Source organism: Siniperca chuatsi, linkage group LG11 (genome assembly GCF_020085105.1).
Source record: "Siniperca chuatsi isolate FFG_IHB_CAS linkage group LG11, ASM2008510v1, whole genome shotgun sequence".
NCBI classification, from domain to species: domain Eukaryota; kingdom Metazoa; phylum Chordata; class Actinopteri; order Centrarchiformes; family Sinipercidae; genus Siniperca; species Siniperca chuatsi.
In genome coordinates this window covers 28,465,536-28,693,385 of record NC_058052.1, presented here as the reverse complement: position 1 = coordinate 28,693,385, position 227,850 = coordinate 28,465,536, and the positions used below count along the sequence as shown (strand labels likewise).

General features: G+C 43.0%; 5 protein-coding genes and 17 non-coding genes across 40 annotated transcripts; 9 read left to right on the top strand and 13 right to left on the bottom strand.

Moving 5' to 3' along the window:
• The first annotated feature begins 15,093 nt into the window (after positions 1 to 15,093).
• On the top strand, positions 15,094 to 72,866 carry opn4a (opsin 4a (melanopsin)). Its single transcript, XM_044215068.1, has 12 exons — positions 15,094 to 15,371; positions 18,519 to 18,753; positions 53,457 to 53,599; positions 57,012 to 57,145; positions 60,514 to 60,717; positions 62,452 to 62,623; positions 64,298 to 64,474; positions 65,738 to 65,845; positions 68,516 to 68,711; positions 68,814 to 68,978; positions 69,934 to 69,993; positions 72,046 to 72,866. Exons 2-12 carry the CDS (start codon positions 18,562 to 18,564, stop codon positions 72,208 to 72,210), a joined length of 1,716 nt encoding a protein of 571 aa, XP_044071003.1. The 5' UTR covers positions 15,094 to 15,371; positions 18,519 to 18,561; the 3' UTR covers positions 72,211 to 72,866.
• Positions 62,905 to 62,978, bottom strand: trnat-agu. Its single transcript has one exon. It is a non-coding gene; the product is annotated as a tRNA-Thr (tRNA).
• Positions 72,867 to 78,043: 5,177 nt separating the features above from the next.
• Positions 78,044 to 78,117, top strand: trnat-agu. Its single transcript has one exon. It is a non-coding gene; the product is annotated as a tRNA-Thr (tRNA).
• A 216-nt stretch (positions 78,118 to 78,333) lies between these two features.
• trnat-cgu lies at positions 78,334 to 78,406 on the top strand. The gene has a single exon. It is a non-coding gene; the product is annotated as a tRNA-Thr (tRNA).
• A 534-nt stretch (positions 78,407 to 78,940) lies between these two features.
• On the top strand, positions 78,941 to 79,014 carry trnat-agu. Its single transcript has one exon. It is a non-coding gene; the product is annotated as a tRNA-Thr (tRNA).
• A 254-nt stretch (positions 79,015 to 79,268) lies between these two features.
• Positions 79,269 to 79,341, top strand: trnat-cgu. The gene has a single exon. It is a non-coding gene; the product is annotated as a tRNA-Thr (tRNA).
• A 1,667-nt stretch (positions 79,342 to 81,008) lies between these two features.
• LOC122884546 (LIM domain-binding protein 3-like) lies at positions 81,009 to 140,387 on the top strand. 14 transcript variants are annotated; one of them, XM_044214587.1, is made up of 17 exons: positions 81,010 to 81,131; positions 81,229 to 81,617; positions 85,971 to 86,179; positions 106,549 to 106,700; positions 110,236 to 110,305; positions 116,095 to 116,117; positions 118,134 to 118,319; positions 120,981 to 121,144; positions 121,469 to 121,517; positions 125,428 to 125,541; positions 126,891 to 126,947; positions 129,032 to 129,228; positions 129,319 to 129,685; positions 130,644 to 130,824; positions 136,321 to 136,441; positions 136,572 to 136,687; positions 137,439 to 140,387. In XM_044214587.1, exons 3-17 carry the CDS (start codon positions 86,084 to 86,086, stop codon positions 137,526 to 137,528), a joined length of 1,983 nt encoding a protein of 660 aa, XP_044070522.1. In that variant the 5' UTR covers positions 81,010 to 81,131; positions 81,229 to 81,617; positions 85,971 to 86,083; the 3' UTR covers positions 137,529 to 140,387. The 14 variants fall into 14 exon arrangements, with proteins under 14 accessions (XP_044070526.1, XP_044070522.1, XP_044070531.1 ...); XM_044214591.1 differs by lacking the exons at positions 116,095 to 116,117; positions 118,134 to 118,319 and adding an exon at positions 111,692 to 111,882 and having other exon boundaries at positions 81,009 to 81,131; XM_044214593.1 differs by lacking the exon at positions 125,428 to 125,541 and having other exon boundaries at positions 81,011 to 81,131.
• On the bottom strand, positions 95,708 to 95,781 carry trnat-agu. Its single transcript has one exon. It is a non-coding gene; the product is annotated as a tRNA-Thr (tRNA).
• Positions 96,504 to 96,576, bottom strand: trnat-cgu. Its single transcript has one exon. It is a non-coding gene; the product is annotated as a tRNA-Thr (tRNA).
• Positions 96,944 to 97,017, bottom strand: trnat-agu. Its single transcript has one exon. It is a non-coding gene; the product is annotated as a tRNA-Thr (tRNA).
• Positions 98,058 to 98,131, top strand: trnat-agu. Its single transcript has one exon. It is a non-coding gene; the product is annotated as a tRNA-Thr (tRNA).
• Positions 98,367 to 98,439, bottom strand: trnat-cgu. The gene has a single exon. It is a non-coding gene; the product is annotated as a tRNA-Thr (tRNA).
• On the bottom strand, positions 98,745 to 98,818 carry trnat-ugu. Its single transcript has one exon. It is a non-coding gene; the product is annotated as a tRNA-Thr (tRNA).
• On the bottom strand, positions 99,925 to 99,998 carry trnat-cgu. Its single transcript has one exon. It is a non-coding gene; the product is annotated as a tRNA-Thr (tRNA).
• On the bottom strand, positions 100,682 to 100,754 carry trnat-ugu. Its single transcript has one exon. It is a non-coding gene; the product is annotated as a tRNA-Thr (tRNA).
• trnat-cgu lies at positions 101,400 to 101,473 on the bottom strand. Its single transcript has one exon. It is a non-coding gene; the product is annotated as a tRNA-Thr (tRNA).
• trnat-cgu lies at positions 102,172 to 102,244 on the bottom strand. The gene has a single exon. It is a non-coding gene; the product is annotated as a tRNA-Thr (tRNA).
• Positions 102,890 to 102,963, bottom strand: trnat-cgu. The gene has a single exon. It is a non-coding gene; the product is annotated as a tRNA-Thr (tRNA).
• Positions 103,664 to 103,736, bottom strand: trnat-cgu. The gene has a single exon. It is a non-coding gene; the product is annotated as a tRNA-Thr (tRNA).
• Positions 140,388 to 144,765: 4,378 nt separating the features above from the next.
• On the top strand, positions 144,766 to 208,610 carry LOC122884884 (bone morphogenetic protein receptor type-1A-like). Of its 5 annotated transcripts, none has more exons than XM_044215354.1 (13): positions 144,766 to 145,038; positions 155,670 to 155,770; positions 165,074 to 165,187; positions 180,391 to 180,772; positions 193,421 to 193,583; positions 194,014 to 194,116; positions 195,922 to 196,205; positions 196,885 to 197,020; positions 198,306 to 198,498; positions 200,937 to 201,234; positions 201,660 to 201,835; positions 204,306 to 204,436; positions 204,971 to 208,610. In XM_044215354.1, the coding sequence occupies exons 4-13, from the start codon at positions 180,706 to 180,708 to the stop codon at positions 205,094 to 205,096; spliced, it is 1,677 nt and encodes a 558-aa protein (XP_044071289.1). In that variant the 5' UTR covers positions 144,766 to 145,038; positions 155,670 to 155,770; positions 165,074 to 165,187; positions 180,391 to 180,705; the 3' UTR covers positions 205,097 to 208,610. The 5 variants fall into 5 exon arrangements, with proteins under 5 accessions (XP_044071289.1, XP_044071288.1, XP_044071290.1 ...); XM_044215357.1 differs by lacking the exon at positions 155,670 to 155,770 and having other exon boundaries at positions 144,768 to 145,038; positions 195,922 to 196,021; positions 196,121 to 196,205; XM_044215356.1 differs by lacking the exon at positions 155,670 to 155,770 and having other exon boundaries at positions 144,769 to 145,038; positions 195,922 to 196,021; positions 196,118 to 196,205.
• An 858-nt stretch (positions 208,611 to 209,468) lies between these two features.
• On the bottom strand, positions 209,469 to 212,048 carry rps27a (ribosomal protein S27a). The gene is made up of 6 exons (XM_044215358.1): positions 211,986 to 212,048; positions 211,810 to 211,874; positions 211,343 to 211,397; positions 210,346 to 210,431; positions 209,968 to 210,099; positions 209,469 to 209,661 (listed from the first exon to the last, which is right to left on the bottom strand). Exons 2-6 carry the CDS (start codon positions 211,855 to 211,857, stop codon positions 209,512 to 209,514), a joined length of 471 nt encoding a protein of 156 aa, XP_044071293.1. The 5' UTR covers positions 211,858 to 211,874; positions 211,986 to 212,048; the 3' UTR covers positions 209,469 to 209,511.
• A 231-nt stretch (positions 212,049 to 212,279) lies between these two features.
• On the top strand, positions 212,280 to 220,177 carry LOC122884883 (clathrin heavy chain linker domain-containing protein 1-like). Of its 2 annotated transcripts, none has more exons than XM_044215350.1 (11): positions 212,280 to 212,577; positions 213,480 to 213,667; positions 214,327 to 214,415; positions 215,453 to 215,651; positions 215,843 to 215,958; positions 216,598 to 216,697; positions 216,799 to 216,905; positions 218,885 to 219,056; positions 219,140 to 219,342; positions 219,490 to 219,672; positions 219,843 to 220,177. In XM_044215350.1, exons 1-11 carry the CDS (start codon positions 212,374 to 212,376, stop codon positions 220,037 to 220,039), a joined length of 1,758 nt encoding a protein of 585 aa, XP_044071285.1. In that variant the 5' UTR covers positions 212,280 to 212,373; the 3' UTR covers positions 220,040 to 220,177. The 2 variants fall into 2 exon arrangements, with proteins under 2 accessions (XP_044071285.1, XP_044071287.1); XM_044215352.1 differs by having other exon boundaries at positions 212,309 to 212,482.
• The last annotated feature ends 7,673 nt before the right edge of the window (positions 220,178 to 227,850 follow it).

The window sequence follows — 227,850 nt, the reverse complement described above, 5'->3', positions numbered from 1 at the left end:
GGCCATGTAGGTTTGGATTTTGTTTTCCCTTAATAATAACAACCTTCATTTAAAAACTGCATTTTGTGTTTACTTGTGTTATCTTTGACTAATATTTAAATTTGTTTGATGATCTGAAACATTTAAGTGTGACAAACACTTAAAACAAACAAAAGAAATCAGGAAGTGGGCAAACACTTTTGCACACCACTGTATATCTGTCCATTTGTCTTTTGTTGTGTCCAAATGTTTTTATAACAGACTCCATATTTACATATTTGTCATGTAATATTTCAGAAGTAGATGAAATATTCAAACATGACTGAGACGCTGGTTTTTAACAGCTCTGAGCGCTAACAGCAGTAAATCCATCATTAAAGTGAGCAGTGAATATCTCTCTGTTGTCTGCAGTCGTGATGCGTTCAGGGACTCTCAGCACTTTATTTCCACTGTGTGCTTCAGTGAAATCTGCAGAGTAAACAGACTCGATGCCCAAAGTCTCTGCAGGTGTGTGAGCTTCCAGCTCAGTGTGTTCACTCCAACACGTTAACATGAGCGCTGAAAGGAAGCTGGCTGCGCTACACAGCCGCTCCACTTCTGGTCTGAACAGGACTGAGGTCCCTGCTGGTCTTTATACTGGATGTGCTGCTTCACTGACTGACAGCTGATGGAGGGAGTCTCTGTAAACACTGATTTATCACTTCTGCTGTCTGTCTTCTTCTCTCATCAGATGGCTGTAATCTTTGTGAGAGTGTGAGGGATCAGAAAGGTGGTTGTGTTGAGAAGACCAGCTGTGTCCTGATGATCCAGAGGTTGAAGCAGCAGCAGCTGGTGTGTGGAGAGGCTCTGACTGAGCCATGTTACTGGGAGGTGGAGAGGAGAGCTTCATCCAGTAGTGACTGACGGAGGAATCACAGCAAGTGGAGATGAGTCTCAGTGCTGCAGTCTGAACTGCTCTGGTGATAATTATCTGTGGGTTTGTCACTATGAACAACCTCTTTCACGCTCTCATTTGATCCATTGTTAATATACAAATATTGATTAGAGAAGCTTGTAGTTACTGAAATGTGATGTTCAAAATTACTCGTGATGTGAATGACTGATCACAAAACAATCCTACTCACACTCAAGATAACAAAATGGTTTTTAAATCATTGGAAATGTAATAGTTCGGTCCGTGTAGCATCGGATCATCTGTACTTCATTTGTCATTAAAAACGGGAAAAAAACGTAATTCTGTTTTGTTTTAATTTTGTGTTCATTCAATACAATTCATTCAACATATGAAAAATAATAATAATGTCCCAGATAGTCTGTCATTCTGAATGTCGATGTAAATATGCATCAGAGTATATAAAAAAATACTATTGTAAATTCCCTATTACATAATGGTGAACTATTACATTTCCAATGATTAAAAACAGTTTTGTTTTCTTGATTTGAAAGATTTAGTTTTAGTATTTTGAACAGGCATATTTGCAGTTACCTTCTTTGACTTACAGGACCTGTTTTTCGCATGTGCAGATCGGATTGAGCCGCCGGTACGGATCAAACAGTGACACCTCGGCTTCCTGAGTGAAAGTCCTTTAAGCGGACTTTCTAGCTCTTTATACTACGTCACCTGACTTCCTGCTTTGCTCCTGTTATAATTACCACGACCACTAGAGGTCGCATCGTACTATAAACGTAAACATGAGTCGCAATTCGCTGCTTGCACAAACAACCTATGTGGACGTTTTTCTGGTGAGGACAGTCTGGCCTGAAGCATCGCTACTGTTACTGTTAGTTACACCTGTAGGGACGACAAAGGGAAAGGCCATTTTTACTGACATTCTTTATCAAATATTTATCTTTCGCTCTCTTAAAAAGCTAACAGGCAGCAATACAAATGATAGACTTTTGACTACTTTTGACTTAAACATAATGGCAAAGAGCATATTGTTGAAGCTGTTTTAGGAAAAGGCTCCTTATTATCAGATGTAATTATCAGCTGAAATGACATTACTGGAACAATTATAATAATTAAATTTTTCCGATTTAGGACTAACTTATTGGCTACCGATATATTGTGCATCCTTTAGGTTAATATACCTTTGTCATAGTTTTGGGGTTTTGTCCTGTTTCCTGTTTTATTTTGTAGTGTTCTCCTCGCCTCGTGTGTTTTGTGGTTTTACTTCCTGTCTTTGTTTGCTTTCCCTCCAGTTTGGATTGTTGGCCCCGCCTTGATTAATTGCACCTGTGTCTCGGTGTCTCCCCTACCTAAGTGTATTTAGTCCAGGTTTTTTCATTTGTTCAGTGTCAGTTCGTTGTCATTATCATTTGCATCGGCAGTGGTGTGTGGTTTAAATGTCCGGTGTCCCAGCCTTGTTTCCTGAGTCTCTTGGATTTATTTCTGCATTTGCTTGGACCTCGCCTGGATTTTTGGATTTCGTTTATTGCTTGTTCCTTGTCTGATTTGTTTGCCTGTCTCGGACTGCCTTCACGATTTGGACCTCTGCCTGCCTTTACTATACTTGTAAGCCTTTCCCTGTAATAAATCAATGAACTGCATCTGCTCTGCCTCTGAGTTTGCATTTGGGTCCTATTCCTTGTGTTCCCTGCTCCCTTGCTTCACATCCTCATGACAACCTTGAGCCATGATTTGAAAAGTTGGTTAAACTGTTGAACATATTTGAGGTGTTTACATATATGATTTTAGCAGATACCTGCCAGGCAGGGAATTTTTCGTGGTTGTAGAACAAATACCAATGAAAACCAAAATTAAAATATTAACAAATCATCAGTTAATAAAATAAAAAGACATTAAAACACATACATATATCCACAGGTTTTCCCATCCCAATCCCATTGACACAGCACACATACACCCACACAGCCTCTTTTTATTCATTATATTAAATCCCATTGGCCGTCACCCTTTATGTGTTCAAGAGTTACTGAGGTCTGCCACCAGTCTGAGACGAAACATGGTAAAGACGCACTGAAGGGCATGTTGTCAGCGTCCCACTTTCACCTGAATGACGTGTTATACAACGTAGTTATTCATAATGGATGAAGCATTAGTTCACCACAATGGCCCTGTTTAATACAGAACACAAGGTCGGTGTCACAACTGAACCCGTTGCTCATTTAGCAAATGAACATTACAAAACCGTGTGAGATTTGGGTCGAAGCAGCATCAAAAGTGTAGAAAAACACTGCTGAGATTTCAGTCCTACTGAGGCCACCAGATGAAACACTAATCCAAAGATTATCAGATTATATCAGTCCTGTTCGGGTGTCTGATGTTGGAGCATTTCAACACTGTGATGGACATGAACTTCTCGTGATTTAATCATCAGTACAAACTATTGAACACTGAGCTGAAAAGGTTCTGCTTTATTAATAGAAAGTCAAAGGTGCAAGACTGTGTTAATAACAGCTTTGGTCAACTACAAGTCCCAGGCTGCATTGCTGTAAGAAACATCCAATCAGAGAGTTTCAGACTCTGTTGCGGTGCAGCTGGTGAAGTCAGAACGATGGATTGATTGTGATGAAATGTGCTTCATCGTTCATGTTCCCCTCAGGATGAACTGTAATAACTCTGCTGATCCTCTGACTTTCCATCTAGCGCCACCATCAGGTCGACATGTTAACGTGTCCGACACTTTGGTTTCTGACCAAACACCTGCAGAGCTGATGGCGTTCCCATCAGCCTCAGCTGGACTCTGTGTTTACTGCAAAAGTTATCATGCTAACAAGCTAAAAGATGATGAAACATTATACCTGCTAAAGATCAGCATGTTAGCATTGTCATTGTGAGTATGTTAGCATGCCGATGTTAGCATTTTGCTCAAAGCACAACTGTGTCTAATGCTGCATTCATGCAATGTCAGCAGAATGGGGAACAAAAACAGCCTTTATTCTGATTTGGGAGTGTTCATGTATTATTGCATGATGGTTAGCTTTAGTGCTAACCTTGTAGCCACACAAAATAAACAGCCTAAATGAGCTACTTTTGTTGTATTTGCAGCAGTTGTTTACCAAGAGAGACCAGATACAAACAGTGTATATCTCCTGTAAAATGAGCTGAATCGATTGTATTAGTTTTAACATTGGATATTATTTTGTTGTAAATGCCAGCGGTGGTGCATTTGCAGCCATTCTGCCAACAATTTGTTGTCGTGTGTGTATCTCTGTTATAATACACAGAGGTTCTGGACGCAAAAGCACGACTCGAAAACAAGTCAAAGTGGTTAGCCTTTGGTTTATTGTACGAACAAGACGAAAGAGTAACCAGGTGTGTGGAGGGAAGCTCCCTGAAGCGAGGATGATTCCCAGGCTGAGGCAGACAGTCCGTGAGCAGGTAGACTGGGCGAGGACGGCTGGCTGGAGCAGAGGTGAACCCGTGGTGTAGAGCCGGTGGGTAGATCGCATTTTTCATCCAATAAAGCATGTAAGTGTGTGTGTGTGTGTGTGTGTGTGTTCATCTGCACTGTAAAGCCTGATTTTTGAGAGGTAATGACATGTGTTTATATGTGTGCTTTGATTTGATGTGTGTCATAATAGCAATTTACTTTACAAAGTTATGACAGTTATGTGTTTGTACATGTGTGTTCTCACAATCACAGGTGTGTGTGTGTGTGTGTTTGCTCAGGTATTTAAATGTTTTCTATTGATTGTCTCTGTGCTGTTGTCAAGAAGCTCTGATTAGCACTTAGCGCTCTCCTTCTCAGCTGAACAGAAGCTGCAGCGACTTTAAGAACAGGATACAATAATAATAATAATGATAATAATAATGATAATTATAGATAGAGCACTTATCAAAACAAAGTACAAAGTGCTTCATAACAAGAGAAATAAAATACCACAATGAATGATGAAATATAAAGAAATAAAATACACAAAAGCAATAAAACAAGCAATAAAGCAAACAGCCAGTTCAGGTAAAATCAGGATCTGCTTTCAGATAAAAATGTGTTTTGAGACGAGACTTAAACAAAGACTCTGACTCAGACAGCCTGATGTCTTCGGGCAGGTTGTTCCAGATCCTCGGGGCCCTGATGGCAAAAGCTCCGTCCCCCTTAGTTTCCATCCTGGACTCAGGAACAGACAGGAGACCCCTGCCCGAAGATCTCAGACTACGTGAAGGTTCATAAGGGATTACAAGGTCTAAAATATAATCTGGAGCCATGAAGAGCCTTAAAAGTAATCAACAAGATCTTAAAATCAATCCTGAAACCAACAGGGAGCCGATGTAAAGAGGCTGAACCAGCTGTGATGTGGTCGCACCTCTTGGTCCTGGTTTACAGCCGATCAGCTGAGTCCTGTACAGTCTGCAGTCGTTTCAAGGTTTGAACAGGCTGTTACAATAAGGAAACAGCCTTCGGAGAAAATACTGACAGAGAGAGAGAGACAAAGAAAGACAGACGTGCAAGAACTGCAAAGGAGAGAAAAGGATGAATAGGAGCAGAGAAGCAAACGGAGGAGGAGGATGCCTACCTGCGTTTTTGAAAATAATAATTACATCGAGTTTGAAAGCTGACCCGGGCCTCCATCCTGACCCTTCGAGTCTATTTTTACGCCAAAGCTTGACCCTAAAGTAATAAATGCCTCTCACACCTGTGGTTACCATGGCAACAGCAGGTGGTTTAATGACATGGAACTTTCTGTTATGCTGGTTTTGCACATTACCATACCACTACCTTGTATAATATATGTACATAAGTTACTGTATATATTGTCTTTATTTTTATTCTATTCTCATTTTAAATATTTGTATATATGTTCTGTGTGTGTGTGTAGCTACAACTTTCATTTCGTTGTGCAGCCCTGCGCTGTAGAATGACAAATAAATGTACCTTGGACCTTGAATGCACCTTGAACTACAGCAAACAGTTGGTGAGCAGCTACTTTGTCATAAATCCAATGTTAGAGCAGCTGACGTAACTGTTTGCAGTGCAGCCAAACAAACTCAAGTTTTAAGAAAGAAGTCAGTCAATAATAATTAAAACCTCCATCTGATTTTGTGCTGCCAGTAGTTTTCCACACAACAGCAGATCACAGTAAAAGCAGTTGGTTATGCTGATGAGGAGTTGGAGGTGTGCAGCTCTTCATCTAACAGCTCTCTGTGGCTGCTGCTGACTGTTTCATTCCTCCCTGACAGATTTACAACAACATCAACTACATGACCCCTGTCTAGTTTTGTAGACGCTAACCTCACTGACAAATACGTTGTGTTTTTCTTGTGGCTGCTTCGCAATATTCCAGTTAAAGTGTTTTAATGTGAAGCAGCAGCAGCAGCAGGAAATGTTGCGTTAGCATTAGCCATAACTCTGATTCGGCTGCAGGAGAGCGATCAGTAAACAGTGAAGCTGATGTCAATCAGATCAAACTACAAACAGTAACGCTTGGGCCACACTGCCTATGTGGTTATATATCCGTAACACTGGACTACATGCTGCATCGTTTCCTGTCAATCCCTCATGTGAGAAGAGAGGATGGCGGACTCCGCCACTTGTATGAAAAGCACTACATAGATTGTGATGTAATGTAGTACATTGAATGGCTATTGCTGAATCAATGCAGACCATGAATAGTATCAGAAATGGGGTGAAAATCTTAAGGATTATAACTTTAAATTCGCTGAAAACTTGGTTTGAAATCTGAAAGGATCGTTAATTTTTTCTAAGAGCACTAAATATGTAGTAACTTAAACACTCTGAGAACATCAAACATTAATTCAAATCGGTAATTACTATCCTTTTGTACTGGTACTGTGGCTCTTTTTAATATGCGTATGTAGTGAGTTGATTTCATGAAACTCTTCAGGATTATAACTTAAACCTGATTATAATTCAACTTTAAAACAAAGTCTTAAATTAAATGCTTCCACCCTCTGTGAACCTGCTGTTTGGTCCCCCTGTTTGTAGGGAGTAAACCCAGGACTTCAGCCTGATTGGCAGCTGATACAGAAACAACAGGCGTGACGCCAGCGCTTCATCACTTCCGGTTGGCTGAGCCGACCACAGCAGGTACGTCTCAGGACTCACGATCGCCTTGTCTGAAGTCTGGACTGAAAATGTAAAAATAAAAATACAGTTTACTTTGGCGGTCAGTGTATTAACAGCGTGCTCCCTGTTAGACCTCTTATGAGGAAAGTGTTGTAAAACTTTAATAACCATATTATACTTATTTGGGATTTGGGAGGGGTGCAGCATAGAGAACCCAACCGATATGATATACTTATTTTCAGGTTTTCAAACAGGACTTGGGAAAAGGGGACTGGAGCTCACTGATTTACCTGCAGCCTTTAATTGTGCAAACAGACTAATGTTTCAACACGACTGAGTCTTCAGAGTCAAAATGGACAAAGACAACAGGCAAACACATATACAGTCAACCTAGAACAGGTGGACAGGTGTCATTGGATAATTGGTTGACTAGGAAATCTATTGGCTAATGGATCCAAGTATGGGAGTTTCCACAGTGCACTATAATCACGTGAGAAACAAAAGAGCACAGATACATCTTAAAGGTACAAAGATAGAAGCACAGAAAGTACAAAGTACTGCATCCATCCAGTGTACTAAGTGAGAGGAAACAAGTTCAGTTCTTCATTTAGGCCTCCGGGTCTCCAGGACCCCAAACACAACTTCTGTTTTGTATAAGTTAGTTGGTCCGAATGAAGATGTATTCATCAGGATTATTTCTGTCCTTTGACCCGGGGACGGAGTCAGTTGAATGAATTAATTAATTACCCTCCGGTCACACACACACACACACACACACACACACACACACACACACACACACACACACACACACACACACAGAGGGTCAGCTCGCCACCCTGCTGCTTCCTGCGGCAGCCGCCAGTCATGCAGAAGTCCTGAGACGGACAGATCTCTCCAAATCTGAGGAATCTATTTAAAACACGATTCACTTCTCAAGTAAAACCAGAAAGGAGAGTGGACAGTAGACCTACACAGTGGTGGAAGAAGGCTTCACGTCCCTTATTTCAAAGAAAGGTTCAGAGTTTTTTTAAAGCGTATCTTAATGTGTCACTCAATAACGCTTTAATTTGACAGGCTTGTAATATTTTAACAGTTTTCTAATAATTTCCTACAATGTTTCCTGAAAAAGACTTTGTTCAGTGTGTTCAATTGGTACATTTTCAATTAATTAGTTAAAATCATTATTTTTCAGTCAGATCAAAGAATACTTACAAGTAAAAGTCCTTCATTCAAAATGTTACTGAAGTGAAAATGCAAAAGTATGAGCATCAAAATGTGCTTAAAGTACCAAAAGAATGGCCCATTTCAGAGTAAAATATATTTTATATTACTGGATTATAAAACTGGTGTATTAATGTGTTCATCACTTTAATGTTGCAGCTGCTAAAAGTGGAGCTAAGTATTAACAGCAAGTATACTTAAATTATCAAAAGCAAAAAATGAGTTATGTATTATTATATATGACATTATTAAACAGTTAATACTGATGGTGTTAGTGGTATTTGTTGCTGGTCGAGGTGGAGATAGTTTTACAGTCAGTGGTTCCAAACCCAGGAGTCGGGCCCCTCCAAAGGGTCACCAGATAAATCTGAGGGGTCGAAAGAAGAATATAATTACTTTATACACTGCTGGGTAGTTTAATCTATAATAATATATCATAATGTCTGAATGGATTATATTTTGTCTGAATAATCTCAATCTGCAAAGTAAATGTAGTGGAGTAAAAAGTTCAATTTTACCTCTGAAATGTGGAGTACAAGTACAAAGCAGCGGGAAATGGAAGTAAAGTAAAAGTACCTCCGACCTGTACTTGAGTAGACGAAATGTAAGGAGGCGTGAAGCAAACTGTGACCTTCAGCAGACAGTTCAGACTGATGCTTCCAGCTGATTGTATATTTAGGTCAAGAGCTGATAAAAGAGTCACAAAAGGAGGGTGAACAAAGATTATCTGCACGCTGGATTATTGCTTCTTTTTATGACTTCACTAAATGCAGTAAGCCCTGCTGACCTAAAAGGACCAGACTTTAGAGGGACAGACTTCACGTGTTTGGCTTCACTGCTGCCGAGGCTCTAACAATAGCTGAACCATCAATATGTTGATGATGAATATGAAAGATTATTTACCTGTTACGATGCTTCAACTCTTCTTCTTCCGTCCTCTCAGGTGCTTTCAGTTCTCGTCAAATCAGCATCTACAGAGAGTTTAGTGAGAATCCGTCACTTGGAGCTTTGTTTGGTTTTCTTGTAGTACTGCAGTACTGAGGTACTGTACTGTAGTACTACAGAGCTCACACCACAGAACCTGCTAATATCTGATTGCACCTGGGGGTTGTTGTTTCAGGTACAAGTGAGAAATCTGATCCAGGAAGTCCAGTTTGAGGAACAGATCCACGAGTCTGAAGGCTTATCAGACACCAGAACTTTGCACATTTGTTCGAATTTTGCACCACTGAAGTGAAATATCAACTATGACGGGTCCACCAAACTCCATCTTGTCTTGAAGAGAGACCTTTTGTCAAAATCTAGCTTTAAGAACTTATTTAGGTTTAGTTTATGTTTGTTGTAAAGTTCTGTGTTTTGTCAAGTATGATTAACACAGAAACCCTCAGGCACGGTGGTATTATTCCATCATTTTGTCTTTAATAAACTGACTGATTGTTTAGTGTTTAAAGCGTCAGAAAGTATCATTATTCAAGTTAACAGACTCCTTTTCTGTTTGACCAACAGTCAAAAACCCAAAGATGTTGAGTTTACTAACAAATATTCACACTGGAGAAGCTGGTGCCAGTGACCTGCTGGCATGTCTTGCTTTAAAAGTGACTTCAACGGTTAATCAATTATCAAGATTGTTGCCAATTAATTTTCTGTCAGTGGCCTAATAGTGGGGGTCGATATGTATTATTTTATTGTTATTTCACATTACAAAGTAATCTACCAGGAACGTGTGCTTGTACGTGTTTGATTGGCCGATGCAGACCTCGCATTACGTTATATTGATTGTTTCATCCCGAGGCCTGCCATCACTTCATTAAATTTGACCCGTTCTTGTTAGTGATGATCTCGGATGAAAGACTCTGAAGTCCTGCTTTTGGGTTCTGTCATTTCTGAGCTGTTACAATAGTGAGTAACAAGTGCAAATGATTATATTTACGGGGAAGATATTTATGACTGTGTATGTTTCTGTGTATGTACTGGACATCGAGAGCAACGAAAAAAGTCAAATTCCTTGAATGTGTACACATGCCGGGGAAATGAAGCTGATTCTGCTTGTGTACATACACACATATACACACACAAAAGATACAACATGTACAACATCAGTGTAATATGCAAGTTATAGTGCAGAAATCTTAAGGTAGCCCAGTAGTGGGAATGAGAGTAGTGCAAAGATTAAAGATAATTATAAATATCTTTTTCCCTGTTTCATGCACTGTTGCCAGGTGACCTGCAGGCATCCAACGACTCTGTTGCAGAGCTGATGGAGAAGCTGAGACTGTGTCTCTGTCGTGTGTCTTCAGTAAAGACTGTTGTTGTCAGTATCATTCAAACGTATCGACGTGGCTTCAGCTGTAATTGCCTTCATATCAGTGCAACAGCTTTCTATTCAAACTGAGAGCGGCGACCTACAGGAGTGTGTGTAGGAGTGTGTAGGAGTGTGTTGTTCTCCTAGCTGTCAGTCATTCGGTGTCCTACATTCCTCTCATCTTCCATCGGTTTAACTGCCGATTAAATTGATTTGGGGTTGCCGTTGACAACCACACACACACATTTGATTGTGATTATTCTTCCATGGGTCGATGTCGTGAGCAGCAGCTGAGACTCGACCAGAATTCATTCTCTTTCACTTCTGTCTTTCTTTTTATTTTAAAGCCTTTTTTGTTGCTGTTTTGGTTTCTGAGTTTCAGGGTCCCGCGGATGTTCTTCCAGATTCGTGACAAGAAGAAACTTACCTCCGCCGTGTGACGCTGTTGCAGAAAAACACACCCTGTTTGTGAAGGATCCACAACGGGTGCAAACCCGTAAACCTGAATATAAATGCTAGAAATAAAAGAGACAAGCAGGAAAAGCACAGGAAATGTGGCATATGGGCAGGAGAGAAAATGTGAGAAAATGTGCAGACGTCTTCGTCTCTCCAGGCTGCAGGAAGACGTCTCTACGTTTCTGAATTACAGGGCAGCGGGTCGCTGTCGACACCTTGTAACTCCTCATTAACAGAGCTTCGCCTGCCGGGAGGTTTAATTACAGAGGAGAAATTTAACGACGTGGTTTGAAGGCCATGATACCCCCCCAGTTACCAAAGAAGAAGAAATCACTGCCGGATGCTCATCGGGGGCCTTTACTGGGACTGTTATGGGTGATTTTTCTCGCTATGCCATTGACAAAATGTCTGAAAAAAAAACAACTTAATCGATAGAAACTGTCAATATGATTCTATAAATACAGCTCACCCTCACACTCATCATCTGATGTGTTTGGATCAGTGATGTGACAGGACTTTATTTGAACCTCGGAGTGAAATGATCCATCTCAACTTCTGTTTTCAACAATACATTAACATAATTGATGACGGTATATGTGGACAATATTCACAATGTACAAACTATTAGATTACACCAACCAGAGGAAACTACAATAATTAGAGATGTTCCCGATGTTTGGTCCGAGTGCGGCCTGAGCCGACAGGCTACCTTTATTAACTTAAATGTTGATGAAGTATCGGACACACTGAACAGCTGTAGATACTGAAGCTGAATTTTTCAGGAGCTACTTGATACAAAAACTACGAGTTTAACTTTAAGAATGAGACTCCTGAAACTGACGTGAGATCAGCTGCAGAGAAGACGTCTCACGCTGTTGAGCTACAGAAACACTTACAGAGTGCAGCTTCTTCCCTCACAGAGGATCTTTGTCCCTCTTTGGTCGAGTTCAGACACACGAGTTTCATTTTGGGTCGCACTTTATTTTACCGTACACCAATAAGACGTAGTTTGTTTCAAATTTGACGAAAACTAGAAATATTATGTTCTTTATTAGACAGCAAACAAAGTTATACCCTGATTAGACAGAATACACCTAAATTAAGCTGTAATTCGAAACCAAATAGGAGCTCCTAATACACTATTAGACGCCATTTTACAAGATCAGTCTAATCACAAATCAAATACAGTGCCGCATCAATCAGACAAATGTAAAGCCACATTGTATCGGGCACACAGACTGTAGTCTGGTCGTGGCCACGTGACGTCACCCATTGGTTTGTGGACTACCGTTTTGAAGCCTCGAGTTTGGCATATTGGCCGTCACCATCTTGTTTTTTTGAAACCAGAAGTGACCATATTTGGACGAGAGGGTGGAGCTAGCTAGCTTGGTTAGCAAGGTGCATCCGTAACTGTGATATTAATTGGGATGCTAATTTTGGCTGGCAAAAAAAAAAAAAAAAAAAAAAAAAAAAAAAAAAAGGCTTGAAACAAAATGTACTTACCGGAAAAAATGAACTCGTTAGAGAGTCTTTTAACGGATCGCCGAACAAGACAAAATGTACGCGGTGCCGTGGATACGCGTCGCCTGCCTCCTGATCGACAGGTCGCCGTGGCAACGTGGCATCGTCTGTTCTGCTCCAAATGGGACCGTAATTTACAAAATGAACGTCACGCTGTATTGAGGAAGACTTTGAACTAGCGATTGAGACCACAAACTCATTAGGAAAAGTTGGGTAACTTTCTCATTGACTTCTTTTGCATCCAGTGGCGTCGCCCCCTGCTGGCCATTCGAAATACTGCAGCTTTAAGGCGCTTCCACCTCGGCTTCGCGCTCCAGCCCCGGAGGTTGCCGCTTGGTTCAGGGGGGTTTAAAACCGTGGATGAGCCACTTTCAACCCATGAAATGTAGATTTTCATAAATTTGGTAAGAAATGTCAACATCAGCACCATCACTGATGTGTTTCATCACAGCACAGCCATTTCATTCAGTTTACAGCTCAAAAAACACGTTTAAGTGTGCACAACCTTTTACAAATTAATAATAATAATACACTTTATCATATTTTATATTGCTGTATGCTATATACTACTATATATTATGTTATATTATATTACTACAACTCACGTTATATACTATATTACACTGTACTGTATTAATATATTATGTTAAGATGTTATACTGTTTTATTGCATTATATAATGCATTATATTTCTATTATATTTGATACAGACAAAAACAAAGCATCATTACTTAATCATATTATGTATTATTCTAGTGTTTGCTGTTATAGTAGATGGTATCATATTACTCTTATATGTTCTGACTTTGCTGCCACTAATCACACCTCTGTCACTCTCGTCTTGTAATTTGGAGTTGAATTGCTCTTGTATTGTTTCTCTTTTTGTTTCTATTCTTGTTTTTCTCTGTTTAACTGTACGTGTTTCTCTCCTTGTGCTGCCGCAGCGCCTGAATTTCCCATCTGAAGATCAATACAGGCTCATCTTATCTTAATTACCGCACGTTCCTCCGCCGAGCTGGGAAATGTCACAGAAATACCGCTGGGTGCTGCAGCAGATTGCAGATGTTTGCATCTGACAACCAGTTTGCTTTATATTTCTATGAGGCCCTGTTCTGCTTTCAGAATCCAACCTATTGACGGCAGTTATTCATTAATCAATGATCTATCAAGTGTTATGTAATCACATAAAGTTACAGTGAGTCATGCACTAGTTAAGCACCACTGAATATGTTATATGATGTACATGTCTTGTAAACTAAGTGTTATTGTTGCGTACAACAGACGGTTGTGATCATTTCCACATGCTTCCCGCTCCTCCTCTGCTCGTCCTGCTGTTTCTTCACGAAGAGCAAACATGTGTGTTCGCGTTCACTTCTGCCTTCGTGTTTTTGTGTCTGAGGTGTGAAACGTGTTTGCAGGAGATGAATCGAGGCTCCTGCAGAGAAACATCTGCCGCTCTCTGCAAATTAGCGCTCAACATGTGTCGTCCTTCAAGAAAACCTCAAACAATCCGTCTGACATCATGGAGGAAGCGTTCAGGGTTTATTTAGTTACACAATGAAGGTTCTCATCGCCAGTTTAGAAACGTAAAAGTACGTAATGGTATCAGCTACCACTTCCATGTACTGTTAGATCGCTGATGCATAGAGGTGTAAGTATACTGCTGTAGCTGTTTTAGTAACACTTTATTTTACAGGCCCCAGAGCTTCCTGTCATTCCCTAGAAAGTAACGGATATATAACTGTAATTCATCTGCAGATTCCCGGGATGAACTTTGAAATTTGGAGCTAATTATAATGAGAATGGACACGATGTTCATTGGTTAATTAATTCCAGTTAATTGCTAGCGTTACCTAGATAGTCTCAAATCAATTAAACACAGATAACTGTCTCAGAACATTGTCTATACTTTCCTATAATGTGTACTAAATTATGGAGATTCCTCTAAAATTACTGGAAAATGCCCGGAACTGTAAAATAAAGCGTTACAGCTTATTTGAACTACTTTGTCTCGTGTGTTTTGTCTGAAAGATATTGGTAAGTAAGTAACTACAGCTGTCAAATAAATGTAGTGGAGTGAAAAGTACAATATTTCCCTCTGAACTGCAGTGGAGCAGAAGTATAAAGTGGTACAAGTACCTTAAAGCGACCTTATGCTCAGTACTGCGACCACAGCTTCGGGGCTGTACAAAGGGCTCTGAGCTCTGTGAGGTAGATTTGGTCCAAATAGATTTTTAGGGCTTTCAGCTCGAGCTCTGCTGTCCATTATAGCGATAAGAGTTAAGATTGTCAGAGTTCTCAGTTTAACCGACACACAGCCGCGATGTAATCGTCTGTTCATCAGGGAGAGGGTTTGTCCTCGGCTCAGAATTTAAGTCAAAGCGGCAGCAGGTCAGCAGATAATCAACGTAATGACTTTTCATCTGAGCACTGACCTAAACATGTCCCACAGAAATGTGTGTGTGTGTGTGTGTGTGTGTGTGTGTGTGGTTCTCTCTCCCTTATAACCACGCCTACCTGTATTCACCTGTCCTCTCACCCTCTGACCTGCTGTGTGCAGAAGACTCTCCGTCAGGACACACCTCCGCGCTGCGGGCGTGGACGACCGGATGTCTGTCGGCACACGTTGCTTTGCTTTTTTCCCAGCGTGAGTTTTCAGGGTTTCCTGCAGGTCTGAGTACGCTTGACAGCGAAGCCCAGAGCCGTAACAGCCAGGTAAACAGAACAGGGGCGTGTTTCCCTCAGTGGATCAGACCATCAGGAGCCGAATTACCCATCAGCCCCAGAGGGTCACCAGTTTGGCAGCGGGCTGTCTCTCATCCCGGCTTCGTTGGACCTGATTGCGGCTCTGGTTCAGGTCCTGGATTTTCACTCGCATTTTCTCAAGACTCGTTCAGGTACAGAGGAAGCCGCTCTCTAACTCGTTCATACGATGCATGATGCTGATGGATTTTGGTGCCGTGGTTTGTGTTCAGATCATGTTGGATTTTAATAAGATACAGAAAGTCTTTAGTTTATTAGTTAAACGTGTAAAACGTGTTGAAGCGTTCGGACAAACAGGCAGCTGAAAGTCATTTAACCTCCTTTAGTGTTTCTCCAACAGTTATAAAAAGGGAGAAGTGGCTTTGTTCCTGTCACTTTCTCACTTTTTGGACTTTGTGAAGTAAACAAATCTTTTCCTTTATTAGACAACAACAGCAGAGATGAGGAGCTGCTCCTCCAGGACGCCCAGAACCCTCTTCTCTTTGAACGTGTTCCTTTTCCTATGGTCCACTTCATATTTCAGAGCTGCAGCGAGACATTTACTCACTTTCTTCAGTCTGAAAACACGCAGGGATTCAATTTACACACAAAGAAAAGCAAGAAATTCTTGCATTGGTGAGAAGTGAAGTGAACAGAGAACATATTGTGATTATCAGTTCATCAGTTACTGGAACTCATTCTGACACTTCCTCACTGAAGGTAGACAAACCTAAAAGAACAGCTGAATATAGAGACGCAGGTTTTTTTGTAGTGGTAAAGTAACTACGAACATTGCAATATCCTCCGTCTCATAATCATCTTAATTAGTGACAGTGCATGCACTATTACTTACTACTCATATTTACATTGTATTATACCGTTCATACTTATCATCAGCCGGTAAATCCACTTTGTACTTTACACTTATTTTAATTCTTTTAATTCTGATTTGCTCAGTGCTTCTGTTCCTGTGTGCGCTGACTGACAGCGAGCTGCTGGAACAAAGAGTTTCCCCTCTGGATCAATAAAGCGTTTCTGATTCTGATTGTGATTCACTCAGGTACTAGACCTGAGTACAGTGTGAGGCGCTTGCACTTTACTTACTGTGAGTGTTTCTATTTTCTGCTACTTCAGACTTCAACCGCACTTCAAAGGCTAAAATCGCACTTTTTGCTCCACTGCACTTATTCTAAAAACTTCAATTACTTTGCAGATTCAGATTAATAATATAAAATATAATATAATTCTGAAGTATCATCACAGGTTAGGATCAAACTTTATTTATATATCAGTATTAATGTGCAAACAACATAACGGATACCAAATAAAAGTTCATGGAGTGATTATAAGAGCTGTTTGTCTGCACAAACTTTCTCTATTAAAGAAATACATAGAAACAAAACTGAATGAAACCTTCAGACGTTTAAATGTGACTCACTTTTCAGCAGCTTCATGAGCTGCTGTTACGTTTGTCACCTTCAGTATTTTCCTCGTTTTGGGGCGAGAAGCTCTCTGAAGCCCCTCTGGGTTTATTTTATCCACCTACACAGTCTGCGTCGTTACACCGCCTCTTCTTCTCGGTATGCACTCGGGCTTTTCTTCCTCCTCAGTTTAACTGTGAACAGACGCTGGGCCTTATTGTCGGGTGTGAGATGTCTGACATGATGCGATGTAATGTTTCTGTTGGTGGCAGTCTGGATGGTGGCTGGATTTGTAAAGAAAGATCTGAGTTGTCTATCCTTGAATCCTTGAACAATCACGAGCAGGTAAATCTTATCCAGTGAACGGCATCGTTGTGTGAAACACCACGAACGTCATCTGTCACTTAAAAGACTCACGACGGACAGAGATATCATCTTTCTTATTCCACACATCCTTCTTCCTTGTCAAAACCTGCCGCCTACATTACCCACAATGCAACTGCGACGCCAGATTAGAGTTAGAGTTAGAGTTGGGGGGGGGTTATGCTAGTAGCAGCTAATGCAGCCTGCAGCAGAGACGAGCAGCAGCTGCAGACGTCTGCTGAGCTCGCTGCTTTCTGACTGCGCAGTTTCAAACCTGCGGTCTGCGGCCCCGGCCGACGCCGACTCGAGTGACATCACTGGAGGACGTTTATCAGAGCTCACACAGCTCCCTCTGAGCCGCCGAAGGCTTTGAGGCTGTTCTCATTCACTTTTCATAGTTACACCTACGAAAAGTAATGGCACCATAAGTCGTATGTAACCCGCGGAGCCACGAGGCAGTTACATCTATCATGAGGCGGCGACCTCTAGTGGCCTCAGTTATTATGACGGGATCAAAGGAGGAAGTCAGGTGAGTATAAAGAGCATCATGGTCCATGTAGGGAGGTGGACTGACGGGTCTAACACAGGACTTCCACCTGGGAGACCGGGGATCATGTCCCATGTGAAACCAGAAGTCTATGTTGAGTTAAGTCACGTGACGTAAACACGTAAGACTTACTTATTTTAACTGTAACCGTGAGTTTTCCTTAAACCTAACCAAGTGGTTTTGGGTGCTTAAACCTGACCGAACTACGGCCGCTTCACGACGTTAACCACGCGTTTGTTGTTACCGTGACGACGAAGGTCCGTGGGATTATGCACGATAAAGGGTGCGTTACTTTTCGTGAGATACCTGCGAACCGTCGCGTGACGATACGATGCGGCTTTAAACTACTTTTAAAACAGCAGTGGAACTCCCCAACACCTGGAAACACCTGGAAACACCTGGAAAGACACGCTGACGTGGGAAAATCAGTTCCCTTCAGTAGAAATGTTCCTGTGATGAAACCAAACATTAACACACTGTTAATCGTATTAAGCACTGTTCTCACACCGCTCCCTCTCTCCCTTCTTAGAGGACTGAACGAAAACACAGCATCCTGTAGGTTCAAATGTGGATTTCCACAGAAGCGTTAAGGTGTGGCGTTTACTGATGTTTGAGGGCTGAAGGTGCTACACTTCATGATACAATGTGTGCAATATGTCCTTTCCTTTGATATGTAGCCAGACATTTTGAATTATGTATCTGTCTTGATTTATCTTCGGTTTTTGTGACATGTTTGTCTGTGATGTTGCTATTTGGACCTTGGGAACTACAACTGTGAACTACATTTCCCATGTGCCCTTGCATGACAAAGCACAGGTGTGTACATTTGCCCTCATAGGGCCTGGCTGTATCGTTAATACCCGGTTTGGACCTGAAAGTGCAGAGTTTATGACCACGTTGTACATTGAATCCCACCTGCTGCGCATCCGGTCACCTGCCGGCCGTAAAGCCTCCTCTCTCTCCTCCTGCAGACAGAGCGCGTGAGGAGGAGCGAGGAAGAGTAGGCGGAGGAGGATGGACGGCGGGAAGAGCGCGCTGCTGCGGTCCGCGCGGCAGAGCATCATCTCTTGCAGCGAGCCGAACTGCACGGCGCGCAACACGGAGACCCTGGCGCTGTCTGCGGCATCCGCGTGGAGCGGCAACGGCTCGGCGGTGGATGCGCACCGGCTGCTGGAGCTCCAGCTTCCCGCCTCGGCCGCCCCAACGGTGAGTAACTTTTCGGTTTATTCTGTGCTCCGCTCCAAAGGTCTGGAAACTGCTCACTTTAGTTTATAGTTTGTAACCGAACTCCTTAGAAAATACTAGCAATTTAATATTTACATGCTTATTGGCAGAAAAGTGTCAAAGTAGAACTAAATACAGGACTTTCCAGGCACCGAGGGAAGTGTTTCTTTCATTCGGCATAACGTTAGATATAATTCACCCACCAGTGGAGAATTTAATGAATGTGTCTCTTTTTAAGAGTTGCTTTGCCAGCAACCGTTGAGATTTAAAAATATGGTCATTTAAATAATGCCGAATTGAGGAATCAGTCATATTGATTTATAAACAATCTCATTTCATATTTTATAGGGTAGCTCCTACTGCCAGTAAGCAAATAAATCCTCAGTTCACATTTTTTCCACTGAGTTCGGCGCGCTCTCCAACATAAATCAAGGTTATTTTCTCAGATGTTCAAAATGCAGCTTATCAGTTTTGCCAGAATCACCGGGTCATAGGCTATATGCTGCCTACTGATCAGGTGAAATGAAACTGACCTAATTTACTTTGAGGTGAAGCAAAACAAGTGATCACATCACATTAAAAAACACTACAAATAAATAATAAACTGAGGGTTTCCAATTCAGATTGATAGTTTGAATATGATGTTTTGATTTCAGGTTATGGTGTATTTGATAAGAAAATATAAAAATACACACCAAGGTTGCTTGGCTTCATGAACTGTAATTTGCTGTGGGGGAGTTTGGACTCTGCTTATATTAACAGACCATTACAGGGCTATAGTTAGGTTAGGCTGGTGTTATAAATACTGTGCGCTCAAATCCTCCACTGATTCCTGCAGACCCTACAGATTTCAGGTTATGGAATTAAATGGAACTAAACCTGCGTTTGCAATGTTGTGTAATTATCCAGCTGAGACGAAGATGGAAGGAGAGACATGCAGAAGCCGGAGGAGAGAGAGTTACAGAGGGACGTGCTGACGGCACAATGTGTCCCTTGGATGCATCAGCATGAAATGCTTGAATGCAACTCTGAGGGCTTCCTGTGGTTCATCAGTATCTGTAAAATCACTTGTAAACACTCGCGCACGACTTTACGCTCGGCTGCACGACAGCAGGCTGGTTTCAACACCACAGATGCTGTGCACGTGTGTGTGGTATCAGAAAACACACACACACAGATACAAGTGTCTGCTTCACCGACGCCTCGGAGCTACACGTCCCACTTCACACCTGAAAGGTCGACTTTATATTCTCCTCCAGCGGCGAGGTCACTGTGCAGACCTGCGGGGTGGTCAGGTGACCGCTGGAGGACCGATAACCTTTCCTGCCTTCCCGAGGATCGTGCTGTGTGTCTGGTATTGATTGTGTATTCGCGGGCTGCTGCATGTCGTTGAACAAACACATATTGACGTCTGCACTCGCATCGTCCATCCATGCGTCTGCATTCAACATGTGTCGTTTTATGAAGCCGTTCCAGCTGCCAGCTCCGCTTCACTCTCACGCCAACTTTCCACTGACTGTTTGGGCAAATGACAGAAACCCGAAACCACTATCAGTCTGATTTTATGCAGCTGTTTTGAGACTGGAAGTCAGTCCAGGTCGAAAGGGTGTGATGTAGGGCAGCAGGGCCGTCGGGGGGGGCACTGACACTAAAGATCTGATGATTCGTCTTTGGCTGTACTGCCTCAGCTTCAGTGAAACTAACACTAAAGTCAAATACAAGCTAATACAGGAAATCGTGATACAACATTTTGCAGCATTTGCTGTCGTAGCACATATGGTCCAAAGCTGAAAGCTTGTTTTCAGAAACAGATAAGTATTAATGTTTCTGAACAGCAGCTCTGAGTTAAAACACAGCTTAGTTTGAACATAGTGGAAAAATTAAACTATGACTTATTTAAAACAAGTTGCACCACACAAGTTAGTGATAATGTCAGTGTGCAGAAAGACAGACAGACTGAGGACTGAAGACACTGGGAGCACATTTCCATCCGTGCACGCTGACGCTGACACTGACCTGCAGCTCAGAGTTATACTGCACAGTGTGAATTTATGTTGCATTCACTGAACCACCTGGTTGCTTGTAACAGAAACCTGTAACTGTTTAGGTGTTGACTTCTGCAGAATTGTTTTTTTTTTTTACCAAGATAGAAGTTTTTCAAAGACTTTTGTTGATGTTTTTATTCTTTAGGACCATATCTATGTGCGATACAGCCGTCCTCACCTCAGAGGTAACAAACAAATCTGCGTTACATCACACGATAGCTACATTATTTAGTATTCTTTCATTAAACAGTCTGTTATAGGACTCTTTAACCTGAACATCAGCCTTTCACAGTCGGCTCAGCTTAGCTACAGCTGTAGCGTGAGTAGAGATGATGCAACTGGTGATCTGAGTGCGCCTGCAGGAGGGTTGAGGGATGTGAACACTTGACATGTATGTCAACAGACAGTCACCAGTAATGTAGGTTAATGTGACACATTAACGTCACGGTGAAACTGTACGTCGATGGCTTTACTTCCTCTACTCGACACATTGAAAGAGGATGACTCTGATGTAGATGTAGGTTTTAGCGAGACGTATGTCGGCCAGGGATGTATAGAGAGAACTGGATGTTGGAGGCGGGGCCCCGGTGATTCCCATGAAAGCTGCTCAGCGGCGCATGAAGCCAAAACAGCTGGACTTCCGTTACCCGGATCTTCTGCTTTGTGCGGCCCACAGAGCCGGCTAACATCCGGTTTCGCTCTGTGTTAACTCGAATGAGGCGCTTCTACACTTTCTGAATGTTATCGGACCGGATGGATGAAATTCTGATGGTGCAATGAGTCATTTTGCCGCTCTCCAGTTCAAGCCACCTTGCTCAGAAAATCCAAAACACTGCGATTATATGGTGAATTGTCCCATTAGGTTGCCAGTGTTATATACAGTGCTATGCAGTCCACTAGAGGCTGACTGATTTGGGATTTTTGAGACCAATGCTGATTTTAGAGGGGGAAATTCACCGATGTCCTATACGGCGGCCGATATAGTGGATTTTTGAGCTGGAATGAAAAAAATAAAAATCGATAGTTTGAAACCCAGCCCTGTCTGGGGACCTGCTGATGTGAAGGAGAGGCTCAGCCGAAGGTCCGCGCCGCAACCTTGGTTTCATGAATGAGCACGCACTGTTTCAGGTCGACAGCTCAGCCTGCACCGAGCACCTGGGATACACAAACCTCTTCAAAATAAAAATAAAAAACGTTTTGATGCCGAATTCATGCATCGTGCATCCACGCGGCTGTGTAAGTTTCAGCATCTGCGCATGAGCTTGAAGAGCTGGCATCAAACAGTACTGGTGATGTTTCTTTCGTTCCCCGTCTTCTGTCCTGTTCGCACGCAACTTTTCTTGTTGTTCAGCCGAATAAGGCTAGTAGGTCGCGCAGGTGTGGAGTGCTCCTGCGTAGGTTATGATAGCTACTGTATGTCCTGCTGCTCATTTATGACCGGTGAACCGTTGATGTTAAGTACTGTAAAATAAAGTAACGGTGTTGAAATCCCCATTTGGTTGTCGTCCGTCAGCTCTCTACATTCGCTTCCCGTCTCCTAGCTTCACCTTCGCCTGCTGCGTTACGCAGCTACTAAATGCACCCGGAGGTGAGACCTTTTGTCCACTGTTTTATTCATATTTTCCATTTTCCATTCTTCAGCCACCTGACAAACTGATGCAGATTATGACATTAATCCCTGCTTTTAAACTGGATAAAATGAGTCACTGTAATTGGCCTTGATTGTCACAACTGCTAACACACACACCCATAATGTATGATAATGTATTCTTTCTATTGCCACCATACCAAAGGTGCACCGGGAAGCCCTCTGTGCTCTGTGCATGGCGCACTCCTGATTGCGTTTGGCATCCTGCACCTTGATTCACAAAAATGCAGACAGAATGAGAAGTACAGGTAGAGACGGAGTAAGACAGAGAGAAAGCAGAGGGCAAAGAGGAAAGACAGGGATGAATATGCTGTATGTAAAGATGCCAGAAGAACTAGATGATGATAGCTGATACCTTAAACATGATCTTACTATTTGAGAAGAAAGTGAACTATATACAGATTTTGCTTAAAAAATCGTTGTATTTAAGGAGCTACTTTTCACTAAGTAGAGATATTCACAACGTCCACACGTGTTCGGTTAACTTTATAGAGTTACAGGTTAAAAACACATTTCTTTACTCTGCTGCAGCACAGTGGAATAGTCCTCCTGCAAGTCTAAAGTAATTTCGTGAAGGAGAAGGGATTTCATCTTTAGTCATCAGCTTTCAGAAACTGGTATCAGTCTGAACCTGGAGGAGGTTTCTGCTGAACTGAAGCTGAACCTGAACTGCAGACAGATGCTGACAGAGTCCCGGACCGGGAACAAAATAACTTCCTGTTATCAAAACTGATAACCGAAGAGATGATTAAGATGTCAGTCTGCATGGAAAGTGTGTGTGTGTGTGTGTGTGTGTGTGTGTGTGTGTGCATACTTTACATACCTGTATGGATGCAGATTGGAATGCATCCCTATCTGCCTGCCTGTGTGTGTGTGTGTGTGTGTGTGTGTGTGTGTGAGACGCTGCAGTTTTGCTTCCCATCAGCCATCAGTGCTGAAACGTCATGACCAATCAGTGTCCCGGTGCTCTTGAGCAAGGCGCTGAGCTTCAGCTGGACTGAGTAAGCTGCAGTTCCTCTACTGTCCACCAGAGCCCGCTGCAGTGGTAACTCTGGTTTAGTGTCAAATTAAAGCAACACTGAAAACCTGTGTGTTTCGTAGCAACATCACTTGCTTTGACCAACGCGAGCCAGTTGCACAGCACTAGCGTGAAGCTGTGTATTTATCCGTGTTTTGATTTGAGAGGTTTGTGGACGGTTTGGTACTTTTTTTGAAACTACTGGAATCCTTTTGAACTGCTGTGAATCCAGTCTGACCACAGCTGCTGTCCTCAGTGACGGAGCTAGAGACACATGGGTGGTGTCACGGTGCTAACCCGTGCCCTATGAGAGTACACGCCAGTACTGGCAATTCTATCATTTATTCCCTCCGGCCGGCAGTATAGAATCAGAATCAGAATCAGAAATACTTTATTGATCCCTGAAGGGAAACTCTTTGTTGCAGCAGCTCGTCTTTACATCAGTGCACACAGGAGAAAGTACTAGCAAACGATATGATACACTATAAAAACTATAAAAACAGGTCAGAAAATACATTAAGTACCAGGTGGGTATAAGTATAAGATAAAATAAGTGTGAAGTACCAAGTGGGTTTACCGGTTGATGATAATACAGTATAATAATACAATGTAATAATATAAGTAATGAGCAGAGGTGCATGTACTGTCGGGTTAAGTGTAGCTTATTGAGATTATTAAGATATTGCACAGCAGTAATGGAGGTATGAATAATCAATCAATATCAATAAATAGGAAAAACTAAATATTGCACGGGAGTATTAACACAGAATATTGCACTGTTATTTCAAGTATGGCAGAGATGTTAATGATCAATGTCCAGTTTAGTGACCTAGAGGTTTTGTAGTTCTAGTTGTGTAGCTAGGCTAACCATCATTGCACCACTCTTCTTTGCATTATCTATCTTAAGGCCTGAGGCTAAGTTAGCATAGTGAACACATGGAGTTTAACATGCTAACCTGCTAACAATAGTCATTTCTGGTCGTTTCAGTATGCACGCTGCGATCATTCACAATGTTAATGAGGTAACGACACATACGTTTGTCATGCACACACGCATTCAATCATTTATTAGTTTTATTCAATTTCAGTCACAGAAATATTATATATTACCTGCTGCTCATCGGTCTAAACTGCCAGACAGGAAGTGAGAGCATCCAATGGGCTTATAGTAGGATAAGACTGTGCCATGTTGGTTACAGATGAGGGGTTTTTAAAGTCCCCCAATCAACATATATTGTTTATATTTCTGTGTAAGGACAATTAGAATAATGATTAGATGTTGTTTTACACACAGTTAGGAAACAGGAGGCCGTGATACTAAGACGTCTTTTAACAGACAATGGTGCTGCTGATTGGGATGTCAAATCAGGAACTGGGTCCTTTCGTAAAGAAATGACAAACTACATATTTTGTCATTTAGTTTGGAGGCTGAAAGGAGAAGGCATTGTGCTCAGGAAATCATCTTTGGACCAAAAAAAAAAACATATAAGGTAAAGGGAATGAAAAATAATGAAAACCAGGGATAAAAAGATCAAATGATAGCAGGAAATATGTGCAGCTAATATATATCATATCACCCCCACACACACTTACACACACACAGTCTGGAGGGATTTGAGGCCATGATGAGATATATGAAACAGAGGTTTAAACTCTGTGGCATACATGTATGAGATAATTCCCTGGAGGTGAAGCTGAGGTCTGGATTTATACAGTCAAACAATCTGCTGTTTAACTCTTTTTGGACCAAACCTCCCTTTTCTCAAACAGGATCGGGTTTTTCTGTGAAGCGAGTTTAAAGGACCAGACTGGTTTTAGAGCAACTCCTTCAAACTTTACATTTACAAGTACTGCACTTTTACCACTTTTATTTGGCAGCTGGAGTTACTAATAACTTTTCATATCTTAAGAAATGCATTGTTAAGGATGAAACCAGTGGCTCCCAGTCTTTTGGGGTTTTGACCCCTTATAAAAAGCAGTGTCCAGTTGGGGCCCCTTGTCACTTTAGATATTTCCCCTCTAAACTTCTTAGATGGTTTTATTTAAATAATTGTTCTCGGTATGGCAACACTTTAAGTCTCCCTTTTTAACACTTATAAGCAGTATATAAACATTTAATTAATGGTTTCTAACGCACTATAATGTAGTTGTAAGCAGTTTTAAAGTCTTTTTTAAGTGTTTATTGATATATTTGTAACTATAACTCCTCCTGTGGACACACATACGTGGAGGCTGCTGTATGAACAGATAATGAATGGCTATATAGTAAAAACAAAGATGCAATAATATAAAATATGTCTTCATTGGAGAAGTTATAATTGCTGGCAAATACTGTACATTAATAAACACTTAAAATGTCCTTGTATCTGCTCCCAACTACATTATAGTGTGTTTTAAACGTGTATTAAATGTTTGTCAACTAAATTATTATTGCAAAAAAGAAAATATTACAGAAACATCCAAACAGGATGCTATGGATCTGGTTGTTTCTGCAGGAAACAAGAGTTTCAACACAACACAGAAGCTGTTGGTTCAAAGATGTATTCAATTTCTGCAGATGAAAATCAGACATGTACCAACCTGTGACTGTTTATAGAAACATGGTAATACTTTTAAATGTGAAATTATGAGGCAGAAAATGGCTTGTCTTGCCTTTTTTGAGGCCAGAGCCTTTGGTTTGTTTGGACCTCAGAGCCACTGGTCCATAGAGGATGTGGGAACAAGTCAAAACTACATTTTAAACCTCTCTTCACACCGGTGATCTGTAAATAATCCCCTTCTGGCCCTAAACTTGTATCTTTCAAACACCAAAGGATCCTGGTGTCATAAAAGCTGGTGTAATTATAATAAAGTCCTGATCTGTTGACTCTTCCCTGAGGAACGAAGTTCACAGATGGGTCAGGTTCAAAGGCTGCTCATAATCCAGCTAACAGTAAACCTGTGTTTTTGCAGGTTTGATCTTCAAAGACATTTTTTTTTAAATGCACAGCAGTGTTCAAATCAGCTGATAGTGATATTCAGCATATGTCTGCCTCGACTCAAAAGATTCACCCCGTCTTCTGTGGATAACTGGTCCAGCTGTTGTCTTGTCCACAAGCTCAATATCAGAAAATGTTTCGGTGATCTAAAAGCACTGAACTTTTTCATGTTCATTATCATTAGTTTTTTGTGCTTTTGCCTGTGTACTCTGTAAAGCACTTTGGGTTGAGAGCTGAGCCTGACAAATTAAAACATGTGTCCTAAAATGGCCACCGTACAGAGGATGAATGGCAAGTTTATCTGCTATCCTCGCAGAACATGTGGTGCTGTAGAGGCTTGGCGATGTAGGGATTAGGGCGGGGCTAGTTGGTGAGCTACTGTAGGCTAGCTGGCGAGTTAACCGCTAACACATAGCCAGCTGGGAACATGCTAGTGCTAATCAGTCACACTGACAGGGGAGCTTCAATAAAACTGGATGGTGACACACAGCTAATAAGCTACGATAGCTTCCTCCATTTTGGACAACCCCGGCTCTCCGTTCACTCTGTTAAGACGGCTTGCTGTTGTGGTGTGGTGTTCATCGAAGTTGAACTCAAACAAAAAAAAATTGCTTCGTCAAGCGAATCCACTGATCGCAGCGATTCCACTGAACTGAACTGCTTCCGTCACAAAATGCAGCTGATTTAAATGCCGGGGCCTTCAAGGGCAGCACGCCAGCCACATCGAGGAGCGCCGTGTCGAGCGACGGGAAATGGGTGTGGATGTATTGATGGGTGGCACATACTGATGGTGTGTGTCGCCCTTAAACCCTTTTGCTTTCGACTGGCCTTTCGACTGTCGCCACACGTTGGGGATGGGGGGGGGGGTTTGTTTTATTTATCTCTAGTGACTGACGTATCCGTCCCGTCACTTTCAGTCAGCGTAGAAGCTGCGGTAGAAGCAGTTAACGTTTGTCGTGTCAATCAAAGAAATATGTTGATTTAAGAGTTGCTTCTGTAAAGTCGACTTCCAACAACCAGCCCGTACAGCTGCAAACATCCCATCCACACATCCTACAAAGCCCTGACTGGCTCGGTTGCTTCTCCAACCAGCAGAAACAGAGCTCAACACCAGAGCTGTTTGAATGTTGGGTGGTAATTCAGAGGTCTGGATCCAGACTAGTGGTGAGGATCCAAGAATAGCAAAGTTGTCTCTCCATGTTTCATCCATCCAACTGTTTAGCTTCCTGCCGTGTAATGAGTCTTGCAGCACCAGCGTGACTACAGACTTGTAATCTTGTTTGACACATAGATGGTGTAAAAAAATCAGTAGGTTTAAAATGCAGAGCTCCACATTGGTCCATCTGAAGCAGAAGCCATATGTAAATATAGATTTGTATGAGATCCGTCAGGTTTCTGCAAACAGAGCTGCTGAGCCTGATCTCAGGGAAAATTCATACTTTTTCATTTCAGTTCACTGGTACAAAAATGAATCATGTTTTTGTCTGTTATGAATGAAAAGCGACAGACTCAGTGGATTTTACAGTGAAGTCAGTGAACAAAACCTTCAACAACAAAACATTTCTATTATATAAAACCTCATTTTGATTATATTTATGGTCGCCATTGTTTTTTCCAGAAGTATCCATTCATTCAGTATTTACATTCTGTAAGTGTTTCTCTATTTAGTGATTTTTACTGTTAGTGGTTGAATCCATATTTTGCAAAATTCAAACTTTGCACTCCCCCAATAAGCGATTCACGGGATGTGTGCATGCGTGTGAGTACTGGACGTGATGTGGAAGACAAAAGCTGGTGCATGAGCACGTTTCACATAAAACAATCTGTTGTATTTCCCACAGCGTTGCAGCTCAAATCCTGTTTGCAGCTGGAGCGTTACCCCCACCCCCACCCCCACCCACCCATATTAGCCCCCGACTGTGACTCACTGGACTGTTTGTCTCTAATTTTGCCAACTTGTAAAAACTCAATCAACAACTGAGCTGAATAAGACAGATCCTGACGCATTTCTTTTCTTTATCAATGCAGTTACTAGATGACGGTTTAAATAATCACCACACTCATTAAAGACATGGCCCGTCCTTTCCTGAAGTGTAATAATCCTAATATTATACTGATTATTACAGACGTATTACTGACGTTAGTGGGGCACTCTTTATTTCAGGTGAGGCTATAAAACACTGCGATATGAAAACTGTCAGTGGTGAGTTCTGTGGCTTATCCAGAGTAACCAGGACATTGTCAATGTCATTTTATCCCCACTGGAAGCACGGCCATCATCCAACAGCAAGTAACACAGAGGTCCGGACTCTCAAATCAGTGCGACACAACGAAGCGACTCTGACTGTAATCCAACCAAAACAGAAACTCTGACACTCGCAGGAAACAAGAAGACGATAAATCCAGCTCTCACAAACATGGAAAGTGTTTCAGACAGTTAATAATTGAAGGTAAAAATGGACACTAAGGCATATTGTGTGGACACTTAACCATACGGAGTTCAAATTCAGCATCTCCTGACTGACTCTAATCTTGACTTCCTGTGCCCGTCTGAAACCTGGCTTCCTGAATATACACCTTCAGCAGCTTTAGTCACACCTGGTTTTAATACTTATAGAAGTGATAGGGTGGGGTTATGATTTAGGTCAGAGGTATTTTTATAGCCATGAAATCCACTGGTCAAATGATAATGGACTGGATTGTACTGGTGTAAATGTAACTCTCTCACCTCACGCCGTCGTTTGTCATCATTGCAATTTACAGACCCCCCTCATCAAATATTGATTTCTACGAAAAACTTGCTATTATGCTGAAAGAATGTAATTTTAAGAAAGAGGTAATCATTATGGGCGACCTAAATATACATTGGGAGGATAAACTAAATTAGAAAAAACCTGAAATGCATCACAGACGAACTGGACTTTTCACAGTTGATTCAAGGGCCCACATAAATACATACTTCTACCAGCACGCAGCTTGAGCAACAGAAATCATTTAAAATGCTAACTGGACTGTCTGATCATAACCTAACATACGCGATTCAAACCCTCTGCTGCCCGCGAATCTAAGAGGACGAATTCACAGCTAGAACGAGTTTCTGTCGGGAGCTAATCTGGAACAGGACCGCCTGACATTCTCCAGCAAAATACAGAACATCATCACATAATTTACTCGCAAGATTAAACATAGGGCTAAAAAGAATAGTCTTTCTTGGATAACGATATTTTAAAAACTGCCATCAAAACAAAACTACAACATGACAAGTATCACTACGCCATGATAAGGAATAAGGTAGTGAAGGAGATTAGAAAAGCCAAGGCAAACTTTTTTATAACAGCTATAAATGAGGCCAGAGGAAATGTTAAATTGATCTGGAGTCAGTTGACCGGACAACACCACAATACTAGAAAAAAATGCTTGAATTGAACCTAAATGGAAACCTCTCAAGGGACTCAGCAGAGGCCTTAAATCCCTGCTGTGTTGCCTCTGGCTGATATTGTCCAGGGTTTCTCAGTTAACCCGGATAGAGCAGCTACAGTAGAACTGCCTTTACCATAAAAAACATCTGAGCCAGAAGTCATGAAAATCACCAGGTCCCCCAAAAAAGATGTTTGGGATGGATACAGCTATGCTCAAAGACCATGGTTCAGCACTAGTTAATCCAGTTACTTCTGTCATTAACCTCTCAGCATCCCTTGGGCAGTTCCCAAATGCCTGGAAATCTGCTGTTATCACTCCAGTCTTCAAATCTGGTGACCCACTTTCCATATGTAATTTTAGGCCAATCAGCAGCGTTCTCCCGACAGTATCGGAGGTTGCTGAGGAATCGGTTGCTGAGCAAATCAATAACAGCTCTGTGTCGCTCCACCCCATGCAGTTTGGCTGTAGAGCCCAACACTCAACAGAGACGATTGTCTCTGTTTAGAGGAAATAAAATCCCTCTTTGATTTGGGTGGTGTTGCAGGTGCTGTGTTCCCCTCGCTAAGCTGTCCACATTCAACGCCTCTAATGGTGCCGTGAAACGGGTGGAGTCATACCTTACTAACCGGTTTCCATCAATAATCATTGATGAAGTCATTGCAGTTGCCTACTGGATCATTCAAATAAATAGCAGATTTTAAAGGAGGGATGACCTAATGAAATATGCAGACTTGTGCTTGGTATACAGAGTCCCCCATGGCTCCGCTCCGCCGCCACTTGTAGCCTAAATCGATAGAAGAACCAATACTGATCGTGTCACTGGGGCGTGTTTAAGAGGAGATTACAGCTGTTCCGTTGTGGAAAAGTGCCTTTAGCCAGTCAGCCGGGTCTGTCAGAGGGTCACATCCCATCCGACAACTAAACACTTATAGATCGTTCAGTAACCAATTAAAACAAAGGATGATTCATTCATACAGACAGCAGCAGCAAAAAGAGAGTTTGGTGCTAACACGCCACTTCTGCTTTCACTGTTTTTAACAAACGTCTCCAATCTTTAAACTGTTTTGTTTGTGCTTTGATGTAATTTAGGAAACCTTTCTAACGCCTCGGCCTGCGGCTGCAGATGAGAAATATCCTCTTTTTCTTTACCATGTGATTTTATTAACTGGCTCCGTCCCTTCGCTCAGATAAACTAACCTACTGGATGGATTGTGATGAAGTTTTGACATTCATGTTCCCCAGAGGATGAGTCCTCATAACTTTGGTGATCCGCTGACTTTTCCTCTAGCGCCACCATCAGGTCCAACTTGTCCAAAACTGACAACACTTTGGTTTATGACCAAATACCTGCAAAACTAATGAGACACACACTCACACACACACACACACACGCGTAATGTCCATGGTTGTCATGTGATGCAGCAGTTCAGTCAGCTGTGGCGTGGAAAGCTTTCAAGGCTGACTGATGAAAAGAGGACACACACACACACACACGAACACCATCTAAATGCATGAACACACACACTCTTTTCTCTGTTGTTCCCAACAGTATTTTTAGCCTCGTTATCTCAAAGTCACAGCCGCAACTAATGATTATTTTTTTCCAGCAATTTACTGATTATTTTGTGATCCATTCATTACATTTCAAAGTCCAAAGCCTCATCTTCGAAAACATTTTTTTCCAAACATCTCGTTGGCTGCAGAAATAAAGAGAAAGTGCCAGTTGTTTTTATTTTCCTGCGTGAAGAATTCATTCTGCAGCTCTCTCCGTGTCAGTTTGAGGTTTTCTCTCCGCCTGCAGAATTTTGTTAATTTTTTTTTTAGCAATTTGGCAAAAGGACACATGTGCTTTAAAGGAGGATTTTAATTTATTTATTTTATTGATATTCCTCCGTAGAGTCTGGTGCTGTTCGCTAGACGTGTTTTCAGCTTCACACTGTTTTTGCGTGAAAACAATTTGCACACACACACATTAGTGTTTCCAGGGTGTTTCAGCAGAGACGTCTGTCCACAGGGAAACACCTGAACAACATGAAAACAGCTAAATCTCTTCTTCGTCAAAACATCATGGTGAGGAGTGGGACAGACGGCCGGCTGACCGAATCAGTATGATTTCATGGTCGTGACATCGTCTGACAAATTCAGCATAAATACGTGTTAATGACTGAATAACAGTCTGTATCATCGGATGTCGACGTTCCACAATAGCTGCCACACAGTGCACTGACTGTAGGCCACAGACAGTCACTGTATAGTTGTTCTTATTTATATATTTGTCTGTTTCTGTTGTCAGACCACAAACCCTGTAGGAAATAGGGATTTAATCGCACCTCATACATGCAGTCATTCCCAAGCTGCTGCGCTGCGCTGATAAAAATCTAATTTTATACTTCAACAAAAATCAACATAAATACAGGCTAGTGACAACAGCTGCGCGGTTTATTGTTCTATTTTGACATTTGAAATGAGTGATAACCGACCCTCACTTGGCAGCTTATGCCATCATGTTGGAAAAGCTTTGTTTTCCCCGTACACACTGAAACACCAAGCTGGTGTTTTCAGATTCATACGCTGTTTTGTAAAAGCTCTGTTTTTGTCTGCTGAACCAAAATACTGACGTCAAACGCTGAAGCAGTGTTACTGTCAATTCAAAGCTTTAACTGAACATCCTGTAATCAGAACCCTGACCCCGAGACTAACCTAAACCCGCGTCTGACCTGAACCCAGAAACCAAACCTCAGCCCTCAAACAAAATGTCCTCAGTTTGGAGGTTAAACACACACACATGATTTAAGCCACATCAAGCCTATGATTTGAATTTTCTCCACAGATTGTCTTCACAGTTTGACTTCGTCTGATCTTGTTATAATACATCTGTGTGTGTGTTCAGATGGAACATATTGTCCTCATTTGTGTGTTTGTTTATGTGTGTTTGTATCTGGATTATGCAGGTGTGTAAGTGGTACATGGCAGATTGCCTGTTAGTGTGTGTGTGTGTGTGTTCTATCTTTGTGAGGACCGTTTGACTCTAGTTTCACGGGTGTAAACTGCAGCAGCAGTGTGTGTTTGCTGCGTGCGTCGATCCTGCCGTGGGTGTGCTATGAATGCTCTACCTTTATTGTTCAGCTCTGATGCATCATCAGTGTGACATACAGCTTGCAGACAAATGTCTTCCCTGTTTTCTGGAGAGACTCTGGACAAGACGCACAGATGCACAGTCTCTGAAAATCATTGACTCACTGTGAGTAGCTACAACCAATCCTGTTACCATGCCGCTGTATGATAATAGATTACGTTAGATAGATAAAGTTGGATTAAAACACAAAGACTCATCGCAAGTTATCGCAAACGCTTGATTGCAGTTGTTGCTGCTAAGGGTGGAGCAACCAGTTATTAGGTTTAGGGGACAATCACTTTTTCACACAGGGCCATGTAGGTTTGGATTTTGTTTTCCCTTAATAACAACAACCTTCATTAAAAAACTGCATTTTGTGTTTGCTTGTGTTATCTTTGACTAATATTTAAATTTGTTTGATGATCTGAAATATTTAAGTGCGACAAACATGCAAAAAAATAAGAAATCAGGAAGGGGGCAAACACTTTTTCACACCACTGTACATAGTGTATCTAAGTCCTTGTAACCATCAGCTCATTTTCTATAGTTAGTGTGTTTGTGTGTGTGTGTGTGTGTGTGTAACCAAGCAGTGATGATACCATTTTGTATGCTGGCTTACTTTACTTTCATCTTTGTCGGCAGTATTAAGCTGAGTTTCTGCAAATGAGGATGTCAGTCAGAGTGCTAGGTAAGAGCAGAGTTGGGCTGGTTAACATGTGAGGAGAATTTACTGAAATACACTTCATTTCTTTGCATGGATCATTAATTAATCAATCAGTCATGTAGCAGCAATTGAACCAACCTCAGTCATGGGTTTGTTTGAAATACATACATTTTAATATCCCTTGCGACAGTGTCGCAAAATTAGTCATTCCAGAAAGGCATTTATTTATTTAATTGTTTGCAAAAATCACCTTTTATGAATTTGGGCCCCTCTTGTTATGTCTTTACTGGTTTTAACGACTGGTTTTAACGACTGTACGCAGCGCGCCGTCTGATCTGATCTTCTTAGACTTCAGAGGAGTGCTCTGCAGTCTCATGTTTGATCTTCTGGGTACATTTCTTTGCAACCAGCAGGCTGACAAATCTGCAGACACGTGGAGGCATGAAGCCTTCAACGCAGCATGTGTGACAGCAGTGAGCTTACTTTTTATAGGACACATCACATGATCCCCAATCAACAGAAAGCAATTATACCTGCAGGAAGATCACACACACACACACACAAATAAATAATAATTAAATAATTCATATTTTTTGTTTAATTTTTAAAGAAAACAAATAATGATTATATGTACAGTATATGCATGCACAATATGGAAAAATTAAAATAAATAAAAGTAAAACCACTAAAAACAATAAAGATATAGAAGTGACCCCCACGCATTACAGTGAGGGCTGATGGGAACTGGAATCGACACATCGTGCTGCTTTTTTCCTCCCTGCTCTTATTCCTCATGCTGCTGTCGCCTCAGTCGTTTTATCTCTGCTGATGGTTGTTGACCCGACGTCACTGCAGAGCTGCTAAAACCACAGAGACTGCAGACTAACTCCACACTATCAAACAAACAGCCACACTGACTAACAAACAGCCACACTGACTAACAAACAAACAGCCACACTAACAAACAAACAGCCACACTGACTAACAAACAGCCACACTAACAAACAAACAGCCACACTATCAAACAAACAGCCACACTGACTAACAAACAGCCACACTGACTAACAAACAGCCACACTGACTAACAAACAGCCACACTAACAAACAAACAGCCACACTATCAAACAAACAGCCACACTGGCTAACAAACAGCCACACTGGCTAACAAACAGCCACACTGACTAACAAACAGCCACACTGGCTAACAAACAGCCACACTAACAAACAACCACACTGACTAACAAACAGCCACACTGACTAACAAACAGCCAAACTGACTAACAAACAGCCAAACTGACTAACAAACAAACAGCCACACTGACTAACAAACAGCCACACTGACTAACAAACAGCCACACTGACTAACAAACAAACAGCCACACTGACTAACAAACAGCCAAACTGACTAACAAACAAACAGCCACACTGACTAACAAACAAACAGCCACACTGACTAACAAACAGCCACACTGACTAACAAACAGCCACACTGACTAACAAACAGCCACACTGACTAACAAACAGCCACACTGGCTAACAAACAGCCACACTGACTAACAAACAAACAGCCACACTAACAAACAAACAGCCACACTGACTAACAAACAGCCACACTGACTAACAAACAAACAGCCACACTGACTAACAAACAGCCACACTGACTAACAAATAGCCACACTGACTAACAAACAAACAGCCACACTGACTAACAAACAAACAGCCACACTGACTAACAAACAGCCACACTGACTAACAAACAGCCACACTGACTAACTAACAAACAGCCACACTGACTAACAAACAGCCACACTGACTAACAAACAGCCAAACTGACTAACAAACAGCCACACTGACTAACAAACAGCCACACTGACTAACAAACAAACAGCCACACTGACTAACAAACAAACAGCCACACTGACTAACAAACAGCCACACTGACTAACAAACAGCCACACTGACTAACAAACAAACAGCCACACTGACTAACAAACAGCCACACTGACTAACAAACAGCCACACTGACTAACAAACAGCCAAACTGACTAACAAACAAACAGCCACACTGACTAACAAACAGCCACACTAACAAACAACCACACTGACTAACAAACAGCCACACTGACTAACAAACAGCCACACTGACTAACAAACAGCCACACTGACTAACAAACAGCCACACTGACTAACAAACAAACAGCCACACTGACTAACAAACAGCCACACTGACTAACAAACAGCCACACTGACTAACAAACAGCCAAACTGACTAACAAACAAACAGCCACACTGACTAACTAACAAACAGCCACACTAACAAACAACCACACTGACTAACAAACAGCCACACTGACTAACAAACAGCCACACTGGCTAACAAACAGCCACACTGACTAACAAACAAACAGCCACACTGACTAACAAACAGCCACACTGACTAACAAACAAACAGCCACACTGACTAACAAACAGCCACACTGACTAACAAACAGCCAAACTGACTAACAAACAAACAGCCACACTGACTAACAAACAGCCACACTGACTAACAAACAGCCAAACTGACTAACAAACAGCCACACTGACTAACAAACAGCCAAACTGACTAACAAACAGCCACACTGACTAACAAACAGCCACACTGACTAACAAACAGCCACACTGGCTAACAAACAGCCACACTGACTAACAAACAAACAGCCACACTAACAAACAAACAGCCACACTGACTAACAAACAAACAGCCACACTGACTAACAAACAAACAGCCACACTGACTAACAAACAGCCACACTGACTAACAAACAGCCACACTGACTAACAAACAAACAGCCACACTGACTAACAAACAAACCGCCACACTGACTAACAAACAGCCACACTGACTAACAAACAGCCACACTGACTAACAAACAGCCACACTGACTAACAAACAAACAGCCACACTGACTAACAAACAGCCACACTGACTAACAAACAGCCACACTAACAAACAAACAGCCACACTATCAAACAAACAGCCACACTGACTAACAAACAGCCACACTGACTAACAAACAGCCACACTGACTAACAAACAGCCACACTGACTAACAAACAGCCACACTGGCTAACAAACAGCCACACTGACTAACAAACAGCCACACTGGCTAACAAACAGCCACACTAACAAACAACCACACTGACTAACAAACAGCCACACTGACTAACAAACAGCCAAACTGACTAACAAACAGCCAAACTGACTAACAAACAAACAGCCACACTGACTAACAAACAGCCACACTGACTAACAAACAGCCACACTGACTAACAAACAAACAGCCACACTGACTAACAAACAGCCAAACTGACTAACAAACAAACAGCCACACTGACTAACAAACAGCCACACTGACTAACAAACAGCCAAACTGACTAACAAACAGCCACAGTGACTAACAAACAGCCACACTGACTAACAAACAGCCACACTGGCTAACAAACAGCCACACTGACTAACAAACAGCCAAACTGACTAACAAACAGCCACAGTGACTAACAAACAGCCACACTGACTAACAAACAGCCACACTGACTAACAAACAAACAGCCACACTAACAAACAAACAGCCACACTGACTAACAAACAGCCACACTGACTAACAAACAAACAGCCACACTGACTAACAAACAGCCACACTGACTAACAAACAGCCACACTGACTAACAAACAAACAGCCACACTGACTAACAAACAAACAGCCACACTGACTAACAAACAAACAGCCACACTGACTAACAAACAGCCACACTGACTAACAAACAGCCACACTGACTAACTAACAAACAGCCACACTGACTAACAAACAGCCACACTGACTAACAAACAGCCACACTGACTAACAAACAGCCACACTGACTAACTAACAAACAGCCACACTGACTAACTAACAAACAGCCACACTGACTAACAAACAGCCACACTGACTAACAAACAGCCACACTGACTAACAAACAGCCACAGACTAACAAACAGCCACACTGACTAACAAACAGCCACACTGACTAACAAACAGCCACACTGACTAACAAACAAACAGCCACACTGACTAACAAACAGCCACACTGACTAACAAACAGCCACACTGACTAACAAACAGCCACACTGACTAACAAACAAACAGCCACACTGACTAACAAACAGCCACACTGACTAACAAACAGCCACACTGACTAACAAACAGCCACACTGACTAACAAACAAACAGCCACACTGACTAACAAACAGCCACACTAACAAACAACCACACTGACTAACAAACAGCCACACTGACTAACAAACAAACAGCCACACTGACTAACAAACAGCCACACTGACTAACAAACAGCCACACTGACTAACAAACAAACAGCCACACTGACTAACAAACAGCCACACTGACTAACAAACAGCCACACTGACTAACAAACAGCCAAACTGACTAACAAACAAACAGCCACACTGACTAACTAACAAACAGCCACACTAACAAACAACCACACTGACTAACAAACAGCCACACTGACTAACAAACAGCCACACTGGCTAACAAACAGCCACACTGACTAACAAACAAACAGCCACACTGACTAACAAACAGCCACACTGACTAACAAACAAACAGCCACACTGACTAACAAACAGCCACACTGACTAACAAACAGCCAAACTGACTAACAAACAAACAGCCACACTGACTAACAAACAGCCACACTGACTAACAAACAGCCAAACTGACTAACAAACAGCCACACTGACTAACAAACAGCCACACTGACTAACAAACAGCCACACTGACTAACAAACAGCCACACTGGCTAACAAACAGCCACACTGACTAACAAACAAACAGCCACACTAACAAACAAACAGCCAAACTGACTAACAAACAGCCACACTGACTAACAAACAAACAGCCACACTGACTAACAAACAGCCACACTGACTAACAAACAAACAGCCACACTGACTAACAAACAGCCACACTGACTAACAAACAGCCACACTGACTAACAAACAAACAGCCACACTGACTAACAAACAAACAGCCACACTGACTAACAAACAGCCAAACTGACTAACAAACAGCCACACTGACTAACAAACAAACAGCCACACTGACTAACAAACAGCCACACTGACTAACAAACAAACAGCCACACTGACTAACAAACAGCCACACTGACTAACAAACAGCCACACTGACTAACAAACAAACAGCCACACTGACTAACAAACAAACAGCCACACTGACTAACAAACAGCCACACTGACTAACAAACAGCCACACTGACTAACTAACAAACAGCCACACTGACTAACAAACAGCCACACTGACTAACAAACAGCCACACTGACTAACAAACAAACAGCCACACTGACTAACAAACAGCCACACTGACTAACAAACAGCCACACTGACTAACAAACAAACAGCCACACTGACTAACAAACAGCCACACTGACTAACAAACAGCCACACTGACTAACAAACAAACAGCCACACTGACTAACAAACAGCCACACTGACTAACAAACAGCCACACTGACTAACAAACAGCCAAACTGACTAACAAACAAACAGCCAAACTGACTAACAAACAGCCACACTAACAAACAGCCACACTGACTAACAAACAACCACACTGACTAACAAACAGCCACACTGACTAACAAACAAACAGCCACACTGACTAACAAACAGCCACACTGACTAACAAACAGCCACACTGACTAACTTACATACAGCCACACTGACTAACAAACAGCCACACTGACTAACAAACAGCCACACTGACTAACAAACAGCCAAACTGACTAACAAACAAACAGCCACACTGACTAACTAACAAACAGCCACACTAACAAACAACCACACTGACTAACAAACAGCCACACTGACTAACAAACAGCCACACTGGCTAACAAACAGCCACACTGACTAACAAACAAACAGCCACACTGACTAACAAACAGCCACACTGACTAACAAACAAACAGCCACACTGACTAACAAACAGCCACACTGACTAACAAACAGCCAAACTGACTAACAAACAAACAGCCACACTGACTAACAAACAGCCACACTGACTAACAAACAGCCAAACTGACTAACAAACAGCCACACTGACTAACAAACAGCCACACTGACTAACAAACAGCCAAACTGACTAACAAACAGCCACACTGACTAACAAACAGCCACACTGACTAACAAACAAACAGCCACACTGACTAACAAACAAACAGCCACACTAACAAACAAACCGCCACACTGACTAACAAACAAACAGCCACACTGACTAACAAACAAACAGCCACACTGACTAACAAACAGCCACACTGACTAACTAACAAACAGCCACACTGACTAACAAACAGCCACACTGACTAACAAACAGCCAAACTGACTAACAAACAGCCACACTGACTAACAAACAGCCACACTGACTAACAAACAGCCACACTGACTAACAAACAAACAGCCACACTGACTAACAAACAGCCACACTGACTAACAAACAGCCACACTGACTAACAAACAGCCACACTGACTAACAAACAAACAGCCACACTGACTAACAAACAGCCACACTGACTAACAAACAGCCAAACTGACTAACAAACAAACAGCCACACTGACTAACAAACAGCCACACTAACAAACAACCACACTGACTAACAAACAGCCACACTGACTAACAAACAGCCACACTGACTAACAAACAAACAGCCACACTGACTAACAAACAGCCACACTGACTAACAAACAGCCACACTGACTAACAAACAGCCACACTGACTAACAAACAGCCAAACTGACTAACAAACAAACAGCCACACTGACTAACTAACAAACAGCCACACTAACAAACAACCACACTGACTAACAAACAGCCACACTGACTAACAAACAGCCACACTAACAAACAACCACACTGACTAACAAACAGCCACACTGACTAACAAACAAACAGCCACACTGACTAACAAACAGCCACACTGGCTAACAAACAGCCACACTGACTAACAAACAAACAGCCACACTGACTAACAAACAGCCACACTGGCTAACAAACAGCCACACTGACTAACTAACAAACAGCCACACTGACTAACAAACAGCCACACTGACTAACAAACAGCCACACTGACTAACAAACAGCCACAGACTAACAAACAGCCACACTGACTAACAAACAGCCACACTGACTAACAAACAGCCACACTGACTAACAAACAAACAGCCACACTGACTAACAAACAGCCACACTGACTAACAAACAGCCACACTGACTAACAAACAGCCACACTGACTAACAAACAAACAGCCACACTGACTAACAAACAGCCACACTGACTAACAAACAGCCACACTGACTAACAAACAGCCAAACTGACTAACAAACAAACAGCCAAACTGACTAACAAACAGCCACACTAACAAACAGCCACACTGACTAACAAACAACCACACTGACTAACAAACAGCCACACTGACTAACAAACAACCACACTGACTAACAAACAGCCACACTGACTAACAAACAAACAGCCACACTGACTAACAAACAGCCACACTGACTAACAAACAGCCACACTGACTAACAAACAAACAGCCACACTGACTAACAAACAGCCACACTGACTAACAAACAGCCACACTGACTAACAAACAGCCAAACTGACTAACAAACAAACAGCCACACTGACTAACTAACAAACAGCCACACTAACAAACAACCACACTGACTAACAAACAGCCACACTGACTAACAAACAGCCACACTGGCTAACAAACAGCCACACTGACTAACAAACAAACAGCCACACTGACTAACAAACAGCCACACTGACTAACAAACAAACAGCCACACTGACTAACAAACAGCCACACTGACTAACAAACAGCCAAACTGACTAACAAACAAACAGCCACACTGACTAACAAACAGCCACACTGACTAACAAACAGCCAAACTGACTAACAAACAGCCACACTGACTAACAAACAGCCACACTGACTAACAAACAGCCAAACTGACTAACAAACAGCCACACTGACTAACAAACAGCCACACTGACTAACAAACAAACAGCCACACTGACTAACAAACAAACAGCCACACTAACAAACAAACAGCCACACTGACTAACAAACAAACAGCCACACTGACTAACAAACAAACAGCCACATTGACTAACAAACAGCCACACTGACTAACAAACAAACAGCCACACTGACTAACAAACAAACAGCCACACTGACTAACAAACAAACCGCCACACTGACTAACAAACAGCCACACTGACTAACAAACAGCCACACTGACTAACAAACAGCCACACTGACTAACTAACAAACAGCCACACTGACTAACAAACAGCCACACTGACTAACAAACAGCCAAACTGACTAACAAACAGCCACACTGACTAACAAACAGCCACACTGACTAACAAACAGCCACAGACTAACAAACAGCCACACTGACTAACAAACAGCCACACTGACTAACAAACAGCCACACTGACTAACAAACAAACAGCCACACTGACTAACAAACAGCCACACTGACTAACAAACAGCCACACTGACTAACAAACAGCCACACTGACTAACAAACAAACAGCCACACTGACTAACAAACAGCCACACTGACTAACAAACAGCCAAACTGACTAACAAACAAACAGCCACACTGACTAACAAACAGCCACACTAACAAACAACCACACTGACTAACAAACAGCCACACTGACTAACAAACAGCCACACTGACTAACAAACAAACAGCCACACTGACTAACAAACAGCCACACTGACTAACAAACAGCCACATTGACTAACAAACAGCCACACTGACTAACAAACAAACAGCCACATTGACTAACAAACAGCCACACTGACTAACAAACAAACAGCCACACTGACTAACAAACAGCCACACTGACTAACAAACAGCCAAACTGACTAACAAACAAACAGCCACACTGACTAACTAACAAACAGCCACACTAACAAACAACCACACTGACTAACAAACAGCCACACTGACTAACAAACAGCCACACTAACAAACAACCACACTGACTAACAAACAGCCACACTGACTAACAAACAAACAGCCACACTGACTAACAAACAGCCACACTGACTAACAAACAAACAGCCACACTGACTAACAAACAGCCACACTGGCTAACAAACAGCCACACTGACTAACAAACAGCCACACTGACTAACAAACAGCCAAACTGACTAACAAACAGCCACACTGACAAACAAACAGCCACACTAACAAACAAACAGCCACACTGACAAACAAACAGCCACACTGACTAACAAACAGCCAAACTGACTAACAAACAGCCACACTGACTAACAAACAAACAGCCACACTGACTAACAAACAGCCACACTGACTAACAAACAAACAGCCACACTGACTAACAAACAGCCACACTAACAAACAAACAACCACACTGACTAACAAACAGCCACACTGACTAACAAACAAACAGCCACACTGACTAACAAACAGCCACACTGACTAACAAACAAACAGCCACACTGACTAACAAACAAACAGCCACACTGACTAACAAACAGCCACACTGACTAACAAACAGCCACACTGGCTAACAAACAGCCACACTGACTAACAAACAAACAGCCACACTGACTAACAAACAAACAGCCACACTGACTAACAAACAAACAGCCACACTGACTAACAAACAGCCACACTGACTAACAAACAGCCAAACTGACTAACAAACAGCCACACTGACTAACAAACAGCCAAACTGACTAACAAACAGCCACACTAACAAACAAACAGCCACACTGACTAACAAACAGCCACACTGACTAACAAACAAACAGCCACACTGACTAACAAACAAACAGCCACACTGACTAACTAACAAACAGCCACACTGACTAACAAACAGCCACACTGACTAACAAACAGCCACACTGACTAACAAACAGCCACACTGACTAACAAACAGCCACACTGACTAACAAACAAACAGCCACACTGACTAACTAACAAACAGCCACACTGACTAACAAACAGCCACACTGACTAACAAACAGCCACACTGACTAACAAACAGCCACACTGACTAACAAACAGCCACACTGACTAACAAACAAACAGCCACACTGACTAACAAACAAACAGCCACACTGACTAACAAACAAACAGCCACACTGACTAACAAACAGCCACACTGACTAACTAACAAACAGCCCACTGACTAACAAACAGCCACACTGACTAACTAACAAACAGCCCACTGACTAACAAACAGCCACACTGACTAACAAACAGCCAAACTGACTAACAAACAGCCACACTGACTAACAAACAAACAGCCACACTGACTAACAAACAGCCACACTGACTAACAAACAGCCACACTGACTAACAAACAAACAGCCACACTGACTAACAAACAGCCACACTGACTAACAAACAGCCACACTGACTAACAAACAGCCAAACTGACTAACAAACAGCCAAACTGACTAACAAACAGCCACACTGGCTAACAAACAGCCACACTGGCTAACAAACAGCCACACTGACTAACAAACAGCCAAACTGACTAACAAACAGCCACACTAACAAACAAACAGCCACACTGACTAACAAACAGCCACACTGACTAACAAACAAACAGCCACACTGACTAACAAACAAACAGCCACACTGACTAACAAACAGCCACACTGACTAACAAACAAACAGCCACACTGACTAACAAACAGCCACACTGACTAACAAACAGCCAAACTGACTAACAAACAGCCACACTGACAAACAAACAGCCACACTAACAAACAAACAGCCACACTGACAAACAAACAAACAGCCACACTGACTAACAAACAAACAGCCACACTGACTAACAAACAAACAGCCACACTAACAAACAAACAGCCACACTGACTAACAAACAAACAGCCACACTGACTAACAAACAAACAGCCACACTGACTAACAAACAAACAGCCACACTAACAAACAGCCACACTGGCTAACAAACAAATAGCCACACTGACTAACAAACAAACAGCCACACTGACTAACAAACAGCCACACTGACTAACAAACAGCCACACTAACAAACAAACAACCACACTGACTAACAAACAGCCACACTGACTAACAAACAAACAGCCACACTGACTAACAAACAGCCACACTGACTAACAGACAGCCACACTGACTAACAAACAAACAGCCACACTGACTAACAAACAGCCACACTGACTAACAAACAAACAGCCACACTGACTAACAAACAGCCACACTGACTAACAAACAAACAGCCACACCGGCTAACAAACAGCCACACTGACTAACAAACAAACAGCCACACTGACTAACTAACAAACAGCCACACTGACTAACTAACAAACAGCCACACTGGCTAACAAACAGCCACACTGACTAACAAACAAACAGCCACACTGACTAACTAACAAACAGCCACACTGGCTAACAAACAGCCACACTGACTAACAAACAGCCACACTGACTAAGAAACAAACAGCCACACTGACTAACAAACAAACAGCCACACTGACTAACTAACAAACAGCCACACTGACAAACAAACAGCCACACTGGCTAACAAACAGCCACACTGACTAACAAACAAACAGCCACACTGACTAACAAACAGCCACACTGACTAACAAACAGCCACACTGACTAACAAACAAACAGCCACACTGGCTAACAAACAGCCACACTAACAAACAAACAGCCACAGAAACAAAAGATTCTCATCGCTGCTGTGAGAGTTAACCTGATATATCTCCCCCAGTCTTTGCTTTGGGCTTCCACCCATGTTGCATCCATAAAAAACATCCCACATACATAAAAGACAAGGGTAAGACAGCTGTAGGGAACAAGAAACACATCTAAGCACATAACAATAAAGCATACAGTAAAAACAACATACACTGATGTTAAATAGATCAAATCTATGGTACAAATACAAGTAAAAATAAAGCCCTTATTTGATCTGCCGCCATTTAAGGTTTTTATTGAAGTAGGGATAAAAGAGTTTTAATTCTATTGACTCGACAACGTGGTGCTCTTAACCTCCTCCCTGATGGCAGTAGCTGGTGTGTAGCACATGGGAGGGGTCGGTTATTATCTTGTGAGCTTGCCTCAGAACGGCCTGTTCGCAGGTAGACTGCAGGGATGGATGCTGTCCTACATCCGTTATCTTCCATGCAGCCTGCATGAGTCGGACTGGTTTGGACTTCAATCGCACAGAGAGGTTACCAAACCAAGCCGTGGTGCCGTATCTAATGAGACTCTCAAAGACCGCCTGATAAAAGACTACCATAAACTCCCGATCAACACCATGAACTCGTTGCAAGAAGTGCAGACGTGGTTGTAGTGTTCCATGTCAGCGAGCTATCACTAAAAACACTGCGCTGCAAATCTTTGTATTTCTAAATAATATGAAATATCGCTGTCCTTCTTCATTAAACCTAAGATGGCAGCATCCTCTGACAGTGTGATGATGTAGCTATTAGGGTTACAGCTTCTACACTCATTAGTGTATAAAGTAAAAAGGACAGGTGAACTAAGACACACCAGGGGGGGGGGCTGTGTTCAGTGTTAATGGTACTGGCTGGTCAGAAACAAGTGGTACCATCCAATAATGGGAGGGGACATTCAGCTCATCCAGTGTGCTGAGCTAAAGTCTACAAATAAAAGACATACATAAGAAGCAGAATCCTCTAAGTGCTTAGATATAAAACTGTAACATCGTCTGTACCTCTGTTACACCTGTACGCAAACTGAAGGGTCTAGTCAACAGCTGACTTCCATTTTCAGTAGGTTGATATGATTTTCTCAAAACACTCAACTACAGAAGTCACAGCCACTGGTCGATAGTCGTTATTTTCCTTACAGCATGCTTCTTTATGAACAGGAAAACATGCTGGTCAGATGCAGGTGATATATCCAGAGACACTTGCGAGAAATCAGCTGTTTCAAACCTTGCATAAGAGTCGTCTAGTTGGGCTTCTCAAACTGGGACCATGTTCGTCATAGATCAGTTTGTTGGTGTTCAGTGAACACTTCTCTTTCCTCCAGGCCATCCTTAAATTATGATCGAGTTCCTCATTTCCACAAGGCCCCGTCTCACGAATGCTCTTTTTTTTCTCTGAACTATGCACTTTTTAATTTCTTTGGCGACATGGGGTTTGTTGTTTGGGTACGTGGTTATTCTGAGTTAGGACATCCTGTCATTCCTCACTTCCGCGGTCGTACCTGTTCGCTCGGAGTCCGAGCCCACACTTGGGGAGCAGGCGAGCAGTCGGGGCGGAGCAGAAGGAGTTGGTCTCGGGTGTAGCGTAGAAGCACCGCTTTGCTTTCCCAACAGTTCCCAGACCATTAAACTCAGAAACAGTACTTTCAGAAAGATCCTCATGTCGTACTCAGTTAAACTTGTTTTAAGGTGAAAAACACGCACTACATTTAGCACAAACAAAACACTAGCGGGACAGCGGCATGGCAGCCGGGTCGCAACGTAATTGCATGAACTGAATTTAAGATTTCATCCAGATACTCGATGAACAAATCCTCCATTTGTTTATGCTGATCAGTTAGTTTCAGTCAAACAGCAGAAAACAAGGACGCTCTGTTGTCTTCCCTCAGCTGACCCTCTAATAAATCTTCTGCTGTCCAAACTTTAGGCCACGAGCCTCGAGTTTGACAAACACAGCTTCACTTTGAGATGATTTCACAACTTTCTGATGACCTCATCAGCAGAGAGCCGCTGGACTGTGAGATCAAATGAGAAAATGGACTTATAGAGGAGATAAGGAAAGATAATATACATGAGCTGGGGGAACTTTAATTACAGAGTGATTCAGGCACGACTGTAATTACAGTGTGAGAGTAATCTGGGTCAGCTGCATGTAGGAAAGGTACAGGGTGTAACTGTGTTACATAATTAAAGTAGTAATGGATTCCTGCCTGCCGTAAGCCAACACTGATCCAGTTTATATCCAGTTCAGGGAACATTTTCTATTTCTGTTCCGAACACTTGCTGTAAATAATGCTGCGTTCACGGCACGTCGGCATGGGTGGGAAAAGAGGGAACATGTCCTGCTGATCATTCAAAGGTACGTAGTGTCCCCCATTGTTAGAACTGTAGTAACACAAGATAAACTGAACTTGAGCCAATTTATAGCTCATTTTATAACGTCATATACTTGTGGCTGGTTGTTAAGTTAATTAGCTGCATCCAGGGCCGTATTTGACATTTCATTCACTCTTTTAACTGTTCGTTTCTGTTTCTCTCTAATCTCCCTACTTTTATCTGAATCTGAACCTGGAGGGGCGGGATTCCTGGATTTCATCTGACATTGGTTGTTGTGTAAATATGTTTCTGTTAAGCTTGGGACAAACCTGTAGACTAACTGGAACATACAAAGACTGGACAAACCAACATAAAGACTGACATATAAAAGTCATTTGCAACTGCCAATATGTTTTGAAGGAAACGTTTTCTGTTAACGAGGAAATGTAGTTAATTATCGTATCCGGCAAAGTGTGAAAATGTTGGTGCTGAACGTCAGTAAAATGTTCTGTTTTCTGCCAAAGCATCAGATCTTACAACACAATATCACAGCTCACAGTGACCACAGCATTATTCAAATATTGACTGCTGTAGCTTTAAAGTTAGTTACCCCCATAGTTACTGTTGCTATGCCTGTCAGGAAGTGATGTCACAATGGGATGGAACTTTTTCTTTCACCCAACTTTATTTGGTTTTTCAGCAAAGGCAAAGAAAACCATAAAGGACACGTCAGTAGGCGATTTGAGGGGGGGGCGAGGGGGGGACGCCGCCCCCCTTGTTAACCGGCTCAGAAGCTGCTCTGGGCTTTGTCTCGTAGTGGCGCTTCACATACTGAGCTTTTTGTCGCTGTAGATTTTCTTTGACACTATTCATGGATATAAAACTTTTAAAATAAAAACATCTCTTTTTTTTTTTTTGTCCCACACAGTGTATGTGTGTAAGAACGATCCAGAAAATATTAAATAAATACAATAAAACAATAAATGTAGAATTTAATAAAATAAAAAAAATCCACAGGATTCAAACATATCGTTTCCTTATTGTTTTAGAAATTGGTTTGTTGGATAAATTAAATGTACCTTTTATAACTTTAATATTTGTTATTATGAGACCAAATTAATTTCCAGTATTTTCAAAGGGAGTATTCCAACTCATTAAACCATCACATGACAGTTGGATGGGAAGAAAATGACCGTAATGAGAAAAACGACCTTTCGGTAAAGTCACAGAGATCATTTCCAGCAGAACAGCTTCCAGCTCTCCTCCGTCTGTAATTATCTCATGTTGAAGTCCAGCTGTGCGTACAGAGACCTGCAGAGCATTACACGAAGTGTGAATTACAGGCGAGTGTCATGAACCTCACAGACGTTTAAATTAACTTTAGCAGCTCAGGGAAGAAAGTCGCACGTTTTCAATTTCATTTTTTGTGTATTTTACTTGATAAAGATACAAAGTACTTTCACATCATTTTCCATGTTTGTAGCTTCTGTACAGTGTGTGGATGATGAATACTGTTTCCATGGAAATTATGAAGCTTTCCAAATGAAAGGTAGTCTAACAAAAGAAAGAAATGCTGGCAGTAGCCTGTATGGAACCTAAGAAGCAAAACCCAGGGCAACACTCCCTGTTGCTACAAGCTTATTTCTATGAGCGCGAGGTGATGCTGGGCCGACGCTGTGTGTTTTCATTCATCGCGTGCGTTGTGTTAACTCACACGGCGAGACTTTCATGTTCACGCTGTTCACATCAGCTGACGGTCGCCCACGACGAGGAGCTCACGCTGAACGTAAGCACGAGGTCGGTTTTGACGATCGACGAGTCCGGTGAAGTTCATTCCAACAAGACGGCGGCGTCCTCACTGTTGACAAAAAGAGAGGAAGCCGGCGTTACGTTCTGCCGTTGTATTATGAACGGAAAGTTAGAAGAAAAAAAGAAAAGGTGTGATCTGTTCTGCAGCGAAGGTCAGTTTTATGTCACAGCTCTACTCTAATATTATTAAAACAAGCTCACTACAGTTTCTTTTGACAGCAGCCATGTTGGCAAATCGGATTGGACGGGCGGCCACATGTCTGACCCGAATCCATCTGATCGTCCGAGGGCCGGATCGTTGATCGCTGAGGGGATTAATCAGGTGTCGTGACCTCAAAACGAAAACGCGGACTGTCTACCCGGTCTCAGGCCACTCAGCATTTTCATCGCCTCCTCTCCTCTCTCCTCTGGATTTCGACAGCTGGACCGGAGGAAGATTAAGAGTGAATCAAACTGTAACAGCGACGGGGACGTCTTCATGACGCATTACGCCCTTGCCAACAATATTTCATGGACTTCATCAGAAGTCTGGTGCTCTGAGGTCCCACGGTTGTTCACCTCGTCTGCCTGTCCGAGAGTCCTTAAGGACTCACATGATGGACTGAGGTGAACCTTTACACCCCAGTGACAGCCGACATGCATCCGTCAGCGTTTCCTTCAGCGCTCAAACGTCCTTGAACGTGTCTGTAGCGGCGTCACCGCCTCTGTCTGAATCCACATTACAAGACGGAGAACATCACTGAAGGTCATCAGGGTCGGTCTTGATCCTGTCTTTCACCTGAAGTTCGAGGACCCAACCGGAGTGTCTGTTAGTCCCCAGTCTCCCACAATACTGGACATGCTGCGTTCAGGAGCGCTCGTCAGCTTATGAAGTCTGGAAACACTGTTATTGTTATTTCCCACGTGTGTGTGTTCAGGTGTTTTTATGCACATTTTCAGTTTGTGCATAAACAAACCTGTTTGGAATCGGCAGAAACTCGAACAACAGCTGAAAGGGAACTGTTTGTGTCTCGCTCATACTCACCGTTACAGGCCTACAATATTTCAGTTTGATGGAAGGATTTATCCATAAACACACGGGGTCTTGGGTTTAAATAGTTCTTTCATTGTAAACATCATACAGCTTGAATGAAGAGCTGGAACAACAAAGGTGTTTTTGAGAGCGTAGATAAACGTGAAAGGATATTTAAAGGGAAACTTAAGAGCATAACAGGTGAAAGTAGGAAGTTTCCTCAACACAGCAGCTTGAAAATTAATTTTTGGAGTTTTTGCAGGACCTGATGACGTCACAGGCCAGAGAATTAGAGAAACCCTGAACTAAAAAAAAACCCAAAACACTGCCAGCAGTTTAAATGTGTTACATTTAGCAGCTGAGGAGCGGAAGAAGCAGTGGGCAGAAGCAGCTGGATGGAGGCTCGGAGAAGCAGGCGGACTGTTTCTGATGTCCGGACTGATCCTCCCTGAGTCAAACGTAGCGCTGGGTGAAGCTGAAATGCCGAATCCTTTGTGACAGGCCACGCTCCTCTCGACGTGCTGAGAGATTTGTGACCTTGCAAGCAAAAAAAAAATGAAAACGCTCGCTGCTGACGAGATGGAAAACATTTTGATACTGATGGCTCGCTCAAAAACAGCCACAGACTGTAGGGACATTTTGAGTTGTGTGTAAATATTCATTTCTACATGTTTTTAACGAATATGACTTCCTGGATGTTTCTTCCTGTCAGGCAGGTAGTGAACGGTGGGTTTCTCTGGAAACGACACGATGAGAGCGCAGAGACTGAACCAAAAAAACAAATTCAGTGACGTTATATCACTAAATGCAGTTTTTAGAGTAACAGCAATTCTTTTCTTTTTCCAGAGAAAATCCAGTGGTATCCTTGTGTTTTAGTTCTTATTAAAAATGTCTTTCCTGCTGCTTCTCGCTGCGAGGCTGCAGGCAGACGGATGCGTGTCCTTGAGCCGGCACGTTGGTTTGTTTGTTGCTGCATCAACTCCGCTGTCACAACATGTCTGACTCCATCACTGTCACCGCCGTCGTCCTTCACAGGTTCGTTCTTCTTTATGCTGACTGTTGTTTGCAGCTCTGAGCGTTAACAACTTAATGCACGTTTCACCCAAACCGTACTGGATGTGACGTCTCGTTTTATGGGTCACTGCAGGAGACGCGAAGCATCAGCATCATACGCCAGCGTTTGCTCTGGATCCACACGGATACTGATTTCTGATTGGCTGGATGGTGCGTGTTAAACTGTTTAATGCACAAGTGGTTTGGCTCGAGTTTAATCACACTTGTCGTGAACATTTAACTTTGGCTTGGGTGAAGATTTGCTTCATTACATTGGACTGCTTATTCAAAGTGAATTCTCCTATTTCTAGCCTTCTATAATGTGTACTGTATATTTAGGAACTGTGTAGTTTGCCTGTCTGCATTTTGTTATCGTGCGTACCTTTACTGTTTAGGTAATTATATGATCATTTTGAAATAAATAGATTAACATTAATTTATTAGGATAAACCCCTTCACATATATCACAATCACTACATAACAAGAGGGGTGACAAAATAAATCAAAAATGCAGACAGAACAGGAAAAAGAGAACATTACAACCACGAGGCATTTGTGGGTACTGTACGTTACGGGCCGTTATCTAAAGCGTTACCGAAAATAATTTACTGAAAGCGTAGAAGATACTTCTGCCTGCTGCAATCTGCACGTCACTGTGTTTTCATTTTTCAGTTCCTTGTTGTGCGCCCCCACAGTTTTTGTATTCCACATTTTAGTCTGGGGCCAAACATTCGATATTGTTATGAGAAAATATTTGAACCAACTAAACTTCAGATAAACCTGTGATTCATGAAACTGTGCAGGACGTTTATGAAGATGTAGGAGGGAGAGGTGAAGTGGGAGTACACTGCTGTGCCAGGGTCCATAGAAATTTTCAGTATTTTTATTAAAGCTCCAGTTTGGTTCTCAGTCACAGGCTGCTGCGCTGACTGACCTCCATCTCTGATTATCTGTGCCTGATATTTCTCACAGTAATAATAAAAATAACAGATGACATTTATATAGCCCTTATCTTGTTGACAGTGAAGAAACTCCCTCTCAGTCTTCTGCTGGCAGCGGAGTAATTTATGCCGCTAACAGGGAGACAGGATGACGAGACCTGAGGCTCGACAGAGACGGAGCTCAGAGCACGTTAATTGGACACAGTGATGTACAGGACTTCTGGTTGGTGATTAGTGAGGTCACTGACATTTAATCTCTCCTTATAGGATCCATCTGATGTGCCTTACTGTGGTTCACCTTCTCTTGGGGCAGAGATGCATGCGGTCGTTTAGGATTTAACTAGGAGAAATACCTGCTGAATATATAACCAGTACGTCCTGATGGAGTTGGTTTCGGACACGTTGTACCAGCAGCAGTGAGACTAAACTGCACTTTTCTGCCCATCACCTGGGCTCAGGGCTGTCTTGACAAATATCTCCACAACTACTGTGAAGATTTCCATGTAGTTTTCAGATCTGCTCCTCAGAGGATGAACCCTTTACATTTTAATGACGCCATGATCTTTCCTCTAGCGCCCCCCGCAGGACACATTGTTACAGCTGGTGAGGCTCTAACAATAATATATCATCAGGAAGTTGTTTGTTCTGTCCAACACGGTCATATAGTGGCTGTAATTAACACTGCAGCCTGTAGGGGGGCGCTAGCGGGGCTGCAGGCTCAGTAGGCATTCAGACCAAAAATAACACAATAAAACGGGGGGGGGACTGAGGACTGTTAACAACCTGCAGCATCGTCACATTTGCATGTCATTTCCTGTTTTGTCCTCCAGGAGGCGATGGTGCCTGAGGCCAAGCACCCCTTCCCCACAGTGGACGTGCCCGACCACGCCCACTACACCATCGGCTCCGTCATCCTCGCCATCGGCATCACCGGCATGATCGGCAACTTCCTGGTCATATACGCCTTCTGCAGGTAGGACCACGTCCTGTGCCCAAATATGGTCATGCTCTTCCTGTGATCCTCACGCCGCTTTCAGGAGACGACGGAAAGTCAGAAACTGCAGCTTCCCTAAACGTACTGAACACACACACACACACACACTAAAACACACTAAGTTAACTTCTAATACAGCATTTTTATGCAACTTGAAAATGTGATCGATAATGCAGTTAATGATTGTTTAACAGTAACAGTCAGGTTGATCAAGAAAACATTTATACTTTACAATCTTCGGTTCTGTCTTTCAGTCAGCTGCTGAAACTCGATCTGTTTACCAAAGGAAAAAACCTTTTCTTGTAATTATTAGGCTGCTTCTGTGTCTGATTATCACATCTCCTGACTCAGCATCTCATAGTTCTTAGAAAACATCTGGAAATGTCGAGTTCTCTCGTAATAATGAGATGCAGAATATGCTGAGCACTGCTGGCCGGAGTGGAAATAACATTTCAGACCAAATATAAACGAATAAAAAGGAAACTAAAATAAATAAATTGTTTATCTTAAAGTGCTTGTGGATGTATCATTCTGTTGTGGTTCAAGTATGAAAGCGTTTTGATGTATAGTCTTCACGAGTAACACTGAATGTAAACATAGAAACACTGGCCTGTCTTCTCCTGTGAATCCGTTATTTAGTTCAAACTGAATGTCTGTGTCCTCGTGTGAGCAACAGCTGACCCACTGAGGCTCTGACAGGATCTCATCAGTAATAACGTGCTGAATAAACCCCCACAAAGCAGGTAGCAGTCAGCCAGTGTGTGCAGTTTAAGGTCTAATCACTTTATGATAATAACTTTATTTGCATAGCACTTTTCTCAAGAGATAGTCTTTATTGTCCCAGAGGGAGATTTGTTTTCACAGATATGCTCAGGTGCTTCAACAAAGGACACGAGAGACAGGAATACAGCCACCCAGTATAAAGCAAATGACATAAAATAATAAATGAAACAATATAAACGTTGTCCAGGAGATATAAACTCACACCAGCCAGTTTATAAAGGTGTGTTTGAGCTGACGTTTAAAAGAAAATACACCTGTGCGGATTCTGAACGGCCATTTGTTCCACGTGACACCAAACTGTCGCTGAGTGTGCGCCTCGCACGGGCGAAGTTTAACTGTCTTCTGGGAGCGAAGGGAGGCTAAAATACTGGTGCTGTGTTTGCTTCTCGTGGTTCCAGCAGCTTCATGTTGGACCAACTGCTGACGATTTACTGCTTTTATACAGAATATAGAGTTTCAGTAATCCAGACAGGGTGAAGGAAAGGCACGAATCACTTCCTTCAGTCAACGACAGGCAGAAGGGGTTTGATTTTAGAGATGCTTGTCACGCAAGTGGTGTAAAGTGATAATTACGAAGTACAAAAATGTAGAAAATTACAACAAAACGCCAGTTGGTTTTTTCTGCAGTCCCATGAAATGTTTTCTAAATGTTGTTTTGCTGTTTGAAAGGCTGACTGCCAGTCTGCACACACTGAAAGGATTTAGTTTTATTCCTTCATCCATCAAGTCACATCTTTGAAGGGCAAAGCTGTGTGTTTGAGTTTCTCCTAAAGCCTTCACCTGTAGACGCACCTGAGGAAACACTGCTGTGACGCTGCGGAGGCTAGCAGACTGAGGTTTAACCTCCTGCTGTGATAAGCACAGGGACCGCTGAGTCCGCCCGTCCTCCGGCTGTAATGAGTCCCGGCTGCCGGCTTTCATCGACCTCGCGCTCTTTTATCTTCCATCACTGCACAGAAAATGTCTTTCTCTGAAACTCGGGGGGGGGGGGACGTTTGCTCGAGTCTTTTGAAGAAGCTTGAGCACTTAAGATGAGTGCAGCCCACACATTGATTGGACTATTTAAGGGACAGTCAGACCCGGTCACTGATGGGCGTTCCATCGATTAAACGCTTAGTTTTAGGATTGAGGCGGCACTAAGTGATTTTTCCATGTCGTCCTCTAAAACAGACTTTCTGACTCTGAAGCTCAGAGCCTGCGGGTGTAGTTAGTAGCCACACGATTAATCCGGCCAGTCACCTGTAAGTTAAAGAGACTCCGCCCTCAGCTCTGATTGAACCTCAGTCTGAAAACCTCTGCAGCTTTAAAAGACACTTGTGTTTCTTCAAACTTCAAGAAAAGCTTAGATTTAATATCTTGTCAAAGTTAAGTGCATATCAAGCAACGGTTCGGCCCTGAATCACGTTAGCCAACGGCCTTTAGTTCTTCCTCTGGCCACTGAGGTCGATTCCAAACTTTTCAGGAGGAAAGCCGACTGAGAAAGGTGGAAAGTGAGTTTCGTACTGAAGAGTTAAGAGAGTTAATGTTCCATGAAATGGTTCGACTAAAACCTGAAATATTCTGGTGGGCTGTTTAATTTTATGTGTTTAAGTTAGTTAACTTTTGTGTCAAAAGTCAGGAAAAGAAGGTGGATTATTCAGCTGGAGTTTTCCAGTGCTACAAAGTGAATGATTTTGTCAGTGATTTCTGAATTTTGTTGGAGACAGAGATGGTCTGAAGATTGGACCGTGAAAGATGCGTAATCTGTCGCTGTGCACGCTGCACTAGCTTGCAGGATGACATAGTTATTATAAAGCTTTCATTCGTTTATCCATTCAGTTTCAATCCAGAGCGACCCAGATCTCTGGGCAGAAACACAGAACAGCTGATCCATCGAGCCGTCGATCCAAAGGCAGTTGACTGCTGCTGTCGAGGTTCACAGCTCGCAGCTGCAGAGTGGAGATTTACATCAGGCAGAAATACACAACCGCTCTCAGTGGTGGAACGTAGGTTTACCGTACTGAACACAGCTTACTTTATATCTTCTACATTTCAGACGGAAGTGCTGTACTTTTACTGCTGTTACTTTTTACTGACAAATAGATGAAGAAGGCCTTTAGATAGCCAACATTAGTTTAAATAATCAACAGCTCAGCCATCAACAGTAAAATACTTCTGTTACTTTTACTTAAGTGACCACTAAAGTCATCACCATCCCACCTTCATGCCTGTCCTGTCGGATCCGTCTGTGTTAGTCTCCATAACAGAGGACTGGTTTACCCATTGGATTCAACAGGAAATACATCACTTTAACAGGAAATACATCACGCCGTTTCATTGGACCTTTCAGGCCTGTCTTTGTAGCTTGAGGGTCATTTTCGTGCTGTGAAGATGTGAAACTCTGAGCTTTCTGTCTTGAAAGGTCAAACAGTGTTTACTTTTGTTTTAGCCAGTTTAACCTGAATTTCTTTCCAGCTTTCCTGTGTCCGTGTAAATTCTAATTTCATAATTTCCTACACTTCATTTGCCAGCAAACGCTTCACCAAACACACCAGAGAAACTCCTCGTACCACGGCGTGAAAACCCTTCTGGTCTCATGGCTTAAACGGTGTGTGTGTGTGTGTTGCAGGAGTCGCAGCCTGCGGACGCCCGCCAACATGTTCATCATTAACCTGGCGATCACAGACCTGCTGATGTGCGTCACCCAGGCGCCCGTCTTCTTCATCAACAGCATGCACAAGAGGTGGATCTTTGGAGAGAAAGGTACCGGACGTCACACACAGTCTGAGGACGTCACAGAGTCCTTCATCAGAATCAGAAACACTTCATTGATCCCCGAGGGGAAACTCTTTCGTTACAGCAGCTCACTGTCACGTCAGCGCACACAGGAAGTACTGAGCAAAAAATATAATACACTATAATACAGGTCAGATACATTAAGTACAAAGTGAGTATAAGTATAAAATTAAAATAAGTGTGAAGTACTTTTTACCAGTTGATGATAATAATACGGTATAAGGTAATAGTGCATGAACTGTCAAGTTAAGTGTAGCTTATTTATAATGAGACGGAGGATATTGCACAGCAGTAATAGAGGTATGAGTAATATCAATATCAATAAATAGGGAATTTAAGTATATTGCACAGGAGTATTAACACAGAATATTGCACAATTATGTCAAGTATGGCAGAGATGTTAATGATCAATGTCCAGTTTAGTGACTTCGGGTCATACAGACTGACCCTTAGAGGGAGGAGTTAAAGAGTCTGATGGCCACAGGCAGGAATGACCTCCTGTGGCGCTCTGTGGTGCATTGTGGGGGGATGAGTCTTCCGCTGAAGGCGCTCCTTTGTTTGACCAGCGCGTCATGGAGTGGGTGGGAGACGCTGTCCAAGATGGCGTGCAGTTTACCCAGCATCCTCCTCTCTGACACCACCGCCAGAGAGTCCAGCTCCACCCCCACAACGTCACCGGCCTTATGGATCAGTTTGTTGAGCCTGTTGGCGTCCGCTACCCTCAGCCTGCTGCCCTCAGCCTGCTGCCCTCAGCCTGCTACCCTCAGCCTGCTGCCCTCAGCCTGCAACAGCATACAGGACAGCACTGGCCACCACAGACTCATAAAACATCCTCAGCATCGTCCGGCAGATGTTGAAGGACCTCAGCCTCCTCAGGAAACAGAGGCGGCTCTGGCCCTGAGTGTTCTTGGTCCAGTCCAGTTTATTGTCCATGTGGACTCCCAGGTACTTGTAGTCCTCTACCATGTCCACACTGACCCCCTGGATGGAAACCGAGGTCGCTGGTGCCTTGGCCCTCCGTAGATTAAGCCACTGGTTTCTTCTTTCCTGTCTGGCATCATCATGTGGTCGTAATGTAGCTGAGAGCAGTACGTAGTGAGCATTTGGCAGTGGTGGAAAGTAACAGTCAGATTAAGATTGTACACAAACAAAACATAATATAAATATAATGCACTGTTTAAGATCAAACCAGTGGTTCCCTTGTGACTTACGAAGAAGCTGCATCTGTTCGGGGCTGCTGGTCACGTTTCAGGTGTCCAAAGACATATTTCCCCTCTAAACTGTTCATTTGAGTCCAAAGAGGACTATACTGTGTTTTTTCTTCTGTCCTCTTCCATTAATCATCAAAACAAAACTACTCAATTACACTGAAATGTAAGCGTGGCATAAATTGCTGTCAAAGCGCTCAGTAAACTCAAAGGTCTTAATATAACTGAATATAGCTGTTTATTATCTTTTCTACACACTTTCTTTTTTACTGCAGAAAGTGAAGATCTGTTATGATCCAGTCCTTATCTGCGTCCCTCTTCTCTCGCCCTCCACCTTCAGGCTTTCAGATCGGTTTTCATTTCTCACCACGGAAAAAAAGTGCGACTTGGTGAATTTCAGCTCAGAAAAACACGGCGAGGTGTTTGCATTTGAACCGATCCTCCTCCGTCTCCCCGGGGAGGCGCTCCGAGGTCGTTTTAATATGACAGAGTGGGTTCGCTCTAGTTTTTAATTCCCACAGTGGAAAGAAAAGGAGAAAGACAAGCAGAGGAGGCACTGATTTATCTTGTTGAACTTAGATTAATAATAATGATACATTTTATTTGTATAGCACCTTTCAAAACATAATTACAGAATCCAATAATAATAATAATAACAGCATCATAAAAGAACGTAAATGTAAGAATACACTAAAACAAAGTATACAGTATTAAAATAATAAAACATTAGAATAACTTGTTGAACTCTTTGAAGGTGCAGAGTACTGATCAGTTCATTGAGCCACAGTTTGGCTGTGATCACAGTCAGAGCCGGCGTCAGGGACTGCCCTCGTTGAGCTTCACAAGTGGCGTCACGGACACTACGTCCATGTTTTATACAGTCTGTGCGTGACGCCGGAGGTAAGGAGTCATATACCGTATACCCCGGTAAAATGTCAGGAAGGTATGAAAAAGTAAATACCGCCCAAGCCTCCTCCTCAGAGTCAGCACACAGACATCATGGGAAAACAACGCTCCTTCTAACTGCAGAACCTGCCTGAGAATCCTGCTGTTTCTAAGTTTCCTTCAGTCTCACAGTGATCCAGAGACAGCTGTCTGTCCGTCCACGGGTCCACTGCAGACAGGAGCTGCTGACTGCTGGTTCGGCTGCTCTGATGGAGACAATCTGCCAAAATGGAAACAAATATAGGCTAAAAACACGGGGCTCGAGTGTGCAGCTAACTCACTGAATCCATGGCAACATAATTCCACACTTCCAGTTTACAGCCATCAAAGCATTGTGGGAACTGTAGTTCCAAAAACTTAGAAGAGCATGATTTTCCCCCAAATAGAAATGAAAATGAAGTTTAAACAAATAACTGCAGATAATTAATCGTAAAATTAAGTTTATTCTAATTTTCTGATGAAATTGTTTCATATTTTTCAGATTATTTGATAATATTTGCATGGTTGCGTTTCAGGGTCGGACCGTATCTACGAGGGTTGGAGGAGCTGCCTTTGTTTCAGTACATATAATATTCTTCAGTATACAAACACACAGAAGCTCATACATACAAAAAATCTCAGATTCCTGCAAGTGATTCCTGGGAAATTCCTGGTATTCAACGGTAATCTTCTGCTTCACCCTTAAGGCCAGTTATACGTGGTTGCCTTATTCCTTAATGTTATTCCTTAAGCTTAGGTTCATCCATGTCAAGTCAGGTCAGTTTTATCTATATAACCCAATATCACCAATCATGAATTTGTCTCAGGGCTCTTTACAATGTGTGCAGCACGACGCCCTCTGTCCGTAGACCCTCGATTCGGATAAACAACAAACCCTTTAAATGTTTAATCTAAAGGATGTCAGTGCGTTGACAAAGATATCTATCTGTATCTCTGCCACTATTATCTTCATCAACCGGTAAACCCACTTGGTACCTCACACTTATTTTATCTTATACTTATACCCACCTGGTACTTAATGTATTTTCTGACCTGTATCATATTGTTTGCTAGTACTTTCTCCTGTGTGCACTGACGTAAAGACGAGCTGCTGTAACAAAGAGTTTCCCTTCGGGGATCAATAAAGTATTTCTGATTCTGATTCTGATTAAATAACTGTAATCTTCTTCGCTCTGTCTTCAGGTTGCGAGCTGTACGCGTTCTGCGGCGCTCTCTTCGGGATGTGCTCCATGATCACGCTGACGGTGATCGCTGTCGACCGCTACTTCGTCATCACGCGACCTCTGACCTCCATCGGCGTGATGTCACGGAAACGGGCCCTTCTCATCCTCACGGCGTGCTGGGTCTACACTCTGGGCTGGAGCCTGCCGCCGTTCTTCGGCTGGAGTGAGGACACACGACACACACACACACACACACACACACACACACACATAAACCATCTCGTTTATTGCACTTCTACTCTCTGCTTTAATCTACGCCGCTCTGTTGTACTCTGCCCTGCTCTCCTCCCTCCTCTTTTTTGGGTATTTCTTTATTAGAGAGTCAACTTGTAGAGTTGTATTATATTTATTATATATATATAAGTGTTGGACACATTAACATGTTGACCTGCTGATGGCGCTAGATGCAAAGTCAGAGGAAGTTATTACAGTTCATCCTGAGGGGATCATGAATCATGAACCGCATTTCATGAAAATCCATCCAGCAGTTGTTGAGACTTTTCAGCTTGAACCACAGATGTCAACCTCATGGTGGCGCTAGAGGAAAAGAGGAAAAGAATACTAAAACATAAGCCGTGAAGGTGTTTTTCAAATCTATTTATAATATAAGGTTGGATAGTCGCAAGAGGTGTGATCTGTTTACTAAACGAATGCTGTTCTTTAATACTCAACATGTTAAATAGATGTTACTCAGAGTCATAATCCATGTTTCCTGTTTATGGTTCAGTAAAAAGAATAAATGAGTTCACTGTGAGGACACACAGTTAGTATTTAACAAGATATTGTTTCTTTAATTCACCCCGATAACGTTAATTGAGATATTAATGCAGCCCTTTGTACTCTCTCTGTTTTTATCTCTGCTCTCTTCTGCCTCAAAGCTTTTTGGATCTCATCAAACTTACCGTTCATTCGCCCTCCAAATCCCATTTATTATCAGTTCAGGTCAAGTTCACTCCCTCACACTCTCTCCACATATGTTTTTAGCAGTATGTGATGTATGTTCTTGGTTTTTTTATACTTATGAGGACATATCGTTCTCACGAGGAGAGATTAAATGAAAGAAAATATTTCTTCGGGAATCTGATTCAGGACTTTATGAGTTTATGGGTTCAGGTCTGGAGCTGATGGAGGCGAATGGAGGGAACAAAGTCTGCGAACCTTCAAAATTTCATTATAAATTAGAGCATTTTTCCCCCCGGGTAATTTTTTAAAATGATTTTCTTGTCCAAACAGAAAACCCCCAGTGACGGTTCACAGGGGCCAGACTCTGAAACTAACAGATTAACATTCACATCATAAAGAAACAATGCACACACCATAGATACATGACGTACACTTTTCTTATGTATTTTCATAACATATGGAAATATATAAAGTACTACGAAGTTTACTCTGATACAGGAACAGATCAGCACTGAATACTAAAAAAACAACGTTTAGGTTCACATTAAATTACTTTTGATAAGTACATTTCACCTTTACCTAAGTAAGGTTTCGAATGCAGGACTTGTAGTGGACTATTTTCACAGTGTGGTACAGTATGAGTACTTTCACTTAAGTAAAGGATATGAATACTTCTTCCACCACTGCTATTTTTTTAATCAAAGGATGCCACCGACACCTTTCTTCCTCTCGGTCGACGTCTGTACGGCTGCAATATTGTGTTTGACCAGAGGCGTTTCACACATCTGAGACAGATATTGCCGTGACAACAAAATAAGTGTCTATTATTTGAAAAGAAAATGGTCAAATGATAGACACTGCATTTTAGTGGGGCCACAAGGGGGTCCAGGCTTCCCCCCTGGGGCCCGACTAATACCGCCACAGCCTGAAAGAGCATGAGGGGACATTAAAACTCTCTCTCTGTCTGTCTCTATCGATGTCTCTCGCCCTTCAGGTGCCTATGTCCCGGAGGGCCTGCTGACTTCCTGTACGTGGGACTACATGACCTTCACCCCATCGGTGCGAGCGTACACCATGCTGCTCTTCGTCTGCGTCTTCTTCCTGCCGCTCTTCATCATCATCTATTGCTACGTCTTCATCTTCCGCGCCATCCGCAGCACCAACCAGTCAGTCTGTGTGTGTGTGTTTGGTGTTGTTAGTGTGTTTTATTTCTGTTTTTGTTAGCTTAAGGCCTAAAGGCGGGGTCAGCGATTCTAATCCAGTACAAGTCTGTTTATCAGATTCAGCGAATATCTCCTCGCGGTCCGCTAGCTGTCCTGTCCACCGATGCCTCCGGTATTTGTACTCAGCCCCGGCTCTGTAAACGGGAAACTAAGAAACACACAGCACTGTTCCAGCCATGATTTCAGGTGACGTTAAAAGACTTGCCCACGGACAGTAACAATAAAGGCACTGCTGGGATTTGAACCCAGGATCTCCTGTTTACTAGACAGGCGCTTTAACCAACTAAGCCACAGCGCCACAGCAGGAGAGTTGTGAGCGTCGCTGTCTGGAGCTGCTGTGCTCGCTCTGGGAAACCGTCTCGTCCTCTCTGGCTGTTAGCTTCACAGCAGCTACTGTAGGGACAGGTTGCTAACCCACAACCTAGCTAAGCTAACCCTCAGCATAGCTAACGCTAGTTACATCACTTGCTGTATCGTTATTCACCTTTTAAAACAAATTTTCACCAAAACAGTAACTGGATTTTGAAAAGGATTAGTTTAGTTTAAACTGATTTTTTTCCTGGAGCTTATGTCCTCATACCTTCATTTTTTTATGTTAAAGCAATAAACAAGTGTTTGTGCAGCAAATTTCATTTCTACCTGTTTTTCAATATTCATACTAAACCCAGTAAATCAGAGAGATTTTTGTTTTTGGAACATAGAAACCTTTATGTAATCTATGTTCCACCATCATTGTTGAAATGTTCGCCTATTAATTAGGCTATTAAATTAATATTTCACCCCCAACAGATTAATATCTTCTTGCCATGGCAACCGCAGGACTTTCCAAAGATGGTGATCGGTCTGTCAGCCAACTGTAGATATTTATGGTTCCCAGATAATTATTTTCTAATCGACCTTTTTGACCTTTCCTCTAGCGCCACCATCAGGACAAAACGTCCACTTGGATGTGAGACAACTCGTCACTCGGGCAAAAGACAAATGGTTTTTCCTTTTCTTCTTATGATTAATTTTTATCTGCTCTGTGAAATTTAAATACAAAAATAATTTACTGTTTTAAACATTTAATGCACAAATTAAGTGCTAAAAAGAGAAAAGTAGACAGCGAGAGCTTTTAATCCAGAATGGACAGACTCCTGCATGTTCATTCTTCCCACCGTGGCGATTATTAAAAGCGGCAATGTGAAGCGCCACTAACGTTACATAGCATCTTTTGAGCAAACTCAAATCCGAACTGAGCGCACAGAAAATAATCTAAGAGCCGATATGATCGATGTATTTAAAATCATACCGTCGGATTTCTAAATATCCTGGTACATACCGTAATACCTTGACCGCCCAAGCCTAGCTGCAACTAACAATAGTTTTTATTATCGATATATTTTCCAATCTCGATTATTCTTTTTGTCTATAAAATCTATTCATCATAATTTAGTTTTTTAGTTCATTTAAAACATAAAACTGAGGGGAGGAAGGAAGCCAACAGTCTCTTTACTTTCTGTAACCCTGCGTCTGTAAAATGTGTTGTAGTGCAGCGAGGAAACAAACTGTTTTGGATGTGTGGAAACACAGAATGTGGGTGAAAAAGTGTTTAAAGGTTTGTGTTTGTGATTTCAGGGCTGTGGGGAAGATTAGTGGCAGCATTCACAGTCGCGGCAGCACTCGCGACTCGGTGAAGAATTTCCACAGGCTGCAGAACGAGTGGAAGATGGCGAAGATCGCTCTGGTCATCATCCTGCTCTACGTCATCTCCTGGTCGCCGTACTCCTGCGTCGCTCTCACCGCCTTCGCCGGGTAAAACTAACCACCAGCGGACTCGCGCTGCTTACTGCACGTCACTGCAACATCAATAAAAGCAGCATCACAGTTTCAAGGGCCACCAAATTCAAATGTTGAGGTCAGAGATGGTCTTCAGCTGCAGTTCCTCTAATGCCCACTAGATGCTTCTCCAAGAAAACGCTGGCTTTATTGAAGTGAACAGGAAAATCCCAAACTTCCCTCTACAGCTCTCAGTAGATAATTTAGCTTCATCTCAGTGCAAAATAAAAATGGAGACATTAAGGGTTTAAGAGGAGGTTTTAAAGTATTAACACCACAGTGTAGAAATACTCGGTTACAAGTTAAAGTCCTGCATTCAAAATTTTACTTGAGTAAAAGTACAGAAGTATTAGCATCAAAATATACTTTAAGGTCCAATGTGTAGAATTTAGTAGCATCTAGCGGTGAAATTGCAGATTGCAACCATTTGCATACCGCTCGCCTCACCCTCCCCTTCCAAGCGTGTAGCTTCGCTCTGCTGCATGGGAACAAAAACGTGAGCTGCCGTGGCTGAGTTGCTCTCTTCCTGGTCCTAGCACCGGTTAGCATCATAGCTAGGCTTTAGCAGACACCTGGAATGGTAAACCAATCAGAGGCAGAGTAGGGGCAGGTCTTCCCGCAAGGCATTCAGCAAGTCTACTCTCTCCGATGAAGCCAAAAAAGTTCGACTTCCATTGTAGAAAATTACAAGAATGCAGGAAGTTCACAAATGACAAGCAGTTTGTAAATACAGGTTTAACAGTTTGTATATAAATGTAACAACATCCAAATGTGTTTTTGATGAAAATACTTTTAAATACATATATTTGTGGATTTAAAACAGTAAAACAATAAAACAGAAATATTTGTGAACCTTATTTTTTTTATTTGTGAATTTGTTTTACATTTATATACAACGACAAATATTTTGTGTGCATTGAAAAATATTTTTGTGGAGAGTCATTTATATATAAATCCCGAAATACATTTGTGAATACTTCTGCGCGCATTCATTCAAATTGAGACTGATCTAACTCCATACTTAGCGCTTTGACTAGGTTGATAACAGGCTCCATTTATTCTTGTTTTTTTTCACAGCTTACCATGTCATAAAAACAAGAACGGTGCAATAAAACAGTTACTGTGTTAAAGACACAAAAAATATGATGCTGCTGAAGTGTCCATGAGCAAGATGCTGAATCTACAAAGTATCTTCTGGTTCCTCACTGCGTTGCGTTATTGTTGTGTTTCCTGCTGCAGGTACGCAGACATGTTGACTCCCTACATGAACTCTGTGCCCGCCGTCATCGCCAAGGCCTCGGCCATCCACAACCCCATCATCTACGCCATCACACACCCAAAATACAGGTAACACGCTGCAGGATTGAAAAATACCTACTTACAAGTCAAATGCTGTTTGACTACCACTGAATCAACATTCGGACCTCCTCAAAATCTGTTTCCCCTTTTTATTTTAACCTGCAAATTGGTTTTTTAACGCTTTTAGAAGAGGATCATTGATCATCCCTAAAGAAGAAACTAACACATAAAGATCGGTGGCATCTCTCTGTTTGTTCATTAGTATCTGAGTTTGAATTTTCCTTAATACGACCTTCAGCTGTACAAAATGTTAATTTGACTCCAGCTAAGCGGCCAGTTATTCTGCTAATGTGACTGCAGCTCAGTGAACCGTCACACTGTTTGACAATTGATCCAATCAGAGGAAGCACCACCGCCGCCGTAAGCGCTCTAACAACTCAGCTGAACCAACCGCTGCTTAATTAACCTGAATGTTAACTGGGCTGGAGAGAATCAAACACACACACACACACACACACACACACTCACGATGGTTTGATGCAGGACACCTGACCTTGATTGGTAAGAGATTTTAAAGCTGCAGGCAAAAAAGAAAACAGCTTATGTAAAATATCTGTTTTATACAACGTCTGTAACATCACGATGAACGAAAAGTAGAGAGCTGACCGTGAAAATGGAGATAATAGAATAAATTTACTTTGCTTTGGTGCTAGAAGCTTTTAGAAGATATAACTTTGAATTCTCTACTAAAACAAAAAGTTTCGTGTTTGGTGCAGGTGTAAGTTCATAGTGCGACATCAAATAAACATGGCTGCCCAAACAGCCATGTTTATTTGATGTCGCATTATTTGATGTAGTTTTAGACTACATACTTTCAAGAAACTTGTTAAAGGAATAGTTCAACGTTTTGGGAAAAAGTGTAATTCTTTTTCCTTCTGAGAGTGAGATGTTCTGATGGATATCAGTCTCATGTGTGTTTCTTAAGTACAGAGCTGGAGTCAGGACGTGGTTAGCCTAGCTTAGCATAAAGGCTAGAAGCAGGGGAAAACAGCTGGCCTGACTCTGTATCTCGTTAGTTGCATCTCTACACAAACAGAAATGGAAAAACAACAGCGTGAGGTTTTAAGGGGAGTTACGTGCTGGAACAATTTCTTGACAAACAACAGATACAGTCAGTGCGCATAGATTTTGCTTTTGGTCTACAGGCACGATGCTCGCTCACGGACTTGCCTCTCCTGTCGAGCCACAACGTTTAACCCGCGGAGGTCTAGGGCTTATGGGAAATGGTGTTCGTTAAAGGCCGCTAAAAACCCTAAACATTGAGCTGTGTTTTTTATCTAGACATATGGAATGAACCACATAACTTGAGTAAGAAGTTCTGGTTCCCTCTGGGCTCTCTATTAGCACTTGCCTAAGTCTGCCTCTGAACCGCTGAAGTACTTATTAAGGCCCCCGATCAGACACGGCGCTTTTTGCAAGTTGCTAAATGCGAGGCGCAACACACTGCCTTTTTTGTTGAAGCCTACGATTTAAAAAAAAGAGAGGCTTGCTGCGTTTTTTTGTTGTTGCTAGGCGACCACCAAATCTCCAGTCCTTAGCATCACTGTGATATTGCTGTGAAGTCAACTCACAGATCTGTACCTTTTTGTTTTGGCTAGCTAGAAGTAGTTAACAGTTCATCTGATTGGATAATGCCTTGGTGTCCTGTTTGATAGCAGTTTATGTTTTGAGCAACATATCACTCAGCTTGTCCAATCATGTTTTTATCACCTCAGAAATATTTAAAAAATCTGATCTATTTTAAATCTTAGTGATGCAGAAACTGTTGCACATGCTTTTATCTCCTCACGCCTCGATTACTGTAACAGCCTGTTCACTCGTCTTAATCTAAAAACTCTGACAGACTGCAGACTGTACAGGACTCAGCTGCTCGGCTGTAAACCAGGACCGAGAGGTGCGACCACATCACACCTGGTTCAGCCTCTTTACATCGGCTCCCTGTTGGTTTCAGGATCGACTTTAAGATCTTGTTGATTACTTTTAAGGCTCTTCATGGCTCCAGACTATATTTTAGACCTTGTAATCCCTTATGAAGCTTCACGTAGTCTGAGATCTTCGGGCAGGGGTCTCCTGTCTGTTCCTGAGTCCAGGATGGAAACTAAGGGGGACGGAGCTTTGGCCATCAGGGCCCCGAGGCTCTGGAACAACCTGCCCGAAGACATCAGGCTGTCTGAGTCAGAGTCTTCGTTTAAGTCTCGTCTCAAAACACATTTTTATCTGAAAGCAGATCCTGATTTTACCTGAACTGGTTATTTTATTGCTTTTGTGTATTTTATGTATTTTATTTCTTTATATTTCATCACTCACTGTGGTGTTTTATTTCTCTTGTTGTGAAGCACTTTGTACTTTGTTTTGATAAGTGCTCTATAAATAAAGTTTTATTATTATTATTATTATAATGCGGAAAAAACGCAAATGACGTCCTTGCGCTTTTCTGCTCTTGAGTTTTTTGAACTTCAGAGCGCTCCTGCAAAAACACAAGGCGCTCCAGGCGTCTAAAATGTGAGACGCAAAAAAACATGAGCAGCAAAAAAACATATTGCCTATAAAAAAACTGGAAAAAGACGCCTCTCACTGCAAAAACTGCGTCCTGTCTGATCGTTGCCTAAACGCTTCAGTCCAGCTGGAGACAAACTCTTGATCTCTGTCTCTGTCCAGGTTAGCGTTAGCCAAGTACATCCCGTACCTCGGCATCTTGCTCTGCGTTCATCCTCAAGACTTCCGCTCGGCCAGCAGCAGCTTCATGTCGACGCGCCGCTCAACGGTGACCAGCCAGACCTCCGACATCGGCAGCCAGTTCAGGCAGCAGAGCAACGGCAAGTCCCGCCTGTCCTCCGTCTCCGACAGCGAATCGGTAAGCTCGGATCCACTTGTGCTGTGAGATCATATTCAGTGATGTAAAACAGACAGGGAGATACTCGGGTGTGTGTATCAAAGAGTGTGTTTTCCTCTGCAGGGTTTGACAGACACTGAGGCTGATCTGTCCAGTATGGGCTCCAGACCAGCCAGCCGCCAGGTCTCCTGTGACATCAGCAGGGACACCGTCGAGCTCCCCGACTTCAAACCCTCCTCCAGCTTCAAGTCCAAGATGAAGAGCCACGACTCAGGCATCTTCGAAAAGGTAAACGTCCCCGTTATCTGCCCGGAGTGTTTTATCGGGTTTCTACAACGTGTAAACTAGTTGACTTCTCTCACCTAACATTTTCTATGAGAACATGAACCAGACTTTTACATCTGGTCACCTGAAATAGCTCCTTGCGCTTTGCTCCACTATACGGACAAGGGCAGAACTAAAAAATGTAAAGGTCCAGTGTGTAAAATTTAGGAGGAGCTGTTGGCAGAAACAGAATATAATACTTATAAGTTTGTTTTCATTAGTGTGTAATCACCTGAGAATAAGAATCGATGGGTTTTCGTTACCTTAGAATAAGCAGTTTTTATCTACAGACGGAGCGGGTCCCCTTCCACGGAGGCCGCCATGTTACCTTTAACTTGTCTCAAAGAGAAGATTTGCACATTGAGGCTTTAAATTTTGTCCGGTGGACCACAGACCTTTTCAGGAGACATTTTACCCTGCATGTAGATTGTTAACGTTACATTCGGCTTGTGAGGAGGGTGTGAGCGGCCACCTGAGGAGGAATCAATGGATTCCGGGTCATTTCCGGGGTCAGTTGAGGCTGTTTGTGTCTGGTAAAAGCTGTCGTGTGCAACGCCGTTTTGTTTGTGCTCTTTTATCTGCTCAACGTGCTTTTCAGCTTGGACCAGAAAATCCTCTTTTCCTTTTGATCTTAATCACTGACTAAAAACTGTCACTGCGTGTTTTCAAAGGCGTTATTAAAATTCGGAGTAATTGATTAGAGATGAGTTTGATGATTGGTCCTCGGGTTTCCTGCCCGCCTCGCTGATGCTGATGAATTTGATTGAAATCTGATTTAGGAATATTAAACTCTTTCTTGGCATTTAGTGTGACAGGAAGTGTTGAAGAGGAGGACTTCCATCATGGCTGCCGCTGCAGGATGCTGGTTAATCAGTATGATAATCATCGGCTTACATTAATTTCTTTGTTTTTCTTCCAGACGTCCTGCGACACTGATATCTCCATGGCAGCAGTCAGTGAGCGCGGCAGCATCCCAAATGTGAGTCCAACTGTCTGATTTGTTCATTTATTCCCTGGACCCTGTAAACACTAATATCTGAGATCTGGAAACATCAAATTAAATCCGACCGGTCAACAGACGCGTGCAGTCAGACGATCAGACAGGTGGTAATAAACCAGAAGTATATTTTAATAACGTTAAGTCAGACACAACAGTGTGAGTGAAACTGTCTTCACTGCTGCAACTAATTATTTTGGTAAAGTGGCGTTTACTTAATCTTGTTTCTTTGAAGTGGAAACTGTTGTACAAAGGTGTTCTGAGTTTGCTTCCATAACTGCAGATTCCTAAAGAGTAACTATACCCAGTAACTAACTTACTAAAAACTAGTTTTTACTTTTCTCACATAAAATAAAACAATTCAAGTCATTTTGTCAACAGTTAATCACGTGCTGGTAGATGTATTTGCCTCAAAACATCAGGCTCAATGCGCCACCTAAAGGATGAAAAGATTAGACCCCGAGCAGGAGAGTTCATCTTTACAATGAGTACTTTTACTTTTGATTCTTTAAGAACATTTTCCTGTTAATACTTACAAACTTTGACTTAAAATGCAGGACTTTATTTTCACAGTGTGGTATTAGTGGTATGACGCGCCACAGTGGCGCCATCGCAGTGGACGCCGCAGTGACGCTTATCGCAGTGGCGCCATCGCAGTGACGCCGCAGTGACGCCATCGCAGTGGCGCCGCCATCGCAGTGTGACGCCACAGTGACGCCATCGCTGTGACGCCACAGTGACGCTTATCGCCATCACTGTGACGCCATCGCAGTGACGCCGCAGTGACGCTATCGCAGTGACGCTATCGCAGTGACGCCACAGTGACGCCATCGCAGTGACGCCGCAGTGACGCCATCGCGGTGACGCTTATCGCAGTGACGCCACAGTAGCGCCATCGCTGTGACGCCACAGTGACGCCATCGCTGTGACGCCATCGCAGTGACGCTTATCGCAGTGCGCCATCACTGTGACGCCACAGTGACGCGCCATCGCTGTGACGCCACAGTGACGCCATCGCTGTGACGCCATCGCAGTGACGCTTATCGCAGTGACGCTATCGCAGTGACGCTTATCGCAGTGACGCCACAGTGACGCTATCGCAGTGACGCCACAGTGACGCCATCGCTGTGACGCCACAGTGACGCCATCGCTGTGACGCCATCGCAGTGACGCTATCGCAGTAGCGCCATCGCTGTGGACGCACAGTGGCGCTTATCGCAGTGGACGCCATCGCAGTGACGCTATCGCAGTGGACGCCACAGTGAGCGCTATCGCAGTGACGCCACAGTGACGCCATCGCTGTGGCGCCACAGTGACGCCATCGCTGTGACGCCACAGTGACGCCATCGCTGTGACGCCATCGCCAGGACGCCATCGCAGTGGACGCCATCGCTGTGACGCCATCGCTGTGCCGCCGCGCCATCGCTGTGGCGCCATCGCAGTGACGCCACAGTGACGCCATCGCTGTGACGCCGCAGTGACGCTTATCGCAGTGGCGCCATCGCAGTGACGCCACAGTGACGCCATCGCTGAGACGCCACAGTGACGCCATCGCTGTGACGCCACAGTGACGCCATCGCAGTGACGCCACAGTGACGCCATCGCTGTGACGCCACAGTGACGCCATCGCTGTGACGCCACAGTGACGCCATCGCAGTGACGCCACAGTGACGCCATCGCTGTGACGCCATCGCAGTGACGCCATCGCAGTGACGCCATCGCAGTGACGCCCCAGTGACGCCATCGCTGTGACGCCACAGTGACGCCATCGCAGTGACGCCACAGTGGCGCCATCGCTGTGACGCCATCGCAGTCGCCATCGCAGTGACGCCCAGTGACGCCATCTAGCCATCACTGTGGCGTCAGTGATTTTTTTATTGTAAATAAAAAGAAACAGATCTACACGGTCCAATCAAGATGAAAAACATTGGATTTCATAAAATACATACAATCTCTTAATCTTAAATGAGTTAAAAGCGAAATAATTCTGAATATAAAATAATGAGCTAATAACTGTATTTCCCTGTCTGACAGAACGGGGATTATGCAGAGGGACACGTGATGAGAGGCGCGATTGGTCGAATCCCGAGCATCGTCATCACCTCTGAGTCCAGCCCCTTCCTTCCCATTGGACGAAATGGTTCCTGCAATGCCCGCCCCAAGACAGCCAACAACAACACAAGGACGGGGTCTGGGTAGTGCCCCGCCCTCCCAGCTGATCACCTGCAGCCACCTGATCAGCTCACATCCAGTCAGATATTTAGAAATGTTGAGTTCAAACACGCAGACGGGGTTCACCTGAAGCTCAGACACAAACAAAGCCATCAGAGGAAGTCATTACGTTTTAAATTTACGAATACGAAGAAATGGACGGGCGGTATCAACTGACGTACAACAGTACAGTTATATATTATACCAGCTAAAGTGTATTTAGTTAAGTTGCTCTTCAAAAATGTTGTGAATTATTGGTTAGAGAAAATATAATCACCCTAAAATATTTTAATTAGTTTATTTAACCTTTAAAGCCCTATTACTGGCATTTCTTTTATATTAAAGGCCACACCTACACGGTGTTTTTAGTAATTCTGGCTGATTAGACCCCTGTGTGTCGATAGTACAAACAAGTTAGTGCAGTACAAAGCCTCCGTACTAATAATAACGCCCACACAGTCCTGAGAAGACGTCTAATCAGGCAAATTAAGTAAAAACTGTGGCTGTATAATCTGTGTACGACTCTTAACATTGAATAAGAAGACTGTGTAATATGAAATTGTTCCTTATAGAACTGAAACCAACCAGGTATCTGAGGGTGGATTTTTTTTAAGTTTAACCCAAAGAAAATCATTTTCCTGCACCTGATTCAGATGGATGCAAACAGGTTTAAAAAAACTTTTTCTCTTGAGGAGAGTTCCTCTGAGACAGGTTAAGGTCCCTGAGCCCTTTAGCAAAAGTTTTCTTGATATGAGATATGGATTCCTGTTTGTGTTCTTGTTGTCTTGTTGTTGCTTTTGATTTATTTATCCATGTTTTTCCAGCTCAGTCCTACGGAGTCATGTGACAAGTGGAACGTTTTTCTGGTTCTCAGTGAGTAAACTTAAGAACTGAGGTACTACATAAAACCCAAATTCAAAACCCAACTCTCAATTTGAAAACCAAAGGCCTTCCAACTGCCCGTTTGCTAAACCCCTCACCCTAACAGCGATTGTCCAATCATAGCTCATAGCCAACAGTAACTACATCTGTCAAGTTTTGTGATCGACCGCTATTGAAGCAGTGTACGTGGAGCTTAATAAGAGCGATATTCCGTTTACGAAGAGCTTGGATGGTGGTGTCTTTTTTTACCCTCTCCAAAACTAAAAATATGTGAGAGTAAAAGTGTAAGGAATGGATTAAACAGTGTTAAATCTGATCTAACATTAGCTGTAAACGTTAGCATGTCCAGCTGCCTACAGTAGTAGTATTTCCCCCCTGTGTTGGTGCGGCTCCTGGAGTGCAGGCTAACGTTAGCGACTCTGTCCTGCTCTGTTAGATTTGGAGATATTTACACTCCAGCAACCCCAGCCAAACTTATTATCCAAGGTAGCGTTATAGTTGACAAACACATCGGTTAGTCCTCATCCTAAAAGCCTTTTCTCTTGTAACGTTAAAAGTGAAAATACTGTTTAAATATACGAACAATAATGCATAAATCTAACCTGTGTCTTCCTTATTCATATTTGTAAGCTAAGTAGCTAAACGGTTATGTTAGAATGAAATAAGAGTCTGATCTTATGTTTTACCTTCTTCATACTCATAACTATATACCATAAAGTTCGATTTTCAACAACACCCACACCGTCGAAGACGCGCCGCTGCTTTGGCGCTGGCTCGCATAGAAAATTAGTGATTTCTGGTGATTTTGACACTCTCGCCTCCGGCGGTCTGAACGCACGGTAACACAAGGACTAGCTAGTGCTACACTGCAATAGAAGAACAATGCAGTTTCTTTATTTCTATGCCTTCCACATAGATAACCAACTGTTAGCATGATATCATATATGTAGCCAGCAAGTGCATGTTTAAGACGTTTTTACTGGGTTCTTGTTTTAAACAAGACGTTTGAAACATTAAGATATTTGCTGGCTTTTTCAACCAATTCATGGAGCTAACATAATTAACTAGCTAGCTGTAACTGATCAAATCTGCTTGCTACAGCTGTCATTTAAAAACAATCGACGGTCAACGACTAGAAATGTGAATCTGCTTTTGTCTGCCACTGTATGAAATCAAGGACCAATTGTTTTCGAAAATTACTACGAATTTTGAAGGTTAACCTGCCACCTATATCATCGTACGCTGAATGTGTGCCGTGCGATAACGTAAAGATTGACAGATGTAGCAACAGTAACTACGAGGGGTAAACCAACGGTTAACTGTTCTGTTGTACAAGGGGAAAAGGCTGTTTGGCGTTTTGGCATGAATTATATAATCTGTCATGTTAGTAAAATGGAGAGCAAAGGGTAAAACAACAACCAGATCAAAACCAGAAACAGACAACTCTGCTTGCCAACATGGTCTTTGTTCTTTATCCGTAAATCCTAGTTTCAGGTAGAAGGAGCCTGGAATAGGAGAATATCAGATAAAAATGACATTTCAAGAAAGGTAACTGCCAGATTCAAGTCCTGAGGTATAATTCTTAAAGGAACTGCGCCATATTTTGGGAAATACTCTTGCCATCATTTGAAATATATTTTCCACTTGTGATGGAGCTTGGCTAGCAGTTTCCCCCCGCTTCCAGTCTTTGTGCTAAGCTAGGCAAAACAGATCCCGGTCCTATCTGTGTACTGGACACACAGAGACGATTTCCATCTCATCTGATATCAATTTTGGATAATATCTGGGTACAATGATAATCAAAAGGATTTTGCAAAATGTCAGACTGTTTCTTTGAATTAACTCAGTGAATCCTGAAAGCCCTGAATCCTGCAAAAGCACTTTTATTATGAAACAAGATATTTAGGTTTCCCTGCATTATGGTGTTTTTCTTTCTGTTCGTGTTTCTCTGTTTCCTTTTCTTCGTTGCATATTTAAAGTGTGTATTTTCCGAAGGGCAGTGTAGTGGAATGTGATTGTGATGTTGTCGGTGTTAGTACGGGGGGTGTAAATGGACATAATCGTTGATTGTAATTGATAAGCCAGTCTGACCTGTTGGTCTGTGTGAAGTTATTTTTACATTCCCCAATAGTCTAAAATAACACAGATATGACAACTCATGACACGTTTTCTGCCGGGAGGGAAGTTTTCATTAATTCAACCAAGTCAACAAACCTGAAGGTAACTTGAACAAAACCAGATTAGCGCAAAAAACTGTTGGCTAAAACAGTAAAAAAATGGTAACAGCTCAACTGCACTGTTCACTAACCTGAACCAAGCAGTTTTAGCTGCTAAACTGATCCATTAGCCAAGTGGAGCTAAGCTAAATTGTTAGCTAACCTTTATCAAAATGTTTTAGTAGCTAAACTAGGCTGTTAATAAACCTGAAACAAACTGTTTTCTGGGTGAAGAGACCTTTAGCTAAACTGAAACAAACTGTTTAAGCTGCTAAACTGAACCATTAGCTAAGCAGAACAAAGCTAGTTAACCGCTAAATTAAATTGTGGCTAGTGGATTGAGTCGCTAGCTATGTGTACTAAATTGGGCTGTTAGCGAAACTGATACAAAATGTTTTAATGGTTAAATTAAAGCCAATACCAAAGTAAGATAGTTTAGCTGCTAAATGAAACCAAAACTGTTTGAGCTGTTAAACTGAACCGCCAAGTGGAGCCAAACTACAACAAACCTGAACCAAACAGTTTTCTGGGTAAACTGACTTTTAGCTAAAATGAAACAAACTGTTTAAGATACTAAATTACACCATCAGCTAAACCCTAATTAATTTCATCAACCGGTAAACCCACTTTGTACTTCACACTTATTTTATTTTATACTTATTATACTTGTTTATTTTATACTTATACCCTTATCCCTGTGTGCACTGACGTGATAGTGAGCTGCTGTAACAAAAGAGTTTCCCCTCGGGGATCAATAAAGTGTTTCTGAATATAATTTAGCTGCTAAACTAAACCAGGAGCTAACCTGAATCCAAGTGCTTCAGCTGCAGCTTTCAAGCTGCTATGACAGCTTTGCTTCCATATTTTGAGTTTTAAATAGTTGTTATATTCACTCCCAGGTCTCCAAACCTTTACACCTTTCTCTCAGGCCTGCATTAACGCAACTGTATGTCAGTGTAACTAGTTTCATAATCACTCCCCCTAGCATGTAGAAAGTACAGTATAATGCAGCAGCAGCGTGATGCAGTAAACCTCTGCAAAGTGTTGAGTACAGTAACGAAACGGAATATAAATGCAGGTGTTATATTGTGTTCTTGTGTATTAAAGTTTCTGATTTATTGTAATTTGTTACTCCTATTTACTTCAGTGCTGCTCTTATTTATTTTTCTAAATAAATGTCTATTATTCACTGTATTCTTTTGTGAAACGCGTCTATTTGTGCCGCCTTCATCACTGCAGAGAGAGGAATTACTTTTTAAAATTACATGCATATAATATATACATATAATACATAAAAATATATGTTGTACAATATACAGAATAGTGCCGTTTTAAGGGCGAATTGTCACTTTTACACTTTGTTTTCGTACAGATTAAACAAACGAGATATAACGTGTTAATCGAGCTTTAGAGTTGCTGGTAGGTGGATTTTGTTGCCTTTGGACAGAGCCAGCTGTTTCCAGTCCAATTAAACACGCCCCAGGTTTCAAGTCAAGTTAATGTGAAGCAGCAGCAGTGGGAAATGTTGCGTTAGCATTAGCAGTAACTTATTCCAGCTCTGATGCGGATGCAGGAGAGCGATCAGTAAACAGTGAAGCTGATATCAATCAACTCAAACTACAAACAGTAACGCTGGATCACACGCTGCATCGTTTCCCGTCAATCGATCGTGTGTAAAGTAACGTGAATCCAGTGCAGGAATGGCGGACTCCGCCACCAAGAATAAAAAACTACTATATAGAGAGGAAATTACAGAATGTAAATACTTCGGATGGCTATTGCTGACAAAATGTCGACCATAAATAGTATAAGAAATGGTTTGATTACATGAAAATCTCAGTGATTGTAACTTTAACTGCAGCTTGTGAGGACACAGCGATGGGGTTTAGGAGACCAGGTTTAAACCCTTAAACTGCTTCAAAAGAGGTTCATCTCTCCTAATAAGCTAAACGTACGGTGGCCCTGAGAGCTCAATGCACTGCAACTTAAGAAAACATCTTCATCAATTTGACAACACACGTGCAGCATTTAGAAAACGTTGAAATGACTCATGACATTAGTGAAGTCGGTCCGTGTGTCATCCATTTTAAGTTCATGCTGTGGATGTCTGACTTCTGCTCCTGCTCGACTCTGCGAATGCTCTGAAAGTGGCCGCTGCATGTGACTCGCAGGACGTTTGAATGATTTCTGAGGAGATTTTGTGTTCATGACAGAATCATCCTACCACAGACAGACGGCCTCCTTCAGCAGCTCATGCAGTTATTATCTTGCAGGTATTGAATTACTAATGAAGCTGCCTTGACGACCATGGCCACTAGATGCCGCTGTACGGCCTGAGCATGTCAAATCAAAGGACTGTGTTGTCTCCATCTCCATTACTGTGTTACTGACATGCATAACAGGCTGCAGTCCGTCTGTCTTCACTGATCAACCTGGTTGTTATCTCTGATTAACAGTAATTTTCCAACATTTGTTTTTTTTTAATTCCTTGAAATTTACCTTAATTTTAAAAATGCTTTACAAACTTTTTCTTTGAGTCTGATCAGACTGTGCACGCGCAAAGCAGAAAAACAACTGGAAGAGAGTAATACAACCTGTTTGTTCAAAGACAAGTGCACAGATCAAAATCAACACAGATCAAAATCAACATAATGTTCAGTTCATAATCAGTTCAGAAATGTCTTTGATACGATTGGACCTTAAATATTTTGTTAGCTGGTGGAGGTGCTGTGGCTTAGTTGGTTAAAGCGCCTGTCTAGTAAACAGGAGATCCTGGGTTCAAATCCCAGCAGTGCCTTATTGTTACTGTCCCCTACATGAACAACACACATGAAGGATCTTTGTTCCTTCACAAAGATCCTTTTTATTTACAATATTTGGCTTCATTTTAGTCCGAAGTGTCATGTTTGGTTCATGATTTCAACAAAGTGATGAATCCTGGGTTTTTTTTTTGCACAGAACAAACGAGTCTGTAAGAACGCTTGACCTTCTTATCGTACAAGGCAACAACATAGGCGCTGTGGCTTAGTGGTTAAAGCGCCTGTCTCGTAAACAGGAAATCCTGGGTTCAACTCCCAGCAGTGCCTTGTTGTTATTTAATACCTACCATTGTGCACAGACAACACAGTCTGCTCACAACTGATGTATTAATAGTCTGGCTCAGCTCTGAGACCGGCTACCTCACCTTGGAGAGTGACAAGATAGAAATCTGTCATTTACCACCGCTGTCTTATCAGTTCTGTCGGTTGCCGACAGAAGCATCATAGGCTGACAAAAGCTCCTGCAACCTCTCAGGAGTCTTACTTTCAGTCAAATTGTCCGTGTCTCTACCTGAGGCTTTATGTATCCACTTCATGAACACAGAGAGACTAGAGGAAATTAACTAAGGAACTTGAATTCCTTAGTTTTGACAACGATTAAAAGCTGAGCTGTCGCACAGATTGACTCCACACGCAGTCGGTGAGTGTGTTGCTAACGTCTGTACAGTTGACACATTGGCTGGTTGTGGCAAATAAAGACGACCGCACAAACAGGAAGGTGAAAAATCCCCTCACGACAGAGGTCCGGGGCATGCTGGTTTTGGTGAATGCTTTCTTCAAGGAAGACTTTGCAGCTGTTGTGGCGCTGTGGCTTAGTTGGTGAAAGCGCCTGTCTAGTAAACAGGAGATCCTGGGTTCGAATCCCAGCAGTGCCTTATTGTTACTGTACCATAAATGAACACTGTCTTGCATGTTTATTCCTCCACAAAGATCCATTTTATTTACAATATTTGGCTTGTTCCACAGACTGGGGCCCACAACTGTGAAGGCACGGTCACCCCTGAGCTTCTGCCGAGCCCGAGGGACCACCAGAAGCGACTGGTTAGCGGACCTGAGTGACCCACTTGGGGGTATAAGGGGTTAAAAGGTCAGATAGGTCAACAAACGGTTGGCCACAAGGATAAAGGGAGGTGCTGTGGCTTAGTGGTTAAAGCGCCTGTCTCGTAAACAGGAGATCCTGGGTTCAACTCCCAGCAGCGCCTTAAACAGCAGATTAATCTCTTGACTTTAACTGTAATGTATTATGATCCATATTTAACTGTTGCTACAGAAAGTCTGTCATGTTTAATCCCCTTCATTGTGAAGATTCCTCTGTTTGAAATCTACTAGATAGGCAAGAATTTCTCAACTTCCCCACAATGCATTGCGTCACTTCATTGCGCAGTGGTAGATAAATAATTGTGAATGATGGAGAGAGAATGTGAAGCAGGATGTTGGGGAACAGTGAAGAGGAAAAACGTTGGAGCTCACACATATATAATGTACTGTAGAATAAATATTTAAAGGGTCAGTTCACCCCAAAATCAAAAACACATATTCCTCCTCTCACCTGTTGAGCTGTTTATGCATCTGGATAGTTTTGCTGTGAGATGCTGAGTTTTGGAGATATCGGCCGTAGAGATGTCTGCATTATGATATAACGGGACTATATGGCGCTCGGCTCAAAGCGGCAAAAAATACATTTGAAAAACTCAACAGCAACGTCTCTTTGCAGAAATCACGACCCGGTTACTGAAGATAATCAAGCAGTTTCATGTAGGAACTATTTTCTTTCTACCGAACTACACCCGCCAACCCTATCACCGAAGGCAGCTTGCAGCGATACCGCTAGCTCACCTAGCGTCTAGCTAACGATACATCCAGCCAAGGAGGACGCCATTAATGTTTACATCCTGCGTTGTCACGAGCATGGATGTATTAGCCCTCCGCTAACTTGAATGGGGATAAAATGATTTAATCGTGCGGCTCTTCCAGACTTTCTAAATATTATCGGACTAAATGGATCAAATTCAGATAGTGAAACGAGTCATTTCGCGAGGGTTGTGACTCTCAAAAAAATTGAGCCACCATTTTACAGCCGCTTCTTTCACAATGTAAGTCTTTGGGGAAAAAGTCGTTTTGGGCCAGTGTGCGTCACGTGACGGACCCGGAAGTTTTAAGTACACAGTTTGGCCTCTATGTCAGATTGGCTTCAGATTGGATTGACAAGCCTCTCGTCCAAGAGAAGATGCACCTTCCTTCTGCTCGGTGATACGGTTGGCGGGTGTAGTTCGGTAGAAAGAAAATAGTTCCTACATGAAACTGCTTGATTATCTTCAGTAACCGGGTCGTGATTTCTGCAGAGAGACGTTGCTGTTGAGTTTTTCAAATGTATTTTTTGGCGCTTTGAGCCGAGCGCCATGCAGTCCCGTTATATTATAATGCAGACATCTCTACGGCCGATATCTCCAAAACTCAGCATCTCACAGCAAAACAATCCAGATGCATAAACAGCTCTACAGGTGAGAGGAGGAATATGTGTTTTTGATTTTGGGGTGAACTGTCCCTTTAACACTGAAATATTTAATCATTTTAATGTGCCATTCAATTATACTGGAACATATTAAATTTAGTGGAAGAGGTCACGTTGATTTACATTCCTGGTGATCAATTTTTGATTCAAAGGCAGCTGGGACCGGTCATGTGATCGATACAGTCATGTGATGCAGGTGTGAGTATTGCTTGAGTCCTTCAGTCTGCAGGTGATCTTTCATTTAGGACGCAGTACGCACTGCTGTAGTCTGTCAGGCTGCTGCCTCTTTAAATAAAACCCCTGCTAATGAAAATCCACCGTTAACACCTCCTCCTCCTCCTCCTCCTCCTCCTCCCCTCGGCCTCCCTCCTGCTCTCTGCCCGGGCCGGGCACCGGAGCCGGATCCCCGGATCACCGCAGGCTGTCCCGGTCGGTCTGTGACGGTTCACGGAGCTGCGAGGAGAGAACCAGCGGCGGCAGGTAACCTGTTCACCTTTCAAACTGTTTCCCTTTCTGCCCGCGTGCCTCTGCTCCTGTCTAATCCCCTCTTCTTCATCATCATCATCATCATCACCAGCCGGCAACAAGTTGCACCGCCCGCCCGGCTCACAGCTCCGTCGGCCGGGTCAGCTCTCTTCATCACCGGGCCTGAGCTGAGCTCAGCAGGTGGGAAGAGTTCCGAGCACGGGGCGGCCCTGCTGGGCGGGGCGGAGTGTGGGAAGCAGCAGGAGCAGGTGGGCGGTGTCTGTCTGCAGATCACCTGAGATACGACACAAAGTGGGCGGGTCATATGTCGCGTCAAGTCTACCTTAAAGACGTGTCTAATGGTGTGTCAGGAGAAACAGTGTCTCCATGTTGAGGATAATGAGTCCAACCCTGAAGCCTTAAACACAACAGCTGCAAACCAGCCAGGAGCCTGAACTCTGAAATAACGTGGTGGAGGAGAGTAACTGAGCAGGCCTGCATGTAAGTACTGACCTCAAGCACTGAAGCCCAGCTCCTCGTGCTTCACTGAGTCTCAGAGGGAAACACTGGACTCTCTACTGCGTTTATCTGCAGTCACTTTACAGAGTTTTACACAAAGTTTATAAAACCTGATGTTTTGTTAGAAATTAAACTCTCAGCAGTTTATGTGTCAAAACCACATTTTAACTGTTGACGCTCTCTTTAGTAAAAACAACAACTTGACAAAAGAATTCAACACAAGGTCCAACATTTACTCAAGAACTGTACTCGAGTACTAATTCGAGGTACATGTGCTTCACTTTTTACTTCACTACATTCATCTGACAGCTTTAGTAACTTTACAGATTTTTATACAAAACATAAATTAAACTCTCAACAGTTTATAAGTTCAGCTGAATCGATCAGTCGACTGACAGAAAATGTGTTTTGATGTTTGAAGTCGTTTCTCCTGTAAATCCCTTCCTGGCTGCAGCTCCTCAGATGTGCAGATCTGCTGCTTTTCCTCTGAACGACTGTAATAACTGTGATGTTTGTTAATAACGCCGAGCTTCGGACTGTCGGTCGGACACGACGACACGGTGAAGGCGTCGCTTTGGGCTCTGGGTCGTCGTGGACGGCGTTTCTCACCGTTTTCACCAGTTTTCCAAACCGATCGATCGATCGATCGACGGATCGACGGAGAAAAGAATCGGCAGATGGATCCAGAATGAAAAGCATCATCAGCTGCAGTCCGATACAAACCGGTTCAACATGAGCTCCAGCTCCACCAGCTGCAGCAGCAACATCCTGCTTTACATTAATGCACGAGGAATAATAACCTGATGATAGAATATATAACAGCACAGCAGCCACAGGGACGCTGCGCTGCTTTAATGCTTTAAGGGCTTTTTCCTGATCACACTCTCACACTTTCACTGCAGTAACGGAGTATTTTTAACGCACGGGATTACTTCGTCCACCACTGATGAATATGTAGCACACACACACACACACACACACACACAACCTTCCTCCCTCCTGTTTGTGTGTGTCAGACTGAGCTGACCTTTAACTTAACAAGGCAGCTCAGTTAAGAAGCTGTTTAAAATGACAAACTATTCACAAGTGCTCTGAGGTCAGTTATGTGTTGTTAATGCTGAGAGAGAGATCCACTATCACACCACCCTCCCCTTTCATCAGATACTCTCTCCGTCTCACACACACACACACACACACACACACACACACACACGCACTATTTAACACCCTGCTCATATAGCTGTGAATGGTTCTGCCTCTGCGAGTCCCATCGTGCCATCGAGTTGACTCGGTTTGTTTTCTAAACTTGAATCACCGAAATGTCGTGAACTGAAAACAATACTTGGCGTCTAAATCTGCACCAGCGCCCCCTAGAGGCTGCCGTGCTGCCACAGGCTGCCGTGCTGCCACAGCGTCCCGATGATTTATCTGTTCGTAGCGTCTCGCCAGTCGTGGAGCTGAAAACGTAAAGTTTTGTCGTGAAGGTGGCGCTAGAGGAAAGGTCACGGGGTCTGTAAAAACTGAAGGGTTGATCCTCTGAGGATCAGGAAGGAATCTGACCTGTGCGTGTCTCTGGACCAACCGACCAGCTGAGCGTCCTCGGGTCTAAACAGCCGTGTTTTTAGCTGTCTAGTGATATTTTCTCAAGTTATTCGCTGGAAGTCATCATGCATTTGTGCTTCCTGTCTGTAGTCCGAACGCGCCTCAGTCACTGAACTACCATCTGTAAAGTTGCAGAAACATCTCGAGTTGTAAACTTGCTGCTCCTGGTTTTTGTTGTTGTTGCTGCAAATCAGATCACAAGCTATAAGATGAGTTTTTAAGTCAGACATCTTTGCAACAATCTGAATAATATTTTAATAATAGATCAACAAACCCATCGATCCCCTGCAGATATGACCGTCCTGTCCTGTTAGAAGGGCCCTATGGATGTTTATCTGAGTGTTACTCTGCTGAACGACAGCTGGCGACGGCGACGCGTCACGAAAAGTAGCAATGCACCAACAAAGGCGAGGACGAGCTTTACGAATGTTTGATGAGGAAGGAAATGTTAAACCACAAGCATGTGCGTTTCGGTGAGTAACACTGAATGTAAACACAACAACTTTAAGTAGTGAAATCTTTACTTCTTTAAACCAAAAAACATTTTTGAGAAGTGTCGTGGTGCGTTGCACCCGTCTCCCAGCAGTATCTCCATCAGATTCCTCTCTGTGACAAAGGCGTCTAAACTTAGCAGGTGATATAACAGGCTGAGCAGATCAGCCTGTCAGTCTCTGCGGAGGAGCTGAACGCCCTCCTGCCTGCCTCTCTGCTGAAGAGGAGCGAGTCGAACTGCAGCATGTTCCCCCTTTCTTTTAGCCTTGATGTGAACGGAGTCTCTCTTTGACTCACACAGCCAAGTGCTGGCTCACGGTGGGATCTGTTGGGTCTCTGTAATTAACATTATAAAGAGTTCGGTCTAGACCTGCTCTGTAGGAAAAGTGCAATGAGATAACTTCTGTTATGAACTGGCGCTATGTAAATAAAACTGAATTGAATTCTAGTAGAAATGAGCAGCTGGTGGAGCCAAAGGTGCTGGCTTGTGCTTCATTACAAGTGTTTATTTGTCCGAAGATCTTCAGTTTCCAAGGATAAAAAAACGCAGAAAAGCTTTTTTTTTTTGTTCACAAATTACTTTTAATCAATTAATCGATTAGCAAATGTGTTAATTTTCTCTAATCAGTTAATTGAGTAATTGTTTCAGCTCTACACGGAACAGCTTGCAACTCAAACTCAGAGCATGAATAAGAAAGCACGAACATTGGGAGTCGGAAAGTTGAAGATGATAAGTTTGAGGTAAAACAGAGAAATGCTTCTGTAGCCATTACACGAAACCCTGTGTGTGTGTGTGTGTGTGTGTGTGTGTGTGTGTGTGTGTGTGAGAGAGAGAGAATTCTCACCTGTTGTTAGCACCTGCCAAAATAAAAGACCATTAGTCTGACATACATCTGTCGGTGTACTGACAGACAGAGACTGTTTGTAGTTTGACTGCTGTCGTCACTACTGCAAGCTGTAAACTTTTATTTATTTATTTATTTATTAAGGAAATTGTTAAGGAGCTAGTGAACCAAGCAGGTAGCAGAGCCAAAGTATTTATTGGACTGAAACCCAGCAGATGGTGATGCCGGGGGAGGGGGGAGCCGGGGGTTTGGAGCCGAACAGAGCCAGGGAAGGGCTGAGGGGTCCGGGGGGATTTTCCCAGAGAAAAGCCAAGGGGCCTGGAGTGAAGTAGTTCGGGAGGCAAAGTCGCAGGAGTCCAAGCAGCGGAGGGAACGGAGGCTGGAGTCAGGGCTGGCAGGACTGCGAGGAGACGGAGAACGGAGTCAGCAACCGGTGATAGCAAAAATACAAGCTCCAGGACTGGACACTGACTGTGTGCGGATGTTCAGACTCAAACCGGCAGCGAACGTCTCTGCTAACAGGTGTTGTGTATCACAGCCTCCATCGTCGTCCAGAAACTGTTAAAACACATCAGCGAGCCGCTCTGCTGCACCGGGTGACATGTTCCTCCATCACCACGAACACACACACTGTAGTTTATTCTGCCTCCGCCCCACACACACCGTCCTGCTGCCCCAAACACTCTTTTTCACAAAGATCTTAAGTAAAATCCACAAAACGATGAATCACTCAACAAATAAGGAGTTGCATTTGTTGCAGTGAACTGTTTGGAGATCCAGAGGTAGCAGTCGGTGGTCCGGTGCCTTGCTGTAGGGAACCTCGGCAGTGACAGGTGGGGGGGATTTGAACCTGCGACCTTGCTGTAAGGACCCATCTGCTGCTGACCTTTCAGTTATCGCTGCCACTTAACTCGTGGCCTTTCGATTTCGGCTTTATCACCACGAAGATAATGAGACGTTTCCTGGCATCGCCCCTGATTGGGTCCGAGGGAGACCCTGGGCATAACACACCGGGGGGGGAGGGGGGTCTAGATGAATCTGCTGGGTCTATATTAGCCCCGGTGAATCACGGCGAGCCTGGCATACCGGGTGTCCCCTTTCACACCATATAAGTCCACCCCCCCTCCTTTTCCCTTCGACTCCCCCGCCCCGCCTCACCCGGCCTCACCCCTCCACCCCCCACAATGCAACAGTGCTATCTCTGGCTATTCTTAGGCTGTCACGTCAGCTCCTCTGAGCAGGCAAGTCCTCTTCTTTCTCGTCTCGCAGCTTCTTCTTCTTCCTCGTCTTTCTCTCAGAGTTTTGGTTCGTGCATTTGACGCACGTTTCCGTTTCACGTCAGCTTTGTTTCTTCGTCTTTCACCTGTTTGATATCCTTTTCTCTGTCTCCTTTCAGAGGCTGCTCGCCACCGGCCCTCCCTCCCATCCCTCCAGCAGCTGTGGGGTTTTGAAAACATTTTGTTTAATTGCCATCGTCCATTTCGGAGGATCCTCTAGTTGTCTGGAAGAATGAGCGCCTACACCGTGTCGCTGCCCGGCCCCGGCCCCTGGGGCTTCAGGCTGCAGGGGGGGAAGGACTTCAACATGCCGCTGACCATCTCCAGGGTAAGAAACTGCTAAAAGATGCATTTAAAAAACACCCTTTTTAGTTTTTAGGGTTTCTTTTTATCTCAGCTGCTCACCTCCATCAGCAGGGACACCTGAGTTCAGACTGCTTTCTGTGCGTTTGGCCTCAGTTTGGTTGAAGGATGCTTTGTCTCTTTTGTAAAACTTATTTTAACGTATACCATCATGTTTCTAACTTCCTAAAGTGTTTTTATATCTTCAACAGCGCAAAAAAATCTGTCTCAGCATGAAAGTTTTCTTAAAAACAAGTGACAGACATGTGCAGTGAGAATATTGCACGTCTCATATCCCTGTTTCTCGTTTCTCATTTCAAGAATTTTCTATAAATGAGTGACTGAACGAGGCGTCCTGGTGGCCGAAGGCTTTGGGGAGCTGGGGACCTCATGTCCTGTCATCTCTCTTCTATCAATATCAAAATAAAGTAAAAAATGCCCCCCAAAATACTTTTTTAAGGCACCTTTAAAACACAGGGGCGATTCAAAGTGCTTTACGTAAGACGAAGAAATGCATTAGAACAACATTTACAAAGAATGAAATTAGTTAAAATGAGACTAATGCATTCAGTGATTTCAAGGACTCTGATTTGAGAAGAAGGAGATTTTTGACTGCTGTTTTCCGTTCGTTTTGATCCGCCGTGAAAATCAAAATCAGCTTGCAGAAACTTCGATTATTGTAACATTTTAATGAAATTAGTCAAATAAATCTGCATTTTGCCCTGCAGCACCACAGACAGGCAGTGTGACTTTAATCAGAAGAGTAGACGTGCAGTTCACAGTGAGGAATCGGTGCTTCAAACGATTAACAAATAAAGTCTCTGCTAGTAACTTTTCTTAGTTTACTGAAATGAATGGAAACACACATGCAAGAATATAAAACCTTGGGGGAAACAGTGGTATCGTCCTTTAAAGCTGGCTGTTTTCTGTCATTCCTGTTTCATTGTTCTGTTCTGTGCGGGTGGTTTTGATAATGAACTGTGATTTGCGGATGATTCAGAAACACATGTGAAGCCTGTCAGGGTAAGATCCGCGGCCCCCGGCGGCCCCGCAGGGCGTGGCGACTGCCAGGATTTATCAGGGAGGCCGAAAGCAGAGCCGGAGGCCTAAAACTGGAGCTGGTGTTGGTTTCACAGCCTCGTCTCTCTGAATAGACCAGAGACAGAGAGAGAAAACACTCCTCCACCTCTCCACTGCTTCACTCTGCATTTCTTTATCGTCCCCAGTCTTTCCGGGCTCCCGGGAGGATTTGCTGCATCTGCTGTCAGGACGCTGTGGTCCTTGACCTTTGACCTTCTCTCTGTTGGCTGCTTGTTGGTGATTTTGGCATTGAGGCTCATTGTGCGAGCTGCTCTGAATAACAGCTTCAGCAAATGTGCAGAGGAATTCATTTTCTCTTTGCTTTTCCATGACATCGACAGTCTTCTTGCTGTTGTCAGGATCCGGGACCAGCTGCCAGCTGCAGATCTGTCCACTGACAACAGTTCAAACATGTTGAAGTGACGATAAGTGACGTGCAGAAGGTGGAAATTTCAAGTGCAAGTTTTAAAGATGATCTTGCAAGAAAATGGAAAAGGCAAATTTAACTTTAATGGACTGACACAGGATGCGATGCGATGCTGAAGGTTTGCTTTGAGGTTTTTACGGGATACATTGGAAAGTTGAAAAGTTGCTGCACTGAGCGTATGACACATTAACTTGGACTGTTTATCCATTCTTGTCTTTGTTTCTACTCCCCGGGCGACTTCTGAGATCCTGAGATGCAGCCAGACTGGCTTCGTGTGGCTGCAGGAGAGAAAATGTATGAAATGAATCGATTAATTAATAGTTAATGTACAAAATGTCAAACAATTGTGAAAAAATGCCCGTCACAGTTTCTCAGAGCCCAAGGAGACGCCTTCATGTTGCCAACAGTCCAAAACCCAAAGATATTCCATTTACTGTGATGTAAAACAGTAAACAGCAGCAGGAACCAGTGAATCTTTGGCTCTGTTGCTTGAAAATTGACGGAACCGATTCATCAATTATTAAAATAGCTGCTGATTGACTTTCTGTCACTTGACTAATCGATTAATCGACTATAATCGTCTCAGCTCTATATGAAACTGTTGTGTTTTGTATAGGACCGTAATAAAACGTAAAGCGCACATTCATAAAGAGCAGATCACAGTAATCCAATAGTAACAACAGTTCATGAGCATCAGCGCACGTTTACAACACTTCCTGTTTTACTTTTATCCGGTCAGAAAGCATCATCGGCGATAACTAACACAGGCAACGGTTTCGGGAACTTTTTACAGCCTCCGTGCCAACTGCAGGAGAGCTGGACACATGAGAAATCTGATGAAAACAACAAAGACATGCAGCACGTCCAGATACACGACAGTGTGAAGCGTTTAAATCTCCGCGGCTGTAAATGTCCTGGCTGTTAGAGTCTTGTTGCTTACAATAAATAGTTTCAGGAGGGGGGGGTTGTGAGCTGGCTGTGACCTCTGACCTCTCATGTGCTGCACGTACATCTCAGAGCATGAAGAGCAGAAGTGTCCTGCAGGTTTACTGTGTTTTAAAGCCTCCTCTCTGCGTGACGGTCGGCCTTCAGTGAAGGAGGGGCAGAGATCGATCTGAGGGGGTGGAAATATGTTTCAAGGTGTGAGGAGCATCGATATTTGTTCCTGGAAAAGCTTTGAAAATCCTCTGAGGGACGAGAGCTGTCTGACTCCCTGTTAGCTGCAGATGTTATTCTTCATTGGTCCACTGAAAACTCACTGCGCTAACATTTGCTTCTCAGCAAAATATTCACTGTATTCACCGCGTAGTAAAAACAGTGGATTTCTGAGCGTGCTGTTGATGGACGCCGTTGTCAAAGGAAAAATGGAGGATGGAAGAAATTCTCACAGCTGCGAAACATTAATGAACTGTGACTGAGAGGGAGAGACGTGAGGCGAAGGTACTGCGAGAGGTGAGAGGGACAGGTGCATGCAGGAGTTCTGAAACAACAGGAAGTCAGTTATGGTCAGCATTTGATGCTGCAGCGCTGGCTGTGACGCGTTATTATTTCCCACCCTACTGTGCTGTGATTGGCTAGTCCTCGTTACCTCGTGATTGGATGCTAGCTCCACCGGTTTTAGCAACACTAGTGACACTGCTGACGACGTTGATAATGTAATAATGATTTATATCTACAGAGGGGATGCAACGCAATTTAACACGTTCTTATAACATTTGCTTCTCTCAGCAAATCGTGTATTCATAACCAGAACTTTTTTTCAATGAACATATTACGCTACCTTTAAAATTTAACTAGTTCTACTTCTGCGCCGGTTAAGGTCATGCGACCATAAGAGAGCAGCACAGTTTTGATCAGATCAAAGAGAGTTAGAAATTCGCTTAGAAATCATAGAATAAAGACGCTCCTCATGGCTGCAGAACCTGCCTGAGAATCCTGCTGTTTCTAAGTTTCCTTCAGTCTCGCAGTGATCCGGAGACAGCTGTCTGTCCGTCCACGGGTCCACTGCAGACAGGAGCTGCTGACTGCTGGTTCGGCTGCTCTGATGGGACAGTCTGACTGCATGTGAACACATATAGGTAAAAACAAAGAGAGCATGATTATCCCCGAAATAAAAATCCATTAATATTAACTTGTTTCATGTTGCACTATCAATATTTCTTTTGGCTCAGAATGACACTCTCCTGTGTTTTGAGGGGGGGGGACAGTTATTTTGTTTCCCGATATACTGGCGTACGATGAAGTGGTTGATTTAAATACCAGCAGCTCGTCTTTAAGTCTTCTCACAGAGAACTGGGAACGCTGAGGATCGGCCTCAGGTCATTCTCACGTGTGATGTGTGGAGGTGGTGCTTTAGCGGTGATGGAAGAAACAGCGAAAACAGTAGATTATTGATGCGTTAAAGTGTGTTTAGGTCGTTGTATCACCAGCTGAAACAGCCCAGGTAGGTGTGATTACAACTAACTTAACAGACCAGCTGTTGATCGGTTTTCGATTCATCAAATGCTGCTTCACTCCCGTCGTCTTCTTTACTGACCTGAGCCACTTCTATTTACTGAATGAGGAATGTGAGATCCAGCTGAAAGCTCCAGGAGCTATTAAATGGACGTTTGAACTATAATACTGTACAGCCAGTGGTGGAAGAAGTACTCAGAACTTTTACTCAGGTAAAAGTAGCTGTACTACATTATGCAGAATGGCCCATTCAGAATCAAATATATTATATTACTGGATTATTATCAATTTAATATTGCAGCTGATACAGATGGGGCTAATTTGAACTACTTTATATACTGCTGGGTAGCTTCATCTTTACATAATTTGTTAATTATATTTTGTATTAATAATCTGAATCTGCAAAGTAATAAAATAAATATAGTGGAGTAGAAAGTACAATATTTCCCTCTGAGATGTGGCGGAGTAGAAGTATAAAGTAGCATAAAATTATTCAATTAAAGTACAAGTACCTCAGAATTGTACTAGCACTACTGCTGCGTCAGATAAGGTTAAATAAGCATAAAAGAGCCGTAGAGTATTGATTCGATCTTTGATCAATCGAACCTTATCAGATCAGAGCAGATTTGATTATTAAAAGAACAGAGTGACGGCAGTGAACTGATCACCTGTCCGACTTCAGCTGGTGACTTTTGGCTGAACGACACGCTGACATCCAGCAGCTGTTCACACACACACACACACACACACACACACACACACACACACACACACACACACACACGCACACACACACACACACACACACTGACACTCAGAAACAGCTGACGAGGAGCTTCTCTGCTCGCTCTGTCTCTTCCTGTGCTTCATAGTATTCCATGACACCATCACACGGCCGTGTTGGCCGACAAACCACAGCTGTTTACTGGTCATCAGACGTCACACTTTGACAAGAAGAGACCGCGTTTCGAAGAGACGACGCCATTAAAAGAGCTCCAGGCGACGCTCAGACGGTGGAAACGGGACGTTTCTGTCGGTTTCATGTGTTAATGTGAGGAAGGTTACAGCCTCCACGTCTGCGGCCTCACGTGTGAACGGTGCGCACGTACTAAAGGCCGGTGTTCACGCACGCGCCGGATGCATAAAAACGAAGGTGAAGTGAGAAAGTCACGCTCGTCTGGCTCCGTCAGTTCGCCGCGCCAAACTGCGAAGAACTGAAACTCGCCAAATGCCTCAGGATAACGTTTCCTCTCCAGTTACTGCGCTACGTCCATGAAGTCGTCTATGATCAACCATAATTGTGTCCACTGATGCACCAAAATAGTTTGATCATATATGTGGAGCGCATAAGAGCGCATGGACTGTAACTGTCATCATCATCATCATCATCATCAGTCGAAGAAATCCAAGATTACATCAAATTATCAGTATTCAGGAGGTGCTTTGATTTGAGCCTTCATGGTTGAATGTGGGCGTGTAGAGGGCGGGCACGTTTCCGGGTGGACTGTGATTTATAAAGGGAAAGTTGCCTGCAGGTGTGCGCACGCCATTTTCGGCTGTTGTGGGCACGTGCACTTTTTTAGTAAACATCCTGCGCACTGTTTTACACCTGAGGCCGCTGATGGTTTCTCCACTTTAAGTCACGTGCTTCATGTACGCCATTTTTAAGTCCATCGTTTTCCAGCATTTAGTTTTTAACTTCTTCACCTCAGCCAAGCATGAGAACCTGCTGCCGATCTGTATGCAGCGCACGAGACCTGCTGCGTGAAAATAAGTCCCAAAGACATTTATTTTGGTGATTTAAATCATCCAAAAATGCTCCATTCGCACCAGATTTGTCCTGTCGTTATACTGTAAGTCTGTGTGTGTGTGTGTAACAGAAAAGCCTGTTAAACACACATTCACACACATAAATCTGCAGGCTTTCACTACAAATATGTTAATACCCAATGATGAAAATAAACACAAGCTCCCCCCCTGAGCTTTGTTGGATGAAATATCTTCATCTGCGTGTGCGGCGCCATGTGGTGATAATCTGCCCTCAGTGTGACAGCAGCTGCGCTCGCCGAATGGATTCACGCTGCGATTTCCGGCACTGACGGCTTTATGACAGCGAGGGACGGCGGACGCTTCCCATCATCCCTCTGGGCTCCGCGGTTCATTGTTTGCTCGGGTTCAGAGGTTCAGGAAGCAGAAATGAAACAGTGGGATTAACGGGACGATGACGCTGAGTCAGGCCCCATCTGCGGCGTCCGAGTTACAGAACGCGTGTGAACGTTTTGGCACAATGTATAAACAGGACAGTCCGGTTTATTCATGTGCACACATTGATGTGGAGGAATCAAGTCAGTTTTCTTAAGGGTGATAGTCTCTACCTTTCTCCTTGTCAACAAATCCCGCGTACAGAAATCAAACCGGCAGTGAACGTCTCCGCTAACGAGTGCTGTGTGTGAATCACAGCTGATGGATCTTCTTCCTCCGTCGTCGTCCAGAAACTATTAAAACACATCAGTGAGCCGCTCTGCTGCACCGGGCGACATGTTCCTCCATCACCACGAACACACACACTGTAGTTTATTCTGACTCAGCCCCACACACACCGTCCTGCTGCCCCAAACACTCACTACAGCACCACATGTGGATTCATCCGCCGCTGGAAATAGTCCCCAACAGATGCTCTGTTTCCTCCTGTTGGTCTGATAAAAACTACAGCGAGCAGCTGTTTGAGGAAACTACTGAGCCTTTTTAAACAGGAAACTATAGATCTGTGTTTTTAAAGATCAGCAGGAACCAATGGGCTCGCAGCTGAGCGCCGCAGACAGGAAGTGAGACAGCACTGAGAGACGGAGCGACGTGTTGCTGGTTTGAGTCTGAACATGAGATTTGTTGAAAATGAGAAAAATATAGAATAACAGCAGCCTTATACTTTAACATTAAGCTCCTTAAGCATGCAGGCAGTGAGGTTTCCACAGCTCCTGTAACAGTACATGACGAAAACATATCTGCAGATGCGGATTAATTAGAACCGGTCCAGTTAATGGTCTTGAAAACACAGCAGCCACTGCGCTTTTGCTCTGACGAGCTTGCCCAGCCCTTAACTTTAAATTAAAAGCAGAAAAGTCTGTGGAACATGTTGAAGCCTGGAGTTTGGGTTTCACAGCTGCTGTCAGTTTCTGGAGCTGGAAAATCCAGATTTGGGCAAAGGGTGGACAGCTGTCAATCAAGGAAAAAAGCTTCTCTTTAAAGCTGTAATCAGTATTTTTATAATAACTGTGTGAAATGACGATGTGAAAACTGTGTCGTGTCTCTGGTGGTGAACCATCAGCTGATCCTGCAGCTCCGCTCGGCTTCACAGAGACTTTCAGCTCGTCGCTCGTCTGTTACTGTCCTGGTTCCCTCTCAGCTCTCAGCCCAAACGAAGGACCATGTTGCTCCGTACTGTTTGCTAACAAGTTCAACACATCAACTGAAATGTTGATGACATGTTAATGTTGTTTTCACAACTTGTTTCTGCTGAAAACAGGTGGACAAAAAAACATTTCCCCCCATTTTTATTTATTTTTGTATTTATTTATTTTACATATGTTAATAGTTATGTTATGATGTCACTGATATGAAAATGAATGCGTGATGTAATTTAGTAACTTTTCACGAGGCTTCGGTGAAAATAGCAAATAGTTTATTACCACTGCGACACCATCTTTGTCAGTTACAGGAACCAGAAAACCTGAAACTGTCTCTATTTGCTGTATCTGTTTATATTTGAGTGTTTTTATCAGATAAGATATCCTAAACAGATTCAAGTCACTCTTGACTTTGGTAGTTTTAGTTGGGTGTCACCACTTTACTATTTAATGTATGTTAACATGAGCTAGTTCAAACTTTATGGAGGCTGCAGCTTTAAATGTGGAAAACTGCTTCTTGTCTTGTGTTTTCTTTCTGGTTTCAAGTCTTGTTGTCTTACATTTTAAAATCACTTCTCTCACTCATATGAGCTGCGCTGCACACACCTGCTGGACGTCCAGAAAACGATATTCATTTCTTCGCCATATCACTCGACTCTGCAATAAAACATTTTCTCTGAAGGGCCGACTGAAATGTCAGCCGAGCTCTGAGACTGTGCAGCAGGCAGAAGAGGGCGGCGGCGGCGGCGGCTTCGGCCATGTTTGTGGATATGAAAGAAACTGAATACACCACTCACAATAATAATCCTTCATATGCAGATCAAACTTTAGCACCTTTTAAAGATGAATCCTGCAGTTTTCTACAGCAGTGAGGGGTCACTGAAGTTATGTTTGAACTACAACAAAGATGGCGTAGTAGAACAAAACAGAACAGACCGGAAATACAAACGATAGATGAAAATGCCCTCGACTGACAGTTGACAAATATATTCGCTATATTTCTACATGCATATTATTTTATTGTAAGGAAGAGACCGTGGGCCCTCTGGCTCTGACCTTCAGTTTAAAGAGATCAGTAATCAATCAAATAATAAATAGAAATATTCATAATGAGTTCATTTGGACACATCAAGCAGAGAGATGATCAGGTTTAATGTATCTGGTCATTTCCATGGTATGTTTTTCTGTACAAATGTTTAGAGCTGCGGCTGTGCTGCTTTATTTATAGCTGCCCTGATTAGAAATTAAATAAATAATAGATTAAATACTAAATAGCAGAATGTTCCGAACAGTCTGCAGCCGCTGAAGGACGTAACCTCAGACTAATTCAACCTTCGCATTCACTCAGATAAACCTTTACAGATTCTCACACCGCAGACATTCGCAGTTAGTTTGTAGTCCAACTTATCTCTGCTTCAGCGTTGTGTGTCGCAAAACCACTACAGACGCAAAACAACCGCAAGGAGATGCAAAATGGTTTAAGTGTGCACCTCAGCCAGCAAACCATGAATTGCACTTTTCCAGGTGATCTGAGCAGCAGAAATGCGAGTGAACATAATCTGGACATGGAGCTTTTGCCTCCACTATTTGCTCTTATCACCTACAGCACCCTGACATTTGTCCGCACCGCCTGCAGCAGCAGCCGGCCCGCTCGCAGAGGCCTGCAGTGTGGCAGCGAGCGGCCGTGGCTGCCGACAGGCGGAAGCTGTTTTTAGCCTCCGAAGGTCAGTCAGCCTGCACACACACACACACACACACACACACACACTTATCAGTTACCTCTCTGCTGTCGGTTGGTGTGTTTGATAGCTTGCAGATTCACGTTTTTAACTCCAGTGGACAGTTACAGAAGGATCCGGGTTGTTGGCAGAAGTAGACAAACCGCCATTACTGTATGTATGTAAAGCAAAGCAAACTATCCAGTAGATCCTAGAACTGGTTATATGTTGAAAATATAGGTTGTAATCCACAAATTAGATTTAGTCCACTTTCAACAGACGGCAGACATCCTTTCTGTTTCGTGCTTATTATTTAATCCTCATCTGTTGCCCACACTGGGCCCGTGGCGAGCTGCCACCCTGCTGATGTGTTAGCTTGTATAATATAGAAAGACCTTCGTGGTGTACAGTTTCAACAGGTTATTTGTTTGAGGCGCTGCTGGGAGTTGAACCCAGGATCTCCTGTTTACTAGACAGGCGCTTTAACCAACTAAGCCACAGCGCCGCTTTTATCTGTTTGTGTTTTCTTAATTTCAGTTTTTCTGTGGAATGAGTACGTTTAGTTTTGATACTTGAAGTATGTTAAGCATTGTTGTATTGGTGCTTTTACTTAAGTAAAGGATCTGAGTACTTCTACCACTGGCCCCCCGCAGTAATGAAACAGTTCATAGTGCTGCCTGCCTGTATTCTAAGATAAATGAGTATTTACAGCAGATCTTGATATTAGAATTTGAAACCTTTGTGATCGAACAACAATTAATTTGTTAGCGTGTTAGCGTCTCTCCTCAAGCAAGTTCCAAAGCCATAAACTTTTTAGTTTTAAAAGTTTGGAAACAGAGGCAGCAGCAGTAATTACGTTTTTGTAGTAAGAGCTGAAGAGAGGCAGGAAATAGATGTGGACATGGAGTTTGTGGAGGGGAAGAGGAAGTCTGTATGTGTAGTGTATAAAGTGCATGTGGCTCATTGTGAATGGCTCAGAGTGAAAGTAGGCCACTCTGCAGCCTGGACAGGCCTCACATTGTTCACGCTCAGTGAGCATTTTCCTAAAAGACAAACTCCAAACATTTGTTCACTTTAATCCGGTCGCTTGTGCTGAAATAATCTGGACGCTGAGTCACCCTGACATCAGCAAACAAACACAAGCAGCAGAGCTGGAGGCTTCAGCACGACATAATACAGAACCACTGTATGATAGAGATCACGACGAGTTAGTGGCAGACATCATTCAGGCGCTGCTGGGAGTTGAACCCAGGATCTCCTGTTTACGAGACAGGCGCTTTAACCACTAAGCCACAGCGCCTCTTCTTTGTCTTTGAGCTACTGTCCATTCACCGCCCTGCTGACCATTGTGATTGAGAAGATTTTGTTCTCACATTACATCTGGTAAAGAGGCAGATAGTGCTGTGGTGACCTGTAACAGTTACAGTAAGCCAGGTTCACGAAAATGGGAAGTCTGGGTTAAGCCCCAAGTTAGCCGGCTGACGCACTAATCTGGCTTCGAGCCACCGACTGAAAGAACCACAAATTAATTTGTTTAATGAAGCAGAATATTTTAATAATAATAAAAGTCACTAAGAAGCTCCGTCAAGCTTTAATCACCTATAGTAAAGAAAATGTGGGTGGTGTACAGCTTAAAGAAGTGCTTTATATAAGAAGTTATTTGAATGAGGCGCTGCTGGGAGTTGAACCCAGGATCTCCTGTTTACTAGACAGGCGCTTTCACCAACTAAGCCACAGCGCCTTCGTTTTGAGGGTTTTATCTCAAAAAGTGAATCAGGTTTATTTAAAGCATGACTAAAACAAGTAATGCAGGGAGAAAGGGAAGAAAACACAGTGATATTTAATGAACATATCAGTGTCCGTCTACAGAGTAAATAGTAACACATAAATGTAGTGAAGTAAAAGATTTCCCTCTGAAACGTGGTGGAAACACACCATCACTGCTGACAGCGAGGAGTGAAGCGCCTCACTGCTGACCGACCGTCTGATTTTATCTCCTGAAGCCTGGTGCATTGTGGGAAACAGCAGATAAAACAACTTGTATTTTTTACAGCATGCTGTCGCTCTGTCCGCTCAACAGCTCTTTGTGTTTTCAGGCTCTGCAGCAGATGTGCCAGCATGCGTGCGTGTGTGTGTGTGGGTTGTAAATTAGTTTAGTACATTTCTAGCAGTGTAGCTCCATGGATGGCAATGTCCACCACTTTGATCCTGAAATATCTCAACAACTACGACGTTCATGTTCCCCAGAGGATGACTCCTACTGACTCTGGTGATCCTCTGACTTTTCCTCCAGCGCCACCAGCAGGTTCACATTTGTGGTTTTGACTGAAATATCTCAACAACTATTGAATGGATTCCCATGGTTCAGACATTCATGCTCCCCTCTGGATGAACTGTAATAACTCTGGTGATCCTCTGACTTTTACTCTAGCGCCACCATCAGGTCATCATGTTAATACTTTGGCAAAACTAAAATCGTGAACATGGTAAACATTATACCTGCTAAACATTAGCATGTTAGCATTGCCATTGTGAGTTGTAACGGTTGCGTTAATCTCCCTCATAGTGAGGATACGTCATGTCATCATGTTTTTAAGTTTTCTTAAGAATCAAAGTAATCCAGCCATAGTTGTCTTTTCATCCATGGGTACGCTGCAAACAGGAAATGCTAATAGCCAATTCAGCATACTTTTAATGGTGCCAATTTGCCAAAATGTAAACAAATATAGACCAAAAAAATCAGGGCTCAAGTTGTAGCCCACAGCTAACTATTTTTTCTGAGGCGCTGTGGCTTAGTTGGTTAAAGTGCCTGTCTAGTAAACAGGAGATCCTGGGTTCGACTCCCAGCAGCGCCTAGATGTTATTATCTTCATCTCTTTGTGACCCTTTTTATTTAAAATATTTGGCTTTATTTTTAACTTTACTCAACTGGCTCTGAGAGTTGTTTTTTCTTGTCTCTATACGTACATTACTTGGAGTTATATAAACCAGAGTTAAACACAAATACATTTTGTATGTTTGTTGTGTCTAGTTTACAGACGTATCCTCACTATGAGGGAGATTAAACATGATAAACTTCCTGTAACAACCAGGCACTGCTGGGAGTTGAACCCAGGATCTCCTGTTTACGAGACAGGCGCTTTGACCACTAAGCCACAGTGCCTTCACAAGCTTTTTTTTAATATTTAAGGTCCAAGCGTATCCAAAACATTTTTGAACTGAAACGATGAAGATCTTAAAGACTGACACATTATGTTGATTTTGATCTGTGTAGTTGTCTTTAAACAAACAGGATGTCTCATACATTACTGTCCTCCAGTTGGTTCAAACCGTTGATTTTCATCCAGTCAGCCCAAATTGTTGCTTTGGTTGAAAATGAAGCAAGAATATTTTAAAGAACCAAGGTCCAGAAGCAAATATCTTGGTGAGAGAAAATGGACAAATGACAGGACCAAGTAAGCGATAATCAGGCACTGCTGGGAGTTGAACCCAGGATCTCCTGTTTACAAGACAGGCGCTTTGACCAACTAAGCCACAGCGCCACCTACTTTGCAAGAATTGCCACTCCGAAGCTTCTGTCAGCAAAGGGATTCACCAAAACCATTATGTTTCTGATGGCTGCGATTATTTTGATCTAGAGAAACCCCTGGACAAACCTACAAGCAGCAGGCTTTCAACAGCAATAGCTAAATGGGTGGCTACAGTTCGCAGGCCAAGGAACAAGGGTGAAATAATTCGGATGGCATCCAACGACTGCACTATGAAGTGCCTTCGAGAGCCACCATCGAAGATACACAACTTGTGAGAAGACCAGAAAGCGAAAGTAGCGGACGAGTTGGGAAAGACTACGACAGTTGCGCTCACCAGAGACTGTTGGACTTAACGCAGCAGTCGCAGTTACGTCAGCGCATTATTTTGACCAGCGGTGGGAACTTCGGCCGCTTGCGTTGACAGCTGTAACGACAGAGAGGCGTTTTGCTGAAGCGTGCATTTTAGTGAACCCTTATAAGCATAAAGTTGGACGCACTTCATCTGTTGTTGCCTGTTGGGCTTGAGTTTCTGGACAGTATTAGTCAGTGTTTTGTGTTGTTAATTGATTTCCAATAATAAATATACATAGATTTTCATGAAGCAAGAATATTTGTCCAATCCCATGTTGATAAGCGTATTAAATACTTGAAAAACCTCCCTTTAAGGTACATTTTAAACAGATAAAACATGTGTGATTAATTTGCGATAAACTACGGACAATCATGCCATTAATTGCTATTAAATATTTGAATCGATTGACAGCCCTGTTTTGTTCTGAATTTCAAATCAACCAACCACTGATGGTTTGAGTCTCTGAGGTTTTTCCAAAGCAGCTCTGAGCTCTGCTGAATTCATTCTGCGATCAGTCCTCGGTGCAGGAACTCTTCCAGTTGGAACTGGACCAGTAAGCTGAGAAGAGTGTAAACTGGGACTGGCTCTCTGCTGTCTCCAGGGGGCGACGTTTGAACAATGATGATTGAATTGAACAAGACCAGCGTGTTGATGAACTCTATAGTTGGAATATTCTCTGTACCTCTAGCTGAGGCGAACTAACAATAAGAAGGCTAAGAGTTCTTAATCAACCCAAACATGATACTTCGCCTTGACAGTAACAACCAGGCACTGCTGGGAGTTGAACCCAGGATCTCCTGTTTACGAGACAGGTGCTTTGACCAACTAAGCCACAGCGCCACCGACTTTGCAAGAATTGAAAAGTCAGTGAAGGGATTCACCAAAACCATTATGTTTCTGATGGCTGCGATTATTTTGTTCTAGAGAAACCCCTGGACAAACCTACAAGCAGCAGGCTTTCAACAGCAATAGCTAAATGGGTGGCTACAGCTCGCAGGCCAAGGAACAAGGTGGAGGACGAGGGTCTGCGTGAAATAATTTGGATGGCATCCAACGACTGCACTATGAAGTGCCTTCTAGAGCCACAGAGCCAGAACTTGTGAGAAGACCAGAAAGCGAAAGTAGCGGACGAGTTGGGAAAGACTACGACAGTTGCGCTCACCAGAGACTGTTGGACTTAACGCAGCAGTCGCGAGTTACGTCAGCGCATTATTTTGACCAGCGGTGGGAACTTCGGCCGCTTGCTTTGACAGCTGTAACGACAGAGAGGCGTTTTGCTGAAGCGTGCATTTTAGTGAACCCTTATAAGCATAAAGTTGGGACGCACTTGACCTGACGCAGGCACTGCTGGGAGTTGAACCCAGCATACATTGCTTTCCTCCAGTTGGTTCAAACCGTTGATTTTCCTCCAGTCAACCCAAATTGTTGCTTTGGTTGAAAATGAAGCAAGAATATTTTAAAGAACAAAGGTCCAGAAGTGAATATCTTGGTGAGCAAATGACAGGACCAAGTAAGTGATAATCAGGCACTGCTGGGAGTTGAACCCAGGATCTCCTGTTTACAAGACAGGCGCTTTGACCACTAAGCCACAGCGCCATCACATGCAGCTTTTTTTAATATTTAAGGTCCAATCGTATCAAAGACATTTCTGAACTGAAACGATGAAGATCTTAAAGACCGACACATTATGTTGACAGAGCGCCACAGTAAGTCTGCCTGTGGCCATCAAACTGTTTAACTCCTCAGTCTGTGAGTCTGTATGACCCTAAGTCATTAAACTGGTCATTGATCATTAACATCTCTGCAATACTTGAAATAATTGTGCAATATTCTGTGTTAATACTCCTGTGCAATATACTCTTTTAAATTCCCTGTTGATTGACAGCCCTGTTTTGTTCTGAATTTCAAATCAACCAACCACTGATGGTTTGAGTCTCTGAGGTTTTTCCAAAGCAGCTCTGAGCTCTAATGAATTCATTCTGCGATCAGACCTCGGTGCAGGAACTCTTCCAGCTGGAACTGGACCAGTAAGCTGAGAAGAGTGTAAACTGGGACTGGCTCTCTGCTGTCTCCAGGGGGGCGACGTTTGAACAATGATGATTGAATTGAACAAGACCAGCGTGTTGATGAACTCTATAGTTGGAATATGCTCTGTACCTCTAGCTGAGGCGAACTGACAATAAGAAGGCTAAGAGTTCTTAATCAACCCAAACATGATACTTCGCCTTGACAGTAACAACCAGGCACTGCTGGGAGTTGAACCCAGGATCTCCTGTTTACGAGACAGGCGCTTTGACCAACTAAGCCACAGCGCCACCAACTTTGCAAGAATTGACCCTCCGACGCTTCTGTCAGCGAAGGGATTCACCAAAACCATTATGTTTCTGATGGCTGCGATTATTTTGTTCTAGAGAAACCCCTGGACAAACCTACAAGCAGCAGGCTTTCAACAGCAATAGCTAAATGTGTGGCTACAGCTCGCAGGCCAAGGAACAAGTTGGAGGACGAGGGTCTGCGTGAAATAATTTGGATGGCATCCAACGACTGCACTATGAAGTGCCTTCTAGAGCCACAACCGTATCGAAGAACTTGTGAGAAGACCAGAAAGCGAAAGTAGCGGACGAGTTGGGAAAGACTACGACAGTTGCGCTCACCAGAGACTGTTGGACTTAACGCAGCAGTCGCAGTTACGTCAGCGCATTATTTTGACCAGCGGTGGGAACTTCGGCCGCTTGCTTTGACAGCTGTAACGACAGAGAGGCGTTTTGCTGAAGCGTGCATTTTAGTGAACCCTTATAAGCATAAAGTTGGACGCACTTGACCTGACGCAGGCACTGCTGGGAGTTGAACCCAGCATACATTGCTTTCCTCCAGTTGGTTCAAACCGTTGATTTTCCTCCAGTCAACCCAAATTGTTGCTTTGGTTGAAAATGAAGCAAGAATATTTTAAAGAACAAAGGTCCAGAAGTGAATATCTTGGTGAGCAAATGACAGGACCAAGTAAGTGATAATCAGGCACTGCTGGGAGTTGAACCCAGGATCTCCTGTTTACGAGACAGGCGCTTTGACCACTAAGCCACAGCGCCTTCACAAGCAGCTTTTTTAAATATTTAAGGTCCAATCGTATCAAAGACATTTCTGAACTGAAACGATGAAGATCTTAAAGACCGACACATTATGTTGACAGAGCGCCACAGTAAGTCTGCCTGTGGCCATCAAACTGTTTAACTCCTCAGTCTGTCAGTCTGTATGACCCTAAGTCATTAAACTGGTCATTGACCATTAACATCTCTGCAATACTTGAAATAATTGTGCAATATTCTGTGTTAATACTCCTGTGCAATATACTCTTTTAAATTCCCTGTTGATTGACAGCCCTGTTTTGTTCTGAATTTCAAATCAACCAACCACTGATGGTTTGAGTCTCTGAGGTTTTTCCAAAGCAGCTCTGAGCTCTAATGAATTCATTCTGCGATCAGACCTCGGTGCAGGAACTCTTCCAGCTGGAACTGGACCAGTAAGCTGAGAAGAGTGTAAACTGGGACTGGCTCTCTGCTGTCTCCAGGGGGGCGACGTTTGAACAATGATGATTGAATTGAACAAGACCAGCGTGTTGATGAACTCTATAGTTGGAATATGCTCTGTACCTCTAGCTGAGGCGAACTGACAATAAGAAGGCTAAGAGTTCTTAATCAACCCAAACATGATACTTCGCCTTGACAGTAACAACCAGGCACTGCTGGGAGTTGAACCCAGGATCTCCTGTTTACGAGACAGGCGCTTTGACCAACTAAGCCACAGCGCCACCAACTTTGCAAGAATTGACCCTCCGACGCTTCTGTCAGCGAAGGGATTCACCAAAACCATTATGTTTCTGATGGCTGCGATTATTTTGTTCTAGAGAAACCCCTGGACAAACCTACAAGCAGCAGGCTTTCAACAGCAATAGCTAAATGGGTGGCTACAGCTCGCAGGCCAAGGAACAAGGTGGAGGACGAGGGTCTGCGTGAAATAATTTGGATGGCATCCAACGACTGCACTATGAAGTGCCTTCTAGAGCCACAACCGTATCGAAGAACTTGTGAGAAGACCAGAAAGCGAAAGTAGCGGACGAGTTGGGAAAGACTACGACAGTTGCGCTCACCAGAGACTGTTGGACTTAACGCAGCAGTCGCAGTTACGTCAGCGCATTATTTTGACCAGCGGTGGGAACTTCGGCCGCTTGCTTTGACAGCTGTAACGACAGAGAGGCGTTTTGCTGAAGCGTGCATTTTAGTGAACCCTTATAAGCATAAAGTTGGACGCACTTGACCTGACGCAGGCACTGCTGGGAGTTGAACCCAGCATACATTGCTTTCCTCCAGTTGGTTCAAACCGTTGATTTTCCTCCAGTCAACCCAAATTGTTGCTTTGGTTGAAAATGAAGCAAGAATATTTTAAAGAACAAAGGTCCAGAATCTTGAATATCTTGGTGAGCAAATGACAGGACCAAGTAAGTGATAATCAGGCACTGCTGGGAGTTGAACCCAGGATCTCCTGTTTACGAGACAGGTGCTTTGACCACTAAGCCACAGCGCCTTCACAAGCAGCTTTTTAAATATTTAAGGTCCAATCGTATCAAAGACATTTCTGAACTGAAACGATGAAGATCTTAAAGACCGACACATTATGTTGACAGAGCGCCACAGTAAGTCTGCCTGTGGCCATCAAACTGTTTAACTCCTCAGTCTGTCAGTCTGTATGACCCTAAGTCATTAAACTGGTCATTGACCATTAACATCTCTGCAATACTTGAAATAATTGTGCAATATTCTGTGTTAATACTCCTGTGCAATATACTCTTTTAAATTCCCTGTTGATTGACAGCCCTGTTTTGTTCTGAATTTCAAATCAACCAACCACTGATGGTTTGAGTCTCTGAGGTTTTTCCAAAGCAGCTCTGAGCTCTGCTGAATTCATTCTGCGATCAGACCTCGGTGCAGGAACTCTTCCAGCTGGAACTGGACCAGTAAGCTGAGAAGAGTGTAAACTGGGACTGGCTCTCTGCTGTCTCCAGGGGGGCGACGTTTCATTCAAACACATTGACCCGCATTCAGTTGAAAGGTCAGCCAAATGAGTCAGAGCAAGACAAGAAGTGTCCCTGCGCTATTTAACCTTTATCAGTGTGTGTGTATCTATAGTACAGTCTCATCCAGGTCTCAGCTGCTGTGTTTTCTGTTAATCCTGCAGACTTCTGTTCAGACTCTTCTCCCAACAGACAGACAGATTCAGGTTCACATTTATTCGAGTCTACCTTAAAACAATACTGACATGCCCGTATGTGTATTGAAAAGTTTATTGGTTCCTGTAATTGCTCCTGCTCTCCATCATGGTCTTAAGGAGACCCCCTCGTAAAGCACAAGACGTTAGATCTGTCTTGTGCACACAAGATCCATATATCGTTCGCAGGAGATCCGTACCTCCACCTGCTCTTCCTGTTCCTCCATCTCCTCGTATACGTCCTCCTACACCTCATCTCTCCGTCTTACGCTTGCACGATCTCCTCTTTACCAACCTCCATCTTTGCTCCATCTCCTCTTTCCACCTCATCATGCTCCTCCTCTTCCTTCACCTCCTCTTTGACCACCACCTTGTCCTCCACCTTCAGTTATTCCTCCTCCACACCAGTCACTCCTGTGGATGGAAATAAAAATTATGGAGAAGTGATGAGAAAGACGGAGCAGAGAAGGGCAGGAGGGATTTTTGGGAGTAATTAGAGTGATTGAATGCGACTCAGCGGGGGGTTAGCGGTGTGTGGACAGCTGTCCAGGGTTTAAAACTCAGGCATGAACACTTGTGTCCTGTCATTGTGTTCGAGGCGCCACAGAGGCCTCGAGGTTACAGACCGGCCCTGTAAGTGAAAGGTCACGAGGTCAACCCGTTCAAATGTCGCACACTCATGCAGCTTATGACTTTCGGGCTTCTCATTGTTAACTTAAACCCCCACTAATCACTACTTTTAGTGGCATGACTCTGTGGACGGCAGTGTCGGTCAGTCTGTCGGGCCACCACTTTGCTTCAGACTGAAATATTTCAACAACCATCAGATGAGTTGCCATGAAATGTGGTTCAGACGTTCATGTTCCCCAGAGGATGACTCCTACGGACTCTGGTGATCCTCTGACTTTTCCTCCAGCGCCACCAGCAGGTCCACATTTGTGGTTTTGACTGAAATATCTCAACAACTATTGAGTGGATTCCCATGAAATGTGGTTCATCGTTCATGCTCCCCTCAGGATGAACTGTAATAACTCTGGTGATCCTCTGACTTTCCATCTAGCGCCACCATCAGGTCAACGTTTGAATTTGGATACCTGCAGAACTAATGACATTCCCATGATCCTCAGCTGTACTTTGTGTTTACTGCTGATTAGCAAATTTAAGCATGCTAACACGCTAAACTAAGATGGTGAACATTATACCTGCTAAACATCAGCATGTTAGCATTGTCGTTGTGAGCGTGTTAGCATGCTGATGTTAGCATTTAGCTCAACGCACCACTGTGTCTAGTTACAGCCTCACAGAGACTCTTGTTATTAGTTATTTCATTTGCAGCTCATTCAGTTATCACTTACAAATGAGACATTAGACCAATTCTGATGTGGGCAGTGGGCCTATAATAAACCACAGGTACAATTTCATGCTAATTTGGTACAAAATATTTTCAAACTCGCACTCGGTGATCCTCTCAAGTCACATTGGGTTTCTTTCATTTTACAAATTGAAGATTTATGCTTGGCTCCATACAGGATTTGCACCATTTTACCAAATCTACCAAGTGATGTCATAGTTACTCACTGCATTTCTGATTATTTTGGTTTGTTTGAAAGCAGACTTGTCAACCATTTTGTTTTTGTAACTGTGTTGTGAATGAGGGTCATGTCCTCAACATCTCTTGGGCCCTCAGGTAAACACCAACAAACCTCCACTCCGGAGGTGGATTTTCAGATTAAGGGGACTTTAGCATGCAGACATATTAATCATTAAGTTATTTATTAATTCTTTACCCATTTTATTGATTGTTTCGTGGAAGACAATGAACCTTTTCCATCCAGCTTTTCATGACTAAGTGATTGAAAGATGCAGATTGACGTGTGCACTGACCTGCAGTGTGTGTTACTGGACACATTCATCACACATGCTAGAAACCTACATTCAGCTCTAAAAGAAGATGACTTTGACTTTTTGTTTTACTTTCTTCAGAGTGAAAGAGATTTGTTCTTCTCATTAATCAATAACAAGCCAACCAGAGAACCAAAATGTTCCACATTTGATCCCAGTGTCCGTCATGAGTCTGATTAAAGATTCTTGGAGCAAAAAGTAAGATCTAAAAGTCGTTGTGTTTGGACAGATCACTCCGGGCAGCAAGGCGGCGCAGGGTAACCTGGTCCAGGGTGATGTCATCGTCGCCATCGACGGCGTCAGCACCGAGGGGATGACTCACCTGGAGGCCCAGAACAAGATCAAGATGGCCAACTACAACCTGGCGCTCACCATGACCAAGTAAGGGTGGAAACTAATGTCGTAAATCCATCTATCTTGCACTTGTTATTTTGCTTCTTTTGTTTAATTTTATTTCTGTGGGAATCCAGGCACATTTACAGATTTTTGTCCCCCTCACTTTTATCATTTTAGGTTCTTAAGAAAATCCCTTTTAGCAGTGTCCTCTTACTGTCCAGCCATCATAGTCCAGATGAGAGAAGAGAGAGCTGATAAAAGATATTGGTTTACATCTGAGTCGGCTTCAGTTATTACCTTGCGCTCAGCAATAAGCGTAACGAGGAGCAGCTCGTGCTTTGAAGGCCTTTTTTTTTTGCCCTGATTTTCACCTGTCAGGCACCATGCAGTCTGCTCTACCTTATTTGTAGGGTTTGTTTGGGCTGTATGTAGCCTGAAAGGAGGCCCTGCAGACACTACTCAGGGTTAAAAAGAAAGCATATCCACCTGTGTTTTTTGGTTAAATAAACATTTAACATATAGTTTAATTTACAGATAATATTCTCCTAAAAAGACGCTAGAATCATCACAAATACGGCAGTAAAGCTTAGTGCTCTTTGTAGTAAAGGTGGAGATACGACATTATCTACAATAAAGTATCAACTCTATATACGTATATATATATATATAAACGAAAGAGGTTGGTTTGTAGTTACTGGGTGTTGATGGATCCGAACTGCCTTTTTTTAAAGAGCCTTAACTAATGCTTAAATGCTGTAGGAAAAACAAAGGGAAAAGATGGCTGCTGCAGATGTTGAAACTGGGCCGTTTTGGTGTCGCGCAGGACTGACAGACGATACCCTGAAGGTGTCTGACAGAGGAGATAAGTTCACTGAGGAAATGAACGTTGAGCAGAGTCTCATCACTACAAAACTTCTGTGTGTTCGGCTGAGGAAGAGGAGCCTCTGTCGTGTCTTTCTTTCTCATCGTTTCTTCAAGTCACGTCGTTTAATCAGCGCGAAGCGGCCGGCGAGGCCGCGGTCAGGAAATGGATGTGAAGCTGTGACACACGGCAAATATAACAGAGGCTGTTTGCGACACAGAAAACACAATGCAGAGAATAAAAAATACAATAAAACGTTTTTCCATTTCAGGGTCGCAGCACAAAATGACTGTAAGAAAGCTGTGACTGTCAGTCGGTTGGGCTCATTCCAACAGCCCATATCAGCTCATCTGATCTGACGTCAGTGCCTTCGAAAACCTTTTCTTCCACTTACTATGATTTTAGAGTTTATTCGACTTGAGTTGTCCTGCGCAGCGGGACAACATCTTACATTTACTCTTTGTATTATTTCTGAGCCGTTTTCTACAGTCAGTGCGCTCTGACCTCTGACCCCGGCCGTCTCCTCTTCTTATTCGTAGCTGAAAGCTTTTTCTGTTGCTGCCTTCCTTCTAAAGGTGCTCCTGGCGAATGAGAGACGTTGACACAGTTTCACTTCAGTGTCCTTCTGCTGATATGCAAACAGAGTGTTTCCATCAAAGTGACCCACATGCCGAGGGATTTCACGGATAAAACAAAATGCCTGCAAACTGCTCTCTTAATGCACCCTGATTTTACATTTTCAGAACACAATCCTCTGAGATTCAAACAACGTGCAGTTTGTCCTCAGGAGATAGCTGGGATCAAGCACTTTGAGGACAAAGTCTTTCTGGAAAAACTAACAAATAACGAGCTGGAGGTTATCATTCCTTTACAAAGATGATCGTTTTCTGTCCCACGTTGTTGCGTGAAAGCTGTAAAATGTGGAACAGCGGTTATGAACGTTATATGTATTCAAAGACAGCCCAGTGCACGCATATTGCTTTTGATTAATTATCGATAATACATTCAGAGCTCCTGCTATATGACAAAGGAAGAATTCTTATCTTGATATCACTTCCTGGTTGCAGCTTCTCAGATGTGCAGAGTTTCCACCAGAGGAATGTTTGAGGGCGGAGCTGTGGTTCATATCTGTTCTCCACCCAAACCCTCGGCTCGGCTCCACACGAGACAAACTGCTCCTCGTGTTTTGTTTTATTTCATTAAACATCGTGAATTTATTTTTAACCGCAGTGTGACTGCGTGCCATCTCTCTCACATATTTCATCCTCTTTGTTTATACTGTTCGCCTTCTTATGAAGCTGCTAGATATTGGATTTTATAAGCAGTATCAGATGTGGCAGCAGCCGCTGGACTCTTTACTGCGTTTATCTGAACGCTGCAGTCACTTTACAGATTTTCACACAAAACACATGAAGAGTTTATAAAACCTGATGTTTTGTTAGAAATTAAACTCTCAGCAGTTTATAAGTTCAGCTGAATCGATCAGTCGACTGACAGAAAATGTGTTTTGATGTTTGAAGTCGTTTCTCCTGTAAATCCCTTCCTGGCTGCAGCTGCTCAGATGTGCAGATCTGCTGCTTTTCCTCTGAACGACTGTAATAACTGTGATGTTTGTTAATAACGTCGAGCTTTGGACTGTCGGTCGGACACGACGACACGGTGAAGGCGTCGCTTTGGGCTCTGGGTCGTCGTGACGGCGTTTCTCGCCGTTTTCACCAGTTTTCCAAACCGACCGATCGATCGATCGACGGATCGACGGAGAAAAGAATCAGCAGATGGATCCAGAATGAAAAGCATCATCAGCTGCAGTCCGATACAAACCGGTTCAACATGAGCTCCAGCTCCACCAGCTGCAGCAGCAACATCCTGCTTTACATTAATGCACGAGGAATAATAACCTGATGATAGAATATATAACAGCACAGCAGCCACAGGGACGCTGCACTGCTTTAATGCTTTAAGGGCTTTTTCCTGATCACACTCTCACACTTTCTCTGCAGCAGAGTGTTTTACAGAGTGTGTGTCAGTACTTTTACTGCAGTAACGGGTCTGAGTACTTCCTGCACCTCTGCCATTGTGTCACATTTTTGAGAAAGTACAAACTACATGAGGCAGGGCTGACGCAGCGCCATGTCCTCGGTAATATTGGGAGAAAAAGTAAAAGTCAGTCGCAGTCTGTACAGGTACATTCACTGTTTGGGGCGACTTAACTTCAGAAACACGAACACAAGCGGAAAGTTTAGTCCGAACAAATCTCCATAGTTCTCAAGTGGTTGTCTTTACAACATTTTCATGTCTTGCTACGGCCCTGTCAATTTGTTGAAGAATGAATTTTATTAATTTATATTTTATTGATATAATTTAATTTATATGTATTGTATTTTATCTGCCATGTCTGTGTCCTGCTAATATATTTGTGAATTTATTTTTATTCCAATAAAATGAAAGTCTTGTTGGTCTCTTCCGTGCAGAATGATCTCACTGGTGTTTTCCTATTAATTATTATTCTAATTATTTAATCTTGAACTAATTGAACTGTGATCGCTGCTGCTCAGAGGTTGAGACCATTGATAGGAACCAAAGTAAGAAAATATAAAAGAACATTGTGGACTTTATCAAAACAGAAATTGTTACTGCACAAATAAATATGTTTTAAACGTCCCACACTTTCAGAAAGTTAATCTGAAGTCATTTCTCTTTGTTTTTTCCTTCCTGCAGGGCGAAGCGTCCCGCTCTGATGCCGACACCGAGAATCGACACCGCTATTCCCATGATCCCTCACCAACAGGTAACTTAACCCACAATGCATTTTTCTGCCGCTGTGCTCAGATCCTCCCTGGAGAGAGCTGAAATGCATCGGAGGTTATCTGTTAGTCGTACAGCATCCATTGTGTATGGAGCCCCCGGAGGGTCAAATGATACGACGAAAAAAAACAATTTCTAAACAGAGAGACCAGATTAATAAACATATTTAGAGAAATGTTACTATGGGAACGATAGAGAGAGATTCAAATATTAAAAGAAAGCTAAGACGATTGCATTCTCCCGTTGTTTGAATCTTTAAATTCAGTTTCACATCACGTTGCTCGACTGCTTTCAAGTTTCCGTTGTTTATTTTTTTCTCCTCGGCGTCTCTCGACTCCTGCAGACTTTTGGGCGCGTCTGCGATTAATTCACATCTGTTCTATTTATTACGTTTACTTTCTCTCCGGCCTGATGTGGAGGAGTTCTGCTCTGCCAAAAGAAAAGGAATAAACAAACAAAATGCTGCATGTGTGAGGCACACACACACACACACACACACACACACACACTGAAGGTGTCACTGGTTCAACATAATGAGTTGCCGCCTCCTGGTGGCCGCAGGAAGAAAGAAACATAAGCAAAACACGCACTTCATCCATGTCGTCCCCAAAAAATACAACAAGACAGAATCACAAACACTGTTGGGTGAAAAGCTTGTAACGCTGATGGACTCCACCTGCAAGCTGGCACACTCCGAACCCGAAGACGTTTGGGTGCCAAAATACAACGATCAATATCTGAAAAGATTATGTTTTCACCCAGCAACGGAGATATCCAGACTTTGTTTATTTTTGTCTATATGACACTTTTCAGCTTTATGAATCAAAAGATGAGACCGGAAAGAGATTTATTGAGCACTTTTCAAAAGCCACGTTGCAAACTGCTTCACAAAAACATAAAACAGACAAAAGAAAACCAGAATTTTAGGGAAATAAAAGACAGTTCGAAGAAAATGAAAACTCAAGTTAAATCAGGGAAGGCTCTCCGATAAAAGTACGTTTTAAGAAGCGACTTCGAGGAGATCGCTGATCGTTAGAGGCTCGGGGCCCTGACTGCAAACACTCGGTCCCCTTTAGTTTTCAGCCGGGTCTCTGGAACAGACAAAAGACCTCGAGGATCTCAGAGTACGGACTAAGAGGTCAGAGATACAGCAGAGAGAGAGAGAGGCCATGAAGAGGCTTAAAGCAATCAGTAAGATCTTAAAATCTATTCTAAAACATGTAAGAGGCTAAAACAGGAGTGATCATGTTTTAAAAAAAAGATATTAAAAAGCATTTACATTTTAACTTGTCTATAAAACATATTGATCAGCTATTGATAGTTGTTACCCAACATTCTCTGCCCCCCCTTAATCCCGCTCCATCTGAAGCCTCAGTCAGTGCAGGTGAACGGCCGCCTGTCGGCCTGCAGTGCCTCCTCCGGGCCTGTAGAGGCAGACTCTCCCGGGGGGAGAGCGGCGGTCAGCCCCGCTCAGAGGAAGCAGTACAACTCGCCGATCGGCCTGTACTCAGAGGAGACTCTGAGGGAGATGGCGGCCATTCAGGCGGGCCGGCCTGCGGGGTACGTAGAGGCGAAGAGGCCCGAAGAGGAGGAAACATGGCAGGAGTTTCAAAACTGTTTCTCAGAGGAAGAGCTGCGCGGCTAATAGAGGGAGGGGATAAAACACAAACCTGATGAGGAGGAGCTGAAGAACCACGTTGCATTTACATCAAATCAGACTCTGAGAAGAGCTGCTCGCGTCACGAGTCACCCGGCTGATTCGATTCACGTCGCTCGGTTCAGTTCAAACATTCGTTTGTAGTTTGTTCGCTTCTTTAATAAGCTAAGCGGTCGCATCGCTGTTCAAGTGCACTTACTTGTACTTAATGTCCTTAAGTCACTACGCGTTGAACGCATCACCGTTCGTACAGTCACGATGTTCAGTGTCGATTCAGTTCAGTAGTGCGTTATAGTCTCATCGTTTCCGTGGCTTTCACGTTCTTTTAATAGGCTTTTAAACGAGGAAGTAACGTACTGTGAAGTTTCTACATTTCTGTTTGTGTTCAGATTAAACAAACGAGACACCTCATGTTGACCACTGAGCGTTAGAGCCGTTGGTAGGTGTATTTTTGAACTTTGGGCAGAGCCAGGCTAGCTGTTTCCCCCTGCTTCCAGTCTTTATGCTAAGCTAAGCTAACCACGTCCTGACTCCAGCTCTGTATTTAAAACGTTGAGTTAAAGTGTATTTCCCAAAATGTTGCCATTATGCTTCATTTGAAATAGCTAGTTAACGTTATGGATGCGGATGTTTGAACACATTGAACTTGTTTTTGCTTCTCGCTCAATGCTAAAGGCAAATGGAGAACAGATGCTAACATTAGCTATAAAGCCTAGCGCTCTGCTAAATAACGATATAGTTAGCTAGTTAACATACCAGGTTTTCCAAATTCAAACAGCTTAAAGCTTTTTTGGGTGTTCAGCCAACCTCAAAGAGTATTGATGAATGAACAGAAGCAAAATGTTGGTGTTTATTTATATTTTAACCACAGCGTAGCCCGCTAGCACTCTCCCGCCGCAGCAGCTCCACCTCTGAGATCCCATTATCCTGCCATGTTGACCAACACGGCAGCACAGCACAGAGAAATATTTCTCTGCTCTGCCGACGTTTCACCCTGAAAAGAAGAGGAAACGTCAGAACATTCAGTGTCTTAAAGTCTCCCAAAGATCTGAGTATAACTAATCAATAACAACTGGCGAATCATTGGTGATTCATGTTACTCAGCACCGTTTTAAAAACACAAATGTAGTAACATTTACTCGAGTACTGTACGCCCACTTAAACAATATTTCCATTTTCTGCTGCTTCCTTCGACTCCGCCACATCTCAGAGGCAAATGTTGTACTTTTACTTCACTACATTTGTTTTAAAGCTGAAAAAATAAATCAACTAATAAATTATGATGTAATATTATTGATTAAGATAAGACTTTATTGATCCCTTGGTGAAATCTACAAGCTAACCGGCAGTATATACATTAAAGTCACGTATATATTAATGCATCAGTAATTATAATCCAACACTATAATATATAATATTCTGAAATGGGCCGTTCTGCATAACGAGTACTTTCACTTTCAGTATTTGATGTATATGTCGATTGTAATACTTTAATGTACTTTTACTTTAAAAGATGTGAGTGATGATAACGGAGGAGGGAGGAGGAGGAGGGTCGGGTGTTCTTCTGGGCTTAAAGTGAAGAGGACAGCTCATCCAAAAAACACATTACTGTCCTTTAGACACACACACACACACACACACACACACACACACACACACACACACACATTATCCTGTAACAGATCAAAATACACACTTCCACTTTAGCAGTCACAGCATTACAAAGCTGTGATGGGAGGGGAAGTGTGTGACTGTTAACATAACTATTCATAATCAACACACACACACACACACACACACACACAGTTACCCAGCATGCCTGTGGTGTTTCCTCAGTTCACAGTGTGATTCGGTTACTGTGTCACTGAAGAGGCCGAACACCTGTTGGCTCCTCTGGCTGCTGTTAAAGGTCAGGGAACCTTCTGGACACACACACACACACACACACACACACACACACACACACACACACACACACACACACACACACACACATCACCCTCGTGGATAATTGAAGCACACAGGTTTGTGTCACAATCAGTCTGAAGTATTTCAGCTTTGTTTCTAAGAAACACACATTGATACCACTCTCGTGTCTGTACGCTACATGTGAAGCTACAGCCAGTTAGCTTAGCTTAGCACAAAGACTGGAAACAGGGGGAAACAGCTAGCCTGGCTCTGTCCAAAGGTAACAAAATCCACCTAGCAACACCTTTAAAAGCTTACTGATTAACACGTTATGTCTCATTTACTTAATCCTCCAGGAAGCGCAAAACACACATTTATTTAAGGAAACTGGATTTAAACAGAATAATTTTTTTGTGTGGATTTATAAAAAGATATAACGTGTTAATTAGTGAGCTTTATTGGTGCTGGTAGGTGGATTTTGCTAAGCTAAGCTAACCGGCTGCTGGATGTAGCTTCATATTTAGTGTAAAGACACGAGAATGGTGTCGATCTGAACGTCTAACGCTCAGCAAGAAAGCAAAGAAGCGAAATTTCCAAACGAGTCCTTTAAAGTATAATTAGCCTGAACTATCAGACGAAATCAAATGCGGCATTTGCAAATGCAAATACAAGTAGTAAGACTGAGCTGTCTTACCTGCAGCCAGGTGATTTTCTCACCTTCCACAGTATTAAAATTCAAAGCTTAATTGTTTTCCATTTGATACGATTTTTTGGTCATCTTGATTTGTGACCAGATTTCACACCAGCCAGCCGATTCGTTCATTCCTCCACACTTCCTGTTTCCTGTTTCTGATGTTTTCAGTCAAAAACACCTGGATGAACTTTGGCTCGAAGTCTGTGAGCATCACCCACAGACTGTGTATAAAGATGGACGACATGACAGCTCTCCCAAAAGTGAAGCCAGAACATCTGGATCGCCCCCTGGTGGCGGGCTGCAGTACAGGTCATAAGCCCCGCCCCCTCCATGTTAGTGGATGGGACGTGAGCCAAACTAAAAACTCAAAGTACATTTTGCCCAAAGATGGTTTCTGTCAGTTTTAGGTCGTTCTTATCACGCTGACGTTTGTTCAAGTGTTCGTTTTTCTGATACGTTTGGTTCTAATTAGTTTTTTGATGCTATAAAAACGGGGTTTCTCATGATTGACAGCTGAGGCCGGCTCACGATTGTGTGGGCGGGACCCCCGATCACTGCTGCGTAGACTCTGGCTCCAAATGACGTCACCAGAGCAAGATGGCTGCTCCCGTGTCCGGGATGTTTTGGCTTTTATTACAGTCTACGGGGAGGAAGTGGAGGCGCGGCGTCCATCTTTATATACAGTCTGTGGCGCCAGCCCAGTTCAATATCCACACTGGTCACAGAGAAAAGTTGGTGCAACACTGCAAACACAAACCCAGTGTAGCTGCCGCTGACGAATACACCGCCCTTAATCAACATGGAGCTGTCAGCCTTTTGTTTGCTTCCACCATGTTTATTAATATTACAGAAAAAACTACTGATTGAAGCTGAAGCTGACATCTCGCACAGCGTCATAACGCCTCTGGATCCCACAAGCAGCCGACTTACTGAACGAGCTTCCAGCTGGAGTTAACGATCACGTCACCCTCGTTACTTTTGTCCCTGGCCTCCGGACTTCGGGCGTACGTACCGTGAGGTCGAGAGGACAGACTGCCCTGTAACACTTAAGATCACGCTCTTAAAAAGTCCTGGCGCTGGAACCCATTTCAAAGGTTCTTTGGTTTTAACCTTTACCGGTATTAACAATTATTATCACTAACATAAACCTCTCCACATCAGCTAACGTATACGACAAAATGAAAAACGGATGTCGTGTTGTGTCGGGAGAAGACATCCATATTGCTATGAACTATGGGTAATCTTCCAAGTCTGCGTCCCAGGCGGGCTCTCTGGAAGATGTCTCCCCTCGGTGTCTCTCTTCACCTCAGCTTCGACAGCTCTGCGGGCTCGAGGGTCGACCTCTGACCTCTGACCTTTGTATCTTCCCCCTCTGTAGCCTGGCGGGGGCCGTCCTGTTGTTATAACTGTTCCTCTTCACCTCGATGAAGAAGCGTCGCTTGTGAATGTGTTTTCTAATGTCTTCTCTGTCTTCTCTCTTCCTCTCTCGTCTCCTTGCTGTCGGTCAAACAAGATTTTCTCCCCCGCTGCTCCCAAGTTAGTATCCTCTCCCGCTGAATGCATCTTGGATGTGTGTTTGCTCTGTTGTTTGGTCCTTTTAAGGCATGCTTTGGTACTGTGGGTGTCCCAGTCGGGATAAAGTGCTGCCTGTAGCCTTTTTTAATCATCAGTACATCATTGTCCAATAATAGATAACTGGGTAAAATGTCCGTAAGTAAATGGTGCAAAATAGTTGCCTGCTTCTGTCAGTGCTTCTATAAATTAAGACCATGTTTCCCATCAGCCCAGTTGTTTCCAAATCAGGAAATATCAGGTCAATTTGCAGGTCAATTTTCAGAATAAAAGCCTGCTAAGAGGCAAATATGCGTATTAACTTTGCAGCGCTCTTCTACGATCTGTCTGTGCGCCTCAAACCCACCCGCCTGGTGCCTCAAGCAACTTAAAACAAACAGACAGTTTTCTACCAGAGTCAAGTCTGTTTTTTGGAAATTGTGCCTGTTTTGTGTGTGTCGTTAGTGAGTGAATGTGCATCATTGTGGTTTGCTGCGTGTTTCAAACGCTGCTGGAGCTAATCACCACTCGGCTGATTGCTTCCTCTCTTTAAACTAAAGAGACAAACGAATCTCCAGCTTATGAAGTAGCAGCGAGTTAATTAGCTGTCAAAATCCCCTCAGGGCTTCTGTGAATGTTGTGTTGTTCCTCTGGTGTCTGTGGTGCGTCGATTGGCTGTGAATTCATCCTTAAGACACATTAATATAAAATAGAAACAAAATGCTGAATTTAATTGATTAAATCCCGGCTGTGTTTCTGCTCTGATAACATCATCTACGTTGTGTCTGTTGGCATTTGAGTAAAGGTCACTGTTTGACACATCGAACCAAACAGATTAGATCAAACTCTTCATCTCGAACTAAATGTTTCGGTCCTGGTGTGCGTTCATGTTTTCCCCCTCGTTTCTGTAGCTGGGAAGGACTAGTGTTGTTTGCCGCTAAGCATGACAAACGGCAACGAGGGAACTTCTTTCTAAAGTTTCTAAACTGCAATGGAGTAAATATTTTCCGGCTCTATTTGACTTACATCAGAACAAGAAAAAAAAAAAGCTGTAACACAAGACGGGGTTTAAAATATAAAAGAAATTCATGTGGATTGGATCCTGTTTGAGAAAGCGAAACTCTGGCAGCTTCATTTGGAACGAGCTGGCGTTGTTGGCTTCAACCTGCTGCAGAGAGGCTTCCTGTAGAAACCGTGCAGCCAGACTTGTTTCTGTATTACACCAACAAATGTCTGACTTTTTGAAACAAATCAGTCGGCTAGTAAACACTTTCCACAGTCAGTAACAGGCGTCTCATTTTTTTAATAAGCTGTCACCTCTGCTAGATATTATTGTGTATATATCACTAAATTGTTTTGTGCTGACAAACTGTGCTGGATCATGTTCAGTCGGACGAGGTGGTCCTTCTCTCTAACCTAAACCAGACCAGGATCTCTCTCTAACCTTAACCAAGAGCTGCCGTAATGAGCTCTAATCAGCTGCAGTCACTGTGAGCTGATATTGTATTGATTGGTTGGATATTTTGGTGGAAAACAAATGAAATAAGTTGTCAGAGAACATTTTACAACACGTCCTCATTGTGCTGACAGACAATGATCCAAACGTATATGTGTGTTGTTGCAGATTGGTTGTCTATAAACGTAATTTCCAGGCGACGGATGTGAAGCAGTCAGAGTTGTCCTCACCGCACCGCACGGCTTTGACATTGAGCACGAGAACGATCTTCTGGTGGAAGCGTTCGGCCGTTCTAACTTTGGCATTTCTAGTTGCATGAAAACGAAATGTGAAGTCCATAAAGAGTCCGTTGAAGGTCGGAAGAGGAGCTTATTTGCCTTGCTAGCGTGTTTGCTGTGAGCATGACTGGCCTGGACACAAACCCCGTCAGCTGCACCTTACTGTTCTTCCCTCCACCTTTTCCTCCAACTATCTGTCCCCTCCATACCCCCACTTCTCCTTCCTTTCTCTTCCTCTCCGTCGCCACCCGCCCCTCCTGCCGACAGCGCCGCCTTCGGCCCCGGCGCCCTGGACAACGCCCTCTCCACCCATAAGCCCATAGAGGTGAAGGGCCCCGGCGGCAAGGCCACTATCATCCACGCCCAGTACAACACGCCCATCAGCATGTACTCGCAGGACGCCATCATGGACGCCATCGCAGGACAGACGCAGGGGAAGGGGCACGACGCTGGGTAAGGACACCCCCACCGCCTCCTCCCCTGCTGTCTTCCTTTATATCCATGAACTCCTCTCCCTCCTCTTCCTCACCGGTGTACCATCCTTCCTCCTATACTTCCACCTTCTCTCCTACTTTCTCCTCCTCCTCTCATCTTCCTCTTCCAAGTTTCTACACTTTAGAGACAATTTTCCAGCAAATACGTTTAGCGAGAAGCGTTTTAAAAATAATTACCAAATACTGAGGTACTATGCAAAGCACAGTTAATTTGAAGATTAGATTTGAATTCAGAGTACTTTGTTTAGTGATGAGTGAGTGTATCATCTTCCTCCAACTCTCTGAACACTCAAATTACGTTTATGTACCATTAATTCACAACACGCAAACACGTAGCACTTCCTTCACTTGTTGCCACTGAACATTTTTCACTCAGCAGTTACGTTTCCCTCAAAAACGCATTTGGCAAAACAGATTAGTTGCATACAAACTTCAGGGAGAAAGGGTCGACTCTCGTACTGCCTTCCTCCTGCTCCTTTTCCCTCCTCTTCCTCCTCTTCCTGGGTCCTCTTCTCAGTCTGTCTTTCTCTTTCCTTCTCCGCTCACTGTTGGATATTACAGGAATTAATCCCAAATACTCTCCTGTCCTTGGCCCGTCCTCTTCCTCCTCTTCCTCCTTTATGTTCTCACCCCCCCCCCTTCCTTTAAGATCAGCCTGCGTCACATTAGTTCTGACTGTTGTGGAGTTTGTCTGGATGTCGTTTCAAGCTTAAAGAAAGAAGACGAAGAAAAGTTTGCGGCAGTGTTCTTGGCTGAACGAACTGTTTGTGTTTATAGTCGGAGTCTCTGAGCAGTTCCATCTTCATCTCGTTCAGATATACTGCAGCTCACAATATCCTATTGCACTCCTAAGCTCAGCCATCGCTTTAGAAAATGCTCTGTATTACGTGGACATCCGTCCAGATTGGAGGCGCAGCCTGTGGGTGATGCACGGCCTCTGCATGCTAACTACAGCCCATCGTGTGCAGTGTGGTCTGCGTTTGAATGCTGAGCAAATGGACTCACATTAACCAGAGATTTCCTTTACTGTCATTCCTTCGTGTATTTGCATACATTCAAAAAAAACGAAATGCTGTTCCCCAGTTGTTAGTAAAAACAATATAAATCATAAAAACAGTAACAATAGATACAAAATAAATAACTTCACGTAGATCAAACATACGCGGCCGAGACACCTCGTGAGATCAGCACCGTGTCTCAAAATTCAAAACTAATAATATGTTTCAGCGTCAGAAGAATATGTGACAGAGATACAAAACGTTTAATCACCTTTAATCCGGGGTTCAGCTGCTTTACTGTGAGACGATCCACACGGGTGCAGCTGGTGGTGCCTCCTAAAAACAGGTACATTTCAAGCTCACCTGGAAAGTGGTAACTTTCTGAGCGGAACCAGTTTTTTGTCTCTCAGGCTACGCACATGCTGCCCTTGATAAAGGTTGTTGGGGCTGTGTGAGAGGAAGACCTTCAGACACTACTCAGGGCTGAAAAGGCACGGACAGCTTTGTTTTCAGTTAATATTCTCCTAAAAAGACGAGTCACAAATAAGACGGTAAATCACGGAGCTTTATCCATCAGAAAGTATTCTGTAGTAATTATTTTAAGTAGGGTTTTTAATTTTACTTCTGAAACCATGAATTAGCAGTTTTCCTTCCTGAACAGTGTGTTGTCAGATCCTCTCTGCTGTTGTTGGACTGTGTGGTGTTACGGCAGAAATACTACCGTGTATTCCTCTTCTCACACTAACAATCAGTTTTCCATGTGCTGCTGCGTGTGCATGTTTTCCCCCTGAGAGAAACACGATATTGCTCCAAACACCCACACATCTTCACTCACCTGCTCGTTTATGCCGCGATAAACCTTTAATTAAAATGTTTGAACAAAACCGTCCAGCCCTGCAGAGGACACACTCCCATCGTGTCTCCAGTCACCAAACTCTCGTTTACTCAGAAACAGCATCGGAATACAAAACCAAACAGACTAAAAAAGTCTTTTCCTCAGTTTTCTTGTGTTGAAGTAACGCTGGGCAGAAGACAAAATTAAAAAACATGAAAGTTGAACTGGCCTTACTGGTCGCACACTGAATGTTCTGAGCCCGTTTCTCCTTCTTTTGGTGTTTTATATCTGTTCATTCTGTGTCTAACGAACAAACATGTAAACTGTTTCTCGTGTTTTGCTCTTTTGTGAACGTTTTCTCCCATCTTTGGTTGAGTTTTAAATCATTTAATTCTTCTCATTTTCAGCCTAACACTGAGCGTTTAGTGCTTCCTGTTTATTTCTGATTTCAGCAGCCACTGTCTCCATCTTTATTTTCATTTCATGTCATGCAAAATCAAATCAAAACCAGCTCAATATTGCTTTTCTATTTTCTTTTTTATCATCATCATGCAAGATCAATTCAACCCTTCGCTTGTGTGCTTTTTTTTAGAAATCATAAAAACATTTTAGCGCTTCGGGTTTCAGGCGAAATGCTGCAAAACTTTACTCTTTTCAACCAAAACACACACAAAACAAAACCACTTGAAGTTCCTTAAAGTCCACTCCCTGAAGCTTTAGCTGTAGTGTCTTGGTGTTGACCTGGTTTGGTTTCGGGGGGTTTGGCGGCCTCTGTCTGTGGTTGCAGTACTCTCCCAGTTAAAGATCGCCTTGTAGACAGCAGCTCCCCGGTCTATCAGGCCGTCCAGAGTGCAGAGAAGGACCCGGACCTTGGCGAATGGGGCCGCCGCAGCGCCAACATGCAGTCCAAGTCCTTCCGGGTCCTGGCCCACATGACCGGAACCGAGTCCTGTAAGTTTCCTGTCCTGATGTTGTTCTGTTTCATTTTGTTTGAGTTTACCGTAAATTCAAATCATAGCAAATAAAATAACCACGGTGACGTAGATCATTTTTTAAACTCATAAACTCAGCTCATAAAGACCTTTTTTAGAAAAGATAAGTGAAAGGTGCCAAAAAAAAATCACCTGTTCTTTTTCATTTGTTTCTCAGCAACATATTAAAGTTAAGCTGCCTGCCTCACAGATATCTCAACTTCAAACGTCTTTAAAGCAGCGGGCATTTCAAACCGAGGACGCTCACTAACGTCTCCTCTCTTGTGTTTTCTGTCTGTTTCAGTACCGGCGGAGGAGGAGGAGGAGAAGGAGGAGGCGCTGAGGAGGAGCAGGTATGCAGCAGAGCTCCATTAGACAGCTGCTGACCACCCCTCCCCCCCCGGCTCCTCACCTGTACGCTAAGCCACGCCCCTGAACACATCGCCCCGCCCCTCACCTCTTCTCACTGCCCCGCCCATAAAACCCTCAAGGCTAAAGCTCATCTCTGTACTGAGCCTCCGTAAGCTGAAGTTATCTATAATCATCCCGCTGACAGGTAAACTCATCTTGGCCTTGTCTCACCTTCTTATTCTGAACAAAGCAGCAGTGGAAGTTATTTACTCAAGTGCCGCACTTTGGGACCAAACCTTATCAAACGTATTGAATCCTTTCGAATCTCTTATTGAATCTTATCAGGTTTTCCTTTAACATTTGCAAAATAACGAACCAGACTAAAGAAACACTTCAGTTTTTAATGGCAGCGTAATTCATGTTAACAACAGTGAGCAGCGTAATATATAAATATGATCGGGTTCAAACCTTTTTGCGCTCAGCAGAAGGAAGCATGATTAAAGGGGTTTCGGGCTTCGCACAGCCGAGCAAAGTCACTTCAGCTTGTTTAGTTCTGTTTAAAGGAGTGAGACCAATCACACGCTTGCTTCATCATCACAAAGCCTGCAGCGTTTCAATAACTGCACACTCCCGAGTTCCACCATTTGTCGCCGCTTCATCGGATTTGAACGAAACTCGGTGCGTGCGTTCGGGAGATAGCGTGGGATGTCTCCGGTACTTTTTACTCCGCGACATTTATCTGACAGCTTTAGTTACTAGTTGCTTTGATTTGACGTACAAAACACATGATCATCTTAGAAAATATGATACATTATTATAGATTTTAATGTTTTATTGGTCCTCAGCACCCCACACCTGTGTGTGTGTGCACTTATTGTAGCTGGGATTCACCTGAGGTCACCTCCATGTGCTGATAAGATAAAGTTGCCCACACAGTCCTGAGAAAAGGTCTCATCTGTGGAGGTGGAGGAGTAGAAGTGCGTTTTCATCCACCTGTTTTTCTGCACATTTTAAATTTGTGCATGTAAAAACAAAAAACAGTGGAAAAAAGTCTAAATGTGTGTAAGAAGTGTTTCCTGTTGTGGGAGGTGTAAACGTTGTTTGTGGCTAAAAACAGAAACAGACTTAGTGAGCAGCAATTCATGTTTTCTGTGGATGATTTTCTGGAAGTTCGTGAAGATGGATGGAAACTTGGCTTATGGGTGTGCATTCACTCATTGTACGTCCCATGTAAAGAGCTGGTTCCACCAGAAGGGGGAGCAGTAGGACTGATGATTCACCCTGAGCGTCCTGTCTACATGTTTCCCCTCTGATGAAACACCCAGGGTACATCTTAAATAAGAAGAAAAATAAACCACGTACAAGGCTGAGTATTGAAGTCTCTACACACATTTGTAAGTGCGACTAAATAATATTGAGTTTCTTTTGTAAAAATGTTACAACAGGACTAAACTTTGGTAAATTTACTTTTATGAGGGTGAGATTTTGCCGAGAAATTCAAATTCGAAAGCTACACGGCAGCATATAGTCATTAAAGTTAGCTCCACCTTTATTCATGAATGCATCAATAATTATAATCCCATAATATATTTATTATTCTGAAATGGGCCGTTCTGCATAATGAGTACTTTTGGTACTTTAAGTACATTTTGAAGCTAATACTTTTGTGCTTTTGAATGCAGGACTTTTACTTATAACAGAGCATTTCTACACTGTACTGCATACTGTGCTGCTTTTACTAAAGCATCATCAGATTCTTCCACCGCTGCAGGTTAATGATATAGCACGGTAACATAACACAAGACGTTTTAATAAATTCCTCATAAATACCAGAAAGAATATTCTTAAAACAGAAACAAAGGCCTGATTCTCACTTCACTTTATGTAAATAAAGCCCACAACAGCTATTTGCATTCCCACAATTCCTTGCTCCGTCAATATTTAAGAGACGGTGCACGATGTGGCCGTTTCTACACCAATCTGCCGACTTTAACTTCCCTTGAATTCTCTCCGTCCTGTTGTTGTCTCTTCCTTCGGGTCGTTCTTCGTCGTCGTGGCGTTTTCTGTCGAGGTCAAAGGAAAGTGATCTGAAAAGGACAAAAGAACTTCATCTGTTCTGAGACAGCAGATGTTTTTAGTCGCATCTCTTCCTTTTTCACGACTTCTTCAACCAGTCAAACACACAAAGACACTGAAGTGTAACAACGGGACAGAAGAGTCTCACCGTCGAACCGCAGCGGCGGAGACTGAAAGGTTTTGATGGGAGTCCCGTCCCGCCTTTTTGGTCGTTTCGGTATCGATTAAAGCTGGTATTGATTGGTTGAAGAGCATTTTGGCCTGTTGGTGACTGTGACCAGGGGAACAGTAACGGGGGAAAGAGCATAATAATACATTTAAATTCCTGGATCACTTATCAGAGAGCTCACAGTATCCTGACAGACCGGATCCACTACACACAGCCACGTTGTTTCATTCTAGTGGTTTCATTTCAACATAAGTCTGTCTTTACATTTGGACCAAAAAGAGTCTTTTTTTTTTGGCTAAATGATGATTTGAAGGAGCGGATTCAGCTTCAGCAGATGTTGGATTTCGTTTGTAGGGCGTTTTAATGAACTCCTCTGAAGTGATCGGCTTGATGCTGCGAGGAGGATTTCGTCAATATATGTTTGCTGTCGGGCCTCCTGTCGCTCTCGCAGTTTGTTTTCCTCGTTTTTTAAGCTGCTGTTGTTGTTTCTCCAACAGATCGTCTGAAATCCTGAAATACAAGCCGTGCTAACTGAGTATCAGACGCTGTGTATCAGAGTGTGGAGGCCTGCTTAGTCTCTGAGAGGAGGAACAAACCTTTTAACCCTCCACCCCTCCTCCATCACTGATGGATGGAGCTTTCTCTGCTCCGTGCACTTATTTAATCATCCCTCCATTATGCACAATTGATCCCTGCTGCCCAAACCCCCCCTCCCCGGCTGCTTGGACTGAAATACAACCAGATGAACCAAACCCCGTCAGTCTGTATACGGCGTGCAATGACTCAACATGAATCAATAGGAGCAGAGGTCGAGCTTTTATCCGCCAATAAAGAGACTCTGTGGTTTTTCCTTTTTGTCTCTAAGTCATCCTGACGGAAGCTGCTCAGATGTGACTCACAGGTCTCAGCTGAATCAGACGCAAAGATAAAACACAAAGTGAAATGTGTTTTCATGAGTTGTTTCATCTCAGATTCAGCCGTCACGTCGAGTCCTATAGATCCTGGATCAACCCCCGAACCTGCAGCTATGCACGGATCATTTCCATTTTCTCTTCTGTCATAGTTTCACTTCATTTAAAAGCGGTTGTATGTCCCAGAGTTTCCCCAACATGGTCTAAAGCAGGCTCATCAAGAGCTTCCTCCGCTTCAGTTCAGTCAAACTTTATTTGTATGGCACCTTTTGTACATGTTGGTGCAGTGAAGAGACCGACGCACAGAGAAACACAAATTAAATGTGAAAATAATAACAATAAAACAGATAAAAACTGATTACAAACACAGTAAAAGACAAAAACAAATAAAAATTGATTTTTTTTGTTTGTTTGATTCACATTTTATCGACATCAACCGGAGCAATATTGAGCAATTTGATTTGTGCATGAGACCAATAACAAGCTTGATGATCTTGTCTTTTTCCAGGCTTTAACTAATCTGATCTGTGTACAAACATATATATACTGTATATATATATATATATATATATATATATATGTGTGTGTGTGTGTGTGTGTGTGTGTGTGTGTGTGTGTGTGTGTGTGCATGCAGCCTGGTAAGGATATGTAAATATATAAATGTATAAACTGTGTAATATATTATGATTCCAGCCCAGAATGGCTCTGTGTCTCTCTCTCTCACTGTTGCTCCTAACCTAACTTCCTGTGCTATAGCCCTACTGAGCATGCTCAAGCTTCTGCTGGCTCCGCCTCCGCTGCTCCACCTGCTAGCGGCGCCTTGCAGCCTCTGGACCCCGCCCTTGCTTCATCTGACCCCGCCCCTCACAGGTAACCAATCAGCTGTGGACATTTTATTCAGTTCATATGAGCTGGAAAAGCTGCAGAGAAACCGGCTTCAACTGACTCAAAGAGACGATGAGTGTTCATTTTGTTTTGCTTTGAGTGGAGCGTTTTACTTCTGCAGAGAGTTTGTTGTTACTGATATTAAGTTAGAATAACTTGGACAGAAACAAACCTTCTCATCATTGTCACAGAAACCAAGATTTGTACTTTTAACTGCCCAAAATCCAAACCATGTTCAGTGAGTGTGATGCCCAGCTCTGCTTAAAGTTTGTCTGATGGTTTTCTACATTTTTCTTCTTGTCAACAAATCTCATGTTCAGACTCAAACCAGCACTGAACGTATCTGCTAACAAGTATCATGTGTGTATCACAGCCGCCATCGTTGTCCAGAAACTGTTAAAACACATCAGCGAGCCGCTCTGCTGCACTGGCTGACATGTTCCTTCATCACCACGAACACACACACTGTAGTTTATTCTGACTCACACACACCGTCCTGCTGCCCCAAACACTCACTACAGCACCACATGTGGATTCATCCGCCACTGGAAATAGGTCAAATTTATTCACAGAGCGCTTTAAAAACAAACAGGTTTGTTGCTTTACAACGACACAATTGAGCAATAAAGATGATCACAAAGCAGATACTTAAATAGATGCATAGTGCACACATACACATATTCATAAGTCATGTCAAGGATCGTTGCAGGGGTAGGCGAGAGAGTAAAAGTGGGTCTTGAGACACCTTTTAAACAAGTTTAGAGATTCTGCTGTTCTTATATTTTCAGGGAGTCTGGTTGAGTTCATGTGCTGGTGGGAGAGTCCGTCATCTGGGACTCACAGGATGTCTAAATGGCGTTGAACTGCTTGTTTGTTGGCTCTGTGAAGGTGCTGCTGGTGCAGAGAAGCTTTGTTGTTATATTTTAGGGCTTTTTGGTCGTTTTGAGGCAGCAGAACGATCTGAAAACATCATGTTAGCAAACACATTTCCGCCTCCAGCAGCTACAGAGCGACACGACGCTTCATCAGGAGGCGTGTCTGTGTCTCCTGATGGACGTCAGTCCTGTCTTCTCTCTGTCAGCTCTGTTTGTCTGCTGCTGAGCGGCTCGAGTTCAGCGGCTTTTTACAGCTTGTTTGATGAAAATATGCTGGAAAAGGAGTTGATGATAGACCGATAGACCCCAGGCCCCTGTGAACCTGTAACTAGACACAGAGAAACATAACAAACACACTACAAAAAGGCAGAAAACATCTGACGCATCTCCAGCAGCAGGTGTAACTCAGGATGCAGATCGTCATGGTGACCTCGGCTGTTGTTGTCTCTACACCTGCAGCCTGAAGCGACAGTCTGCCGCTGGTTACAGCCTCCAGCACAAAGCTGCAGTCTCCAGGTACCGACACCTGCACTGATCCAGCGCTCGAGTCCACATGCTGCCAGCGTTTAGTCCGCTTCTTTCTACGCTACGTAACACACCATCTGCTAAACAGAGGCTTCTTTATCACAGAAGCATGAGTGGATTTAAGGCCTCAGTATGCTTCAAATTAACTCGTGTGAATCATCTCCACTACATTTATCTGACAGCTTTAGTTACTTTACATGTTAAGATTTTTACACATAAAACACGCCTTCACAACGACGCGCTGAAGGCGTCGCTTTGGGCTCTGGTTCGTCGTGACGGCGTTTCTCACCGTTTTCACCAGTTTTCCAAACCGATCGATCGATCGATGGATCGACGGAGAAAAGAATCAGCAGATGGATCCAGAATGAAAAGCATCATCAGCTGCAGTCCGATACAAACCGGTTCAACATGAGCTCCAGCTCCACCAGCTGCAGCAGCAACATCCTGCTTTACATTAATGCACGAGGAATAATAACCTGATGATAGAATATATAACAGCACAGCAGCCACAGGGACGCTGCACTGCTTTAATGCTTTAAGGGCTTTTTCCTGATTAGACTTTTACTGAAGCAGAGTATTTTCACAGTGTGTGTTAGTACTTTTACTGCAGTAAAGGATCTGAATACTTCCTCCACCGCAGCGGAGAACACGTTCAGTCTCTCCTGGATGACATTCGTGGTGTTGCACTCGGTTGTTCAAATGAAAAGTAATACAGGAAGTTGCGCAAAGAATGAAAAGTGACTAATGACTGTGTAAAGCGTCCGTGATTGTCAGATTTCCTGTTACAGAAAATGTCCGAGCTGATTCCACCATCAAAAACGGGGTTAGATGATTCAGCAAGCACTTCGTTGGAAGCATACTGAGGCCTTTATTTTAAAGTGGGTGGCCCTGATGGAAACTGAACCCGTAACCCCGGCAGTGTTGGTGCATTGCTCAGTTCAGGACCATGTAACTTTTGAGTAACATGACATAATAACTTCATCCATTCACGGGCTGAATCTCTCCTGTCTCATGTATATCTTTTTATTTATCCTGTCTTCTGTCAAGATACTGACACTCATTTCTTACAGGCTGGTTATCAGGCTGGTTTGCACTGGTCTGCTTTCTTTATTAAAACTTTCACTAACGTTTACGTATCCTGTGTATGTATTTTGTGTGTATACAAAGGTGAGATATACACAGCCCAGTAAACACTGATTTGGTGATTTGCAGCTTTTGTGTCTCTTTGTGGTTGTTTTGCATCTCTTTGTGTTTGTTTTGCATCTCTTTGTGTTTGTTTTGCGTCTCTTTGTAGTCGTTTTGCGTCTTTGTGGTCGTTTTGCGTCTCTTTGTAGTCGTTTTGCGTCTTTGTGTTTGTTTTGCGTCTCTTTGTAGTCATTTTGCATCTCTTTGTGGTCATTTTGCGTCTCTATGGTCGTTTTGCGTCTCTTTGTGTTTGTTTTGTGTCTCTTTGTGTTTGTTTTGTGTCTCTTTGTTGTTGTTTTGCATCTCTTTGTGTTTGTTTTGCGTCTCTTTGTGTTTGTTTTGCGTCTCTATGGTCGTTTTGCGTCTCTTTGTGTTTGTTTTGCGTCTCTTTGTGTTTGTTTTGCGTCTCTTTGTGTTTGTTTTGTGTCTCTTTGTGTTTGTTTTGCATCTGTTTGTGTTTGTTTTGCGTTCTGTTTGTGTTTGTTTTGCGTCTCTTTGTGTTTAGTTTTGCATCTCTTTGTGTTTGTTTTGCGTCTGTTTGTGTTTATTTTGCGTCTCTGTTTGTGTTTGTTTTGCGTCTCTCTGTCGCTTAAAATAGAGGCTTTGTGTCCAGTTGGCTGCCCGCTCAGTAATCTATCCATGGCAGTGGGTGAAGCACAAATGCAAAAACCAAGTTGCATAAAAAAGTTTCACATGACAAAAGACTAAGAAGATTTCCAGTCAGTTGGACAGCAAAGCAGAGGAAGGCTGGATGTGTGTATCAAGGATCAGATCACGTTTTTCATGGTTGCAAAACTTCTAATAATTACAGCTCAGCTGTACAGCTTGTTAGAAACACTGCATGCAGCTTGGAAGAAGTGATCAATCAACATTTTTTCATCTCTCTCCAGCCAGTACGGTCAGCCTCATGCCATGTATCAGGCTCCACAAGCCCCGCCTCCACAGCAGTACCAGCCAATCCCTCAGCAGTACCAGCAGCCCCCCTCGCAACATGCCCCGCCCACTCAGCAGAGCTCCATTCAGATCCCTCTTGGCTCCGCCCCTCCTAAGGTGGTCAGCACCGCCTGCATCTACCCGTCCCAGCCAGGTGAGAACACCTGCTAACTCATTCGCAGAATACATGCAAATGATTTCGCCTCCAGATCCATTGGAAGCTTTTTGTTTTCCCCTCCTCCAGCCTCAGCTCCCGCTCCAGCTCCAGTCCCACCTCAGCCCCGCCCTCCAGCCGCTGCCCCGGCTCCAGCTGGTCCTGCCTCCTCTAACAGACCCCCCTGGGTGTCCGACACCAACTTCGCCGATAAGTTCGACCCCAGTAAGATGACCACCACCACCATGAAGATTCAGCCGCTGCCCCAGGCCGCCCCTCCTCCACCAGCGTACATCCCCAACCCCTCCCCGTCCGCACCTGCAGCTCCAAGCCCAGCCCCCATCCCACAAAGCCCCGCCCCTTTCAATCCTGTGGCGAGGGGCGTGGCCCAAAGGGCGGAGAGGTTCGCCGCTAGCAGCCGTACGCCTCTGTGTGGGTCCTGCAACAGCATCATCAGGTAATTCACACCTGCTTCTCCTCTGCGTACAGTTGTTTTTGATTATATAATATTATAATTATTATATATTATATTAATAATAATATAATTATTATAGAATTGTTAACCCCAAATGATAGGTGAAGCCCTGAATTTGCATCTTAATTCAAATATTATATATTATAGGTGCACCTCTGTGTCCTTTAATAATGATGTGATTAAGGGATTCTTAATGGGATTTACTTAAATTAATAAATGAATGGCTTGAAATATACAGTATTGAGGTATTTGTAATGGATTATCTCTGTGAGGTAAAAATCCCTTAAAATTGACCAAATAATATGAATGCCACCCCGTAATTTAACTTTTTCAATTAAGGTGAAAATTCAGGTACTGCTTACAAGCAAAATAAAAACCTGTAATGTTATTTTGTAAAAATCCTTAATCCATTCAAAAAACTTTAATTTTACAATCCATGAATGTATCTATTAATTTAGCTCAAATGTGGGTATTAGATACATCAATAGTGAATAAGAACCATGTAAAGTATCATTAATTTGCACCTGAAAATATTTCATTTCTAAACCAAACTCCAGTCCTTAAATTGGTGTTTAATGGATCTGTCAAATATTTCTAATTAATATGCAAATTATTGTCCTGTACCCCTGAAAATCCACTTGATGTGTTAATTAAGGTGTTTTTGAAGCGTTTCGGACAAATTAAGGTATCTTGTGCTACTTTACCAAACACCCTTACTTAGTTTAAGGTGTTTTGTATGTTTTCACATTAAGGCTTAATCCCTTAAAATACCCTTAATATCTGAGTGTTTTTTCATAGTGAATGAGAACCGGACAAGGTTCTTCACTGTCCCCTCACATATTAAGGAAAAAATATGTAAAATCTGATTAATAATCGCAATTGTCGTCAGACCGATGTCACCTGAGGCAGACTGAACATGAGAACCTGTTGCTGTTTTCAGGGGCCCCTTCCTGGTGGCCCTCGGTCGGTCCTGGCACCCCGAGGAGTTTAACTGCCACTACTGCCACATGTCTCTGGCCGACGTCAGCTTTGTGGAGGAACAGAACAGCGTCTACTGTGAGAACTGCTACGAGGAGTTCTTCGCTCCGACCTGCGCCCGCTGCAACACCAAGATCATGGGGGTGAGATGCTCCACCTGTCCACCTGTCCACCTGTCCACCTGTCCACCTGTCTACCTCTCTACCTGTCTACCTCTCCACCTCTCTACCTGTCTACCTCTCTACCTGTCTACCTCTCTACCTGTCCACCTGTCCACCTGTCCACCTGTCTACCTCTCTACCTGTCTACCTCTCTACCTGTTCACCTGTCCACCTGTCCACCTGTCCACCTGTCTACCTCTCTACCTGTCTACCTCTCTACCTGTCCACCTGTCCACCTGTCTACCTCTCTACCTGTCTACCTCTCTACCTGTTCACCTGTCTACCTCTCCACCTGTCCACCTGTCCACCTGTCCACCTGCCTACCTGTCCACCTGTCTACCTCTCTACCTGTCTACCTCTCTACCTGTCCACCTGTCCACCTGTCCACCTGTCTACCTCTCTACCTGTCTACCTCTCTACCTGTTCACCTGTCTACCTCTCCACCTGTCCACCTGTCCACCTGCCTATCTGTCCACCTGTCTACCTCTCTACCTTTTCATCTGTCCACCTCTCTACCTGTCCACCTACGTACCTGTCCACCTGTCTACCTGTCCACCTAACTACCTGTCTACCTGTTCACCTGTCTACCTCTCTACCTGTCTACCTGTCCGCCTGTCCACCTGTTCACCTGTCCACCTCTCTACCTGTCCACCTGTCCACCTGTTCACCTGTCTACCTCTCTACCTGTTCACCTGTCTACCTGTCTACCTGTCCACCTCTCTACCTGTCCACCTGTCCACCTGCCTACCTGTCTACCTGTCCACCTGTTCATCTGTCCACCTCTCTACCTGTCCACCTGTCTACCTGTCCACCTGTCTACCTGTCCACCTGCCTACCTGTCTACCTGTCCACCTGTCCATCTCTCTACCTGTCCACCTGTCCACCTCTTCACCTCTCTACCTGCCTACCTGCCTACCTGGCTACCTGTCCACCAGTCCACCTCTCTACCTTTCTACCTGTCCACCTGTCCACCTGTCCACCTCTCTACCTGTCCACCTGTCCACCTGTCCACCTGTCTACCTCTCTACCTGTCTACCTCTCTACCTGTTCACCTGTCTACCTCTCCACCTGTCCACCTGTCCACCTGCCTATCTGTCCACCTGTCTACCTCTCTACCTTTTCATCTGTCCACCTCTCTACCTGTCCACCTACGTCCACCTGTCCACCTGTCTACCTGTCCACCTAACTACCTGTCTACCTGTTCACCTGTCCACCTGTCAAGTCATTTCTGTCTGTATCTGAATCTTATGAACTGCGTTTTCTCATTCACTTTAATAATCTTAAGGGCTTTTTACTCCTTAAAACCCCTTAAATGATCTTATCCATTGTCCCCAAATATAGGATCACGCCCTGAATTTGCATCTTAATTGAAGAATGAAGGTCCTTTTAAGGAATGAAGGGGTCACCGGTTGTGTTATTTTGTACATTTTATCCCCAGAAATCTCTAAGAAAGGGGAAGACACCTGTAGCATAACGCTAAGTCTCACAGAGGCCGGTTCGGTGAAAGGAATAACAGGAAGTGGCGCCTGTAATTCACACAAGGAATCATGGGACTGGGAATATTGACATAATCAATGACACTATGAGAAACGTAGGCAGACAGATGATTGGTCGGATACGGTGACGTCAGACTTTGGAAACTTTTCCAGAGTGAAAAGCAGACGAGCTCCATTATCACACGACACGTCAGGTATAACAGTTCATTCACGTCCGTGTTTACTCAGCTGGCGGCCGCCGTCGTTCATTATTTATTCGTGTTTGTGTTCTCGGCAGTCCGCCATCATTCGGTTCCCCTCAGAGTACAACACCAGTTTGCCTCCCAGCTGGCGTTTGTTCACAGTATGACGGCTGAGTGTTTACGAGACTTTAAGCCTCGGGGCAGCTTCCGACTGACGCTTGACATTTTAGTCTTTGACGCGTTTTTAGCTAAATCAGCATTATGGCAACACTTCTTAACAATTCTCAGTTTTTAATGTTGAATAAAGTGTTTTTGTGTGAATTCTCTGAACTGACACCAAAGCAGCAGGGAAGCCAGCGGTGTCCAGAACATGATCCAACGTGAGATGGATCCACTTCTGAGGTATTGATCCTAACGATGCTGGTATTGATACTCAAAACAAGACCTGGATCGACAGTATGGACACCCGCCCGACCCTGATCGCCGATTTAGTTCCTGATCACACTGAGTACTCTGGAGGAAAGTAACTAAGTACTTTTACTCAAATACTGTACTTAAGTATAAATTCCAGGTACTTGTACTTCACTTGAGTATTTCCATTTGACTGCTTTAGTTACTTTTCAGATTCAGATATTAAAACAAAATAGAAATCAACTAATAAATGATGATATATTGTTATAGATAATAATAATAATAATAATAATAAACTTTATTTATAGAGCACTTATGAAAACAAAGTACAAAGTGCTTCACAACAAGAGAAATAAAACACCGCAGTGAAAGATGAGATATAAAGAAATAAAATACATAAAATGCACAAAAGCAATAAAATAATCAGTTCAGGTAAAATCAGGATCTGCTTTCAGATAAAAATGTGTTTTGAGACGAGACTTAAACGAAGACTCTGACTCAGACAGCCTGATGTCTTCGGGCAGGTTGATCCAGATCCTCGGGGCCCTGATGGCCAAAGCTCTGTCCCCCTTAGTTTCCATCCTGGACTCAGGAACAGACAGGAGACCACTGCCCGAAGATCTCAGACTACGTGAAGGTTCATAAGGGATTACAAGGTCTAAAATACAGTCTGGAGCCATGAAGAGCCTTAAAAGTAATCAACAAGATCTTAAAGTCGATCCTGAAACCAACAGGGAGCCGATGTAAAGAGGCTGAACCAGGTGTGATGTGGTCGCACCTCTGGGTCCTGGTTTACAGCCGAGCAGCTGAGTCCTGTACAGTCTGCAGTCTGTCAGAGTTTTTAGATTAAGACGAGTGAACAGGCTGTTACAGTCATCGAGGCGTGAGGAGATAAAAGCATGTGCAACAGTTAAACAGATAAAGCTACCCAGCAGTATTTAAAGTCATTAAAACCAGCTCCTCTTCAGCAGCTGATGAACACATTAATGCATCAATAATTAGAATCCGATAATATAATATATATTATTCTGCATAATGAGTACTTTGACTTGTAGCAGAGCATTTCCACACTGTGGTGTTGGTACTCTGACTGACACCGAGGACAGCTAACCAAACACACTGATGTTACAGCAACACGTCGGCCTTGTTGCCGATATGGTGAACAACTCACAAGTCAGCGTTTGGTGCCGACATTTTCCACTCGTTGTTTTGCCTCCTTCCTCCTCTGAAAGGGATTTTCTTTCTCCTCTTCAGAGACTTCAGGGGGGGGGGGTCAGAGGTCAGGTCACCAGCGTCTCCAAACTGTGAGATTGTTATTAAGAGTCACTCACGTTTCGTGAATTTATAAATGCATTGATGTATTTGATAATGTCGATCGGCTACGCAGCAGCGCGGGGGTTCTGCGTTCGTTCTCCATGGGATTCACCCGCGTCCACTGGTTTGTTAGCGGGTCGGAGGCGATCCCTCGCCACGTGGGCCAGCTGCCTCTGCAGCCGCCGACGTAGGAGAGGAACAGCTGACGTCTTTTACTCGAGAACGAGTAGTAACACCACAATGGAAAAATGCTCCGCTACAAGGACAAGCTCAACGCCCGCCCCAAGAATTTTTTGACTATGTGTTAATATTTTATATTTTTCACATTTGATGTATTAATTGAACTGTTAAATTATAGTTTATGTAAATGTTATGGTATAAATTAGGTTTCAAAGCCTTCTTTGTTTTGGCCTAAAACATAAAAAAAAACCTAAATTCCCAGAATCAACACCGAGGACATGGTTCCTGCCAGTGTTAAATCATTTTATCACACGGCTTTTTAAATACATTATTAAACAATAATGTCTGTTGTTTCTGAAGAGCAGGCCGTTGTTCTGATCACAGACTCTGAACATCATTTTTAAATCAGTATTTTGTGTCAAATTATTGATTCCTTTAGTAAGTATCCGTGCAGTAAGCGAGATAATGTACAGCGAGCCGGTCGTTAATGTACGGACGCAGTAGCTCTTTGGTTTTCATGTGATTTTATCAAACTACACGGGAACATAAACGATGCTCAGATGCATGAATTCATTTTTCATTGTTTGTGGATGATTGATGAGATTTCATGGTGTGAATTACGTTCACCGCTTGATTTTTATACTATTTTACACTATTTCATAAGTGACTGTGATCAAAGTGTGTGTGTGTGTGTGTGTGTGTGGGCATGTATTACTCATGTTGTGGGGACATAAATCTGTTTCCACAGTCTAACTATAGTGTTTTTTAATCTAGTTAATTACTGGTCTAATGAGGTCCAGATGGGAAAAAAGCAGTGAAATCATGCTTGTTTTCTGTTTTCACACACAAAATAAAGGTTTCAGAAATCTGAACCTGAGGTTTAAACGCTCTTCAGAGTCTCCGTGTTTATCTAGTCCAGCAGTAGTGTTTCCATTTTATGCTACTTTCTACTTCCACTCCTCTAACGCTACATTTGCCCTTCCTGTCCAGTGGAAACCACGTATCTCCAGGTGTTTGTGATGAGCTGAAGGATGAAGAGTTTCCTTCATGTGCTGAGGAAACTCTCCTCCTCCTGACGCTGAATAAACTCTTTAACCCCCCCTCGGATCAGCTGGAAAACGCATCGTCACAGAGCTGAAAACAGGCTGTTTCTCTGATACGTGGTTCTAACAGGACGGCGACGCTGCAAACACATGATGGTCTTATAGACCATGATGCATTGCTGCAGGTTAAACTACCCAACAGGATATAAAGCAGTTAAAATGAGCTCAGCCTGAAACATCTGCAGCAGTAAAATGCAACACACACATGAATGCAGCAGGAATATGAATCCAGAAACATCAGATATAATAAACACTGACAGGAGCGCTTTACTGCACAGGGACGACTCTCACTGAACACTTTAAGTACATGTAGCTAATAAATACTTACGTTTCTGTCTTTTTGTTATGAAGTTGCCTATGTATTGCTATGTATTTACTGTTTTTATGTATTTTTGTCTGTTTTATTTAGTGCGCTATGGACCTTTTTTATGTCCCCAATAACGTCATTCTTATTATCACATACTTTCACTTAAGGAAGCTTTTGAATGCAGGACTTCTACTTGTAGTGGAGTATTTTCAGTGTGGTATTAGTACTTTTACTTAAGTAAATGATCTGAGTACTTCCACCACTGCTTTGGAAAATGGTTATCAGTAATGGAAAGAATATGATTTGTTGTAAATGGCTAAAGCATGACGAAACACTGGAATGACCCTTTAAATGTCCGCAGGAAGCAAATAAGTCTGACATGATGTAAGGAGAGAAATATATAGCCCGTTATCACGCACACACACCTCACGCACGCACACACACCTCACACGCCTGTCTGACACGTGTCATGTTGTGTGTTGCAGGAAGTGATGCACGCTCTGCGGCAGACGTGGCACACCACCTGCTTCGTGTGCGCGGCCTGCGGCAAAGCGTTCGGAAACAGCCTCTTCCACATGGAAGACGGAGAGCCGTACTGCGAGAAAGGTATGACGATGCTCACGCTGTCCTGGTCTTTTTACAGACCGCGGAGGTCAGGGGTCAGAGGGCGAAGCTGAAAGAACGAGCTCAAAAAGGTATTTCAAATGGTCTCTGTCTCTCTCTGTCTCTCTGTCAGATTATATTTCACTCTTCAGCACCAAGTGTCATGGCTGTGACTTCCCAGTTGAAGCTGGTGATAAGTTCATTGAGGCTCTGGGTCACACCTGGCACGACACCTGCTTCGTCTGCGCGGTAAGAACCAGATAACTGTTCAAACAGCAAACCAGCCAAAGAGTCCGACATCATCTCTCTCTTCGCTCTAGAGGTGTCTGTCAAGGCAGATAGTTTTGTTCTGCCTCCACTTCAGTACGATGGAGGTGAATGGAGTTGAGTTTGTGGTGCCCACGGCTTCGAAAAATGACATTTAAATAATTCAACAGCAACATCTTTTTTTCCAGACGCAGCGTCTGTTACTCTGGATGATCCAGAGACAGTTTTTATTCAGAGCTACTTTCTGTTGAAGAAATAGTCCCTCTGAAAGCTGTTGTCGTCCGTGTTATCCAGAGTTTGTGCCCGGTCACATCAAGCGAAACTTATTTGCAGATGTTTGCTACTTAGGTGGAAGCTTGGTGCCGTAGGTCAGGGGGAAGCTGGCAGGCTAATGTAGCTGACAAGCTAACCGCTAACTTGCTGGTAACATGGGGGTGCTAGCCAGCCAAAATAGCTCGCTATGTTAGTTAGCTTGGAACCAATTAGCTAACTGATGAGCAGCACATGTTTCTTTCCCTAACAGGGAGATTTTAAAACTTCTCTTGGTGGAGGCAGAAATCTCAGAGACAGATATCTCAAAACCTGGACAATGAAAACCAAAACTATTTGACTGGACAGATGCCACTAGAACGAAGTTAGAAAGATGCAGTTTTATTTTATTTGACTCACTGATCTTAGAAAACGTCTTCAGCTCTCGTCATTATAACCGCTGCTGTATTTGTTGCAACTGCAGGTTTGCCATGTGAACCTTGAGGGTCAGCCTTTCTACTCAAAGAAAGACAAACCTCTGTGCAAGAAGCACGCTCACGCCATCAACGTGTAGACCCGCCCCCTCCTCTTCCAGGGGGCGGGGCCAACCGGCTGCAGATCTGCTGCTCCCGCCGTCGCTGGGGGCAACCGCCGGCCACGACAACGCACGCAAGCCGACGACGACAACTTTTACAGATGTGTGTAAACGCTCTTTACGCAAAATACACTTTGGTTTGATTTTGTGCATTAATATTAATGGTTAAACGACGCTGCCTGATGATTCTGCTTCAAAACAGGAAATTATGCAAAAACAAAGTCATGATGTTTTGTGTTGTCCATCCAACCGTCTTTAATATGTACTGTAGTGTTGTGTTTTTCTCATGTTTTCTACCAGAAACTACTTGCGTATTCGATGTGACCGCTGTGCTGTTCGGTTCAGAAATGGAGGAGTGGATATGGAGTGTGGAGTGCGCCATATGAAATGACTTTTTCAGTGTTAAGTTCGAATCAATTAATAAACTGATACATCTGAGAAAAAATAATATGTAACTTAACTGATAATGCAATTCAATATGCAAATTCAATATTAACTTGGATTGTACTTCATTTGTACGTCGCTTTGGACAAAGCGCCAAATGAATAAACGTAAATAAAATAATGTAGAATTCTCTTTGAATATTCTTGTTATTAATTGGTGAAATAACAAAGCAATTAAAAAATATATAATTTAAAGTTTTTTTTAAATTAATTTTGCGATTCCATTTTAAAATTAAATGAAATAAAACACTGAAAAATGCTGTAATTATTCCAGTGGCACACTTAAGACTCCATACATGTGAACTGCACAGCTGTAGTTTGTCTCCAGAAGATTGTTCTCATCACACTGTATCTCGGACTTGTCTCGGTAATGTGCCTGTTTTGATTTAGGTTTGTTTAGGTCTTTTGAAAGCTACCATACTTTTTTTTTCACTTTACAAAAAAAAAAATGTTATATTAATATTTGATTCAACACTACAATGTAAAATATTTCACCTGTAGAAATCACAGACTATAGAAACCAAAAGGTTATTCCGAGCAGCAGGTGGAAGAGTGAAGCATCACTTTTACATTTTAAAAAGACATAAATGAACTGTGTCTGACATGTTGTAAGAAGTGAGACTGGCAGTGAATGTAACATGAATGTTTTTGGAAACATGACCAGGTGACTCTTTTCACTGGCCTCATTCCAGCAGGTCAAATATGAAAAACAAGTCTAAGTGCACATTGATACTGTGTAAGTACGCGGTCACACTAGAATGTAATACAGCAAAATTCATTCATGCATCCTCATTAAATAGGTGGTTCTGAGAGTCAGAAGGTGATAGGTAGTTGGCTAGTTGGTAATATCATGGACGGATCACTGAAGAGGCCCATCGGGTACAGATCTCAGGACCCTGGACCAGAACCCCTATATGAAGTGACTGTTTCCAGTGACAGGAAACTACAAAAAAATGCAAAACGACTACAAAGAGACTCAAAACAACTACAAAGAGACGCAGAATGACCACATAGACGTAAAACTACCACAAAGAGATGCACCACAACTACAAAGAGACGCAAAACGACTACAAAGAGACACAAAACAGCTACGAAGAGACACAAAACGACCACATAGACGCAAAACTACCACAAAGAGATGCACCACAACTACAAAGAGATGCAAAACGACTACGAAGAGACACAAAACAACTACAAAGAGACACAGAACGACCAGATAGACGCAAAACGACCACAGAGACACAAAACAACTACAAAGAAATACAGAATGACCAGATAGATGCAAATCGACCACATAGACGCAAAACTACCACAAAGAGATGCACCACAACTACAAAGAGACACACCACAACTACAAAGAGACACAAAACGACTACGAAGAGACACAGAACGACTACGAAGAGACACAGAATGACTAGATAGACCCAAAACGACCACAAAAAGAGACAAAACAACTACGAAGAAATGCAGAACGACCACATAGAGATGCACCACAACTACAAAGATACACAAAACGACTACAAAGAGACACAAAACAACTATGAAGAGACCCAGGACGACCAGATAGAGACACAAAATGACCACAAAGAGACTCAAAACGACCACAGAGAGCAAAGCGCGGTTCTCTGTCAAGATGAAACTATAAAGTTTTATCACCTCCACATTTCACCTCCACAGGGTGTGTTTGATTCAAAAAGAAATGAATGCTGTGTAAAGCACAAGCAGTCTGGACTTACTCCTGCTCTCACACAGTATTTCAGTGTATTTGGAGTTGTTTTTCCAGGTGAACCTGCTCAGGTGAGGCTGCTGCAGAGTGTTGATGGTGTCTGAAGATGTGATGTGGAGCGTAGCTACTAATCCCTCTTTGACTTCATGCACAGTAGGTGTTACTATGCAACAAATAACCTTGAATTTCATATTTATTGACTATTTTGACTGCGTGATATTTATTTAAAAGCTAATATATCATCACTGCTGCGTTCAGTGCTCATCAAATGACTAGTTGTTTAATTTGTTTTGTGGATGTTTGGCATCACAAGATGTATTTTGAGTGTTGATGGATTGTTTTATTGTAATTACTCTGTTGCTATCCTGAACTGTAAGGGCTTGAATGTTTATTACAGTGGCATTTTTTCACTACAAGGCCACTTAATGGCTCCGTTCACACTGCAGGCCTTTAGTTTGTTTTAATGACTATTGCATGATACTTTAAAATATTTTTTATTTTCTTTCATCTTGTGCACACAAGATCGAATACAAAAATCATCTTTTGGGACTTCGGGGGGCTCTATAAGGTACAACTTACATCCCATTAAGATACAAGGCAACAGTAAACATGTCGTCAGCCACGAAGCCTCTCGTTGCAACATAAATAAACGAGGTATCATTAGCTTTACGTTTGCAAATATGTGATGTGATAAGGTAATTCATTTTTTATACATTTTTCTAGGCTGAGACACCTGTCACAAAATTTACTTTTGTTTGAATCCTTAAACCTCCATTAATTGATTTGTTTGGCCACTTATTTTTCAGCAGAAACAAGTCGTGAACACAACATCGACGTATCGTCACCTTTTAAGTCGATACGTCGAAACTTGTTAGCAAACAGCTGCTCGTTTCCGCCTCCAGCAGCTACAGAGCGACATGACGCTTCATCAGGAGGCGTGTTTGTGTCTCCTGATGGACGTCAGTCCGGTCTTCTCTCCGTCAGCTCTGTGTTTGGTCTCCAGCAGCTGCTGAGGGAAACATCTGGCTCTTTAGCAGCTAGATGCTCCGCTATGTCCACCAGCTGCTCTCTGACTGCGTCTGTCTGCTGTTTGCTGCTGAGCGGCTCGAGTTCAGCGAGTTTATCAGAACGTTTTCGATACAAACCTTACATTTATTTAGATGGACAACGTTTCGATCCCACCTGGATATATATAGATGTTTATACAGTCTATACCAACTGGCTTATAGGCTGTATGACGACAGGCGAGGTCAGCCATCCAACCTGCCCGCGGTGATAAACATGTCAGAACAATTCAATGAGGACACGATCAAAGCTCTATCAGAAATACTTCAATCCCAAAGAGTGGGAGACAATAGTGCATCATCTGTTATCGATAGCACAGTGTAGCTACAGCCATTTATAAATCAGACATCACATTTTCATCATGGCTGAGCAGCTAGGGAAAAGAAAAGAACCCTTTGAAAGTCAGAAGTGTCTGCCTCCAGTGATCGATAAACTTAATTCTTGGACTTTTATTATTAAGACATTTTCAGCAACCAGAACTGAAATCTGTCTAACAGAGCAGTCATTTTCCAAACCTCCACTCAGACTTACCAACAAGAAGTGAAATTGTCTTCTGAGAGCCGAACCGTGTGTGGGAAGAAAAAAATAACTACTGCCTTGTATTAGTAGAGAGATTTTGAAGTGAATGCTTTCCCATTCACTTCAATACAGGCAGTGTGTTTTAAGCAGCATCTGGTGGCCATTAGAAGAACTGCAGCTCAACAAACAAATACACTGAACAATGCCCCGTTCAAAGGTGTGAAAGTAAAGACCGCGTAGTCCCTCATTCGTCCAGGAGTGTTCTATCGTAGAAAAGGTTTCAGTCGTAGTCATCTGGACGCTGTTTTCAGAATCAAGACGTTTCGGCTCCCATCCGGAAGTCATTTTCAATTGTGAAAATGGTCTGAGAACTCAGAAATTTAAGCTACTCTGTGTTGCTTAAGCCCCGCCCTCAGGGAGGAGTCTACCTGAGTATCTGTTGATTAGCTAGTTTCACCTGAAACTGACCTAATAGTTTCCATGATGGCCCAGTAATCAGCAATCAGGCCTATTGTTTTCTGGCTGCACCTCCCTCATCACTGTTAAGTACCTGATTAGCATGTGATTGGCTTGACCACGGTGTTAATACACTGTGGTAAACGGCTGGCAAGTTGAATCTCAGACCACCATTTCTGTTCAAATAGGGGGTTTTCTTTTTTCACAAAAATGGCTTCCTTGACTCCTCTTTCAAACCAACTCTTCTCTCTACTTCGAATCTTCACCTCGCTGTCTTCAAATGTGCGGTTTGTAGCTTTCCGATGCAAATGCACGGCGCTCTGCAATCCCGAGTGAGCGTGTCGTCTGTGCTGATAAAGTCTTTTGTGAAGTGGCTGTTTGGTCTCACCTGTGTACCGTTCTTTGCAGTTTTCCTCACTGCACTGAATTGAATAAACTACATTGCTCTGTTTTTGGGCATCTTGTCCTTAGGATGAACGTCTCGAGTTTCTGTCTTAACGAGTTTCTGTAGCTTAAATTTCTGAGTTCTCAGACCATTTTTTTCACAATTGAGAATGACTTCCGGATGGGAGCCGAAACGTCTTGATTCTGAAAACAGCGTCCAGACGACTACGACTGAAACCTTTTCTACGTGTGAAAGTAAACAAAATAAAAGCGGCGTAAGCACATCCTGTTATCTGAACAGTGTGCAGTGTGAACAGAGCCTCAGATACACTGAATAAATGATTTAGAGCAGAAGGACTTTTGTTTTTCAGATGAACTTAAATGACTTTGACACAAGTTTCTGTGGGGAAACCTTAAATGTTCAGACACGTCTCCCCGCAGTGTATCGTGCCTTAGGCCACTCTGTGATCTGTTTGTCTGACTGGCACACACACTCAGCCGGTCGTGATGAGTCCGTGTGCCGGTGTACAGTTTTTACTTTGAATATTTTATACGGTTTGTGTGTTTTCCAGAGAGTGAATGCGTGCATGCAGAACCTTTTGTCACAGTTTGTCACAGCATGTCCGACGAGGCAACAGTCAGTATTAGTTAGCGTCACTGCATCGTGAAAAAGAGAAGTGCGAACCTCACCGTTTAACATTATTACGAGTGATTGAACTGGTTTTGGTGTCAGTGAAACGTTATTGATGTCAGGTTATCGCTGAGGAGCGGCAGGAAGGGCAGAAAGAAGCTGGAGTCACATTAAGACTCCTGGTTGTTGGGGGTTCAGCTGCTTTACTACATTTATTTAACGGGTTTTAAATATTTGAAGAACATATGTGTTGCAAGTTGAATAAAATGAGCACTTCAAACACTTGAAAAACGTTTGCTGTAAAGGTTTCTCGTCTTTTTAAGATGCGACTGTGTCCTGCGGGAGTTTCTGTTTGCCTTCAGGAGTCACGGGGGAGAAACGCTACAAACTCGGATGTGTTGAATAAAAAAAAGTTACCTAAAAATCTCTGATCCAAGAGGATTAGGGCCAAAAAGAATACGCATGTGAGGTTCTTAACTATGTGATTAAAGCCAGAAATTTAAGATAAAAGGAGGAGTTTGCAAAAAGAAAGCCTGAACTCTGCATAAAAAGGTCTATGACAGAGTATTAGGGCTTATGTCAGGAATATAATGTCACCAGCTTTCTGTAACTCTGACTCACAGGTCAGGAGTTTAAGTGTTACGACATGTACTGACACACCCAAACCCTTTATTCTTGTTTACTTAGATGTATCGTGACTGATTATTATCATTATTAGTCTATTATTATTATTATTATTAGGATTATTACTATTAGTAGTAGTAGTAAAGTTAGTGGGCATGGTGTTAATTAAACAGCAGATGGCGCCTGGGTCGCTTTTAGATTTGATTTCAAAATAAAAGCCCGCAGGTCACTCTGCAGGACTGAACAGAGCAGCAGTGATTGGAAACACAGAGGAGGAGAAAAATAAAGAGCTCTCACTCTGCCTCTGTGTCGGGAGACCAAAAACTAATTTAGAAACTCCTCAATGTAGCTTGGAAAATACTGAGATATGCAGTACAGATACACTGAATTACATTCAAACTGTTATTCATTTCATTAATTCTGCTTTATTTCTGCGCTGCGTCCTGCAGTAGACTCACGTTGGAGGCTGTTGTAAAATTAAAAATAAATAAAATACCTGTTTTTAGTCTATTAAACTAATAATGATGCAAAATCTAATTAATTAAAAACACTTATGTTTCAGTGTAACCTTGTTGTTGTAATACTGTTGCACAGAGGAATAACATCACTATTATTATTGAATTATGACCACAAAGAACAAAAGCTTAGCTGAAGTACTGGGTTTCATGAAGGCCATGAGATGTGGCCGAAAGCTAAGTGGACCTTTACTAACATTTTTTTTTTTTGCTGTCAATTAGCAAACTCTTTAAAAAGCCTCATCGAGACAGAACTGTCTTTGAAACATTTCGAAATAATAATCTTGACCCAGGATCCACTTACTGTGGTTTTTCCAGAGCTTTCAAACAGCATCTCAGAGTCTTCATCTGCGGATAGAGTCAGTTGTCAACCCTGAGATACAGATGAAAACTCTGCAGGACTCTTCTTCACAAGTTTTTCTTCACAAGTTTTTTTATTATTATTTAGATTTTGCACATTTTATTCATTCAGCTAAGTGTATATATTTTCTGCAGGCTAATAGTTTATTTTCCCAACATGTGGAAAACTTTCCACACACTGCCTGGAATAAAAATACTGGACCTAAACTGAGTCAGATTTATAAGCTTTGAGTCTAAAACTAATCCTGTTATACTTATTTAATTGTAGAATGCAGCTGCCTGTAATTATCTAGAAAAACAACAACAACAACAAATTCCCAGAAAACAGAGTGAAAACATGCCACTAAGCCCAACTTGCTAACTCAGAACTTCCATCAGAAAACGTCCACTTTTAAACTCGACGGCCATCTGAAGACACCTGAAAGGTGAAAAAAATGAGCGCATGCGTATCTGTCAACACCCACTTTTGCCAACCGGAAGTTCGGCCGTTTGTTTTGAGCCACAGAGGGATCCGTCGTGTCAGGCACAGACGATCTTTGTCGGGCTGGCGTTCGCTCTCCTCCATCACCGAGCAGCCAAACCGCAGACCCGACTGTGAGCGGAGATCCGCGGAGTACGGCGCTCAAAGTACTGCTAGAAAACGCTGGGAAATTACGGCTTTTTCTCTTTCTGTTTGTCCCGTTCTTCTGGTGGGACTTTGGACTTGAAAGGGCGAAACAGCGTCGACGGGAGTGCCGAGTCCGCGGGACAAAATAAAGACAGAAAGGTAAGGCAGAATCAAACGTGAATCCCAAACTTCATTCCCGGTCTGAGCCCGACTTTTGGGCTCCGTCTACCTGCTGGAGCAAACGCAGTCACTGGAGTTGAAATTCTTCGTGTTTACGAGTTTAAAATAGCCGTTGCATTTTACACTTGACTTTGTGGATATATATATATATATATTTCTTTTTTAAATAGTTTGTGTATGTTGTATAATTAAACATATATTATGGTCGTGAAAAAAAGTTGCCAAAAACAATCGGGAGTTCGGCGCACAGATTTTTTTGTTTTTTGTGTGAGTGTGTATTGGCGCCAGGAAATAGACGGATCCTTCTGGCTGCTGTCGTGGAAAAAAAAAAAAAAGTTGCTGCAGCACGAAGTTGCGCTGCTTGTTGTTTAAAATCACAGTTTACTACACACACACTCACCGATCAATAATAATCCAGTTGTTTATCGCGGCGATCTTTGCTGCAGTAAAGTTTGTTTCGGGAAAAGATATTTACAGTTGGACGCTCGTTAGCTTACATTCCTCGGTTAGCTAACTTTGCTGCATAGTTTACATAGCGCGTCTGTAATTATAGTAAAACTTGAATATTTAGGTGGCGAACAGCCAAAACATTTCAGTTTTAATCAGTTTTACGGTCAATAATCACGCTTTTCTCACTGGAGCTCATTTGATACGAGTTGTAGTTTTCTAACTTTAGCTTAACTCTTTAGCTAACTTTGCCTTTTTTTTAAGTTAGTTAACGTTAGCTTTGTAACTGTTTGGTACCGTGTGAGAGTTTTATTGTGGTCAAAGAGGAAAGCATACTTGCTTTAAAAGACTGGTTTTAACTGTCTTATTAATTTAATTGTGTGTTTTTTTAAAAATTACGTTAATTTAGTTTTGTTTCTTTCAGTAAAACGGTGGTAGATGCTGTCAAGGTAACATAGCTAGCGTCGTCGGCTAACTTAGCTTGGCACCAAATTTTTTAGCTGTTTTCCAGCTTTAATGTTCACTTTTTTTTTAAGTCAGAGATGATCTAAAGACTCAGTTTGGTTTAGTGTTTTAATCTTTGTAGCCGGAGTGTAGCTACAGATTAGCTACTACCTAGATTAAACAGGTAAAGTAATGGACAGGTAAAGAGGAAACACGCAGATCCTCGCTTCCTGCGTCAAAATAATAATAATAATAACTTGATTAGCAATAATGGATCAATTACAGTATTGATGTTTGTTGTGAAGTTTATTTGTATAGCTCTTTTCAGTACAATTTGGGCTGCCAGTTAATCTATCTATTATTCTATTAATCATTTAGTCTATAAAACACCAGAAAATACCTAACAGTGTCTCAGGTGATGCCTTCAGGTGTCTTGTTTTGACAGAAAACCCAAAGATATTCAGTTTACAGTGAAACAGAGAAAAGCAGCAGATACTCACATTGGGTAAGCTGGAGCCGGATGACGTTTAAGGGTTTTGCTTGGTAAATAAGATTTAAACTATTACTCGACTTATCAAAGTTGTTGTAGGAGATTTTTCTGTCGAGGAACTAATCCATAATTCGTCTTATCGTTTCAGCTCTACTCGAAATGTCTAAATGAGCTTTACGCGCCCACGCAGACCTTTAAGCCTTTTAAGGTGATTTTTTTTATTTTTATCATATAGAAACAAACACTTGCTGCTTTCAGAAATGCGAGGAGTTGCTGCTTTGCTTGGTTTCATGTCATCATGAGTTACTTGTGACCGACACAAGTCACATTTATCATTTGTTGTGCCGCAGAGTAAAAGGGCGAGCAGGAGGGAAAACACTTTATTATTATTATTATTATTATTATTATTATTATTATTATTGCATCAGTTGATGAAAGTAATTGTTATTTGAAGCCTTAAAAGATTTACCAGTAGTTATCTTTGACCGTATTTAATTTGGGATTTGATTTTATAGAAAACAAAACAGGTTTTTTTGTGTTTTTTAATACAGATCATCATCCAAAACAAATGTTTGCCAATATTACTTCTATAAACAAGTGTCTAACGGCATCAGCTAACGTCTTATTTAGTTGTTGTCTTGTATTAGTCCGTGTATTAAAAGACCCGCCAATCGGTTAAATCGACAGGTGATAGCATCGCGTAATCTTGTGTTTTGATTTGATTTTTGCCTTTAATGTCAGCTGCGTAATGCTTCGTTGGTTCAAACAAAGTTATTTGGGAGTTTTGGATGTAACCTCGGTGTCGTTGTAACTCTCTGTGTGTTGTCCAGCTCTCATAACTTCTTTTTTTAATATGAAACCAGGAGTCCGCTTATTAACTTGTGCCTGATTCTGATTGGGAACCAAATGGTCCAGATCAGCTGGTTCCCAGTCTCCAGGAAAAACCCGAGCGGTCCCGTGAGCTGCTGGGTGAAACGGCGAAGGTTTCTGTTGGTATCGACGTTAGCGGCGACGAGGACGGATGCGTGGATCCTGCTCGGTCTAAACAGGAAGACGTTTGTGACGCTGGTATTTTTAATCTGCTGCTCACTCTGTTCACGCTTTACCCGACGCTGAAAGGATTAGTCAGGTAATCAATGAGTGGGCCGATTTATGAGCTATACGTTTCATAATTGTCTCTTATTTTTATTCAGTTGTCGGCACAGCCGTGTGACCTTTTTTACACACAGGTGTCCGTGAGCAGCGTCAGGTGTGCTGCCACCTTTCCATGGAAGAGGTTTTACAGGTTGTAACTGAATACAGGACTCTAATTTCATCATTTTAAATATCTGTGGTCCGTACTTTTTGGCTTCCGCGATCACTTTATTCTTAAATCAGGTGTAATTGCTGATACTTTGCATTCAGTGTGTGCTCAAACCAAGCGCTCCTTGTTCACAGGTAGACCTTACAAGTGTCGCGTTACTGCGTTTTCCATGACGATGAATCCTTTTTATTTGGTTGCGTAGTTATTATTGAGTATATAATACGAAACAAGCTAAATAATTAAACACAATCTCCATCTCAGTACTGGTGATTGTCATTTGCATTAAGCGATTCCAGGTGTGTTTATTCTACAGGTAACAAACGTTCCTTCAGAGTCCTGTTCTGTGTCGGGTCAGTTCAGTTTTTTGTTTTGTTTTTTTTACCAGTGACAGGTTCAGCAGAAAATCAGCCAATCACAGAGGAGTTGTGGATGATGTCATTAGACAAAGCGAGCGATAAGATATTTCTGTCTTCAGTTTTGTTCCAGCGGACGTGAACAGCAGCACGCTGCACTTCAGAGGATTCATTTGGGTGATGAAATAGCAAAAACTTGATGATACATTTAGGAATGTACCTAAATAGATACTGTCTGAAAAGGGGGAAGTCATTAGTTTATTTTTTCTCACCCATTACAGCACATCATCTTCCTGTATAAAGTGACTTAATTTCAAGAAATAGATCATTTTCTTATGTAATGATCCTGTTTTTGTTACTGTCTTGACGTCAGTGTTTATATCAGAGGAGGAGAGGTGTGAAGCTGTTTTTATGATGTCCTTTGCTCTATTTGGAGATTAAAAAAACAGTATCCAAAGGGGAGAAGTTCATATTTTGTATACAGTAATGTGTGTGTGTGTGTGTACCAGTCAACGTGCTGTTGTATTAATCTATGTAAAAAGAGACCTTCTTTGCATACAGAACATTTTATCTTACAATATATTTACATAAAATATAGATATAGTGTGGTGGTGACTAATGTAGTTTTGCAGGCTAGATAGTAAATAAGCTGTAGCAGCTTGAACAAGTCGCCTGCGGATGTAAAGGTCGGTCAAGTTAAAGGTTAAAGTCAGTCTTAAAAAAAAAAAGTCAGGTGTTCAGCAGGTTTGGGGTTGCTATAATCATTCCTCCTGTTCATACTGGACATTAAAAGATCCCTTGTTGCTTAATATGAGCTAAACAAATCAAGTGTATATCTTCCAAATTAAATCTTTTTAGCACAAACTTCCCTCCTTGCGTTTCCCCCGTACGGTGGAGGGATAGTAACACAAAGAGGAGATTTCATACGACAGTGACTTGATTTGATTACCTCAAGACTGCTGAAGCTTCATAACAGCTTCAGATAAATATCTGAATACATGTTTGTCCCCCATCACATTAGGAGGAGATCTCTTGTGACGATACGTCCGGTATGAACAGGAGGAATGATTACAGCGAGCAAAGCCTGTTTCAGTGTTCAGATGGACACCTGGCTATATATATATATATATATATATATATATATATATATATATATATATATATATATATATATATATATATATATATATATATATATATATATATATATATATATATATATATGTATATGTATATATATATATATATATATATATATGTATATATATATATATATATATATATATATATATATATATATATATATATATATATATATATATATATATGTATATATGTATGTGTGTATGTTATAACTATCCAGCGGTCTAACAGCAAGGTGACCTTGTTGGAGCAACATGTCAGGTAAAACAATCATGCTTGACTTGAATATACAAAGCTAGATAACAGCTCAGTGGCCTATCAGAGATGAATATGGCATTGCAAACATGTCCAAAAGCTACAGACTGATATATCTGCAAAGGGGCATTTTTTTAAAATAATGTATATCTACAAGGATATCTCTCTTCCTGCTATTCAGTGGTAGAATAATATTAACATTTGACCCAATTTATGACTGAAAATGGTTTGAATCTTGTACCTTAACTTCGGCTACTATATCTTTTGCTGTCAATTGGCTCCTCCTCCCTTTTCCTTCCTCCCGCCTCGTGAGGGGGGAGGGTGAGAGTAGGCATATTTGAGGGGGAGGCTGTGTTAGAAATTTAAAATCTAGTATTATCCATATGTTAGACAGCTGTACATTCCACAGCCAAGCCCAGGATCTGTGTTACTGAAATAACTGACTGACAGCGGGCGAGCCAGCCAGGCCGCAACGAGAGAGAGACGTTTGAGGAGGTATTGTTTCCGAAGAACACAAAATAAGATTTTGCATCTCTTTCTTCTCCTGCGTGTCTTTTCTCTGGTCGTTGGGAGTCGACGTTGCATCGCTCCTGTTTAACACAGCACGAATCACAACGTGTCAGAAATTTTCCTAATTCCTAACAAATTCCTAAAACCTAAGAAAAACGTTTTCAGATGTCTTGTTTTGTCCAACAAACAGTCCAGATGTATTTAGTTTTTGTCATAAGGCAACAGAAAATCAAGAACTTGGGAATGTTTAGAAGTGTTGCTTGAAAAATGACTTAAAACGATTAATCAGTTGTCGAATGATTGTCTGTCGACTAATCCATGAATCGACCAATCGTTTCAGCTCTGCATTCAAAGTTTTGCAAAGTCAAACTGTTGTCAAACATGGTTTCGGCTGAAAAATGTCTGTTTTGCCTGAAGAAACGCACACATTTCATTTCTTGTCTAGTGCCGTGAGTCGTACGCAACAGCAGCTGTAATTAATGCTAAAAAAATCGCTTTGAAATTGTTATTTGTTGCCGTTTCTGTCCAGCCTGTAAACAACACTTCTACAGGCCGTATGAAGCAGCAATGGCACAACAAGTCACTGCTTTTCTTCTGTAAGAGGGTCCAACGAGAAAGTATTTTGATCGGTCCTCGTCACAGATCCCATAGTCTCGTCTTCCGGGTCACGAGCATCAGTCCTGTCAGGTGTGTTTGTGCAGCAGCAGCCTGTGTCGAAGGATTCGTTTGGTTTCTCCTCAAACATAAACGTGTCTGCAGGGACGGACGAAGGTTAAAAGACGCCTCGCCACACTTTCTTTTCTGCCCGTCCTCCATCTATCGCTCTTACCGAGGACACGGACGCCATGTTATCTCTTTCTCCCACTGATTATGTACCATTCAGGGATTAGTCTGTGGTGTCACTCTATACTGTGTGTGTTTTGTAGCTGCAGATCTATTCTTATAAAATGACACTAGACCCTGTTCAGTCCTGACCTCTGTACTGGGACAAGACCAGTCTCCAGGAGAAGACCAGTTAATGCTGGTGCTGGTGGAGTCTGACAGGGAAGCATCAGACAGTCAACTCGTTCTCAGTAGGGTCGGGTACCGAACTCGGTTCTTTTAAGGGCACCGACTGAATTATGTCGGTATTACCGAGTACCGATTCACGTTAAATCAATCGGTGCCAAATTTCGGTACCGGACAGCGAGACTACGTCACCGCTGCTGCTCGTTCAAGTCACAGGGACACGTGTGGTCGAACAAGAGAGTGGCGGTGAGCGCAGCGGAAAAGCTGAGCAGCGAAGCTGTCGGTCTGGCAGTAAATGTTAGTCTGTCGGTGAATAAAGGCTGCAGCTTCTCAAGACCGACGCAAAACTCCCGTGTGTTGCTTCCTAACTGCTCGAATAGCGTCGCTATGACGACGAGCTCCGCCTACTCTGAGCGGGGTACTTTCCGCTGTCTAAAGCACACAGCGGGGCGGCATTATGCCGGCGCTGTTTGGTTCAGTGTAGAAAAGCAAAGCCGGCGTAATGGCACTTTTCAAAACTCGAGGCAGGCAACACTCACTGCATAAGCTGGCCAGGGCGACACGTCTAACCTGAGGAAACACCTGGTCTGACAAAATATACCTTAAAGCTGAAGAGGGTACCGTGTTTGATAGCATGAAAGCCAAATCCCCCGCAGCAGCCGCAGCTAACGTTAGCACGCCAGCAGGAAGAAGTTAACTTACCCTCCACGGACGACTAAACTTTAAGTGAGGCAGCGAGGTAAAATGCTCTAAATAAATAACAATGTTGAAATTGAGAAGTTTTGTTATTACAGAGAGAGTAAAGTACCGAAAAAGGTACCGCCCAACAAACATTCATCTTCAGCCCAAACCCTGCTGCCGCAGGGCGCTCCAGCACCAAAAAATGTTCACGGTTTAAACCTCGCTGCCGCACAGTCCAATGTTATCCAGCCACACACCCGGTTGGCCAATCAAATGCATGGAAACACACGCTCCAGCTAAAACGCCTTGTAGCGCTATGCTAATTCTGTTGTTTAACTTGCGAGCGTTGACGGGAGTAGAAAATAACTGTTGCTGTGAAAACTTTTACAGAGTTGTAAAATTCTGCCACAAAGGAGAGTGTGTGTGTGGTGTTAAAATAATTCACAACAATACTGATGAACGATTAATGACCCCGATAAGTGTCTTTTTGGGGGGGGACTGGTCGTTGGATTTGAAGACGTCACCCTGGGCTTCAGGAGCTTCTGATGGCCGTTTTTTTGCACGTATTTGAGGCCGATTTAAAAAAAGATAATCAGTAATTAATATAATCACGTCCTTGAGCAAGACGCTGAACTCCCGATGGCGTGTGTGAAAGGATGAATGCGAGACATCGTGAAGTGCTTTGCTAGACAAGTTCAGTATCCACCAACGCTGTTGTTTTGGTCTGCACACGGTCAGTGGTCCTCAGTCTGGTCCTGGGACCTCTGGTAGTCCTTGTTTGGTTGTTGCTATAATGAGTCCCATTTAAAAACTATTGTATGCCACTAGCCAGTGGGTGGTATTGCCTTGAAATGATATCACAACATTGGAGGGTAGTTGATGCGATGATGTTTATGACGATATGATAAAATCCTGAAAGATACTGTCAGTTGCAGCAACAGACGGTCTGTTTGGTTGTTGTGTTTAAAGAGCTGTTGTGATTTCTGGCTCTCTTTCTACTCAACTTGGTGAAATACGTTTGTTGCCCCCATTTGCTGTTATCATCTACTCACAGTGCGTACATGCTGTCATGGTTTGTTGTAGACCAAGCGTCCATACTTTCAGAGTCAGTGCTTGTAAATACATCAACACACTGCAATACGGTTGATGTCATGATACGACACATTTTGTATCCATCATAACGGGACATTCCCGTCAACGTCTGTCAGGTAAATGGCCGTCCTGGTGTCTTGTAAGACCCGTATTGGCTGGGCACCGTATGGACACTCGCATGAACAAATCTATCAAATTATAACAATATAATCATGAAAGATAGAAAATTAAGAATTCAGAGGTCTGGATCTGCCTAGCATTTAGCTTCACAACGTAACTCATAACAGTGGAACATTGTTTTGCAGCCATATTGTGATTTATACACTCAGTTGCCAGTTTATTAGGTACAGCTAGCTAAAAACTAATGCGGCCTAATACAACAGTCCTCATGGAGCTTATAATGTTGATTTTTGGAGGTGTTTATTCAACCGTGTGATCGTTTTGGAGGCTGTAGTTTGTGCTGCTGTATTGCATTACACAGAGAGGTGTTTTCTATTATTCTGTCCAACACATTTATATGTATGAGGGTAGGCTAAATGACGAGGCGGCTAAATTATCTGGGTGTATCCTAATAAACTGGCAACTGAGTGGAAATCACAATATTGATTTCAGCCATGTTGCCGACCATAAGCTCTGCAGCTTTACACGTCATAATACCGGAGGAATCCGCTAGTTGTAAATATATATTAATGTATTTTTCTTTTTATTTACTGGAGTACATGACATCCACCTACAACGGGAACACTTTTCAGGCTGCCCATCTCCACCTGTTCTTCCTCTGCTTCTCCTGTTTGTTCCCCCTCATCTTTCTCCATTTTGCTCGTATTGTTTCTCTATTCCAGTGCAGCGGGCTTTATTGTCTTCACCGATCATTGTCGCACTGCTGCTAAAAGCAAAACATTATGGGTTAGATCATGAAAGAAATTGTCCAGAATGAATCAATCAAAATCCAAACCCTGCAAGCTACCAGCATGCCGTTTCCCTCCGTTTGTCTACCTCATTTTGTTTTGTTCCTCTCTTCATTTTCTGCATCTGTTTCTCCCCTTTTTCACATTACATCTGTCATCTTTTTCTCCCACGTCCGTTCACCGTTTCCAGTGGCTCTTTTTTATTACAACCAGTACTAGAAATAACTCGCAAAAGCTCACGTTTTGTACGTTCAAACTGATATATATAACGATGGTTATTTGAAATGTGGGAAATGCAGGTCTTTTCTTTCTCTAGTCTGTTTCTAGTCTGCAGTCCTGACCGACGAGATCTCTCCTTTCTCTCTACTCCTTTTCCATCTGTTTCTTTCCCCCTCGCTTCTTCCCTTCCCTTCTCTCCGTTCGTCTTTCCAGCGCCTCCCTCCTCTGCTCGGTCTACTTGTTCTCAGTTTTCTCTCTCCTGGGAGTGTTTCCAGTCATGGGGGGGCTGAGCTCGGGGATCTCTCTCTTTCCTCTGCTCTATTTCTATCCCTCCATTTCTTCCTCCACCTCTCCCTCTCTTGGAGCCTGTTTCCAGTCTCGGAGGCCGAGGATCAGATTACTCCGGGAGTCTCGGAGGCTCTCTGGCGAGGTGGCATTGGTGGAGGTGGAGGAGGGATGGAGGGGAGGAGGTAGGGAAGGAGATCGGGTTTCACATCTCCAGCGCTCTGCTCTGTCTGCCTCGCCTCCCTCCTCCTCCTCTTCCCTCGGGTGGCCTGGAGACAGAGTGGCTGAGCCAGGGAGGAAAACATGCAATCCACCCCCCCTCCTCCTCCTCCTCCTCCATACGTCCAGCCTCTTTGCTGCAGCACAGCAGATAAATAAAGGCAGTAAATGGGAGCTGAGCACACAGAGGGACGATTCTTCACCCCCTTCGCCTCCCCCCTCCATCCCTGCAGAGATATTTTATATCCTGCACTGTGTGTTTTCATTCTCCTGGATGTGTGGCAAAGGTGAAACTGCTTCAGGGAGACTTTAGTTTCTCAAGACGACCAAAGCTGAGGATCAGACCTGGACTCAGAAATCAGTAAAATGTGTCTCCGGACGTAAACGCAGAGCGCCGGCTCTAGTAGAGGCGGTGCTTGACAGTCAGGAAGCTTTACAACCAAAAAACTCTAGCCTATAATATATTGTCCACATTTTTTTTTTGTTATTTTCATTTTAACGTAAGATTACTTTATTCATTGATTTGATTAATTGTTTCGTGTAAAAAAAGAAAAAGCCAGAAAATAGTGCAAAGCGCGCCTACGGCCCAAGTTGACGACTTCCAACAGTCCATAACTAAAAGACAATCGGTTTACAATGATATAAAACAGAGAGAAGCACGAAACAGAGAATATTTGGCATTTTTGACCAACAAACCATTAATCTGTTGTTAAAATGATTGCAGAATAATTTCCGGTTGCTCAGCAAACGGATGAATTGGCCCAGGGTCGGCCAATATTATATATAACAGTATATATCGTCAGGTGACACAGATTTTGTCTAGACGGTTTCTGACGAGGTATTTCTCCCTTTAACGTCTCTGACTGAGTGACGCCGCTGTGGGAAATGTTGGTTATCAGTAGGAAGAACTATTTCATGTAATTTAATATGATTTTAATATGATGAGGTATTTACTAACAGACATTCCTGTCTGGTAATCTGATTTCTTAATTGATTTTCCAGAAGACTTATTACTGCGAATCTAGACCATTCACAGCTCTCATAGTGATCTCAAGTTCCCTTTCCTTTTCCAGTCCGTCGTCGTATCTGTTGGTCAGATGGGAGGCACGACTTCTTTTTCAACTAAACCTACAGGCCTCTGCTTGTACTGCTCTTTAAAGACACGGTCCAGCTTACACGCCATGCAGTCCTTACGCTTTTTGTTCAGTCGCTAATTACTGGATTGTGATTTTTTTTTTGTTGTCTTTTTGCAGCCAAACAAAGAGTTCTTCCCGTGATGTTTCCTTCTCCGGTCTGTCTTCAGTTGAAGGTCAAAGCAGCCTCCACGTACAGCGGCTCCAGTTGTCCTTTAATGGTATTGATCCCTGCTTTAAATACACCCAGCCCATCCCGGTGAATAATTCAGATCGCCTCGCCACAGCGGCTCGATGGCAGGAGAGAAAACATTCCCTTATTTTAATGGAGGAAGTGGGGATGAAGTCTGCCGGCGCTGCACGCTCTGCCAGGCTCTATTTCAAGTCAAACCTGCCTCTTTCTTCACCCGCTGTGAAAATGCGATTATTTGTGGCCATGTGTGATTTTTTTTTTTTTGTGTGTGTGTGTTTTTGTGTGTGTGGTCACGTGACAGCAGTGAAGGAAAGTGAACAGGACTGCATTCCTAAAGTGTTCGAAAATCTGAAGGGTTCACCAAACCACAGGAATGAAATCAGATCTTTATATAGAGCTCACAGCAATGTTTTCTTTTCCCTGACAGCATTACAGAACAATGGCTTGTAGTATTTTGACTGTAGTAAATAACTCAAGCTGTGTTTTGTCCTGTAGTCGTGTCCAGTGTTTGTCTCCCGGAGGTCAGTTTGCTCTCAGTAAAACTTGGGATGTACTGTTTCTTTAGCGTAGCTGATCATTTCCCTCTCAACCTTACGGCAATTTGTAGATGTAAATTTGGTACGAATATAACTGCCAAGGTTCATAGACAAAACAGTTGTTTTTTGCTATTCAGCCTAGCGCACTTTTCCTCTACTCTGATCTTACTAATCTTAACAAATGACATTATTTATACTTTAGAGGTGGTGCTGTAGTTGGAAGACACTTGTTGCTTCAGCAGCAGTAATCTGTGTTTAATGGTTTTGTATCTTGTTTGTTTTGGGAGTTATTTTTTTGTCTTTATACTCTTTTTTTTTTTTTTGGCCAAAGCACTAGATTAAGTAGTTCAGTAAAAAAAACTCATAAATCAGTTAGAAAGCTTACAAATAAAAAAAACTAATTTTCATTTTAACGTAATCTGCAGATAACTTTATTCATTGATTAATTATTTTTCTTACTCACTGTTGGTTTAAGTCTATATATATATAGTTGGACTCTGGAAATTGAGAGATTAATCACTAATAATAAAATAATCGCTAGTTGCAGCCTCATTTCTTCTTCTCGGCTACTGTAGATATATGACAGATCTCTTGAGCTGCTTCTCATTTACTTTAACTTTTTTGACTTTTAAACAATGAAACCAGGGTAGTTGAGCATAGACGAACCAAAGTGTTTTTAATGAGACATTTTTAAGTGAGCAGATTGAACAGTATTGTGTTTTAGGAAGAAAGTCATTAAATGTCATTAAGGAAATCTGGCTCGTAGAAAGGATTGTCAACAAGAACACAGTGAACCAAATCTCTGTATCATATAAAGACAGAACATGAGTTGGCAAGAGTCAAACAAATGGCTTGAATTAAATGGGAGATCTTTTCCTCCACAAATTGAAGAACCTAAACAAGTCTGTGGATCTTTAACTCAGAATTTTTAGAAACACTGAAATTGAACCAGAGCTTTTCCTTCCTCAGTAATCCTCCTGCCTGATAGGTGATAGCGATAGGGGCGACTGTGGCTTAGTGGTAGAGCGGGGTCGTCCACCAATCGGTGGAAGGTCGGCGGTTCGATCCCGGCTTCCCCCCCAGCCAGGGGGAACCTGAACCTGCTCCTGAGGCCTCGCTGTGTGAATGTGATATGTAGTTGCAGCGCTTTGAGGAAGTGAAGTGACCTCCGAGTCCTGACCCCCCCGTCAGCTCGTCCCCTCCCCGCCTGGATTGGATTAGATTAGATTAGACCGTCGGACTGATTTGGACGTACGCTGTTGAGTTAGAAAGTCCTCAGGATGCTTCTGAGCGGTGCGTTTGTGGCCATCGACAGCGTGTGGTTTGCGTTTTGCAACTTTTTTTTGTGCTTTATATTCATGAGCGGGAACTTTTGAAGCCTGAATAAAAGGTAAAACAACGCTGTTTGTCAGAAGAGATGTTTGAAAGCAAGACGGTGTATTTTGTTATGTTTGTTGGTGTGGAGTCGGGCTGGTAGGCTGGTAGGAGGCGGTTTTATATTCTTGGCTGTCCTGCAGCCATGAGGAAATATCGTTCCAGCACACAAACTGAGTTTTCCCACTCCGCCTGGGCTCCTGTGAAAGCAGCACCGTCCCCTCCCTCCCGTTGTCCTCGTTTCTGGTCTTTAATTTCAATTAGCTCTGGCTGCTGGTTGACTTTGATGGCATTAGTCTCTCCTCCCAGCCTCCGCACTCGTCCCTCTGCTCTCGTCTTCCTCTGTTGGTTTTGCGAAAGCCGGCGGCTTTAACTGCTGAGATCAGAATCTGAACGCTTCGCTTCCACTTCCTGCCAGCGTCCAGCCCGCCGTGCAACCCAACAGCCACACACACACACACACACACACTGAAGACTCTGCCTCTGTATGGCCCGCAGTGGCTGTTTTTTGGGGGGAAATGTAGGTGGTCCGTCCTGCTAGCAACAGACAAAGTGATTGACAGGATGCAGAACATCTTCAGAGGTTTCCTAGCAACAAGATGCTCTTACTGGACTAAAAACACTGAGGCCTTCATGGTTACACCTGTCTTGCTGCAGGTGAGGTGACTGGATGTTTCTGTTGTCTTCTGCCGCTTTTGAGACTTTAATTCTAAATTTCCAGAAATACGTTGAAGCAGACGTGGCGCTCACACAGCTGTTCGTCACATTTAAGGACCCGCAACGACGGCTAATATGTTTAGCCGTAAAGTCACTGTTTTCACCGATAAACAAATCAGAGTCAACAATTTATGATCAGGTGACTTTTCGATTTAAAACATTTTCACAACAGGGAACAGAGGTGCTGCAGCGAGAGCAGCAACTATTAACGCAACAAACCCGTTCACAAGCAGTGCTGCGGAGATCGTCAGTTAATCATCTGTCCATTGACTAATTGATTAATTGAATATTTTATCGCTGCTGTGAAGAAGTAGTCAACTGCTTTGTTAATCATGTCCATCACAAGGTCCGCGGTGACGTCTGCAAATATCCTGTTTTGTTGGATCAACAGTCCAAAACCCAACCTTGTTCAGTTTACAGTGACACAGAACGGCGAAAAAGGATTTTCTGTTAATCGATTTTAATCAACACCCTGCCGCACGTTTCCGTTTGCACTGCTGATAAACCTCACGTTTGAGCCGGTGTTTGTTCTCTTGAGCTCTGCTGTCAGCCTCAGCTTGTGTGTGTGTGTGTGTGTGTTTATATACCATCACAGCCCGCCCTCCTTACGTGAGGAGGACTGGTTTCACAGCTTTCCTGTCAGACTGTGGTTTCACACCTTCATCTGACACGTCGCTCCAACGCAGGAATTTACATTTAACCATCAGCTGCCTCCGAGCAGTTTTACGCTTCGAAACAGACGTGGAACTCTGCCATCTCCGCTTTCTTAACTGCGACCTGCTGCCAAACTAATGTGCGGCTCAGATTTAGACCTGGGTACAAATAAAACTACTGGGTTTTATACCGACAGGACTGTGGGAAGAAATGTAACTCGAAAATAACCGAAACTTTGCTTCGCAACTCGTTAACTAACCGGAACGGACCTTTTAACGCGAAAGCAAAGTGTCTTTCAGTAAAATCAGAGCATCACACCCCTCTGTGAAAAGTCCTGAGAACAAATGTGATCATTTTTAGTTCATGAACATTTGGGAAATGAGCTCAAACGTCTTGAAAAGTATCTGTTTTCATATTGAACATGTGTTGTGTCAGCTATAAGGTCATACGTGTTTGTTTTTTAAATGCCGAAACAGAAAATCTGGTTCCACATGTACTGCTTATTCATATCATGATTTGAATAACGTTGAATTAAGAGTGTTATCATCTAGTTGACGTTCACGTTTTTAAAAGCCACCAGATTGTAATCTTTGAGTCTGCTCAGGAGATCGGAGCGAGGCGGTTAAATGCGATTTTTAAAAGGAAAGTGAGTCTGAAAAAGCAGCAGAAATGTCCAGTAACGATGAGTGTAGTAGCAGACGCTCGCTCTGCTGCTGCTTCCTGCTTCCCCGCGTCTCTCTCACACCGCTGGGTTTCCTTTAAATAGCCGGTTGGTCTGTTTCAGAGTGTAAACAGCCCGCAGCGACGGCACTGCTGCTTTTACTGAGGCCGGACTGCTAGTGCAGAAACGCAGGGAACTCTGGGAAATCATCAGCGCTCGTCATCTTCTGACTGGATGACTCTCCGGCTGGTTTTCATTCAAGTATTTTCCTTTTTTTTTTAATTAGCACGCATGGAAATGACAGAGCACAATAAAACAGTTTTTCCCCCTTTGGCAAAAATAAACAGATTGAAGCCTCTTAGTGTGAGGCCTGTCTGCCCCTCGAATTTCACAAATATCCACTTTTTGGGGGTGTTTTGCCTTTTATTTAGATAGCGACAATAAGAAAACGGACAATAGAAATAGAGATGTGAAAAGAGAGATGTATGTGACATGCGACAAAGCTCCCCGGCTGGAATTGAACTGGTTTACGCGGTGTGCTTCTTACCCACTAGGCCACAGGACACCATGCAGGTATCCATTTCCAAGAGTGGGAGGGTTGAAGCTCTTCTGTGGTACTTAGATAAGGATTAAATAATAAAACGATGCAGATAAACAGTTCGTTTGAAACTGGTAGAAACATTAATTTAGAGAGCTGCAACGATGAATCAATAATTAGACTAATCAATCGACAGAAGCTGTTTTGATAATCGAGTAATCTTGTAAATTATACAAAAAAATGCAGAATATTCGCTCGTTCCAGCTTGTTTAATGTGAGGATTTGCTGCTTTTGTGTGTTACGTTCAGATTGTGACGCGCGTTATTCACTATTTTTGACATTTAATAGCGAAAACGATAATGATTAATTATAGTGTATGAGTAAGGTTAAAGATGAGTAATCTTTAAGTCTCAGCTCAATGTATTAGCTCATTAGACCGTTATCAATTTCTGAAATACTCTTTACATGTTACTCAGGAAACCAGGCAGCGGATTTATTTATTTCCATTAAGCTGATGGAAACATTCATTTCATTTTGACATTTTAAATGTCTGAGTGGAAGTTGCTGTTGGGTGGAAATAAAGCCATAAAGTCATTTCGTCTCTTTCTCTCTGTGTGTGTGTCCTCCCACCTCCTTTTCCTCTGCAGCTCATTTTCCACTGGTTGAATAAATGTTCAGCAGAACGTCACAGAGACACAACATGAAATATCGTGGTTGAATTTACATCACCTGACATGAACCACTAGGAAACTGGAGGAAGAGATCATCTTAAGAGTCAGCCGGTGTTGGTATTCTTTTATGATTACATTTATGTAGCTGCCGCTTTTATCCAAAGCGACTTACAATGTGATATGTAGATAAATATGATATTAAGAAGCATAGAAATCACTTAAAAGACTTATAGAGCAGCTAAAAAGGTTCCCCAAATACTGACCAGATTAATAACAGAAAATGAATCGAGGATAGTTTTGCTAATTGATTAATAATGAACCCCAGCTTCCAGCTTTCCTCTGTTTCATACAATTTTAGAAGTTGAATGTCTTTGTGGTTTTGTACAAACAGAAGTTTGAAGGCGTCACTTTGGGCACTGGTCTCTTTCCATTAACAGCGGGCCATATCGCCTTGGAGTAATATCACGATAGAAAGCTATTTTTGCTTTAACGTTATTCATGACACGAGGAGTTTTTCCTCGCGCAAACCCCGAATATGACCAAGTAATTTGTCTGATATAATGACATGTCGAGGATAGAAGCTGCTGGCTGAATGTTTCTGCTCATTGCTAACGATAATTAGCATCGTAGCTCAGCAAATCTGTGCGTTTTGTCTCCGTGTCAGAGCTTCCCGTAAGCGCCAGCTGCCGGCCAAACGGCGTTTAAGTCCAGCCGGCTACTTTATTACATGCGTTTTTAATTCTGGTAAAATAGTTTTGTTTTTAACAAGTTGTGATTCGCTGCGCGTGTGCATTTTACGACCACCGGCCTTCGAAACGCCGCGATGATATCTGCGCGTCTGTATCGGCCCCGCCCCCGCAGGCTCTATACGAATGAGCGGAAAGTCGTCTTCAGCGTCGGCAAAGTCGTTAAGAATTGCGTTAACAGCACAGACAGACAATACGCGTTCAAAAGTCCCACTGAGAGCGCTGCGTTTTCTGCATGCGTTTTCTGCATGCGTTCACGGGCTTAATGAATTAATTTTACAGTTTAAAATGTCCTCCAACGCTTTCGCTCCCTGCAGGAATATAATATGTATATCATATATGTTTTACATTTTATCCATGCTTTACATTTTTGGTGCCATTAATATAAATATGCAGTAATAATAATTGAGATCAGTGTAAATGATGGAAGTGTGGGCTTTCACAGCCAAAATGTTTCTACGTGAGGCATCTGATCCTTTAAAATACGCCCGAGGGCCTCTGACACAGATCCTTAGGTGTTTTTTTTTTTTTTTTTAACATTTTATACTTAATTAATTAATTTGAAATATAAATAAGAATTAGCACTGAATATATCACAAGTTGATTTCTTGGTAGGAACAAGGTAGGCGGAGGTGGGCAGATGAAAATGAATGAAACAGTCTTATCTGCTGCGTAGATGTGTTCATAGTGCTGCTCCTTCCTGTTGCGTAATTTATATTTCAACCACATCTTTTTCCTTCCAGGTGGGGGTAAAACCTTTATTTATTTATTTATTTATTTATTTATTTTTTGCAACGTTGAGGTTTTCACTTCACTTCGTGCTCGTGTGTGGGAGAGCAGGATCTGTTTTTCCCTCCGTCTGTCTCTTTTTCTTGGCAACGCCTCTCCATCCATAAACAAGGTGTGTGTGTGTGTGTGTGTGTGTGTGTGTGTGTGGTGAGAACTGAAACACATTTTTTTTTACCTACAGAGTGAGGACATTTTGGCCGGGCCTCACAACTTCAAAGGGCTGTTTTTTGAAGGTTAAGACTTGGTTTTAAGGGTCAGGGTGGGGGTTAGGCATTTAGTTGTGACAGTTAGGGGAAGGAGCTAGGGAAGGCATTATGTCAGTGATGGTCCTCACAAAGATAGAAGTACAAGGATGTGTGTGTGGAGAGGCAGCAGCTGTTTTTTCGCCAACCTCGTGACCGCTCTCAGCCCCCGTCTTCGGACATCTATTTTCTCCTCGTCTGTTCTATAATAACTCGGCGGCTGAATCCCCACCGCTGCCGTTTTTCCTCCCGTGGGGTGGAGCTGAACACACACACACACACACACACAGACACACACACACACACACACACACACACACACACACACACACACACACACTCACTCTCTGAAGCTGCTGGTCAACTCATCAACGCCGTTTTCCACACTGTCTTCAGTACATTCTCCAGCTGAGCGTGTTAGATTTGGCGGCAGCAGGGTGGTGTAGCGTGAAGCCAGAGGGAGGCGGGGTTCAGACCCTCCGCTCCCCGACCTTTGACCTCAAGGGAGCAGTTTTATCCTTTTTTTGAGCCACAGTGTCGGTCAGTTGGTCTCTCCGTCTGTCTGTCCAAAACTTTGGTCCAAAGTGAGATATCTCGACAGCTGGCGGTCAGAGCTACACGCCGTCTCCTCTCGCCGCCCTCAGGGGGCAGACAACAAGAATAAAGAAACAAGAATAAAGAAATCATCGTGTTCGTTCTGCGCAGCTTTATAAATATTTTGGGTTGCACGAACATTTCAGCCAGTGGTAGTACTAGTAGCAGTAATAACATGAGCGTGCCGCTTCTGTCTGGCCTCCACAGTCTAGTCTAGATTTATAAGTGCTAGCTTAGCAGTCTAAATCATCAAACTTTCAATGATTTATTGATTTGTCCTTAGATGAAATGTGTAATTTAGTAAAAATCTGATTTAAAAAGTGATATTTTGGTCAGAAAACTTATGAAGTGTACCACTGGAGACTTGCTGGCCTGCATTTTGTTGAAAAGGTTTTCATATTATAATATTATTTCTATTATTTTTTAGTATTTTCGACATGTAACAGGCACTACAGGATCTCCTGGACATAAATCCTGCCAAAAGCAGTTAAAAAGTACGTACATACAAGTACATTACACCGCAGTAATGGTGGCAGAGGTTCTGCCTACAACCTAGTAGTTTTCCTGGTATCACACCTCTTTGTATCACTAGCTTTAAGCGCTGCTATCATGTAAATATGACTTAATCATGTTGCTGCGTTAAATATCTAAAGGTCATTGCAAGGTTTCAGATTGTGATCAGTTGTGTGAACCGCTTCCTGTTCCGTCTGCTCAGAGTCCGTGAACTGCCGGCTGGCGTTCGACTCTCCTCTCCGCTCTCCGGGTGTGAATATTAACTCGCTCCCCTGACGTCGGCCTCCTTGACTAAATAAAGCCTCCCTTTGAGGAGCTCTGCGCTGTCAAATAAGAAGGCGTCTGTGTTGGAGGGGACGAGGAGGGAGGAGGCTCGGGACTGTCGGCCACACTGCTCCACTTATCTCTCTGCAAACGGCAACGAGCCACAGACGCACTGACATCGACGCTGATCCAATGATGCAGCAGATTCATGCCCAGGAGTCCTGGAAGAGGTTCAAGGAGTCGTGAAGGGGGTTCCATTAGTCCGTGAGGGGGGTTTTTGTGGTCTTTAAAGAAGCCTCCACGAGTCATTGGATGCAAATAGTCAGTTATAGGAGTCAGGATGCACGGCGTCCTTAAGGTTCACGGTCCTTGAGGATGTTCTGGTGTTTGTAACTGAGGTTCCAGTGATCCTTAAGGGGATCTGGTGGACTTTCCCATGGCCCCTCTGGAGTTCAGGGGGTCTCTGAGAAAGTTCTGTTGGATGTGGAGGTTCGCCTCGTATTGAATCGGGTTACAATGGTCCTAATAGTCCCGATAAGGAGGTTTTAGAAGTCATTAAGGAGGTTCCATTGGTCCTTAATGGGGCCGAACAATTAATCGAAATATAATCGAAATCACAGTATGGCCAAGTGCCATATCCACATCGCAGGAGGTGTGTGTGTCTCAACATACCGTTTATAAACGAAGCATTGTGGTGCAACAGAGGCGCCCCGCCCCACAAATCATACTCTCCAGTGGAAATCATTAATACGTATTTATTTTTGTGTATGTGCGTGTATTTCTGTGACGCTTTCCAGAGACGCCGGCTGCATGTTGTAGCAGATCTCTCGCCGTTGGTTTGCTGCTTACATTTTTACCTGATATCACACCCGACAGCAGTAATTCTCAACACACACTTCACTCATCTGGGGATGACTTTCCTGGAAAACGGGAGAATTGATCCTCCTGCTCCCGTCGTCTGAACTTGAAGCTGTTTTTGCCGCACAGGTAGACGACGTAACGTTTGATCGTCCTCGCTTGTCTCTCTGACAGGTCGGCGGTTATGATGTTGGTCCGATGTGACCGGCTTCCTCTGCTTCGAGACTACATTTCCCATGGAGCCGTGCACCGACATGCACACTGTTCTACCATGGAGTCACCAGTCAGGTATGGAAACACACACACACACACACACACACACCCCTCTCAGAGTCCTGTTCCAGCTCAGCTCCCTGCAGTCAGTGTGTAACGTCTGCAGGATGTTTATTGTGGTCACATGAAAAACATTACTGGTTGGCTTTCTGCTCCTTTTGAGTTACCCAGTGTCTCCAACACACACACACACACACACACACACACACACACACACACACACACACACACACACACACACACACACAGAAAACATAAACAAACATTATTTTTTTCGTGGACGGGCACCGGTGATTACTCCTTAAAACTTGATTAGCCAATGCCCTCCCCGCTTTTTGATGAGATTAACCCTTGACCCCCCCCCTGGGCTGAAGGCAGAGCTGGCCAATCAGGAGGCTTCCTGGCTTTTAATTGCAGGCTCTGATTGGGTCATTTGAGCTGTCATCTGGTTTGATTAATAACCACAGAACAGGAGAGCAGGAAGAGCGGTGATTGCACTGAGCCCGAAGGCTGCGTCTGGATCGGTGTGTGTGTGTGTGTGTGATATAGGTGAAGTAATGCCTTGCAAAGAGAAAGAAAGTGTGTGTGTGTGTGTGTTGATATCTGTGTGTGTAAAAGGTGAAGTCATGCCTTGATGTGAGGGAAGGCTGCATGTGTGTTTTAGTTTCTGAGGTTTCCTCCCGGCTCACTGCTTTTGAAGTTTTGAAACTCAGCTGTGAAATGTTTTCTGGTTCAAAACATCAACAGCGAGCAGCACACACAATCAGAATCAGGCTGTGTGTATCTGAAGGTTTGTCTTTGGTCCCACAGCGTAAAACGTGGTCTCCAACAGTAAATACCATGTTTTATATTGCGAAATACTTTTTAAAGTCTTTAAAAAAGTGTTGTTTCTCGGCGTGCCGTTTGTTCATCACGCAGAAGCTGTAGACGTGCGTTGAAACGAGGCCTTTGTTTCGGGACGAGGCGACTCGAGCGTCTGAGTTTCAGAGCTCGCTGACAGATCTTCAAACAGAGCCGGCCAGTCTGCAGCACCAAATCACTCCCATATGTCCCTCAGCGCCGCCCCCGCCGCCCTGCACGCTTCCCTCGCACGCTGCGGCCCGGCTCGGATCGGACCGGCCCGGCTCGGCTTACAGTACAGCGCGGCTGGACTGCACGGATGATTTCAGGCTGAAGCCCTCACAGAGTGTCCACAGCTGTGAGTTGTGTTACTGAGTAAATCCTGTTGTAAAAATAGTTTGTCAGTGATTTCACAAAATGGTTTCATGTATTAATTCAGACCGAAGGTGTTGGCGTTCCCCAAGAAAAAGAGGTTTAGGCTGATTTGGATAAAATCCTCCTTTATATCTGCCCCGAAGTCGACTTTTACGATACCGGTGATCAGCTTTTGTTGACACTGTCACGGAGATGTTCATTAAATAATATGTTTTAGCATTAGAAACAACCGTCAGTATATTGCAGTCCAGCACAACGGCACCTTTAACCTCAGCAATAAACATATATAGTTGAAGTCACACGTTTGACATCAACAAAAACTGAACATTATAAACATTGTAAAGATGGACGTTATGGCAGAACAGGTGTATGGGAACGCGTTAGATTGCACAGGTGTACCTGATAAAGAGGCCACTGAGTGGACATGTGACGTAATGCTGTTTTTCAACCAGAGAGAAATGTCTGTTAATGGTTAACCTGCTGAATTAAATACCTGACAAATCAGAGTATTTTGTGGCATTGATGCAAAAATCGTATATAAAAATCAAATATTACCTTTTTTTTATACAGTCCTGCTAATTGATGTGCCAACAATGTCCTGATACAGCAACAGATATTAAAGGCATGGTTACCACAGATTAGTGTGAATCTTACTGAAAAACAACACGGCACTGCAATTAATCTGAAACAAGCTACTCAGTATTAATTAAGAATAGACGTTTTATATATTCATGATATGAATTTAATCTAAAATATAGTTACAGTTAAAGGTTAAACTGCATGGTGCTGGTGCTTTTTGATAAAACTTTGCTTCAGTTAAGTTGTTGGATTGATGGATCTCGCAGACGAGAGATGAGTGGCAGTAGTTAAAGCAGATAATCCTCCTTTTAAAGTGATTAATATGGAGAAATGAGCAGGAGAGGAGTGGTGTGGTGTTGCTGTTATCTTTACTGCCGCTCAGCGAACGCTCCCCGAGCGGTCGGCACTGTTTGGTTTCTGCTGTTTATCAGAAACTCTGCAGACGGGTCGTAAATTCCTCCGACACTCCTCAGACTGGTTTATAAGTCTCTGTGGTGAGCGTTCAGTCACGGCTTCACTCTTTTCATTTGTTTAAGGTTCGAACACGAGCAGAAGAAGCTCGTCGTCCGGGCAGATGGATCCCGTCGGCGTCGGAAGGAACTGGTCTAACTCGCGTTTCTGAGCAGATGTGAAGTGAGAGACTTTGGGCGACATTTTAATCTTCAGCAGGTTTGAGTTTTTAGAGAATGGATGAGGAGGATGAATCACTTAAAGGGAAACTTCACTGATTTTACGCACAGATCAGTTTACGTGTCTTTTATTTTTAGGATTAATTGATTAATCGTTTAGTCCAACAAAAAAAAAGTCAGTAAATAATGAAAAACGCCTGTTATGTGACGACATCTTATTGCCCCCAAAATATCCAGTTTGACGATATGAAACAGAGAAAAGCTCCTCACACCGAGAAGCTGGAGCCAGAGAACGGCTCATTCTTTTTGATCGACTAATCGATTCTGTCGTGGTTAGTGCTACTCAGCCCGCGTATGTCAAGTCTGAGAATGTGACCTGAGTGATGTCATCCGGGTTATCTCAGCTCGGGTTCGGAGACTGCAGACTTTATTACCTAATAATTAAAAGCCTGTGCTTTTACCAGGCAGGCAGGGCCTAATGAAGAGACGCGGTCTGGTTGCATTGTGGGAAATGTAGGCTCCAGTGTTTTTGGAGTTTGATACATGCTAGAGACTTAAAAGTCAGGATATCTCTGCCTCTGCTACACAGATTTTGACCATTTTCTTTCTCAAATATTTCTCGTGTGTCTCCCCCCAATTTTGCGGGAGTTATATTCCTAATGACCGGAGTCTCCCTCTGACCCGACGGACACAGACTGTAGCTGCTGTCGAGACTTAAGCCTCGCAGTTTTTCAGATCTGAAAGATTAGACTGAAGTCATCACAGTTTTGACGCAGGGGAGACTCGCATAAACATACACGCTTCCTATGAGCTGGGCTATACCACACACACAATAAACCACACCCCTCTTCTTCATCAGATGCCATTCTTCCTGTCTGACCTCGTCACTCCATCTCTGTCCAACTCCTCCACTGTTTTTAGCAGACATTTTGAGCATGTCAGCGTGAAACATTTGGAGGTCGAAACCTGGAAAATAAACCGGGCGTCCGCAGAAAGACTGTTTCTTTCCCTTTATGTTTCTCTCTGTATTTCCGCCATTTTTATTTTTTATTTTTTTTTGGCTTCGTCCATAACTTTCTATTTCAGATTATGCATCTATGGTTATTCTCCTTTTCTGCGTTTCCAGTTTGCTCTTTTCTTCTTCTTCGGCACAAAACGCACACACACAGACGAACACACGGGACCACCTATATCGTTGTCTCGTCCGTGCTCGGCTCTGTGGCCTGGCTGTAGTTTCCAAGGCGACACGGTGGATGAAACCATCCGGCCTCCCTGCACCGAGTCCAGTCTCTGACCGGACCACCCACCCACGCACACACACAAACACACACTCACACGGGGCCAATGTCCTGTCTGCTACAATTACATTTATATTTTAGTTTTCTGTTTTTACGTCTCTGGGGAAAGTTGTCTGAGCTCCGGTCTCTCCAGTTTCCACTCCTTCATACTGGGATCAGACCACTGCAGCTCCACTGCAGCAGCTGAGGCAGAAAATGACATTTTCAAAACAGAAAATCCACCGAAACACACCAGAAAGAAACTCTGAGGACGGCTGTGGCGGCTGTACAGACGCCCGGCGACCTCACACTCAGGCGATCGAGAGATGACAGCCGGTTAAAAATGATTGACAGCAGATGACGGTGGGAGCTGAGCGTGAGGAAGGCGGGGCTTAACAGTGAACTTCCTGTCTCTTGAGAGAGAAAGTTTCAGATTGTAGCGAGGACGCTATCTCAGCGGTGACTTCCTGGAGTGTAAAGCAGGAGGTGTGTGTGTTTTCCATTACCTGGTTCCCACATTCCAGCAACAGTTGGAGGAGGGAGGGGGCTGGTATTGATAAGCGGCAAAGATGCAGAAGATTAATTGCAAACTATTTTTTTATAATCGGTTACTTGTTTTATTATTGGTTTGTTAATTATTAAGCAAATGCTTAACATGCTCTGGTTCCGGTTTTCTGTCTCCAGCTGCAAAGATTAATCGATTAGTTGATCAACAGAAAATGAATCGGCTAACTATTTTGATAATCGATTAATAGTTTTAGGTTATTCTGTTCTCTGGCTCTCTGGTTTCATATCAGAATCAGCTTTATTGCCAAGTAGGTTTACACATTGTACTTAACTTTGAACTTAATTTATCTTAGTTGATATGATAATTTATCTTAGTTATCATAGCGTATTATATTTTGATTTGCACATCTCTTATTTCTTACTAGAAATAATTGTCTTATTTTATTATTATTTCTATTCTATTAGTGCTTCTGTTCCTGTGTGCACTGACTGACCGTGAGCAGCTGTAACCAAAGAGTTTCCCCTCGGGCATCAATAAAGAGTTTCTGATTCTGACATACAAGGAATTAGCTTTGGTATTTTGGTGCAAAACAATAAACATAGTAATATAAAGCAAGTACTGCAGGTCAAGAATCATAAATATAAGAAAGAATAAAAAAAAAATCTAAGAAAATAAAGAATATGTACAATGTGAATATTTAAATTACAGTTTGTGCAATGTGCAAAGGTTTACAGTGAGTATAGTGTACTTAAAGGGGGGGTGTGAGAGTCGGTGGGGGTCCCGGGCCTCGTTGATGAGGCTGCAGACGGGAAGAAACTGTTTCTGATGGAGCGCAACAGTTTGTGTCCGTGGTGGGGGGGGGGGGTCAGCCACGACCTTTCCCGCCCGCCTCGGGGTCCCGGAGGGAAGGTAGATCGCAGTTCTCGGCAGAGCGGACCGTACGCCGCAGCCCGCCCTCGTCCTTGGCGGTGGCAGCAGCGTACCTGACGGTGACGGAGGAGGTGAGGATGGACTCGATGAGGGCGGTGTAGAAGTGCACCATCGTTGTCTTTTGGCAGGTTGAACTTCTTCAGCTGCAGCAGGAAGTAGATCCTCTGCTGGGCACATCGTATATACATATCATGGTAAACTGAATATTTATGGGGTCTGGACTGGTTGTTGTTGTTGATTAATCAATTAATCATAAAAACAGTATAATAGATTCATTGTTTTAGTCATTTTTCACTCATTCAAGCTTCTCAAATATGAAGATTTGTTGCATGTCTTTGTCAGATATGACAGCAAGCTGAATATATTTGGGTTTTGGTCTGTTTGTTGCATTAATTAATCACTGAATCCAGAAAATAATCGTCAGCCGCAGCCCTGTTTATATCTCATTAGAATGAATATCTGTGTGTTTATCTGAAGATGGCACCTTTACCTCTGGGAACTAACGATGGGCAACTATTTGTTTTACTATTTTCTTACATTTTAGAGTCTAAATGATGGAGAAGTAAAGGAATTACATTAAACGTTCATTTTCATCTCAAAGCAACCATTAAAGGTCTTTTTAAGATGATTATTTCCTTTGGACACTGGCTGGCTGGATCACCCCAAATCTGTAGTCAGGTTTCTTAAACTCTGCTAGGTGCAAAAGGCAAAGCAAAACCATTTTTGGTTTCCAGTTGAGCCAGTGGGTCCAGGTGCATTGACCAGGTAACCATGATGGAACTGGATCTGTCCGTTTGTCCCAGACGTTGCTGATCGTTTTGGGGATTGATCCTCGCCATCGGCTCAGAAAAGTGGGTGCAACACTCGCTTTATGATTGGATTATGCTTCTTACCTCCTTGTTCAACTGCTCAGAGCGATGCCGAGGAGACCTCGATGACCCAGAGGGCCTTGTTTACCTGCCCTGGAACAATTACCTGTGCTGTTTTTGAACCCGGAGCTTGGTTCTGTTTCAGGTGTTCTCGGCAGCAGCAGGAGCTAAGTGGTTTAACTGGGAGGGTCGGGTTGGGAACCTTCCAGTCCTCCGGCGTCCGCTCCGCTCATCAGTGTGATTTATGATCATGAGGTAGTTTTTTATCGTCTGAGTGTTTGTTTTATGACTCAGCTGTAGGACCAAGGCGACACTGTGCCAGTCCAGACCTGTTTCTATGGCGATTAGAGCGATTAAAATCACCTTCAGGCAGCCACGCTGTATTACTTTATTACCTGGCGTCCTAAAGGTGGTCGAGCTTATTCTTAATCAGTAATTGGTTGATATTGATATAAACTAACTGATACTGTATGCCATCAAAGCCTTCAGTTTACATGGACCTTAAACCTGTGTTGCCCCTGTGGATGCTGGGTAATTTGCGTTGCTGTAACATGATAAATGAACAGGGGAGGCTCAGCAGAGCGTCTGTTAGCCTCTAATGAAGTTAGGCTTCACCGCTGCCCACTCTCTGTCTCACACACACAAATAAATAAGGTGTGTGTGTGCAGCTAAAACAAGGCTCGCACACTGCCAGGGTTTGGGGTTCAATTCCCTCTGAGATCACTGAGATTAAAAAGCTGAAACCCGTGTGATGCTACAAGCCTAAACTTACCGGCATCTCCTCTTGACGGGCCGTAGCTCAGTCAGATGGGAACGCTGGTCGTTATCTGTACGTGTAAACGCGACACATTTAATGTAAACTAAGGAAATCTGTTGCTCAATGATCCAGGCGGTCTGTAGCTCTTGGCCTGGACTACATGATATGGCTTCAGATAAGGATTATATATATTAATTAGCGATTAATCTATAGATTATTTTCCTAATTGTTAATATTGCCTATAGAATGTCACAAAAACACAATGTCCATCACAAGTTACAAGAGCCTAAAGTAAATATTTGGTGTTTTGATGTGATAAATGACTAGAATAATTAAGTAATTGTTATAGATTATCTATTACTTTCCTAATCTTTAGCCCTGTATACGGTTATTATTGTAATTTTAAAGTTTTTTTTATTGGCCGATGTTTTCCTTGTAAAAATCCTGAGGTTTCTTAATCGATTGTCTAAATTAAACATTTAAAGTTATTAAGTACTTTACAAGAACCGAAAATAACTTGCATTATACAGGTCTTAATTTCTTTTAAAGAGAACATTTGAAAGTTATAGTTACCTATAATCTAATAGATCAGGGTTGTGGGTTCAATTCCCACTGTGGCCACCAACCCGAGAAGTTCCTGCTACAACAACAACAAACGCCACTGTAGAAGAAGAACAGCGTGCGAGATGAATTCATGGAGTTAAATAAAGGATGATGAAGAAGAAGAAGATGCAGGGAGGAAGAGGCCCGCAGTGCTGCTCACCGTGGCTCGGGGTATTCTGGGTATTCTTATGCTAATCCATCGGCAGAGATGAGGTGCAGAGCAGCCAAGCAAACAATGGCAGTGGAGCCAGAAAGTCTGGCCTGCAGTCTCCCAGGCCCTGAAAGGCATGTCGGGCAGGGCGCCGACACCAACGGGAGGTTGCTGCAGCACCCAGAGGCCCGCCTGCAAGGAGGGGCCCCTGGAGGGGACAGGGAACGGGGCCAAGATGGAGGGAGAGAGGGGAAAGAGAGAGGAGAAATGAGAAGCAGCAGGGAGAGAAGAAGAGGAGGAGGGGAAACGGGGAAATGAAAAGCAACAAATGGAAATGGAGAATGCGGGGAGAAAGAGGGGGTAAGATGAGGGGAGGAGGAGGAGGAGGAATGAAGGGAAAGGCGGCTGGATCGAGAACACGAGAGACAGAAATGAAGACGGCAGAGAGCCAAAGGCAAATAAAGAGAAAGGGGGGGGGAAATAAGATTCTGCAAAGGAAAGGTGATGTGGTGGAGAGAGAGAGATCGAGAGGACGAAACACAAAATAATTTCAGTAAAGAGGACAAATTAAACTAGCACATCCAGGCTACTGTACCGCGACTTCTCCTCCTCCTCTGAGGTGATAGCACGTCTTCTTCTGTGGTCTTGCAGATGTCACGGTGGACGAGAAGAAACTCACTGAGGTAGAAAAATCAGCCGGAGAGCTACGACAACAGTCCCAACATTATAAAGATGATATTCTAAAAACACTTCCAGGCTCCTCATTCAAATGAAATGACAAAAATCCCCTGAACTTAAAACGGTTTATATTGTGCTTCATACCCTGGGCAGGTTGGGAAATCTGCTGCAGCACCTGTGCCAGAGGCATCAAATAACGTGTGTGTGTTTTGGACTGTCTCGCTCAGGTGTGTCTACCTTATTTGATGACTACATTATTGGTTTACCTCACTAATGTGTACAGAAGCATAAATATGAGTGTACTCTGGTGGATTACTCATGTCTGTCACTTTTTTTTAAACGTCCATGAAGCTGCTTAAAATCGCAGAAAAAGAATCTCCTCATGGCCGCAGAACCTGCCTGAGAATCCTGCTGTTTTTAAGTTTCCTTCAGTCTCGCAGTGATCCAGAGACAGCTGTCTGTCCGTCCACGGGTCCACTGCAGACAGGAGCTGTTAAAAGCTTATTCGGCTGCTGTTAATGGGGCCAATTTGGGGGGCAGTTAATCCAGTTTGCTAAGCTGTCATCATCGTCCCTCCCACACTTGTTGATAGTCAGTTGTTTTCTGGGAAGCAAAGTGCAGAAACACGATAATGCATGAAAGTGACGTACAAAAACGTCGCTCAAACGGTATCCACCCTAGGTCCGCTTACCCACTTGTGGGGCTTTTGGCTGCATCACACGGTCTTCATCAGCAGATAAGTTTGCTCGCCTGCTGTTTCATGAACTGTCGAGCTCAGTTTTCAAGCCAACATGGATGAGAAACTTCATCTGCTGATTAAATCCGAGTGATAATCGAGGTCATGTACTGAGCACAAATGGCTCTTTAAATGTGAGGATTTGTTGCTTTTCTCTGTTTTATGTCATTATAAACAGAGTGACTTTGGGTTTTGGACTGTTGATCGGACAAAACAAGACGTCGCTTTGAGAAACTGATCAACATTTTTCACAAATTTCCTGACATTTTCTTGACTAAACGATTGGATGAATTGATAGTAGTCACAGCCCAAATATGTGGATGATTGGACAGCTGAGAAGCAAGGGACGAAACAGTAATCCATAAAAACAAACCGTCTCAGTCCATCCCTCCGCCTCGCTGTGCTCCGTCCCAGCTGTCCCGTTAATATTCTCCACCAGCACTGATCCCAGCGTCCCTCATTACTGCATTTATTTGTAGAGCTCAGGAGCTGTCGGCCTCTGCCGGTCCTCCAATTAGGCCTCAGTGTCGTTTATTTAGTCTGCCGCCATTCTTCCAGAGCAGGAAGTGGAGACGCATTAAGGCCTGATTATTGATGTCTGGCCCCTCACGCTGCAGTCCGTCCAGGGGGGAGGAGGTGGGTGGGTGGGTGGGTGTGTGTGTGTGGGGGGGGTATTGCTGATGGATTATTAATGCCCGTAACCCCCCGCTACCTCCTCCCTACCAAGGTCTAGTGTCATTTTACAGTATTTTAACGGTTCTTTGAGCAGCTGTAAAGTCAGTAAATCAGATGTGGACACGAGGTGCTGCAGCACAAAAACTTTCCTTCCAAAACAAGCTGTCCAGTATTGTCTTGAAACATTTTTGAACCATTAGGCCATATGTTTGAGTAAAACTTGGGAATCAGTCCTACACTCGGACTCCTATTTAGTCGTGCTCCGAGGCTCGGACAGGTGGAGGGAAGTCAGGCATTTCCTGCCATGTTTGTGTCTTTTTATTTTTCCTTCACAGTAGCAGAAGATTTTCTACGGTTGACCTCAGTGGGAAGTAGGGGTTGTTATTGAACCTCAACTTCAGCTGTGTACAAAACAAATTGTGTCCATAGCAGCAAGTGTACACACTGTCAGGTGCTGAACGTTAGCATTGAGTGTTTGCAGAGCAACAGGCTGGAAACATTCAACCAGAGACGGCAAACAAACACTGCTTTTCAGACTGGTTAACTCAGCTTTAATTTACTCTTTAAGGGCAACACACACCGGTGGTGTACGGCATGCATTAAAACACGTCCGGCCAGTGTGCGATGCACTTCGGGTGACCACATCTTAGGACAAAGTGTGCCTAGCGGTTGTGAAAAGCCTGCTGTCCTGGCTGCCTCCCCGCTCTCTCTCCAACAACTCGGTGTCTTCGTAGTCTCGACAAATTGGAATAACGGCGCACACGCACACTTTCCGACAGTCTGTGAGTATCCGCTTGCCTCGAAAAGTTAAAGAACTTGTTGGACGCAGGCCCCTTGATTCAGCTGTCAGGAACAAGGTTTCAGAAGATCCAGCGAGCACTTTGTTTGAAGCGTACTGAGCGCTTAAGTCTCGGTTTCTGAATCATTCTGCTCATTTTATGCTGTATTTCAGACGTTACTCACGGAGGCATTGAGAGGTTTATTTTGTCAAACAGAAGAAACACTTTGTAAAAAAGATGTTTAATACACTGAAACGTAAGGTGTTGATAAAATTATTAGTAGGGCTGCAACTAACAGTTTTCATTATCGATTATTTTTACGTTTGTTTAGTTTACAAAATGTCAAGTAGTGCCAGTCACCATCGCGAAGGTGGCATCAATAAGGCTTTTAATGTTTTATTTTGTCCAACCAGCGTTCGAAAACCCAAATATATTTAATTCAGAATTATATACAATAGAGAAAAGCAGCAAATTCTCACATTTGAGAAGCTGGAAGCAGAGAATTATTTGGCATTTTTGCTAAATGACTGAGCCGATTAGTCGATAGCAGATCCTTTTTCTTTCTGTCAAAGAACTAATTGATTAATCAACTGATCAGCCACACGTAAAAGTTCATTCTCGACCTTGAAAATAGTAGCTGTGTCTATGAAAACTGAGCAAACTCTATCTGCTAATGAAGACAATGAGAAGTGGTTGAAAGCTCTTAAACCTTGTGTTAAGTTTTTTCTCACAGCCCGTGTGGGAATTGAACCTCTAACCCCGTCAGTGTTGGTGCTTTGCTCGGCATTAAAGTGGCTAAAACAAATCCATGGGCTGTAGTCAGAAAGGAGACTAATCCTGGTAATAATAAAAGTAATCACAGTATAACTCGTGCATTTCCTTTACTGAACTCTTCCTACAGGCTGCTGCGGTAGCCACCGGCCACGGCAGTGTAATATCATTTTACATAATAGTTTTTATAGCCGGCGAACTCTCCAGCCAAATGAAAAGTTATTATACCCAGAAGCATAGAGCTTCCATAAAAGCCTTTTAAAGAGCTCTCCTTTCTTCTGCAAGTCTTAACTCACTGCTTGGGTTTCTAGGCCACCAAATTTCCCAGCATCCCCGGAGCTGTGTGACCTCAAATTCCTTCCCCTGGGGTGGGGGTGGGGGTGGTGGGGGTCCGGCTATGGCTCAGTGGTTCCCTATAAGGGCAGTTTATTCTGTACAGGTGGGGCCGCTAACAATACCTCCTTTCATTCCCGTCACGCTGAACGTTCGTCCTCCAAGACTCTGATGTTGCGTCCAGCTGCCCACAGTAGGGTTGGGCGACGTCTGCCAGTTTGGCGTATGGCGACGACCACAGGGAAACGATGGGCGATGGCCCTAGGAGCCAGTACACGTGAGACCGTGTAATCGCAACATCCCTGGTTCGAGTCCGGCTGGGGACCTTTGTTGCATTTCATCCCCCATCTCTCCCAGCTCCCGTCTGTTCTGCAGTGGTGTTCGGATCCTTTACTTAAGTAAAAGCACCAATACCTCAGTGTTGTGATCAGAAATATGTAGTTAAAGTATCAGCAGCAGTACTGCAGTAAAATGTCAGGTCAGGTCATTTTAACCTCAACGCTCCCAGTGACGCCTGATTATTTGAAGATCTGCATGTTACAAACAGCTTAACCTGCCATGAACGCGGTAAATTTTAGTAGTCGATATCTGAGGAACACGAGTCGGTGGAAACGAGACACCGGTATCTGTTTCCTTCTGCTGGGGCGAAGAAGGAGTTTGTTGTGCGACTGAGAAGCAGACCGAAGGATCAGAGACAAGTTTGAACACGACTCTACTGAGGAGGAGGAGGAGGAGGAGGAGGAGGAGGAGCAGTGAAAGTTACCTGACACCCAGAGGGTTTAGGGTTCGGAGAGTTTTTGAGCCTCCTGCATTTTGTCTCTTGAAATGAACGTTTTTATTTGTGTGTGAGCCGACAGATTGAATAGTGTGACGACTGAGGACTCTGATAGCTCAGCCTCCAGCGAGTCTTTTTGTGTGTGTGTGTGTGTGTGTGTGTGTGTGTGTGTGTTTCGAGTGTTTCGGCTGCCAGTCGTGATAACGCCGAGTCTCCGTGTCAGTCACCAGCTGTATATATATGTGTGTGTGCCGTCATCTTAACCTTGTGTTTTCAAAGGGAAGTGGATGTGTCGGGCGATTTAGGAAGGGGGTGTGTGTGTGTGTTTGGGGGGGGCGGCAGCTTCCTGTCTTGGGGGCTCACAACACAACAGACGGCCCTTCCTGAACCTGCCTCGTCTTGCCCTCCCTGCCTCTGTCTGAATGTGTCTCTGTGTGTGTTATCTCACCGTGCTGCTGTTGTCGTCGGCCTCTAAATGGAGCGAAGAGCCGCAAACAAACTTCAGGATTTGTTGTGGCAGCGAGGTGAAGATATTTCCACTTTCCGTTATCAACACAGTGACGCCGACACATAGGCGAGTGTGTGTTCCTGTGGCTAGCACACTCATACAGTATCACAACACACACACACACTCGAGCTCGCACCTTCACTTACTGCCCTGCACACACACCATAATCTTCTTTTTCCTCTGCCTCTCATTCACATTCCTTACCTGTACTCGTGGGTTTGAACATGTGCACCATGATTCAAACTACCTTTTTCTAAGCCCGAACATCACCACACCTGATTGCAGTGTCTCCCAGCATGATTGATAAAGAAAAATGGGGAACTGGAAAGGACAACAAGTCCAAAAGAGTTAAGAGTTGTTAATGCTCTGCCTCCTCGTATCTGTTACCTGTAATCACAGGTTTGCACCCGAGGATACTTCAGAAAAGCAGCAATTTTATCATATTTGCAAGTGCTCCCTTTCAGGCTCATAAAACCCTCCGTATTATTTCAAAGTTGCAGCAGTAGCTCCCTCGTTCCTTTTGAATGGGATCAGTCGCAGAGGGCTAGGGCAATAAAACGCAAAAAGAGTTGAACCTGTAAATGTCGTGACAGAAGATAAAAGCATCGCGTAGAGTGTTATAATCAGCTGGGCGGCGTTTTGAGGTCTGAGAAGCCTTCGGACTGGCCGGAGCAGGGACACAGATCTGAGCTGGAAGCGAGTATTAAACTACTCTGCTTCTGTTTCTGCATCAAAACGAGCGCGATGGCCTCTCGCTTGCATTGAGTCAGAGGACATTTGCGTGAAGTTGAACTTTTCTCCTGTAGTGCCGCTGTGCGCCTTTTTAAATCTCCGTAGCTCAGTGGGCTGCCACGCAAGGTCCGTTAGGGGGACGAAGGCTGCAGTCTGTTGGGGACCGGACATCGCAAACCCCAAAAATACCAACCATTCTACCTTCACGTGCTTGCTCTCCTTCTTGTGAGGGTTCTCGTTGACATAATGCATTCCCTAGCCCTCGACTCTTACCTTAACCATAACAACTAGATGCCTAACCACAACCCCGTACCCTGACCTAAACCTAAACCTGAACCTTAAGACCACGTCTCAACCTTCAAACAGTTCTTTGAAGTAGCGAGGACGGGCCAGAATGTCCTCCATAATGCAGAAATGTCCTCATTACGATGGTCTTTGGTCCTCACAAAGATAGCAACACAAGCCCACGCACAAACATTCATACAACCACTCATTCCCTAACTTGGCACTCTTTCCTAACCCCCCCCCCCATTCACTTGCAATAATACACACATGCACACACTTGCTCATATACACAGCATGTACAGTGTGTGTGTGTGTGTGTGTGTGTGTGTGTGTGTGTGTGTGTGTGTGTGTGTGTCTTTGTTCGCTGCCTCCTCAGCCAGAGATGTGTGAAAAGTGGGTCACAGGTCGGACCTCTTTGTCCCCTCCTGGGCAAATGAAAAGTGACAGACACCGGCCATGCATCTCTACTAATACACACACACACACACACACACACACCGACACACACACACCGACACACACACACACCCTCCATCCCTCTCGGCAGCCACTAATTGCAGCATGCCGTTATCAGAGCTGCGGAGGGCCAGCGCCTGTAATTGCAGAACATCCCTGGACAAATAATTCGGCAGTTAGTTGGACCGTCGGAGGCCAGCGCCGGGCTGGCAGGGGCCACCGGGTCACGGCGAGCCGGAGCCCAACCAAACAAAGCCACTGCCTTCTGTTCTCCAAGCTTTACTCTAAGGCTCTAACTAATAAATAAGGGATAAAAACAGATAAATAAGGGTGATGGAAACGCGGGTCAGCGTGGCTCGGTTCTGCTCGCTGCTCCGGTGCTGAGTGTCAGCGAAGTCGGCTGAACCGCTGAACCAGACGCTGGTGCAGACTCCTCTGCTGCCGTCCAGCTGTCGGCAGCAGGAGAGACTTTATAACCGAACTACGAGCAGGACGCTCACTTTATTTCTCTGACTGTGTGGACAAAGACGTTAAAAGAGACTCACGCAGGCCGATGGAGGAGTTCGGTGCTGGACCGGACTGTAACCGGGCAGCAGCCGTGAATAATAATACGTTTCTCATAGCTGTAGGTGAGGGGTATTGAAGAAAAAACAGCTGATAAACTGCTTTTGCCACCTTAAATCTTTAAAGTACTGCAGCTACAGATGATGTAGGTTCTGCTGTGGACAAAGGTTTTAGGACTCCTGGGTTGAGGATGCAAACATGATCTGTTTCTATGTGGAGGAAGTGAATCAGCCGCAGAGACTTTGGGCCGGCGTGTTCTGATTCTGTAAGTTGCCGATTGTCTCGAGGACGGACTCGGACTCGAGCAACAGCGGCGATAACAGCTAGTTTAACATCTTACAGAGCGTATGTCTGCTTCTCTGGTGTCTGTTCATCACTTCACTAATCATCTGTCTTTTCCTTCTTCAGGGTTTTGGACCCAAAGAGCCAGTGAGACAGAAGAGGACCTGATATTGTGACCCGATCACCCTCCAAACCTCAACCCCATCCTGTCGTCCCCCCCCCTTCTCCATCCCTCCTGCTTGTCCTCCGGCCGACCATCCTTCTCTCTCCGACCTCCTCCCGACTCCCCGACCCCTGCTGCGGATTCAAGACTTTTCAGGACTTGAGCGTCTCCCCTCAGTCCAACACGCTGATCAGCTGACCAGAAGCTCCTAATCGCAGAGCCACGCGGCCCAGTGTGGTCCCAGTTCAGGTCCCGTCTCGGTCCAGTCCTGCTGCAGGATGGCAGGTCTACCGTTCTGTCTGGCTGTGATGGCCGCCGCTCACCTGCTGACCCTCAGAGCTGATGGTAAGAAGCAGTTTTCAGTTCATGTGTCTTCTGTTGATCTTTGTCACAGAATGATCTCAGTCGTATCCGTAGAAAACACCAGAGGCAGCTTTTGCTGTTAAAGTTACAGAAAAGTTAACTATGGTCGACCTTAACACACCAAACATACATAACAAGGTATCGTATGTCAACCTGAGGGTCGGGGCCCCACGGGGGTCGACCGATATGCAGATGGGGTCGCAAGACGCTCGCTAAGAACAGAAATATTAAGATTAATTAAATAAAGTTAATTTTTATTAACATTTTATTGGAATTGTGTGGAGAAAATAAATTGGTTGATTTATGTTGCACGACCTTTGAACTTCATGAACTTGGACCCTCACAAGACTGCAAGTTGATTTGACTCGTAGCAAAGGAAGCAAGGAAAAAGTTTGACCGATGGATTTAATTGATCGATTGACCCGTTTTAAACGAGACGTGATCTCTGTGGATCCGTCATGGGATCGAACGCTACGCTTTAAAACGTACGGCTCACTTGCGTGAAGCTGAATTCAAAGCACCGCTCCAGCTTAGACGCAACGGACGAGATGCGTAGCGATGGGCGTGAGTGATAGATTAATCAGTTAATAACTGTACCTGAACGATCTTCTGTTCCTTTAGTATCTGTGGAGAGCATGCACGGCCAGGACGTTTTTAAATACTGTATTGGCCCAAATATAAGGCGATCGTGTTCTGTAAAGTACGTTTGAAAAGGCGGACTAGACAACTAGCTCACGAGTCCGCGTAAAGTGTCTTTTAGCGTTCGTCGGGCCTAAAAGTGTTTAGGAAACCTCCTGCGGTTCAGCCTGCAGCACTTTCCTTTTTTATTTTATTAGGAGTGCAAAACAGACAACATAGGGCGAACACAAAACAACAATAAACAATAAAACAGCAGTGAAAAAATAAGCAGAAATGACAAACGGGTAATAGCATGTATAATAATAATGATAATAATATTTTGTGATGACGGCAACAGTAATATCAGTAATAATAACGATAGCAATATTAAAGATGGTGTTGATAATAAGTTGTGTTGACGGCAATAGTAATATCAATAATAATAATAGACAACATTGATAATAATAACAACAATAACAGTAGTGATACTAATACTAAAGATGGTGATGATGATAATATTTTGCGATGACGGCAACAGTAATATCAGTAATTATAACAATAATAACATTTATATCAATAACAATAGTAACAGTAATAACAGTAATATAATAATAATAATAATAATAATAACATTTATATCAATAATAGTAACAGTAATAATAATAATAATAACATTTATATCAATAATAGTAACAGTAATAATAATAACATTTATATCAATAATAATAGTAACAGTAATAATAATAACATTTATATCAATAATAATAGTAACAGTAATAATAATAATAACATTTATATCAATAATAATAGTAACAGTAATAATAATAACATTTATATCAATAATAATAGTAACAGTAATAACAGTAAAATAATAATAATAATAATAACATTTATATCAATAATAATAGTAACAGTAATAATAATAATAATAACATTTATATCAATAATAATAGTAACAGTAATAATAATAATAATAACATTTATATCAATAATAATAGTAGCAGTAATAACAGTAATATAATAATAATAATAATAATAATAATAACAGTAATAATAATAACAATAGTAATGCTAAAGATGGCGATGATGATAATATTTTGCGATGACTGAACAGTAATAAGAATAATAATGATGATAAAATGACAATAGTAATAATGTAATAATGCCACACACCACACCTCTCCTAGCTTCTGGTCCTGCCTGCAGCACTTTCTGAAGGCTCGTCTTTTGCTGCCAGGGATGAAATAAATTCCCGAGGCTGAGTCGTCTGTCAAACTGCCCGAGACTTGCCGCTGTCACAGATGACGAGGGGCTCAAACGGACTATCGGAGAAGACCCTTTCATTAGCCCGACAGGAGAGAGCGCGAGTATGTGACTGGAGATTTACGTTCTGCTTTAACGTTTTACTTCACAGCGTCTAATATTCGGGTCAGCGTGGTCGCCTTCTGTGTGGAAAATCAAGGTGACGCACACGCCGTTAACTACTTCTGTAACTTCAGGCTGCAGCGCAGCGTTCAAGCTCAGCCATCTCATTAGACTCGATGCATTGCAGCGTACGTCGCTGTTAGCTAAACGGTAAAATCTGGAAAAAGGAGCGTTGCTGCTCAGAGCGCCTCTGCCACCGACGGTCGCCATCACTTCTCTGATTTGTCCTCCCGGCCGGCTGCTGTTGTTTTTAATGAACTGCCTTTAAACGCGGACTTTTAGCTGCAGAGTTACTCATTAACCCTTTAGTTTGTGTTCAGTGAGATAAGCATTGACGTTAACATAGAAAGTGGCGGTAATCAGCCCCCCCCCGTATCAGATGCCTTTTGTTAAAGCCGCGATTAAGCGCCAGTTGGCTGATAATTGAGAGACTTTAGGAATGAAACGAGAGAAACGACTCGACTCCCCCAGAAAAAAACATTTGTGCCGTCCTGAAAGAAAAACCTCTTCTACTCAGCTTTATTTACCCTGACTGGCCTGACGGAGACATTCACAGGTAGACGACCAGGTAGCTTTTGGCACTAACTTGTGGGTTTGTTGTGCTTACGGTGTGTTTTAGCTTGAAGCGGCGTTTCTGGCTGCAGAACGCTTTGTGTCCAGTAAGCTCCAGCAGCATCCGAATGAGCTTCATAACGAATAAGAGATAGTGAAATGAATATTTTTTTAGGATTTATTTATATTTGTGTTTATTAATTAGTTGTTACCTTGGCAACAACTACTCTTCTCGGAGTCCATATTAAGAAAGAAGTAATACATTTAGAATATCCCAGTTGCACCCAACTAGACCTGAAATTAATAAAGACATTTTAATTATCATTCGAGCCATTTATTATGTGAAAATGCGAAACATTTTCCTGGTTTGGAGCTTCTTCGATGTGAAGATTAGCTGCTTTTCTCGGTTTTAAATCATAAACTGAATATCTTTGGGGTTTGGGACGTCACATTGGACTTTTTTTTTTTTTACTATTTTCTGACATTTTATAGATAAAACCACTAATAATCATTCGCTGCGGCTCCACCTGCAGTCCAACAACATATGTATGACATACAAAATATGACATAGAAAAATTGACCATTTAAACAAGAATATAAATTACAAGTTATCGCTTCTTCCACCGCACGTTGGAGTGTTTCCTTTTCTGAATCAAGGGTCCGAGGACAGAGCGTTTCCTATGTTTTACAGAGTGTAGAGCTCAGTTTCTGGGTGTGAGAAAATGCCGGTTTATTGTGGACAAAGGGTCAAAACCGGGAGATAAACGTGCATTTTCGGATTTTGTCAGCGCAGTGCGGATGTGTTCAGAGAGGTCACCTTCTGACCTGCCAATCACTGGCCTACAAACACACACAAAGCAGGCTGATAAGAGCAGGGTGGCGCCCCGCCGAGTGTTACTGACTGTGATTGACTCAGAGCCTGATAACACACACACACTGTAATCTGGGGAGGAAAAGGAGAGCCTCTTTCTGCCGTCTTATCAAACTATTTCTCCACTTGTTTTTTCACCTCCTTCTGTTGGCTTCGGTTCCTCTGCGTGAAACGTAATCTTTGTCGGTGAAAGATTGTTAATTTAAAAGCATCCCAAAAAGCTTCAAAACTAAAAGGGTTGAATACGTTTGTTTTCCCACGATGGTCTGAATCAGGTTTTAATGGCCTGGAAAATGTTAAAAATGTCAGCAGAAGATAAATTCAGCGTGAAATCGGATCAATGCAGCAGCATCACAATGGCATGGTACAGTTTGAAAACAGGGTTGGATGAATGATAGATTCAGCTTTTTCCCCACCGTGGTCCCCCAGTATGCTACGTAAGACAGAAAACAACACGTAATCACCAAAACAACAGCGTTACCTGCTTAAACTAATAACCTGCCAGCATATTACTAATTAACCATCTGTCTAAAATATATATTAAGGATTCAGCTATGACTAGACTCTAGACTCGCTTGAAACAAATCTGTGAAAGAGTTTCCATGATTAGTTTCTTCTGTTCAGAGTTTTGTAACATGAAACATTTTAATATGAACCAACATGAATAGCTGATAACTGCCACACCAGACACATTCAGTTTAAAGCAGCTGTAATCAATATTATTATTATTATTATTATTATAATTACAATGTCTGAAATGATGAATGTGTCGGTGTCTCCGCTCGGCTTCACAGAGCTTCATAGGGACTTTTCGCTGACCTGGTTCGCTCTCAGCTCTCAGAGCGTCGTTTCCAGAGAAGAAGCTGTAAAAAGCAGCTGAACTCGAGCCGCTCAGCAGCAAACAGCAGTCAGAGAGCAGCTGGTGGACATAGCGGAGCATCTAGCTGCTAAAGAGCCAGATGTTTCCCTCAGCAGCTGCTGGAGACCAAACACAGAGCTAAAAGCAAACAAACACCACAGCAAAGTATGATAATGTTGCTCCGTAACCGCTGGATGTGGAAATAAGCAGCCGTTTGTTAAACATATCAACTTAAAAGGTGATGACATGTTAACGTTGTGATCAAGCCACTTGTAGCACTGCTTGTATATTTAATCTTTTGCTTACAGTCGTTTTTCTCTCCACTTGGTTGACATTTTATGTTTACAATTAGTCTTGAAACAGTCCACAGGTGAAGTGTGGCCATGACAAATATCTGCAACAGAATAAACATCTCACTTCCTGAGCTTCAGCCCACATTAGCGCAACAATAAATAAGAGGTTTCCACTATCAGAAGTTGTATCAGCCCTCAGAAAGTCTCGCTCTGTCCCGAACGCCACTCCTCCCTGCAGGAAGCTGTTGAACTGATTGTTGTCGCTCTCAGTTCCTCTCTGCACATGAACCATTTCCTGTATGGCACTGTACGAGCTGTCAGCAGCACTAAATGCTCCAAACAGCCATTGTTCTCCGGAAATATCCTTCAGTCCCTCCGGAGACATATTCGCCCTTTGAAACGGCGTTTTATTTCCCGTCTCTGGGGGTTTTTCTGCCGCAGTGAAGACTGAGAGTCGCTGAACGCCACGCGGCTGATTTCACACCAAAACTACACGTTTCATAAATCAGATTTTTACTTTGAATCCAGACAAGTGAGATTAGAGTTGCGTGCAATGTGAATTAGGGCTGCAACTAATTAGCTAACAACAAATCTGTTTTTTGTTTTTTACGCTAAATTGATTAATCGATTAGTCCATAAAATGTCAGAAAATAGTGCAAAATGTCTTGTTTTTGTCCCACCAACAGTCCAAAACCCAAAGATTTTCACTTTACTGGGTTATACATAGTGAAAAGCAGCAAAGCCTCAACCTTGTTCAGAAGCTGGAAACACTTTTTGCCTGATGGATGACTTAAACAATGAATTCATTTTTGTTTATCAATAATCAATAAATGCATATATTGTTTCAGCACTAGTGAATCTGAATGTTCGTAAATCTTAAGAGTTAATTTTAATTAAACATCACGAGGCAGGTTTACTTCACAGCTCTGCTCCGTTGTCTGGTCAGTTGTGAGGTTTTAACGAGCGTCGGGTGGTAATTACCTCATTGGCAGGCTTTCAGCTGCTCACCGTCACCACGGCAATGCGGGGTCGACCGAATAAACATCTCCGGGAGGAAGCTGACGGAGGAGAGGTGGAGTTCTGGCAGGAGGCGCTGCTTTATTGAAAAGGGGTTTTGGTCGTAAAAGTGGAAAACGAGCAGGAGAAGCAGCAGGTCCTGTGTTTGATTTTCATTACGAAGCACAAATGTAGTAAAGATACAAATGCAACGCTACCCTAAAGTATCAGGTTTTTGTTTTTTTTTACTTCATGATGACACACATACACTCCTGAAACCAACCCCTATGACTCTGCTTAGAGACGTGTGCAGAGCAAGAAGATTAAACAATGTGCATCAGTTTAAAATTTCAGTCAAACTTTTGACGTCTAGGAGTCTTTTATTTTTCTTTCTGTGCTGACAAACTACGTCATGATGCTGAGGCGGGGGGATGTGAAATTAACTCAAAGTCAAGTATAAAAGTTGTAGCAGGCAGAACATGGGTGCACTGTGTGTTTGCTGCATGTGTGTGGGTTGGTCTGGTGCTGAGGGGGCGGAGCTCACGGGAGCAGGTGCACGTATGTCTGTAAAGGTGCGCACTTACCTGAGGCCAGGTTGTTGAGAGTCAGGGACGGGTTTTTGTTGACCGCCTGATTTTCCTGTTTTTTGTCCATCTACGTTACCTGTTTTATGCATCTGGTTTTCATGTCCATCCTCTGTCTGCCGTGCTTTGATAGCTCGTGTGCAATAAACCTCCAAAATGCATGTTGGATCTCAGAACATTTGTAAAGTACAGACTTGTTCGAATGTACAAATGTTCGAACCCTGGACCCGCCTCTGACCCTCACCGCGGCTGCGAGGTTTGTTAAGGAAGCCGCTACAAAAGTATTTCAGGGTGCTCTCAGGAGGAAGAAAGGTGAAACTAAATGTCAGGACGTATGAGACCTTCAAAATAAGAGCATAACATAAGTAAAATGGCAAAAAACCCAACAGTTGTTAATGTAATCGTACAACTGCTTTGCCCCTCCCTCACTTGGACGTGGAACAGTTTGAAGGTTGGAAACAAACAAAGTGTTTGACGGCGACAGAAACGTTTGCGCTGCGACTGATACCCGTGGATGTCCTGAGTTCAGGTCATACACTTGAGAGAGATGACAGAACTCGTGCAGGATGTTGTATCACGAGGCGGATTCGATAACAGTCGTCTCGATCGCTTTCTCTGATCATCAGCAGGACGACACGCAGCTGAGATTGAGTTCAGTATGTGTGTCGTCCTCTCCTGTCGACCTGCAGAAGTGATGACGGTTGTAACGAGAGAAAACCAGCTTCTCCTCTCCGTCAGATGGATCATCCGCCAAAAAAGGCAGCGTTTAAGGGCATTTTGCATGTAACAAGCAAGATGGAGGTGAAGTATTGTGTGAATACTTCATCAGTAACTTGAGTGGAGCACCAAACTCCAGCTTTAACAGCACACGCCGCCTCTGGTGGGGAGAAGACAATAACTCCTCTCATGTCCGTGCAGCGTTTTGGTAACAAAGGCTGCCTCCGGTACTGCAGTGATGTTGGTCATTTCATTATTGTCATGCAGGCAAAGTACTGTAAAATCCTCCAAAAGCTGCACACTCCCTCTTTTCTCACAGTGACCTTCAAGACTCATTGCAAGTTATCGCAAACGCTTGATTGCAGTTGTTGCTGCTAAGGGTGGAGCAACCAGTTATTAGGTTTAGGGGGCAATCACTTTTTCACACAGGGCCATGTAGGTTTGGATTTTGTTTTCCCTTAATAATAACAACAACCTTCATTTAAAAACTGCATTTTGTGTTTACTTGTGTTATCTTTGACTAATATTTAAATTTGTTTGATGATCTGAAACATTTAAGTGTGACAAACATGCAAAAAAAATAAGAAATCCGGAAGGGGGCAAACACTTTTGCACACCGCTGTATTTGATTTGATGGCAAAATACTGTAAGATGCTCTAAAAGCTGCACACTCCCTCTTTTCTCACGGCGACCTTCATCAGCTACGTTTCGTGTTCGGTGGACACCTTTCTTATACTCACTGTGAGGCCTTTAGGTTTCATGGGACATCTTTGCTGTTGTACGATCAAACCTCACATCTCATACGCTTGCTCTTCCTCCTCTGTTTCACCGATCGGTGTGGTTGATCTGTCCTCTCTTTCCTCCGTCCTATCCACTGTTATTTGTCTCTGCTCGGAGCAGCAGCGGCGGGACGTGTTGGTGATTCCCTGCAGGCTTCAAACTTAGTCACAGTGGAGATGGTTATTAAGTCCGTTCACCTCACAATACAGGCAATTTGAGGCAGTCGAACACAAACAAAACACACATTTAATCAGTCTACAGTGATCATAAAAAAGAGACAAGCAGCAAATCCTCACATTGTAGAAGCCAAAGAATATTTGGGTTTCAGTTTGTGGCGAACAATTAATCTATTAATCGACTAAACGCTTCAGCAGAAATCTCCGTCCCGGAGGGAGAGAATTCATCAAACGTCTCCCTGGTCTCTGCCCAACTGTAATGTCGCACAGTATTTACTTATGATTTGTTTGTCTAAACATGCGTGTTGTACCGGACAGGTGGAGTTTATCACCTCAGGGCAGTTCAGAGTGAGTCTGGTACGTTTCCAACACGGCGAAGTAGATAACGATGACTTTCAGAGACTGTTCACCTCCTCTGCTGATGTTTAACTGCAGCAGTACTTTGAGGTATCTGTACATTTATCTAACAGCAGGAGGTACTAGTTACTTTAAAACATGAAAAACTGTAAAACTGCGGTGCATTGTAAAAGGTTACACTTCCCAACAGTATATCAAATTTTATCTTAAACAATTAGTCGGTTAATCTATCAGTTAATTAGTCTCAATTATCAAAAAACCTGTTGCCGACTGTTTTGATAATTGTCATTTTTCATGTAAAAATGTAAAAAGATTTCACGGTTTCAGCTTCTCAGATGTGACGCTTTGCTGCTCGTCGTCCTCTTAAATCACGGTGAACCGAATAATGTTGAGGTTTGGACATTTTGAAGGCGTCGCTTTGAGCTCCGAGCTCCAAACAATCAATGGATTAAACAAGAAAATAATCAGCAGATTAATCCGTAATGAAGATAATCATTAGTTATATAAAATAGTTAAGAATGAGCTTCCTGCTTTTACATGAATGCATGAGTAATAATAATCTAATGATGCGATATATAATAGTATAAGTCACAGGGGACATTTTACTGCACAGAGTGCTTTTTCTTTTGATACTGTATGTACAGCATATTTTCTAACATACTTAATGCAGGACTTGTAATGGCGTTATTACATTGTAGTATCGGTACTTTTACCACCACTGCTTTCTACTGAGGAGCGAACAACCTCTGAAACAAGGTGTAATTTATAGATGTTCATACTTGCCTACTGAAGGAACCCTGAAGTTGTTTTCTGTATCTTAGTTTTTCTTTAGTACATTTGATTTCTCTTTCTCTCAGCGCGGGTATCTGTTGAGTTTGAGCATATCGTCTTTATTACTCTGCATATTTGCAGTCAGTGAGTCATTGTTGACTAACTCGCAGTCGTAAAGTTTCTCTGCATGAGAGCAGAGCAGCTAACTTTGTGTAGCACACCGACCAGCAGCTGGGACATGGCAGGAGCTAAAACAAGTGCTCTCCGGTCTGCTTTAACCAGCAGCTCGCCCACATTCCTTGCTTCATACTTTCGTCCATACACCTGCTTAATTTCTTCTCCAGTGTTGAAGTTGTTATATTTAATAACCCTGTTTCTTGTCTCGTTATCGGCTGTATATCTACTGTCATTTTTCTCTTAGTGGTGTGCAAAAGTGTTAGTCTAGTCTAGGCCTAGTCAAAGTCCTGACCTGAATCCTATTGAGACGCTGTGGCAGGACCTTAAAAAGGCAGTTCATGCTCGAAAACCCTCCAATGTGGCTGAATTACAACAATTCTGCAAAGATGAGTGGGCCAAACTTCCTCCACAGCGCCGCAAAAGATTCACTGCAAGTTATCGCAAACGCTTGATTGCAGTTGTTGCTGCTAAGGGTGGAGCAACCAGTTATTAGGTTTAGGGGGCAATCACTTTTTCACACAGGGCCATGTAGGTTTGGATTTTGTTTTCCCTTAATAATAACAGCCTTCATTTAAAAACTGCATTTTGTGTTTACTTGTGTTATCTTTGACTAATATTTAAATTTGTTTGATGATCTGAAACATTTAAGTGTGACAAACATGCAAAAAAATAAGAAATCAGGAAGTGGGCAAACACTTTTGCACACCACTGTATTTGATTTTTAGGATAGCAAATAACGATTATTTTCATTATCGATTTAATCTGCGGATTATTTTTCCGATCTTTTAGTCTATGAAATGTCTAAAAACTGTATTAAAAAAAAGAGTCTACGGTGATGTCCTCAAATGTTGTGTTCAACCAGAGGTCCAAAACCTTGAACATATTCAGTTCAGTTGATCTAAATAGTTGTAATTATTTTTCTTTCAATCGACTAATTGTTTCAGCTGTATTTATTTGTTCTTGCTCCAAGTTTTATCGTCTTTATTACTCCACATGTTTGCAGTCAGGGAGTCATTGCTGACCAACTCACAGTCGTAAAGCTTCTCTGCATGAGAGCAGAGCAGCTAACTCTGTGTCTGCGGACCGCTTCATCCTCAGACTCGGCGTCCAGGTTCGCCGTTCCTCCGGCCGGTCGATGTTTAGAAGAGAGGTCGGCAGCTGGCGGCCTTTTGGCTGCGGATCAGAGTGTTTTATCAGACTGCTGCTGCTGGATGTAAACAAACAGTCGGTCTGAAGCGACGCTGTGACTTTAAGAGCACATGGAGAGAGTCTGATTACCCAGCGTGCTCTCTGCCAGACCTCAGTCTCCACTCTGGCTGCCGGCACAATTAAGCACACATGTGGATGGAGACACACTGAAGCGGAGCAGCCATTTCCAGCCTCAACACACCCACCGATCCCTTCACTTCTCCTTCCTCCAATCAGAGCTGTCCTGGCCTGAGAGGGAGGCAGGGCGGCGAGAAACTGTGTGTGAGGTTGTTCAGGTCTAGACGCTGGTGACATCATCGCTCAGTTTGCCTTTTTTATATTTCTGTTTCATGTTTTTCATTCGAGCAGTTTGTAAGCTGCACACTGTGAAAACAAAGGACCGTGCGGAGCTCAGGTTTGCCTCCTCTGCCTCTACTCGGGGAGGTCAGAGGTCAGCGTGTCGCTAAGGACAAATCGGCGTTGTAGATACCTTCCAGCGTGGGTCTTTAATCTGAGAAAGTCACTGTGTTTGATGTGATCATCAGCTATATCCACACTGAAAATGAGTTATTACAGACTCCTTAACGCTCACGTGGCAGCTTACGTAATTGTTTAACACCCTGAAACAAGATGATGTTTTAAGATTTCCGAACTCTGGAGACTGTTTTATAAAAGCTGTTTTTCTCGTGGAGAAAAATGCAGTTTTACTCCGGACGGAGAGCAGATTTCCCCGGCTTAGCGTGGACGCACCCGGTGTGTCGGGGAGCTTTTTAACGTGCCAGCTCAGCTCAGCGCGAGGCGATTCTTGTGTCTTTCCTCTGTGCGTCCGTCGAACATGAGTCAGAGTCTGCGTTCCAGTCTGCAGAGTCACGGTAGACTCGCTGATCCCCCGTGCTCTGAACCACAGGACCAGGTTTCACTCTGAGAGAGGACTCGTGTGGGAGGGAGACACACAAACAGGCTGCAACCATGGCGACCAGGCAGCTCAAAGTGTAGGTGTGCAGGTAGTTCGTGTCCAGACATGTTATCATGCACGTCTGCACACCTCAGAGGCTGTTTTTATTCTGAACCAGAGAGAGGAGAGAAGGAAGGGAAGGCATGACGTAGAAGTGTTTTAAAAAAGCTGGAAAGGAGGGCAGTGAGGGAGGAGAGAGAGCTCAGTAGACCAGATCTGAAGCCCCGTCCTGCATGAGGGACGGAGAGACGAGAGAGGGATTAAAGAAACAGACGGCAGTAAAGGTGGACTGATGAACGGGGATTAAGACTCCTCCTCCTCCTCCCTGTCTGATTCCTTTATCTCTCTGTTCCTTTCATAAACATTTTCCGGAGTTTCTCTGAATCTTCTCTCTCTGATAAAGCTGAATTTATTAATGGATTAACAGAAAATTACTATTATAATAATCAACTTATCGCATTTACTGGCTGCTTAAATCTGTTGTACGTCATTGTAAACTGAATGTCTTTGTGTTTTGGACTCTTGAGTTTGACATCTTTTACAATTTTCTGACATTTTACATTTTTCAAAGAGCGCGTCTGTTAGTATTTTATTATATATTTATTATTATTAAAGTTCCTCAAGTGAACATCCAAGCTTCCCAATGATGCAATAAATTAATATGCGAAAGAAGAAAAGACAACAGGACCATGAACCAAAAAAACGAGAGCGAGAAACTGAAATAAAGTAAACGTTACAGGAACAAACGAAAGCCTTCATTCAGAGGCGATTTCTGTCGGCTGCCCTTAATGAGGCCCATTAATAAATTATTCTAATTTAAAATAATAATCATGACCGTGCACTTACAATTAGACGAATGAATATAATATATATCTTTAAGAAGACCACGCTTGCGTTGACCTCTGACCCCTGATCTGCTTCCTTTTTGGTCGTTTGTCGTGTTTTTGAAGTTTAAAAAATGGCTAAAATGTTGTTGCTGCAGTGATTCTCTGTTAGTATAAACAGCGTCGGGCTTTATATAGAGCTTTGTCCCATCTCCTCCTCCTCCTCTTCCTCTCTGACTGTCGTCCTGCTGATAGAGGAGGAATGTTTCGCCTCTAGCAGGAGTCTCTCTGATAAATCTGACCTGAAGTCTGTTCTCCGAGCTCCACTCTGTCCCCGAGTCCTGGACTTAAAATTAAGATCGTTGATTAGTAAATGCGTCACACTGAGAATTAAGTCTCATTGAAAACATTCGATAAAACACAAACGCTCTGAGAGACGCGGAGCTTGAAATCTGGTTCTGACTCAGTCTGTTGTTTCTCCATCCAGCTGCAGGTCAGAACCCGGACCACGTCCTGCAGGGGACGGGGGTGAAACCTGAGGCTCGGCGGCTCGGTGAGGACTCGACCATCGCGCCAGAGGACGCTGCCCGTTTCCTCAGCTGCTACTGCTCCGGACACTGTCCCGAGGACACCACCAACAACACCTGCCAGTGAGTAGAGACCGCACAGAAGAAAACAGTAAATCTCTGATAGAAAGCTCGGGGAGGGCGCATCCAGTCTAGCCCTGAGGACGGTAGAATAACTCCATGACAAGCTTAGTGATGGGAGGAAGAACAGTTTGATCAGCTGATCAGTTACAGGAAGTTTGAATCATTGTTATTGATACATATGAATGATCTGTGTGTGTGTGTGTGTGTGTGTGTGTGTGTTTTTCTTATCTATTGGGGACCTTTTCTATTATAAACACTGACCTTGTCGGGTCCAGTAGTCCTCATGGGGACCAACGCCCCGTCCTAATGAGGCAAAACGTCATCTCTGAGGTCCTGGTTAGGGTTAGGCTCTCCACAATGAATGGAAGTCAATGCAGTGTCCTAACAAGGATAGCTTCTCAAACTTGTGTGTGTGTGTGTGTCTCCTCAGGACCAACGGTCAGTGTTTTGCCATCATCGAGGAGGACGAGCACGGTGAGGCCGTCCTCACCTCCGGCTGCATGAAGTACGAAGGTTCACACTTCCAGTGCAAGGTACACACACACACACACACACACACACACACACACACTCAGGTCTACGTTCACTGCTGTCATTGCTGAGATTTTTGCTCGACTTTAATAGCTTCTTTTTTTTTAACACAAGATTGACGTATTTTGGAGCTAAAGTTGCGTTAGTTTTAGCGCAGAGTTGACCCGAATCTTTCTGCAAACATCTCGGGGAAACGTTTTTAAAATTTGAACATGTTAAAATTGTCATTCATCACAAACTGAAGTGCCCGTGACTTGGTCTCTCAGAAACAGATCTGCGGTCTGTTTTTAAGTATTTGCTATGGTCTTGTTCTCAAAATTAATCCGTGTTTTTAAGTTTAAGGCGTCTCAGGAATCGCGCTGAACGTTAACTAAAGGACCAAACGTACTCGTATCTCAGGGGTGTTTAATGAAGCTTCCTTCAGACACTTTCAGCGAGAAGAACTACTCGGAGAGAGTAGTTCAGCCACAAAGCAGAAATTATAATGTAGTTCTGACAGCTGAGATTTATAATATTAAAAAACGGAACAATAAGAAATGCACGTTTATGTAAAGGCTTCATGTGTACAGGTAAATAAAAGCTAACAGAGCTATTTAGGTTATATAAGCAATAATATGATGCTAAAAATACTAGGGCTGGGCAAGTTAAGGCGTTTTTATGGCGTTAACGCATTAATTAATTAACGCCGACAATTAGTTTATCGCGCGTTAACGTACTTTTTATTTTGAAAGTCCGTTGCTCACTGCGTTTGAATACACATAGACTGTAATAATACAACCGAATACAACACAAACCATGGGTCGCAGGACGGGTGGGAAGTTTATCAGTAGGCTGCTGGCTGCTTGGGATGAGCGTCATCACGCGTCTCAACCAATGAAAGCATTTGTTGTGTGCCTAAGCGCTACAGCGCGAAACAGAAGATCTCTGGTGCGGACAGAAATGGAAAAAGGTACCGAAATCTTAAATGGACATTTTTTTTTTTTTTAACAAACTAAACAAAACGTTAATGTTTTATTTATACTTTAGTGTTATATTTAATTTGATTACATTAATGTTTAAGTTAAGATTTACAAGAAATGTTAACTGCTACTAACTTTTAACTGCTGTAAAAAAGCACTTTATTTGTTTAAAGTTTTGACAAACCAAATGTTATTGCACTTTTGTTCATACAGCAGTACTTTGAAAGAATAAAATTACGCAATACACTACTTTTGATTTCATTATTGAATTTTGCTCATGCTGCGATTAATCGCGATTAATCACAGAAAATCATGCGATTAAAATATTTAATCGTTGCCCAGCACTAAAAAATACATAAACCCACGATTTGCCTGAATGCAGCTTGTTTTATGTAACTCGGTGAAGGAGAAACGAATTATCTGAGGAGCCGAACGAGCGATCAAAGTTTGATTTGTTTCTGCAGAAACTGGTTGTGACAAACATAAATCATCGCTGTTGCTGTGAGGTTGTAAGGACAATTTCTTCCCAAAACGGTGTCTTTTAAAAGCTTGTAGTGCTCAGAATGTGCGCTTATGGTCAGGACTCCTCTGCGGATCTCCTAAATATTGGCCGAGACAGGAATCGTTTCCTACGTTAGGAAAGTTGATAAAATGTGAGGGTTTTTGGCCAGTTGGGAGTGATTTCCCACTCTGTGACGCCTGATAAATGCAGGCTCCGCTCTGTTAAATGGTGCATCAGAAACATAAGAGCACCTGATCTGAAAACTGTCAGGTAGAGGAGGCGGGAGCGTCAGCTGTTGATTAGGTGAGGTCTGATGGATTGATTGTATGATTGCTTTGATTGACAGGACTCTCCCAACGCTAAGACCAGGAGGACGATCGAGTGCTGCAACACCGACTTCTGCAACAGAGACCTGCAGCCCAACCTCCCCCCGCAGGCTCCCTCCGGTAACATTCACGCCCCCGAGAGACTCAGGTGTTTATCAGGTGAACGTAGGCCCGCGTTAACCACAGCGTTTTGTTGTTTTTCCCGGATGTTTCCAGAAGGAAGCCCCCACTGGCTGGCCTTCCTCATCTCCATGACGGTCTGCTGCTGCACTCTGATCTGTGTCACCGTGGTCTGTTATTACAGGTAGGGCATCACCTGTGCATTATCCGCGGCACCTTACGCGACCAAAATGATCCGAAGGCCTTGAATAACATCGTTTTATTCGTTCATTTAATCAGAGTAAAGAGACGCTTCAGAACGTCACAGTAATCCAGTGACAGCTGTCTGCACATCTGCAGACAGGAGCTGCTAACAGCTGATTCAGCTGCTGTTAATAGGGACTGTTTGACAAAATGTAAACAAATATAGGCTAAAAAAAGAACGGGGCTCAGGTTGAAGCCCACAGCTAACTAACTGACTCCATGGCAACATTATACTTCCTGTTTACGTCCCCCAAAGCCTTTGTCTCAGTTTAGTCTGAGAGGGGATGAAACTATCATCAAAAAGAAAAAGCTTTTTCATATTGACTGCAATGTAGATTTCTGTTATTAAGCAGTTGTTTTTCAGTATGTTTTACGGTGCTTTAGCCCAAGCCAGTTTCTCAAAATAGTTGCCAGTGGCAACCTGGCAACCATTACTGTCGAGCCCTGAGCAGCATAACTGGACCTGCCATGTTAGACATCTTCCACAGTAGAAAAGGTGTTCAGTCCTGCAGGTTTACCTGTAGTCTCTCAGGTAGAAGTGACTGCAGGTAATGCAGCTGTTGTTCTATATTTAGAAATATAAGTGTGTGTGTGTGTGTGTGTGTGTGTGTGTTTGACAGGTACAAGTGGCAGAGTGAGCGTCAGCGGTATCACAAGGATCTGGAGCAGGAAGTCTTCATCCCTGCTGGAGAGTCGCTCAAAGACCTCATCCACCAATCACAGAGCTCCGGCAGCGGATCTGGGCTCCCCCTGCTGGTAGGGACACAACATTGCACCAGGACGGACACACACACACACACACATATATAAATGCATACATAAACGTAACAGATAGATTGAATACATCTGAGAGGCTGAGACTTCTGTGTTGAGAAGTACTGTGGAACAACTTCTTGACCAAATATGTAAATTTTAGTGTTTCCTCTTTATTTTAAAAACCGTACAGTTTTCGTCCAATGACAATACACCATCTCGCGCCTGGTTTCAGTCCGGCAACAGTCTTCTCTTACTTTGCCGGCCGTTTCTCAATTCTGCTTATACTGATGCTAGAAGGGGTAAATATCACCGTGGCAACAAGCTGTCTTGCTGTTTACCACATAGACAAATTCTACAGATTTTCTACTTCTGCATCTTTTTTGGCGAAGAGCCGGCCGTCCACAGCGTTTAGCGGCCGAGCTTGAATTAAGCAGAAACTAAATAACACAGAATTCTGCAAATAATCCTGTTTGTCTCCTGTAAGCCCGCTGAAACGCGTTCATGTTCTTTTCCTCCTCGTTCTTTGGTGTTCGGATTAGGGTTGGGGTTACAACACTTGAGTTTTGATACCTAAATGATGCTTTTGAGAAAGGTAAACATGTTTGTCTACAAAATCCTTGTTTAATTTTAACAGAAGAAGCCAAAGTTCTTAATGTCGAATGTCGTTTAAACACAAGCAGCCGCACAAAAACTGACAAAATACAATAAAAATAAACATCTAAAACTGACAAAAAGCTGATTCTGTCGTAGCAAATCTTCTTCAGGTGTAGTGAAAAAGTCAAAAATCAGATTTCGGAGTCTTTTGAAAGCGGCCCAGATGAACCAGTTTATAATCCCCATTTTAGTTTCTGTTCTAAATAAAAGCAGCGCCGCAACTAACGCTTACTTTCATTATTGATTAATCTTTATTTTCTTCATCAATCGATTGGCCTGTAAAATGTCAGAAAATAGTAGAAGGCGACGTCTTCAAAAGTCTCGTTCGATCAGCCGTCTAAAACCCGAAGACATTCAGTTTCCGGAAGGACCGGGAACGTTTTTAGCATCGCTTTAAAAATGACTCAAACGACTAATCGACTATCAAAATAGTAGCCGATTGATTTTCTATCGATTAATCGTCAAGACGATCAGATACTTGCATTAGTTTGAGGTGAATCCGCAGCTGATGTCTCCTTCCTTGTCAGATATTTGATAAAGACAAAAATAATATTAATAAAACCTCTCCTCATAACTCCTCCTCCTCTCTCCTCTTCCTCTCCACTGTTTGTCTTCCTCTCTCGCCGCTTAGGTGCAGCGGACCATCGCCAAGCAGATCCAGATGGTGCGTCAGATCGGCAAGGGGCGGTACGGCGAGGTGTGGCTGGGCCGCTGGAGGGGAGAGAAGGTGGCCGTCAAAGTCTTCTTCACCCGAGAGGAAGCCAGCTGGTTCAGAGAGACGGAGATCTACCAGACCGTCCTGATGAGACACGAGAACATCCTCGGTACCGGCCGCATTCATCGCTCACGCCGCTCGCAACGGAGCTTTTAAAGCAGTTAGAAAAAGTACAAATCGGATCGAAGTGAAGTAAATTCATCAAGTCAAACGCCAAACGCGGTCACATGACATCAGCAGACTGGAAACGTTAGCGTATCCTCCGTAATCCGAGGAGAAGAAGCCTTTTCTGCCGTCGGAGTGAAACGTGAAATGAACAGAACGTAACTCTCGCATCTGTGTAGTCGGTCTGTCCGTCACACGCTCGCCCTCGTTAAGGCTACAGACGACCCACAATGCATCTCTGTCTGTAGGAGCCGGCGCTAACAGCGGTACTCTCTGTACGAGACGACCCCCACTTTTTTTAAATATAATTTGAATTTAATTTCTTTTATTCAGGCCAAAACTTGATGATTATTATTATTATTCTTATGTTTCTTCTTTCACTGAGGGATTTTATGATTCTGTTACCCGGACGGAGCCAACAGTGCAGCGTGCTGACGCTACAGTTTTTTAAGTTTGTCCTAAAACGATAATTCAGGTGCCCATATGAAGATTAAAACAGGTTCCTCCTGTTCATACTGGACATTAAAAGATCTGCTCCTAATGGTCTGTCAGTGTAAATGATAATAAACGATAAAAACGCAGCGACGCTTCAGCAGCACAGACCTCCGTCAGACTCTGAGCTGTTCGGAGCCTGAAGGCTGCAGGACTCCAGGGCCGATCCATACCTCAATTGATTTTTAATTTGGTTCGTGATTTAAACTAATGACGGCGAGCGTCGCCTGTCAGGCCGATGAGACGGACGGCTCTCTGCTCCGATGTACCGAAGACACGCTAATTCATTTAGAGAGGAGGACCAGGTGTGTGTGTGTGTGTGTGTGTGTGTGTGTGTCTGTTGTGTGTGTGTGTGTGTCTGTTGGTGTGTGTGTGTGTGTCTGTTGGTGTGTGTGTGTGTCTGTTGGTGTGTGTGTGTGTGTCTGTTGGTGTGTGTGTGTGTGTCTGTCGGTGTGTGTGTGTGTGTGTGTGTGTGTGTGTGTGTGTGTGTGTGTGTGTGTGTGTGTGCGTGTGTGTGCGTGTGTGTCGGTGTGTGTGCGTGTGTCTGTCTGTGTGTGTGTGTGCGTGTCTGTCTGTCGGTGTGTGTGTGTGCGTCTGTCTGTGTGTGTGTGTGTGTGCGTCTGTCGGTGTGTGTGTGCGTCTGTCGGTGTGTGTGTGCGTCTGTCGGTGTGTGTGTGTGTCTGTCGGGGTGTGTGTGTGTGTGTCTGTTGGTGTGTGTGCGTCTGTCGGTGTGTGTGTGTGTGTGTGCGTCTGTCGGTGTGTGTGTGTGTGTGTGTCTCTGTCTGTCAGTGTGTGTGTGTCTGTCGGTGTGTGTGTGTGTCTGTCGGTGTGTGTGTGTGTGTGTCTCTGTCAGTGTGTGTGTGTCTGTCGGGGTGTGTGTGTCTGTCTGTCGGTGTGTGTGTGTGTGTGTGTCTGTTGGTGTGTGTGCGTCTGTCGGTGTGTGTGTGTGTGTGTGTCTGTCTGTCTGTGTGTGTGTGTGTGTCTGTCGGTGTGTGTGTGTGTCTGTCGGTGTGTGTGTGTGTGTGTCTCTGTCTGTCAGTGTGTGTGTGTCTGTCTGTGTGTGTGTGTGTGTGTGTGTGTGTCTGTTGTTAAATGCCTGTAACTGTCAGAAAATACTAAACCGATCCTTGCTGACCATTTGGAAATGCGTGCTATAATAATCAATCAATCAATCAAACTTTATTTCTACAGCAGCTTCCAACAACCGAAGCCGAACCAAAATGCTGCACGACATTAAAAACAAGATAAAATATAATCATGACAATAACAAATGATAATAAAAGTACAAACCGGTCGGCAGAGCACGTTACGACATTAAGACAAAGAGAAGTGTTAAAGCTGTTCTAAATAAGTTTGGCTTTGAACAAAGCAGCTCAGTGATGATGATGAGAAGAAGAAGAATAATAAGAATAATAGACATTATTTGTATAGAAACCTTTCATACATCCAGTGCAGCCCTCAGGTGCTTTATATCAAATTGTACATATAAAAAGAGAAATAAAAAGGCGGCAAACAGAACATTAAAGGACAGTTAAACGGGGTAGAATTGTAGGAATTAGAAATTAGAGATGAAACGAAATATAATACATAGAAATAAACGTTACGACTCAATAAAAGCCAGCATGCAGACGGCTTTTAAAAAGCAAGATTGAAAGACATTTATGGAAGGTATTTATGTTGAGGCTGTCTGAACTGTTGGACGACCTGAGGCTCAGTGTGGAGGCGTGTGACGGAAAAATCTCCGCCGTTATCACGTATTTTAATATCGTTATCTTTAAAAAGCCGCTTACGGTTTTGAATGTACGAGCGTTCCTCCCGACACAAACGCCTTCCTCGTCGGCGGAGGCGTGGGCCGTCAGTCATCTCTCTCTCTCTCTCTCCCTCCCGCAGGCTTCATCGCAGCCGACATCAAAGGCACCGGCGCCTTCACGCAGCTCTTCCTCATCACCGACTACCACGAGAACGGCTCTCTGTACGACTACCTGAGGCTGACCACGCTGGACACGCAGACCCTGCTGCGGCTGGCGTTCTCCGCCGCCTGCGGCCTCTGCCACCTGCACACCGAGATCTACGGCACGCAGGGCAAACCGGCCATCGCCCACCGAGACCTGAAGAGCAAGAACATCCTGATCAAGAAGAACGGCGCCTGCTGCATCGCCGACCTCGGCCTCGCCGTCAAGTTCAACAGGTACGCTGCTTTCAGTTAGGTGTGACTGGTGGTGTTTGTTTGAATATTAAACCTGGGGAGAAAATATCAAACGTATATAAAAGTAGTAAATTCTACGCAAAACAAAAGAAATTAAACTTCCTATATAAGCCTAAAAAACACACATATAGGCACACACCAGTTTGATTCGTCATTGTGGAATTGATCAATAGATTATTGTTAAATTGGTTCACTTGTATGCTTCTTAATGATCGTTTGTGTGTTTATGTTCTTTTTATAAAGCATTTTGTTCTGATCCAGCACAAGTTTCCAAAAAAATATTCTCCAAAAAAGTGAAAAGTGTCCCGTGTGTTCACTTTACTCCATTTTAATGGCATTTATTCTTGAGTTCGCTGTAAACTATCTTCAGCGTCTCACTGACGACGCTCTCGTTTGCGTTGCCGCAGCGACACTAACGAGGTGGACGTCCCTCTGAGCACTCGGGTGGGGACGAGGCGCTACATGGCCCCCGAGGTCCTGGACGAGAGCCTCAACAAGAACCACTTCCAGGCTTACATCATGGCCGACATCTACAGCTACGGCCTCGTCATCTGGGAGATGGCGAGACGCTGCGTGACCGGAGGTACGCACACACACACACACACACATCATCAACACCTCTACGAGTTGTATTAGATTGCATTCGACTGTCCAGGCGTACCTAATGAAGTGGTCGCTGAGTGTACGTCCACGTATTTTATACGTAACAGGATCTCCGGTCGGCGCGAGGCTGATCGTTACTACGTTTCGTCTCGAGCTGCAACGATCGGTTGGCGACTTTCAATCGTTTCGGTCGTTTTTCGAGCAAAAAAACGGCCAAAAGTTTCCCGTTTCAGCTTCTGAAATGTGGCGATTTGCTGTTTGTCGTATCTGACAGCATCAGCGTGGCCTCTGAGGAGACTAAACGGCCGATTGATTGATTTATCGCAACTATCGATAATCTTTTGTTACAGATTCATCTATAACATGTTAGTGTAAGTGTGTGAACACATACAAGGAACGTGACTCCGGTTTCAACACAGAAACAGACAAACGGCTAAAAACAAGGACAACGAAGCTGAACAAAGGGTTAAATGTTAACAGAAAACTGTCATGTTCATACAAGCAGGCGAATATATAAATATAAAAGACAACAATGACCAACAACATAAAACGTCAAACTGTTTCTGCAAAAGCTACATTTTTATTTTACTGTCATATGTGACGAAGAAAAGCGTCAAATCATCACATTTGAGAAGCTGAGAGCAGATTATTTGGCATTTTTGCTTGAACGACGACTGAAACTGTTATCAAAGTAGTTGCTCGACTAATCGATCAATCGACTAATTGTTGCATCTCTGAGAAAATAATCTGAAATAATTAACGACTGAAAACTCTTCTGCAAACTTTATTCTGACGTGAACTTTTATATAATTAATAGTGTTTAAAAAACATCCAGTTTAGAAACGAACACGTTTAAAACGTGACGGTTGTTGTTGATGAACAGGTCCTGATGACTCCCAGTGCATTGTGGGATACTGCTGGGAGGGAACCAGACCTCATGGATGAGTCCAGACCACCGTGTCAGCTGATTATTCTGATCTGGTTATTCCAGGGTTTGAATACTCTGCTGTGATTGGCCAGTGAAGGTATTCTGTGGTTTAATACTCAGCTCTGATTGGCCAATGGAAACACCCAAAGGTGTAGTATTTCTGGGTAACAATCAGCTGTTTCCTGTCTAATGAATCAGCACAGAAGCCCAGTTGGTGCTGTAGTTAAAGTAACTGGCGCCGCCTGCTGGCGGAAACACGTTACCGCACACAAGACGGCATAGTCCCTCATTCGTCCAGGAGTGAATGAGGGACTACACCGTCTTATTTTGAAGAATTTTGGGCAGAAAACCGTGGATCTGGTTCGGGAACTAGAAAACACAGCCAGGAAATTAGCAGACCACAGGAACCATCTCCGTTTTAAACAGAGCAATGTAGTTTATTCAACTCAATGCAGTTACACAGGTGAGACCAAACAGCCACTTCACAAAAGACTTCATCAGCACAGACGACACGCTAACTCGGGATTGCAGAGCGCCGTGCGTTTGCATCTAAAAGCTACAAACCGCACATTTGCAGACGGCGAGGTGAAGATTCTGAGTAGAGAGAAGAGTTGGTTTGAAAGAGGAGTCAAAGAAGCCATTTTTGTGAAAAAAGAAAACCCCTCTTTGAACAGAAATGGTGGTCTGAGATTCAACTTGCCAGCCGTTTACCACAGTGTATTAACACCGTGGTCAAGCCAATCACATGCTAATCAGGTACTTAACAGTGATGAGGGAGGTGCAGCCAGAAAACAATAGGTCTGATTACTGATTACTGGGCCATCATGGAAACAGTTAGGTCAGTTTCAGGTGAAACTAGGCAGCAGATACTCAGGTAGACTCCTCCCTGAGGGCGGGGCTTAAGCAGCACAGAGTAGCTTAAATTTCTGAGTTCTCAGACCATTTTCACAATTGAGAATGACTTCCGGATGGGAGCCGAAACGTCTTGATTCTGAAAACAGCGTCCAGACGACTACGACTGAAACCCTTTCTACGGTTACCGCACACAGTTCAGCTTGTGAGATGATTCGTAGTTTTTAGGACATATATTTATCAAAATAATATTAAAACATTAGCTGGGTCTCATTAAAATGGTTTTATAAAATAAAACGAGGCTTATAATAACAAACATTCAGTCGATCAACAGAAGATTCATCAGCAACACTTTGAGATAATATGTTGATCGTTTTCACTAAAGTTTGTCTCATTTGACAGCATATCGATCCTCCTGGAGTTTTGAACGGTTCGGACAAGACGTGGCGATGAATTGAAAATCGGGACGGACATTTATCGCGGTTTTCTGACATTTTATAGACCAAACAGTCGGGTGATTAATCGACGAAGTATTCAGCAGGTCGTGTGTGGTTTTACTGTAACACGCTTTTCCGAACAGACGTTAGGTATGTGATCTCCTCCGTCCAGCTCAGTGACAACGAGTTTTGTCAGGTGAGTTAACGTCAGCTCTTGCTCTCGCCGTGCTCAGGTATCGTGGAGGACTACCAGCTGCCGTACTATGAGATGGTGCCCTCTGACCCCTCCTACGAAGACATGCTGGAGGTGGTGTGTGTTAAAGGACTGCGGCCCACGGTGTCCAACCGCTGGAACAGCGACGAGGTGAGACTCCAAACGGCCAAGCTAGCAGCGTCCAGCTGAATGCTAACCTCTGCATGCTAGCATGCTCACAGTGATGATGCTAACATGTTAATATTTAGCAGGTACGATGTTCACCATCTTAGTTTAGCATGCTAATATTAGCTAATTAGCACCAAATGTGCATCATCGTTCATGCTCCCCTCAGGATGAACTGTAGTAACTCTGCTGATCCTCTGACTTTCCCTCTAGCGCCACCATCAGGTCGACATGTTAACGCGTCCAAATACCTGCTGAGCTGATGGCGTTTACTGCTAATTAGCTAATGTTAGCATGCTAAAACGCTAAACTAAGATGGGGAACCTGGTAAACATCAGCACGTTAGCATTTAGCTCAAAGCACCGCTGTGTTTGCCTCGTGGTCGAGATGTTTTATTTATTGGTTTATTGATCGGGGACGTTAACAAACACTGCTGTCGTTCTCTGTGAATAAAGTTTTTCTAACTGTGTGTGTGTGTGTGTGTGTGTGTGTGTGTGTGTGTTGTCGGTGTTTCCGCAGTGCCTTCGGGCCATGCTGAAGCTGATGTCAGAGTGCTGGGCCCATAACCCCGCCTCCCGCCTCACCATCCTGCGAGTCAAGAAGACGCTCGCCAAGATGGTGGAGTCCCAGGACATCAAGATCTGACCGCCCTCTTCCTCCTCGTCCTCGTCCTCGTCCCACCTCCGCCGGATTCACCTGAACCCAGAACACCCTGGACCTGATCGGACCGGCTTCCCCAGGCTCAGTGCATCACCCTTCATCAGGAGGAGGAAGAGGAGGAGGAGAAGTTGGGAGATTTTTTTTTAAAAAAAGGGACCCGTCACAGGGCTGAACTGTGCGTCTCCTCCTTCCTCCATCTTCAGTCTGTCTGCAGCCTGGAAACAAACATGGAGTCCTTCCTCCTCCTCTTCCTCTGCCGAGCGGCTCGTAGGGAGCGAGACAGTTTGACGCTTTCTGTGAAAGCCAAAACGAGACGATAAACGTAATTTTGATGACGACTTCCTGTGGAGGGGAGGGGAGGGGAAGGGGGCTCGTTGCGAATGAACGGAGAAAAGTTTGAAACCTCTTTTGGTTTTTTTTTTTTTTTAAGGAGCCGCCTCGCCCAGCCTTCCTCCACGTCTGCCTGTTTCAAAACGCTAAAAACGCCAATTTACTTGTTACTTCCTCTTCAGGACTTGAGTTCTCCTGCCATATTGAAATATATCTCCACTCTAAAAGTAGAGTTGATTATTAAAAAAAAAAAATAATAAGGTACTATTATAATATGTGCATTTTAATGTGTAAATAAATGTTATCATTAGATGCCGTGCCTACTCATAAGAAGATTTAAAAAAAAACCAGAACACGATGCTGCAGCGGTGTCGACGTCCAGCCGACTCCGCAGAGACGTCGACAGGAGATAATGGAGTCACTGCGGAGACGTCTCCCGTCCTGTCTGTCTGTCTGTCTGTCTGTCCACGTCCTGGTTTGTCTGTTTGTCAGTTGTAAAGAGGTGGAGCTGCTCTGGCGGCGGAAATAAATCTCATTGGTTGAGTCAAACCTCGGTGGGCGGAGCCGAAAGGAACGCCGGTGCCGACGAAAGAGCCGCAGGTCTGGTTCAAAGCAGATTTTTAACTCCTCGTGGCTCCGGATGAGCAGGCAGCGCGTCTTTGTAACAGTCGTAACAGAAGACGATGAAGCTGAGGAACGACGGATAACAACGCAAATACGGACCGATAGAGAAAATCAAAAAATACAGAAAACAAAAGTTAATAAAAGCGGGATGTTGACGTGTCCCTTCATGAAATTCACTTAAAGAAAGACATCAAACAAAATCCAGCTTTCCCATATTTTCAAAAACGTGTCCTGCTTTTTAGTCCGAAGTTATTGTTTCCATCCTAAAGATAGAAATCACGTCGGTCCGCTCACCGGTTTTCTGAAGGCGTTTGGATTTCAAACGTGCAGACCGAAGTCTGCCTTGTGGTCCAGCAGAGGGCGCTCTTAACCTCCACTATCGGCGGCCCTGTAGACCGATCGGTAAGCGAAGCTAATCGATACAAATGGAGGAGGACACTCGCGAGCGAAGTGACAGGAAAAACACGTCCGAATGTTGGACGGCATGTTTGCAAGCTGTTTTATTTAAGTCGGAATAACTCTTAAAGTAACGTATTTCAGCTATTAACGTGACAAACTTGCAGTTAACGAGAGAGAAGAACAACATGGACGCCAGGTCCGACTGAACCACGGAGTCTGATTATCAGGCGGAGCTACAAGTACTGAGACGCGGTACATTTACTCACGTAAAGTATATTTACCTCTAAATTTGACTACGTTATACTGCTGCTGGGCCATTATTAATAGCTATAATTAATATGTTAACGAGTTACTGATCCAATCGCTGATTAGTTCACGTTTAAAGAAACGTCTGGCTCAGCTGGTTAAATGAACCAAAGCTCAGATAACATCTGTTCGTTTTTAATTTCCCAATATTTTTAAACGTACATATAAATTACTGCCACCAAGTTTTGGTTATAAATGAATGTGTCCGACGCTAATGTTTGGCAATAAAACACGAGATGCGAGTCATTTAGATTAGAGTAGCGCAGAATATTAAATTAGATTTCAAGATTTCAAATCAAAGAGCCACACGGGGTCAAAGTCTGTTAATACATTTGAAGTCTGTACGATTTAAAATTCACTGAGGAGCAACACAAGTACATTTAAAAAAAACCCAAAATACTTCAACCGTCACAAAGGGAGAGTTCAGTTAAAGAGACAAATACACAATGCAAATGTGCAAAAATGAGTAGTAATAGTATAGTTAGTAGTACTTCTTCCAGTCCTACTGGGCGAATATAACTTTATTTTCAGTTAATGAAGTTTGACAAAAAAATCTTTATTTTTAAAAGACGATCAGTTGACGTCAGGAAAAAAAACATCGGATGAAAAGTTTTGCATTTTTATTCTATCAGCGCTAACGCCTGAGTCATAATTTGAACTTTATTAAGTCAAAATCAAAACTGAGATGTTAAAGTTTTGACTTGTGTTTTAATCTAGCTAACGCGCCATTAAAGATTAGCTTAACTTTCCCACCCGAAAGCGGGAAAGAGTTAAAAAAGACAAGTTATTTGATTCAAGTCTTGGATGTGAAAACTTTCTTAACGTTGTTAAATCTTGTTTAAAAAAAAAAGGAAGTGACACTCCTGCCGGGAGCGTAAATTTAAAAAACATAAAACCAAGTGAACGTTTTCCATTTCCTCCGGAAGCTAGTTAGCTTACACTGCTAGTTGTTTGCTTGTTTGAACTCGGCCCGTTGGCTATGCTAACGAGAAAACTAGCAACAGTGTGCTTAGCTTGTACGTTGATTAACTGTCATTCTTTGGCTCCGCCCACTGAGGTTTAACCTGTCCAATCAGATCATTTCTGACGTCTGTGGAGGTCAAACTGAGCGTCCTGTTTGGACGTCTGTTTGAGATTCATTTATTCCAAAATAACATTCAGTTTCTTCTTTCTACAGCATTAAAATATCAGTTGCATTTCGGAAGAAAAATTCCTAATCAGGAATATTTGGGAAACCCGTCCAGAATGTGGTTAGCCTAGCTTAGCTCAAAGACTGGAAGCAGGGGGAAACTGTTAGCCTAGCATCATAAAAAGAGAGAAAATCCCCAAATCTGTCATGTTTTATCTGGTTTATTGAACATTAAAAATGAGACATCGTGGTTTTAGCAGCGGCTAGCAGTTTCCCCCTGCTTCCAGTCTTTGTGCTAAGCTAGGCTAACCACACCCTGGACACAGAGATGAAAAAAAGAGGGGTTTTGCTAAAATGTTGGACTGTCGCTTTAACTGCGAGTTGTTTTTCTCTCCTCAGCAGCAGGATGGCGTGCACGTCCACCCAGATCACCTGTGTGTGTGTGTGTGTGAAGCTGACGGTTCATACAGTAGCTATTTAAGAGCAGTAACTTAGTGCTTTTCTCTGTAATAAATATGCAAGAAAACCCCCAGTATAGGAATAATCTCTAATATGTAAATCTGTAATGTTTGTTTTTGTTTTGGTGGTGTTGTTGTTTTGTACAGCATCTGGTTCGGTGCCTTATGAGTTTACCAAGGAAATGAAAAACTCTGTATACAGTCTGTCCAATGTAACGATTTTTAAGTAAATAACCTTATTTTAGTACACAAACTCACAGCGTCCACTGCTTCTTTCACCTGTTTTGTTTTCTTTCGCTTCATGTACATAAAACCATTTCTGCCAGAAAAGTTGGCATTGAGATGCTACAATGTCAAATGATAGAGGCACAATCTTTACTTTTTAAAGCTTTTTTTTTTTAATAGAAAGTCCAAATGTGAACAGAATATGAAAAAGATTTGCTAAATGAAAGTGTTACTATTAACAAATTTTGACTTTTTGTAATATTTACTTTTAAACATTTAATTTTGGCATGTCAACTCAAAATGTCACAATTTTTTATTTTTCTCCATCGACTTTGGTAGAAATGAGCTCCCGTATTAATCAGATTGATTAGAGGAAGACGCAACATGATGATGTTTAACTTTGGTTCTTGTCTTTGAACGCAGCGCCACCTGCTGGACAAACACTGACACTGCACCTCAAAACACCAGAACCAGGTTGGAAGCTGAGGACAGTTTACATGTTGATTGTTTTCTATGAAATGGCAGGAATTTGCGACAAACGCTCGTTTGAGTCGCCAGGACTCTTTAAAATAAACGTGTCTGAAATAGGTGAAGGTGTTATTAGTTTAATTAAACGCTGAAGCATTTGTTTTTCCAAGACTAAATCCTCTCACTGTATCACTTCCTGGGGTCCAAATATCTTCAGTTCACAATGATCTTTAAGAAACAGCACCAGGTAACGTTTGCGTTTCACTGCGATAATCAAAGATCATTTTCCTGTTTATAGTAAACCGCCTGGAGCGAGACACTGAAGTGGTGAAGGGGGAACAAATTGCTAACGTCCCGAGCGTTTATCGTGTTTTAAATTTAGTAAATGAACCTTCAGAGTAAAAACAGAGTCTTTGAGTTGTGTCAAACATTTTCGTCTTTATTAACGCCCGTCAGTCTGTCTACTTGTCCTCAGGCTTGTTGAAGCAGTAGGTGAGGCAGCACTTCCCGCAGTAGTGGCGGTCGAAGTGGCTCGCCATGAACACGCCGGCGCCGCACTCGTCGGCGGGACACTCGCGCCTCAGCCGGTGGATTTTACCGTTCTCGTCCACCTGGAGACAGAAAAACAGGTCAAACTGCTGCAGCTACAGATGTTGTTGAATCATCGCGTCCTTACTTAACTTTAACTCTGCTTTTGTGATTTTTAAACCACAAAAATCAAAGTTTTCTGCCAAACAACTTGTTTGTATTTTGAGATTCTGAACTTATGTAGTAAATTCTGATAAAAGTTGGTGTTTGCAGACAAATACAATCAGATTACAGCGTCCACTTTAATTCTGCTTTAGTCGCCAGACTGATAAACACTGAAGGCTCCATGTTTGGTTCAGATTTGACAAACAGGACTCAAGTGTCTGTACCTTGTAGTATTTGAGCACAGCGAGCTTGACCTTCTTCCTCTTGTGCTTGTTCTTCTTGGGGGTGGTGTAAGACTTCTTCTTCCTCTTCTTAGCACCACCACGCAGCCTCAGCACCAAGTGCAGAGTGGACTCCTGAGGACAAGAAGAAGAAGAAACGTTTGATAAACAGAAGCCAGCCAGGAGGAGCCTCAGTGTGTCTGAGGTGCAGAAAATCCAGTTCTTGTGGTAGAAGTTGACAGTGAAGCTTTGTAAAGTTCGCTGACTTGATAGAAGCAGCTTCTAAACACCGAGTTTCACAGTCGGATTATTTAAAAACGACCTTTAACTCAAACTGTGGAGATATAATCCAGCTCGAGTCTAAAGACCAGGACCGCTCACCTTCTGGATGTTGTAGTCGGACAGCGTGCGTCCGTCCTCCAGCTGCTTCCCAGCGAAGATCAACCTCTGCTGATCGGGAGGGATACCTGCAGACAGAAGGCCGACGCGTCAACACCCGAACCTGGGTTCATTTAAACTTAAAAACCACCGCAGCTTTCGGAAAAATGAGCTCAGAAAATATTCATATCCACGTTTCAAAGAGTCTGGTTGAGCTTTAACACGTCACTTATCGCATGACTGTTTTTAAAGCTGTACACCTCGATGACAACCTAAATGTTTTCCAGTTTGCTTAATATAAAGATTAGTGAGAGTTCAATTTCAAGTTTCTTTACTTTAACTTATCGCAGCTCGTCTTTGTGAGGAAATAAAAAGGTCCTTTGTTATCTCTGTCACTATGTAATAAAACCTGAATTTAACCTTTTAAAGTTGCTACAGCCGTGCAGCCAAACTTTGTTTAAAACACGCAGATTTACTTTAAAAACGTCCGGTGGAGCTCAAAGTTCCCAAAAGAAGCCGAACGTCAGGCTGAATTTGGGTAAATGTGTCTAACGATGCGGCAGAACATCTGGAACAAGACGAGAGACTCGAGTTGATTCTTGCTCACTTTATAAAAAGATCGATCATCAAGCTGTGCGTGACAGCTGATCGGGTAATTGACGGGACAGAGGAAGCTGAATTCGGCGTGGAGAGCGGACAGAAAGATTAAACATCTTTCAGCAGAGTAGGGCTGCACTTAACATTTCATTCTCTATTATCGTTAATCTGCTGATTATTAGTCTGTGTCTTAATTCCTCCACGGCCTGAAAGGACGTACTCAAACGTCTGGTTTTATCCAAAACTCAAAGTCATTCAGTTTATTATATAAACCTCCTCACATTTAAGAAAACTGACAGATCACCTATAAAGTTTTTCTCTACAGCAAAGCAGGAACATTTCTCATCTTCTGCTTCCAGACACAGAACAAAACAAAAAACACAGGTCAGTTTCATCAACTCACCCTCTTTGTCCTGGATTTTGGCCTTGACATTTTCAATAGTATCTGAAGGCTCAACCTGGAAAAGGAGAGAGGACAGGTGAGTCAGGACACGTTCTTCCGGTCAAAGCCACCATCACATGCTGGGCACGAAGACTGGGAACATTAACGTGCGATTTTATTTTGTTATAAACGTTAATAAGCACTTTATAAAGGGCTAAGACCGCTGCTGTCTGTTACACGTGTTTACGGTGCTGTGGGTGACTGCTAGCAGCTAGCTTAGCCGCTTAGTTTCAAACTATAAAAAAAAAAGTACGGCAGAACATGGCGTCTAGAGTTTAAACACATACAAGCACAATGTAAGTTTATATGACTAGTAATGGCATTAAATATAGAATTTCAAGCCTGATTTAACTGTAAACGTAAGTAAAACTCGGGGTAACTGCGGCCACTGAACGCCGCATCCCTCCATCGCGGTCCGGTTCACCCACCTCGAGGGTTATGGTCTTCCCCGTGAGGGTTTTGACGAAAATCTGCATCCTGGCGTTCAACCCACCTACACGTGAAAATACACACAAGACTTTTAAAACTTCTTAAACTGAAACGTGCTCTTAAAAGTCGTTATTTTTTTGAGAATAATCGGTTAAAGCACAGAGCGCGATCTTACCACAGGTTCACTCCTAATGGCGGATCATGAGAAGAGGGCTTTCGGAGCGAGCGACGGGGTTTTCTTCACGCGTTTGCACGGGTTAGGTAACCGTTACGGCGCCTGATCGAAAAACAAACAAAACATCACACTTTGTGGTCATTTAGCGTCTTTTCGTCGACCGTATTGGTATTAACGTTATTCTAAAATTTATATTATGGCAGATAATTTATTGCATTTTAAAGAAGGAAGCGACACTATCTATAAAAAAAAAAAAAAAAACATCATTTCCCAGGTATACTTTCACGGTAACCATAGCAACGCGGGTTTTTTATTTGCAAATGGCTACCCCGCTAGCTTCGGTGTGAAAACGGCTAAAAAGTTAGCGTAAGAATATGTGTAAATAACGATGTCTGAGCCACAAAACTCCAGCAGTTCCACCTCAAGAGAAGAAGAAAGACATTCAACACCCGACATTTTGATATCTGAGAGTGATGAAAGGTTTTTCCAGTCTTTGTGTGAGTTTATTGAGCATGAAAAACGGTACCTGCGGTGCTCAGAAGAGGGTCCGGACGAGCTCCGGTACATTATCTACCGCTCTGTGTTTAATAAGGTATATAATGAGGAAGTTATTTCACTGTCACTTTCTATAAAGGCACATTTATAAGTAGAAACTGATTACTTTATTAATAGCTAGCTTATATCAGTTACAAGCCATTAAGAGACGAGACAAAATTTTATTATCCACTTTCCATTAAAGGAATAGTTCAACATTTTGGGAAATACAGTTGTTTTGTTTTACTTGCTGAGAGTTAGATGAAAAGTTTGATACCACTCTCATGTGAGCGAGGTAAATATGAAGCTACAGCCGGTTAGCTTAGCTTAGCATAAAGACTGGAAACGGGGGGAAACTGCTAGCCTGGTTCTGTCCAAAATAAAAAAAAACCCCACCTCTACAGCAGCTCTACAAAACACCTTCCTTATCACATTGTTTGACTTATCCCCTCTGTAATTACAGAAGCTTAAGCAATATAGAGTTACGTACAATTGTTTTAGCGTAAGGAAAAGATATCCTCTGGTATTTGCACTCCATGATACAGACAGAGGGGAAGATAAATAGAGTTGCACCACTTCCTGTCGCTGTATAATTACAATCAGTCAAATAAAAGTGGGAAATATTGTATAGTTTTATTGTAAGTTTGCCTTTTTTTTTGGTTTCAAATCATTTTTATTCACTTTAAGTTACTTTTTTGTTGTTGTCTGATTCTTGGGACTTTTTTTGTTTTTAACTTTATTAGGTTAGGTTTTGGAAGACTTTACTAAACTGAATAAATTACCAAACAATGGTGGCAAATTCTGTTTTTGTTTCCAAAAACGTTGTGGTTTTAGAAAGTAAAGCACATTTACACCAGTATACCTCTGGTGTAAATGTGTGTCACCGTGGATTTTTGCAGGTTAAGCAGAAACTAGATGACGAAACAGGTTGCGTCTCTGCCCCCGTCTTGTTTCTCACAGGTGATTGCACGAGCGACGGCCTATAAGAGACTTCTGCTGACCATAAAGGCGGAGTATGATGATGTCATCAGGGCGCTGCAGAGGAGGGAGGATGAGGCCGGGGCGGCTCAGCGAACTCTGGCGGCCTCGACGTCACACCCACGATCACTAACAACCTGCCAGACACGGGCCGCCCAGCTGAGGGAGAGGTGTGTGTGTTATTGTGCTATCTTTGTGAGGACCTATTAAGAGTTTTAGACGTTGACAGCGAGGACATTTTGTCCAGTTCTCACTTCTTCAAAAGGCTGTTTGAGGAGTCAAACTTGGTTTTCTGTTAAAGGCCCTACATGAAGACGCAATTGAACAGTTTTGATCATTTAAATTGAGATATTTCTAATCAAACCACGGCGGCACATTCCTGACGGAGCAGATTAGCTCAGTTTTTGAGTGTTAAATTCGGGAAAAAAGGACCTAGTTAGTCATGAATAATAAACGTTTTAAGATGTGAAACCAAGTTTTCAGGGGCTTTAAGGTTAGGGGCTAGGGAATGCATTAATGCGTGTGCTTGTGAAAGAGAGAGAGCGGACAGGTATGTATTTTAATTTATTTTATTTAGCTGTTAGTTATGCAGAAAGTTTCTTGAGATACATTATGTTTTTTTGTTTTTTACAAAAAGAGACCTGGATAAAATGGCAGCATAAACTAGTTACACAATCAGATACAGCACTTTAAAAGAGGACCTAAAACAAAAAGCGTTAACTCTCGTTAACCTTTTGTGTGAATTCCTGATATGATGGCAAAGTTTGAAACTGAAATTAGTTTGAGGGATTGTAGTGAAGGTTTAAATATCTCCTTGTCTCTTTTCCAGAATCTGTGTCCTTCAGAGGGAAACGGCAGAACTTCAAGAGGAGATCCAGAGGCAGAAATCATCCAAAGAGCAGAGCTCATGGATACCTGGTACTACTGATACTGAGGCCAGATCACTTAGAATAAAGTGTACTATGTGTTGTATACGGGAAATGTACCTTTTGTGCTTTGTGGTTTGTGTTTTCGTCTCTACGGAGATAAATTATGTATAATTTGTTCTGTATATTTGAATGAAAGCAGAGGTGGTTTTCCTACCGTGGCTCTCAGCGGTCGGGTCCCATGGTCCCTGCATGAAAACAAAACCCGACATCGTAGAAAAGGTTTCAGTCGTAGTCGTCTGGACGCTGTTTTCAGAATCAAGACGTTTCAACTCCCATCCGGAAGTCATTCTCAATTGTGAAAATGGTCTGAGAACTCAGAAATTTCAGCTACTCTGTGTTGCTTAAGCCCCGCCCTCGGGGAGGAGTCTACCTGAGTGTCTGCTGTTTACCTGCCTAGTTTCACCTGAAACTGACCTTCTTTTGTTTCCATGATGGCCCAGTAATCAGTAATCAGACCTATTGTTTTCTGGCTGCATCTCCCTGCACCTGCAACAAGAGTTGGTTTGAAAGAGGAGTCAAAGAAGCCATTTTTGTTAAAAAAGAAAACCCCTCTTTGAACAGAAATGGTGGTCTGAGATTCAGCTTAGCAACCGTTTACCACAGTGTATTAACACCGTGGTCAAGCCAATCACATGCTAATCAGGTACTGAACAGTGATGAGGGAGGTGCAGCCAGAAAACAATAACAAAACAACATCGTCACCGTGATGTTGGCCGTGATGCAGTTTTGTTGTTTGCCAGCTGAAAAGAGGGTGAAGGAGAAGAGATTCAGCGTCTCTACTGAAACAACCTGGAAACACTAATGCGGACGCAAATCGTTTCCACACGAAAACAAAGCATTGTTAGATTTAGACGGGTTAACGTAGACGTAGTCTCGGTCTGGGTTTCTTGGTCCTGTGCAGGAGAGGTACATGTTAGTGTCCAGGGGTCCGTTGTCTCCTAATCCGTCCCTGCCTACAGTGAGTGTCTGGCAGGCAGTTGTATGATCTCGTCCGTGGTTCAACCCCACATCTGTATCGCCTCTCAGGTTTGACGGTAGCTGAGTCAGAGGATCCCGAGGCTCTGGACGGACACCTGAAGCATCTCGAAGCCCAGAGAGCCGCTCTACTGGACAGGAAGAGTCACTGCGTGTCTCTGGAGGTCAAAGCCGAGCTGGATGCCAAGCTGCGGGCCGCCGAGCACCACAGAGACCAGCTGAGCGTCGAGAACAACCGCCTGAAAGTCCTGTAAGAGCAAAAAACACTAAACCTGCTGCCGTCTCTGTCTACTCTGATTTCACAGATGCTTCGACACCTGTTTACAGATAAAGATGTGAAAATATAAAATAAAATAAACATCATCACACTGACCAATAAAAATCAGAAAACAAACAACTTGATGATGTAAACGTACGAGCTGTTCGTCCGTCTGTCTGCAGATACCAGCGTCTGAGGTTTGTGTTTGACCGTCTGTCCAGCTGGGAGGACGAGAAGCAGCAGGTTCCTCTGGAGGAACTCCTGAGTTCCACACTGGAGAACGTCAGACAGACCAGCGGTGAGACGCTGCTGCGATCGAAAGAATTACATTCAGCAAAAACGTCTGGGAACAGGGAGTTTTAGTGTCCCGTGATGTTATAACGTCTGTGCAGAAGGTTTTAAAACCCTAAAAAGGGTAAAAAAGTTGAGGGCAAACAATAAATACTGGAGATTTACTGGTGTTAGCATGAAAATGGTCAAATATTCACTAAATATTGTCTCTCTGCAGCTTCAGGTATCATAATGTTTAATCTCCCAGTGCTATTTTATGTCTTCAACAAACTCATTTCCATCAGTATTTAGCACTTGATGGTAATTTATCAAAACCTGCGTTGATATTTTCAGCATGCATTCATCTTGATGTTATATTCAGGGCTACTCAAGCCGAAGGAGGTAAAGTAAACTTGGAAAAGCAAAGTGGTGCACAGCGAGTAAAATACAATGTACAAGCAGTATAACAAGCAAGCAATGCGTAGTAGCACGCAGCATGAGACAGCAAGTGAAAGGTACAGTTTATAAAACAAACAAAACATCATAAAAGACAAATGAAACCAACAGAAACTGCAAGAAGCAAACGTATAAAAACGCCAGCCGATACAAGTGGGTTTTTAGAAGTTTTTTATGTATTTAAACGTCTTCCCGACTGTTTGTCCCGCAGTGACGGACGACGACGCTCGCAGCATCGACGCCGAGCTGTTTGAGGACGAAGAGCCGACCGGAGTCGACGAGTCCAAACTCCTGGCGGATAACCTGGACAGGTGCGTTCACAGACAGGTTCTGCTCAGCTTATCTGATCTCTGCAGACTCTCTGTGAATCTTTTCTCTACTCTTTCCTCCTCTTCTTCTCGCTCTCTGGCAGGTTTATTGAGCTCTTTGATTCGGCTCAGTATGAGGAAGCTGCTCTCCTCGCTGCCAGATCTCCTCGAGGAGTCCTGAGGAACCTCGACACCATGGAGATGTTTAAAGGTGGGAAACACACGCGCAGACATCTGAACACGAACTCACGTACGAAGCTGAGCTTCTTGTGCTTCTCTTCACAAATACTGGACTCTTTACTGCACTACGTTTATCTGAACGCTGCAGTCACTTTACAGATTTTTACACAAAACACATGAAGAGTTTATAAAATGTGATGTTTTGTTAAAAATTAAACTCCCCGACAGTTTATAAGTTCAGCTGAAACCATTAGTCCATTAAAGTCAAAGTCTAAGCGTTTTATTGTCACATGCACAGTTAAAAACAGTTTCCCTGTACAATGAAATTCTTTCTTTGCCGTTTACAAGGGAAACAAGATATTAAGCTGACCCTCAGCACTGAGGTCCTGCATTTCACGCTTACCTCCTTCCAGAGGGCATAAGTGTGAAAAACCTGTGTTGGGGGTTTTGAGTAGTCTTTGATTAATCGATCAGTTGACTGACAGAAAATGTGTTTTGATGTTTGAAGTCGTTTCTCCTGTAAATCCCTTCCTGGCTGCAGCTCCTCAGATGTGCAGATCTGCTGCTTTTCCTCTGAACGACTGTAATAACTGTGATGTTTGTTAATAACGTCGAGCTTCGGACTGTCGGTCGGACACGACGACACGGTGAAGGCGTCGCTTTGGGCTCTGGGTCGTCGTGACGGCGTTTCTCACCGTTTTCACCAGTTTTCCAAACCGATCGATGGATCGATGGATCGACGGAGAAAAGAATAATCAGCAGATGGATCCAGAATGAAAAGCATCATCAGCTGCAGTCCGATACAAACCGGTTCAACATGAGCTCCAGCTCCACCAGCTGCAGCAGCAACATCCTGCTTTACATTAATGCACGAGGAATAATAACCTGATGATAGAATATATAACAGCACAGCAGCCACAGGGACGCTGCACTGCTTTAATGCTTTAAGGGCTTTTTCCTGATCACACTTTACTTACTTTAAGTAAAGGATCCGAGTACTTCCTCCTCCACATTTATGAGATAATACCCAACAAGTTGTATGTTCCATGATTGTAACTGTGTTGTGTTTTCTGTGCATTTCCTCTCTGGTCGTCTGTCTTTTCCCCTCCAGCTTCACCGTGGCCGACGTTATTTAAGTCCTCTTTGCTCCTCCTGCCGTTAGTTAGACGTCCAGATTCACTCAAATATCAAACACGTTTGAAATCAAATTAGAGTTTAGTTCCTGGAACTGTTTGGTTGAAAAGGAGCTTTGTAAACAAGAATTTACAAACCGTTTCGGCCCGAATAGAAGATTATAAGACGATAAGAGATCATTCCAAGGAGAAGAGAGTCCCGCCTTTTCTGTCGTAAGAGTGAAATAATGAAATGATACCATTAAAGCAGAACATAAATCCCACATTTGTGTTGCTTGTCTGTGTTTGCATTTATCTTTCTGAGCTGAGTAATTCTTAGCAGATGATTCAGGTGTTGGGAGACGCTTTGGACTCGTTTTCACTCGACATGAATTGATTTACTCCGTGGCAGCAAAACGCGTTACGCAAGCCTTCAGAAACTCCCGCACGGACTCTAAAAGACTGTAGACGCACTTGAGGACGCTCGCTAGCGTAGCAGCAAAAAGGCTACACACAACCCACAATGCAACGCTCTCTGTAGGAGCCAGCGTTTACGGCGGCACTCTCTCCACTCAAGAGTATCTGATGTTGTGAACACATAACTGTCTTGAATATAAGACGGCTTTTTCAGACCTAATTTCTAGCAAAAAAAAAAAAAATTGTCTTATATTCGTGTCAATAAAGTTATTTATCTACTGTCACATGTTGCCACGCCTCCAACAGGTGTCTGGAGAAAATCAAGCAGGTAGAAAAACATCATTAAAGTACTTAAAACTAATCAGCCAATCACAGATGTTGCTTCTGACTCACTGCCAATAAAACGGATCGATGAGTTTCTGTTTATTGGTTCATCTTTGTCACTGAAGCATCTCTTCCTGTGCACCTGTCTCTCTCCCAGGTGTGGAGGGGCCCCCGGGGTCTGCCCCCCCTCTCCTGCTCTTCTTCCAGGCCCTGCTGATGACCGTCCCGGCAGGCGACGCGCTGCCGGCTGCTCTCTCCCTGCAGCTCGTCCGCTGGGCCCTGCGGCACGGCGCCGCGCAGCTCGTCGCCCACGCTGTCGCCTGCAACAAGTAAACACGACACCTAACCCGAGTGTAAACTGCTTTTATGGTCTCTGCTGCTGCTCTGGGCGTTACAGTCTTTATCCTCTCAGACTGGCCTTCTCTGAGGATCTGGGCGACACCCTGACCGAGCACGCTCAGAAGAACCCCGGCGTTGCTGACGTGTGTCTGGCGTTGGCCACCGTCGTCTATGAGGCCTGCGGGCTGGACAGGAAGACCGCACTGAGCATGTGCAGGAGAGGCCTGATCCACAGCGCCGCCGAGTTCATGAAGCACTGCGAGGACCTCACAGTTGGTGTGTGTGTGTGTGTGTGTGTGTGTGTGTGTGTGTGTGTGTGTGTGTGTGTGTGTATTGCTATCACAAGTATATAAAGACAAACGTATGTGTGTGTATTTTCTTGCATAACTCAGGTGTGTATGAATCTCTCTCTCTCTCTCTCAGAGGACTGTATGTGGGTTCTGTGTCGCTCGCCCAGCCTCTCCTTCCTCCAGCTGTTGACGGAGCCTCAGCGGGGCCAGGCGGCCATCTTGTCGGTGGGCGTGGCCCTTTCCATTCTGCTGGCGGACCCTCAGCAGCGGGAGCTAGCTCTGCGGCTCCTGGACAGCTCTGTCAGCAGAGGCCGAGGTGCGTTGACCGACAGATAAACACAAGCGGTGCAGCTGAGCAGGCAGTTAGAATAAAACTGTAGTGATGCCGGTTTTGTAGTTTTTCACATCGAGTCACAAACGGCGGGAAATATGGATCACCTGCCCCGAGGTGACCTCTGACCTCGCTATGTGTCTCGGTCCTCTCAGGGGTTTTGGAGGAGGCGATCCTGGAGGACGGCAGCTCTTCGGTGGACGTTTGGACTGGCATAGCGTCTCTGTGCTCTGAGCTGAACCGGGCTGACCTGGGCCAGGCCGTCCTGTCCGTCCTGCTGGACCAGAGCGGGACCGGAGTCCTGTCCCCGGACCCGGAGGGAGCCCGGCTCATGGAACACGTCTTCCTGTAAAAACCGAACTCTCACACACACTCGAACATCAAATGCAAATGACTTTCAGCGCTTTGCGTGGTGAAACTGTCGGCCAGGTCACAAAAGCAGAACCTCACACGGAGACTAATTAAAGTTTTGATGTTTTTAAGTTGTAAACCTGTTTGTTTGCCCCCTTTTTTTTTTTTTAAATGAAAACTATTAGTCTGTGCTGATTTCTATCATCATGATGACCTTTGACCTTTGGCTGATGTCAGTGAAATGACTCAGGTAAAAAGCTGAAACAGTGACGGCTGATGGCCAGCAGGTGGCGAACAGGTTAAAGTGGCCTTCGAACACACACATGCAGAGGTCAAGCAATTCTTACTGTAATAATAATAATAATAATAATAATGACAATAATAGTTTATTTATAGAGCAGTTTTCAAGCAGCACAAAGGGTAGAAAACGATAGTTGCCGTTAAAATGACTCCAGCAGCAGATCCACATTTATCTTATAAGAAGGACAGAAAACTTCAGGAACTTTTCCCAAAAGTTTGATGAAAGGAAAAATAAATACAACAAATGACTAAAAGCTGGTAGAACAGAAGGCGACCGGGAAGAAGTACTCGTATGTTTTACTTTAAGTAAAAGTACCAAAACCACAGTGTAAAAAACTGCTATAAGAGAAAGTCCTGCATTCGAAATCTTAAGTTAAAGCACAAAATATACTTAAAGTACCAAAAGTAAAAGTACTCACTATGCAGAATAATATATATATTATATTATCGGATTCTAATTATTGATGCATTAATGTGTTGATCGCTTTAATGTTGCAGCTGCTGAAGCTGGAGCTCGTTTTAATGACTTTATTTACTGCTGGGCAGCTTTATTTTGTATTAATATCTGAATCTGCAAAGTAACTTATCAAATAAATGTAGTGGAGTAAGAAGTACAGTATTTCCCTCTGAGATTTGGTGCAGTAGAAGTAGAAAGTAGAATATACTCAAGTAAAGTACAAGTACCTCAAAATTGTACTTAAGTACAGTACTTATTATATTTATTTACATTTTCTGCTACTTTATACTTTTCACTCCACTACATTTATTTAACAGCTTTAGTTACTTTGCAGATTCAGATTATTAAATCAAGATATAATCAACTAAAACATGATGATGTATTATTATAGATAAAACAAACCATTAGTATATAAAGTCAATAAACGTAGCTCCACCTTCAGCACATTAATGCATCAAAAATTATAATCCAGTAATATAATATATATTATTCTGCATAATGAGTACTTTTACTTTTGGTACTTTTAAGTATATTTTGCTTATTTTACTTATGTAAGATTTAAAATGCAGGAGTTTATCTTATAACAGAGTGTTTTTTACACTGTGGTATTACTACTTTTACTTATTCACACATATATAAAGATTATTATTATTATTATTATTATTATTACATGACAGGACCATTATATAAAGAGCCACAATGCTCTGTGATGTTTGTTACCTGGTCCACAGAGGAAACACTGATATTAAGGAAGAAGAATATTCTCAATTCAGTCAATCAATCAATCACTTTTTTTGTCCGAAGGGCAACTGGTCCTCTCGCCTTTCGGCCAATCACAGGCCCCCTGCCTCTCCTAAATTAGCAAGCTCAACAACTGCCACCAGATTTAGCCAGTTAGCACCTGTTAGCTCGAGCAACAACAATCCCAAAGTAAATCTGAATCACCCAACTAGAGGCTGCTGCTGCTGTGAATAAACACAGGCGCAGCTGTAAGCTTACGCCGTTACTCAGCGCTAAGTGCAGAGCTAGTGTTAGCTAGCGCTCGTTGGTCTTTTTGCTCTTCGCAGTGTCTGAGGAACGTCTTTGGATTTAAAACGTGGCAGAAGTAACTGAATTAACCGGCTAACGTTAGCTGCTACTATCAACACTGTCTCTTCACTTTGAGGCTGAGTAATAAATAAAGCTCACAACCCCATCTAGCTAGTTAGCCGGCTAGCTAGGTAGCATGTGCAGCCTGGTTAGGCTACATAAATAAAAGGAGATGTTGGTTTCTGTGTACTGTGTTTATTTACAGCCAGATGGTTGATTCAGACATGCTTTGACATTGTTATTGCTCAAGCTAACAGGAGCTAACTGGCTAAATCTGGTAGCAGTTGTTGAGCTTGCTAGCTTAAGAGAGGCAGGGGGCATGTGATTGGCTGAAAGGAGACAGGGAGACAAGTCCGAATAAATAGTTCGTAATTTCATAGTTTTAATATTTTATTTAGTTATTTCACAAATTATTGTTTCATTTATATATTTTAAACAATTTATTCATGTAATTATTTATTTAATAAAGATTTCTTTATTTAATATTGAACGCTTTGGGGCTCCACACACCTGTAGAGAGAGGTGAAAGGTCAACTGTGGCCGAGTCTGCAGCAAAGAAACCTGCAGACGTCCTCAGTGTCCAGTGGAGTGGTGGAGCTAGTTTTAGCTACTTTATATACAGTTAGCTAGTTTTAACTGCTTTATATACAGTTAGCTAGTTTAACTGCTTTATATACAGTTAGCTAGTTTTGACTACTTTTATATACAGTTAGCTAACTTTAACTGCTTTATATACAGTTAGCTAGTTTAACTGCTTTATATACAGTTAGCTAGTTTTAACTGCTTTATATACAGTTAGCTAGTTTAACTGATTTATATACAGTTAGCTAGTTTTAACTGCTTTATATACAGTTAGCTAGTTTTAACTGCTTTATATACAGTTAGCTAGTTTTAGCTACTTTATTATACAGTCAGCTAGTTTTAACTGCTTTATATACAGTTAGCTAGTTTAACTGATTTATATACAGTTAGCTACTTTGATTTATATAGTTAACTAGTTTTAACTACTTTATATACAGTTAGCTTGTTTTAACTGCTTTATATACAGTTAGCTAGTTTAACTGCTTTATATACGGTTAGCTAGTTTAACTGATTTATATACGGTTAACTAGTTTTAACTACTTTATATACAGTTAGCTAGTTTAACTGCTTTATATACAGTTAGCTAGTTTAACTGCTTTATATACAGTTAGCTAGTTTTAGCTACTTTATTATACAGTTAGCTAGTTTTAACTGCTTTATATACAGTTAGCTAGTTTAACTGATTTATATACAGTTAGCTAGTTTAACTGATTTATATACGGTTAACTAGTTTTAACTACTTTATATACAGTTAGCTTGTTTTAACTGCTTTATATACAGTTAGCTAGTTTAACTGCTTTATATACGGTTAGCTAGTTTAACTGATTTATATACGGTTAACTAGTTTTAACTACTTTATATACAGTTAGCTAGTTTAACTGCTTTATATACGGTTAGCTAGTTTAACTGATTTATATACGGTTAACTAGTTTTAACTGCTTTATATACAGTTAGCTAGTTTAGTCCAGTGGTTCCCAAAGGCCCCTCAAAGGGTCACCAGATAAATCTGAGGGGTCGTGAGATGATTGATGGGAGAGGAAAGAAGAAGAAACAAAGTTCTGAAACACAAAAGTGTTTTCAGTTTCTGGACGTTTCTGTAATCTTTGATTTTTAGTGAAATGTTGGGTAATTTTACCTCTTTGGGCCTCCAGCAGTTATTGAAATGAAACCATGTGAGAGGTTCAGAGGGGAAATGTCTCTCTGGTGGAACTGCTAACAACTCATAGACTGAGAGATACTATATTAATGAATCGTTACATAATGATTAGTTCATAAATATCTGTGAATCGACATACTGACTGAGGGTTTCTGAGTAGTTCCTGATTAACTGAGTGGCACAAAACTAGTAACGACTTATTAATTACTCATTAATTAATCATTAGTTCTCTTTTTGTGCACCTCCAAGTCAGGTGATACATTATACTCTTACCTCATGGTTACCTGACCTTTACGTTTTTGTGCCCCCCTCAAGTAAAGTGGTACAATGGGGTCTTCTAAACATTTTGAGGCGAAGCTGTCGCCATCTTTGTTGTGTACAGTTACCAAGGTTACAGGTGTCGTTCCCGTCACTGTTTACCTGTTGACACACGCAGTGTCCATGTGACTCTCCTCAGTGAATCCAGTTCTCATTATAAACTCTGAACCGCTCTCTCTCTGTCGTTCCTGCTCACCTAGCGTTAGCATTAATGCTAATAATAATAAATATAAAGGGTTAGTAGCTGTCGTGAGTCCTCACAAGTCCAACTAACCTGACAACACACACACACACACACTCAGCAGGTCAAACAGAGGAGCCTTTGTGTCGCCGTAGGCCTCAATCTGAGCCATGAATGAAGCTTCACACACTGAACAAACAGACTCCCACCAGTCTGTAAACAGAGCCTGCAGCCACAGTAGGCCGACTGTTTACCCAGCATCCTCTCTGTTCATCTCTTTGTGTGTTCTCTCTCTCCGCTCGCCTGTAAGAGTTAAGAAATTAAGCTTTAATTGTGGCGTGACCTTTGCAGATAAAACAGGCGGCTCCGAGTGTAATGTGACGTGTGTGTGGTGCCATTTTGTAAAACCTCCTTTTGGCCCGACATCTTTCCTTGTTCGGGGATCAATACGTGGATCCCAACGTAACGAACGGGATCGCTTTAAACTCAAGTTGAAACACTTTTTTAAGAGGAATCCGACATGTAGTCGTTGATAATTAGGTGCATTTAATCAGGTTTTTATGTTTTGTTTTTTTATTGTTTGGGTTTCGGTAACACTTTATTTTTTTGGGTCTGTAATTTTCCTGGAAAGAACTATGTAATCTGGTGCTACGGTTCAATTAGTACACCTCCAATTAATTAATTAATAATTAATAATTGGCCGTTCGCTAAACCTCGGCTCTTCCCTTTGAGGCTGAGTAATAAACCAAGCTCGCAACCGGCTAGGTAGGTAGCATGTGCAGCCTTGCTAAGCTAAATAAATTAAAGCAGATGTTAGCTTCTGCGTCTGCGTACTGTGTTTATTTACAGCCAGAGGAGCTAACAGGAGCTAACTGAGCTAATTCTGCAAAAAACAGACTCCTGGAAAAGGGCATTTTGAAAGTCTATTATGAAATAAAAATGAAGTCCTATAAAACATGTCCAAAGGTTCACAATCTCCCAGTAATTTCCAAGGACGTTTCCTGGAAAGAACTGTGTAATCTGGTGCTTTATTAGCTGTCGCTAGAAGATTTGATCAGCTGTAGCTAGCTAGCTTAAGCTAATGCTAATGCTAAATGCTAAAACCTTGTGAGTTGGTTGAAACCTCTTTTTTTTTTTTTTTTATGTTTCCAGCTGCGCGTTTTAAAATAAGAGTCCTGTTTAAAAAAAAAAACGTCTTAAACATGCACTTGATGGCTACAAACATGATATCATGCTAACAGACCGAGGCTAAAGCTAACAGGTCCCAGGCAAAAAGTCAGCGTCCTCACCAGCTGGAGATGTAGAAGACATGGAAATCGATCAGTGGTGGAAAGTAACTAAGTACATTTACTCAAGTACTGTACTTGAGTACAGTTTTGCTGTATTTTTACTTGAGTATTTCCATTTTAAGATACTTTGTACTTCTACTTCACCACCATGCAATCAGATTTAATAATAATATTCCAAAGACTTTTACTTGCAAAGGAGTATTTCTGCATCGTGGTATCGCTGCTTTTACTGAAGTAAAAGTACTTCTTCTACCACCGACTGCAGTGAGTAGTTAGTCGGCCCTCGTGTTATAACACCGTATTATTTATAAACATTTAATTCAAAGGTTATGGATGCTTTGTGATTAGACGAGTAACGCAGATTTACGCTCGTGTTTTCAGACAGCCTGATTCACGTTTACAAGAGAAAAGGGTTTTCGATGAGATCAAAAGAGCAGAGGAAAATGATGCTGAAGAGTTAGTGCTGACTCACAACCGCTTGGCTCCGTCGCAGCATATTGATCTCCTGCAGTGTGTGTGTGTGTGTGTGTGTGTGTGTGTGTGATGCTGGCCCAGCATGACACAGCTTCTTTGGCTTTCCATCGCCTGTTTTCAAACCTCTCCGAGGATATTAAAGGATTTTTCAAGCCTGCCTTAAAGCAGGCTTGCTCGGATGCTGACCTGTCCGCTGAATGGACGTAATGGAGGACGGGAACGTCACCGGTTCTGCAGGTCATAAACAAAAGTATAGGTCGAATTTAAAATTTTGACCTGCTGACGGCGCTAGACGGAAAAGTCAGAGTATCATGAACGTCTGAACCGCATTTCATGTTCGATAGTTGTCGAGATATTTCACTAAAAAACCCCAAAACTTGCTGGTGGCGCTGGAGGAAAAGTCAGGGGATCACTAAAGTCATAAAGATTCATCCTCTGGGGGACGTGAACGTCACGGCAATCCATCAAACAGTCGAGATATTTCAGTCTGGACCGACAGCTACAGACAGTGACAATACTAATACATCCCATCTGCTCTGCTTGACGGGCTGAAAGCAAGCGTTAGCTCACAAATGATACCTCAGATTTCTGCTGTTTGTCAATTAGTCAATTCGTCAACTATTTTGAAAATCGTTTAATTGAGGAAAAATGAGCCGGTGCCGGCTTCTCCGACGTGTGGATTTGCTGCTTTTCTCTGCGTAATATCACTATAAACTGAATCTCTTTGGGGTTCGGACGAAACAAGACGTTTGAAGCGTCGGCTCGGAAACTGAGGTGACATTTTCCAGACTAAACGACGAAGCGACGACGAAAATAATCGTTAGTCGCAGCCCTACAAAATGTATACCCTTGTTTGTTCTAACACACACACACACACACACGCGCGTCGCCGTGCCTCGCCTCAACTCAGAAATATTTCCCATCAGCCTCGTGGCAGCTCGGCAGAATATTTTCCACCGAACCAACAGCAACAAACACCTTTAATCCATGGAAATATCAACTGTTATCAGCACACACACACACACACACACACAACAGATTCCTGATGTAATTTGCTCAGTCATGAGTTAGTGGGGAGGCGACAGACGGAGATACAGTCTGACAAGGTGTGTGTGTGTGTGTGTGTGTGTGTGTGTGTGTGTGTGTTATAAATACTCAGACATCAGTAGAGAAACTGAAAAAATGCTGTGTAATCCCCTCCCATCGCTGTCTCCCAGTGGGTGCGTTGTGCTTCTATTTTTGTGAGGACCAGTTTGAGCGTCAGACCTTGAAAGTGAGGACGTTGTGTCGGGTTCGGACTTGGCTCAGAATTTATTCTGGGAAATTTCGGGGGGGGGTCTATATTTAAATCAGATTTTTTAACGTACGTCATGATTGGAGAAGCAGGCGTATGTTCTGACTGCTTCTTCAGTCCGTTAGGTTTGTTGTTCTTCAGTCTGTTAGTGGACGTTTGACTTGAGATTGTTTGGTCACAGGACAGTTGTCTGGTGGAGTTTGGACTCCCGAGTTGAACATAACGAGTTTGAGCTACCGAGCACACGAGCCCGAACTTGGCGAACTCATTGAATCTCATCGTACGTGAATGGAAACGCCACAAATTAAGGTTTCGCACCTGGCTGAGGTGGGAAAAGTGCAATGGGAACAGACTTAGCAAATGAATCGTGACGTACATGAAGCGTGTGCCTTAAACGTCCGCTGACGAGACAAAGATGGCAGCAGACTAAAACATCAGCTGTGTGCGGAGCGATGAGGAGGCTGTAACCTTCCTCGCATGAACGCGCGAAACCAACGGAAACGTCACGCGGTTTCCCATCGTCTGAGCGTCCACTGGAGCTCTTTTAGTGACGTCGTCTCGCCGCGTCCTCTTCTTCTGCGACGCTTTAACGGCAGCGGCTGGAGGATCGGCTCCACCAGCCATCGTGTTCACGCAGCAGCAGCAGCGGGTGGAGACATTCGCGCCACATTT

Coding starts and splice junctions, on each gene's coding strand:
- opn4a (XM_044215068.1), top strand. CDS start 18,562: ATGGACGGCGGGAAGAGCGCGCTGCTGCGGTCCGCGCGGCAGAGCATC. Junction 57,146..60,513: donor GTGGATCTTTGGAGAGAAAG/GTACCGGACGTC, acceptor CTCTGTCTTCAG/GTTGCGAGCTGTACGCGTTC. Junction 65,846..68,515: donor ATCACACACCCAAAATACAG/GTAACACGCTGC, acceptor GTCTCTGTCCAG/GTTAGCGTTAGCCAAGTACA.
- LOC122884546 (XM_044214587.1), top strand. CDS start 86,084: ATGAGCGCCTACACCGTGTCGCTGCCCGGCCCCGGCCCCTGGGGCTTC. Junction 125,542..126,890: donor TCTGACCCCGCCCCTCACAG/GTAACCAATCAG, acceptor CTACACCTGCAG/CCTGAAGCGACAGTCTGCCG. Junction 129,229..129,318: donor CATCTACCCGTCCCAGCCAG/GTGAGAACACCT, acceptor CCCCTCCTCCAG/CCTCAGCTCCCGCTCCAGCT.
- LOC122884884 (XM_044215355.1), top strand. CDS start 180,706: ATGGCAGGTCTACCGTTCTGTCTGGCTGTGATGGCCGCCGCTCACCTG. Junction 193,584..194,013: donor ACCACCAACAACACCTGCCA/GTGAGTAGAGAC, acceptor GTGTCTCCTCAG/GACCAACGGTCAGTGTTTTG. Junction 201,836..204,305: donor GAGACGCTGCGTGACCGGAG/GTACGCACACAC, acceptor CGCCGTGCTCAG/GTATCGTGGAGGACTACCAG.
- rps27a (XM_044215358.1), bottom strand. CDS start 211,857: ATGCAGATTTTCGTCAAAACCCTCACGGGGAAGACCATAACCCTCGAG. Junction 211,398..211,809: donor GGAAGACCATAACCCTCGAG/GTGGGTGAACCG, acceptor CTCCTTTTCCAG/GTTGAGCCTTCAGATACTAT. Junction 210,100..210,345: donor CCGACTACAACATCCAGAAG/GTGAGCGGTCCT, acceptor TCTTGTCCTCAG/GAGTCCACTCTGCACTTGGT.
- LOC122884883 (XM_044215350.1), top strand. CDS start 212,374: ATGTCTGAGCCACAAAACTCCAGCAGTTCCACCTCAAGAGAAGAAGAA. Junction 212,578..213,479: donor ACCGCTCTGTGTTTAATAAG/GTATATAATGAG, acceptor TGTTTCTCACAG/GTGATTGCACGAGCGACGGC. Junction 214,416..215,452: donor GCAGAGCTCATGGATACCTG/GTACTACTGATA, acceptor ATCGCCTCTCAG/GTTTGACGGTAGCTGAGTCA.